The sequence below is a fragment of the Microcebus murinus genome, chromosome 10 (genome assembly GCF_040939455.1).
Source record: "Microcebus murinus isolate Inina chromosome 10, M.murinus_Inina_mat1.0, whole genome shotgun sequence".
Classification (NCBI taxonomy): domain Eukaryota; kingdom Metazoa; phylum Chordata; class Mammalia; order Primates; family Cheirogaleidae; genus Microcebus; species Microcebus murinus.
Genome location: NC_134113.1, coordinates 72908284 through 73152076, shown reverse-complemented (window position 1 = coordinate 73152076; position 243793 = coordinate 72908284). Strand labels below are relative to the sequence as shown.

Genomic DNA, 243793 nt, shown 5'->3' with positions numbered 1-243793 from the left:
TGTGACCCTCAGAGGGTGGGCAGGCACTCTGGAGAGAGTAGCTGGACATTTTTTTTCCTTCCCGAATCCACAGCGCGGCCCGCAGCTGAGCGCGCCCACCTGCGCGGCCCCCCAGGTGCGCGGCCGCAGGTGCGCGGCCCCGCAGGTGCGCGGCCCCCCAGGTGCGCGGCCCCGCAGGTGCGCGGCCCCCCAGGTGCGCGGCCGCAGGTGCGCGGCCCCGCAGGTGCGCGGCCCCGCAGGTGCGCGGCCCCCCAGGTGCGCGGCCCCCCAGGTGCGCGGCCGCAGGTGCGCGGCCCCCCAGGTGCGCGGCGCGGTTCCGCTCGGCCAATGGGCGCGTCCGCGGCGCGGCGGGGCGGGGCCCGCTCTGCACGCCGAGTCCCCGGCGGCCTCCGCGGCGGCGCGGGCAGGCTGAACTCTGCGCTTTCTCCTTCTCCCGCCCTGGGGCCCTGCGGGCGATTGGCTCCGGAGCGGAGGGGCGGAGGGCGCCCCGCCGGGCCGCGGCGGTGGTGGCAGCGGGCGAGCGCGGCTGCCGCAGCAGGAGTCGCGGCCGGGCTCCCGGCACAGGACGAGCAGGCGCTCGCTGAGGAGCCGCCGGAGCAGAGCATCCCCACGGAGTCGCGCCGAGCCTGGGCATGCAGGCGACGCCCCCCGAGGTCCGAGCGCCGCCGCGGAGTCCGTCGAGGGCGCACTTGCGGCGGGACGAGGGCCAGAGAGCGCGCGGGGCCGCGAGCGAGCCCTGCGCGATGAGCGGCGAGGGCGGCTACAACTTCAGGCGGGTGGCGATCCGGCGGAAGACCAGCCCTTCCTACCTGCAGTTTGGGGTCCCCCGGCCCTGGACTAGGTCCGTGTCGCACCTGGGATGGGCTGAGTCAGCCACCTTGAGGAGCGAGGCGCCCGCGGCCGCCGCAAGTAAGCGCCTCGGGTCGGGAGCAGGGCCGGGCGCGCTGGGCGGTGCGGGTGGGGGACGCGCCCAGCACCCTGCAGGTGCGCCCCTTCCTCCGACTGCAAAAGCAACCGGCCGGGGGGACTCCAGTCCTGGGCGGCTGCCCTCGGCCACCCACTCCCTTAGCTATTTTGTCCCTTCCCCCAAAGGACCTTGGGCGCGAACCCGCCTAGTGCTGAGCTTGCTCTCGAGGTCACCTCGCAGAGCATTCCGGAAGCAGAGGTCTCTTGAGAACAAACACGCACAAGTTTTGCGAGGAGTCTATAAAGCCCGTTTTCTACCTATTGAAGTTTAAGATTCTTTGCTAAACTCCTGCTTTCGGCAGACCTCGTGAAGGCCTGACTTTGTGAACGGGGCGGCTGATATCCATCCTGTTCCAGCATCCCAGCTGCTGTGAGCGACCCCGGGCCAGATAGGCACAGTGCCCGGGTTATCCCTTCTGAAAGGACGCTGACCCCTCAGCAAGTCTCTCATAAGGAAACACGCCACTAGTATCAGGAAAGTGAATTCTTACTGCTGTTTTCGATTTAATAAATTCAGACATCAGTAATCCAGTGTGCTGATTTCTGAATTCTCCTCGAATCTTAGTGAAGGTAGAAATTCTCAAGGTGATTTATTCAAGGCCACATCATTTCCTTTGTCTTGTAAATGTGTCTCCCCCCCCCCAGGCGAGCTTGAAACTATCTTAAATACACTAGGGATTTTTTTTTTCTTAGATTTGCTAAACTTTTCATTAAAATCCCCTCCCACCCCGTGTTTTTTTGTTTTGTTTTGTTTGGTGACCAGCTTATGAGGCAAAAGGCTTATTTAAGCAGCAGAAATACGAACACTTCCAATTACTTTCACTTATTTTATTATGGTTAAGCAAAGCTGTTACGACAATTTACCTATGGTAAATATTGGAGCTTTTAAATATTCTCTTTTAGTTCTTGTCCTGAAGTTGTAGTAGGACAGGAAAACATGATGGATGATGAATTACAAATGTATAACCGCACTAGATTAGAAGAAATTATAATGTGAGAAAATATTAACAAGTAACGGAATTACAGTGCTTGCGGTCTCAATTTCCTCATCTGCAAAATGAGGACACTGGTGAAACAATTCCTGAACTGTCTTCCAGGTTTATGTGTGATTTTTAAAATGAATGAAAGACTGTTTTCTTCCTTATCAGGTGAAAAGGCTTTGCATTGAAGGTAATTATTTATTAATTATTTTCCAAGTTATTTAATCTACACAAGTTGTAAATTGTCAGCTGTTTTCAATTTGAGGATAATGGGCACCACATTCTTTACATTTTTTACTTAAATTGACCTGGCTTAATTTCAAACCCACGAAGGGGATGAACAAAAGATAAAGTGCCTTTTTGAAGTAAGGATGAATGGAGTTGTTGCAGTCTGTTGTCAACGGAAAAGAACCCAAACAATGTAAAATAATTTGAAGAGATGTATTCAGAACTGAGTATGTGCGACCTTGGCCCTTGGGCCATGCCCAAGAAGCCTGGAGCAAATGGTCTCAGTGTTTGGGTTACAGTTTGGTTTTATAGGTTGGAAGGAGAGGGGAATTATACATAAATCAGTACATGGAAGGCAAATATTGGCTTGGCCCCAAAAGGCAGGCCCGATATCCATAGTGCCTGGATATATCAAAGCAGGGAATTATAGGTTATAGGTGGATTTAAAAGATTCTTTGATTTGTATTTGGCTAAAGAAATGAAGCTTTTGTCTAAAGGCTTGAAATGTTTTAAGTTAAGGAAGTTTGTTAATGAGAGACAAGTAACCAGACATAGGTAGAGACTCAAGTGATCTGTCAAGTAAATTGAGGACCTGCTGGTGGTGTTTAAGCTTTGTCTTGCTTGGCCTTAGGCCTGTTAATGAGTTACAAAGGGTATCTCCCAGAAGGGAGTGGAGGCCTGACAAGGCCTGACTTCCCTTCCGATGGCCAACAACTCAGCTTTAGGGTGTTTCTGGAGTCCCCTTAGCCAAGAGGGGGTCCGTTTGGTCGGCCATTGGGGGGGGGGGTTTGCTTAAGATTTTTAGTTCACACTGTAAATCATTTCTACAAGGCTGTTGTACTTACAGAGGAAAGATTCCTTTCTTTCCCTTTTCTAGTCTTTCTCTCATAAGAGATGGTATCTTAACTGTGTTGCCCAGGCTGGAGTGCAGTGGCTGTTCATAGCCATAATCATAGCACCCTTCTGCCTTGAACTCCTGGGCACCAGTGACCCTCTTGCCTTAGCCTCCAGAATAGCTGGGACTATAGGCACGTGCCATTGTGCCCAGCTGTCTCTCTCTCTCTCTCTCTCTTTTTTTTTTTTTTTTTTGAGACAGGGTCTCACTTTGTCGCCCAGGCTAGAGTGAGTGCCATGGCGTCAGCCTAGCTCACAGCAACCTCAATCTCCTGGGCTCAAGCAATCCTGCTGCCTCAGCCTCCCAAGTAGCTGGGACTACAGGCATGCGCCACCATGCCCGGCTCATTTTTTCTATATGTATTAGTTGGCCAATTAATTTCTTTCTATTTATAGTAGAGACGGGGTCTCACTCTTGCTCAGGCTGGTTTCGAACTCCTGACCTTGAGCGATCCGCCCGCCTCGGCCTCCCAGAGAGCTAGGTCTCTCTCTTTTTTAAAGAATATCCAGAGCATTTTTTTTTTTAAATAGAGAATGTAGCAATAACTTTTCTGTGTTTCTTTTATATTGTCCCAATATTGTTCAGTGCTTGAAACTCGAAGTTCTTGCTGCTATTATTTTCAGGGTTGAAAAGTAATTACTATATCTTAATAGATACAACTGTTCCCCTTTCCATAATAAAATCTGTAGCATCTGTAGGAGAATGATCTAGTGTTATAAGTAGTCTCAAACTTCTGGTGACCATACCCTGTTCAATTTGGGGAGGGTAAAAATATTTTAGGAAGTACTTCCTGCTTTGAATCAAATCCTGCCTCCCTATTCAGTTGCTTATCTGTCATTAGATTCGTAGAACTCCTCCAATCAAAAGGTAAACCAGATGTAAATTCCTGAAAAGTGCCAATTCATTCTATAGCTCCTAGAAAAATATTTATATAGCAACCACAACATTTAGATGCATTACAAAGTGGATATTACTCAATTGACATGTTACTTTCCCTCTTAAAGAAGGAACAAAAACTGAAAGGTCAAGAATTTACCAGATAATTGAGTTTAGCAGTGTTGTGCCATGTTCCATGGCTGTAAAACCTACTGATTTTAGAGTTCTCTGCTTTCCGGCCAAAAACAATGAAAATAAAATCTACCAACTATGTCCTTTGTATGAACCTGAATGCGAAGCTCCTCTTCTAAGTGAAGCAGAGAGGGGAAGTCATTAAGCCATAGGTTTTGGGGTTATCTAACACCCTCTTCCATCACTAGCTGTGTAAATTGGACTGAGTCTGTTAATCTCTGAGTTTCTTCATCTAGACAGCAGAGATAAATAGTACTTTATAAGACTGCTGGCGGAATTAAGTAAAATTGTGTAGGTAAATGTCTGGCACAAAACAACGTACTGGATAGTATCATTCATAACAAGGATTCATTCATCTCCATGTCCCAAAAAGTCTGACGCTAGGACTGGCACATAGGAGACAGTCTATAATACTTGTTGAATTAATGCTCTCCCCCTGTCATGTTCAGCATAGCCACTATTTTTTTTTTTTTTTTTTTTTTTTTTTTTGAGACAGAGTCTCACTTTGTTGTCCAGGCTAGAGTGAGTGCCGTGGCATCAGCCTAGCTCACAGCAACCTCAAACTCCTGGGCTCAAGCGATCCTTCTGCCTCAGCCTCCCGAGTAGCTGGGACTACAGGCATGCGCCACCATGCCCGGCTAATTTTTTATATATATATCAGTTGGCCAATTAATTTCTTTCTATTTATAGTAGAGACGGGGTCTCGCTCTTGCTCAGGCTGGTTTTGAACTCCTGACCTTGAGCAATCCGCCCGCCTCGGCCTCCCAAGAGCTAGGATTACAGGCGTGAGCCACAGCGCCCGGCCCATAGCCACTATTTATTGAATGCGTTTTCTATACTAAGAACTGTGCTGTGACTCACACAAATACGCATGTATAAATTTGCTTCACAACAGTCCTCCGAGGTAGACAATATTATACCCATTTTATGGCTGAAGACGTTGAGGCACAGAGTTTGACTAACTTGCTTGGAATCTTACCTGGTAATTGGTTAGCCAGGATTCACACAGAAGTTGGCTGACATCAGAGGTAGTGCTCTTACCACACATCACACAAAGCAAACGAGCTGGCCTCTCTTAAGTCTTCATTCTAAGCAAGTGACTGAGAAGTGACATGAGTGAGCAGAGGGTAAAAGACACCAGGTGGTCTTTAGGCACAGAAGGGAGAAAGTTCTTGACCGTTGTGGCCCCATAAATTAAAGTTTAAATATCCAGAAGTCATTTGGTGCCCTGTGTCAAAATTGTCTTTTTTGACATTATGAAAAATTCATTCAAAGGAATATATGCACAAAAAGTTGGATTAAAAGATATTTGTTAAATCTGATGTCACCTAGCAGTTTATAAGTACTGAAGTACTTGGATTTGTTTTTACCATCTTATTTTGTGCTTTATTTGGTCCAGCTTTTTCTAGCCCTTCCTCTTTTATCTTTTTCTATAGTTGAATTCTGAAGCCCTTGAGGGCGGGGGCGGGTCTTTCTATTGAATGCCTCTGCTGTCATTCAAGGGGGCTTATTTCCTTAGTTTATTCCCTAGCTTTATGGGAATTCTCAAGGCTCCGTATTGAAGATGCATTTCTGTAGAAAATATTTGTTTCTCCTTTCAACCCAGGACCTCATTAATATATTATTACACAGCCATTTCCCCAACTTCAAGGTAGTGTAAATTTGAACTAAGGCTTGCTCAGGGGATGCTTATTTTTCTGCTCAGGCTTGGCGTAGGTCTCCATGTTTTCTCATCAGCTTGTTTTGGTGGAAGGCAGGTTTTTCCCAGGCCACCCTTTTATGGTGCAGCTTCCATATCTACTGGGCACTGGTCTAGGTTCAATCTGTTTCCCATTGTAGAAAGCCCTAGGCCAGGTCTGTCCCCCTGTAAGGCCCTCAGTCCCCTAGGCTTTAGGTTCCTGGCACTGTGCCCAGGGCTGCATGGTCTTATGAGTTAGTTATTAATATTTGGGTTTAGGTTTACAGTTCTTTTTCTTTTTTCCCCCTTTGCCCTTAGGCATCTCCTTTATTTCCTTATGAGCTCAGCAATGCGTTTAAAAGTGTATCTGTGGTAATTTATTTAGCATCTGGGTGCTTTGTGGTGAGGGACCTTACACATTATATACTTTGCTAGCTTTCTATGTAAGTGGAGTTGCTTTTACAGCTTGCACCATGACTGGAATACTCAAATTTTTAACACACACTCCAGAACCCTGAGAACTTTTAGAGGACTAATTTCACCTTTGGGGGGAAGATGAATGAAAACTCCTGGGCTCAAGCGATCCTCCTGCCTCAGCCTCCTGAGTAGCTGGGACTACAGGCATGCACCACAGTGTCGGGCTAATTTTTTCTATTTTTAGTAAGGGGGGCGCTCTTGCTCAGGCTGGTCTCGAACTCCTGAGCACGAGCAATCCTCCCGCCTCAGCCTCCCAGAGTGCTAGGATTACAGGCATGAGCCACTGTGCTGGGCTTTTCCTTCAGTTCTTATTCTTATGCAACCGTACAGAATAGGTGGTGTTATTACCATTTTAGAAAGGAAAAAAACGTCTCACAGAATGTCTTAGTTGTAGTGCCCTACAACTAGTAAGCTTTAGAGGCAGGGTTTGAATTTGTTACTGCGTGCTTGTAACACTAGTTCTTAAGGTTTCCCAGAGCTTTGAATGGTCAAGTGTAAAGCAGTGACAATAGGTCATATGTGTTCATATACATTAGGGCTAATATTATTTATGACATTAAAAAATCTATATTATATTTTAAAATTTTAAAACTGTCTTTAACATTAGAATCATTTTTTTTTTTTTTTTTGAGACAGAGTCTCGCTTTGTTGCCCAGGCTAGAGTGAGTGCCGTGGAGTCAGCCTAGCTCACAGCAACCTCAAACTCCTGGGCTCAAGTAATCCTGCTGCCTCAGCCTCCCGAGTAGCTGGGACTACAGGCATGCGCCAGCATGTTTGGCTAATTTTTCTATATATATTAGTTGTCCAATTAATTTCTTTCTATTTATAGTAGAGACGGGGGTCTCGGTCTTGCTCAGGCTGATTTTGAACTCCTGACCCCGAGCAATTTGCCCACCTGGGCCTCCCAGAGTGCTAGGATTACAGGCGTGAGCCACGGCGCCCCACCTAGAATCACTTTTAAATAGTGTTCTAAACAAGTAATTTATCTAAAGATTTACCTAAGATACAATGATGGTGTGCATCAATATCATTAATGCTTCTTAGAAGCTCCTTAAAGATGGACTCTGAAACTGGAAAGTCCTTCCCAGGGATGGGAACCAGGAAGGGATTCTTGCAGGATTTCCTTCCAAGACCAGTTTAAACATTAGTCAGTGTTCTTTTAAGGAGAGCCAAGTAAACTTGTGAACCTAAGAACATTGAGAGACTCTTATTCCATGTGCACCTATTCCTACTTGCTTGCATTCCTTTAGTCTGCTGAGGGAAACCTAGGTTTATGGATCCAATTGATTACAAAGAAGAGGAACTGGGATTTGTGGGGGATAGGGATTGGGGGTCTGCCCGAGGCCACTGCCTCTGGACTTCAGGGCACCCGCACTGGGATTCAATCCTGCTCTTGTCAGAGTTGTACTGATACTCTTTTCTGTGTGCATTTACTGAGTAGTTGAAAAAAAATTCAAATGTGATGCATTTAATTTTACAGATATGAACTGCGGTATGAGATTTGGTAGGATTGAACAGGAGCTTATGAATCTATATTTTGAAAAAGCATATGAGATAACTCTGAACTGCTTGTTTTCCAAATGACATTCTACAGGTTGTGTCAGAATTACTTGGGGGTGCTAATTAAAAATTCCTAGCCGCACCCTAGACATGATGACTCAGAAATCTCCAGGGGTAGGGTTAGAGAAGCTATGTTTTTAACAAGTGTCCCAGATGATTCTGGCATGCAATCAGCTTTATAAACTACTGTGCCTTCCCAAACATAGGTAAACCTCCTCTTGGTCCTCAACACAGGCAGGGAAGATTTGCAGGAGCAAGGCAAGGAATGCTATAAGTTGTCCCTTCATTAACATGTCATCTGGGCCCTCTATACTTTTTGGCAAACTCCTTTGCCTATTTGTTTGACTCCTAGTTGCACTTTTTCTATTAGGTTTTTTTTTTTCTACTTGGCTGTTGTCTCTCAACTCCACCCTGCCCCTCTGGAAGTAGATCTAAGTTTAAGTTATGCTGATTAAAAGTTTGTCAGACTGGGGTATCTAAGTGAGCTCAACTGACCTTTCACTTCAGACGTGGTTTCTAGTCTCCTTTACTGAAGCCCACTCCTTTTCCTAATGGGGGGGATTGGAAATCCTGTCCTAAGAGACTTTCTCCTCTGCTCCCGGTACCTCCCGTGGTTTGCATCTTTACTCTCACTTTACAGGTTGCTTTTATCTTACCCTCCACCCCATGAGGTCATCCTGGACTTACACCTTGATGTTCCCTGGAGCTACCACCTACTGACTTTCTTTCTTAAATCTCTTGTTTGTTCCTCCCTGGCTGTCTCCACTGCATCTCCCTCACCCTGTCCTCCCCTCTTCCTTTTCTCCTGGGTTGGTTTGTGTTCACAACATTGGATTAGCAATTCTAAGGGCAGCAGTGCTTGGCTACCCACCCCTGTAATCCCAGCACTTTGGGAGTCCAAAGCAGAAGGATCACTTCAGGCCAGGCTGGGCAACCACAGGGAGACCCTGTCTTTACAAAAAAGCAAAACAAAACTAAGGTAAGCAATGGATTCCCAAGGATCATCCAGCAGCCTATTTTCAGCCCTTATTCTTAATTTCTCTGTGACATTTACACCTTTTTAAAGCTCTTTTCTTGGTGCTGATGCTCTGAGATCTCCTGATTTTCCTACTTCATCGGTTCAAGTTTCTTCCTCTGGCTGACCCATTTTTCCCTCTCTCCTCTCTCTTCCTTCCAACATTCCACTTTTCTTCTCTCCCTTTTATTTCCTATGCTCCCTAACCCTTGGTCTCATCATTTCTCTGGCCTTGTTTAGTCATGGTTATCTATAGCTGCTCTGCATTTTCAAGGGCCTGCTTAATGGATGCAAATTTCTAAAGACTCCAGATTGCACTTCTTTTTTTTTTTTTTTTTTTTTTTTGAGACAGAGTTTGCCCTTTGTTGCCCAGGCTAGAGTGAGAGATGGGGTCTCGCTCTTGCTCAGGCTGGTTTTGAACTCCTGACCTCGAGCAATCCGTCTGCCTTGGCCTCCCTGAATGCTAGGATTACAGGCGTGAGCCACTGCTCCTGGCCAGACTGCAACTTCTTTTCCGGCCCCTCCTTCTGACTTTCGTTGGAGATTTTTTTTAATGAATGTTCCTCTTGTTTGGTTTTAAATTTTGTTTTAAATTTGCTTTTCTTTGTTATCTAACTGCTACCCAATGAGCCATTGGTTCTCCTTTTCACTGTGGTAGATTTTGCCTTATTTCTGGCCCACTCTCTGGACTGTAGTGTTGCCATCAGTTTACATGACCTCCCTCCCCCATTGATTTTCTTAAATCTGGGTGTGGATCATGTCTTCCCCAGGGTCAGAGACCTTCCCTGGCTGCCCATTATCGATGTCCATATCGGGATGCTTTATGTCAAAAACAACGATCACTTTAGTGTTGACTAAACCTTTACTGATAACCCCTTGGTATAGAGATGTACCTTTAAAAATTCATAGAACTCTTTGATCTTATTTGAGCTATTAAAGCTGGGCTAGTCACAGTTTTGGGAGTTGTGTGCGTGTGTTTGTTTTCAGGAATAAATTTGCATCATTTGCAGAGCATTGTCTTGAATTAGCTAGTCATCTGTTCCCGGATGGCAGTTGACAATGTAGACATTAGCACCAGCAAGCGTTCTGGGAGCTCACAATCCACTTTGAATTATTGCATCATTTATGTAGGAATAGAGTGAAAACAAACTCAGCTGCTTTGCCCCTCTCACATGCACATCCACTCCCTGGAATTAAACTGTCAGCTTCACCAACGGCAGTGCCTGTGGAACCCAGAGAGAGCTACACTGAACGTCAGTGCAGCTTTGCTGTGGACAGAAGAATGCCAGAAGCCTGGGCTGCTCTGCAGGGGTCTCTGGCAGGGTTACCTGTCAGGCCCCACATGTTAATAATAACCTTAAGAAGTACGATGACTACTATGAGCTTATTTGTATTTTTAAAATATATGCCAGGAGGTGAAAAGTCAGCATGTACAACCCAAATAAATCATAAAATACAGCATCTGAAAAATAATACGGGATCATCGCTTATAATTTCAAGTGCAATGCAATATAATACATGCGAAATCATCAAATTATGTTGTAGCCAAATTTGGTTAAAAATAATACTAAAACTCTCCATAGGAAAATAAAGCTTTTAAACAAAGTGATCTTTGTTTCTTCTACAGGAAGTTGATAAATGTAACATTTTCTTTCCTGAAATGTGCTACCTAAATACTGTCATGCTGATGACTTGCCAGTATGTTAAATGGTATTGGGAATCCAGAGATGAGTGAGACAAATAAATGCCTTGACCTTTAATTTTCATCTTGGAAAAAGGAATACGATGCATAATAAAAAACTGATGCTGTGTGTGAGAGAAACAGTGAGGATCAGAATGGTTGTAGTTCAGGGAAGGCACACTCTGGACTGTGATGTGTCCAGCTTTTGGGAAAACTGAACATCTGACTTGGCCCTCAAGGTTATCCTGGAGCCTTGTGTCTGCTGGCTTATTCATCTGGATGTAGCGGCATCCTGGTGACACAATCTGGAAATCCATACCAGGTTGGAAAAATAGTTCCAAGTTCCCTTTAGAGCCCTGAGCTGATTTAGTCTATCAGTATCTCTGTGTTCTCTTTTCAAACCCCTGTTGCCTTCATTGCAAGGGTTGCCTTCTGTGATGCATTTTTCTGATCCCACTGAGCTAGGGACCTTTTATTCCTTCAGCAAATATTTGAATGTCGGCTGGCCGGGTGCAGTGGCTCAGGCCTGTAATCCTAGCTCTCTGGGAGGCCGAGGTGGGCGGATTGCTCGGGGTCAGGAGTTCGAAACCAGCCTGAGCAAGAGCGAGACCCCGTCACTACTAAAAATAGGAAGAAAGTAATTGCCCAACTAATATATATAGAAAAAATTAGCCGGGCACGGTGGCTCACGCCTGTAATATCCTAACACTCTGGGAGGCCGAGGCAGGCAGATGGCTCAAGGTTGGGAGTTTGAAACCAGCCTGACCAAGAGCGAGACCCCGTTTCTACTATAAATAGAAAGAAATTAATTGGCCAACTAATATATATAGAAAAAATTAGCCGGGCATGCCTGTAGTCCCAGCTACTTGGGAGGCTGAGACAGAAGGATCGCTGGAGCGCAGGAGTTTGAGGTTGCTGTGAGCTAGGCTGAGGCCACAGCACTCACTCTAGCCTGGGCAACAAAGCGAGACTCTGTCTCAAAAAAAAAAAAGAATTTGAATGCCTACTTTGGACCAGGCATTGTTCTACTTCAGAAAGCAGTTTCATCCTTTGCTTTGGGAGAGAAAGAGGATTGAGAAGACAGGAGGGGAGATGGGAAGGTCAGAGAGACCTTTAGGGGTGCTTCTTTAGTTCTTATCAACTTGCCATAGTTTTGGGTATTGGTTTCTGAGTCCCAGCAGTTCCTTGTGGCATCTGTTGTGTATCTCTAATGCTTGTCTCACTAGTTTGTGCTTGGTTGTTTGTACAACCTAGCTATCCTGGCACCTATGGAGTGCAAGTTACTGCCCCAGGTGCAAGCTCTTCTAGGCATGTGTCTTCCAGTGCTGGGACTGTCTTCTAGCTTAGCTCTCCCCTCCCCCCAGTCCCTGTCCAAACTGCCTTGTGAGGCTGCCTGCTCTCCCCACTCTGTCCTCCTTTGCTGTCTTGAATAGCCCAGTTTTATGTCAAGGAAGTTCCCCAAAACATGAATTTCTTTTTTTATTCATATTATGGGGGTACAGATATTGTTAGGGTTACAGATCTTGCCCCTGCCCCCTCCCCCACCCTGCTATGCCAGAGCTTCTAGCGTGTCCAGCCGCCTTCCCCTCCCCCCTTCCCCTTCTTCCTCCTTCCCCCCTTCCCCCTGCCCACTTCCGAATTACAGATTTTTTCCCCAGACATTTTGGTTACAATGTATATCTTTATCTCTCCCTAAAACATGAATTTCAACACAGACCCACCCTCTTTCTCTGCTTCCTGAGTAAAGTGTTGCCTTCTCCCACACCATACATTCCCTGGTGACTCATGTGGCAGTTGTTCATCTCCCGTGACCCACTTATCTACTGACCATGAGCTCAGGTCAGCCCTCTCCTAGCTTTCCCTCATTGTCTTTGACCTTCCTAGAAAAAAATCCATGTGCTTTCACTCTTGCCAGTCACCTCAACTTCTTTACCAAATTTCTACTTGTTATTTGTTCGTTCTTTTTTTGGTGGTAGAGATGAAGTCTCACTATGTTACCCAGGCTGGTCTTGAACTCCTGCCTTTAACTGCTCCTTCCGCCTCAGCCTCCCAAAGTGCTGGGGTTACGGGCATGAGCCACTGCATTTGGCCTCTCCTTGTTTTTCACTGTCTGCCCTGGCAGCCCCTAGCTTGGTAGTCACCCATTGCTCCTCAGTGGCCATTCAAGGGCTCAGTAGATATTGAGTAAACAGAAGAACCCCAAACTAGCTTGGCACATTTTGGTTCAACATAAGAATTTTCTGACAACACTGTTAGAAAATGGAACTGGGGTCTTGCGGTGGACGTGAGTTTGGGTTACTGAGGACATTCAAGGAGAGGCTAGATGCTTTAGTGGCTGTGCTGTAGGGGAGATGGAATGTCAGATGCAACCTTTTCTGACCTGTAATCCCAGTTTGCAAACTGAATATTCCAACATTAGTGGTACTCAGCTTTCCTTCTGTGTCTATACCACTTGTATGCTGCCATCTGCAATGCGTAGCATTTTTGTGCTGGGGTGTATCAGGAAAGGCGTGGGAATAGTATACTTTTTGTTCTCTTTGAGAATTTGTGGACTAGTAGATCTCTAAGGCTCTTTTAGTTTAACATTTCTCATTTTCCTGGCTTCCTTCCCGATGCTGTGGTAGGGCTTGACCTCAGGAGCATGTTGGGGGTTGGTAGGACCTGGTTGCTCTTCCACTGACCGCCTTCCAGAACGAAATTGACAGGAGTTTCACTGGCTTTACCTTTTAACTGTCTGTACCATTTCCCATTCCCGCTGTCTTCCCTTCCCTCCTTTCACAGCCTTTTTCTTTCTTCTGTGCATATTTTTCACTATTAGAAGTTTGCTTTTCAGGTCAATATTCCTAATAAAAGTACTCCCCCCCCCCCCGCCTTTTTTTTTTTTGAGACAGAGTCTCACTTTGTTGTCCAGGCTAGAGTGAGTGCCATGGCGTCAGCCTAGCTCACAGCAACCTCAAACTCCTGGGCTCAAGCGATCCTACTGCCTCAGCCTCCCGAGTAGCTGGGACTACAGGCATGCGCCACCATGCCCGGCTAACTTTTTTCTATATATATATTAGTTGGCCAATTAATTTCTTTATATTTATAGTAGAGACGGGGTCTCGCTCTTGCTCAGGCTGTTTTCGAACTCCTGACCTCGAGCAATCCACCCGTCTCGGCCTCCCAGAGTGCTAGAGTACCCCTTTTTTTTTTGCTTGTTGACCAACCAGTCATATTTGTGGTACTGTCTGTAATGGGCATGCTTTGAAAAAAATAATAAAAACCGAAAACAAAAACTCTGAGAGGCAGTAACTATGTTGTATCAGAAGGTGGATTTTAGTTCACAGATCTTACAGGAAAAGATGAGACTGTGAAACATCTGATACTCAGAATATCACTATTTCTTTCCATATCTTTTACTTAATGTATTTCATTAAATCTTAAATCTATACTTTGCAACATTTTAATAGCTCTGAAATTGGGATGCTTCTTACAACTGCTAGTATCTTAAAAATTGAGCAACATTGGAAGGCAAATTGGTCTAAAATTTGAAATATAATTGCATAATATTCACTGCCTCTGAATAACATGGATTATTAAATATGTTCTCAGGTAATATAACTGAGAAAATAAACTAAACCCTCCTTTAAACCCAAAACATACCATGTATGAATGTCATTTTCATATCTCTTGCTACTTCTTTAGCTTTCTTAATCATAATCGTAAGAGTCAGATCAGCAGCAGCTATCATTTACTGAGTACTTAGATACTGTTCTAAGTACATGTATAAACTTGTTTAATCATCACCAATGGGAACTATTATCCTTACTGTACAGAAGAGGACCCAGAAGCCCAGACAGGTTAAATAGTTTGTCCAAGTTCATGTGGCTTGTAGGCTGGGTCGCCAGGATTTAAATCCATGCTCTTAACCCCTATACTTCTCTATCTCCCATAAATTTCTTATTTCCAGTTTTTAATATCTCTGAACATAAGACCATTGTTGATCTTCAGTAATGGAAAAAAATGTTCTCGTGATATTCTTTATCCAGTTTACTGAAAGTTTAAAAAACAAAACTCTTTGGTTTACTGTAGCTTATGAGGCAATAAATAAATAAATTACTTTAACATTTTCAAGGAGAAACAAAAACATATTCTTAGAAAAGATTCTGAAGATGGAAATAGGAAATGCCTTCCTGATCTTTGCTGGGCAACCAGACTTTTGGGAATACTTGCCTATCCCAAGCCTTTATTGTTTTCTGGAAACTTGTTTGACTAGCAGGGTCTCTGTTTTCAGGAATCCTGTTAATTTTAGATGTCCTGCAAAAACAGGTAAAACTGCATTCCTCCCCTTTTATCCTATTTTAAAAAGATATACTATATTGGATGGGTGTATAATTGTGTGTGTGTAAAAGTATTAATAAAATATCAATATCATGATCCCGCTGGTCTGTGTCGGCAAACCACTTACACTTTTCCAAGGGAATTATGTGTGTGTGGCCTCCCCTTCACTCTTAGAACATCTTAGTATAATAAAAAATTGGGTGAGTATTCACACTCAGAGATATTGTCCAGAGTAGGAGAACTAGCTCCAGGACTGGGAACTGACTAGGGTGCTAATTAGAGCCCCTCTGTAGTCCTTTTATAGAAAGTGGTAAACTCAGGCCACTGCCTATGAAAACAGTGAAAAGAAGGGAAGAGGAGAAGGGTTCTGGAAGAAGCAAGGAGGAAACTGCCAATGATGGCAATCATTGTTCTGAAGTCAGCGTGGTGCACAGTGTGAAAGATCATTTTCATTGCAAGCTAATGCCCGTTTCCAAGTTTTGGAACTGAGTGGCCAACTTGTATGTTTCTGCTAACCTGGGAGAATTATTTTAGCAAATTGGGGAGGTAGAAAAAAAGGAATAGAAAATAAAAAGACATTCACATAACCCCCACCTTCAGTGGGCAGCTGTCATCAGATAATGTTATAAAAAGCTCTCTGATGAGCCAGCAGCTAGTTGGCCTGGCAGAGGGGGTGCCTTACGTGCTTTTCTGCCTCATGGTATTCTTGGTTGTAACCCTTTTCTGTAAACTTAAGGACAATTATATTCACAATTGTATATATCCCTTATGCATCAAAAGCTCTTATTTTGGAGTATTCATTTTTTTCAGATCTTTTGTTAATTGTCCATTTCTGGCATAGATCCTGGATCCCGCTGCAATTTATACTTTTTCATCTGGAAAGGGCTTTTTTATTCTGCTTTGTTTTTAGTCTCAAAAAAACCAGTTGCTTAGAATCGGTTCCTGCAAATGCTGCAGTGGCTCATTTAGAAAATAGGTTTTGTATGGACTTTTGGAAAAGTTGAATAGAGTATGCCTGCTTGCTTTTCTTTATCCAGAAATAACCACCACCACCCCCAAGAATAGATGAAGACAATAATTTCCCTTGATTTTTTTTTTCTTCTAACGTTTTCCTTTTGCTCTTGTGTTAATTGACGCAACCTTTCATTGTAGACCCGAAAGGCTTGACTATAATAATAATAATACAAAATTTCAGGCACTTGAGCCCTATTAATTTTTAAAAAGTATTTATTGAGTTCATCTCCTTCGAGACTTAATCTTCTGGCCTTCCCCAGGCACCTTATTTAAAATTGGAAGCTCTGCTTCTATTCTCCTTTCCTTGTTTTATTTTTCTCTACAACATTTACGACTAACCCAGCATTTTATTTACCTTATTTTCTGCCCTCTGCCCTCCTCCCCACCCCCCACGAAAGTGCGTGAGAGCAGGGTTTTTTTTGTTCTTGTCCAGAGGCAGGGTACATGCCGTCAGGATTCCTAACGTGAAGACTGCCTGGCTGAGAGCTGGTCTGTGAGAGGGGAAGGAGGCGGATGTGTGTGTGTCTGTCAGGGTGGGTGGTGAAGGGGAGCAGCCATTGGATATGACATAGGTGCTGGGTTCTAGGCCTAGGCCTTCACCAGAGTACCAGCAGTTATAGCCACCAGGTCACCATAGGCTGCTGTTTTCTTCTTCTTTTTTTAATTTTTTTATCTTTTTATTTTACTTTCAGAGATCTCAGGATTTGAGACAGTGGGCTGGTGTTTTTGACTGGAACAGGTGGAGGCAGAGCATGGAATCAAGCTGGTTTAAGAACAAGGTAGTGATAGGAGTTGGCCTGAGGCCTTCAGTTTATAAAGGTGAGAGATGTGTATGCAGAGCAGCATTCTTTGTCACCTTAAGGTGTGAATCACCTTAAGGTGACGATGAACCTGCATGTTAGCACCGTGAGAGCCCTGACTATACTGGTCTTATTCCTTATTGTTTCTCCAACACTTACAAAAAAGTTCTGGCTCATGTTTCCCTGTTTGCTGAATTTTAATTTAACGGCCTGGTGTGGTGGCTCATGCCTGTAATCCTAGCACTTTGGGAGGCTAACTGGGAGGATTGCCTGAGCTCAGGAGTTCAAAACCAGCCTGAGCAAGAGCTAGACCCCGTCTCTACAAAAAATAGAAAAATTATCCAGGCGCGGTGGTACTAGCCTTTAGTTCCAGCTACTTGGAAGGCTGAGCTGGGAGGATCGCTTGAGCCCAGAAGTTTGAGGTTGCAGCGAGCTATGATGATGCCACTGCACTCTAGCCCAGGTGACAGAGCAAGACTTTGCCTCACAAAAAAAAAAAAAAAAAAAAAAAATTATAGCTTTCAAAAGTATATCTATAAAAGTTTTCTATAACAAAAGTTTTCTATAACAAAATATCCTCTAATTATAGCTATTGAAGTTAGTCATATCACTGTTAATTATTTCTTTGAGACAAAGTTACATCTGTAAAATTTTATATCATGGGTTGGGGATGCGAAGCAATGACAGATCCTTTGGCAAAGCAAAGGGATTGGCTATCTGGTAATAAATTTAAACCCCAGTTACACAAGCTGGGCCTTTTCCTTCAGTGTTCTAGGTTCCTCACACAAGCCATCCCTTCCTAGCTCTTTTATGACACTCTAAAACTTTGGCTGTACTTATAAAAAGGGAGGAGAACCTTAATGGTAATTTATTCTGTGATAACTTACATTAGATGCTTCTAATTCACAGAAAACTTAGTTATCCTGTAACTACAAAAAGGACACTCAGATGAACAGTAATAGTTCAAATACAAGTAGCTTCTTATAGCTGAAATCCTGAAAATAGTTCTCCGCATTTGAAAATAGCAAATTTTGTGTACATGAATAAAATTTTATATTCATAGGCTAGATTCATTTTTTAGTTCCTTAGAAATAGTCTGGCCACTTCAAAGAAGAAAGCTTTAATTACACTGTCTTCAGAAAGGTCGTTTCCTTCATGTAAATTAGAGTTTTTGTGCATCTGCAGCCACTCTGTGGTTTCTTTTCGGATGTAATTAACTTAATTGCCTTCTCAGTGTTTTATGCTAGGAAAATAGGAATGTACATTACATTTTTTTTTGGATATTGACATTTAGAATGTAACTACGTTGCTAACAAGGTACAAATTCATTCTGATGCAAAAATCTATACAATATGTTGAGGGCACCATGTGTTGTTCTGAGCAGATTTTGTCAGTGTACTATACATGAGTCACAGAGTAGTGAATAAGATTTAAAAAAAAAAAATCAGATATAGTGGCAGATGATAGAAATTCCTGTGCTTAGAGGAGTTGCTTCATTTCCTGAATGTGGAATAAAACTGGTTGAGAGATCTGGCTTAAAAGTTAGACAGGCCTGACTTCAAATCTGTCGTCTGCTGCTTCATAAATTTGAGTAAGTCAGTTAATTTCCCTTAGGCTGTTTATAAAATCAGGATAATGAAAGTTCTTGTTTCATAAGGTTATGAAGGATTAAGTAGCATAATGCTTGGTATATTTTCATATTTAGTACTGAAATGCTAGCTACACATTTGAAAAATATGTGTATATATCTACTTACCTATATAGTGTGTGTGTGTATGTGTGTGTGTATTGAAAGCTCTGTACTTCTGTACTTTATTCAAAACATTAGTCTTCTCCTTTTTTTTTTTTTAAATTTCAGAACATTACAGGGATACAAATGTTTTGGTTACATGTATGGCTTTTGTACAATTTGCGTCCATGTTATAGGTGTGCCCATCACCCAGAGAGTGTGCATGTACCCCTTTAAGTGTGAATTTACCCAACTCTTCATCCATTCCCACTTTGCTTGATTTCTATTGAGTTTTGCTTCCATATGTGGATATAAATGTTGACTGATTAGTTCTAGTTTAATAGTGAGTACATGTGGTGGTGGTTTTTCTACTCATGTGATACTTCACTTAGAAGAATGGTCTCCAGCCCCATCCAGGTTGTTTAAAAAGATACTAGTTCTGCTTATTTTTTTAATGGCTGAGTAGTACTCCATGGTATACGTATAACATTTCATGAATCCACTCATGAATTGAGGGGCACTTGAGTTGATTCTACATCTTTGCAATTGTGAATTGTGCTGCAGTAAACATACTAATACAAGTGTCTTTTTTATAAAATGACTTTTTTTCTTTTGGTTAAATGCCCAACAGTGGGATTCCTGGATCAAATCATAGGTCTACTTTGAGTTCTTTGAGGTATCTCCATACTACTTTCCATAGAGGTTGAATTAGTTTGAAGTCCCACCAGCAGTGTATAAGTGTTCCTTTCTTTCTGCATCCATGCCAGGATCTGTTGTTTTGGGACTTTTTGATAAAAGCTGTTCTCACTGGAGTTTTGATTTGCATTTCCCTGATGATTAGAGATGCTGAGTGTTTTTTCATATGTTTATTGGTCATTAGTCTTTCCTCTTGAAAAGCTTCTGTCCTCTTGAGAAGCTTCTGTTCATGTCTTTTGCCCACTTTTTAATGGAGTTGGTTGATATTTTTTAATTGCTGTTTTGCTTGAGTTCTTTATAGATTCTAGTTATTAGCTGTTTATTGGATATATATAGCATGGAAATATTTTCTCCCATTCTCTAGGTTGTCTGTTCTATTGATTGTTTCCTTGGCTGTGCAGAAGCTTTTTAATTTGATCAGGTCCCGTTTATTTATTTTTGTTGTGGCTGAGGTTGCTTTTGGGATCTTCTTCATAAATTCTTTGCTTAGGCCGATATCTATAAGAGGTTTTCCAACATTTTTCTTTCAGAATTCTTATATTTCATGCCTTAGGTTTAAGTCTTTTATCCATCGTGAATTAATTTTTGTGAGTGGTGAGAAGTGTGGATCCTATTTCAGTCTTCTACATGTAGTCAAAATATTAGCTTTCTCTTAGCAAATTTTTTTTTTAAATTTTTTTTGACAGAGTCTCACTCTGTTGCCCTGGCCTGAGTGCCATGGTGTCAGCCTAGCTCACAGCAACCTCAAACTCCTGGCCTCAAGTGATCCTTCTATCTCAGCCTCCCAGGTAGCTGGGACTACAGGCATGTGCCACCATGCCCGGCCAATTTTTTCTATATATTTTTAGTTCTCCAGTTAATTTCTTTCTATTTTTTTAGTAAAGATGGGGTCTCGCTCTTGCTCAGGCTGGTCTCCAACTCCTGAGCTCAAACGATGTGCCCGCCTGGGCCTCCCAGAGTGCTAGGATTACGGGTGTGAGCCACCTCGCCCGGCCAGCAAATTCTTTAATGAGCTTTTAAGTCTTTGCTGCTCAAGGGGCAAATTATGAGAGGCATGTGAGTGCATCTGGAGGGAAGTGGCCACAGGAGGATGCTTTTATCTTTTTTTTTTTTTATTGACTAATAAAAATTGTATGTATTTGTCACCTGCAGCATGATGTTTTGAAATGAGAATGCATTGTGGAATGGCTCAATCAAGCTTATTAACATGGATTATCTCACATACTTATTTTTTGTGATGAAGACGTTTAAAATCTACTCTTAGGGGTTTTCAAAATGCAGTACATTAATATTAACTAACAATTTTCATAATCACTGTATTGTGCAATGGATTTTGAATTTATTCATCCGGTCTAACTGAAATTTTGTATCCTTTCACCAACATCTCCCTAAACCCACACAGCCATCTACCCCATCCCCTGGTAACCACCATTCTACTCTCAACTTCTATGAGTTCAACTATTACATTCCATATATAGATGAGATCATGTGGTATTTGTCTTTCTGTGCCTGGCTTATAACATAATATTCTCCAGGTTCATCTATGTTGCTGCAAGTGACAGAATTTCCTTCTTTTTTAAGACTGAACAGTATTCCATTATATATATATATATATACACACACACATATGAATACATACACACACCACATATTTTTTTTTCCTATTCATCCATTGATGGACACTTAGGTTGATTTTGAATCTTGGCTATTGTGAGTAATGTTGCAATGAATTTGGAGATATAGATATCTTTTGGACATTGATTTTATTTCCTTTGTATGTGTACTCTATAGTGGGATTGGAGGATCATATGGCAGTTCTATTTTTAATTTTGAAATTTTTTTATTTTAATTTTTAATTTAAAACATTTTTATTTTAAAAGAAGAGGTCAGGTCTTGCTCTGTCACCCAGGCTGGAGTGCAGTGGTGTGATCATAGCTCACTGCAACATTTAACTTTACAGGTATGTGCCATTACACCTAGCTACATTTTATTTTTTATAGAGATGGAGTCCAGCTGTGTTGCCCAGGCTGGTCTCAAACTTCTGGCCTGAACCAATCCTTCAATTTCCACAAAAGAAGGAAGGAAGGAAGGGAGGGAGGGAGGGAAGGAGGAAAGGAGGGAAGAAATGGCAGTCATCAAAAAGCCAGAAGGAAAGTGAATGGCAAGGCTTAAAGTTAAATTTTTTGGTTTTGATTCTGATGATAATTTTGAAGAGCTAAAGTAATCAGTTATGGTTTTGTTTTGTTTGAGAAACAGGGTCTTGCAGTGTTGCCCAGGCTGGAGTATAGTCGCAGCATCATAGCTCACTGCAACTTCAAAGTCCTGGGCTCAAGCAATCCTCCCATCTCAGCTTCCCAAGTAGCTGGAACTACAGGGATGAGCCTCCGTGCCTGACCATAAGTTGTGATTAAAAAAAAAAAAAATCACCACGCTGGCTTTTGAGATGGAAAACTTTGGCTTGTTTTTACATAGTTCCATGGTACCCTGAATTAAGCAGTGAGTTTTGACAAGAATTTTCTGTCTTCCAAAGTGCTTAATTTGTGGCAAGATAAGTTCTGAGGTGAAGACCAAACAAAGAATTTTTCAGAATCCAGCAGAAAGTTTTGCCAACCTTTAAGTAGATACTCTATTCCAAATTTGTAACAATTTCTGCCAAATTGTATAACAAGTATATTTGAAATGGTGATGGTTACTATAAATAGATATGGTTGACCTACTAGAATATTATTCACAAAAACTTAGCAAATTGAGATAGCAGAGTCAAGTTCCATGCAGACTCTACCCTTTACCAGGTGAAGACTTTTGGGTGTGGGCATGAACTGACTCTGAAAGAATGTGAGACAAGTGAAGTGTGAAGGTATTAGAGTTCAAGGGTCCTTAAAGAGATAGGAAAACCTGCCCTTGTCTTAGTAAGATTTGCTAGAAGAAGAAATAGGTGCCCAGTAAAGTATTTAGTGAAGTCTCTAGTCTTTATAAGAAAGAAATCCTCTGAAAGGAATACAATATTCATAGTAGGACTTTTTAAAGATAACTTTTTATATGCTTATGTTTGTAAAAAGCCTAAAGTTTACTTCTTTTCATTTTATTTTGCTCTTTCTGTGGCAGAAAATAGATTTTTAGGAAATTTGATGTTGATTTAGATAAATCTTCCCCTTTGACCATTGCTTCTGAATGATTAGTTGCAAAGTGGGGATTGTCTTCAGGACAATGGCTCTTTATTTGGGGAAGATCTGAAGGACACGGCTCATGACAGGATTATTGAATAAAATCTGTTGTTTCTGTGAGTGCTGAAAATGGCAGTTGGAAAACATATTTATTGCATTTCATCAATAGCTTCTCTGTGCATTGGCTGTTTTGGAACTGAATTTATGATATCTCATCTGGTCATGGAAGCAGTCATTTTGGAAATGAAGCATAATTCATGAGTAGGAATTGGGCTAGACTGTGAGTTGTAAATAAGATATATGCTATTTTCAGGGGTCTAAAATTTCTCTGTTAAACACAGATTCGAAATAGTTCCTTCAAGGGCGTCCTGCCTATGGAATTTCCAGTTTGTCAAGAGAAGCCTAAAGGCTGGAATTTTATGTAAAATTTCTCAATATTTGCAGCTAATTAAAAAATATTACTTTGTTTTGTGGGCCAAATGAAATATGCTTGTGGGCTGGGTGTGGTGTGCATTCTCTGGCCTAGACACGATTGGCTAAGGCACTGTTATGATCTGAGTGTTTGTGTTCCAACTCCCACCCCCCCCAAATTCTTATGTGGAAACTTAATGCCCAGTGCAATAGATTTGAGAGGTGGAGGCTTAAGTGTGATTGAATAAAGGGGGTATAATCTCATGGTAATAAGCCAAGGAGACAGGATTTAGCAAGCCCTGTTTGTTCATATTCTTTTCTGTATCCCTGTGTCTTTAGAGATAAGGGCATTCCTTTCTTCCAGGTGTGGGAATGGAAAGAAAATGAGGCGCCTTTGACCTACTTCAGGAGAGGGTCTGGTAGGTTTTATGGCCTACTCCAGGGGAAAGGGGGAGGGGAGGGGAGGGGAAGGGAGGGGAGAGTCACCTTCCTGTTTCTGCTGTTTCCTCGAATGCCGGCATACCCTATTTTGAGGTAGTGTCCTGAATCCTGTCGACAGTGTGGGCATGATCCTGTGGGGAAATAGAACATTAAATGGCTGTTATGCAAACTAGAAAGTGATAATGTCTAGAGTTCGCAGAGATGCCAAAGACCTGCAGTGGGGGCAGTGAGGGATGGTGTACCCAGGAAGTGGCTTTGATTTAGAGGTGGTTCAAGGAAGGATAAGCATCCTGCCAGTTCCAGGCCACTTAATCTAGTGTAGCAAATAGTTTAGTGTGTTGCCAGTCTTGGGCTGTGGACATGCTCCAAGTGAGAAAAGGATATGGCAGAGCCCTCCCGATATTCTGTGTGAGTGCCCATATACATACAAAACCTCCCCAAATTGTGCAGTATAGGTTAAAGGAGAATATGAAAATTTGAAACTCTGAAAAAGCAGCTTTAAAATAAGTTCCCTAACCAACCGCATGTTGACCCTTAAAAACATTTCTATGTATTGGAGCTGATACTGTTCAATGAGTAGTTTACCCATTTTATCTGGGGAGTCACTGGGCTGGAAATAAAACCCTTATTTACACATCTTACTTGATTGATTGAGATGGGGTCTTGTTCTCTCACCCAGACTGGAGTATAGTGGTGTAGTTGTATCTTACTGTAACCTTGAATTCCTGGGCTCAAATGATCCTCCCACCTCAGCCTCCCAAGTAGCTGGGATTATAGGCATGAGCCACCATGCCTAGCTAATTAAAAAGTTTTTTTTTGTTTTTAGAGATAGGGTCTCACTATGTTCTCCAGGCTGGTCTCAAATTCTTGGGCTCAAGTAATCTTCCCACCTCAGCCTCCCAAAGTGCTAGGATTACATGCATTAGCCACCACACCTGGCCAACAATACACCTTACTTTAAAGAACATATTGATTCAGTACTGGAAGAATTTAAGTCTTATAGAAGAATTTTCATATTTCTCAAGAGTAGTTTCCTGGGTGTGGTTGGATGACTGAAATAGAGGTTATTAAAGTTATTCTTTTACCTTTCCAGTGTTAAAATTTATTGTACTTCTCTTTATTTATTTATTTATTTATTTTTGAGACAGAGTCTCACTTTGTTGCCCAGGCTAGAGTGAGTGCCGTGGTATCAGCCTAGCTCACAGCAACCTCAGTCTCCTGGGCTCAAGCAATCCTGCCTCAGCCTCCCGAGTAGCTGGGACTACAGGCATGCGCCACCACGCCCGGCTCATTTTTTGTATATGTATTTTTAGTTGGTCAATTAATTTCTTTCTATTTTTGGTAGAGATGGGGTCTCACTCAGGCTGGTTTTGAACTCCTGACCTTGAGCAATCCGCCCGCCTCGTCCTCCCAGAGTGCTAGAATTACAGGCGTGAGCCACCGCGCCCGGCCTGTGGTTCCCTTTAAACGTTAGATTCCTGACTTAAGTTGACACATTATGATATATACACAATTGTGTTGTGTTAAATGGGATCATCTATTTGAAATATGGGAGATAATCCAACACCATAAAGAACTGTGCAACTGAAAAGTTTAGCATTCCAGTCCTGGGCTGTCTGTTAATTTGCTCAGTGACACAGGGTAAGTCACTTACCTTGAACAACTCGCTTTGTTTTTTGTCAGTTAAATAGAAAAGTTTAACTTGGTTAAATGCTTGGTAGAACAGGGTTTGAAACACACAAATAAAAATGTTGTCTCTCTCTCCCCCAGTACACTCTGATTCGTTCACCTTGAATCTTAAGCACCTAATACAGTGCCTCACACATAGCAGGCACTCAAGTATTTGTTGGTTGAAATCAATGTGGAAGAGAAATAAGCCTATTTTTTCTGTTGTGGTATTAGAGGTATATATTGTCATGGTTTGCTTTTGTGTTTGTGTAGGAAAGAAAACCCCAAAACCTTAACTTGTTACAGAGGGAAGGAATATTGGTTAGAGACAAAGAATTGTTCAGCAAGAATAGATTTGAATGCATGATCTGTCCCCAAATCTTCATGCCACGGATTATAACCTTGGCCTCTTGGGTGCCTTCCCTTGCTCATTCATTCCCTTTGGTTGATTATTCCCTTTGGTTGACTCATTCCTTCAGAACTCAAAGCTCTGGTCTAAGCATGATGGTGGCTAAGATGAATTTGAGTCCATACTTCAAGCAGGCCATCATCTCAAGAGGGAAATGACTAGAAGCACGTCAGAGCTATATGGTGTTAGAGGTATTGGGATAGATATATGTAGAGAGTACAGTGGGAGTGTAAAGAAAGGGGCTATGGTTTCTGTCTGAGCAGATGGAGAAGAGTCATATATATGGGCTCATAGAACTAGGAGTGCTTGAACTTCTTTGATCTTGACACATGAATGTGCATTCCGCAGGGAGAAGGGAAGGAAATGGTAGGGAAGCACCCTGGCAACCCAGGAGCAGCCTGATCACTTCCTGTGGGCTGCAGTACAGGGAGGATGTGTGGGCGGGAGTGCAAGGCAAAACTGGGGAAACCTGAAACCATAAGATATCTCCTGAGACAAATGAGAATATTCTAAAGTATGGTTATAAATGAGTGTATTAAATAAGTTCATATATTATTTAATATAAATCTAGTAAGATACTATTGAATATGTTAAAGTCTTCCAGTAAGTATACTAAACATTATATTTTTATATAATTTAATCTTCATAATTCTCTTGGAAAGATAGGCAGTATTGTTTCCATTTGTAGACTGAGAAACTGAGGTAGAAAAATCAAAGGTAATTTGCTTAGGGCACTTTATCTAATTTTTTTAAATTTCAAAAACCATGTCAAATATACACAAAATTTGCAAGTATAGTACATAGAACTTTTATTCCCCTGGTTGATTTGATAGTTACCCACCTGAAGGCCCATCATCTCTGAATATTTAGTGCATTTTTCCCCCAACAAGAATATTCACCTACATAGCCACAACACAGCCATCAAAATCAGGAAGTTAGGCTGGGTTCAGTGGCTCACACCCGTATTCCTAGCACTTTGGGAGGTCGAGGTGGTGGGATTGCTTGAGGCCAAGAGTTTGAGGTTGCAGTGAGCTATGATGCCACCACTGCACTCCAACCTGGGCAACAGAGCCAGACCCTGTCTCAAAACAAAGAAATTAGGAAGTTGACATTGATTATCATCCAATCCTGGGGCCCCATTTAAGTTTTAGCATTTGCCCCAGTAGGGCTGTCTATGGCAAAAGGATCCTTTTGAGAACTACCCATTGCTTTTAGTTGTTCTATTAGTTTCCTACAGTCTGGGACAGATCCTTCCTTAATCTTCCCTTGACTCCTGAAGATTAAGGGCCAGCTATTTTGTAGAATGTCCTTCAACTTGAGTTTGAGGTTTCCTGGTAATCAGATTCAGGTGTGAGGCATCTTTGATAGGAAGATCATAAAACTGATGCTGTGTTCTAATTGCATCTTATCAGGTGTCTTACAATTTCTTTCTGTCCCATTACTGATGCTGTTCACTTTGGTCCTTCGATTAAAATGGCTTTTCCTGGCTACTCCATTGTAAAATGTCATTCTTTGTTATCAAAAAAACTTTTGTGGGGAAGTACTTCAAAACTCAGTAAATACTTCATTTCTTATCACACTTCAAATTTATTCCTTTATATCAGTGTTTACTCATCATTTCCTAAGTCATGATCTATTACTCCCCTTTCAAGCTGGTTTCTGTTCTTTTCTGACAAGTTCCCATAATTCTCGGAACACTTCTAGCTGACACAAGATTTCCCAGGCTCATTTTGTTCTTCTCTACCCTGATGCTAGAATCAGCCATTTCTGTAAGAGCCCTGGTTCCTGTTAGTGGAGAATGGAATTTAGAAACCAAGATCTGGCTGCTGGGTGTGATCAAGGCTATTGGGATGTTTTTGCTCTCAGGCCTCCTCAGTGGACAGAGCTAGGCAAAACATGTACACACACATTTACATGTTTTCTCTCTGTCTAGATAGTCAGGAGTTGTTCGTGCAAACGTACCCAGTTCTAGTCTGACACCACAGGATTCATTCCAGTTTTCTCCCTTGCTATATTTGTAACTTCCCTTCCTCAAAATGAGAAACTTGATTCCCATTACCCCTAACGTATTTACTTATTTAGTCAGTCCTGCTAGTAACAAATCTTCCATTGCTGCTGCCCCCTCCCTCTATGCAGATGCCCTGCACCACTTGGGCCCTGACACCCTGTGCCCTGCTGACCCCACACGGGGACACTTTCCTTTCTAGGATTGCACTTGGTTCTGTTTTTAAGTGCGGCAAGTCTAAAGGGACTAGATTTACTTTTCTTGTAACTTGAGGTCTTGCCTATACTCCTTTAATCTTAAATTGCATTTTTTTTTTATCAATCTGTTCATCTAATTAACTTTCTTTTTGTCTGTTTTTTTCTTATCTACAATGGCGATCTATACTTTTACCTGTGGATGTTGTGGTTCTCATAAGAGCTTAGGCACATCATTATTGGATAGCTTGTGATACCTTAGGGAAATGTTATATATAATGATACATTTTTAGGTATAAATAGTACAGCTGTATGTACATCAACAGAAAATATAAAGATGTTAGGACTGGCTTAAAAATCCCACATGTCTACCTGTAATCCTCATTATTATGGATTGCACTGTGCCTGTGTAATCATATCAAAGTACCTGGTATAAACTAGAATATTGCATAAATTTGGGATTCTCTGATTTTAAAATTATCTCAAAGACATCACCATTAATGTGTTAATTTCTTTTGTGTTTGTGTTATTCGTTAGAGAGAGCTTTTGTTTTTTTCCTTTCTAAAATAAATGAGGCGGGAGTTTTCACTTTAGATCGCGCTGCTATTCAAAAGATAACAATAACAGAGTTTCTTACCTTCCTAAACTATGTTCCTTTGGAGAGATCCCTCTTCACAAACAAGTCAATTTGTTGGACAATAGAGCTTCCCGGATGTTGTTTTCTTGGGCGTGCTTATTTGATAGGAAGCTATGTAAATGTGGGCACTCCTTGAACAATTATTAGATTACCCCTGAGGTTCTGACTGATTAAAAAGCATGCTGGCTTTAAAGTTATTTTCTTTTTTTACATTTCCTATTGTTCAGTCTGTCCTTTTGAAATAAGTCCTCTGGGAAGCCATCCTATATTTTACTATTATTTTGGAATGATTTGGGGATCAGTTTTATAGGAAAACAGTTTCTACATCTGCATGTGGTACTTAGTAATTTTTGTGGAATACTCAGTGCCGGTATGCACAAAATACAATTCAGGTACCATCTCTCCTTCTTAGTGAATCTAGAGATCACTGTTGCAGCCATCATAACTGTTCACTCAGAAGCAAATTAATGCATTCATTTGTGTAAGAATGAAATGTTGGCGAGACAAGTGGGAAGCTGCTGGAGAAGTTATCAGTCGGAGTGTAGGTATATCAGTTTGTAAATACAATTATTCTACAAAGTAATACAGCTGGCTGAATTGGTTAGATGCACTACCCTTTGTAGATTGGGTTCCTGAAGCAAAAAGTAGAGCTTCAGTGATATCCCATGTAGGTGGCTGATTTCATTTGAGCATTCTCCTTGCTTTGAATTCTAGTCTTATTATGGTTGTCTTTTGAACTATATTAACTCTTAATGCCCAAAAGTGTATTAAATGTACCTTATGCTAAACAAAGCACTAATATATAATTTTATTTAACTATGTATTATGGAAAATTTCAACCTTGTGCAAAGCAGAGAAGAGCATGATCCCCATATACCTATCACCCAGCTTTGATATAATTATCAACACACATCCAAATAATTTTAAGTTATAAAGATTTTTAAAAAAACTTAGACTAATTTTAGTGAAATGAGACTTATTTCTAATTTTTAGCGTACTGTATTCTCCTAGAACTAAAATATTTTAAAAGCAATCATTTCTGGAACCTTGTCTGTCTATAACATTATGGCAAATAAAAAATTTCCCTTGTCAACGTGGATTTTAATATTTAAAAAAAAAAAAAATTTCCCTTGGATTCCAATTCGTCGTCGCCATAGGTACTATTTATTCCTTTTCTCCCTTTGTGTTGTGAGATCATTATGAGTACTTCCTGGGAAAAACCGTTCCCTAGGTCTGACCAACAGTAAGTAAAACAAGCAAAAGACCTTATCGCACTGATGATTGTTAGTTCCGTGAATGAATTAAAAGGAGTCCAAGGTGGTCTTTTGCACAGGATTTCTACTCTTCCTCATTTTGTGATATTCTACCCCATTGTTTCCCTGTCGGTTCAGCATATCCACAGAGATTTTACAAGCACGAAATCTTCCCACCAGAGTACATACGTGTTGTGTTCTGTGGCGCAAATGCTCCATTCTGCTTGACCTGGTTTAAAACTTGCTTTTCTTCCTCTCACTCTAGTCTGCTTCTTCTAGATTCTCGTCTTTCAGATCACATTGCTTTTTTTTTTTTTTTTTTTTTTTTTTTTTTTTTTTTTTTTTTTTTTTTTTTTTTGCTTATTGGCTGTTAGGTTTTGGTGGTTGTAGAAGACTTTATAAAATGGATATGGTATTTGAGCTTAATTTTAAAGGATTGGTCAAATTTAGATTGGGGAAGGTGGGATGGAGGTTGGGAAAAATATATTCCAAATCTCTGGTGTTCCGTGCAAGGGCTATATATGCAAATTGGCCCCTAAATGCAGAGGCAGACAAATCCAGTTTGTTGGTAAAGGGTGATTTATTGGGGAACTTACAGGCAGAGGTGTGGTCTTGGGTGACAACAAGACAGGTGTATCTCGGCCCCATTGCTCCCTAGATCCAGTGCTTATATACCATAGGGAAAGGAGGGATGTGCTGTTCTATGTGGACAATTAAAGGCAACCCTCCAGAAGAGGCAAGAATGCTGGGTGCAGCGTAGCTTGTAATTTGTGCCATAACATCAGAGTTGCTTTGCTCTAATGGCAGGATTTATACTGAATACATGTTCTTATGCCAAGTGCAGTAAATAAAGTAGGAATCAGGGGGCAGTCACAGGACTGGGGTTAATCAGAAGTTGACTTGGTGGATTAGCATCCAAGATGGAGTCGCTTTTGTCTCCACATCTGGTAAGTACCCAACTATATCCAATATACTAAAAATAGAAGTCTTATTATGTGGCAAACACTCTGTTAGATCTTTAAAAAGTATTGTTTACAATTCAACAATAACCTTAAGAGAGAGATATTGATTACTATCCCCATTTTCCATGTAACGCTAGTCTTCTGGGCCTCTCATGTTTATACTGGCATCTCTTGTTATCATTGGTCCTGGGTAAGTACCAGGTTTGGCTGATGAATTATATGTTCATCCTACAGAGAAGCAAAATGATGTTCAGATATATTAATCAACTTGCCCAGCTTGCTTAGATTTGGGCTTATTGTTTCAGATTATATTTAATAACTGTTTTTCAAAAACTGATTTTTTTATATAGTATGATCATACTTAATTTTTTTAGATGTTTATTTGCCTCATTCTTTAGACGATAAGATCTAGGAAGGCAGGATCACATCTGTTGTCTTTGCTACTACACAACCAGTACCTAGTGGGACAGCTGATATGTAGTGTTCAGTAAATATATGTTGAATGCATGAATCAAAACCATCTTTATAATAGGAGTTTGATCTGCATTTAAAAAATATTTTAGGTGGCATTTTTTCCCTTCCCATTAAGCATGATTCCTAGGTTTTTTCACAAGCAGACTGTTGTCACCAGGGAGATAATATAGACTTGATTTCTGTGAGTTTTTAACTGTTAATAAATGGAACCTACTAAAGGTAAAATGTGAAATGATGACAAAAGTTGTTTTCTTTCTTAACCTGGCAACCAGTTATTAAGTTCTTATTAGCATTGAGGAGAAATAGGCACATTCATTACTAGAAGTGAGAGACAAGTTCTCTGTGTTCCAGGAGCAGAGCAGTGTGTTATCTGTGTTCTTTTCTCTTTCTGACATAATTTACACCGTGAATAAATAATGTGGGAGTGACTTGAGCATTTGTACCCCATGTATTTTTCCAATACCTTCATTAAAGTATTAGCCTTGATTGCATCCATTGAAATGTGAAACCTCATTTGCCTAAAAAATAAAAAGTAAAAATGAGGATCCTCCTTTGTTCCTTGAGAGAAGTGTTCTCTCCTCTGTCAGTTTGTAGTGTCCTCAAAGGCTTTTTCCCATAGTACAGGATTTTTATAGCACAGAGGATTTTTTGTTATTGGTTAAAATTTTTAAAAAATAATTTTAGTTTCGAAGACACCTAAGATTACTCTAGGTTGAATACTGCCATTCAAACAGATAATTCCTAACAGGAAAAAGAGACAGAGTCAAGAGATTTAGAGAATAAGGTTCTTTTTTAAGCAAGAAAGTAAAAAGTAATTTGTAATTAAGTTAAATTTCTGGGCTGAATTTTGCTTTTACCCTACTTGTTTAAAAAATGTGATAGTAGTCCATGTTGTATGTATGTGTGTGTGTATAAAATTAAAAAAAACAATTAAAAAGGGAACATGTTGAGGCCAATCAATAACTTAAAAATTTATTGGACATTGTAGCCTACTTAAGGGGAAAAATTAGGTACCAGGTACTTAAAAATAGTAATATGAAAAATTATGTTAATTGAAAACTATTTTTGTTAGTTTAATAAATGACATCATAAAGCAATTATTGGTTAGGCCATCTGAAATTTAAGAAGAGTATATTTGCTGGGCATGGTGGCTCACGCCTGTAATCCTAGCACTCTGGGAGGCCGAGGTGGGCGGATTGCTCGAGGTCAGGAGTTCAAAACCAGCCTGAACCATACTACTAAGTGAAGTATCCCAAGAGTGGAAAAACAAGCACCAGATGTATTCTCCAGCAAACTGGTATTAACTGAGTAGCACCTAAGTAGACACATAGGTGCTACAGTAATAGGGTATTGGGCAGGTGGGAGGTGGGAGGGGGGCGGGTATATACATACATAATGAGTGAGATGTGCACCATCTGGGGGATGGTCATGATGGAGACTCAGACTTTTGGGGGGAGGGGGGGAATGGGCATTTATTGAAACCTTAAAATCTGTACCCCCATAATATGCCAAAATAAAAAAAAAAATTAAAAAAAAAAAAAAAAAAACCAGCCTGAGCAAGAGTGAGACCCTGTCTCTACTGTAAATAGTAAAAAGAAATAGTAGTACTATATAGTAGTACTATAAAGAGTAAAAAAGAAATTAATCGGCCAACTAATATATATAGAAAAAAAATGAGCCGGGCATGGTGGCGCATGCCCGTAGTCCCAGCTACTCGGGAGGCTGAGGCAGGAGGATCGCTTGAGCCCAGGAGATTAAGGTTGCTGTGAGCTAGGCTGATGCCACGGCACTCACTCTAGCTTGGGTAACAAAGTGAGACTCTGTCTCAAAAAAAAAAAAAGAGTATATTTATGAATTTAGGCTTTGGATTTTTTTTTTTTAAACCATTACCATGTGTGATAAGGTTTCTTTCCCAGTTCTTCCTCAACCCACCTTACACTTATTACTTCTTATTTTAGTTCCTGAGGTTTGATTCATTTCAGGTTTCTGAAATATGTGGTCATCTTTCATTCCTCCATCGCCTACTACCTATGAACTATTATTCGTTTAGTGTCTGTCTTTACAAAATTATAAGCTGCTAGGAGCACAGAAACGATGTTTTTCTCACTTCTATATTCTGAGGGTCTAGAACATACTAGGTACTCGGTATTTATTTAAAAACCCAGTAAATGTCAAATATGACTTGTGGTCTGGTAAATTCCACATGCTTGTGAGTATTTTTAATTATAGAATCATGTGGTAATTATTCTTTGGGATATCTGCCAGTCAGTCCCACAATACCTCCTCCTCTCCCTCTCCTTCCAAATGGATGGGTTTGAACTTCTGTTTCTTCCTAAGATGGACTAACTGAATTTTTACCTTCCTATCTGAAACTAAAAACAGTAACCAAAAACGGTAAAATTCTTTGCATCAGATAATAAACAGTAATGCTGAGAAACAGTACAGAGATCCCTAGAAGATGGTAAATAAATGAGGTGAGCCCTGAAACTTCCCTAGCTGACTGCCTAGAGAGTGCTTCCAGGCCACAGCTCAGGAAGGGGAAGCAGCTCTCAGGCCCAGTGGACTCAACTAGAAGACCACAGTGGTCGGAATTTACAGGACAGAATACTAGAGCAAAAAGAGCTGCAAAGAGAGAGATCCCCAGAAATATGTAGAGGGATCCTCTTAAGAATACTTATCAGTGCATGTATGTAAGAAAACTACTCAAGGCTTAGGAAAAACTGCACAGTATAGATGATGAGAAACAGTGCACAGTACTCACAGGGAGTACTTGTTCTCAGCCATTGGGTAAAATACTCAGCATGTTTTTGCCTCAACAGTGGGGAGTAATTAATGCTACTGATTAATGGTCTGGACCTAATCAATCATAAAAGCAAGACCTGAAAGACACAGGCTTTTTCCAAGTAATTTCGAACAGCAACCTAGAATAAAACTCGAGAATATTTATAGGAATACAAAAATATCCAACATAGGAAAACATATAGTGCCTGGCATCTAATCAAAGATTACCAGACATTCAAAGAAACAGGAAAACATGCCCCCAAATTAGAATAATTGACACCAACCCAGAAGCAACACAAATATTGGAATTATCAGAGAAGGGCATTAAAACAGATTGTTATAACTGTATTCCATATGTCAAAATAAGTTAAGTAGCATGATGGGAGATCTAAAAAAAAAAAAACTCACAAAGAACAGAGAGATGGAAACTGCAACATCTGAACTAGAAAATATACTAGTTTGGATTAATGGCAGATTAGACATTGTAGAAGAAAAGATGATTGAACTTTAAACACAATGAAAATTATTTAAAATGAAACACAGGAGGGGGACAGGTATGGTGGCTCATGCCTGTAATCTTAGCACTTTGGGAGGCTGAGGGGAGAGGATTGCTTGAGGTCATGAGTTTGAGACCAGCCTGAGCAACAGAGCAAGACCTTGTCTCTTTAAAAACAAAACAATGAAAAAAATTAGCTGTGCATGGTAGAGAGATCAGGAGTTTGAGGATACAGCGAGCTATGATCATGCCACTGCACTCAAGCCTGGGCAACAAAGCATGACCAAAAAACCAAAGCATCACAAAAACCCAAAGGCGAATGAAAGATGTTTTTAGGTATGTGAAAGCTGAAAGAATTCATCACCAAATGAGTGGGCTCTTAGGTGCCTTATTGGTATGGGTGATTTAGCAGACCGTAGGCAGACTGTAGGCAGACCGTAGCTAAACCAAACAGAATCTCCTAGAAATGTGGCATTTGGACCAAGAGAGTCATATAAATATGTGAAATTGGGGCCTACATGTGGTAGGCCTTGGGAACTGAGTAACAGAAGATTGTGAGCAAAGAAAGCAGAATAATCCCTGAAAATTGAGACATAGAGGTGAGAGAAATAGACACTCCTTTGGTTTCTGGTTTTCCAATTTCCAGGTCTAGTCTGGGACTAAGTTGCCGCTCTGCTTTTGGGCTCTGTGGGAAACATCATTCTATCTTTACAGTGTCACCTCTTTTTAAGCTAACTCTGGATGCATTTGGATACTTGTCACACACAAAAGGGGGGGACCAGTTCCAAATTTTCTTTATTTTTAATTTTTTAGGGTAAATAATTATGTTAAGGTTGTCAAATCTAGATAAGAGAATGGACAAAATAGTTAATGTTGAGGATTTAACTTTTTAGGCCCATTGTCTTTGGAATATTCAGAATGTTTTCTAGGTAAACTTTAGGGACTTTTGTTTCTGTTTAGTCATGGAGCAAAAAGATGCTACAGCATCTGAGGTCAGTAAATGCCCTTCCTGACTACCTGGAGTATCCAGGCAGTCAGAAATTATTGAAAAAAATAAAGGAAAACAGTGACAAGTGCCTCTCAATATTGCTCTAGAGTGTCCAGCAAAATTAGGGTCTGGGTATGTACTATTTGCTTTTCTGGCGTTCTCCACAAGATGCCCCCTCTTCCGGTTGTTAACAGATAGAATCTTTGGTTTTTGCCCTTTTATTAATCTTGTGTAAGCTTTTTCAAAAAAAAATCACTAATATTTTAAAGTACTATCAATATGATAGGTTCCAGCCTCTCTAATTCCTTCAGAGCAAGATTTTTTAAAACAAGTTTTGATTCCTAAATTTGTCTGTGTCTCTAATCTAGTAGTTTTGTTTTACTTTTTATTGAATTCAACTAGATTGTAAAGCATGCCTTTGACTAGATATTTGCCAGTAAGTGTCTTAAATTGACGACTGGACTCTAATTTAGAATCTCAGAAAATTCTTTTAGTAATTCTTTTTTATCCTCAATGTGCTTGCATCTGACGACGTGTCTTGTGATTCTTTTTATTTGTCTTGCTTTGTGGGTGAAGTGACAGAATTTTAAAGTCTTTTTTTGAAGGTTCTGGTGATCTAAATACTGTTTGGGAGAGCTTTGACCTACATAGAATGGGTCTTTGTGCTAGAGAGCATATTTATTCCCAAGGTAACTCTGCTGCAGAATCGCCCCTGTGAATGCATTGAAACTTGCCACTTGCCAGATCTTTTATTACACAAACACAATGGAGCAGCAGGCAGCCAAAAAGAAGTGAGGAAGAGTACATTGTTCTTGTACTTCCTTGAATTAAGAAGTTTTATTCATCTCAATGTTTTCTACAGATTCTTTAACAATAATATTGTGGGCAAGGATTTAGCAGCAACAGTTGATTGCGTGTGTGTTCATTCCCAATATGTTTGTTGTATTAAAACACCTTTATACATTTTGTTTAATAGGTTATCTTTGCACATAAGATTTGAGTTTTTTCAGTCATTTTGCTCCATCTAGTATAGCAGTACAGTCCTTTTAGAAATTTAAAGATATATTATCAGAATAGTTGTGTTTAAACTTGTGATACATGTTTTGAAATATTTGCATTTATTAATATTCTATTTTTGTGACTGACAGCAGAATATCTATGCCATTTGCTCTATCTCTTCAAGGGTTGGGTCATTTGCAGTAGACTTTTCCTAACCATTTTAGTATTTTAATGTAATTTAAGTATCTAAAAATTAGAAAGAGTCACTTAATAAAAGAAGCAGGGAATGTTCTATGTGGTTATTAAGATCTGAATTTGAGGCTGTGTGATGTTTGTTAAAATTAATACTTTTTGTGAATATAGAAGTATTTTTATGTACCCTTGGCCTGTAGGAGGCAGCATGATCTAGTCTAAAATTTTTGTATCCTGAGTAAGGAAACTTAGGCCTTTGTCATTTTAAGAACTTTCATGTATGAAAATATTTGACCTCTGAATCATAAAGTTACACTGGGAACGAATAAAATAACAGCCGATAGTCACAAAGTCCTAGAGTAGGAGATTTTCTGATTATGTTATTCTCTTTGTGAATACTTAAAAAGCAGAAAGAATTATTGTGATTGCTGTAGCAGTAGAGAAAGTAATCGTTTTCATCCATTCTCTACTTGACCATCTCAGCTCTTGTGTAAATGCTCTACAAGCATAACTGTCCCTAACGGCAGCTTAGGGATCTGATATTTTTGCTAAAATACTGTGTTAAGTGTTTAAGTATTATTTGGATAAAATCCTAGTAAATGTTTTAGTTCTCCTATAGCTACTATTAAAAGCTATCTAAAATTGCTTGAAATGCAGGAGATGCATTGTGCCAATTTTTTCATTGTAATTGTGTACTTTTGCTATGTGATCAGAGTGTACCTGTGTGAATATTGCTATAATTTATGGCTTCAGGAGAACAGGGATTGGGGATGTATTGTAAGGGGGCAGTGGGTAAGCAGCCATCCTTTAGTTGATCTATTTTCCTTTCTTTGTCCTTTTTCATGGCACCTGAGATGAAATGCTATTTTAGTGGCTCATATCAGAGTAGTTTAGTAAAAGGGTACTGCTCCTTGGTTCTTCTGAAATTGCCAGTTTTAGAAGAATTTATTCTGCTCACAACTCAAAGGTAGATTAGGAAGACAAAGGGAGGGGTGGGAGGGTTTATTTATAATCTTATTGATAAAATTGATACTGCTAATAATGTCATTAATTTAATTTTGGGTCTGTTTCAGTCAAAACATAAAGTTCAGGTCATGCCCTTACACCCTCGAATGTACTTAATCTGGAAAGATTTGATCAACATAATCAAAAATTACACTGAAGGAATTGAATTGATAAATTCAGTTCAGAAGAATTAGAACTGCTATGTATTCTAAATAAGTCCAGTGGATTTTTTTCCACAAAGGGATATAGCCCTTTGAAATGGACGTCTCTGTGAACAAATAATCTGGCATTTTCTTTTGTGAGCAGTCTGAGACTTCCTCCCCTTTTGTATTTGAGACACAAAGGTCTTCAGTCAGCTAATGAGCTGGGCTTCTTTTGCATTTTTGGTAAATGCTTATTTGTGCATTGTTTCTGCATTGATGGAGTGATATTTGGGACAAAATGAAAATGGGAGAATGTGAACTGGCATAACCTGTTCTGTGCTCTGTAATGAGCAAGAGTGTGCTTGAAGGAATTGAATTATTTGGAAACCTTTAGATTTTTAAAAAGCAAAATAAGGCTTATATCCTCTGTTTTTCATGTATTTCTATATTATGTCATTAGAAAGTTACTTATAAGTAAATATATAATTTCTACCAAGAAAACAGTGAAGTTTTAAGTATTCTATTTTAACATTGTTTATAGTTTGGGTTTTTTTTTTTAAAACTAGAAATCAGAATTATTAATGCATGAAGGAGAATCATTGGGAGACATTTTATATTTTAGTCTAAGTGTGCCTTGTCTTGTTTTTGTCCATTAACTTAATTCAGGGTTGTTACATCTGAAATAATAATGCCTAAAGATGTCATGATCCTCTTAAGATGAGGAATTGTGTAATTAGATTTTTTTTTTTTTTTTTTTTTGAGATAGAGTCTCACTTTGTTGCCCGGGCATCAGCCTAGCTCACAGCAACCTGGGCTCAAGCAATCCTCCTGCCTCAGCCTCAGAGTAGCTGAGACTACAGGCGCATGCCACCATGTCCGGCTAATTTTTTATATATATATTTTTAGTTGTCCGGCTAATTTCTTTCTTCTTTTTCCTTTTCCTTTTCCTTTTCCTTTTCCTTTCCCTTTTCCCTTTCCCTTTCCCTTTCCTTTCCTTCCTTTCTTCCTTTCCTTTCCTTTCTTTCTTTCTTCCCTCCCTCCCTCCCTCCCTCCCTCCCTCCCTCCCTCCCTCCCTCTCTCCCTTCCCTTCCCTTCCCTTCCCTTCCCTTCCCTTCCCTTCCCTTCCCTTCCCTTCCCTTCCCTTCCCTTCCCTTCCCTTCCCTTCCCTTCCCTTCCCTTCCCTTCCCTTCCCTTCCCTTCCCTTCCCTTCCCTTCCCTTCCCTTCCCTTCCCTTCCCCTCCCCTCCCTTCCCCTCCCCTCCCCTCCCCTCTCTCTCTTCCTCCTCTCTCTCTTCCTCCTCTCTTCTTCCTCTCTCTTCTTCCTCCTCTCTCTTCTTCCTCCTCTCTCTCTTCTTCCTCTCTCTCTTCTTCCTCTCTCTCTCTCTTTCTCTCTCTCTTTCTCTCTCTCTTTCTCTCTCTCTTTCTCTCTCTCTTTCTCTCTCTTTCTCTCTCTCTCTCTCTCTGTCTCTTTCTTTCTCCTTCCTTCCTTCCTTCCTTCCTTCCTTCCTTCCTTCCTTCCTTCCTTCCTTCCTTCCTTCCTTCCTTCCTTCCTTCCTTCCTTCCTTCCTTCCTTCCTTCCTTCCTTCCTTCCCTTTCCTTCCTTCCCTTTCCTTCCTTTCTTTCTTTCTTTCCTTCCTTTCTTTCTTTCCTTCTTTCTTTCTTTCCTTCTTTCTTTCTTTCCTTCTTCCTGTCCTGTCCTGTCTGCTCTTGTTCAGGCTGGCTCAAACTCCTGAGCTCAAATGATCCTCCTGCCTTGGCCTCCCAGAGTGCTAGAATTATAGGCATGAGCCACCATGCCCGGCCCAGATTATTTTTCTTAACTGCTTACTGTTCCTCATTTTGGAACCAGTTTATCCAATGCATGCTACAAGTATATATCACAAACAAACTGTAGTGTTTGTACAGAGTGTGGAAGGAAATTTTTAATATCTAATTCCTGGGGTCTTTTGCAAGAAAAGACAGTCTGTGCTTGGTTTGTCAAATTAGTATAGAATAATATATACTGTTAGAGCATTTAGTGAGCTTCTAGGATGTCTTCAGTGGACTCAGCACTCAAGGGTTGCATTTTGTGGGTGTTTTATGTGGGAATATGTATGTATGTGTTTGCTGGGCTATTTTAATAAAATGATTAGTTTATCAGGCACCATTAAAAATATTACACTGTTGCTTGTACCTAGGACTGCATGTAGCATATGCAAATTGTAATGGAAACCAGAAACAGGGTCCTGAGGCTGAAAAGCACTTTGGAGAGTGCCTAGTACCTCAATCTTCCAGCTCTACCTCCAGGAAGCAGGGTGAAAAGTTCTGCTATAGAAATTATTAATAAATAAATGACTAATACTTAAATGATGATAGAATTGTTTTCTTTTCTGTTAGATAATGAATAGAACTTCCTTGTTTAAAATTTTTTCACTCAGTTTTTTTTCTTTACTTTCATCATTTTTACCATTTGTTTCCTTGGGAGTATTAACTTCAAGGTGAAATAACAAGTACAAATCAATACAAATTAACAGGAAAAAACTCATAGTCTACCCCCCCCCCTTTTGTGGCCTTGTATGCTTGTGGCTGTGACTTTTTAAAAAAATTTCTAATATATATCATATGGTTGTATTTCCTGCTTATAAGATTCTCCTATGTGTGATGGAACTGATATCAGTATTTTATTTCACATATTCTGCAAAGAGCGTCATGAATTTGGAACTAGTGATTTTATCCCACATTCTCTTTCAGCAGTAAGGCCGAGAGACATTAATGATAGGGTCAGGGTTGTAATATACGGTTTCTAACTTTACATTTATTGTTCTGGATTTAATAGTAATATGTCACATGTTTGACTGAAATTAGAGGGAGCTTTCTTGTTTGGGAAGTGGCTATCCATTTTTTCAGTGATAAAATCCTCATTTTCACAGATGAGGAAACAGGCTCATAGAGTTTAAGAGATTTGCCTAAAGTTTCTGTATTATTAATAATTAGAGAAGAAACTAGGTCTTTGTACTGGAATTATCCATCCTTCTACATATAACTGTCCGTGGGTGAGGGAGAAATTATTAACAGGAGTGATGATACCTTCAGAAATATCTTGAATCACCAAGTCATTAGAATTAAAAATTTTCAAGGATTTAGACAGCAGAAAGAGTTGGGCCAGCAGATACTTATTTGAAAAATTTTATCAGTTTTGGTTGGTAATAAATTGTGGTCATTTGGGGATGTGTTATTATTGCTAATTATAAGGTTCATAAAACATAAATTTAAGGCACTTAAAGATGCTTCTGCATTTGGATTTATCCTTAAAAAATAAAGATTTGAAAAAGAAAGCAAATGAATTTAAAAATCTAAAAGTGTTCAAGAAATAAAGTAGGCTATCTCACATCAATGAGAAACCAAAAAATTGATTAGGCAGCTGACTTGACTGGTTGATTGACTGACAAACAGGGTCTTGCTATGTTGCCCAGGCTGGTCTTGAACTTCTGGGATCTTAAGATCTTAAGAGATTTTCCCACCTCAGCCTCTTGAGTAGATGGGATTATAGGCATGAGCCACTATACCCAGCTCTATACTTGATTGAAAGTGATATTCAATATTTTCCTCCTGTAACTTTTATGTTTTTTTGAATTCTCAATTTGGTATTATTTAAAAGAAGGAGTTCTTCTTTTCAAAAGAAGTTCCAATGGTTACAAACTAGAGTATCACTCTCACAGTGTCAGATAGTTGCAGGGGCTTATAAAGACCTAAGGATGTGTGCAGGTTACTGGAGTATATCAGTGTGAAAATGCACTGAGCACAGTGTTGGACAGAGGGGAGATCTCCCCCTCCCCCAAAGTTTGCTGTAAGATCAACTCACAATTAAGGCAGATGAATAAAAGAAAGAGGTTTATTTACTGTAAGCATGGGGAGGATCCCAGAGTGACTTCCCAATATCCAGATCTTTTTAGACCTGCCTTTTAGAGGAGAGAGGGAGATGAGCAGTGTAGGTAATTCTGTTTAGGGGCCAATAAATGGTTGGTAGGGGGGATGAATGGATGGAGCAAACAGATTGGATGGTAAATGATTCTCTTGGCAAATTAAATTAACCCGAGAGGCAGATACTATATTTAAAATAATATTTTGGGCCAGGTCTGATTGCATTCTTGATTTTCTTTCCTGAGATAACAGGGAAGGGAGGACAGTTCTTTTTGGTATGTCTATCTGGATTCCAACTATGCAGATAGTTGGAAAGCCCCTTCCAATGCTTTTTTATCTGTAAGGGCCTTAATTCAAAATTTTCTTTAAACCAAGGAGTGAAATTTTGGGGTGAAATTTCCTGAGCTCCTTCAATACTATATGCACTTTTCTTTATATATATTTTTTCTTCCATTCAATGTTGGAAAAATAAAACACCCAAGGATTGGCTATATTTCTTGAATGGTTAATCTTTAAAAATTTGATAGTTGACATTAGGTGGAATAATTATTTTGCAACTTTGCCCAACTCTTTCAACACTTGAAGATTCTCTTTTGTGCAAAATTTGTATTGAAAATGTCATTATGAAACAGCAGAAAGTATTATAACAACGTATATAAAGTGATATAAGACCCACTGCAGAGAAGCAACTATTTCCAGGGCAGTTTATAAAGTGGAAATGATGAAGTTGGAACTGGATTTCTGGAGGATTAATACGATGGAATTAAACAGGGAATAAGGGAGATAATATTTTGGGTGAAGGGAATAGCACCTGAATGATACAAAGAGCTCAGAAACTATCCTTGACCACAGATTTTCATAATACTTTCTGAAATCTCCAATAGGGTTCTTCCTACATTATCCTGTACTTTTATGTACTTGGTGGTTATTATTTGGGGGAGGCTGAACCTTCAAGGGGAAGGACCAGTTCTTACTCCCCCCCCACCGCTTGGTCTATATAATAAGTAGCCAATAAATGCTTGCTGAATGAATGGAGACGTCAAAGACCACACGTAGAAAACATCTAGCAGTTTTGTGGGGCTCTAGAATGAGGCATGGAGTGGGTGTGAGTTAAGAGCTGGATACATATGCGTTTGCAGTTAATATTTTTTATGCCATGCTGAAGAGTTTGGATTTATATTTTAGGGAGTCATCGAGGATTTCTGAGAGGAGAATGGGAGTTACATGATCAAATTTATGATGTAGAAAGTCAACAGTTGGAAGCAGTGAAGAAGAGAGACTGGAGAAGGGAAGAGGCAGACATTGGCTCAGAGGCTGTTTTAAGAGTTTAAGGCTAAGTAAGGTGTGGGATATGTACACACTAGGAGGTGTGCAGGACAGTCTAGCTGTTGGGAGAAAATATTAGAACTTATGTTTATTCTTAAAAATAAGCTATGCTACATTTATTAAGTATATTGAAAAATTAAGTCTTATTAATACTTTAGTATATATACTGATGGTGGCCTCCTAACCTGACAATGGGTAGACAAGGCTTCCTGAAAGAGAGTGGGAATTTCCCCACTCAGAGGGGATGGCAGTGCTTTGTGTTCTTTTTATTTATTATTTTATTTATTTATTTATTTAAATTTTTTTTGAGACAGAGTCTCATTGTGTTGCCCGGACTAGAGTGCCGTGGCATCAGCCTAGCTCACAGCAACCTCAAACTCCTGTGCTCAAGTGATCCTACTGCCTCAGCCTCCTGAGTAGCTGGGACTATAAGCATGTGCCACCATGCTCGGCTAATTTTTTCTATGTATTTTTAGTTGGCCAATTAATTTCTTTATATTTTTAGTAGAGACGGGGTCTTGCTCTTGTTCAGGCTGGTTTCGAACTCCTGATCTTGAGCGCTCCTCCTGCCTCAGCCTCCCAGAGTGCTAGGATTACAGGCGTCAGCCACCTCGCCTGGCTGCTTTTTGTTCTTTGCTTTTAGCATTTTGCTAAACGTTGCAGTTCATGTTTGCTTGGTTTAGTGGATTTATGGAATATGTTGTCTTAGCTTTACCACAGAATAATATGTGAGTGTAAAACACTCTAAGAAACCACAGTTAGGACAGGTGGAGTGGCTCATGTCTTTAATCCCAGCACTTTGGGAAGCTGAGGTGGGAGGATTGTTTGAGGCCAGGAGGTCAAGACCAGCCTGGGCAATATAGTTAGACCTTGTTTTTACAAAAAGAAAGGAAAAGAAGAGAAGAGAGGAGAGGAGAGGGAGGGGGGATGGAGGGGAGAGGAATAATGAAATGAAATGAAATGAAATTATTCAGGCGGAGATAGCACATGCCTGTAGTCCTAACTACTTGGGAAACTGAAGCAGGAGGATTACTTGAGCCCAGGAGTTTGAGGTTACGGTGAACTATGATCGTGCCACTGCACTTCTCCAGTCTGGACAACAGAGATCCCATCTCTTAAAAGATATTAATAAGAAAAAGAAACCACAGTTTGAAGGTGAGGCTAAAAATGTGAGTGAACTCTGAGTATACAGTAGGACTTTTACTTGTAGTAATTCTGAGCCACGTTATGATGCAAAAGCAATGATTATCTAACCAGATATCACAATAAGGTGGCCAAGAAAAAGTAAAAATTGATTTATCACAGAGATTCTTTGAAGTCTGACTTTACATCCACTGTTATTAAGCATGAACTTTGCCTTAAGTTTTATCATGTTTTGAAATATTAACTAATATGAGGCAAATATTTAAAATGCTTTTCATTTTATTTTTGTATCATCTTATCAAAAGTCCTTATTTTTATGTATTTTGTAACATATCAGTACAGTAGTACCTGTATAGAATTTGTAAATGTACATATTCTAGGTGCAGATGCAAAAGGTTTCAATGAATTACATGACAAAAAAAATTGAGACAACTGGCTCAGTTTAAAGAAAGATGCTGAAAAACTAAGGTGAAGGAGGATTGGTCATTTGAGGATCTATTTAGATTCTAGTAAGTACCAGTGATTATGTGGTTTCCTTTGCCTGTGTTATGTGATATAATGTTGACAGTAATCCTGTGAAGTAGATATTGCCATTTTATAGTAGGCAACACTGAGGCTCAGTGAAGTGTGATAACCTGCCCGTGATCATCATCACTGTATTGAAGATTCAATATTTCAGCCTCAGTCTCTTACCCAAGCTCTTTCTACATATCATTTTTAATGAATTAACTGGGCATTTGAAAATGCCATTAACTGAGATAAGGAATACAAGTAACTGATTTTCTCCAGTAGGTTACTAGTTGAATTATTTATTTTTATTTATTTATTTATTTTTTTTTTATTTTTTTTTTTTTTTTGAGACAGAGTCTCACTTTGTTGTCCAGGCTAGAGTGAGTGCCGTGGCGTCAGCCTAGCTCACAGCAACCTCAAACTCCTGGGCTCAAGTGATCCTTCTGCCTCAGCCTCCCGAGTAGCTGGGACTACAGGCATGCGCCACCATGCCCGGCTAATTTTTTATATATATATCAGTTGGCCAATTAATTTCTTTCTATTTATAGTAGAGATGGGGTCTCGCTCTTGCTCAGGCTGGTTTTGAACTCCTGACCTTGAGCAATCCGCCCGCCTCGGCCTCCCAAGAGCTAGGATTACAGGCGTGAGCCACCGCGCCCGGCCTATTTTTATTTTTTATTTTTTTTTGAGACAGAGTCTCGCTTTGTTGCCCAGGCTAGAGTGAGTGCCGTGGCGTCAGCCTAGCTCACAGCAACCTCAAACTCCTGGGCTCGAGCGATCCTTCTGCCTCAGCCTCCCAAGTAGCTGGGACTACAGGCATGCGCCACCATGCCCGGCTAATTTTTTATATATATATCAGTTGGCCAATTAATTTCTTTCTATTTATAGTAGAGATGGGGTCTCGCTCTTGCTCAGGCTGGTTTTGAACTCCTGACCTCTAGCAATCCGCCCGCCTCGGCCTCCCAGAGTGGTAGGATTACAGGCGTGAGCCACCACGCCCGGCCTGAATTTTTTAAAATAAGGATGTATTTATATTACCTCTACCTGAGACATCTAACACATGCATGATGTGTGTTGTTTGTTTCTGTGTCTGGGATCCATAACTTATCATGTTCAAAGTTTATATTGATTTTTCTAAGTTTCTATTTGACAATAAAGTATTCAGTTAGGAAAAAATATGTTTTCCTGTGAGAAATTATCATATTTTGAATTAGAGGCATGTGGGGAAAAAACCCATAATAACTATGTAAGTAATTAAAACTGGTATAGATAACAAAAGCTACTGATTTATTTTTCACACTCTGTTCAGATGAAGATTTTCACAGCTGTTTATTATGATTCATGATATCTCTAAGCTAGTAATAAAAATTTTCAAATGATTTCTTCAGTCATAGAACCTTTTTTACCTGATGAGTAGTAACATTTCCATTTATTCATCTGTTTTTTTTATTCCTTCTGACATCTTCATGCCAGGTAGTTTGTTTATCTGCTGTGAATTTAGCAGAAGTGGAATTTGAATCCACATATTTTCACAGAGCACCGAGAGCAAGCTCCTGTAAAACAAACAGTTTTTCCTGGGGGAATTTCAAGAATGTTATGCATTTTTTAAATGGAAGTATCTGCTGTACCTCTCTGTTCCCACAGTTTATGCCTTTTTTGCCTTATAGCTATTATCCTTTCTTTTCATCTTTATAACAGTTCTAACGGTGACCTTTTTAGTTATGGATTTAGTTTGGTTTCTGCCTAATATCAGGTGGTTTATAACAAGTAAACATTGCATATCTGTGATGAAAAAGTTGGTATGAAAATTACTTCTCCATTCTCCATGTGGCAGCCTTAAATGCCATCACAGCTTGTCCCGTGTTTTGCCTTTTTTTTTTTTTTTAGGTGGGTGTCAAATACAATGGTGCATGCAAAACTTTTAACCCAAGGTCTTTCCCTTTTCTGGTTCAAGGCAGTTAACTTTCATTATCATTCATTTATATGCTCTTTCCAGAGTTTACTCACCTTTTACATTATTGCCATTTAGACCCTACTGTGCACTAGCTTTTTGCCTTCTCCTGTTTCTTTTTCATCTATAGGAAGCCATTATATACTTTTATTTAAAACTAAGATAAAAAAAAAATAAAATAAAACTAAATTAAATTTTTGTACAGATAAGTTTCCAAATATTTCTAAAAGTAGATAAAAGACTGGAGGCAAAATGCATGGGGACCCTACATACCTGTTGCCTTCCCACCCAATTGTTGCAAGAAAGTAGAAGCAGGGTCACATTGAAGGAGAGATTCCAACCAACATTTGCCAGGCACAGTGCTCAGCTGTTTAGTAAATATGATGAAATGTATTATCCCCATTTTACATTGATGTAAGCTGGGCTTCAGATTACTTACATAGCAGGCTCTCCAAGGTTCTATCCCTAGTAACTGACAAAGTGGGAATTCCACACCATGATCTCTGACTCTAGTATTGTTGCTGTAATTTTTCCTGAAAGAGAGAGCATATATATATATATATAAAAGCCTGTAGCCAGGCACGGTGGCTCACTCTTGTAATCCTAGCACTCTGGGAGGCCAAGGCAGGAGGATTGCTTGAGCTCAGAAGTTTGAGACCAGCCTGAGCAAGAGCAAGGCCCTGTCTCTACTAAAAATAGAAAAAATTAGCCAGGTGTGGTGGCACGCACCTGTAGTCTTGGCTACTTGGGAGACTGAGGCAGGAGGATTACTTGAGCCCAGGAGTTGGAAGTTGCAGTGTGCTGTGATGATGCCACTGCACTCTACCCAGGCGACAGAACAAGACTCTTTTTTTTTTTTTTTTTTTTTTTTTTTTTTTTGAGACAGAGTCTCGCTTTGATGCCCAGGCTAGAGTGAGTGCCATGGCGTCAGCCTAGCTCACAGCAACCTCAAACTCCTGGGCTCAAGCGATCCTGCTGCCTCAGCCTTCCAAGTAGCTGGGACTACAGGCATGCGCCACCATGCCCGGCTAATTTTTCCTATATATATTAGTTGGCCAATTAATTTCTTTCTATTTATAGTACAGGCGGGGTCTCGTTCTTGCTCAGGCTGGTCTCGAACTCCTGACCTCGAGCAATCCACCTGCCTTGGCGTCCCAGAGTGCTAGGATTATAGGCGTGAGCTACCGCACCCAGCCTAGAACAAGACTCTTGTCTCAAAAACCAAACCAAATCCCAAAAATACTTAGCAATGTCCATCACACAGTAGTGTTTAATAGGTATAGGTTCCCATCTATTTTACTGAACTTTTCTGCCATTCAATGAAGCAATTAATGAGAAAGATGTAAAGGGAATTAGCTGCAGTATTTCCCCTTTTTAGGACAAGGAGCAACTTGAAATGAAATGTGTTATGTAACTATACTCTTGGTCCCATTTTGGCTAGCCTAGAGGGGACCACTCACAGAGTTTTTGTATATTGAATAGAAGTAGGAGCCAACAGAAAGCTGTAGGAGTTAATTTGACACCTTCTTGATAACAAGGGGTTGTTAAAGATTTGTTTGAAGGGCTTTTAAAAATTGCTTGTTTTTAAAATAAGTAAGTGGTTCTGGAGCTTAGCTTTGCATAATGCCAGGAGGCTCCTGAGGCTAAGAAAGCAGTAAGGGGGGGGGGTGTCTTACATTTTTGGGGCAGCAAACTTGGAGATACATTCAGAAGTCATGAGTGTCATCAGGGCCCGAGTGTGACTGGATTCCTGGACTGCCATTCACATATGCTAGGTTGTGAACGCTCCTTCATTTCCCCAGACTTGTGGAGTACGATGGCTTTAGTCTACTCGGTGGATAAAGTCAAAGGAGATATCATTTTATATTTGCATGAGTCTTCAAGTCTCTTTGCAATCCCATCTATGTTATATTTAACCATTTTTAAAAAATGTTAGCAAATACAGTGGCTTTGGAATTGATGGCCCTTCTGGAAATGAAGTTCCTCTTCATAAAAACAAACTTTGGGAAGGAGACATCGAGGGATGGAAACCAAGGGGAGGATCTTAGTCCTGCCTGGTGGCTGTGGAAAGAACATTGTTGGCTGAGGAAATGAATGGCTCTTTACCTGGTCGGTCCCTTGAATTCAAGGAGGCGACATCTGCATCATGTGAATCTTGCTGCCACTAGGTGGCAAGAGAGAGGCAAGAATTCTAGGCAGACCTCTAAGATTAGGGATCCTGGTCAGCTGTACCTTCAGGGGTGGGAGGTAGAGTGTGGGCAGTCAGGGTGCCACGGGGAAAGAATTTATGCCTTAGATTTTATTTCTGTGTCACTTATCTTTATTCTTCCCCTGGGGCTCAAATTTATTACGTAGGATGCGTCATCTTAAAGGCATGACTCATTAGCTGTTGGAAACTTTGCAAAGCTCTGCCATTGAGGAGCTAAGGCACGGTCATCCCTGTTTATAAATGTAGACATAGAGGTTCATAGAGGTTGGCGTTCCCAGGATCTCACAACTATTAATAATTACTGGCCAGTCTTGCTCTTTGAGTTCCAATTCTGTGCCAGTTAAACTGTTTTAGGTATAGACTATTTATGGAAAAAATTAGAGACTGGAAAATATTCTAGATACTACCTTCTGGTTAACTGTAATCTTGAATGTAGACCCTATATAGCCAAAGATGGACAGCTCTGACCAACAGGTGCTAATGCCCATACTTTCCAGTGCTCTGTCTACGAGAAGATGACCTTCATTAGGCCATCACTTAAAATGCAGAAGTATAGAGTCACAGCAGCCACTAACTACATTGGGCCTTGAGGATTAAGGGGTGAAGGTGGTGTGTGTACCTGGCATATAATCTAGCACCATACCTGGAATTAACAAGTATTAATATTTTTCCCTCTGCACCTGCCCTCTGCATAATGATTCTTTTCATATCTGTTTGTCTGTCTTGAAAATGTATTAGTGATCTGGGTTTACTAGTGATTAGGTAGAATCAAAATGCTGAAGTGGGAGGGAAAACTTTCCTCTCAATAGTCCAGACCTTTAAACTATCTTTTCTTTTTTCTCTTTCTCACAGCAATGGACTTTTCAAAAGTAGTGTAACTGTGGAAGCTGAATATGTAGTGCTTTTCCCACTTACTTTCAGGAGTGCAGTCAATAACTATGCTTTAGAACAGTGGCTTTCAAACTTTTAAATAACAGCCCACTACAACAGAGTGTGTGTGTGTGTGTGTGTGTGTGTGTGTGTCTGAAATAAAACTTACCTTTCTGTGTGCTTGCTTACTCTGGTATTTTTTTTTTATCAGGCCCACTAATGGAATGAGTTTGAAAAACCTTCTGCCTTAGAGAAAAAAGTAAGAAGAAATTCTCTCTCTCTCTTTTTTTGTTTATTTTTGTATCTTAAGACCCATCCAGGTTGGCAACATCCAAGGGCCAAATTCAAAATGAGAAGGTTATATACTCCTTGAAATATGTAAGGTTGGATCTTAGTCTTTGGTGCTTCAAATAGTGCTTTACGGGCATTGAAATTTTCATCAGCTCACCCTATACTTACTTATGCCACAACTATGATATAAAGCAGCGCGAATGTAAAGAAAATGCAACATAAATACTGTGAATCACAGCTAACATTTTCGCTAAAACTTTCACTTACCCTGTATTTCTTCTGTAGGGAGATTTTAACCTGATTTTTTGCACTTTTTGGCTCAGTGCGCTTGTGTTAACTCATGTCGCTTAGCAAATACACTTGAGACAATGTTAGAAGTTCAAGTGTGAACTCTCGACTGGAAATTCAGCGGCTGCCTCCAATGCTGACTGAACAGGGTGGCCTGTGTGGACCAGGTGCCTTCTTGTTCGGTACTTGGGGTGTGAGGACTCATTTGCTCCCCATCGATAACCCTGAGAAAAGGTGAAATTGTCTTCTTTATTCAAAACAACCGTAGCCAACAAAATTAAGCAAACAGAACTCAAGAGCTTAGTTAACTTTTTCTAAGTCATATGGCTAGTAAAAAAGAGTAAAGCTTCCACCTGTACCTGTCTTCATATTAAAAATCTTGAAACAAATTCCTTCACTATGTAATTAAGAGTATCAACGGCAAGAGTCACCTTTACTGTGGATTAAAATACTGACTTTTTGGGCAACAAATTAGTTTAAAGAGTATAGCACAAGTAAGTCTCATTCATGTATGATTGTTTAGAGGTAAGTAACCCATTCTTTTTTACTTTGAACTCCAGATATCTAAGGTGTCTTCATTGGGAAGAACATTGATATGATCCCTACAAATATGTTTTTTTTCTCTGAGCAGCAAATCTGGAAGCCTGTGGTAAACATCCCTGTTTTATGATCTGTCGTCTTTACTGTCTTTGTTCTGAAAACCTGTGAAGGGTGCGAGGGGGGTGGCAGGTTGGTGTCATGGTTGACAACATCAAGGTCGGAAAAACTTGCGTGAGAATTGAAATGAGAACTCAGGCCTTCTGAACACCTGCCCCCTTTGCAGAAGCCCTGTCCATGTGGGCAGAATAATTGAATGTTGTGGGTAAAGACATGAGGTCCAAAATGGCAGAGGAAAAAGACCACATAAGGTACTTGCTACTTGGGTTTAGAGTATGGCCCTGTGAAGACTGTTTTGTTGATGCTCTATTAAGTGATCCCATAAAGGAAAGATTCAGTAAAGTTTTGCACTTATAAGACACTTATTTGACAAAGCCAATAAGTAGCCAACTCAATAGGTAGAAATATCCTTTAAGTTCTGATTTTCCTTTGGTTCTAAGTTTCTTTTAATATTTTGCTTAGCATTTATTTGCATGTGAGCCAATGAAGCATACTATGTATGTAAACACTGGATTAGTCATGGTTTAACATAACACATGACGAAGTGTGTTTGGCCTCATCCACCTGAAGTTTATGATTCTACAAGAGATTAAAGAAAAAGGACAAATGCATGTAGGCCATTTATATCATATGATCCTCGAAAGGCTGATTAAATAATGATGGAAGAATAAGAATGGAAAAAGTTTGAGAGCTTATTATGTGCCAAGTAGTATTCACAGCATTTTACCCATTTCATATCATAAAATCTTATTGAAATGCCAATGAAGGACTGTTCTTATTCTAATTTTTACAAATAAGGAAACCAAGGGACAAAGTTATTTCTTTATTTTTTTAAAGTGACAGGGTCTCCCTCTGTTCCCCAGGGTAGAGTGCAGTGGCATCGTCATAGCTCACTGTGGCCTCAAACTCCTGAGCTCAAGCAATCCTCCTGCTTCAGCCTTGCAAGTAGCTGGGACTACAGGCACACACCACCATGCCCGGCCAGTTTTTTTTTACTTTTTTCTTTCTTTTTTTTTCTTCAAGAGAAGTCTCACTATGTTGCCCAGGCTGGTCTCAAGCTCCAGGCCTCAAATGATCCTCCTACCTCAGCATCCTGAGTAGCTATGATTACAGGTATGAGCCACCAAACCTGGATCCAAAGAATCTAACTTAATATTAAGAGATATAGTTTTTTTTTTTTTTGAGACAGAGTCTTGCTTTCTTGCCTAGGCTAGAGTGAGTGCCGTGGCGTCAGCCTAGCTCACAGCAGCCTCAAACTCCTGGGCTCAAGCGATCCTCCTGCCTCAGCCTCCCGAGTAGCTGGGACTACAGGCACGAGCCACCATGCCCGGCTGATTTTTATATTATATATATTAGTTGGCCAATTAATTTCTTTCTATTTTTATGGTAGAGTCAGGGTCTTGCTCAGGCTGGTTTTGAACTCCTGACCTTGAGCAATCCGCCCGCCTCGGCCTCCCATAGTGCTAGGATTACAGGCATGAGCCACCGCGCCCGGCCAAGAGATATAGTTTTATAAGTGGTAGACCAAGTATAATCTGACTCAACATGCTGTGCATTTAATAACTATGTTATACTCCCTCCTTACCTAATATGTAATAGACATTAAACCAAATTACTAGAAAATGAGTCTAGTACTGCTAATTGTTTTATCATTAATTTATAGTCTAAATTTGCACAAATCGCTTCATTTATTTTTGCCTCTGTTTCTTCATCCTAAATTGTGAATATCTGTTTTACCTGCAATTCCCATTTGTGATAGAGATTAAGGCCAGAGAAGAATAGTGGATATAGGGCAAAAATACATTGTAGAAATGAGAGAAAACTGGGAGAATAAAGATAATAGAAAGTACAGTTGACCTTGAACAACATGGGATGAGGAGTACAGTCAAAAATCTCTGTATGTCACACCTGTAATCCTAGCACTCTGGGAGGCTGAGGCGGGCAGATTGCTTGAGGTCAGGAGTTCAAAACCAGCCTGAGTGAGACCCCCTCTCTAATAAAAAAATCGAAAGAAACTAATTGACCACCTAAAAATATATATGCAAAAAATTAGCCTGGCATGGTGGCGCATGCCTGTGGTCCCAGCTACTCGGGAGGCTGAGGCAAGAGGATTGCTTGAGCCTAGGAGATTGAGGTTGCTGTGAGTTAGGCTGACGCCACGGCACTCACCCTAGCCTGGGCAACAAAGTGTGAGACTCTGTCTCCAAAAAAAAAAAAAAAAAAAAATCTCTGTATAACTTTTGACTCCCCTAAAACTACTAGTAGCCCACTGTTAGCCAGAAGCCTTATTGATAAGATTAACAGTCAATTCACACATATTATGTATGTTATATGTATCATATACTGTATTCTTACAATAAAGTAAGCTAGAGAAAAAGAAAATCTTTAGAATGAGAAAATATATTTATTATTCATTAAGTGGAAATGGATCATTATAAAGGTCATCTTCATCCTCATCACCTTCACCTGGAGTAGGCTGAGGAGGAAGAGGAGGAGTTGGTCTTGCTGTCTCAGGGATGGCAGAGGTAGAAGAAAATCAGCCTATAAGTGGACCTGCGCAGTTCAAACCTGTGTTGTTTAAGGGTCCGCCGTATATTTTTAATATATGTAAGGAATTCTTCCAAGTGTCTTGGCGAGAGAAAGATAATTGCAGGTGTGTGAATTTTCAGGGTAAGCTCCAGGCACCCATGGGCAGGTGAGGGGAGGGGCCAGAAGTAGAGCCTGGGAAGTAGCACCCAGGACCAAGAGTCCCAGGATGGCTGGGAAGGGCTGCCCCAGCGGGAGGCTGGACTGCAGCAAGGTGAGAGGAGGCAGCCATGGTGGGGAAGGTGGAAGGAAGCATAACCACAGGTGGTGGAGTTCCAGTGGGCCAGGTTCCCAGCCGGGCAGATGTTGGCTTAGGCAGTGGTAACTGGATGGGGAAGTTCCCCAACTATTCAGGATGATGTTGGGTAATGTTGAGGCATTTGGGGGTCTTTCATAACTGCACGAGGCACTGATGCACAGGTTTTTTCTGCTCCTGCCTGTGTTCTTCCTTTTCCTTGTTTCCATAAGGACCTCTGTAGGCATTGCTGGGGGTTATCTGCCTAATCGTGTGATTTAAGTATTTGTCTTTTTAAGCTTTAAGAGGAGAGGCTGCACTGCCTTCACAGCCCATTTCTCTTCTTCTTCTCTCTCTCTCTTTTTTTTTTTTTTTTTTTTTTGAGACAGGGTCTTCCTCTGTCGCCTAGCTAGAGTGGCTAGAGTGGTGTGGTTGTCATAGCTCACAGCAACCTCCAACTCCTGGGCTCAAGCAATCCTCCTACCTTAGCCTCCCAAATAGCTGGAACTACAGGTGTGCACAACCACGCCTGGCTAATTTTTCTATTTTTAGTAAAGGCTGTGTCTTGCTCTTGCTCAGACTGGTCTTGAACTCATTACCTCAAGCCATCCTCCCACCTCGGCCTCCCAAAGCGCCAGGATTATAGGTATGAGCCACTATGCCTGGCCGCCATTTCTCTTCTTAGGAATCGAATCAATCAGTAAAGGATAATAGGCCAGGCAAGGTGGCTCACACATGTAACCCTAGCACTTTGGGAGGCTGAGGCCAGGTGGTTGGGGTGAGGATGGGAGAGGATCACCTCGGAGGCTGAGGCAGGAGGATCACTTGCACCCAGGAGTTGGAGGTTGTAGTGAGCTACGATGATGCCACTGCACTCTAGATGGGGCGACAGAATGAGACACTGTCATATGAAAAAAAAAAGGATAATAAGGTGTTCCCAACTATTTCCATTTTGGGGATAACCATGTTTCCCCAAGGAGCATAGTTGGCTTGCGAGCATGGTGAGAGGAAGAAAAGTTCGGCACACCCTAATCAAGAGAAGCCATTTGTCCCTCACTGAGTGACTCTCCCTGTGCAGATATTAAACTGCTGGTAGCCAGGCTATGACTTCCCAAGGGAGACCCTCTATGTTAGTCAGAATTCTCAGTAGAAACAGAACTAACAGGATGTGTTTGTGTATCTGTGTGTGTGTGTGTGTGTGTATACACACACACACACACACAACTTGCCCTCCATATACATAAGTTCTGCAACTGTGGATTCAACCAGCCATAGATCAAAAATATTTGAGGGGGAAAAAAATCCATGAAGTTCAAAAACCAAAACTTGAATTTGTCACATGCTGAGTACTACATTGAATCCACTTGAATAAAATGATTTGTGGCATTGTGTTAGGTGCTAATGGTTAAGTACTTTAGAGATGATTTATAGGAGGGTGTGTGTAGATGATATGCAAATACCATACTATTCTTTTTTTTTTTTTTTTTTTTTGAGACAGAGTCTCGCTTTGTTGCCCAGGCTAGAGTGAGTGCCGTGGCGTCAGCCTAGCTCACAGCAACCTCAAACTCCTGGCTCAAGCAATCCTCTTGCCTCAGCCTCCCAAGTAGCTGGGACTACAGGCATTCGCCACCATGCCCGGCTAATTTTTTGTATATATATTAGTTGGCCAATTAATTTCTTTCTATTTATAGTAGAGACGGGGTCTCGCTCTTGCTCAGGCTGGTTTCGAACTCCTGAGCTCGAGCAATCCGCCCGCCTCGGCCTCCCAGAGAGCTAGGATTACAGGCGTGAGCCACCACGCCCGGCCTACCATACTATTCTATATCAGGGACTTGAGCATCCACAGATTTTTGTATCCATGGAGTCCTCCTGGTATTAACTCCTTAGGGATACCAAGGGACAATTTGTGTGTGTGTGTGTGTGTGTGTGTGTGTGTAGGATGTACGTAGGCATACCTTGCTTTATTGCTCTTCAAAAATACTGCATTTTTTTACAGATTGAAGGTTTTTGGCAACCCTGCATCAAACAAGTCTGTCGGTACCATTTTTTCCAACAGCATATGGTGACTTTATGTCTCTGTGTCACATTTTGGTAATTACCGTAATATTTAAAAATTTTTCATTTTTATGTCTGTTATGGTGATCTGTGATCAGCGATCTTTGATGTTATTATTGTAATTGTTTTGGGGTATTCCAAACCATGCCCACATAAGATGGTGATCTTGATAAATGTGTGTGTTCTAACTGCTCCACCCACAGGTCACTCCACCTTCTGTCTCCCTCCTCTCAGGGCAATCGTATTCCCTGAGAGACAACAATATTGAAATTAGGCCAGTCAGTAATGCTACAGTGGCCGCTAAGTGTGCAAGTGAAAGGAAGAGTCACAGGTCTCTCACTTTAAATCAAAAGCTAGAAATGATTGAGCTTAGTGAGGAAGGCATGTGGAAAGCCCAGACGGGCCAAAATCTAGGCCTCTTGTGCGAAATAGTTAGCCAAGTTGTGAATGCAAAGGAAAAGTTCTTGAAGGAAATTAAAGTGCTCTTCCACTGAACACATGGATGATAAGAAAGTGTGAAGCAGCCTTATTGCTGATATGGAGAAAGTTTAAGTGGTGTGGATAGAAGGACCAGAACATTCCCTTGAGCCAAAGCCTAATTCAGAGCAAAGTCTTTACTTAACTTTCTTTAATTCTATGATGACTGAGAGGTGTGAGGAAGCTGCAGAAGAAAAGTCTGAAGCTAGCAGAGGTTGGTTCATGGAGTTTAAGGAAAGCAGCCATCTCCATAACATAAAGTGCAAGTGAAACAGCAGGTGTTGATGGAGAAGCTGCAGAAAGTTATTTAGAACTGCGGTCCCCAAGCTGCCCGGGTACTTGTCTGTGACCTGTTAGGAACAGGGCTGTGCATCACCGCCTGAGCTCTGCGCCTTCCCCCGGCCCCCTATGGAAAAATTGTCTTCCATGAAACTTAGGAACCAGGCCACACAGAGGGAGGTGAGCAGCGGGCGAGCGGCCAGGGAGCAAAGTCTCATCTGTATTTACAGCAACTACAGCTGCTCCCCATCACTCGCATCGCCGCCTGAGCTCCACCTCCTCCTTGTCCCCCCCATTCCATGGAAAAATTATCTTCCATGAAACTGGTGCCTGGGGCCAGAAAGTTTGGGGACCACTAATCTAGAAGAGGCAGCTGAGATCATTTATGAAGGTGGCTGCACTAAACAACAGATTTTCGGTGTATACAAAACAGTCTTATAGAAGAAGCCTTGTATTAACAGAAGAAGATGCCATCTAGGACTTTTCATAGCTAGAAAGGAGAAGTCAGTGCCTGGCTTCAAAGCTTCAAAGGACAGGCTAACTCTCTGTTAGGGGATATTGTAGCTGGTGACTTTAATGTTGAAGCCAGTGCCCATTTGCCATTTTGAAAATCCCAGGGCCTTTAAGAATGATGCTAAATTTACTGAGCGTGTGTTCCATAAATGGACAGCAAAGCCAGATGACAGCACATCTCTTCACAGCATGGTTTCCGCAATATTTTAGGCCACTGGTAAGACCTCCTATTCAGACAAAAGGTTCTCTTTCAAAATATTCCTGCTTGTTTACAATGAACTTGGTCACCCAAGTGCTCCGACGGACACGTACAAGGAGATGAATGTTGTTTTTATGCCTGCTAACACAACATCCATTCTGTAGCTAGCCCATGGATTACAGACTTTCTCGACTTTCATGTGTTAATATTTAAGAAATACATTTTGTAAGACCATAGCCACCATAAATAGTGATCCCGCTGATGGACCTGGGCAAAGCCAGTTAAAATCCTGGAAAGGATTCACCATTCTAGATTCACCCCGGGCCATGGGCCGGTACCGGTCTGTGGCCTGTTAGGAACCGGGATGCACAGTAGGAGGTGAGCAGGTGTGGGGAGCAAGTGTATTTACAGCTACTCTTTTTTTTTCTTTTTTTTTTTTGAGACAGAGTCTCACTTTGTTGCCCAGGCTAGAGTGAGTGCCGTGGCGTCAGCCTGGCTCACAGTAACCTCAGTCTCCGGGACTCAGCGATCCTACTGCCTCAGCCTCCCGAGTAGCTGGGACTACAGGCATGCGCCACCATGCCCGGCTGATTTTTGTATATATATTTTTAGTTGGTCAATTAATTTATTTCTATTTTTGGTAGAGACGGGGTCTCGCTCAGGCTGGTTTCAAACTCCTGACCTTGAGCAATCCGCCCGCCTCGGCCTCCCAAGTGCTAGGATTATAGGCGTGAGCCACCACGCCCGGCCTACAGCTACTCTTTATTGCTTGAGCTCTGCCTCCCCCATCCCCCCACCCCATCCTTGGAAAAATCGTCTTCCATGAAACTGGACCCTGGTGCCAAAAATGTTGGGAAGTGCTGATTTAGAAGATTCATGATTCATGGAAGGAGGTCAAAAATAGCAACGTGAATAGGAGTTGAGAAGAAGTTGATTCTGACTGCCCTGGATGACATTGAGGCGTACAAGACTTCAGTGGAGGCGGTAACTGCAGGTGTGGTGCAAATAGCAAAAGAACTAGAGTTAGAAGTGGAGCTTGAAGATGGGACTGAATAGCTGCAATCTCATGGCAAAACTTGAATGGATGGGGAGTTGCTTCTTATGGATGAACAAAGAAAGGGTTTCTTGAGACGAAATCTACTCCTGGTGAAGATGCTGTGGACATTGTTGAAATGACAATAAAAGATTTGGAGTAATTTATAAACTTAGTTGCTAAAGCAGTGACAAGGTTTAAGAAAACTGACTCCAATTTTGAAATGAATTCTGCTGTGAGTAACATGCCGTCAAACAGCATGGTGTGCTACAGAGAAATCTTTTGTGAAAAGAGTCAGTCGATGTGGCGAACTTCCTTATCTTATTTTTAAAAATCACCACAGGCCTCCCCCCGCCCACCCCCCAACTTCAGCAGCCACCACCCTGATCAGTCAGCAACCATCAACATTGCGGCAAGAACCTCCACCAGCAAAAACACTATGACTTACTGGAGGCTCAGGTGGTCATTAGTGTTATTTTAGCAATAAAGTATGTTTTGATTAAGGATGTACATTGTTTTAAAAGACACAATGCTATTGCACACTTGCTAGACTACAGGATAGTATATGCACTGGGAAACCCAAAGATTTGTGTGGTTTGCTTTATTGCGATATTCGCTTTGTTGTGGTGGTGTGGAATTGAACCCACAATATCCCCAAGTATGTTTGTATATGTGTGCATATGTATACATACACGTAGACATGAAGATTATATGGAATCAGCGCACAGGATTATGGGGACTGTCAAGTCCAAATCTGCATGGCGTGCCGGCAGGTTTAAGACCCTAGAGAGCCAACAGTGCAGATGAAGTCCAAAGGACATCTGCTGGAGAATTTCCTCTTGATAAGCTACTCTTTTTTATTCATGCCTTCAACTGATTGGATGAGGCCTGTGCACGGTATGGAGGGCAATCTTCTTTACTCAGAGTTCCCTGATTTAAATGTTGATCTCATGCAAAAACACTCTCCTAGTTGACATCTATAATACAGTTAAGGCCGGGCGAGGTGGCTCACGCCTGTAATCCTAGCTCTCTGGGAGGCCGAGGCGGGCGGATTGCTCAAGGTCAGGAGTTCAAAACCAGCCTGAGCAAGAGCGAGACCCCGTCTCTACTATAAATAGAAAGAAATTAATTGGCCAACTGATATATATATATAAAAAAATTAGCCGGGTATGGTGGCGCATGCCTGTAGTCCCAGCTACTCGGGAGGCTGAGGCAGAAGGATCACTCGAGCCCAGGAGTTTGAGGTTGCTGTGAGCTAGGCTGATGCCACGGCACTCACTCTAGCCTGGACAACAAAGCGAGACTCTGTCTCAAAAAAAAAAAAAATACAGTTAACAATCATACCTCCCTACGGAATGTGCCACAGCTAGGCCTTCCCACCCCTAGAACTTCTCTCAAAATATGGTATTTTTAGCTAAATATGTTTTATTAGGTATAAATCCTCAAACCTATTTGAGTCAAATAAACTAATAGATAAGAAAGGTCTTTAAATACTGTGAAGCAGTCACAAATGCAAGGAATTTAGGGTGGTGGTGAGCCAAGAGGGTGTGGGTAGAGGTTATTGTCATTGTGTGGACTGTCACCTGTCGTGAGGATTACTATTTGGCGAGAGAACAATAAGCCCTTTTTTCATTTTGTGCTTGGAATGTATGTTACTGTATACAGAGCAGTGGGGGGGGGGTCTTCTTGGAACCTCCTATTAAGTCCAGAGGAAAATTCTGTCTTCATTCTCGGGGACAGTGGCTTGTGGAACCTTAGGATCCCTGGCTCTAGTACCCCAACCATTGGAGCTTTCTGACCTTCTCTTCCTGCTGCTGAGTCTTCAGAGGACTTAAACCCAGTGGTTGACGAATTCGATATAATGGAAGTTAATATAGTAGTAGCTACTGTTGAACTTGAACCATATTGTCTCGTATAAACCTTGGGGGAATCTAATACAGTGGAGGGGGTAGTTATGTTGCTCCTCTTACAGATAGAACAACCACAATCTTAAGACTTCTACTCCGTGTTTAGCATATAGGTGCTTAATAAATATTTGATTTTAAAATAAACCCTGTCCTAACAACTCTGTATTCGTTCTCTTTCCTCTTTGATTTTTTTCTTTTTCTTTTTTTGGTCTCCTATATGAAGAATGTTATGTTGTTTTTAAGAGAAATTATTAGTAAGTAAATAGAATTTAGATCTCATCCTTGAGGAATTTTTAACAGAGATTAATGTTATCCTAATATCAGAGTGAAAATAGACTGCTTAATACAAAATACCATCCGACACGTTTTAAAGTAGAGAACCTTCCTATTACTTAGACTTTTCATTCCAGAGAGCAAGCCTTTCTTTAACTTGCAAAAGAGGTGGTGTTTTTCTTTCCCAGTACTCTGTTAATAGCAAAATGTTCATTAATTAAAAATAGCTGCTCGATACAGGAAACAGCTCATGTAGCAGCTTCTGACGCTGTTCTAAAAACAGATGTGAGCTCCTTGAGTGCTAGAAAAGAATGAGCACTGAAAACTGAACAAATTCAGGTAAAGTCTGCTTTAAGAAAGATCCACGTGTCTTTATTTTAATGTTTTCCTGGTTATAAAAGAATTATGTGTTCACTATTTTAAAATATTACAGTAAAATATTATGTAGAAAGTGAAAATCTCCCCCAGTTTGTAGCATCTCTTTAGTCTGTTGGTTTCTAGCAGATTTCTTAGTGCATATACAAATACAAACAGCATATACTTATTTTAAAAATAGAATTGTACTGTTTTTTTCAACTTGTTTTTTTTATTTCTATATATTAGACATTTTCCACATCATTCTTTTAACATTCTCTTCCTTTATTTTTATTGTCTTTTTAAAAAGGCAGCGTAGTAGTTTACTATAATTTCTTTAAATCAGTTTTCTACTAATAGAATTGTAGGTCGATACCCTTTTATTTAAAAACTTTTTTTTCCCTCTTGGATGTTATTGTTTCTAGAGCAGATACACTTGTCATTGAACAAATTTACCAAAAGTAACATATTAGTAGTGTAATATATTGAGATTTTACTATGCATCTAGAACTTTTCTAAGAACTATCCTGTGGGAATTAGAAGAACAATTCTCCCATTTTATGAGGGAGTTGCTGTTATCGTCCCTCCTCTGGAGAAGCAGAAAGTGTTCCAAGTTCCCTGCGTGCCATGTTGGTACTCCCTAGGATGAACTGAAAGATGGGGGTGCCTGGGTCAGACAGGTGAGAGCCCCTTAAATCCAAAGAAGCAAGAAGGACCCCCCAAGAGGGGACTCCCACTGCCTCAGTGTGAGGGAGAGCAGCGCTTATGTGTTCTGGTTAGAGTCACCGAAGTTTAAATATCTGCTGGTTGCCATGACAGGTTTTGGAAAACCTGTTGCCTTAACCCTCTGAGTGCCTTGAAGATTCATTTCCTGAGCTATTGCCACAAATTGTTTGGTGTAGTCCTTGCTGACTTCCAAATTCTGGTGTGAATTTAACTGGATGCACAGGGCCTCTCCTCAGACCGGTCTGTACCCGTGTGCCTTACCAAACACCAGGAGTTGCCAGCTGAGGCTGAGATGTCCCATCCTTGGCTGTTCCTCCCCGATGGCCTTTGTTAGCTCTGCTCAGCGTTTTGTCTCGTAAATGGAAACTTTAAATTTTTGTCAATATGAATTGCTTAGACTCTGTGATGGTTAATTTTAGGTGTCAATTTGACTGGATTAAAGAATGCATAGAGACCTGGTGACACATTTCTTATGGGACTGTCTGTGAGGATGTGTCCAGAGGGGTTTGGGTTTGAGTGGGTAAGATCTGATCTCTCTCTCTCTCTCTCTGAGCACCATCCAAACGGCCGGGGGCCTGGGTAGAACAAAAAAGGCAGAGAAAAGATGATTCCCCCTGGCCCCCAGCCATTCTCTCTCTCTCCCCCCCCTTTCTCTCCCTCTTCCTCTCTGTCTTCTCCCTCCTCTTCTGGAGCTGGAACACTCTTCTTCTCCTTCACTTGGACATCAGAACTCCAGGCTCTTCCGGTTGTGCACTCCAGGACTTACATCAGTGCCCCCCTCTTCTCCCTCCCAAGGTCTCAAGCCTTTGGTCTCAGACTGAGAATCACACCATTGGCTTTCCTGGTTCTAAGGCTTTGAGACTTGGACTGAGCCAGGCTACTGATATCCTGGTCTCCAGCTTGGAGCCAGCCAGCCTATCATGGGACTTCTCGGACTCTACAGTCATGGGAGCCAATTCTCCTAACAAATCCCCTCTCACTGTCTACATCTACTTAATTGGTTCTATCTCTCTGGTTTTTGTTTTTTTTTTTTTTTTTTTTGAGACAGAGTTTCACTCTGTTGCCCGAGCTAGAGTGCTGTGCCATCAGCCTAGCTCACAGCAACCTCAAACTCCTGGGCTCAAGCAATCCTCCTGCCTCAGTCTTCTGAGTAGCTGAGACTACAGTATGCACCACTATGCCCAGATAATTTTTTCTATATGTTTTTAGTTGACCAGCTAATTTCCTTCTATTTTTAGTAGAGATGGGGTCTCACTCTTGCTCTGGCTGCTCTTGAACTCCTGAGCTCATACGATCCACCTGCCTTGGACTCCCAGAGTGTGCTAGGATTATAGGCATGAACCACCATCCCCGGCCAGTTCTGTCTCTCTGGAAAACCCAAATACAGACTTTAAGAAAAGTCTCCTGAGACTTAGAAGGCTGGTTTCATTTTGTTTAAATGTTAAATTGATCCCAGGTATAATATGTTAAGTTTTCAGAAGAAATAAAAGGGTTATTCCTCATTACATTTCTTCGTAAGTAACTAGTCTATTGTGAAGTTTAAAATATCGCCAAAGGGGACCTCTGTTTTGGGTATTTATTTATTTATTTATTTTTTGAGACAGAGTCTCACTTTGTTGCCCAGGCTAGAGTGAGTGCCGTGGCGTCAGCCTAGCTCACAGCAACCTCAAACTCCTGGGCTCAAGCAATCCTCCTGCCTCAGCCTCCCAAGTAGCTGGGACTACAGGCATGTGCCACCATGCCCGGCTAATTTTTTCTATATATGTATTAGTTGGCCAATTAATTTATTTTTATTTATAGTAGAGACGGGGTCTCGCTCTTGCTCAGGCTGGTTTCGAACTCCTGACCTCAAGCAATCCGCCCGCCTCGGCCTCCCAGAGTGCTAGGATTATAGGCGTGAGCCACCGCGCCCGGCCTGTTTTGGTTATTTATTGCAGTGTAATAAACCACTTCAAAACTTAGTAGCTGGCCGGGCGCTGTGGCTCACGCCTGTAATCCTAGCTCTTGGGAGGCCGAGGCGGGCGGATTGCTCAAGGTCAGGAGTTCAAAACCAGCCTGAGCAAGAGCGAGACCCCGTCTCTACTATAAATAGAAAGAAATTAATTGGCCAACTGATATATATATAAAAAAATTAGCCGGGCATGGTGGCGCATGCCTGTAGTCCCAGCTACTCGGGAGGCTGAGGCAGAAGGATCACTCGAGCCCGGGAGTTTGAGGTTGCTGTGAGCTAGGCTGACGCCACGGCACTCACTTTAGCCTGGGCAACAAAGCGAGACTCTGTCTCAAAAAAAAAAAAACAAAAACAAAAAAAAACAAAAAAAAACAAAAAACTTAGTAGCTTAAAACAGCAATTTATTTTATTTTATTTTTATAAATTCTATTTTATTTTCTGAGACAAGGTCTCATTCTGTTTCCCAGGGTATAGAGTGCAGTGGCATCATAATAGCTCACTGCAACCTCAAATGCCTGGGCTCAAGACAACTTCCTGCCTCAGCCTCCTGAGTAGCTGCGACTATAGGTGTTTGCCACCAGGCCTAACTAATTTTTCTATTTTTTGTAGAGATGGGGTCTCACTATGTTGCTCAGGCCAAAGAACAGCAGTTTATTATCTCTCCTGATTCAGTGGGCTGCCCCAGCAGTTGTTCTGTTTCTTGTTGTGGTGGTTGGGTGCTAGAATGGCTGTGGTCCTCTGAGACTTGGATGGGAGCTCAGCTGTGCCCCAGTGGCTGCTTGGATCATCTGTGGATTGGTGTCTGGCTTTTCAAAAGGCAGACAGCGGATGCTGCCCTAACAGTTAAGAGCTAGGCCCAGAACTGGCCCAGCATCATTTCTGCCATATGCTAATGGTCAGAGCAGTAATAAACCCAGCCCATAGTCAGTACGGGAAGGAACTAAACAAGGATGTAAATGCCTGGAAGTGTGCTTCATTTGGGATGATCACCAAAATAGCAACTGATCATAGCGTGCTGTCTGGCCCCTCTCCGTGCTCGGTATACAGCCCACATAAGCCCGCTCCATTACTGTACCAGCTTCACAAGTCCAGGTTCTCATCATCTCAATCATGTCCAGGTGCAGAGAAAGCTCCCTGGGTGCAGCTCGTGCAAACTGAACACCTATGACCTAAAGGGACAAGTCACTTGGCCCCACTTCCACTCTCCACTCAACATACAATGGTGATTCAGGGACAGGAAAATTGCAATAGACACTCTCCTTCAGAAAGCTGGTAGGGGCTTTGAAGAAATCAGAACCCTGATACACTGCTGGTGGGAATGTAAAATTATGCAGTCACTTTGGAAAACAGTCTGGGTAGTTCCTTAAAAGGTTAAACACAGAGTTATCATAAGAGCCAGCAATTCTATACATAGGCATATACTCAAGAAATGAAAGTATATCTACACAAAAACTTACACATGAATGTTTATAGCAGCAATATAATAGTCAAAAGGTGGAAATAACCGAAATCATCCATCAGTTGGATACATAAAAAGTGGTATGTCCATACAGTGGAATATTTTTTTCGACCATAAAAAGTAATGGAGTACTGCTACCTGCTGCAGTGTGGATGAACCTTGAAAACATGCTAAGTGAAAGAAGCCCGTCACAAAAGACTGCATATCATTTACAGGAAATGTCCGAGACAGGCAAATCTATAGAGACAGAAAGTAAATTAGTGCGGTGGCTTAGGGCTTGGGAGTGATAGCCAAATGTATTGGTTTCTTTCTTTCTTTTTTTTTTTTTAAAGATAAGCTCTATTGCTCGGCTAGAGTATAGTGGCATCATCACAGCTCACTGCAACCTCAAATTCCTGGTCTACAGCAATCCTCCTGCCTCAGCTTTCTGAGAGTAGCTGGGACTACAGGTGTGCTCTACCACATCTGGCTAATTTTTCTATTTTTTGTAGAGATAGAGACCAGCTCAGGCTGGTCTCGAACTCCTGGCCTCCAGTGATCCTCCTGCTTTGGCCTCCCCGGGTGCTAGCATTACAGGCATGAGCCATCGTGCCTGGCCCATAGATTTCTTTATGATGCAATGAAAATGTCTAAAATTGACTGGTTGTATGTATCTGTGAATGTAGTAAGAACTTTTAAATTATAAACATTAAATGGGTGAAAGATATGGTATAAGAATTATACCTCAATAAAAAGTAGAAGGCAGGAGGTGGGAATGGGAGGCACATAGCAGTCATCAGTCCATAGCAGTTCTAACATTCAGCTAGATGTGTGTCCTTGTTTAGGAGCCAGTTCGCTACTTGAGTGGTTCTCTGTTGCTGTCATCTCCATCCTCTCAGCTCTTTGCTATGTCTTCTGAATCTTCTTTCTTTTCCTCCAGAAGTGGCCTATGTTTTTAGTCTCTTCCTGCCTGAATAAGGGCCCTGATATTTTTCATTTTGAACTGGCACCATCTTATTAGTTCAGGCTGATGGTGCTTTTACTGATTACATTTCTCTGAAAAAAAACGTTGTGGGTTTTCCCATGAATCTCTTGGGGTTCACAACATTAGATAAAAAAACTACTCTCACAAATCTCTTGAGACAGGGCTTCTCGATCGTTACCGTGGACTGCCTTTAAGTCAGAATGTTGTATCAGATTGATTATCTTAGAAGCTGTACTCTCTGGTTCAGATAATTCTTCAAAGCCTTTTGGTCTAGCTCTGTGATTCAGAAAGCATGGTGTCTGCAGCGGCAGCATTAGTATCACCTGGAAACTTACTGTGGAGGTCAGATGCCATCCTAGGCTTGCTAAATGAAAAACTACGAAGGTCTGGCCCAGCAATCACGGTTTTGATAAACTCCCCAAATGGGTCCGATGCACCCAAAGTTACAGTAGAATCACAGGAATTGAAAGGAGCAACCACCTAAAATCTTGATGAGGTCTCCTTGAGGTCTTCCCACCTCATCCTTGAGGCTGCATTCTACTGGCAGCACAGGATCTGGTCTTCGCCCTGACCCATTTTCTTTCTTTGAGGGGCTTTAGCTTAGATGCTGAAATGAGGAAGTGTTTTATTTTTGAACCCATCTTATCCAGCTTCTTTATATTTCCTCTAAATTCTGCTTTTAAGCAGGAACCACATAGTTCCCTTTTTTTTTTTAGCTCTTCTCACAACTCCTGTATTTTATTATAGGCAGCTAAGTAAAATAAGCCATTTGGAACTTTCAGCATTCTTCCTGGAATTCCCCTTAGTGAAATGAGTTCATTAGATTCCCTTTCTATCTTCCACATTGCTGCATGATATGGATCTGCTCATTTTTCTTAGGTCCCCATTTCTTCAGCCACTCACGACATTTCTATACTGTTTTTCAAATCATCACCAGTAGTCTTCCAGCTTTTGTCTATCACCTGTACCCAAAGCCAGTACATATTTGTGTTTTTGTTAGAGTAGGGCCTGAGTTCTGGTACTAGTTTTGTTTTGGTTATCTAATGTTGCATAACAAATCATCCCCAAATCTAATGGCTTAAAACGATTATTGTCTTATACTCTTGCAGTTTGGCCAGAGTTTGGTAGGGATGGCTCATTTCTGATCTATGTGATGGTAGCAATTACATGACTGGAAAGTTGTTGCCATCAGCTGGGATTTTAGCTGTCTACCAGGGTCTTGATTCTCCTCCATTTCAGGGCTTTCTGATGCATATGGTTGCTTCGAACTTCTTACAACATGACAGCTAGACTCTAGAAAGTAGGAAGGAAAAGTTGACAGGCCTCTTAAAGATTCATCTCTGAATTAGCAGAATGGCATTTGTGTTCTTTTCTATTGGACCAACCAGTTGTAGGCCCAGTGTAGATTCAAGGAGGTGGAGAAATAGACTCCACCTCTTAGTGGGAGCAGTGACAAAATTTGTGGTTATCCTTAACCCAGTAAAATCTATTAGTTTTTATCCAACAGTAAAGATGCTCTTGGATTAAGGTTATGAGTCGGTGAAAAGTAATTGTTTACTACTTGAAAAAACATTTGACGATCTGAAAGGAAGTTAAAAGACAACATTGACATATAAAGAGCCTCCCTTGGTATCTGTTTTGTAGACATTTTAAATGTTATATTTCACAGATGGAGAAATCATTTTTTGTAGAATTAAGTTTTAAAATTCCTCAACAGAATAATACTCTGTAGCACCTTTGGTTGTGTCAAGACGTGTGTGACAGATAAATGTGAATGCATTTATACTTCTTTATCTGATCTTAGCAGGGAACTATTTATTTTTAATAAAGGTTGCCTTTTAAATGCAGAGAAATAGTCCTCCTTCCACAGCACTTGTCCTCAAAATAGCAACTAAATGTTGTTTAAGAGTTATGAACAAGGGAAGACAGAATCTGGATGCATTGTAGAAATGACTGTGGTAAACCAAGAGGGTGAATAATGGGATGAAAGAATCCCCAGGCTTTTTACTACTTGGAACTTCTGTGAGCAGCTGTTTCCAGATTGGTAGGAGAGGACAAAACAGGTGGCAGCAGAGGCCGCCTCAGCTTTTGCTCGAATCATCTATTAGCTTTGCTCATGCAGCATAGTACATGGCTTCCTGAATTTGTTACGTGCTTAGGAAATTTACAGGTAAATTTCCCTGTATCCAATTCAGAGTGCCATTTAGAAGAAAAAAACAAATTACTGCTGCTCTGTTACAATAGCGACTCAACAGACTTTATTTCCATCTTTGAGTTTTAAAATCCATAGAATCTGACTAGTATTAAGTCTTTGGTCTTTATTTCCTGTTTTTGGCTTATTATTGTATTTTTGGTTTAATGCTTTTGGGTTTTGTTGTACTTTTGTTTTTATTAGAGACAGGGTCTCACTGTGTTGCTAAGGCTGAGTTTGAACTCCTGGGGCTCAAGCGATCCTTCCCAGTAGCTGGGACTATGGGTGTGTGCCAGTAAGTTGTAGTTACATATCGAAATAATATATTCTTTCTTCGATATGATTGTTTGTAAAATGATGGAGCAACCCCTATTTGCCCTTACTTTCAGTTTTACTCTCCTACACCCAAGTGTAGTTATCAAGTATGACCAATGGTGTGTTTTCTTCTTTTTCTCTCCATCTCTCTTCTTGGTTTTTCTATTTGTTTTTCTTTTCTGTCCTGCTTGTACCTTACCAAGACTGGCGGAGTGGACACGTTTAGGGATGAGCTTATGGGTGGTGTGCATGTGGCATGACTGTGATTGTGATACATGGTGTATGATTCTGTGTGAAGAATACTTCTAGCTTCTTCTCGATGTTGTCCATCGCAGTGCCAAACTTCCATGGCATGATACTGACAGTTTAACAGTGATGCCCATACTCTTGGTGTGAAGAAATGATTTCCTTCAATAGCTCCACAAAGTATCATTTCATTTGCTTTGGGATATGCTATGCACTCATGAATCCATCAAGCAATTATTCTGTGTAAACTAGTGAAGTGTGAACTAGGAGATAGAGGTGAACGGGAAATGGTCACTGTAACTGGCACCTTAGTCTCCAGTCTTCATATTCTTCTTTCATAGTCTGATTTGAAAGCCAGACATGGTTTTCTGAAGGCTCAGATCATACTTTTGTAGATTGTTGGGTAGGGGGTCTCCGTGTTTTTGGTCCTCTCCTGCCTTCACACCTACCTATACTTCAGTCACAGGACCTTATGTTAATAGGACCTTATTTCAGGGCCTGTAAAATCTACTGTGTGTTCTATTTTAAACTCCTATTGTTAAGAATGTATTCTTATATATAATGTTTAACTTATCCTTTATTTCCCTTTAGTAGATACATATCTTTCTGATTACCTTCCAAGTTTTTTCACAGACTTCTCATTGTTGGGCTAATTAGTATTCATCTCCTAAAGATTTTTCTCATACACCCCACTTTTCCCCATAGCGTTACTAAATTGTCCAAATAGTTACATACATTTAGTATTCAACAGAATTACTTTTTCCAGTTAACCTTCTCTCTATAGATATCTAAGCAGCAAAGTTCATCAGGTATCATTTTTCTACTGTTAATTCTTAAAAAATATAATCTATGAAATAATTTAAAAGTTGGAAAGGATCTTGGAAATTATATAATTTAGAGCCCTTGCAAGTATCTATTTGCACAATTATTGTACATGGTAATGTATAAGCTTGATACATAGAATAAAGATAATTTAGAAATGGGGGAAAACAATACTGTATATAAATAGAGGATACTTATTCTGTCCTTTATACTCCATCTGTCTTCAATACTGTTTAATGACAAAATTCCCTGACAAAATTTAATTTGTTCATAAATTGTGTAAAGCCTGTTTTTTGTTGCTGTATTTTTTGAGACAGTGTCTCACTGTCTCCTCAGCTAGAGTACAGCGGCATCATCATAGCTCACTGGAACCTCAAACTCCTGAGCTCAAGGGGATCTTCCTGCCTCAGCCTCCTGAGGAGCTGGGACTACAGGTGTGTGCCACTGCGCCTAGCTAGTTTTTTCTATTTTTGGTAGAGATGGGATCTCCCTCTTGCTCCAGGCTGGTCTTAAACTCCTGAACTCAAGCGATCCTCCTGACTCATCCTTCCAGAGTGCTAGGAATGCAGGAAAGACCCACTGCACCTGGCCTGTAAAGCCTGTTTTTCAGCATATTCTGCTTATTTGTCTCAAATAAATTTCTCTTCTCTTCTCTTCTCTTCTCTTCTCTTCTCTTCTCTTCTCTTCTCTTCTCTTCTCTTCTCTTCTCTTCTCTTCTCTTCTCTTCTCTTCTTCTCTCTCTTCTTTCTTTTCTTTTCTTTTTTCTTTCTTTCTTTCTCTTCTTTCTCTTTCTCTCTCTTTCTCTCTTTCTCTTTTCTTTCTTTCCTTTTGCTTTTTCCTTTCCTTTCCCTTTCTTTTTCCTTTCCTTCTTTCTTTCACTTTAGTTAACCAAGATTATTTTGACTCCCAAAATTTGTTTGGAATGCCACTTTTTATTTTGATACTCTTACAAGCTATTCCTAGTTCATCATTCAGGTTGTTTTTTAAAATGATATACCTACAAAATGCTGATGAAAGAAATCCAAGGTCTATATAAATGAAGGGGAGAGGGGCAGAGCAAGGTGGCAGAGTTCTCTCCGGTGATTGTTCCCCACAGAAACATCCATTGAACAACTATCTACATGTAAAAATACCTTCCATAAGAGCTAAGAAACCAGATGAGAGATATCAGTAGTACCTTGTTGTGGCACAGTGATAAGAAAACCCCAGGCAGCACAGCTTGCAGAGCTATACTGTTTGCTTGGGGCAAAAAGTGGGAAGTAAGCATAGGACTTTGCCTTGTGCCCTGCCACAGTAAAACCCAGCATTCAGCAGACCCCATGGCCCATATTCTGGGTTGGTACTTGTAGACTGTATCTTTTGACCTGTCCTGGTGGCAATTGGGATCATATAGCCCCGGGCTTTAGGCTCATGTGGTGAACTTGATCTGTGACTGGGACCACCAGCTGGCTGATGTGAGCAGCCTGCAGGCCTCAGAAGTCCTGGGCTTCTAGCCTACCTTAGCACTGCACGTACCTGTTGTAGCAGGTTTCAGGCTTCTAGTAGTGTTCTGGCCACAGCTACCCTGGGCTTTTGCCTATGCCCCAGTGCTTTGCCAGGTGTATCTAATTCCCTGGATTCTGGCAGTGCCCTGCTGGCGCAACTGTCCCAGGCTTCTGGTGCTTTCCAGCGCTGTGCTTGTCACAGGGCTTTCCCAGACAAAGCCAGTCTGTGAAGACCAGAATAAGTGATTACTTTTTCAAATATACAGACTTTGACCGCAGGATCAGAGAAACATGACATCACCAAAAAGACAAAATGAGGTGCCAGTGAATGACCCTAAAGAAATGGAGATGTGTGTGCTACCTTGTAAAGAATTCAATATAACTGTTTTAAGGAAGCTCTGAACTTTTGTAAAATTCAGAGGAAACAATTCAATGAAATGAGGAAAACAATAAGTGACCAGAATGAGAAATTTAAGAGAGATGGAAACAATAATAATTAGGTAGAAATCCTGGAGCTAAAAAAAATTACAGTGAACAAAGTGAAAAATGCAATAGAGAGTATCAATAGCAGAATTGATCAAGCAGAAGAATCTGTGAACTCAAAGACAGATTATTTGAAAATATGCAGTCAGAGGAGAAAAAAGGAATGAAGAATGATTATAGGATTTATGGGATAGCATCAAAAGAGCAAATGTTTGAGTCTACTAGTTCTTGAAGGAGAAGAAAAAAATAAGAGGATAGAAAGCTTATTTAAAGAAATAGTAGTATGTTACTTTCCAAACCCGGATAAAGATGCAAATATCTAGGTTCAGGAAGGTCAAACATCTCTAATCAGATTCAGTCCAAATAAGACTAGCTCAAGACATAATCAAACCATCAAAGATCAAAGAGAAGATCCTGAAGACAGCAAAAGAAAAGAAGCAAATAATGTATTAGACTTCCAACGAGGCTTGCAACAAACTTTTCAGCAGAAACTTTACAGACCAGGAGAGAGATGGATGGTATATTTAAAGCGCTGAAGCAGAATGCCTGCCAAGCAAGAATACTGTGCCTAGCCAATCTACCCTTCAAAAATGAAGGAGAGATAAAGACATTCTCAGAAAAACAGGCATAAGCTGGAGAAGATCATCACCACCAGACTTTTCAAAAATAAATCTAAAAGGGAGTTTTTGAGGCTCAAAGAAAAGGATGCTAATGAGTAACACAAAAACATCTGAAAATATAAAATTCACTGGTAAAAGTCAAATTCAGAATACTCTAATACTGTAATGGTGGTGTATAAATTACTTATAACTTCAGTATGAGGGTTGAAAGACAAAACTATTAAAAATAACAGCTGTAATAATTTGAGGGACATACAATATACAAAGATGTAAACTTCAACATGAAAAATTCAAAATGAGGGGAGTAAATAGACATACAGTATTCATGGATCGGAAGACTCATTCAGTAAATATGTCAGTAATCCTAAATTGATGTATAGGTTTAACATAATTCCTATAAAAATTCTAGCAAGATTTTTAAAGTATAGACAAAATATTCTGAAGTTTACATAGAAAGGCAAAGTATCCAGAACAGCTTACAGTTTTGAAAAACAAATAATGTGGGTAGAACCACTCTATCCAATTTTAAGATTTATTATGTGGTTACAGTCATCAAGACTATGGTATTAGAAGAGAGATAGACAAATAAAGGAATCAAAATAAAGGAATGCAAATACAGTAAAGTGATCTTTGACAAAGGTCCAAAAAATATTAGTTGAGGAAGGATGGTCTTTTCAACAAATGATTGTAGAGCAACTGGATATCCATGGACAAAAACATAAACCTCAACCTACACCAGGCCCTGCACAGAAATTAGCTCATAGTAGATCATTGATTTAAGTGTAAAACATAAAACTGTAAAGCTTTTATAAGAGACTTAGGAGAATATCTTCAGGACCTGTGGCTTGGCAAGAAGTTCTTAGCCATGACACCAAAAAGCATGATCCATCAAAGAAAAAATTGATAAATTGAATTTCATTAAAATTGTTTTAAAAAGTCTGTTGAAAAGGTAAAAAGACAAGGTATAAACTGGAAAAGAAAACATTTGGAAGCCCTATGTTTGACAAAGAACTCAATCTAGAATATATAAAGAAATTTCAATAATTAATACTAAAAAAAACTTCAATTTAGTAAATGGGCTAACATTTTACCACAAAGGATATATAGAGAACAAATAAAAATAAGCACATGTAGACACTTATCATTGCAGCCAGTAGTTGTATTTTTGTGCATTTATCCCAGAGGAGAGTTAGAGCCACATGAAAGTCTGTATATGAATGTCCATAACAGTGTTATTTGTAATAGCTGAAAACTATAAATGAGCAAATGTTCTTTAAAACGTGAATGGCTTAACTAACTCTGGTGCAGCTACACAATGGAATTCTATGCAGTAGGAAAAAGGAATATGCTATTGGTAACCTGCAAGAACTTGAATGAATCTCAAGAGCATTATGCTGAGTGAGAAAAATAATCTCAGAAAGTCCTATACTGTGATTCCACTTACATAATGTTTGGTAAATGACAATATGGTAGAGATTGGGGACAGATTAGTGGCTGCCAAGTATTAGGGATGGTGGGAGAAGGGTGTTGAGTGTGACTAAAGTGGTAGCACAGGGGCACTCTGTGAGAACAGGATCATCTATATCTTGATCATGGTAGCGGTTACACAAATCTATGCATGTGATAAATTGGTGTAGAAGTAAACACATTGTACCAACGTCAACGCCCAGTTTTGATACTGTACTACAGTTATAGAAGATGTAATTATCAAAGGAAACTGGTTAAAGGCTACAGTGGACCTCTGTACCATTTTTGCAACTTCCCATGAATCTATAATTATTTCAAAAGAAAAAGTTAAAGATACACCCAAACTTCAGACTTACCCTGTCCACTAGCCACAGCTTGCTTTACAAATAAACATCTAGGCCTGGCGCACTGGCTCCTGCCTACAATCCTAGCACTCTGGGAGGCCAAGGTGGAAAGATGGCTTGAGGTCAGGAGTTTGAGACTAGCCTCAGCAAGAGGGAGAACCCATCTCTACAAAACATAGAAAAATTAGCCAGGCGTGGTGGCGTGCACCTGTATGCCCAGCTACTTGGGGGAGGGTGAGGCAGGAGGATCACTTAAGCCCAGGGAGTGTGAGGTTGCAGTGAGTTACAGTGACAATACTGCACTCTATTCTGGACAAGAGTGAGACCCTGTCTCCAAAAATAAATAAAAATGAACATCTAAATTAAATAAAGTTAATTTCAGTTCTTTGATCACATGAGCCATGTTTGAAGTGCTCATGTAAGCTACCTTATAGCACAGACCTGAAAGATTTCCATTACCACAGAAATTTCAATTGGACAGTTTGCTTCAGACAAATCTCTCTACAATGCCAATTACCATGTGTTTTGTACCTATGTGCATTTCTTAGAGAACTATCTCAAACTTATAAATCAAAAGAATAATCTTGTAAAATTAAATAGAAGAAATGGATTTAACATGCATTTTTAAAAGCACTGTGATATTTGAGGCAGCATCCCATATTTTAATATGAAAAGGAAATGGAACATTTGCTTCATGTTTGAAATTGGAATAAGGTTTTTTTCCTTATCTGCAAAAGCAGTTGCTGTTTTTTCCATAATCACAGTAGAGTATATATATATGTGAGATAGGCAAAATAGGGAAGATAGAGAGGTAGAGAAAAGAGAAATCAGCATGAAAAATATTTTGAGTATCCCAAACTTTTTATGGCCATTTTCTGTTTTTCAGTAACCAGTTTACCCCTAGTAGCTTATTACCATTGCAGAGGAAGCGTGGTTTTGCAGCCAGACCTAAACCCAGAATTCTATTTCTGGCTCAGAGTGACCTTGAGGAAGTAACACATTTACTCTTCTCATTTTCACAGCCAATACACAAATTAAGATAAAAGCAACAATTGCAAGCTGTGTTATTCTATGATAAAATGATCTCACTATTCCTGGTTATGTGCAAAATAATTTACTTAAAAGTAGATTATTATAAATACAGTTTTGAAGCATTTAGTTATGAAAAGAGTCACATGAAATAGAAAAGAGGAAGTTTACCAGGCATAAAAAGTTTTAGGTTTTGAGTTTGGGGCGTGGGAGTACAAGAGTACAAAGACATAGGATAAGAGTTTTTATTCATCCTAGGTTAATTTGACAGAAGTTCTGGAGGATAAGCAGATTTGCTGCACTTTAGAGATTAGATGTTGAAGTTAGGTAGCCTAAGATTTGCATCCCAGCTCTGCCATTTAGTCTTTGGAAAGTTAACTTTCTCAGTTATAGATGATCTATAGATGGTCTCAGTTTCACCACCTAGTATCATTTTTTTGTTAGGGTTGTTATTTACATGGTCCTTAGCAAGTTAAGTATATAGCTGTACTTACCAATGGTAATTTTCATTTTAACGAGGCATAAGTATAATGAAGGCGGTGCTAGGAACAGATAACCAGCTTAGCTTACTCTCCTTTTATGAAGCTTTATTTTTAGCCACATAATGATTTTTTTAGAGGGAGGGTACTGATTTTCGCTTTATAACAAATTGGTTAAAATAGTGGTTTCTAAAGCCATTCTGAAATTTAAACATATGTGTATGACTAAAATGGTCAAAAGCACTTGATGTAAAGCCAAGAGAGGGATAAGTCTGTTCTTATAAAATCTAGCAGGCCAAGATATAAACGGTGAACTCAGAAAAATGGCACCCATTCATGAGAGAGATTTTTATTTCTATGTAATCCCCGCTACATGTTTCTACAGCCATATCCACACAATATCTGAATGAACAGTGAAAATAGCTGATTATAAAGCTATGTAAAAATTTACAGTGTACAATGTCAAATCGTCAAAACATTCTGCATAACTTTTCCTTTTCTTTGCCTTCCAAACTGCTAAAACATTGAAAAAGAGGTCAAGAACAAGGGCCAATGAGGTTATGAGGATCTCTTTGGCCCTAGTGCACAGTAGCAAAGCAACACGGTTCCAGTCTTAGCCCATAGCTCATTGGCATGTGGTTAGTTTATAGTTGCCTGCCATGCTACTTTGGACTAGAGAGAGGGAACCAAAAATGCTGACATCCTCATTCGCCTTTGTCACTCATAGCTGCAGTAAACAGCAGCACTTCTTGTATAAAACCTACCCTGACTGCAGAGGACTCCCCCAGCTCTCAGCTGCCCTGGCTGAGGGTGGCTTGAATTGGTGAAGTTTGGAGAACATTAGCCCTCGGACGGACACCACCACGCTGTATGAACCCACCACGTCTCATTACTTACACTGTCACTTCATAGACGTCTGCTTTTAAAGCCCATAAAAATAACATTCATTGAGAGTAAGTCAGTTGCTGCAGATGGGTTATTAGCTTTCAGAATCCCCACCCCATGATGGATGATTGCATGTTTAAGAAAGGGCTAATTATGACACTTTGGAAACTGCACTGAACAAAATCTATCAGAAGCTCCGAAGTGTATATATCTTGTCTTCATAATATCAATGTAGCTATGTCAGGTCTACCTTAATACTGTTTAGTCTGTACTAAAAATAGAAAAAGAGAAGTGAGCTGGACAACTAAAGATATAAACGAAAAATTAGCCAGATGTGGTGGCTCTCGCCTGTAGCCCCAGCTACTCGGGAGGCTGAGGCAGCAGGATTGCTTGAGCCCAGGAGTTTGACGTTGCTCTGAGCTAGGCTGACGCCATGGCACTCTAGCCCAGGCAACAGAGTGAGACTCTGTCTTAAAAAACACCAAAATACTTAATCAGTAATTTTCTCTTATAAGCTTTACAAGGGTGAGAAAGTTGCTTATCAGTGCCTTCCTCTTTTAAAAACCTGATGTACTTTTATAAAGAAGTTACTTGGGATTGCTAGGTAAACTACATGCCTATTCCTGGGAAGGAAATAAGAGACTCTTGCCTTTTGGGGATACAGAGAGCTTATACACAGTCTCACTATTCAACACTGCTTTTGACTTTCTAATGGCTATCAAAAAAATCCTAAAATTCTTTAAGACCTCTTTTTAAAGGGTAGTTTCTTATAAACCTAAAGACCATAACTATAATAAAATCACATGCAGTCGATAACATCCTTCCTCATCCGCCCCCAGTATTCTCGAGCTTTTTTGCTGGATTTTGAAACACCTTCGTGGATTTTGAAATGCATTCCTTGCGTAGTTCTCTGCATCACGGCTAGAAGAAGAGTTATGAAACGTAACTCTTCACTTCCCATTTAGTAGTTCTTTGTCATGTCGAACACTAGATGTACGTGTGTCTGGTGTATAAACACAGAATGCCTATAGATTTTACCAACAAATCATGGATCCAAATCTTTTCTCCAGAAGCAGGAAATAAGTTAATCAGAAGAAAAAAAAAAAAGTCACTGCTGGATATCGTGAAAGGAATCTTTTATGGGGGGCTGTGAGTATTGTTTTGCAATTGCCATTTCTATAATAGATCAGTTTAAAATATTTGGATTTTTTTGTATACAAAGTATAAAAGTAGATGAAGTCATTGGTACTTGTATCTTTGTTTATGATGAAAGGATAAATAATTTTTACCATTATCGAAAAATGATTGTGGATTTTGTTTAGAATGGTTTCATGTTTTGGTTTTAGCACGAAGGTGTGTGTTTTCTTATTTTCCTGGTCCAGGGACAATTACTTGAGGTGATGGCTTTTCTCTCTTGTGGGTTCATAGCAGAGCAGTGTTTCCTGAGCGTAGTGGAAGTGAGCTATGCTTTAAGTGCAGTCACTGTTGACCCTTTCTCACCTCAGTCTTTTTTTTTTTTTTTATTAAAACCTCCTATCTCCAATTGTAATTTGTCATCCTTCTATTTCTAAGAGGAGAGTCATGCTTTAGTCATTTTCTTAGAATTTATTTGTGTGCTTAATATTCTCTTGGTCGTCAGTTATTTGGAGATAAAATTCCCTCTTCTAAAACATTACAAGAAACATTGGTAATTAATAAGCTTAAGGATTTCTCAAAATAACCTATTATCTGATTTATGAGGATCTGAAATACAGTTGATTTAACTAGATCCTTCCATACTTGTAGCTCAAGTGATCTTGTAGTTTTTTATATTTACCAAAAGACCATTTTAGGTGAGATTGCATAATCAATATATGAAAGTTTGAGGCCTTATGTTTAATTGTAGATCAGAAAATTTGAGGAGGTTGTTTGTTTTTTTAATTTGACTTTAAGATCTCAGGAGATTTATTTTTTCTTTGCTCTGCCTCTGTCTTCCCCTTGCTAGTTTAGATAGTAATATAAGGTAATAACCTTAATTTTCCATACAAATGAGTAAAATTTTATCGAATATATGCTACACTTTGGGTCATTTCTCTTCATTTTTATTATAATTTAAAAACATATAGCCTGCTATCAAATCCCAGACATATGTGTATAATATTCAAAAGATATAAAAGTGGGATTTATTATAGAACCTATGTTTTATTCTTTAATGACAAGTAATAAATATATTTATTTGGAAGACTAAAAAGTAGACTCAGGCTGTGCATGGGGGGCTCACATCTATAATCCAGCTCTTAGGGAGGCTGAGGCAGGGGGAATCACTTGAGGCCAGGAGTTTGAGACTTGCCTGGGCAACATAATGAGACTCCGTCTGCACAAAAAATTCACCTGTGCATGGTGGTGTGTGCCTGTAGTCCTAGCTACTGGGGAGGCTTAGGCAGGAGAATCGCTTGAGCCCCAGGAGTTCAAGACTGCAATGAACTGTGATTGTATCTCCAAAAAACAACAAAAAAAGTAGACTAAGAATTAGGCTGAAAACCACAGTAGTCCTTGTTGTTATTGTTTTTTTTTTTTAATTTGTCATGTTTTCTTTCTTTTGCATTTCATCCATCTCAGCCTGTTATAGCTTTTCTTCAGAATGTGCCTACAATGCACATAAGCATTCTAAGGTTCAGTGCACATAAGCATTGTGCCTACAATGCACATAAGCTTTCTAAGTTTGTAACTGAACCAGTTGGACTCTTGTCCAGCAGTTTATATACTTCTTGGCATCTCTCCTGCCCCTTTGTTTAATCTTTCCAACTCATTTGATCCTGGCATTAGAGCTGACAGCTGCAGTTACATATGGAGTTCTTAGAGTAGCTAAATAATAAAATGTCATGACCTGGTTCTTCTATAGTTTTCACTGATGACTAAGTTTTCAACTCTCTTAACACTAAAGTGGGAATAATCAAGTTGTGTAATTTTCTTTGGAAGTTCACAATGTATAATTGGTGAATATTTTTACCTCTTACTGTCTTTCTATAGCAGAAATGCTATAGATTTATTTGGCAGGTCAGATGGAACATTATCTTTATTTTACAAGAAGAGAGTTTATTTTAAAAAAAAGTTGGATAATTGATTCTAAGTGATATATCTCCTAAATTGTACTCTCTTTATTGAGCATCTATTGGACATAGTTTTTTTGTATCATATGCACATTATTTCTAATCCTCGGAATTATTAGGTGACATGATCCTAATTTTCATATGGGGAAAACAAGCTCAATGAGATTGTATACCTATAATTCCATAGTTAATAATACACGATAAGTAGCAGAACTGGTATTGAAGTCAAAGATCATCTATTTCCAAAGTTTATGGTCTATCTATTGCACTCTGTGGCACTAATTTGTTTTTTATAAATGTGAATAGTATTTCATTTACATTTTACTGTTGATAGGCATTGGCTATTATGATGAAAGGTGCTGTGAACGTTATCATATTGTTGCGGCAATGTGTACAGCTAGCGTTACAGCTCTTATTCATTTGACCAGGGAAAGAACCGAGCGGCACACGAAGAGTCGGAGAACAGCCTTTATTCTTCCACAGCAGGCTCAGCACACCTAGTGTTACAGCTCTCTTCCCGTCTTCTGATCCTCTGACCCTTCTGCCCCTCTGCCTTGTTCTCCTCCTGCTTTTATACCCTTGGTAGGGCTCAAAAAGTGTCCAATCAACTATGAGCTTTAACATCCAATCAACTACAAGCTTTAACATCCAATCAAAAGCAGTGGGATTAAAAAATTACCCAATCAGAATCATGCAAGCAGCGTGGCCTGAAACAGGCAGCGGCATGTGGCCTGGGGGCATTCTGACACGTGGGGTCCCTGCGGCTCTCTGCCATGGTAGCTGGCCCCAGCAGCGTGCCCTCCAAGTGGCCACGTGCAGCGCTGGCCCACAGAGATGCGAAACTACAGGGAGGTGGCAAGCGGCCGTGTCCCGGTACCCGATATTTTCCTCATCAGTACATATGTTTTTTGGTGGAATTATTGAGGTATGCATATGTTCAGTTTTAGAAGATGTTCAAGTTTTCCATAGTGGTTCCAACATATGAATTTTCTATTTATTATATGCCCTTGCCATACTTTCTGTTGGTTTTTTTAAAAGGTTTTAGCCATGTGTTGTAATCATTTTGTGATTTTTGATTTACATTTCCCTGATGATTAATGATTTTTATATTCTATTGGCAATCCTCCTTTTTGAAGTGCCCAGTTAAGACTTTTGCTCATTTAAAACTTTTTTTCTTGACCTTTTGAGTTGTCTATGCATTCTGTATACTTGATCCTTTGTCAGAATTATTAATACAAGTCAAAAATTTTTTCTCCTCTAAAGCTTTTTTATACTTGGTGTCCTTTGAACAGTGATGACAAATTTGAGTCTTTTCCTATAAAGTCAGGTCTCTCTTGTATCCTGTTTAAAACACTGTTGCTTACCTGAAGGTCATAAAGATGTTTTTCCATAGCCTTCCCAGAAGCTTTATGGTTTTACCTTTTCACATTTAGGTCTGTGATCCACCTGGAATTGATTTCTATGAATGATGTCTGGTAGGAATCGAGATTCCTGTCCCATGTGATTTTTTTTTTTCTTCCGTCCCATGTGGATAACAGGTTGATTTAGCACCATTTATTGAAAGACTATCCTTTCCCCATTAAATTGCAGTGGCAACTTTGTGACCTCTATAGTTTTGACTGAGAATTCTGACATTTGACATTTCCAGAATTTAAGCCATCTCAAATTCTTCCTATGGATTTACTTAAATTGTCTCAGTCGTGGGCCATGTTTTCTAATTTATCTTATGTAGTATAGTGCTCTGAATAGATTGTATGAAAACGTTAGGGCATTTATCCATCATGAAGAGGTCTGTATTAATGGGATGGCAACAGCGGGTACATGTGATGCTGTAGAGAAGGACAAGGAAATGGTGTTACGTTGCTGGTGGGAGCAGTTTGCGTGTTTCTAGGTCAGATCTTCTTAGCTGCACTTTTCCCCCAAATTTCTTCCCACTGAAAATTACAGAAGTTTGGGTTGTAGTTCTTCACACTGGATCGAGATACCAGAGGAGTCACTGTTCAAAACAGAGTTCTTCAACTCATGTGCTCTGTGTGTGCTCTAGGCTGTCTGTTCAGTAAACCTACATATAGTTCACCATAGTGGGGACCTTTCACCCTCATTTATTTTATTTCACTTGCTCTGCTCAATAACCAATTTTATTTATTTATTTGTCTGTTTATGAGACAGGATCTCGCTGTGTTGCCTGGGGCTAGAGAGCAGTGGTTATCATCATACCTCACTGCAACCTCAAACACCTGGGCTGAAATGATGCATCCTGCCGCAGCCTCCAGAGTATCTGGGACTACAGGGGTGCACCACCATGCCTGACTAATGTTTTATTTTTTGTAGAGACAGGGTTCTCTCTATTAGTCTCGAACTCCTGGCCTGAAGCTATCCTCCCAAAGTGCTGGGATTATAGTCATGAGCCACTGCGCCTGGCCCAATTTGATATTTAAGGACTAAGATAAAGAATTCCATGAAATACTTTTTGTTCTGGCGATGATGGAGTAAGGGATGTTGGAATATCCTTCTACTGTTAAAAAAACCCCATTAATACTGGAAAAACATACACTTTTTTTTTTTTTTTTTTTTTTTTTTTGAGACAGAGTCTCACTTTGTTGCCCAGGCTAGAGTGAGTGCTGTGGTGTCAGCCTAGCTCACAGCAACCTCAAACTCCTGGGCTCAAGCAATCCTGCTGCCTCAGCCTCCCAAGGAGCTGGGACTACAGGCATGCGCCACCATGCCCAGCTAATTTTATATATATATATTAGTTGGCCGATTAATTTCTTTCTATTTATAGTAGAGACGGGGTCTCGCTCTTGCTGAGGCTGGTTTGGAACTCCTGACTTCGAGCAATCCACCCGCCTCGGCCTCCCAGAGTGCTAGGATTACAGGCGTGAGCCACCACGCCCGGCCAACATATACGTTTCATATGCATATTTTACATAGAAAAAGTTATAAAATCAAGGAGTTAAGCTTCTACCTTAAGGATTCAGAGAAAGCAAATTAAACTTATACATGTAAAAGTAAAAATATACAATAGAAAACAGGTGATAGAGAAAAGAAAAAGGTTTTTCTTTGAAAAGTTTAATAAATTGATCAATCCCTTTCGAGACTTATCTGGGAGTAGAGAAAACAATTCTAATATCAGGATTCTATAAACAGGATAAGTGATTGTTATGAATGACTCTATGCCAGTAAATTCTACAGCTTAGATGAAATAGATAAATTCCTTTGAAAGACATACTTAGCAAAACAATATAGAAGAAGAGAGAAAAAATTCAAATAGCCCTATATCTACTAAAGAAATTGAATTTGCAGTTTAAAATCTTCCAGCAAATAATGCCATGATGGCCCAGGACCCACACTTTGAGGACCACCGTCATAAGCTGTGAGGTTCACGAGGGCAAGATCTAACTTTCAGGCCTCTTTCGATTATCTGTATATGGCATAATATTGTTGGTAAATGTTTGTCAAAGGTAATTGATTGAATGACATGTTTCCAAGTGGAGAAGGTCCTTTCCCTTGAAAAACCTAACTTTTTAAACCTATTTTCTTTGGTAAGGAACTTTTGACCTTCTCTCTAATTCATTTCAGAAAATGTATATACCTACTGATATGAGCAAGCTGTTTTCCTTGTGTTTGTGAAACTGCACATGAGTAGGAATGCATCAGGGTTTGCTTGGTGAACATGTAAAACATGTTGGGTATACCTGTGGGCTATGTTGTTCCAAGGCATGCTACTTGAACCTAAAACCACAAATCCTGTAGTCTTATATAAGTTACACTAAAAGGAACATTGATCCTCTTTCTAGCAGTAGCAATTTGTTATTTTGGCCCTGGGGCAGGGGAAGAGGGGGGATGAATTGTGTGTGGGTGTAACTGTGCCTGCCTTTTCCCTGGTATTATAGTTCTTTTGAATATTGTGCCATCCATTTAAAGAAAAGAGCCAAATTATAGTGTCCCAATTGCTTGTTAAAATTCATGAGTTTCATCCAGTATGAATCACTTTTCAGCTGATGGTTGAAAATCCTCTAGTGAATAGCATTTAGGAGACTATTAGACGCCTTCTTAAAAAGTCAGATAGTGACTCTGAACAGTGAATTAGCTTAACCTGCAGGAGGGAACTGTATATCAGCTGGGGGAGGTCTCCTTTGAATCAGGTGGCAAGTATTCTTGGGCACAGAGTTTGTTTATTTAACGAAACTTGAATGTATTGACATTTATTGGGCTGTTAATAGAAATTATGCTCCTGAGCAATGCCAACCTCTATAAAATAAAAGTTAATTAAGTGGCTTAATTATACATCAAAGTCTCCTTTTAAACGCCAAGTACCTGACATGACTGAGAAAAAAATGAAACAGACTCTTCTGTCGCAATAATTTCATAAAATTTGTTACAGAGCACAATGTTCAGAACAATCCCAATCCTGATATATGTCACACAATAACTTATAGAAATGCATTGAAAGACTGATTATGATGTCTACATAGTGATTTTATAGTTGATTTTAATTTTATTTTTGTAATTTCCACATTTGTAAATACATGTTACTTTTTTAGTCATTAGGGTATTTTTCTTGCTTAATGGAAATATTTGCAAGAATTAAGAGACTGGAGATTTTCCTGGAGTCATCATAAAAATTTAGTTGCATCTCATATTTTAAGTATACTTACAAATATATTTAACAGAGTGTATATTTGAAATTGCTATAATTTTTAGTAAAAAATTTAGGCAGAATGTATAATATACTGTTTTGTAAAACCAATATTTGTGATATATACATGTGTGTAGGTATATGAATGTATATACAGAGATACTTGGTAGGAAAATACCTACCACTTGGTAGGAGATACTAATAGGGTTACTGCTAGGTAATGGGTGTAAGCTTCATTGGTTATATATTTGCTTATTTTTCTTAGGCTTTTTTTGGTAACAGACATAAATTCCTACTTCATAAAAGTTTTTATTTTATTTTATTTTACTTTACTTTATTTTATTTTATTTTTATACAGACTCTCACTCTGTTGCCCGGGGCTAGAGTGCCGTGGCATCAGCCTAGCTTACAGCAACCTCAAACTCCTGGGCTCAAGCAATCCTCCTGCCTCAGCCTCCCGAGTAGCTGGGACTACAGGCATGCGCCACCATGCCTGGCTAATGTTTTCTATATATTTTTAGTTGGCCAATTAATTTCTTTCTATTTTTAGTAGAGACGGGGTCTCGCTCTTGCTTAGGCTGGTCTTGAACTCCTGACCTCGAGCGATCCACCCTACTTGGCCTCTCAGAATCTGGTCACCCACTTCCGCCCCTTGGAGCTCAGATGTATCAGTGACCCGGCTCTATGGTCACTTCCTGGTCAAGCAGTTGTGGTGTAGCTCAAGCATGGTCTTCATTCGTTCCCTGCCATTTTTAACCTATGCTTTCAACAAAGATTTAATGAGCACCTACTATGTGCCAGACCCTGGAGATTTCTTGGTAAACAAGACAAAGCCCCTGTCCACATGGATTTTACCGTCTAGGGTAAGAGCCAGAAAGTAAAGTGAGTAAAAAAGAAACATTCAGTGTAATATTGGGCAGTGATCATAGATAAAAAGCGACAAGAGGTAGGAATAGTGCTCCTATTTCAGTGGAAGGAAACACCCATCCGGGGAAGTGGCATCCAACAGACTTGCACGAAGTGTGTTGTGGAACTGAGGAAGATGTGGGTGGAAATGTTTTAGGCAGAGGGAACTGCAAATGTAAAGGCTTTGAAGTCAGAATGAGCTTTGGCAGTCAGAATTTGGCAGGAAGGTTCTTAAATACCTACACAACTGTTCAGTAGACTCGTTTATAAAGGACAGTGAGGTCTTTTACCCATCTCCAGCCATATAATAAATATTATTTAGATGGTTTTCTGTTTGACAGAGATAAAAAGCTTCTATTCAGTCATTGGTTTTCCATGTTTCCAATGAATTGCTACATAGTAGCCAAACACATTTACTTGTGATATAAAAACACAAATTTTCTTTTTTTTGAGACAGAGTCTCACCCTGTTGTCCGGGCTAGAGTGCCATGATGTCAGCGTAGCTCACAGCAACCTCAAACTCCTGGACTCAAGCGATCCTCGTGCCTCAGCCTCCTGAGTAGCTGGGACTACAGGCATGTGCCTTCATGCCTGCCTAATTTTTTATATATATACGTTTAGTTGTCCAGCTAATTTCTTTCTATTTTTTTTAGTAGAGACAGGGCCTTGCTCTTGCTCGAACTCCTGAGCTCAAACAATCTACCGATCTACCCACCTCAGATTCCCAGAGTGCTAGGATTACAGGTGTGAGCCACCATGCCTGGCCAAACCTAAAGTTTTTGAACATTTATTCAGCAAACATTTATTGATCTTACCTGATTGAATGTGATGGAAGAGAGAGGTGGAGAATGTTGCTGATGAGAGAAGAGAAACGGAGTTGTCAGAGTCCTGGAGAACTGGGAGAATTGGCTATGAGGGGCCAAGGTTAAAAGAAGGTCAAGAAGGAGAGTGTGGTTGTCACCCAGAGCCGTCCTAGGTTACAGAAACTGAACACAGCTTGTGTGTTGGGCAGCTGAGACGTCACTGCTGGCCTTGGTGGGAACAGTGTCAGTTGAGTGTTGGCTCACACAAAGGTGGGCTGAGGAGTGACTCAGAGGTGAGAAAGTGACGAGACTTCCCAACCCTTTGAGAGGCATAAACGAGAAAGAAAGGAATGAGATTAGACAGCTTGACAGTAAAATGAATGGAGCCAAGGGTTCTTTTGTTTTTGTTTTTTGAAAGCAGCTTCTGTGCTTTTATTTTCATCATAAGAAGTCATTTTTTTGCCATTCTTGTTTGCCACAGAGTAAACAGTTGCCCCCCCCCCCTTTTAAACCTGTTTAAAACTTCTTACAGCTGTCAAGTTTTCTAGGTGGTCAAAGTGAGATCACCTGCATGATCTCATCAATCTTCCTGAGAGAAAGTTACCAAGCATTTTGCCTGTTTATTAGATGAAGGCCTCAACGCTCAGAGATTGTGTCTGGGAAGTTACCCTTCTAACAAGCTGTGGGGCAAAAATTTCTAACCGTATACTCTGTGCAGGCCAGAGTTCATGAATCTGTATTCACAGCATTAACTGACTATGGTTTGCCCTGTGCTCAACTGTTGATGCTCCGGTTATCTTAGAAAAACCCAGGGCATTTCGGAGGTATCATTTGCAGTGGTGATTACGCTTTTCAGAAACATCTCTGCACCCCCAGCATCTCCCCTGCACACACACTCTTGTCAGCCTTCCTTGCATATCATTGCTGCACGCACGGGTGCACACACACGCTCCACCCTCCCCACACACCCCCTTGCTGCGCAACCACTTCAAATTCAGCACCTTCACATGTTCGTAGTTAACTAGCTGCACCTCAGTCCTAGTCTCAAGGGACCTTTGCCCACAAAGCTCAGCTACCCTCTCTTCTCCATACTTTCCTCTTTCTGGGGTTTGGAGTTGGGGTCGAAAGGTAAAGGTAGGATAGAGAGAATTGCTTTTATAACATCAGGTGAGAAACCATAAATTAATCCCTGGGTATCAACAGTAAGGGGTCAGCTGATCATTAAATTGTTGCTGAATTTGCTTTCCCTCTTCACAAATGAAACCCTGTAGAACTTCAGCTGAGCAGTTTTTGTGTAAATTTGATCTAAAGCTATAGCAGTTTGCATGCGTCAGTCCTTTAGGATATGTTTTGAGCTGTAGGGATTAACTGTTCAGCATCAGCTTTTATGAGTACAAAACTGGAATTTTTTTTTTTTTTTTTTTTTTTTTGAGGCAGTCTCACTTTGTTGCCCAGGCTAGAGTGAGTGCCATGGCATCAACTTAGCTCACAGCAACCTCAAACTCCTGGGCTCAAGCAATACTACTGCCTCAGCCTCCCAAATAGCTGGGACTACAGGCATGCGCCACCATGCCCGGCTACTTTTTTCTACATATACTAGTTGGCCAATTAATTTCTTTCTATTTATAGTAGAGATGAGGTCTCCCTCTTGCTCAGGCTGGTTTCGAACTCCTGACCTCGAGCAATCCGCCTGCCTCGGCCTCCCAGAGCACTAGGATTACAGGTGTGAGCCACCACGCCCGGCCTGTCTATCGAGTTTAGAATGGAGCTTTACATATTGTAGAAGCCCAACAAGAACATTCTTTATTCTTAGCCCTTTTTCTATTTGTAATACCTTCTTGTAAATATTGTGGATATATTTATTAATGTAACTAATACATGAACTTATGTTATACACGTGTCCTCTTGGTAGTCTTCACTTTGATATATTCCACACTTTCTTTTAGACAAAATTAAGATGTCTGTACTCTTTGAGTGAATTCCTTCTTGAAAAAATAACGGTAAGAATGAAGAGCGTGGAAGGCAACAGACTAGGACCCAGATGCTTGTATAATTTCCTCCCACTTCTGCTTTAGAATTAATGTTAAGTGTTTGAAAGGAGAGGGAATATTAATCTAATGAAGACAGTAACATATAATCTAACGCTATGAAGAATTGAGTCCCATTATTTGACTAAGACACATTATCATGCCAATTTTAATTAAAAATATCCCTGGGGCATTGGTACACTGGGTTAGATAAGACGCCTGGTGTAGGTTTATCCTCCCCAGTGCTTGGTTTTTGCATTGTACCTGGGCAGGTCCTGGAATAGCAAGTATTTCCAAAATGCTAACCCCATCAGAGGAATGATGGGAGATTTTTTGTTTTAAATGCTTCCATCAGGCTGGGTGAGGTGGCTCACACCTGTAATCCTAGCACTCTGGGAGGCCGAGGTAGGCAGATTACTCGAGGTCAGGAGTTCAAAACCAGCCTGAGCGAGACCCCATCTCTACTATAAATAGAAAGAAATTAGTTGGCCAACTAATATATATAGAAAAAATTGGCCGGGCATGGTGGTGCATGCCTGTAGTCCCAGCTACTCGGGAGGCTGAGGCAGGAGGATTGCTTGAGCCCAGGAGTTTGAGGTTGCTGTGAGCTCGGCTGACGCCATGGCACTCACTCTAGCCTGGGCAACAAAGTGAGACTCTGTCTCAAAATAAATAAATAAATGAATCAATGAATGAATGAATAAATAAATACTTCCATGAAGTCAGTCTAGACTCTTCATCTTAACCCCTTGCAAACTAAGTGGAGAAGTTCCATTTATTTCAGTGTTTACTTTTGCTTATAAGATACTCCACACTCTGCGAATGTCTGCTCTAAATCATCTTTATAAAACTAATCACAAAAGAAAAAATCATCAAATGAAAATGAAAAAATTTCATAAGCTATTAACCAAAAATACAAAATTCTGAGTAACACACTGAAAACAGCTAAGGAAATGTCTGATCTTTATAGACATTGCATTTTGTGTTTTTAGTGTGTGTGACTAGTTAGCTCTCTTATGTTCGATCCACAATTATGGTAGGTGATGTGAGCCTTTTTCATAGTCACAGACTACAACCTAACAATAGTTAGTCACTTCATCATATAAAACATTTGTCAAGAAGGAGTTTCAGGCCGGACCCGGTGGCTCACACCTGTAATGCTAGCACTCTGGGAGGCTGAGGCGGGTGGATCATTTGAGCTCAGAGGTTCGAGACCAGCCTGAGCAAGAGCGAGTCCCTGTCTCTACTATAAATAGAAAGAAATTAATTCGCCAACTAAAAACATATAGAAAAAATTAGCTGGGCATGGTGGCGCATGCCTGTAGTCCCAGCTACTTGAGAGGCTGAGGCAGGAGCATCGCTTGAGCCCAGGATTTTGAGGTTGCTGTGAGCTAGGCTGATGCCATGGCACTCATTTTAGCCTGGGCAACAAAGTGAGACTCTTGTCTCAATAAAAAGGGAAGGAGTTTTAGCAAGAATGGAAAGAGACCATGGAAAGACCAGTAGAAACAGAAGCAGAGCTAGCAGCGTTGTTACTCAAAGTGTACCCTACGCCAGGCATCTTTGTGCAGGGTCGATTGCCATTCCACCTGGTACATGAGCAAACCCACCTTAAAGTCTTTTGGTCACACCACACATTAGGGTTGTACCCAGTTATATGTCACTTTCTCCTGGAAAATAAAAATATTCTTGTCTTTGCTATTCCAGCCCTTGTTTTATTTTCTTCTCAACTCAGTAAGAATGAGAAAGGCCTCTCTTTCCTCTAACACGTATGATTTTAGAGCCGAAGAGAACGCTGGAGATGTTCTTAACCCAGCCCCCTCGTTTTGTGACTGAAGAACAAAGGACCAGAGAGGGCAAATGGCTTGCCTGTGTCATACAGGTGGCTAAGCCGAGACTAAATCCAGGTTTCTGAATTTTTATTATAATTAAGGAGTCACCATTTGACTTTGCAAAGGCTAAGGGCTTAAAAACATTACTCCCTAAATATGTGCCTAGGTACTCTGGGCCATCACTGCTAATCACCAAAGTACTGTCTGAAATTTTAAAATTTCAAAGGAAACACAGCGACATCTATCTAACACTGTGCAAACTATTATCTCTAGGTAATTCCCAGTTTTAATATTGGATTGTACTATATTTCTTTCAATGATGATATAATTTTGCAAAGTTGGGGGTTTGGTGGGTACTGCGATAACAAGTTGGTGAAAATCGGTGTGGAATGAGGTTGGTGATGTCCCCTATCCCGTGGAATGAGAGTTTGCACAGGCACCCACATCCCATTACTAAGTAGTGGCAGTGACTTAAGGATGGAATAAAAATATTGATTTTTCTTGCAATTATTATGTATTATATTTCCAAATGGTGCTAAGGTCCCAGGTCAAAGGTAATTATTTAGGTGGTTTGTACCTAACTACTGAATAGATAGAATTTTCAGGAATTTCTCTTGGCCTGGGGCACTGTGTAAGTTACTGAGATGCTCTGTGATTTGAAAAGTTTGGGTGAAACCTGTTAGCAAGGTAAAGAGAACTGAGGAGTGTGGGTGAATGAAACTGGACATCTTCAGGAGTAAAGGGAGGTGGAGCGGCACTCCCAAGATTATTCGATCACTGCTTTGTTGGCATGGTGGCTGGGACAGCAGATATCCTAGGCAAGGTTGCTGCCTGCCTAATATTTGAAGAAAATAAGTTATCAAGCTCCTCTGATCCCAGCACCTTTTTATCTTGAGAACCTTTATGGGGATTGTTGGCTCTTTGTCACATGCCCTACCGCCTACATTTCGGGCCCTATGATTAGATTCTGGGCAGTGTGGTTTAAGGAGGTTCTATCGGGAAGGCAATGTCAGAACACCCAGAGCAGAACTAGGAGCTGGAGAGGACACTACTACTTCTTACTTGCCTTTCTTAGATATGCTCTTCCCCCCCCCCCAAGTAATTCCCATGGAATCAATTTTTTTTAGAAACTGTGAGCCAAGTTCTTTTTTAGTTTTTTTATTGTCTTGCTAGTTAGTAGATCCACCCAAGAACATAGTGGAGTGAACATTGAAAAATATGTGCAGAAGGAATAAATATTATTTCTAGAAAATTATAATTTGACATTAAACATTTTAGAAAACAGAAAAAGAATATAGCACCAATATTTCTTCATCATAGCTACTCTGAAGCCCAGGTAAGCCCAGGCTTTTGTTCCAAAGAATCTGTTCTCTTTTATCTCATTGCAAATGTGTTGTATTTGTTCATAGTTTCCCCTCCCCGCTTCTAGAAGGTGATGTAGCATAGTGACTTAGACCTAAGCTTTGGTTTCAGACAAATGAGGTTCTAGTTTCAGTGTTGAGAATCTAGGGCAAAAAGCTTAAATTCTGAGCCTTGTTTTACACACTTATACAATGAGGATAATACCTACTTCTTGGTCTCTGTGAGGTTTAAATGAAATATTTGTAATGTGCTTATTATAGTGTCTAGCACATACTAGGGACTCAGCGAACAGTACCTATTACTGGTAGACCATAAACTTTCCCCCTTTGCCACACAATCTTGGTGACCATATTTTTTTTTTGTTTTTTTGGGACAGAGTCTCACTCTGTTGCCCAGGCTAGAGTGCCATGGCGCCAGCCTAGCTCACAGCAAACCTCAAACTCCTGGGCTCAAGCGATCCTCCTGCCTCAGCCTCCTGAGTAGCTGGGACTACAGGCATATGCCACCATGCCCAGCTAATTTTTTCTATTTTTGGTAGAGATGGGTCTTGCTCTTGTTCAGGCTGGTCTTGAATTCCTGAGCTCAAATGATCTGCCCACCTCAGCCTCCTGGAATGTAGGATTACAGGCGTGATTACACCGTGCCTGGCCTTGGTGACCATATTTTAATAACTGCATAGTAGTTTATTAAATTGTATATGTTATTATTTGCATAACCATTCATCTAATTCTGGGTTCTTAGGTACCTATAAATTTGGACTGGAGTAAAAAATTAGGTAGCACATACTTTAATTAATTCAGCAGATTGTTTTTTTAATTCAGATTTTTAAAGTTCTCACTATATACAGGGACCTTGGCTTAGCATTGAGAACAGAGTTCAGAGTAGCACCGTTCCTGGCCTCGAGGGGTTCATAGTCTGAAGAGGAGATGTGTACAGACAGCTTTGGCCTATAAAACATTGTTACTGTCCAAGTTATTGAGAAAGCACAGGGAAGAGGACAAAATGTCATAGTCTGGAGAGCTCAGAGAAGTCAAGAAAGGGTTGTAGGAGATGAGTTATGTGAGTTATGTGGGTAAGGGCAGGTTATTAAGGGCTCTTTACACCATCATACATTTGGGGGACTTTTATTCTCGGTGCAATGGGAAAGCCAGTTTAAAAAGGAGAATTGGCATTATCTGCTTGGTTTTATAGCCTGTAGGTTGCAGGGTGGAGGCAGGGATTCTAATTGGGAAGTTAAGGTATCCAGTTGAGAGAGATGTGGCCTAGACCAAGTGGGAGTGGTGAAGGCATGAGAAGTGGCCAGATTTTAAGAAATAGTCCATGACAGATTGGATGTAAAGTGTCAGGAGTCCAGGATGGGCTCCTGGGTGTTTAGCCTGAGTGATGGGAAGGATGCAAAAACAATGAAGGATACTTGGAGGACCAGGTTTGAAGAGAAAATAAAGAGCTGGGTTTTGGAACATTATATTTCAGGTGCTTATTGAACATGTAGGAAGAGGGGCCAGGTGCGGTGGCTCACGACTGTGATCCTAGCACTCTGGTAGGTTGAGGCAGGAGGATACCTTGAGCCCAGGAGTTTGAGGTTGCTGTGAGCCAGGCTGACGCCATTGGCACTCTGGCCTGGGTAACAGAATGAGACTCTATCTCGAAAAAAAAAAAAAAAAGACAAAAAAACCAACATGTAGGAAGAGGATATTTGATAGGTGGTCAGACATAGGAGCCTAGAATTCATCAGGAAGAGGTTTGTCATGCATTCAGGAGGTGTTAGTGTATTTGTCAATTTTATAACATGTTTTTAAAACTAGGTACAGTTATTTCACCTGTTATTACTACTATTCCTCTCATATAATTTTTTTTGTTTTATCATGTATTTTTTCCAAACAAACATTAGAATCACTTTGTTAAATATATTTATTTATTTATTTTGTGAGACAAGAGTCTTACTCTGTTGCCTGGGCTAGGGTGCCATAGCATCAGCCTAGCTCACAGCAACCTCAAGCTCCTGGGATCAAGTGATCCTTCTTCCTCAGCCTCCCAAGTAGTTGGGACTACAGGCATGCGCCACCATGCTCAGCTAATTTTTTCTATATATTTTGAGTTGGCCAATTAATTTCCTTCTATTTTTAGTAGAGATGGGGTCTCGCTCTTGCTCAGGCTGGTCTTGAACTCCTGATTTTGAGCCATCCTCCCACTTCAGCCTCCTAGAGTGCTAGGTTTACAGGCGTGAGCCACTGCACCTGGCCTAAATTTATTTTTAAAGTATGTTAGAACTTTTACTAGATAGCTGTTTGGTAAATTCAGAAGGCTTGACAATCCTCAAAATGCAAGTTTTCATCCTTCAACACATCATGTGTCTCTGTTCAGTTTTTCTTTGTTTCTCCTAGTAAGGTTTCATTCTTTTTTCCCTAAATAGTTGACACGTATTCTTTTTTTTTTTTTGTAGAGACAGGATCTCGCTCTTGCTCAGGCTGGTCTTTCTTTTTCCTTGAGACAGAGTCTCGTTTTGTTGCCCAGGCTAGAGTGAGTGCTGTGGCATCAGCCTAGCTCACAGCAACCTCAAACTCCTGGGCTCAAGCAATCTTGCTGCCTCAGCCTCCCGAGGTAGCTGGGACTACAGGCATGTGCCACCATGCCCGGCTAATTTTTTTGTATATATATTAGTTGGCCAATTAATTTCTTTCTATTTATAGTAGAGATGCGGTCTCGCTCTTGCTCAGACTGGTTTCGAACTCCTGACCTCAAGCAATCTGCCCACCGCGGCTTCCCAGAGTGCTAGGATTACAGGCGTGAGCCACCACGCCCAGCCTGACACGTATTCTTGATATTATTCTTCTCAGGTGTTCTATACTTTTTGTTGCCACTGTTATTAGTAAATCCAGTCTTGTTGATATTCTGATAGTTTTTGCTCTATATAAAGAAATTATATTGAAATATTTGGTTATTTCACTAAATTTCGGGGATTATAAATAATATCCTATGTGATTTCTTTGATTCCCCCCCCCCTTTTTTGTGGTAGGCATAGAATCATATCATTTATAAGGATTTTAATTTTTTTCCTTCCAGTATATATGTCCCATTTCTGCTTCACGGCAAGAAAAGAACGCTGAAATTTAAGATAGGGGGTGACCATAGAGTGAGGAGGCAATTAATACCTAAAAGTCTAGTCACAGTATGCAGTTTTTGTTTTGCCTTCTTTTAGAGCTTATCTTATTATTTTATTTTCCTTGCCTTATAAAAGTTTTATTTTTGGTGTACATTTTGAGTGCCTATAGTTTATAGGTTTTAGATTTGTGGATTACCTCTAATAGTTGGTTTTCATGTAGTATATTTGGTTTTCAGCCATTTTGATCTTCCAAAGACTTGTCTCTGATTCCTGCATGAGCACCAGAGGGTGGAGGAGCTATTTGCCTGCTGAATTAGCATTTAACCTTCATGGATGTTGAAACAAATTAAACCCAGTAGACAGTATAAAATCAAGAGATTTCAAGTCTATAATTGGCGTAAGACTCTGGATGAAAATTTTATATTCAGTACCCCATCCTGTCCCCCACCCAATTCAATAAACACAGCAAAAAAATGAATTTAAGTTTTTTCCCAGAAATTATTAATCTATAAAACGATTGATTTTGAAAACTTGATTTTATTTTCAAAGTAAGATATTTTTGTAAGTGGAATATTATATTTGTTTTAAAATATCCTTACACATATCAAAGCATTTTTCAGTTCTAATGTAGATTCCAAAAGCCTAGTTTTCTACCATGCTTTGAGTTTTTAAGTTAACTTTCAAGTTTTATTTTCTGTTTGTCAAGTTAAGCCTCCAGTGACCTTTCTGCCTGAATGAGCAGAGTACGAGATCTGAAATGTCTGGGACTCTGTACCACCCAGGATAAATTGGCCGGAAAGCTTTTAGTTGGGCTGCGTTGCCTTGTTGAAATAGCCAAACACCTGCTAGGCAAGCCCTGCGCATGTGAGTGGCTATATATGTTCCTTCCTTTAGGATTTGCAAAGCTGGAGCACAAAGACCGCGATTGTTACCCAATAAGCAGTAGTCACACACTTCTACCAATCGCCTTAGGAGGGCTGGTTACCATGGAATCCACCATCTGTTCACTCCCCGCCGGAATGTGATTATCCTTGCTGGGCTGGGAACTGGGGAAAGAGGGGAGCCTGTGCCGGGTGAGATTATCTGCAATGGACTGGGTTAATGGGAGGCTGGAATTGGCTCGCTGGAGGAACAAATGAAGGGAGTTTTGCTTCAGCCGTTTGTGACTTCTAGCCAAGAGGAAGAAATCCAGCTTTTATAAGGTAAGTAACTCCGGTAACGTGTATCCAGTCTGTAGTACGTTTGTGTGGGGTATTATCTCCATGTGGTCTAGGGAAAGAGAGCTCTAAGCTTTCCTGGAAGAAACCTCCTGCATCTCACAGTTCTCTTGTATTGATTTTATGCCTCTCAATAATGCCTGTACAATTACATGTTGATGGTGGAAGATGAAAAAATTATTTAATCTTTTACAATTTTCTCTGCCTATGAAATTGTTTTATGATCCCTGAAAGTGGCAGGAAGACAGTCATTTTTAATGGTTTCTCAGGATGAATGACACTGGGATTCTTTCTGAAATACGCCCATAGCCACAACGTGTTCGATGCCTGTTCTCATTATTTGAGAAATGTCTCGGGTCAGGGACGTTTGTAGGTTATGATTTAATTAGTGGTTATTCCAGCCCTCGTGACTGGACCTGCCATTACTAGTTCATGTTTCGAAATGCAATTGTGTATGCAGGTTTATTTTGCAATGCTTCGGCACAAGTTTCAAGGGCCTGTGCATGTGGAAACAATGTGGCAGTGCTTTGACGGCAGGCGTGCAGGCACAGTGGTAAAAGGCAGGGGCAAAACTAGGAAGCTCAGCTTCTGTTTCAAGGGCTTCCTTTGTTTTGCTTTTTCAACAGCCCCTTAAAATGTGGGTTGCATATTGTGAGCAGTAGAAGGAGATTTGGGTTCTAACAAACGGGTGACTGACATTTTTCTGTGTGGCTAAGAGGTTGGTAGCTCAAACAAGGGACTTCTATATCCTTTGTAAAGCAGCATTGTACCCCCTTCCCCAAAACTGTGCCCTAAAACATAAAAGTGAAAAAACAAAAAGAGTGCTGTCTATACTCTGGACACTTCTTTTGTGTAAGTTTTTCTGTCATTTAAGCCCTAGTGCCAGGACTCTGTGAGTCTAACTGGGTCTGCCATTTTTATTGGATATAGGAAGGGTTGCAAAGAAAGGTTTTGCTCATGCAGTTTTAGTGCTAATTGTGCTGTTCTCTGTCGTCTCGGACATCCGTGTCAGTGGGTCAGCGGCTGCCCAGAGAGCTAGAAAAGGTTATTGCTAATAGCCCCTCCTTGTCTCATTTTCTTTTTTTAATGATAGTATAAAATTAGATGACCTCGTATTGGTCAAGGACTCGTGTTCTCACTTCAAGAACAGGTTTTTTAGGCCTGACTGTTAGTTGTAGGTTCTTTGTATTAATTTCAGTTGACTTTAAAATTGTCACCCTCTTTTGTGCTTACTGGTCTTTATATATTATTATTATTACTTTAAGTTTTATAAAATATGCAAAATTAGATTAAGTATATACTAGCTCTAAGAAGCATCTTTTTAAAAATAAGAGTAGGCATGTGTCTCTCTGAAAATGTCCTTAGGCATCATCTGTAAAAATTTGCAAACTAATATGGCATTATTGGGATAATATTTTCACCTGTAAACATCCATCAATCACAAGCAATATAAGGTTTGGGAAGAAGTGAGAGAAATTAAAAGCATCGTATATATTTTGGGTGTTCATGTTGCTTTGATTACCGTGTTCATCTGAGAAATCTGAAAAAGCCTGCGAGTGAATGGGTGTGAAGTGTGTGGCATCCTTGTGCCTAGGATGTGGTTACTTAGGCAATTGAGGTGGGCTAGATCAATCTGCGCACTTCTCAAGTTCTCTAGGGTTCGTGAATTTGCTTACTATTTTTGTTAACAAGTTCAAAGTTACAAGATTGTGTTTTTTTAAGCGGATGCTTGTTAGACTATATTAAGATTGTATTTTTAAGTGGGTATTTGTTAGAGTATATCCCAGCACTGTATGGGTGCTGGCAGGCACTTAGTCACTTGTAAGCATATTTATTAATACGTTCCTTGACCAAGTTTCCAGAGTAGTAAGTAATAAAACCACAAGGTTTTTCAGAATGTGTTCAGAAAGCTTTGTTCCATCAACCACTGACAAACTTAGTGGTTCTTGAGGGTGGCCCTGTACAGAAATTGGTGGGGAGCAGTGATAGCAGAGCCAGCCGCTGGAGCACCTGCAGCCCTCACCAGGTATCCGAGGGCCAGGAGCGCATGGTCATGCCCATGGGCTGCACCTGAAGGGAGTCGTTGGCTTCCACTCCCACATCGTCAGTGGGGAGACCCACCACCATGCGCACAGCTTCTTGTCGTTTGGAATTTGGAACTACTGAATTCTCAAGTCCACTGCGAAGCATTCCTCTCTGATTCTCACCGTCCTTGCCTGTGTGGGGGTGAAGAGAAGTGCTAGATTTCTATGACTTAGGAGTGTTCTTTCAACTTTCCCAGCTCTTTGGTGGCTTGACGCTTTTTCAGTCCTTCCGTACGGCTTAAGGTTTTACTAGATAAGACTTAACTTTATTCAGAGTTATTTCATGTAAAAGTATTGCATGGATGGCAACTATGAAACTCTGAATAAAGTGCTTACGGTGATTCAAATCCTTAACAGTCTGAGTAGACGGCAAATCAACCCACCACTAGGCCAGCACAGTCCAGGCTGGCTGCTGCTTGCTCTGACACATCAGGCTGGAATGCTGCCTGGCCTATATATTCACACAAGTACACTACAGAGCTTATAAACAGTGGGTAAATCCTTACATTTTTCTTCCCACGTTTTATTGGCACATTTTGCCTAACTCCTAAATTGAGTCCTTTGGTCTCTTTGCTTTTGAGGTGCTGCAGGTGTATAATCTATATTTTGAAATTAACTATTTTTGGCCCTTGGGGTCCATTGGGCCCTCCAGGTGTCTGGGATGGTGGAATTCTAGGGATGTCATGTGGAGAACCTGAGGATGCTGCCATTGCTAATGCTGCTATGTTCACATGTCCTTGGGGTTGAATCTGTTTGCGTTTTTCATGAATTTTGAAAATAGGTGTACTGTAAATTACCATCCTTTGCCTTGTCCCGCAATTCCGAGTTGCCATGGGTAGAAGAAATGCTTAGAATGAGTTAATTGCTGCGTTAGATATAGAACTGCAGGATGGGGAGCCTGTAGAGCATTCACGTGAATGATGCAAACTCACAGAAGCTATGGCTCAAAGCTGGTTGCATTTGGCGGGATTTTTCTCTGTGTGTGTGCCAGTAAATTTGAGTATCGGCAGCTGTTTCTTCTGTTGCTGTCCTCTTCTGTTTTTATCGCTGCTTCTGTGCTTCTGTATAAAAATAAGGCAAACTTTTCATAAATTGACAACAAATGGAGCCATGTAGACCGTGGTAGATCCTTGGAACAGCTTTGTGGATGGCACTTATCCTTTTCTCCTTCAGTTGCCATCACTGTAACCCCAGGAATAGCTTAATGGAGTTATTATACAAGGGTGTCTCACATGCCCTATTCTTAGAAAAGTTCTCAATTTTACAAATAACTGCCACTCTGTGGGCTAATTGTTCTTTTGTAACAAATGTGTTGAATTACTGACTTCCCCTGTCACTTCCTTCCTTCCTTTCCTTCCTCCTGGTCTGCCTAAATCCTGTGTTCTTTTTTAACTTTTACCAATTTCCTGGTCCTGAACTCAGATTAATGCAAGGATGAGACCAAGCATGTTCCTATAGGACAGACAAGGCTCAATCTATTGGGCATATTAAAAGATCCCTGTTATACATAACATACATAAGATGCTCATTTTCACATAAAGGTCTCAATCTGAGCAGGATCATCTAGTTTTTAACTCCCACATTTTCAAGAAGAATCTGAGGCCCATAAAGATGAAGCAAGGCCACAAAACCTGTGAGTTGCAGAAACAGCCAGTGTTGAGTGTCGCATGTTGAATGCAAAGACGTGGGGCAAGGTCAGCTGACTTTCCACATTGTTGCCTTAATGAAGAGCAGAACCCCGGGTGTCACCCTGAAATCCCACAGATGCAGTTTTCCATATGCCTAGAGGGAACACAGCTTTGAAAGATGATTTCCTCAATAATCAAAGTCATAAGAAACAGATTGTTATAAATGCCAAACTTTGTAAAAAAAAAAAAAAAAAAAAAACCCACATAACTCCCAAGCTGACTAGATACTTGTGTTTTTTAACTAGCCTGCCCTCTCCCTGATAACTGTATCTATATACAAAGTAAAATGATCAGAATGCTGCTCAGTGGTTGTGGAGCCTAGAACAGGTGGTGGGGGACAGCCTGAAGGATGACTGTCGTCCAGTCTAAGGCACACCTGTCACCTGGACAGCATACAACACTCTTGTTGTGGGTTAATGCACCTCTTCTGTGGACATTGCAGGTATACAACCTGCACTTCCTTACTCATTCTCCCTTTCCTCTGCTCCCCACACCAACACACAGGTCTGCCCTACCCCATATTGGAACATTTTCTCTTTGGCTATGTTACTGTCATTGGTGTTAACCTTCCATTCATTCATCACATGTTTATTGGACATTTTCTCCATGCTGCTACTGTTGCAGGTGTGGTGGACATGACACTGAACACAATGGGAAGGTTTTTAGTGAAATTTACACAATAGAGGTAGGTGACAAATGAGATAGGTGAACAAGGTAATGTCAAATATTGCTGAGTAAGTGAAGACAAGACAGTAAGTTCAGGAGAGATTTGAGGGCAGCAAACTTTAGATTTCCAATTAGGAAATGCTTTTTATGGGGGAGGTTTCATATAAGCTGAGACACTAGTGACTCAGAGCCATGCGTGTGATTGAGGGCGGTGGAGGGAGGTACGTTGTCTTCCCCACTTTATGGAGGGGAAATTGAGGAAAGCCAACCATCACAATCATATCTAAATCAGGTTAAATTAATGCTACAAAGCCATACTTTGTGTTATCTTTTCTTTCAGGACTTAATCCTGAATATGTGTACTTTCTCAAAATCAGAGTTTAATGGGTGAGCATGGGAAGGCATTTCAGGACAGTGGTTAAGAGCAGCAGTTTTAAAGTTAAACAGACCTGGGTTTAGCCCCATCCCAAATACTGTCTCTCTGAATGTCTCTAGACCAGTTACTTAACCTTTCTAAACCTCAGTTTCCTGATTTGTTAGAACTCATGGGGTTGTCACGAGCATAAAAGGAAGTTATGTTCAAAAATTCAGTTAGTGCTAAAGATGGTGGTGATGGCTGTGATGTTCTCTGAGAGGCATCGGTAATAATCTCCCAAATGTTAAAATATTTGCTACTGTTGGTAGTGAAAGCCTGGTAGGACTGTTCGCCCTCCGATTCATTTATTCACCAAACCCTTTTTGAGTGTCCACTCTGCCCAATCTGGATTCTGGGTGAGGAGCAAGACTAGGACATGCTCTGTGCTCAGCTGACAGTCTGTTAATTAATTGCATTCAGTGTGACTGGTGACAGAGCAGAGGAGGGGGTCTTTGGCTGTGCAAGTCAAGTGGCTGGGAATTCTGGTCTGAGCAGACAAGCAGGGAGGCTCCAGGGCCAGGAGGTGCTAATAGCTAGGTGCAGACTTGGGCTAAGGTGAGGTGGGTTGTGAGAATGGGGATGCTGGTATAGAAGTTTTTACCGTATTTCATAAAGAATGAGGAACCTTTGAAAACTTTTAAACATTTGGGGAGTAGATCTTCAGTTGTATAATCTGAAAAGATTACTGGCAGTTTAAATGATGGAAACATTGGATGGGTAATATCCAAGGCAGCTGGAATTCATCACCATCATCATCTTCATTCACACTTCATTCATTTGTATTTCATTCATTCCTTTTTCTTCTATCACCACCACCACCACCACCACAATACAGTTAAGTCATATCTTATTCTTGATATTTAAATTCTAAATTTAAGAATAATAAATAAATAATCTAAAATCCCAGCACCTAAAGCGAAACTTGGGCATACAGTCAAAAAAGTTCTTGAAAAAAATCCCTTAGGAAGGCATAGCTTTGGAGATCATCCCTCTTTCATTAAGTCTAACACTGTGTGTGATTTTTTTCCCCCTAATGTTAGAAGATATTGCTGCTGCTTTGGTTGGGCCTGAGATAAAATTATTACTTTGCTGGCATTTAGGGGTCATGCGGAATGAATTAAAGGCCTAGAATTAAGCTCAGTGTGGTGAGAGCTTACATTTGGAGTGTCACAAGTGAACCAGGAAGGATTTTAAGAGCAGCAGGTTCATGATTTCTGTCTTACCCTCACTATAGGACATATGAGCACTGGGTCCAGTTGCTGAACAGCTTAAAATGTTGCACCTGTGTTTGTGCATGCACACTCACACACAGCTGTTTTCTGTATCTGCAAAGCACATATGGTTCAATTTGAGCACATTTAAATGCACTTATGCAACTATAATTACACTACATGTCAACTTTAATGTTTTCTATATGTCAGACACTGCAAAGTATATTCATCATCCTATTTAATCTTTAACAAATATTTGAGATAACACTGAACAAATAAAAATGTTGCTAGGAGATACAATACATACTTCTAAGTTCACCAACTATTAAAAGATGAACTGGAATTAAAAGCCCTGTTCTGGCATTAACCTAGGCAAAATGGTAATAATTTCCCATTACAGTAGCAGAGGGGGTGTAAAAGTAAGATTCCAAAGAGACAAAAAGACTGTCCTTAAGGAGCCCTCTAGGTGGTTAGTAATTGTCAAAGAACAAAGAACTCATGAGTTCAACCAGGAGGAAACCCAAATGACTAATACATGAAAAAAAGCTTTACATAAGTAGCAACCAAAGAAATACACAATATATTCTTGTTTATTATATCAGTAAAAATTTTCTGAATGCTTGTATTCCAGGCTGACACCCTTGTATCCTTCAGATGACAATGCAAACTGGTAGAACTTTTTGGAAAACAATTTGGTAGATACGTCTTATTTTAATTAGAGAATATGTTGCTCTGAGGAATTGAATGAACGTCACTGTAACTTGAAAATGTTTTCTTGTATAGAAACAACATGAAGGTTATCTCATGGAACCCAGGGGCAGTAAGTCCATCCAGGCCTCACAAGAGGCTAGAACCAGGATGGTTACATTCCCTGTCCCTCTGGACGTGTGATCGCTTATCCTGGCTACTCCTAGTCTGTGTGCCTCATGTACTTCACACTAGCCTGTTAGGTGTCCCTCCAGGAATGGCACAAAACACGGCCACCGCTAATCTCAGATCACACCACTTCCCAATCCCAGACCCCAGCAGAAATACACCTGTTCCAACTGTTGATGCTTTGGCGAGAGAGACTGTGATGGGCTGGCTACTTGGTCGGCGATTACCCTTGGTTATCAGCTGTTGCCGGGGAACGTGGGTTACTTGTCTGGTAACAAGCAAATAGAACACACAGCCACATGTATCGATAGCTTTAAAAATGCTCATGTTCCCGTAATTGATCTCATAATTCCAATTTTAGAAACCTACCACTAGTAAGATACTGAGTGATCCAGAGAATGATTTTTCACATCAGGTGTTTTATTGGGAATAGGGAGATATGGGAAACTACTAACATGTTCAGGGAAATAGCTAAATGAATTATGATGCATTCATGGGATTATGTTATACAGCTATTAAAAACATGTTTCCGGAAAATGCTCAATGAAATGTTAAATGTATATACATGTATATGCTGTGTTAAGTTACATTTTATACAGTACATAAAAAAATTCTAGATGGACTTACCAGAGGGATAACACTGGTTATTTCTACATGTTAGGATCACTTTTGTTCTTTACAATTTTCTGTAGATTTTAAATGATTAACAACAACCTTACAGGAATTCTATGCTAAGGGTTATGTAGTGAGTACTTAAGGATGAATTTCCTAATAATTAGTCTGTTTTAAATGTGGAATGTTTGGTTCAAGGCCCATTGTTCTATCACTGGTAGTATTCAAATAGAAATTAGACAAACACCTGTAAGATATATTGTAGAGAAGATTCATCTATCAGGTATATGGAACTGAATGACTTCTAAAGTCTTTTTCAACTGCAGTGTTCTGTAAAACAGAATTTACTCTGGAAAGATTTATTTTTAAAAAAATGCTTAATTAAATGTTAGAGGAAATTACTGTAATACAAGCCAAGTACCTTTTGTGAAAGGGTTGTGAAATTATGTAGGAGTCATCAGAGTTTGTGGGATTAAGGAGGAGGCAATGGATTTGAATCAGCTCTTGAAGGAGGTGATAGGCAGGTATTAGATTATGTGAAAGGCCTAGGTAATCGTTGTTGCTAAGGAAGAGTCATTATAGATAGTAACCATAATGCTTGCCAAATAGCAGAGGCCATTTCCTTGGTTGTCCCCTAGTGAGATGAGTATGAAGTGGTACAGAACTTAGATTGAAAAAGAGACCAAAGGGAGCCACTGTGGTAAATCTGCTTGTTTGTGGGCTTTATATATTCTCATTTTCTCTCTCCCTCTCCCTCTCCCTCCCTCCCTCTCTCTTTCTTTCTTTTTTTCCTTTCTTTTCTTTCATTCATTTATTTTTGAGACAAAGTCTCACTTTGCTGCCCAGGCTAGAGTGAGTGCCGTGGCGTCAGCCTAGCTCACAGCAACCTCAAACTCTTGGGCTCAAGTGATCCTTCTGCCTCAGCCTCCCAAGTAGCTGGGACTACAGGCATGCGCCATCATGCCCAGCTAATTTTTTCTATATATATTAGTTGGCCAATTAATTTCTTTCTATTTATAGTAGAGATGGGGTCTCGCTCTTGCTCAGGCTGGTTTTGAACTCCCGACCTCGAGTGATCTGCCCACCTCGGCCTCCCAGAGTGCTAGGATTATAGGCGTCAGCCACCACGCCCAGCCCTTAATTATATTCTGAGAAGAAAACTTTGAGGTGATCAGCGATGATTTTTCTGTTTGGGTGGTAATGTTAATGGCAGTAATAGATGTACAGCTGTAGTATAAAATCAACCTTCTTGTTTTACTTTCAGACGTTAAGATTCTTTGAAACTACCCAGAACTACAAAGAAACCAAGGGCCTTTAGTCTTATTGGTATATGTATGTGTAAGGGGAGATGTCATCTTTTTGCCAAAAGTAAAGTAAGACTAAAAGTATATTCTTTTTTCTTTTTTTCAAAAGCAAAGGTCTCCAGCTTTAATGTGAGTAAGGATCACCCTGGGAAGCTGTGCAAAATGCAGATTTGCAGCCCCATGCCTGAGAGCCTGATTTTATAGGTCTGGGGTGGAGCTCAGGAAATTACGTTGTGCAACAATCCTGGGGACAGTCAGATGACTCTGGCCACACTTGGAGAGTCCAAATCAGGGTCTCAGGATGTCCCCTGCTGGCTTGCCTTGGATGATACCATGGGCTTCAGGGTCACTAGTTCATATTATCAAAGAATCTGAATGGTTTCCTGAGCCTCTCCTAACCTGACTTAGGACCCTCAGAGGTGACTCATCTATTTTACAGGATCTTCCTTCCATGCCCTAACTCCTTACCGAAAGCCTTGGCCACATCCCCGGGACAGCTGCAGCATCCGTCCTGCAAAGTAAGGAGCACTTCAAAAAGACAGCATGGATTTTCCAAGCCCTCTCAGTGATGTCCCACTGGCCCACCTTAAAGCTAAGAGTCCTGGTCCATACCTACCAGAGCCTCCACACCCTGCAGAAAACCTAGCTGTTTGGCAGCCTCCGACCCTACTCTGCCTTACTGAAATGATGTGGCCTTTAAGGCCATGAGCAGCATCAGCACACCCCATCACTGCACTGAGCCGTGGATACCGCACTCCAGTTTTCTTCCGAGTGGTACACACAGAGCCTGGCCCAATTCCCTCCCTGATAATGTCAGCCCCAGAGAGGATGAGCTCTTCCACCGTCTCTCCTGTTACCACATTCCCTGCCATGATGGTGTGTTGAGGGAAGCGCTTCCACACATCCTTTACAAATTCAACAAAGTGTTCAGAGTAGCCATTTGCCACATCCAGGCATATATAGTTTACCTGGGGAATAGCTTCCAGGATCTGTTCCAGCTGTTCAGAGTCAGAAGAGCCAGTGCCTGAGCCGGCAGCGAGATGCTCAAGACAGTCAGGATTCTGGCTAGCAAACTCTTGCCATTGATCGAGGCTATAGTGCTTATGGACAGCAGTGAAGAGGGAGAACTTACAGAGAACCTTGGCCATCTCAAATTTGCCCACGTTATCCATATTGGCGGCAGTGATGGGGATCCCAGTGTACATCTGCTTTGAGTTCCGAAATGGAAAGGGTCTTGTGAGATCCACCTCACTTTGAGACTTAAGGGTGCTGTGTTTGGGCCCCAACAGGACATCTTTGAAGTCCAGTTTCACATCGTTGTCGATATGAGGCATGGTGGGGACCGCGGGATAGGGATGAATCTGAGGGTTCCTGTTGCCTTTGCCCAGGTAGCAAAAAGATCCCCTTGCTTAGCAACTAGCCTCGTGCAACCCCCAAAAGTATATTCTTTATGTTCATTAGAAAAAGACACAACTCTAAGCTGGTGTTGGGATTGAAACTTAGTTTAGCATTTTAAGTAAAGCAGATTGTTATTCCTTTTAAAAAATAGAATAGGTGCAAAATTACTATTGTAAAAATGATCTGTGTAATATAGCTGTTCTTTAAATTGTCTATTTTCTGATCTTTGTGTACATTGAGTCTGTTCTATGATGATTCATAACTTCTAAACTAATGCTGATCAGTGAATCCTAAACTGAAAGTTTGGGCCAATTTGAGTGTTCCAAGAAGAGGACTGCTCGTGGTGACTCAGGCTCACTTAACCTCAGGTTTTGGGTGTCTTTTAGTGCTACAACTCTTGGGACTCCTTTTTCCAGATTAGCACCCCCATCCCCTATTAGGGTTTGTCACTGACACCTTGTTACAGAAAATTGTCAGGGTAGTAGTTTCTTCTGTCAGAAGGACCAGGTAAGCCAGCAGCCAGCTTATCCAATAGTTTGACTACCTGAAATACACAATTGCTTTGAAAAAGGCCGATGCAAGGTCCAGCTCTTACCCTCCCAGGGAACATACACATTTTAACAGTAGGAAAAAATTGAGTTATTTTGACCAGTGCAATACCTGCATCTTCACCAGCCAGAGCTGTTTCTCTTGGTTGTTCACAGGTATAATACTTTTCCAGAAAGGCTATTTTATTATTATTTGTGAACCTTGGCAGAAAGGGGGAAGGGCATGATATTTGCATAAAATTTCTAGTGGAGAACAGATCAAATGGAATCTCTTGGCTTCAAAGTTAGATGGAATCATTTCCTTGTCCAGGCAACCTGGACATTCACTAAATAAATGTTTAAGTGTTTTCTCTACATCCAAATCTGTGCTACAGCAGTGCAGATACAGTCTGGCTCTCAATAGGGTCACGTTGGTAATTACAGTATATGATGCAAGGTCATAGGACTGTACAAAGGTGCATGCAAAGTGCTGTGATTGCACAGCAAGGAGAGACTTGTGCCCAGGACCAGAGAAGCAGAAAGGTGTCACCTTGGAGACATCTCTACACTGGATTTCAAGGATCGGGTGGGATCTGCCAGGTGGTGAAGGGCATTTCATATCAAGGGAACAGCATACATAACAGCTCAAAAACTACGAAGGACTATTATTTGTTTGCAATACAAGAAAGTTAGTGTAACCTAGAGTATTGGGATTAGATATAGAAGTGGAGTGGTTAGAATTTGTAAGATAAATGACACCAAATTATGTTAGTCTAAGCCATGCCTTGACCGGGACATGACCGGGTCGGCACCATGGTTCTTTTCACATTTTAAGAAAGACGACCCATGGCACTGTGGGGGAAGGGCTAGGTTGCAAGGTGCTGGAGCCTTGGCATTCTGATAAGGAACAGATGGCACAGGAGAGAGATGATGAGTCCTCTGAGCTAAGGCACTGGCACAAGGATGTAGGAAGAGGGAAGGAACTGAGAAATTTATAGGAGTCAGATTGCCAGGATTTAGTGATTAATTGGACGTGTGGATGGGTTGAAGGAGTGGGAAGTGTCAAGAGCAGCCCTGCAGTTTCCAGCTTGGGTAGCTGGCTAGATGATGCGTCACTAGCGGATGGGAAGAATGCTGTGGGGAAGCAGAGCAGGATCCTGTGTTGGACTCAGAAACTGTATTAAAGTTCTTATCACCTGTTTGTGGTTTAGATTTATGTAGAAAATTTGTGGGTTTTTTTTTACAATTTTGAAAATAAATCCACATAAATCCAATATATTCATAAGGTGATACATGATATTAGCTTCTCTTTTGTGAACACATAAAATGTGACAATAAAAGGAAAATAAATGAGAGATTTTAAAAGAAATTCCTTTGAATGTTTATAGCAGCACAACTCACAGTTGCAAAGCTGTGGAAACAACCCAAGTGCCCATCAATTTGTGAGTGGATTAATAAAATGTGGTATATATATATACCATGGAGTACTACTCAGCTTTAAGAAACAATGGTGATATAGCACCTCTTGTATATTCCTGGATAGAGCTGGAACCCATTCTACTAAGTCAAGTATCTCAAGAATGGAAAAACCAGCACCACATGTACTCACCAGCAAATTGGTATTAACGGATCAACACCTAAGTGGACATATAGGAGTAACATTTATCGGGTGTCAGGAAGGTCAGAGAGGGGAGGAGGGGATGGGTGTATACAACCAAACAAGTAAGATGTGCAACATTTGGGGGATGGACATGCTTGAAGCTCTTACTGGAGAGGGGAGGGGGACATGGGCAATATATATAACCTTAACACTTGTACCCCCATAATACGCTAAAATAAAAAATAAATAAATAAAAAAAGAAATTCCTAGCTTTTCTTTATGTATCACATTTCAAATTCTAGCATTCTCTGGCATTTAAAATTGTTGCCTCTCAGGAGGTGACTGTATCCTTGCTGTGGGATGAAAGCACAAAATAAAGGAGGGTTTTTCTCAGTTCACAGTATAACTTGGAAAAACTGATGTGTGTGTGTGTGTGTGTGTGTGTGTGTGTGTAGTCATGCTCTCCAAACAATAAATTAGTTTGTTAGTGACATATATTGCAGTTATAAAATACTGAAGCAGAATTAATGTTGAGGCAAGAAAAGGCTATGTTGGTGGGTTTTTTTTTTTTTTTTTTTTTTTTTGAGACAGAGTCTCACTTTTGTTGCCCAGGCTAGAGTGAGTGCTATGGCGTCAGCCTAGCTCACAGCAACCTCAAACTCCTGGCTCAAGCAATCCTCCTGCCTCAGCTTCCCAAGTAGCTGGGACTACAGGCATGCGCCACCAAGCCCGGCTAATTTTTTGTATATATATTAGTTGGCCAATTAATTTCTTTCTATTTATAGTAGAGACGGGGTCTCGCTCTTGCTCAGGCTGGTTTCGAACTCCTGACCTCGAGCAATCCGCCCGCCTCGGCCTCCCAGAGAGCTAGGATTACAGGCGTGAGCCACCGCGCCTGGCCTGGTGGGGTTGTTTTTTAATGAAAGAAAGAAAATATTGCAATATTAATTAGGTTCTTCAACTACAACTTTTCTAGTAAACCTTTTCCCTAGCTGGATTACACTTCTCTGAGCTTATGAAGCACTCTGTGATTTTTTATCTATCATTAGTATATTTGCAATTGACTGTTACCTTGTCTCTCTCCCCAACTCGATTGAGTACCTGAGGCCAGGAACTATTTTACTCACCCTGTATCCCCAGCTTTTGGCTCAGCTCAGAACCCATGCTAATGCTCGAGGTTGTTAAACTGAACTAATGTTAAAGAAAAAATTTTAAGGTAAAGGAGTTTGTTCAAATGGCCAGTGAGAATTGCAAGTTACCATTTAAACAATTGGACAGTAAGAAGAGGGAGTACACCGTGGGATTAGAACAGGGACTGCCACCTCGCTTCAGCTCCAGTGTCTGTCCTTTAGGCTAGGGCCCTTGCCAGCAAGGAGAATTACACAGCTCCTTCTCAGATCTCTGACGGTTCCTGGCTCCATTCTTGTCCAGTTTCCCTCATTAGACTGGTACTGGAGGTCATGGATTTTTATCTTGATCATCTTTGTGCTTCCAGGTGCTTGCACAAGCCCAGCAAACAGAAGGTGCTAGATAAGGCACCTAATCATAGGAATGAGGAAGAAAGAATGAGTCTTTCCCAAGCCTTCTTACAGTGTTTGAGTCACTAAGGAATTTGAAAGGTAAAAGGTATCATTGACAGTGAGGCTGAATTACAGGCAACTTTTGAAATGAAACTAAAGTCTTTTTAAATACATATTCTGGTTTGAAAATCTGCTTTTCTGCCTGTCCCTCCTGTTCCTTCCGGACTATCTACTGACGTTCCACATTGTATGAATATACTCGGTGCCGCTTCAAACAACTTCATTTCTTTGTTTACTCCTGAATTAATTATTAACTGCCTACCTTTTTTTAACAGACGTGATAAAAGAAATACAGACAGAACCTGTATTTTTACGCAGGTATATGTAATTGCCTGTGTCTTGAGAATATAAAAATGATCAGGGATGGGTAAGGACCAAAATAGCATAGAGGAAGATAGGATAAATTTGGATGAAATAGCCCTCTTAAAGGGGTAGACGGCTCTTAATAACTGAAATAATCGTATTGAAGAAGTCTAAACCAGTCTTTAACTAGTAACTTAGTCTTAATAAATAATGGGCTGTTAATCCCAAATTAGCACGTGATATAATGACTAAAATTGCCAGAAGCAGAACCATTCTTAGAAACCAGGAGAAAAATAATACTAGTAAACAGGGGGAGAAAAAGCAGCCCTTTGAAAATTATAGGATGGAATTAGGCAGCAAAGTGGAACTAATTTTCCTATTTTGTGGTTAGTTATCAGCATTTCTTGTTTGCACTGAGTATTATCCATGGTCATCCCAGTTAATAGGAATAATGGTGAAACTGACATGCTGACATTAATACAAAATGCTAAACTACAAAATGTACAAATTATAAAGTGATCTTTTAGGACAAACTCTTCTGTTTAAAACAAAAACAAATTTTAATATAACAAAAATCTCATTTTAAACTGCCATGTAGTTGTTAGATGATCAATATATAAATGATAAAAGTAAAATTGACTTTGTAGTAAGATACCCATGACCTATTAAAGTACCAAAAGTTTAATTCATTATTTAAACGAGGAAAGGAGTGGGAAACTTAGCACTTCCATTTAAGATGGTAATTTTATCTAAAGAATATATATTTATGACATAATATTGGGAATATTATTGCATAACACTATAGTAGATTTGGAAATGACCATTATTTACATTGGACAATTTCAGCTCTGGTGTATTTTTTTTTTTTTTTTTTTTTTTTGAGACAGAGTCTCGCTTTGTTGTCCAGGCTAGAGTGAGTGCCGTGGCGTCAGCCTAGCTCACAGCAACCTCAAACTCCTGGGCTCGAGTGATCCTCCTGCCTCAGCCTCCCGAGTAGCTGGGACTACAGGCATGCGCCACCATGCCCAGCTAATTTTTTTTTATATATATATATATATCAGTTGGCCAATTAATTTCTTTCTATTTATAGTAGAGATGGGGTCTCGCTTTTGCTCAGGCTGGTTTTGAACTCCTGACCTTGAGCAATCAGCCCGCCTCGGCCTCCCAAGAGCTAGGAATACAGGCATGAGCCACAGCGCCCGGCCTCTGGTGTATTTTTAAGTGTATGCCCCAAAAAGTTCCTATTGCTTAGTAAAGCTTCTGTATTAACATATTCAAATCAGCAAATATTTGTGTGCCTCCTTTGTGCTTTAAACTGACCTTGTGGGGGGGGGATTAGAGGGGGTAGAGTTTTAAAGAAACCTTTGTTAAGCTGTTAGGTTGATTCTCATTGTTCTCTGTACTAAATGGCATCACATTCATCTTTATGTATATAGTTCTCTGCTTAGGATAGTTTGCTGAACATGGCACAGGTAGGTGATATACAGTTTTCTGGCATTCAATACTGTTAACCATATTGCCTCAGTTGCCAGTTCAAATTTTTTTTTTTAATAGATAGGGTCTTACTCTGTTGCTCAGGCTGGCATGCAGTGGTGCAATCATAGCTCCCTGCAGCCTTCAACTCCTGGGCTCAGTCAGTCCTCTTGCCTCAGCCTCCCTACTAAGTGCTGGGATTACAGGCGTGAGCCACCGCGCCCAGCCAGTTGCTGTTTCAGTTTACCTGCCACTGCAGGTACTTGAGATGACAGCGTTTTCAGCATTGGATTTTATAGTTTAAGACCATTTATTCTAATCCAAGGCTAAAAATATTTTGTCTTTAGGATGGCGATTAACTTTTGTTTCACATGTTTCCTTACTAAGTTATCCAGTTACCTTTAGATTAGAATTTAATGGTATTTTTAATTTAATAAAATTTTCTTATATTTTCAGTATCATACTTGATATCCTAGAATCAAACTATAGGGTGAGGTTTCTCCCTATCAGCTAAACAGATACAGAGAATATGATTAAAGTTTTGGAACAATTCACTTGAAATCATTTTAGAGATTTTTTTTTTTTGTCAAATTACTTTAATATTTTTGTATGGAACATTTGCTGTTCTCACTTTCTACAGTCATCCTAGTTTTTATATAGGTGCTGTAGTGCATTTATGTCAGCTTTATGGTTTATCTAAATTTCAGGACTAACTTGAAAGATTGAAGAGTTATTAGATGAAATGTATAATAAGATGCCTGTGAAAAACTATTTAGGAATATAAATACTACTTCAAGGAGTTGCCTTTTCCAGAGCAATGGTCTGGACGTGAAGTGTTGTGTGCTCCACGGAGTGTACAAGATGAACCACTAGAGTACAGGAAGCAAATAATAGAACTTGGAACATTTGCCACAGGAGTCTACAAAAAATAATAATCTTAAAGAATAAAACCTACCTTAGCATTCCTAATATTTTTGGACTTAACCTGGCACCATCATTCCATATATGTGTCAGATACATACAGTAGATGTGGTACAGGGGAAGAATTCTGAGGGGAAAGTAGAGCAATGCAAGCCCGCTTATCTTCTTTTTCTGGTCATGACATTTTAGACATGGCTGGGTAAGTGGCTCGAGATAGCTTTACCTATTAGATAGTGGAATTCTGGCAGTATTTGGTAATAAGTGACATCAAACATTGGAAGCTATAGAATGACACAGTCCTTAAGCACAGTGTCAGACTACTTCATCTTTTTCTTTTACAGAAAGACAAATCTTCTCCATGTGCTAACCTTTCATGTGAAGATGAGTGTCTATCAGTAGATATTTAGTAGGTTCTCACCTAGCAGATATATGTACAAAAAATATACGCAATTTGTTTCTTTGAGGTAGAGTTGACATTTGAACGAGTGAAAAATCTTCTGAATCAGGAACAGTGGAAAAGTGTAGTGCAGACAGAGCATTTGTGAAATGAATGTTTGAAAGTGTTTCTCCTACTGTGTAATTTTGTCACTAAAACTGATATGTCTTTTATTTTTACTAAACTTATTTTTTTAAAAAAAACTCATTTCTGCTCACACAGTCAAACCTAAACACAGTTTTTTTTTAACCTTGTTTAAAATTCTTTGAAATTGTTTTAGCAGGTTTTAGACTTAAGTTTTCAAAAATAATGTGTGTTTGTGTTGTACGATATGCATATGAGTACAGTAGTACTCTGTATTAATATTTATCTCATGTAGGCATTCATACATGCATATATACATATTAGGGGTATATGCCCAGATTTTCTTCTGAGAGGGATGTGCTCTAAAAAAGATGAGAGACAGGCCGGGCGCGGTGGCTCACGCTTATAATCCTAGCACTCTGGGAGGCCGAGGCGGGCGGATTGCTCAAGGTCAGGAGTTCAAAACCAGCCTGAGCGAGACCCCGTCTCTACTATAAAAATAGAAAGAAATTAATTGGCCAACTAATATATATATATATATGAAATTAGCCGGGCATGGTGGCTCGTGCCTGTAGTCCCAGCAACTCGGGAGGCTGAGGCAGTAGGATTGCTTGAGCCCAGGAGTTTGAGGTTGCTGTGAGCTAGGCTGACGCCACGGCACTCACTCTAGCCTAGGCAAGAAAGCAAGACTCTGTCTCAAAAAAAAAAAAGATGAGAGACAACTGTTCCAGAAAGCCTTTCCTGACCCTCCTCTGTGTATCTACAGCAGCGACAGGGCCCCAGCCAAACTTATCAATCATCATTTTACTTGTCTGCTCTTTGGCTCCTTGAAAAGGGGCCATTTAATGTGATCGCACACAGTGTCTGACACGGTATGCTTGGCGCCCATCATAATGAACAGGACAGCCGTGGTGGTTCTTGCTCTCCAGAAGCTCTGTATAGTAGGGAAGACAAATACCAAAAAAAGCACGTTGAACAAATATTTATTTAATTACACTTATAAATAAATATTGAAAAGGCACAGGGGATACTGAAACCTTGTCATATGTAGAGACGTCAAGTTCTCAGGAACTGAGAAGGATGGTGTGTGTGGCTGAAGGAAAATGAGATGCCAGGAAGGTGATGGCAGGAGGTTATGAGATACTCCCAAGTGTCTAGCAGTGTGTCACGTATACTACAGTGAATCCCATGTAGGGGCTCAATAATTCTTTGTAAGCTAAGGAATACAGCAGTTTTATCAGGGATTTCAAATATTTTTGAACGTTAAAATGAAAAAAAAAATCATTTTCCAGTTTGCCAGAGGGTAACTCTAATTCCTACTGTTTTTTTTTTGTTTTTTTTATTAAAGTCCATACGTTATTTGGAGTACCTTAATTTTTTATCCAATGACCTTTTTCTGTTCCAAGATCCAAGATTCTACCCAGGATGCCATTACATTTAGTCATTGTGTCTCCTTTAGCTCCTCTTGTTTGTGCCAGATTCTCAGACTTTGCTTGTTTTTGATGACCTTGACATGTTTGAGAAATACTGGTCACGTATTTTGTAGAATGTCTTTCAACTGGGGTTTATCTGATGTTTTTAATTCCTACTGCTTTAAACCTGAGTCCTTAGCCATTTGTGTTACTTGCCTAGATGGTAAATAACATTTGCCTTTGCTCTCCTGTAAAGGAGAAAGATACGCCATGCTCCATAAACAGTAACTGCTTTGTAATACCAGATTATTTATCTTAAGTTCCACTAGTGACGAATGTACAAACTAAAGTGTTATATCTTAAAGACTCTATAGATGTTTTTTTTTTTTTTTTTTTTTTTTTTTTTTTTTTGAGACAGAGTCTCGCTTTGTTGCCCAGGCTAGAGTGAGTGCCGTGGCGTCAGCCTAGCTCACAGCAACCTCAAACTCCTGGGCTCGAGTGATCCTTCTGCCTCAGCCTCCCGGGTAGCTGGGACTACAGGCATGTGCCACCATGCCCGGCTAATTTTTTATATATATATCAGTTGGCCAATTAATTTCTTTCTATTTATAGTAGAGACGGGGTCTCGCTCTTGCTCAGGCTGGTTTCGAACTCCTGACCTTGAGCAATCCGCCCGCCTCGGCCTCCCAAGAGCTAGGATTACAGGCGTGAGCCACAGCACCCGGCCTAGACTCTATAGATGTTTTATAATCCTTAGCATAATACTCAAAATATGTTTCTGTTTCAGCATTATTGCTGAAGTCAAGAATATATAGATTGCCAGGATAATAATTAGAACATTTCAAGGAGGTATATTTATACTTTATTTAGTATCTATTCATCAGTTAAGGCCTCCTATACTGGAAGTGAGTTGTTTTTCAAAATTGGTTCCCTTTTAATCTTTGGCCATATTTCCTACCACAACAATAACTTAGAAAAAGTTATCTGAAAGCTTATTGAAATCTGGATCTGCTAATATTCTGTCTTTCTTTGGGATTTTCTTTATTATTGTAATGTTCTTCTCAGATGGCACTGAAAAGGAAACTGAATGTGTAAGATTATCATTATCTGTCCGGGAAAGAGGGAGAAATAAGTAGAGTGGATGAATTGCAAAGACCGGAAGGTGGTGGTTATATTTTAGGGTATCTTTTTAAGTTCTGAATTTGGCCTTTAAGAATATTTGGGCCAACACAAAAGGCCTAAGTCGCTGCTGTTCCCCAGCAAACTGTGTATTAGGGTCTCGGGAAAAAGGAAGACAATAATTAGAAGAAATTTGGATCAGGCGTTTTATCAAAAAAATAGAAAAATGAAAGCCTTCCCTCTTCTCTCCCAAGTTAGTAGCAAGGAACTGGCTGTACTTTATCCTTTGTCTGACCTGGCAAGGGCAGAACCTACGTTTTATTTTCTTAAAGCCTCAGAGGAGCCTTTTCTGGAAGCCCCATGGTTATTTCAAAGTTGGAAAAAATAATTGTTAGGTTCCTGTGGAAATTTATGAAAAGAAAACATTTTTCTTGACTTCCTTCTCAAAACCCGGGTGATTGATAGCGGGAACGTGGTTCGAGAACATATTCTGAAGCAAAGAGGCTGGGGATGCTGGTGGAAAGGTAAAGGGGGTGGGTGCAGAGCCCCAGGGGATTACATTTGGATCTAAGGGCAGTCAGCAGCAGCTGAGGCTGTCAGCTGGGCACTTCTTTAAGGTGCAAGGAAGTCTTCGAATCTGCCACAGATTCCATTGCTACGAGGCCTGAAACAATACCCTTTCCCTCCTTTTGCCGTCTAGTGAAACCCTGCTTACCCTTCAAGATAAAGTTTAAACTTCCCTCCTTCATTGAAGGAGGCAGTTGTACAAACTTGTAGAAACGAGAGCATGAAGCTGGGGTACTAGAAGTAGACATTTTGGAATCTTCTGCAGCATGGAGTGACTGTAGCCCCCTCGTGGGTCAGTTGTCCCGGGTAGATGGTGAAGAAAGCAAATGCAAAGGAATATTAAAAGCAGTGGAGTGTGACAGAGAATGGACTAAGCATGAACAAACAAGATGGGGAAAAGCAAGGAGAAGTTGGGTGAGGTTGGGAAGCCTAAATTTTAATGTTCTAGTTGCAGTCATTTTTTTTTTTATTGTAAAATACATAACATAAAATTTAGCACTTTAGCCGTTTTCAAATGTATGGTTCTGTGGGATTAAGTGCATTCATATTGTTGTACAGCCATCACCACCATCCATCTCTAGAACTTTTTCGTCTTCCACAACTGAAGCTCTATACTCATTAAATAGATGGAAGTAGTGGGGTTATTTTTGTTTTTGTTTCATTTTTTTGAGACAGAATCTCACTCTGTTGCGCAGGCTGGTGCACAGTGGCATCATCATGTTGCGGCAGTGTGTACAGCTAGCGTTACAGCTCTTGTTACAGCTCTTATTCATTTGACCAGGGAAAGAACCGAGCGGCACACGAAGAGTCGGAGAATAGCCTTTATTCTTCTACAGCAGACTCAGCACCCCTAGTGTTACAGCTCTCTTCCTGTCTTCTGATGTTCTCCCTTCCTGCCCTTCTGCCCTTGCTTTTATACTCTTGGTAGGGCTCAAGAAGCATCCAATCAACTACAAGCCTTAATATCCAATCAAAAACAGTGGGATTCAAAATTACCCAATCAGGATCACACAAACAGCGTGGCTGGAAACAGGCATCGGCTTGCCGGCCTGGGGTTCCCTCGGCTCGTGGGGGTCCGGGCGGCTGTGTGCCTCGGGGGTCCGCCCCAGCAGCGGTGCCTCTAACTGGCCATGCACAGCGCTGGCCCCCGGAGATGCGGAACTATGGGGAGATGGCAATCAGCCGAGTCCCGGCGCCCGGCATTTTCCGCATCAATCATATAGTTCACTGCAATCTTGAAACAAATGAACCTTGGCTGATCCTCCTGCCTCAGCCTCCAGAGTAGCTGGGACTACAGGCACACTGCACCACACCCATCTAATTTTTTTTTTTATTCTTTCTAGAGACAGGGCTCTCACTATTTTCCTCAGGCCAGTCTTGAGCTCCCGGCCTCAAGTAATCCTCCTGCGTTGGTTTCTCAAAGTACTGGGATTACAGGCATGAGCCACCATGCCCGGCTGTGTAGTAGTTGATTTTTGCTAGCAATACATGGCAGCCTCAGAACTAGAACCCTATATAGGTGGGCATTGTCATGGGTAAGTATGGATGAAAGCATTTGTAAAGAGTGACACTCTGTTAGAGCTGGGTGAAACAAGAAGGATAGGGATGGAGCAGAGAAGAGAAATCAACATTTCTAACTACTATACTTTTTATTTTATTTTATTATTATTTTTATTTTTTAATAAGAGATGGGGGTCTCAAACTCCTGAGCTGAAGCAATCTTCCTGCCTCAGCTTCCCAGAGTGCTAGGATTATAGGCATGAGCCACCGTACCCGGCCAACTACTATACTTGAGTGGTGAATGTGATTTACACATAAATACACAGTCCTTCTTCCAGTTTGAACAACCACTTGGCATGCATTCAAAGGAATCCAAAGAAGCTTTCTGTAAAAATACTAATCACCCTTGCTTTTCCCTTTGATTTTGCCTCATAAGGCCATATGTCCATGAACAACATTTTTTGGGATGTTTTAAAACTTTACATAACTGAAATCATACTGTATTTTGTGGCTTTTTCATTCCACATTTTTTTTTTATGAGATTGGTCCATGTTGATGTTTACCTGTAGTTAATTTGTTTTTATTCATATATGGTATTATATCACATAAACATACAACATATTTACTTATCCATTCTTTGTCATCTGAAAACAAAATATTTAAAAAATAATCTAGTGTAAAGGCTAAGGGAAGAGAGATTATTTATTGGTATCGTATCTTGGGAGGTCAAGTTTTTAGTAAGTTATCACAATTTATAATTCATATACCATTGAGCTATCAAGCCCACATCTATTCATCCATGGAAGTACTTGTACAAGTTTATCAGAATGATCTTATTTAAAAATAATAATAAAATATAAAGAGTATGTTTATTACTTAATTTACTTAAATTATGTCATAGTCAAACTATGGAATATTATGCAGTATTGAAGTAGTGCCAAGCTGCTCTATACATACACAGGGAAGGCATCTAGCCGGGAGCCTGCACCATGAGCTCTGACAAGCACCAGTGAGGTAACGGTGGTAAGCTCCTTTGCAATCTTGCCTCCATGCGGCCAGAGGCACCATACATATCCCAGAGGCTGGCCAGACCTCATGTATAACAGAAATTAATCCTTAACATGGTTATTTTCTTGGAAGACATCATCTGTTTTGTGACTTATTATAATTGTTTTTTCTTACCATTTTAATGTAGTTAGTGAGCCATGATAGAAGAAAAATACTGAAAGAGAGGAAATATTACCAACTTAAAGACTGTTTACATTTGTCTGTAGCACTGGCAATGTCTTTATTCAGTATTTCGTAGTTCTCTCTATAGAAAACTTTGACCTCTTTGGTTAAATCTATGGGCTGTTACAAGTGGTACTGAGTTCTTGATTTGACTCTCAGCTTGACTGTTACTGGAGTTTGGGGTTCTACTGATTTGTGTATGTGGATTTTGTAACCTGAGACTTTGCTGAATTTATTTATCCATTCTAGGAGTTTCTTGGTGGGATTTTCCAGATATAAGATCATATCATCAGTAAAAAGTGATAGTTTGGCCTCCCCTTTCCTGATTTGGATACCTTTCATTTTTCTCTTCTCTGATTGCTCTGGCTAGGATTTCCAGGCTGATGTTGAATAGAAGTGGTGACAGTGGGCATCCTTGTCTTGTTCCAGTTCTTATTTATTTATTGATTGATTTATTGATTGATTGATTGATTGAGGCAGAGTCTCACTTTGTTGCCCCAGCTAGAGTGCCATGGTGTCAGCCTAGCTCACAGCAACCTCAAACTCCTGAGCTCAAGCAATCCTGTCTCAGCCTCCCAGGTAGCTGGAACTATAGGCATGCACCACCATGCCCAGCTAATTTAATTTCTGTCTGTTTGTCTATCTGTCTCTCTCTCTCTCTCTCTCTCTCTATATATATATATATATATATATTTTTTTTTTTTTTTTTTAAGTTGTCCAGCTAATTTCTTTCTATTTTTTTTAGTAAAGATGGGGTCTCACTCTTGCTCAGGCTGGTCTTGAACTCCTGAGCTCAAACGATCTGCTCACCTCGGCCTCCCAGAATGCTAGGATTACAGGCGTGAGCCACTGCCCCCGGCCTTTTTCCAGTTCTTAATGCAACAGCTTTCAACTTTCATGCTCATAGATTGGTAGAATCAATATTGTTAAAACATCCAAACTTCCCAAAGTGATTTACAAATTCAGAGCAATCCCCATCAAAATACCAATGTCATATTTCAGAAATCTAGAAAAAATAATTCTGTGCTTCATTTGGAACCAGAAAAGAGCCCAAATAGCCTAAGCAAAAGGGACAAATCTGGAGGCATCACATTACCATGCTTTAAACTATACTACAAGAAGTCATATTATCAAAAAGACACCTGCACACACTTGTGTATTTATTGCAGCACAATTCACAATTGCAAAGATGTGGAAATCAGCCGAAGTACCCATTAATTCACGGGTGGATTAACAAAATGTGAGATTATATATATATCACGGAATACTACTCATCCACAGAGAAAGACGACTTAATGCCTTTTTGCAGCAATATGGATGGAACTGGAGCCATGATCCTAAGTTAAGAACCTGAAGAATGGATAAACACCACATGTACTCACTAATAAATTGGAGCTAACTGATGAGCACACATGTGCATAGAGGGAAGTCTAACTCAGTGGAAATCAGTCAGGGGGTAGAAAGGAAGGAGGAGATGGGCGAAAACCTACCTAATAGGTACAGTGAACAGTATCTGTGTGATGGGCACACTTATAACTCTGACTCAAGCGTTACAAAAGTGATACTTGTAACCAAAAACATTTGTACCCCTGTAATACTTGGAAAGAAAAACAGGTTCTGTTAAACTATCTGGAACCTAATTAGGGCCTGGTGTATTGTAACTAGTGTTCTTGCCATTATGATTCTGAATGCCTCTAATAATAGAAGCACGTTGGTGTCTCTCATCATGATTGTGGTTTCCTCTGTTACTACCTGTACCTTTAATAGGTGCTGGTTTTTTGTTTTCACTGCTGTTAGGAGATGCATAAAAATTTGTATGTCTTCCTAAGGGAGATGTTTTGTGAGTTTAAACAATTCCTGTTTGTCATGTTTAACTTGTGCTTCTTTATTTTGCCTGAAATTAGAAATTCTGTTTCATCAGCAAAAAAAAAGTCTGTTAACAGCTGAGTGTTTGTGAACATATGAAGTGAGGGTACAATGCAGGAAATCCTTATAGATAAGATCAGACAGACTAAGTTGGGATATATGGATCAGTTTCATAATTTATGTTAGAATGTTTTTATTCTCTAGGATTATACTTTTTTATTGGAAGCAAATTATTAAGGTCAAATGACATTAGAGATAAAAAAGTTTTTCTTTTGAACAATATATAGTCACCCCTTTGTATCAAATGGGGTTTGGTTCCACAACCACCCCCTGTCCTTAACAAAATCTGCACATCCCTGAAGTATATTATATAAAATGACGTAGTATTTGCATGTAACTCAAATGCATCCTCCTGTATACTTTAAATCATCTGTAGCTTACTTATAGTATCTATTATATGTGGGGTGACATTTTATTAAAAGAGAAATAACCTAATACAGTACAATACAAATTGTTATGTGTTTTTAAAATTTGAAAGTTTGTCATACTTAATTATTTTTTGAGTATTTTTGATCTGCAATTAGTTGTATCTTCCTCAAATATGGAATCTTTGAATACACAGGCCCACAACTGTACTGTGTGTTTGTGACTTTAACTGAACAAATAACTAGAGGTAATAGAAGATATTTTTATTAACTTTATTTATTTATTTATTTATTTTTTTAGTCAGAGCCTTACCTCACTGTGTTACTGGGACTAGAATGCCATGGCATCAACCTAGTTCCCAGCAACCTCAAACTCCTGGGCTCGAGCAGTCCTTCTGCCTCAGCCTTCTGAGTAGCTGGGACTACAGGCATGCGGCACCATGCCCGGCTAATATTTTTTGTGTATATATATATATATATATATTTTTTAGGTGGTCAATTAATTTCTTTCTATTTTTAGTAGCCACGGGGTCTCGCTCTTGCTCAGACTGGTTTCAAACTCCTGACCTTGAGCAGTCTGCCCGCTTCAGCCTCACAGAGTGCTGGGATTATAGGAGTGAGCCACTGTGCCCAGCCTATTAACTTTTTAATTAGAAAAAAAGAGATTCAGGCATAATAGGTTTGCTTTGAACATCTGTACAAAAACAATTTGGCACAGAAATATTCAAACAACAGGATTTACTTGGCATACACTCAAATATTTCCAGGTCTCATTTCATGAAGTCTCACTGACATGCAAAATGGAAACTATGCATCAATTGGTTATTTTTTAAAAATATTTTTAAGCCATTGAGGGGATTGTTTTAATATCAAAGTGTCATTTGTTTTTATTAGAATACTAACAAGTGTAACATAGGGTTAGGATTCAGATTAGATTCATTCTGTGAGAATGGGGATTGCCTCTCTGTTAAGGAACATTAAAGAACCAGTCTGAGGATTTCACTCATTAGTTTATAATTGAGAGTAAGAAATACTATTATTTTTTTTTTCCTACTCCATGCTCTGAATAGTTTGTTAAATACTAACATTTGTTGGGTATAGTCTTCCTGCTATTTTATTTGCCAAAATATACTTGTAACTAGTAATTAAATCTAACTTTGCCATTAATACATGGAGGTTTTCAATTATATGACAGATGATGTGCTAGTCAGCTTTATTTTTATTTATTTATTTATTTATTTTTTTGAGACAGAGTCTCGCTTTGTTGCCCGGGCTAGAGTGAGTGCCGTGGTATCAGCCTAGCTCACAGCAACCTCAAACTCCTGGGCTCAAGCAATCCTGCTACCTCAGCCTCCCAAGTAGCTGGGACTACAGGCATGTGCCACCATGCCTGGCTAATTTTTTTTTTCCTATATATATATTAGTTGGCCAATTAATTTCTTTCTATTTTTAGTAGAGATGGGGTCTCGCTCTTACTCAGGCTAGTTTCGAACTCCTGACCTCAAGCGATCCACCTGCCTCAGCCTCCCAGAGTGCTAGGATTACAGGCGTGAGCCACCGCACCTAGCCTAGTCAGCTTTAAATAAAAATGCTGAGTCCTCCATTTATTTTTAAATATTGTAGGTTTATAGGTTTTAATTCAGGAGTCATAGGTTGCATACAAAAATCTTGATTGAAAATGGTAATCTAATGCAGGTCGACTTTCATAAAAAGAAATTTAATGTAACAAAATCATGAAATACCATGTGAATATTTGGCAGAACTTTGTAAGTTCCTTATTCAATGGAATTTGTACAAAAATAACATCTCTGCAAAGAGGAGATGTGAAGGGCCAGATGGCAGCTGGGAAGTCTTCAGAGCACAAGGTATTTTGTGACTAGCTGGGAGTCGGCATGAATTTTAGATATTTTTCAATAACTTATAGCTATGACAAATAATAAATTAGCTAAGGTGTTTAAACATACCTATTTAAAAGGTCATTTTCAATATATTCTCATAAACTTCAACTTCCTCCACAAATGGACTTTGCAGAGGCGTTTAAGTAGGTCACTTCTTAAAAATTCATCAACATTTTTAAAAAAAATCACAGAAAATGGGCACAATTAACAGTGGTTATCTCTACTATTGAAGAGCAATGGATGTACCAAAAGTTTTGACTTCACACTCTCCAAGACAAAAACCGTCAGCTTCCTTGCCTCTTGCTTTCTTAAGAAATTGCTTTTGTTTGCTCCTTAATTTTTTTTAAATTACAGGATAAGTTACGTACAGTAAAATTCACCCTCTTTGGGATACAATTCTGAGTGTCGACAAATGTATACAGTCATGTAACCACAACCAGAATGAAACTATAGAATGGTCTCGTCATCTTTTTGTGATCAGTCATTTCCCATATCACCACCCCTGGCAACCTTGGATCTGTTTGCTATCCCTGTAGGTTTGCCTTTTCCAGAATGTCATATTTAGTCACACATGTGTAGACTTTTACGTTGGCTTCTTTCTAATGCATATGAGAGTATCCTTCATTCATTCTTTGTTATTGCTGAGTGGTATAAAATTGTATGGATGTACCCCAGTTTGTCAATCCATTGACTAGGTGAAGCACAGGTGGGTGTTTCCAGGTTTTGATGATTATGAATAAAGCCTCTGCAAATATTCATGTACAGGTTTTTATATGAGTGTAAGTATTCATTTCCCTTGGCTAAGTACCTAGGAGTTGAGATTGCTGGGGTCATATATTAAGTGTATTCTCAACTGCCATGGCCACTATTGGGTAACCTAGAATTTTCCTTTAAGTTTGTGGTAGTTGCTGCATATAATTGCAAATTATCTACTCAGGAACAATTGTGAGTCAATCATAATAGAAATTATCTCTCTTTTTTTTTTCCTTTTATTTCATGATATTATGGAGGTACAAATATTGTTAGGGTTAATTATCTCTTTCCAGTAAACCGTGTTTTAGGTTTCTGGCTTTTATCTATAAAAATTCAAAAGTGAATATAGTCGTCCACGCTTATCCACAAGGGATTTGTTCCAAGGCCCCCAGTGGATGCCTGAAACCACAAAGAGTATCAAACCCCATATATACTATGATTTTTCCTTCACATCCATACTTAATGATAAATTAGGCACAGTAAGAGATTAACAGTAATAACAATAAAATAGAACAATTATAAGAATGTACTGTAACATTGTAAAAATTATGGGAATGTGGTTTTTCTCAAAATACTTTATTGTACATAATATTTTCAGACTGAAGTTGACCACAGTAACTAAAACTAGAGAAATGGGGAAACCACAGGTAAGGGGTGACTAGTATACCATTATATCTTCCTTTGTTTTATAAAAGTAAATTTAATTTCTTAATGGTTATCCTTTTATTAGGATGACTCGCCAAGATTTTTAACCTCTTAAACCTAGTTTTCTCTTCTACAAAATGGTGATAAATGATTATTACCTTACAGAGTGGTTTGCTTCTGTAAAATGGTTATAAATGATTCTACCTTGCCGTGAGGATTTAATGCCGTGCTGCATGGAAACTGCTTAACATAGCACCTGGCATAAGGGGAATGTTAGCTATTTAAAAAAAAAAAAAAAAAGAGGTATTTGCATGAAAACCAAACCTGAGATAATAAATTTAAACATTGCTATCAAAGCTCGGGAAGTGCCGACACACATTGACAGGGAAACATTCTGGTTTTTACATTACTGAACTTTGCCAAGGCTAAGTGGTCTTGGAATCAAATCTAAACAGTTTCCCTTCCATGGTGAAATTGAGAAACATACGGGTGAAGTTTTCAAAGGAATAAAAGACAGTTCAGTTTTTTTTTTCCCTCCTCATTGACTTCTTTTCTTCATGTCTTAATTCTCTATTTTAGATCAGTTATAAAGCTTATTCATGCTGTATACACATTTTTTATTAAAAATTGTAATTTTTATTAAAAATGATTGATAACTCATATTTTCTGGTGAGTAGATAGAAGTTACCAAGAGTCCCTTGTGAGTATTGAAGGGGAAGAACAAAGGCCTCTGCCTCATCCTGGCATCATGCACCTGCCGTGACATTCAGTGACTCCTAGCTGGGGTACAACTGAGCAAGCACTTCAAACCCCCTCAGTGAGTCAAGCCTCCACCCCGGCAATTCTCTGCCCCACTGTTTTTCAAGGTGTTGTCCTGAAGTCAAGGCCCAGGCCACCGGGGTCAGGAACACTCAGGAGCTAGTTAGAAATGCAAACTCTGTGGCCTACCGTGTACCAGTTGAATGCAACTTTGGATGTTGGACCCCGAGAGGTGTGCCTAACAAGCCATTAGGTGCTCCTGAGGCAATAGAGAACTACTGTATCTGGACATCCTGAGAAGGGGATTGGAGAGGTGATTTTCCTCAGTGAGAGAGATGTCTGTGTATAGTTAGTTACTAATACTTGATTGTGATTTTATAGCTATTTTAATTCTAATTTTTCAAGGCTAGGAGAAAATTTAAACGTGTTGATTAAATTATGTAAAATCATAAAGATGCATAAAAATGAGCAAGAAATGTTTTTACCAGTTAAGCAATATTATGAAATTACATATAAAACTTGTTTTCCTTAGGAAGTTTATCTGTAGGATTTATTAAGTCTGCACTTTTTATTCACTGAAATCAATGGACTATGCAAAAGAGAAAAGTCATAAATGGCAAAATGGCGTGTAAGGTCATTCCAAAATAAGATTTTAACATCTTAAGCTTGTTAATCCTGTATCTATAACATCTTCAGTCCAGGGCAAGAGCTCTGTTAAAATGGAAACAAACTGTTTTCCTGTTAGCTTTTCTAGGGCATTACTAATAGTTAAGGCATTAGTTCATTTATAAACCATCCTATTCCCAACTGTATTTCTAGTGCATTTGAAGGTTCCATGTGCCTTCATTGTTGTTTATTTTACTGTAATAAATAGAAGTCTGCCTATGTTCGTATACTGGATGCAGTGCACAGTATCCCGCAGGGAGGCGTGGCATGTTTTGCATGAGTTTGTCTCTGGGCAGTAAGTTGTAAGAATGCACCGAAGTCACAGTGCACTGGTCGGAGCTCCTGGCCGATTCCAGAGTGATCTCCAGTTTCCCCAAGGCTTTAAAGCCAGGAGTGAGATTTTTATCACATGAACTTTAAAAGAGTAAAGTCAAATACTTTCTTATTAAGCCAGAGTAAGACTATTTTCAGTATATGTGAAGTCATGTCCACTAATCAAGGTAAGTGGTTTCATTTTCTAGTGGATCTTTCTCATTTTCTTTTTTTCAGTGTGTTGATCAGCATACTGAGGGACACAAAAGTGGCAGAGTTTGGTTTCCTTTTAAAGTTAAGAATGAAGTTGACATTGTTTTTGAATTTCAAGATTAAAATACGTACTGTCCATAGTTTCTGGCTCTTCTCAGGAGGCTTCGTCTGTGTTAACCAAGTACAGATTTGTTTGATGGTTGTATTTCTCTGGCTCGTTTTTACTAACATTAATAAAGTATGAAAAATCAGTCATTGAAGGGAGGCAGGTAGAGAGAGAAAGCAAAAGTTTCCTCTTTTTTGCCTTCTGTTTCTGGTGTGAACAAAGTTAAGAAATGTTTACCACACTAATCATTTTTTAGTGCTACTGCATGGAGCATTGTTCTGTTAAAACAAACAAAAATTCCCACCATCCCAGTCTTGTTTTGGCAAAGCTGGGGGAGTATTGCTTGTTTTTCCATCTAAGATAACATTGTAGAGATAAGGCATGGGCTTGTTTTTAAAAATTGTCAGTAGAACTATTAAGCCACTGTGGTTTCCTTATATATTCTAGAGAGCATATAAGTGAGAAATAATAGGTCTTTCAGATAGAAATGAAATTCTTCTGAGTGATAGAAATGTAATCACATGACAGGAAATGTCTGCTAAAAATACTTTTAATAGCTAAGATAGGTTCATTTTGTTTAGCTGTTTTCCCGTTGTTTCTGGTGGAATATAAACCTCCCAGAAGAAGGCACTGCTAAACAAGATGAACTAAAATTTAGAACTGGCAGTCACCGTGGTCACCAGCATTTTCTTTCTTGGGGTGTCTCTCTCTCTCTCCTTCCTTGGGCTCAGGAGGGCCGGCGCTGAGTGTGGAAGTCCGAGGGTGGGGGGGCCCCTCCTGCACCGCGGAGTCCTGGCTGGCTCTGTTCCCAGGTTCTAGTAGCCGCAGGAGGATTGAGGAGCCCAGCCCATGCCTGTCCCTGCCCCCTGCACCATCCAGACAGAAGCCTTAGATTCCTTTGCAGGGGTTCCACTATTTCTTGCCTAAAAGTTCAGGGTTTGTGTGATCTCTCCATAGTTTTCCATCATACTTTAAACTTGAAAATTTTTAAAGGAGAAATGCAGCAAAAGGGAGAAGTATTTTTCTTTCTTCTTCAGTGAAATTTTAAGTTCCCTTTTTCCTGAAATAGCTTCTGTCCCTTCTTATTCCGTTTTCAAACAGGGATGATGGGAGAAGGCAGCTCTCAACGGGAGAGAGAAATGCTGCTTGAACTGGAAGGTGAGGGAGCTTGGGAGGTCAATGTGGATAAATGTTGAGAAATTGTTGTCTCTTGTTTTCTGTTTTATTGGACAACTACCTGTAGAGAGTGGCCACTGCAAAGTTCCTTTTAAGGTTTTTAAACTCAAAAGACAGTAATGTAGCACTTCCTGCCCACACTACTTGGGTAATTTTATTGCTATTAAGTCATTTAAGAAATATTTTAAATATGCATATTTAGTGTACATGTTATTTGTAAATTTTATCTTCCTTAAATGACATGTAAAAACTTCTATTTTTAAAGCTTATGTTTGCAGGCAAACCCTTTCACATGAATAAATGAAAAATGATAGAGTATGATGGATGACTCGATGGCAAGTATTGTGGAGTTTTCTAGAGGGATGATGATTTGGTCTTCATGTAGTATTCAACCAGGGGATAGGGCAGGTGGGAGGAGGGGATGGGTAAATTTACACTTTTTTTTTTTTTTTTTTTTTTTTTTTTTTTTTTGAGGCAGAGTCTCACTTTGTTGCCCACACTAGAGTGAGTGCCCTGGCATTAGCCTAGCTCACAGCAACCTTAAACTCCTGGGCTAAAGCAATCCTTCTACCTCAGCCTCCCAAGTAACTGGGACTACAGGCATGCACCACCATGCCCAGCTAATTTTTTCTATATATATTAGCTGGCCAATTAATTTCTTTCTATTTATAGTAGAGATGGGGTCTCGCTCTTGCTCAGGCTGGTTTTGAACTCCTAACCTCGAGCAGTCCGACCACCTCAACCTCACAGACTGCTAGGATTACAGGCGTGAGCCACGCTGGCACCCGGCCTAAATTTACACTTAATGGGTGTGATGCATGCTTTCTGGGGGATGGGTGCACTTTTTAGCTTTGACTCGGGTATTGCAAAGGCAATTTTTGTGAACAAAGCGTTTGTAATCCCATAATATTCTGGGGGAAAAAATACACACACACATACACACATCCAAACCTTTATGTGATTTAAATTGCAATCTAGGATTGAGGTTTAAACTTAACCAACTCTTCTTAGATACTAGAATAGACTTTAGGAAGAGAGAGGAAGCTCTGGGAATAATCCAGGGGAAAGTTGACTTAATTTATCCCCAAAATAAAAAGGGCTTTTCTTAGGTGGTTTGTACACTGATTCATCCTTGCCCCCTTCCTCATCCACCTGTGATAACCATCTCTACTCTAGGTGCCCTTTCTTCTTTATAAAATAAGAAGCTAATTTGTGTTGGCTGAAGTGGATTTTAAACATCTTCGCTCTGGCTTAAGTTTGTTCTCTGATTTATCCCCCACCATAGAACCGATTAAGCTCTGTCTGTATCAGGTCATTCTACGTTTGTTCCCCTGCTATTTGACCCAGGGTTTTTAGTTGTGGTTGGTTATATGTTGAAGCAGGCAGTAGGAAAACACCTATAAGAAGAAAAATAGTGTTAATCATGGAAGTTGGTCGTTCTGCATGGTGGTAATTAAAACCCAGCCTGAGAAAAATGAATCTTTTTCCCTCTTCGAGATTAAATACAGACAAGATTTTAAAAAATTTTTAAATGAAAACAAAACAAAAAAACACTTTACACTGTGGTCCATCTCCTCCATGGCATTATATAGCAGCATTTCCTGGGAGGCAGCTATGCCCACTTAACCACCAATGCAGCAGCTATTATTTCTTATGCTCAGGCCAGAAACATTAGTCTTGAATCTTTTTCCACTTACATTCAGTCTGTCCACAAATCTTGCTTCAAGGTCTGCCAAACTGACCACGCCCTGTTGTCTCCACTGCTGTTATCCTGCTTCAGATTGCACCCAACTTTCTCTGGCTCATCCCAGGAGACTCCTACCTACCCCCCCACCTCCTGAATCTGTTCTCTAACATCTCAGTGGTTGAAAGAAAAGAGAGACAATTGTCACTTATCTGTTCACAGTCCTTCAGTGAATCTCCATGCCTCTCAAAGGAAGAAGCCTCTGTCCTTTCAGTTATGTGCAAGGCCCTGCCCCGGCCCCTGTCCTTGCCCCCTTGACTCTCTGTCCTCAGCATCAAATATGCTCCCCTAGTCCATTCACATTGTCTTCGTCGTTTTAGAACATACCAACTATGCTTCTGGTTTTACAGATTTTGGTAGTTAGGGCCAATGGCTTGCTTTCTCTTTTACCCCACTCATCCTTCCTCACAGCACTTATTACCATTTAGCGTGTTATATAAGTGCTTTTTTTGTTGTGGTGGTCACTGCTGTATCTCTAGGGCAGGGGTCCTCAAACTTTTTAATTAATTAATTAATTAATTTATTTATTTATTTATTTCGAGGCAGAGTCTCACTTTGTTGCCCAGGCTACAGTGAGTGCCGTGGCGTCAGCCTAGCTCACAGAAACCTCAAACTCCTTAGCTCAAGCAATCCTGCTGCCTCAGCCCTCCGAGTAGCTGGGACTACAGGCATGCGCCACCATGCCCAGCTAATTTTTTTGTATATATATTAGTTGGCAATTAATTTCTTTCTATTTATAGTAGAGACGGGGTCTCGCTCTTGCTCAGGCTGGTTTCGATCTCCTGACCTCGAGCAATCCACCCGCCTCCGCCTCCCAGAGTGCTAGGATTACAGGCATGAGCCACCACGCCAGCTCCTCAGACTTTTTAAACAGGTGCCCAGTTCACTGTCCCTCAGACCGTTGGAGAGTGCAGCGCACTGTGGGCCCCAGGGCGAGTGGGCTGCTAAGCAGGACAGGCAGCAGCTGCAAAAACACGGGCTGGATAAATGTCCTCGGTGGGCCGCATGTGGCCTGCAGGCCGTGGTTTGAGGACGCCTGCTCTAGGGTCTCGAAAGGTAACTGATATATACTGGGTGCTTTGTTAATATTTGTTGAATGGATACATTTCTAATATTCATATGCCCCTTTCTGTTGGGAAGTTTTTCCCCATTTATTATTTTTTGTATATATTCATTAAGCTGAAATGAGCAGGAATATAAATTATAAATATGTGTAATATTCTCCATTTCTTTCCCCCCAATTTTCTTTTAGAGTAAATACCCTGGCTGGCTAACTTCTAGTCTCCACTGCTGAGGAGAATGTGAATAATGAATTCTTTCCAGCCTGGCCTATAATCCCAGCAACTCAGAGGCTGAGGCAGGATGATCGCTTGAGGCCAGGAATTAAAGACCAGCCTGGGCAACATAGTGAGGATGCTCCCCCACCCCCATCCTTAAAAAATAATTAGCGGGGTGTTGGTGGCTTGTACATGTAGTCTAGCTACTCAGGAGGCTGAAGTAGTAGGATCACTTGAGCCCAGGAGTTGGAGGTTGCATTGAGGTGTGATCTCACCACTGCACTCTAGCCCAGGTGACAGAATGAAACCCTATCCCTACAAAAATAAAAATAATATAAAAATCAGTTTCTTCTATTAGACATCTCAGAGGCCACATTGATCTAAAGAAATATAAAGAACTGAGACAGAAAGTGGGGAAGGGGCTAGTGAGACTGTAGTTTGTGGATGGGGCCCATAAATGGTTTTGGATGATGAATTAACAAGCTGTGTTGGAAGACAGGAAAGAGATAGGGGAGAAGGTTTGGGGTGTAAAACCAAGAAATTTGGTATTGTCTATATGGGGAAAATTGTGGCAAGATGTTTTGCTATTAAAAATGTACTTAACTAAGGATATACTACCACCTTTTTGTTTTTTGTGTATTTTTTCTCTTCCTATATTGAAGTCATTTCACTCTTAGAAATACTGTTGTAGAAGGAAGACAGAAAAGAATGAATATTAAATAAAAAGTACTCTAGCTACCTTTCTTCTTGTGAAGAAATAAACTAAAATGTGAGCATTATTTGTATATTTATACTTCCTGCTATTTCTTTCCAAATTTATCTGGATAATTGAAAGTCAACCTTTATTTGAAAATCTATAGATGAAGCCGGGCGCGGTGGCTCACGCCTGTAATCCTAGCACTCTGGGAGGCTGAGGCGGGCAGATTGCTCGAGGTCAGGAGTTCGAAACCAGCCTGAGCAAGAGCGAGACCTCGTCTCTACTATAAATAGAAAGAAATTAATTGGCCAACTAATATATATATAAAATTAGCCGGGCATGGTGGCGCATGCCTGTAGTCCCAGCTACTCGGGAGGCTGAGGCAGCAGGATTGCTTGAGCCCAGGAGTTTGAGGTTGCTGTGAGCTAGGCTGATGCCACGGCACTCACTCTAGCCTGGGCAACAAGCGAGACTCTGTCTCAAAAAAAAAAAAAAAAATCTATAGATGACAGTTAATTTATGCAATGTTATTTGCTATATGATAATATACTTGATCTTAATGATAATAGATCATGTGACTTATTAGAAATATGAAATCTATTTTGACTGTAGCAAAAAAAGAAATTTCTAAAGCTTGAAAATGATTATTTATGTTATTTTGTAAATGTAAGCCCCCAGTGACCATTAAACTGGTGAAATTACCAATTTATATGGAATATCATGTTCTTCTCTTAATATTGCCCAATACATTTTTCTTGATTTATTTCCATCAGAGTTGCTAATTTAGAATCGCAATACATTGATAAAAATACCTAGCAAAGAAGATATTTTCAGTACCTCTTCAGTCTAAAATTAACTAAGTATTTAGATACCGAGTGGTAACAAGATATGCTTAGGGACAGGAAATAAACTGTATTCACTAGACTCAATCCTAAAATATTTTTAATACCACTGCCTTCAAGGAAGTTTAATTTTGCCACCCCCATGGACATCTAAAAGCAGTGAATGTGACAATTGTCATAATAGAGGTGCAGAATAGGTGTTTGGAGAATTGAAAACGAGTAAAGACTTTTGCATTGATTCAAGGAAATTTTCTCACAGAAGGTGACATTGGAACCAGATATCGATGAGGGTGTTTAAAGAAAGACTATCAGGCTAAGGGAACGCATGAACAGAGGATAATGCATTCCAGGAATGGACAAGATGGGACTGTGGCCGGAACATTAGGGGTGCGCAGTTCTGAGCACATGGATATTAAACCTGTAATACTAAAGTCTGAGGATGAAGAGCAAGGGTCCTTTATGCAAACTAGAGAGTGTTTTTTATCCCCTACCGGGCCTTCCTGTTCCATTAAAGCATTTTAAGCAAGGGAGTAATAAGATTTCATTATTAAATGAATAACAGACTTTTTATTTTGCAAAAAATCGGTTAGACATAGCCAAACATGACTTAAGTAATGTCATTTTAAAATTCAGAATTGGAAAAGTGGTTATCTTTGAACTGGCTCATTTTTTTTTTTTTCTTCCTGACTTCCTCCTTCTGTCAGCCAGAAAAAATATAGGAAATAATGGATAAGCTAGATGCAGTATTTGCTCTTAAGTTTTGCATTACTGAAACAATCCCCATCACTGTTAGAAGCTTAACACACAATGCTATTGTGCTCCTGGTCTAGAAAAATATGTGAGGTCTACTGGTCTGATTCCACAGCAGGGAGTAAAGAAAGCAAATACCTAACTTTGTAAGATGTTAAATATTTAGTAAAATGGGGTTTATATTAATGTTTTGTTAAAAGAGAAAGTATCAAAATAAAAACTGCTGCCGATAGAGCAGAGGGTGCCACCCAGCCTTTTTTTAGCGAGCCATCTAATTTATGAGATGTGTTTGTAAAATTTGCCAACGGTCAAATATAATTTTGGGGTCTGCATCTACCTACCTGTGACCTATGCCTAAGCAGTGTCACTAGAGCAGTCATCAGAATATGCCTCTAATTTATGAGGAAGTTAAGGAACTTTCCCACGGTCGTAAAATAAATGTTAAAATTTTGACCTTTAAACCTTTAGTTTTACTAATCCACCCTGTTTTCTCCTAGGGAAAAAATGTACTTCCCATATAAACATAGCCTTGCATTGCACAGCAGGTCTGGCTGTTCCTGACCTTGGAACTACACGTGATAGTATTGATGCACTTTAAGTAGAACTAGCTGGTCTCAAGGAGTGTTTCCTGCTTAGTGGAGTTCATTGTACCCATCATTGTCATGAAGCAAACTATAGGTTCAACAAAGGAACCACCAGCGTCAGTAGCAGCAAAACTATGTTGGAGGACTGTGGGCTGAGGTAATTTTAAGCAGACGAAGCTTGCAGAAATTAGTTTACAGAAATAGTGTTAGACTGTGGTGTTTTAGGTGCTGGAAGTCAGGTTTAGAGCAATTGGGTTCAGAAAAATAAACCAGAAAAGCAAGTATGACATTAATGAAAATCAACAGAGCCAGGGAGGATTTGCCTATGAAAAGATGGTGTTTTCCCTTTTGTGAAGAGAAACATTTGTTCCTTTTTTGTGATTTGTGATTGAGATAATTAAAAACAATTTTATTTGGTTTTAACATTGTCCTTGTCAAAACTTAGGAAACGTTGAGCAGTTTGATTTTCTTCTCCTCTTTGGACCTGTAGATAAATTTGTTGTGAATAAATGGAAAATAGTTTGGCAGTGGGCAGAGGGAAGGGGAAAAGCCAAGATTCTGGTCAATTTATAAACCAGACATCTCGAATAAATGAGTTGGCTACAGCTCTTAGAAAGAAAAACTTACTTTTGCCCTTCAAGTTCTTTTCCTACATCTGTTTTTATTTCTTCTACACTTGATGAAGTCAATAAAAAATGTTAATTTCATCGTTTCAGAAGTTTCTCCTTCCATAGCAGAGGTTTCCATGCTCGCCATTGGCCATAATCTCCTTCTTTTGAATTCTCAAGGCTCCTAATTGGTGGCTTTTCATATAAACCAGGAGATGTTTACGGTTTCTTTTCAGTGATGGTATGATCTCCTTCTACCCACAGAACAGTTCTTACACCAAATATGTGGGTGTTTTCCTCAAACCAACAACCAGTTCTCTAACTCTGGGCACCAACTGGATATCCTACAATTTATTTCAATTCCGACATCAACTACCTGGAGTGAGCATCAGATCCCACAAATCAAACAAATCAGTCCCACAAGACTGCCCCTACTTCAGATGCCAGTTGTCAAAAGTCCTGGGCATCCCATAATTCTGACTGACTGGCTGTAAATTGAGGGTTCCCATGACCCTCTCCTTGGGTTATTTGATACTTTGCTAAAATGGCTCACAGAACTGAGAAAAGCATTTTACTTATATTTACAAGCTTATCATAAAGGATTTTATAAGGGACACAGATGAATAGCCTGATGGGGAGATATATGAGGTGAGGTCCAAAAGGTCCTGGGCACTTCTGCCCCATGGTCCAGAGAGGAGAAGAAAATAAAACGGCTCAACGTTTCCTAAATTTTGACAAGGACAATGTTAAAGATCATGAGCACTTCTGCCCCATGGAGCTAGTGTGTGCTACCTGCTGGCATGAGTTTGTGTTCACCAGCTTGGAAGTGCCCTGATCCTTGTCGTTTAGAGGTTTCACCATCATAAGGGTGTGATTGATGATTAATCTCCAGCCCTTCTCCATCTCCAGAGTTTGCGGGCAGTAGGACTGAAGGCTCTAGGCTTGGTTTTTCTTTTCTTTTCTTTTTCTTTTTCCTTTTTTTTTTTTATTTCGGCATATTATGGGGGTACAGATTTTAAGGTTTCAATAAATGTCCATTTCCCCCCTCCTCCCACAAGTCTGAGTCTCCAGCATGACCATCCCCCAGATGGTGCACATCTCACTCATTATATATGTATATACCCGCCCCCCCCACCTGCCCAATACCCTATTACTGCAGTACCTATGTGACCACTTAGGTGCTGTTCAGTTAATACCAATTTGCTGGTGAGTATATGTGGTGCTTGTCTTTCCATTCTTGGGAAACTTCACTTAATAGTATGGGTTCCAGCTCTAACCAGGAAAATATAAGATGTGCTATATCACCATTGTTTCTTAGAGCTGAATAGTACTCCATGGTATACATATGCCACATTTTATTAATCCATTCTTGGATTGATGGGCACTTGGGCTGTTTCCACAGCCTTGCAATTATGAATTGTGCTGCTATAAACGTTCGAGTGCAGGTATCTTTTTTGTAGAGTGTCATTGGATCTTTTGGGTAGATGCCCAGCAATGGGATTCCTGGATCAAATGGTAGATTCACTTGTATCACTTTAAGGTATCTCCATATTGCTTTCCACAGAGGTTGAACTAATTTGCAGTCCCACCAGCAGTGTAGGAGTATAGAATTTTTTAATTTCCATCTTGATTTCTTCATTTATGAAGTAATCATTTAGTAGGAGGTTGTTTAATTTCCACATTTTTGTGTAGAAATGTGAGTTTCTGTTAGGGTTGATTTCTACTTTTATTCCACTGTGATCTGAGAAGGTACATGGTATGATTTCCATTTTTTTAAATTTCTTGAGATTTACTTTGAGTCCTAGGATATGGTCAATCTTAGAGAATGTCCCGTGAGCTGATGAGAAGAACATATATTCAGTGGATTTTGGGTAGAATGTCCTGTAGATGTCAGTCAGACCCGGTTGTTCCAAGGTTTTGTTTAAGTCCATTATTTCTTTATTAATTTTCTGTTTGGAGGATCTGTCTTGTGCCGTCAGTGGGGTGTTGAAATCTCCAATGATTATGGAGTTGCTATTAATCCATTTGCTTAGATCCAGTAAGGTTTGCTTTATGAGACTGGGTGCACCTAAGTTGGGTGCATATATATTTAAAATTGTTATCTCTTCTTATTGGACTGTGCCCTTCACCATTATATGATGACCCTCTTTGTCTTTTACTACTTTTGTTGGTTTAAAAACTAAATCGTCTGAAATTAGAACTGCCACGCCAGCCTTCTTTTGGCTTCCACTTGCCTGGAATACTGATCTCTACCCTTTTACTTTTAGTCTATATGCATCCTCGCAGGTTAGATGTGTTTCCTGAAGACAGCATATACTTGGCCTGTATTTTCTTATCCATTCAGCCAGCCTATGTCTCTTGAGTGGAGAGTTTAAGCCATTCACATTTATTGAGAGAACTTATAGGTAAGGTAGATTACTGTTCATTCTGTTGGGTTGGATGTTGTTGCTTTGATTTCTCTCTTGAGCCATTGTATTATCTCGCCTTTAATCTTTTGGTTTTGGTTGTTTTTATATTCGTGAGTTTTTATTATGGTGTTCCGTGCGTAACACTGTTTTGAGTACTTCTTGTAGGGCTGGTCTTATCTTGGTGAATTCTCTGAGACTTTGCTTGTCTGAGAATGTCTTTATTTCTCCTTCATATATGAAGCTTAGTTTTGCAGGGAATAAGATTCTAGGGTGGGCATTGTTTTGTTTCAGAAGAGTGAGAATGGGGCCCCAGTCTCTCCTTGCTTATAAAGTCTCATTGGAGAAGTCTGGTGTTATTCGAATTGGCTTTCCCTTGTATGTCACTTGCTTCTTTCGTCTTACAGCTCTTAGAAGGGCCTCTTTAGTTGATATTTTGGTCAGTCTGATGACTGCATGTCGTGACGTCTTCCTGTTTGCATTGAATCTCCCAGGGGTCCTCTGAGCTTCTTGAACTTGTATATCAAGATTTTGAGCAAGGCCTGGGAAATTTTCCTCTATATATCTTCAAATAGCTTGTCCAACCCTTGGGTGTTGTCCTCTTCGCCTTCTGGTAACCCTATGACCCTCACATTAGGTTTCTTCATATAATCCCACATCTCTTGTAGGCTTTGTTCTTTTCTCTTGTTTCTCTGCTGTATCTCTGTGATGGTTTTATTTAGTTGGAGGGTGTTATCTTCAATCTCTGAGATTCTTTCTTCTGTTTGATCTACCCTGTTCTTGAGACTTTCCACTGTATTTTGTAGTTCCTTGAATTGATTCTTCATTTCCAGGAGTTCGATTAAACTTTTCTTCATTGTGTCTATTTCTTTAGTGAACTTTTGTTCTAGATCCTGGAGGCTTTTTATGGTTTCTTTGTGTTGGTTATTGAGTTGTTGTTGCACGTTGGTGAGTGTTCTTATGATCCACATACGAAATACCTCTTCTGTCATTTTGGTTGCCTGATTTGGGTTGGTGTCCGTTTCTAGGGGGCTGGTGCTCCTCTTTGGGGGTGTGTTTTCCGTTTGGTTCTTCATATTTCCAGAGTTCCTTCGCTGATTTCTTCCCATGTCAATCAGTTGTTGTTTCTTTCCTTTAGTTTTTTGTTTGGGTATTCACACGCCTTGTTTAGTTTCTGAGCCGTTAGGTGGTGTCTGTGAGTGAGATTTGACCACTCTCTGTATAATGAGTCAGTGGGTGCCGTGAAAAGGCTGTGCAGGATGCCGTCCCTGTCAGTAGGTGGTGCTTGCTTGGAGGAACCGGCTATGCTGTTGTTTTTGTGTCCTGTTATCAGCTCTTGTTCTGGGCGGAGCTGGGTTGGGTAAGCCTGCCCTCAGGCACCACCAATGCCGTTAGCAGGGGTCAAAGTTCTGTTCTCTGCTTCCAGGAAAAGCTGTCAGGGCAGGGCTGGAATGGTCCTGCTCAGCCAGAAAGTCTGCTTGTGGGGGTGGGGCTGTCTGAGACCTGCAGTCTGGAGCGGGCCTCGCTTCTTTCCACCCTCCCCAACTCGGCAGCTACTCCTGGGCCTCTGCCAGCAGGCCAGACCACACGCCACCAGGACTTCCCGGATTGTGATGCCGGGGGGTAGGTTCCCTGCGCAGGAATGCCACCTGGGCTGGGCGCAAGGCCTCCCTTTGGGGGGAGGGTTGCCCTCTAGGACGCTGATCTACCCCTGGAGGCACACACACCTCAGCAGGCTGTTCACAAATATCCCTTCTGTGCCCCGGGCAATGCTAGCCCTCGGTGCAGGGGATCTGGTCTGCAGGTCCGACCTCTGGGTCCCAGAGTTCAAACTGTATCCCCACCAGGGAGAGGAGTTCCGGTCCCAATTCATCCACAGGGAGCCCAAGCTGTGTCTGTGTCTCTCAGCCTCTGAGTCGGCACTGTTCTCCTGGGAACACCGTGCCAGCAGCACCTGGGAGGGCGGGCGGGTAGGGAGCTCACAGTCTGAGTTCCCCTTAGTCAGCTGTAGGGTCCCAAAAGGGAAGGTCCCGTTCCCTGGAGGTGCCTCCAGCTGGTGGCTGTATTGTCTCTCTGGGCAGCCGTGGGTAGAGTCAGCGGAGGGGAGGAGGAGGAGGAGGCAATATGGCGCCTGCCACGCGGCTCGGGTCTGTGCACACGGAGGTGCCCCGAGGGATTTGGGAGTCTGGTGCCGCGTCCGCTACAGGCTCACCGCTAGTTGGCGGCGGCTGTCTCTTGGCTGGTGTCCGCAGGTCTCTCCACCTGCTGGGGAGCCCACCAGCAGTCCCAAATGCAGGGGAGGGGAAAGGTGATTTATCCACCTACCCTTCCCGCTGGTCTCCAGGCTGCTCCCATGATCTCAGCTTCCAGTTTTCCTCCGCAGCCTCCTCCCGTGGAGTCTCCCAGGGTCTCAGGTACCCCTCCTTCCGGCCCTCGTCTGCTGTATGCTCACTTTCTTGCTTCTTTTTTCTAATTTCTGCTAGAATCTGTCTTTTCTGCACAGACACTCTTTCTGGCTGTGTTTCTCGTCCGCCATCTTGGTCCTCCTAGGCTTGGTTTTTCTAGCAACCAGCCCCATCCTCAAGCTACCTAGGCTTGCACCAAGGGTCACTCATTAGAACAAAAGAGGCTCCGATATCCCCGGGAAATTCCAAGGGTTTTAAGAGCTCTCCGTTAACAACAAAAGATGTTCCTATTGCCCATCACTTAGGAAATTACAAGGGTTTGGGGAGCTGCTCTTTATCAGAAACCAGAGACAAAGATAAAAAATGTATTATATCACAAATGGAGTCTAAAATCAGATCATCTTACTCTCAACGTGTGAAAAAGGGGGCAACATACTTGGTGTGTAAGGTGCTATGAGCCTAAATAATTTTGATTAAAATTGGTAAGTCTTCATGGTGTACTCATTTTATAATTTTGGTGGAACTTTATCTTGACAGCTCAAAATTATGGTATTCATTTCATACAGACTCCACTGCAAATACTAATTTGATCCAAGCCTGTTTTCATAACTCGGAGAATGGTGGTTCTCAACCTGTCCTGCACATTGGAGTCACTTAGAAAGCTTTACACTACCCTGATGCCTGGGTCCTTCCACCCAGAGATTCTGACTGAAGCGGTTTGGGGTACAGCCCACGTATTGCAGTTCTCATGGTTCAAATTCCATAGGTGATTTTTAACTGTAGTTATGGTTGAGAACCACTGATCAAGAAGAATGATTTTAGATGTGGCTAACCGCTTCTGGTATACTGGTTCACATGCAGCAGATAGCTGGAGAAGGTAATTTTTGCTTAGAATATTAGTTAGGCAACTGACAATATTAATAGCATGCTGGGCATGTAGGGTTTAGAACAATAAGAAACTAAAGATTATACCAAATAATAGTATCAATTTACTAAATACATCCCAAAATGGGTTCTAAGCCAATATGTACTAGATCAACTGCTGTAATGTGTCAATAAGTTCCCCAAAGCCTAGAGTTTTTTACTTAAGATTGTACCACTAGCTGGAGATATAACCAAGACTCGAAAATTATAGCACTAATTCAAAGTTTATTGCTTTGCTTATTTAGGTCAAGCTATTTGCACTTTCTCAGTAAAGGGCTGGATTGTAAACGTTTTAGGCTTTGCAGGCCACAAGGTCTTCGCTGCAGCTCCTGAACTCTACCAGGGTAGTGGAAATAATCATACACAATATGTAAATTGATGCATGTGGCTGTGTTCTAATAAAACTTTATTGACAAAAACAAGTGGTGGGGCCGGGCGCTGTGGCTCACGCCTGTAATCCTAGCTCTTGGGAGGCCGAGGCGGGCGGATTGCTCAAGGTCAGGAGTTCAAAACCAGCCTGAGCAAGAGTGAGACCCCGTCTCTACTATAAATACAAAGAAATTAATTGGCCAACTGATATATATATAAAAAATTAGCCGGGCATGGTGGCGCATGCCTGTAGTCCCAGCTACCCGGGAGGCTGAGGCAGAAGGATCACTCGAGCCCAGGAGTTTGAGGTTGCTGTGAGCTAGGCTGACGCCACGGCACTCACTCTAGCCTGGGCAACAAAGTGAGACTCTGTCTCAAAAAAAAAAAAAAAAAAAAACAAAAAAACAAGTGGTGGGCCAGATTGGGCATATGACTGGTAGATTACAGACCCCTGATAGAAGGGGTGTTTTGATATTCCTACTGGAGAGTTGATTCTTTTGAGAGTAGAGTGAGGATCTTACTGATCCCACTGGGCGCCTGTCACTTTTCCTGCTCCAGAACCCTCTGTTGCAAGGTAGCACATGAATGCTTGTTGAATTAATGCGTACATACAACTCTTAACCATTTTGTCTATAGCTTCTGATCCTCCCAGTAGGGGAATTAGTTGAAACATATTCCTATAGAGAGGAAATGCTTGAAGTCTGTAGCAGATCATAATTGCTGGTTTTTGGTAGCATTCTTAAAGTGAATTAAGGATCTGAATTCGCTCTGTGGACGGTCATTATTATCTTACTTTAAATTAGAGCAGATCCTAAGACTTCATTTAAAAATCTCGAAGAATTTCTTAAACTCAGTTTTGTGCACTCTAGGAGGCCGAGGCGGGCGGATTGCTCGAGGTCAGGAGTTCGAAACCAGCCTGAGCAAGAGCGAGACCCCGTCTCTACTATAAATAAAAAGAAATTAATTGGCCAACTAATATATATAGAGAAAAAATTAGCCGGGCATGGTGGCGCATGCCTGTAGTCCCAGCTACTTGGGAGACTGAGGCAGCAGGATTGCTTGAGCCCAGGAGTTTGAGGTTGCTGTGAGCTAGGCTGACACCACAGCACTCACTCTAGCCTGGGCAACAAAGCGAGACTCTGTCTCAAAAAAAACCAAAAAACAAAAAAACTCAGTTTTGTGATACACCCGGGTATCTTTAGTAATTTCTGTGAATATTGTTTCTCAAAATGGTATTTATTTTCAGTTCCTTTGGATTTAAAATCACTGTAGTACTTATACATGGCAAGTAGGCTTTGGCAAAATAGAACAAGTACTGATGGGTCCTCATAGCCCCCAGCTACTACAATTATAGCTCCAAATCATGAACACGTTTCTAATGCAGAACTCAGATTGACCTGACAACAGGGCCATTGGTTGGAGGGGGCAGAGGAGTGACCTTGGCATCAAAAGCCCTGGTGTGAAGTGTTTTTCCTGTTCTTGGAGTTGAAACCCACAGGAGGTAACAAAGCAAAGGCACAGTACATCTGTTCCTTACTTAGAATTAAAGGCGAGTGATTTTTCTTTTATATGGAGGTCTTGTGATACTTGTCTCAATGAAATAAAACTGCATTTTTCTGCATTTACATATTACTGGTCTGTGTATTGTTGATTATTGTAATACTGTACATCTTGTACTCAAAGCGTCATGCGGATTTTTTTATATCCTTGTGCAGATTTCCTGTGATTACTAAGTTGGGTGCCTCCAGGTCTGTTCTGTTGGGGCAATTTGTAGGTGAGAGGCCTGCGGGAGGTGGAGAATGAAGAGAAAGAAGACTGGTAGAATTACGGAAGGTGATTCAGTCAGGGTGTTTAGGCTGGGGGCTACTCCAGTATTAGAATCCATGCCCAGAACTGAGACACCCTGGGTCCCATCCTAGTGCTGCCTTTGTGGACAGAGCATTGTGGGACTGTGTAGCCACAAAGCTGAGAGCATGTGGGGTCAGGTCCTAAGGCTACGAGCAGGTTGGAGTTTCGGTTCATCATTTCAAAGTCGGGGTCACGAAGGCAGTCAAGATCAAGATGATTATCGGGAAGTCAGGAGCAGGTGCCAGTAATGGAAATGGGAAATAGCCAAGGCATAGCATCAGGAACATGGGAAGGAGTCCCTAGGGCAGCTTTTTCCAAAACATGTTCCAATACACACTAGCTCCATGTGGAAAGTTTTCCTGGACAAACATTGGGTTCAAAGTTAAATGGGTTTTTCTACTGCAGAACTTTTCTGAGCCTCTAATATGCCCACTGGTATTATGAGTATGAAATACAAAGCTTTAAAATTTGACAGGTCACCAATATTTCATAGAGAATCCTGGTATGGCCAGGGATGGGGGAGGCGAGGGAACCTTTTGCAAGAGTAGCAATTTACAGAACAGACTTTGGGAAGAGTCCCAGGACATGTGGCATGTGCTACCAAAATTGCTGTGACTTTTTCGCCTGGGCACTTAAAAGAACTGTTCTTCACTCTCTTGAGTTCTGAAGGAACTGGCAGCACACACCCCAAAAAGTTCTCTAGGTTCTCATCAAGTGCTTTTTTTCCCTCTTTCAATCATGGTCATTTGGATTATTTTTGTTGCTGCTATTAACAGAATTAAGGAAATCAGCCCTTTTAGAGGAAGAAGGACAAGTGATTTAGGCCATAATTAGACGAAAACCAACAAAAAATAATGAAGAGTCAGAACCTTTGTACACTTGGCCCTGAATCAGGCAAATAGGCTTCTTCCCCACTTAAAATGCAAATAAAATGTTTTTTTTTTTTTTTAAAGAAAGTACTAAAGGGAATATATCTAAAAGCTTTAACAGTGAATTGAAAAATAAGGGCACAAGGAGTGTTTAGGGATGGCGGAACCTAATGACTGTCAGGGCAGACTGTGCCTCCTGGACAGTCAACACAGGTTGGTGAAATCATCGCACATGAATTGTATTCTTCTTAGCGTTCTTAAAATGAAAGGCACTGCTTCCTTTTCTTGCTAGCAGGGAGCCTATGTAAATAAGCATCATCCTTTGCTTCTCCTGTCCCTGCCTTCTGCAGCCAGTCCCCTCTCTTTTCTCCTCAGCACCTCTTCTCTGCTCTGTACCCTCTGAGCTCAGATTCTTCTCGTCCTGGTGCCCGGGCTGGTGCCTTTGCCTCCTGACCACAGTCAGCTGAGGATGGGATCGATGGGGGAGGCAGGTATTCCAGATGCTTATGGAATTGGACGTGTGTCTTTCCCCCTTAACCATGAATTACTTGAGGGTGGGTAGGGATAATGTCTTATTTGTCTTTCTTTCCTCGGTAATTAGCTGAGTACCTGGCACTTTTAATTAGGGAGTCATCACTGAGTACATTTAATTAAAGGGAAAAAGAAAAAGAATGAAACAGAGAAGCAGCTTGATAGGTTTTATGACTTTTTGCTGTTGATTACTGGATATTTTCTATGTTTGCAGTTTGTACTTTGGAGACAAAAAGATGAGATCTACTAAAATTAAATATTGAGGTTTTATGTCGAGATATTAAGGAGGTACAAATGTTTTGTTACATGGATATCTTATATAATGCTCAAGTCAGGGCTTTTAGTGTGCCCATCACCTGAATAGTATCCATTGTACCTGACAGGTAGGTTTTTACCCTACTCCCTTTTTGATTTCCAATGACCGTTACATCTTTGTGCCTGTGTGTGCCCATCGATTGGCTGCCAGCTATTAGAGAGAACATGTGGTGTTAGTTTTTCCATTCCTGAGATGCTTCACTTAGGATAATGGTCTCCAGTTCCATCTGAATTTCTGCAAAAGACATTTTTAAAAGTGGTCATAGGCACTTAAACATACTTTTCAGAAAATGATTTATTATCAAAACCCAGCAATTGTGATAGTACCAAATGTAGAAATGTCAAACAGAGGAAAAAGGAAAAAAAGTTTATGGGATCCAGAGCACATGCTTACAATAAATAATGCAATACTGTGAAGACAATAATGTGGAGAATAATGGTTAAATCACAGGGGGCTTGAATTATCTGCGGTAAATTCTACTCTATATCAATTATCAGACATCATTTTTTCTTTAATGCTGATATCATTTTTATTGAATAAGAGATTCGTGCTTGATGTACAAGGTCTGTACACTTGTGAATGATTCATTATTAATTTGTGGAAAAGTCATGATTTTGACAGTATTTATTCATAATGGTCTATTCGTAATCCCAAAGAGTAGCAGAGGGATTGGGCACTGAAGCAAACGGCAGGTGCTGAGCAGTAGCATGAGCGAGGGCCGGGGAGTAGGAAAACACATCTCGGGCAGTAGTAGGGGCAAGTAGAAGCAGATGACACAGGTATTGAAGGAGGTGGAGGTCTCCAAAGGCTGGAGGAGCAGGGACTAAGAGTCTGGTCCCCTAATCACCACCCTGACATCATGCAGTAGTGAGTGTTATAGAAGCAGTAGTAATAGCAGATAGCTATACAGGGTTTGCTATGTGCCAGCTACTGTCTTAGTACTTGCGTTAGTGTAATCCTCACAGCAGCCTTCTGTGGTGGGTTCTGTTAGGGACCCTATGAATTCTCATTTACAGATGAAGAAATCAAAGTATGAAGAAAGTCAGTCAGTCACCCAGCTGATCCCTAGCAGAATTTGACCCCAGGAAAATGATAGTTTTATGACAGGGCTGGCTTGAAGACCGTTCAAATTGCTGTAAAAGTCTATTTAGTGCTTAATAATCTACAGTAGTACAATTGACATTCACATAGCTAAATCTCCTGCCTCTGGGGACCAAGGGAAGCTGCCTAGGTGTACATGTACGTCGCACCTGCGTTGCCTTTTGATACAGAGGATCATATGGGGAAAATCTGACTTGATTTTCAGGCCCAGCTACATAATGATATTCTTAAAAATCTTCATGGTCTGTTCATTAATATCAAAGCTCGAAACTGTTAGGAATCTTAGGCTCTGGCAGAAAACAGTGACTGTTTTCAAATTCAGAATTTATCTGACTGTATGGATGGACAACTTTCCACACCACCAGTGCTACAGTAACACAGGGTGTTTTAATATATTTATGGCCCAGTCTCTTCTAATGCAGTTATGCTTACCAGTAAAGGAGGGGACCAAGATTGGGTGTTAAGATGAATTGGAAACAATTTTCAGATAAAGCACAGCAGCCTATGAACCTCCTCTGGCTCAAGATGGTGTCAACTAGCATTGCCTTTTGCAAGCAGGCAGAAAGAAACATATGTAATTGATTGTGGTTTTTCTCCACTCCCACCTTCCGCTTTGGTCATAGCTGCAGACACAAAGTAATAATTGCTGTGCCTTAAATAGCCAGCACTTTCTGTAATCTTGACCAAAGTTCTTAGTAGAACACAGCCAAAAAGGGAACTTCCATCAGTGCGTGCTTGGGGTGTGAGAGAGCTCCCTTCAGTTCCCTTCCTGATGCGGTGATAAGTTTGGTCTGCACCTACGAAAACAGCATGCTAAGGCACAGCAGAGCACACTGACCGGCCCTGATGCAGCAGTCATCACAGAGCGTGCACTTGTAACGCGTCCGTGCAGGGATGCACGGCATTTAACACCAAACGGTCACCTAGCGAGTTGGAGCTGGGATGCAGATGCTCAGTGCCCACAGTTAAATTGTAGTGACAGGCCATCTGCCACATAACAGCTACTAGTGCCTGCTCAAATTTGGAATTAGGACTAGCATAGCCTGATGTGTTTCAGATAATGTAACAGAATTGTAACTTTTCAGCGGCCACAAACAATAGTATTCCTTTTCACCCTTCCAGGATAGCAATCAATCAGTAAATCAATCAAGTAAGTAATTATGAAATATGCTTTTGGGAAAATAAAATATTTTATTCTAAAAATGCTCAGTTTTTAAAAATTATTTTTGTTTTCAAAGGCTGGATATTTTTACCTCAGTTACCACATCATTTTGTATGTGCTTAAGATTGATACATTAGTAAAGGTTGCCTTTTATACTTATTTGTGCTCTTTCAACTGGGAGATCTTTAGACATAATTGAATATCTGCAATTACCTACCTTCAAGGCTTATTTTGAGTTCATATTGCTTTTGAACTCTAAAGACATCAAGCTGTTTGCTTTATCTGACAGTATAACATTCTTGAACATTAGATAGCACAGAGTGATATGTATAAAGTATTAGCCTATAGTGCGTTTTATTTAGTGATTCTAGTAATTGTAAATAAAGTTACAGGTTATAATAAACTGAAACATTCAGTCAGTTGCTGAATGTTTTTTGCTGCTGCTGTTTTCCTCAAGACAGAATTCCAGATGTTTAGAAATCTGCTTCTAGGTTATAAATAAAGTCTTTTGAGTACAAACCTTTTTACTTTTTCCTCCTGAATATTTAGGATTTATGTAGAAATAACCTTGAATATTTTAGATTTTAGATAAAAGTGGAAATAGTTAAAAGTTTGTATAGATTGGGCTCTCAACTACATATTTCCTTCTAGTCAGAATTTAGAAAACATGTCTTTAGAATTCATTTATTCAACAAATAGGTACTGAGCATCTACTATGTGACAGGTGATGTTTCTGGGATATGTCAGAACAAAGATTGCTGTCTCTCTGGAGTTACTTTCTAACCAGGGAAAAGAGAAAGTAGACAAAATAAATAATGTACTTTGGTAGAAGATGCTAAATGCTATGGGAAAAAATAAGCTGCAAAGCATGGTAGGAATAGCAGTTATGCTAAATAGGGTGGTCTTTGTGGTCTGTATTGACAAGATGCAATCTGAGCCAATATTTGGAGGAAATAATCTGGGGGAAGAACATTCAAGCAGAGAACAGCTAGACCAAAGGCCCTAAGGCTGCTTGGCCTGTTTGGTGACAACAGGGAGCCAGCCTGACTGCAGTAGAATGAAGAAGGGGTGATAATGTAGGTGATAAGGTCAGAGTGGTACTGGGACAAAGGCTGGATCATGTAGAGCCTGCAAGTCACTGTTGTAAGGCCTTGAGATTTTACTTTCAGTAAAATGTGGAGCCATTGGAGAATTTTATTTTATTTTCTATTTTTAAGACACAGGGTCTTACTCTGTCACCCAGGCTAGAGTGCAGTGATGGTGATCATAGATCACTGTAATCTCAGACTCCTAGGCTTGAGCCATCCTCCCACCTCAGCCTCCTAATAAGTACCTGGGACTATAGGTATAGGCCACCATGCTCGGCTAATGTTTTTTAATATTTTGTAGAGACAGAGTCTCACTACTTGCCCAGGTTGGCCCTTGAACTCATGGCTTCAAGCGATCCTCCTGTCTTAGCTTTGCAAAGTGCTGGGATTTACAGGCAAGAGCCACCATGCCCTGTCCCCTTGGGGAATTTTAAACACAGGATCTGATTCGTGTTTTAAAAGGATCTCCTTTGTCCTGGGGACAAGGGAAGGAGCAGGAAGACCAGGTAGAGAGCCTTGCTGTAATCCAGTTATAGATTATGATAGTTTGGGCCAGAATATTATTAATAGCACTGGACGGTGGTGATAAGATGGTCGAAATTGGTACTGTTTTGCAGGTAAAGCCAACAGATTTCCTGATGGATAGGATGTGGAGTATGAGAGAAAAAGAGAGAACTTCTGGAGGCTTCCAAGGTTGTCAGTCTAAGGATAGATGGAGTTGCCATTAACTGAGATGGAGAAAACTTGAAGGCATTTGGTTTTGGGTGAGAAGTAGAGAGACCCAGGGGTTCAGATTTAGGTCTGTTGGTTGTGATATAGCTCTCTTAAGGTGTGCGTAGGCAGTGGAACGTATAAATTGGGTGAGAGGTCTGCAGTGGAGATGGTAAGTGTAGGAATCTAGGTGCGTAGGAGGCATGAAACTGGCAGAGATCATGAAGGAAGTGTGAGTATAGGTGGGGAGAAAAGAGAACCAAACACTAACCCAGCAGCATTTCAAATTTAAAGAGCTTGGTAATATGATTTCTTGCCATCAGCGGTAAGAACAGCTTTGTATTTCTTGATTTCCTTTTCTTCCTTAAGAGATGCCCAGGCTAGAGTGAGTGCCATGGCGTCAGCCTAGCTCACAGCAACCTCAATCTCCTGGGCTCAAGCAATCCTGCTGCCTCAGCCTCCAGAGTAGCTGGGACTACAGACATGTGCCACCATGCCCGGCTAATTTTTTTCTATATATATTAGTTGGCCAATTAATTTCTTTCTATTTATAGTAGAGACGGGGTCTCACTCTTGCTCAGGCTGGTTTCAAACTCCTGACCTTGAGCAATCCGCCCGCCTCAGCCTCCCAGAGTGCTAGGATTACAGGCGTGAGCCACAGCGCCCGGCCCATATTAATGATTTTTAATAAGATCCCTTGTGGTTGGATTATTGTATTTCAGGAAAATTTATTATGCAGAGCTAGAATTTTTTATTTTTTTATTTTATTTCGGCATATTATGGGGGTACAGATTTTAAGGTTTCAATAAATGCTCTTTCCCCCTCTCCCCCCCAAGTTATAATTTTTTTTTAAATGCAGTTGATTTCTTTTTGTTGTTGTTGTTATAAAATTCATTTATAAAGCAGTTGATTTCTTAATCTAGGCATTGTAACTAGCACCTGGGAGATATGATCTGCAATCCATGGGACAAATGGAGTTTTTGGAGTTACAATACGAAAAGGCTATTGCAAAATGTCTTATAATAATTGGAATGTTTTACAGTAAAGAAACCTGGCAGACACCACCTTACCAAGTGACCCAGGTTAACATCACGTTGCTGTCATGCAGCAATACAATGAAGTGAGATGGGTGCGTTGCCTGTGTGATAGTCTCCCAAATCCATGACCCCAGTCCAATAATGAGAAAATAACAGAGAAACCCAATTTGAGATATATTCTACCAAATACCTGACCAGTAATTTTTTAAAAATTCCAAGGTCGACCACCGGGCGGGCTCTCCTGAAACCCCCCGGGCGCCCCACCTCCCGCAGCCTCTGGTTCTCGGCCTGCAGCCCACCACCGGTGGATGGGCGCTGCCGAGGGCCGTGGAGCCCGGGACTTGAGTCTGTGGGTGTCACCTGCGCAGATGGGGGACGCACCGGCCTCGGGGGGCCACTGCCCTCGCTTCTTCTGCATTGTCGCCAACGCCATCCGCCTGGGAGGTGTCCTGCGACCGGCGAGATGAGTGCCAACCAGGACCAGGAGATGGAACTATAGAAGCATTATGTTCTGTTTATGAAGGAGATGAAAGTTTCCGGGGAATTAAGTATCCAGTTTCATTTCAATATAGGACCATCAGCTGCAAAGTAGAGAATATTAGCTAAGTTGCAGGAGGCAGTAGAAGTTTAGAAGTTTAATCTTGGAACCGCTATGACCTCTACATTGTTTGAATATGCCAAGGACAATAAAGAGCAGTTGGTGGAGAATCACCATCCCATTAATTCTGCAACATCAATGAGCAGTATGATCTCAGTTGAAACTCCTAATACAGCCTCATCAAATAAGAAAAAAGACAAAAAAAAAAAAAAAAAAAAAACTTTAAAAAGCCCAGAAACGTAGGCTGGCAGATAAAACAGACCACAAAGGGGAACCTCCTCGAGGTTGGAACTGGGTTGATGTTGTAAATAAAGCATTTAAGCAAAACTGGCTCTAAAGATGATGGATAGTGTTGAGACAAGGAAAGAAGATTCTTTTAAAAGTAAACTGGGTTCACAGTCTTTCATTACTATTTTATGGTATTGAGGTGGCTTTTTACAAAACAATTTTTTGTATATTTCTTACATTAAAAATGTGAGCAGAAAGTTCATGAAGAGATCTGGTTGTATTAAATTGTTTTCACAAACTTGCCTTAATAAAAGGTGAAGATGTTACTGTTTAGTAGACTTTATGAAGCCTGTTGGGTTTTAAAAGTGGACAAATATGGGGGGAAATAATCAATGTTAATTTACATGATCTTATTTTAGTGGATGTGATATTTTCTAAATGAGTATGAAGCCCTTTTCAAACTGTCATCCCAGTGGAGTAGAATATTGACTGAACAGTTATTCCATAGCATGATCCATTTTAACAGGCCTCTCATCTTAAGTAAAGTCTTCATCTCTTCTTTTGCTCAATTACTGAACCTTAAATTGCTTCAGAGAAATTTAAATACCAGTATTCGAACTTTATACACGATACTCTTTGTAGTTCCTTTTTATTTTTCAAGAGTGAACTGCTTCCCTTTAATAAATTGGTATCTATTTATACTTTTCTCTTGATTTGGGTCAAGATGTTTGATCATGAGAGCTTTCAATGGTATGTGGAATAGGAAAATATAAAATCTGCCAAGTACTTTAGAAAGCATTTGATTAAGGAGTGCTGGCTCTTATTTACTTTTCTCTTTGATGCATACACCAGTATGGGAGTGAAAGATGCCTTCATATTGAATTTTTATATTGTTGAAACTGATTTTAATAAATTCCTATTTATGTGCTACTGTGTGTTTTTAAGTTGTTGGATAACTGAGGTCTTCTAAATGGTTCAACAGAAAACCACATCTCAAGTCTTATTTCTTTCTGGAGTGTCTTTTCAAGTGTGAAAATGTTGTGGCAACATGTACAGCTAATGTTACAGCTCTTGACGGGGGAAAGAACTGAGGCACATGAAGAGTGGGAGAACAGCCTTTATTCCTCTGGCAGGCTCAGCACACCTAGTGTTACAGCTCTCTTCACGTCTTCTCATCTTCTGACCCCCCTTCCTTGTTCTCCTCCTGCTTTTATAGCCTTGGTAGGGCTCAAAAAGCGTCCAATCAACAACAAGCTTTAACATCCAATCAACAACTGTGGGATTCAAAAATGACCCAATCAGGGTCACGCGAGCAGCGTGGCCGGATGACAGGAGGCAGGCAGGCGAGCATAGAGCGTAGGCATTGGCATCTGCGCAGGGACCAGACAGCACGCACCCACTGCGGCCTCCAGCCTGTCCCACACAGCACCGTGGGGGAAGAGGGGATGTGGAATGGTAGGGAGGCGGCAAGCGTCCCCATCCCAGCGCTTGATGCTTTCTGCCTCAAAAATAGTTCTTAATCTGAGCTTCTTTTTAATAATGTACATAGAAGTCTTCCAAATGCTGGACTATTACAATGCTTGTTTTTGTAATCATCAATGGAAGAAACTGTTGGTGTAGTTTTTTTTTTGTTTTTTTTGAGACAGAGTCTCACTCTGTTGCCCAGGCTAGAGTGAGTGCCGTGGCGTCAGCCTAGCTCACAGCAACCTCAAACTCCTGGGCTCAAGCGATCCTCCTGCCTCAACCTCCCAAGTAGCTGGGACTACAGGCATGCACCACCATGCCCGGCTAATTTTTTGTATATATACTTTTAGTTGGTCAATTAATTTCTTTCTATTTTTAGTAGAGACAGGGTCTCGCTCAGGCTGGTTTCGAACTCCCGACCTCAAGCAATCCGCCTGCCTCGGCCTCCCAGAGTGCTAGGATTACATGCGTGAGCCACCGCGCCCGGCTGTTGGTGTAGTTTTACCAAGAAAAGTTACTGATGTTTATGGTTTACAGTGATTTTTGTATATGCTCCCCAGCTTTAAGAACACTTAGAACTACTGCTGTATCTGGGAGGGTAGATTGTTAGTTCCTCAAGGTATACCTGTGCAGCTTGGGTCTGAGTTTTTAAAGAATAATTAACTTTTAAAGAAGTTATCTTAGCATACGAGCACTTTGAATTGTATCCATGGTTTTTACTGGTTAACTTTGGATACATTACTGGTTAGCTTTGGATAAATTGTTTGAATTATAAAGTAAGTATAATTACAGTGAAGGAGTTTAGTCTCATTTTCAAAAGCTGAATCGTTTTAATTTTTGAATTAATTTAGAGCAAATTACGTTAAAATTCAGGACAATTGGAATATACCAATTTTCATTACAGGATTGTGTATGTGTAGTTTTTATTGTTGTGTTGATTTGTCTGCTTATTCTTTTAAAGAAATATCTGCTAGTGGAAGAAAATGTTTTGTTCTAAAGATTCTGAAATTGTTCAGGCTTATCTTGGCTCATGGATTGCAAAGAATAATGCTAGTTATATGCCAATAAACTATTTTTACTCTTTTTATATGAAATGTACAAGTTTCTAGGGGTGATGGTGGGAGTGGTGCCTCTAATTACCTTATATAAAACATTTGAACAGTCTCATCGATAACTGCTATCACTATTTAATATTCTCAGTATATTTTCTCAATGTCTGTTTACTTAAAATTGTGTAGAGTGACATAATTAATGAGCAGTAAAGTCTGAATTACACACACACACACACACACACACACACACACACACACACACACACACACAATTCCAAAGTCATATAAGCCAAGTAAAGTCAAAAAGTAACTCTCACAGATTGAAGTAACTAAGGAGACAGTGATAACTAAATGCAACTTGATAGCCTGGATTGAACCGAAAAAGGATGTTTGTGGAAAAATTCGTGACATCTGAATAAAGTCTAGTATTGTACCAATGTTTTGATAAATATACCATGGTTATATGAGATGGCCAACATTAGGGGAATTTGGATACAACTCCTCTCTAAATCTAACATTATTTCAAAGTAGAGTGGCTTTTGTTTTGGTTTACTTAAAGTATGTTTATCCTTCTGGCCCATTTATACCCAAAAAGATCATCTTTCTAGAAAACTACTTCTGCCTTCTTAAATATAAGATATCCTCTTGTCCCAGGGGGTGGAGTCCATCTGGATCTTCTGGGCTAGAGACTTGGTGCAGTTGGATAAATGTGTGGACAAATGAGGTGCTATAACCAGAGCCATAAGGAAGACCATAAAGATGTAAACTGAGGTCATAGACACTGGTGACAAGAGGTCAGGCCTGAAGAATCAGAGAACTGAGTGGACTTTCTTTTGGAATGGATGGCCAAAGAGAGAGTACAACCTTACAGTGTGAAAGAGCCATTCAATGATGTTTTGGTAAAATATAACAGCCCAAAACAATTCTGTAAATATTAATAGTAGTCCAAAGTTACCCTAACCTGTCAAGACATAATGCATGACTACTGAAATGCAAAAAGGACAGATAAAGTTAAGCCATATTAGCAACTTCTCCAGTTGGAAAAGGGAGCCTTACGCAGCCAAAGATGGGGATGGTTGAGAGAGAATGTCTGTGGTTAGTGGATGTCTAGGTATTTCCTGCAGAGTATATGACCCAGCAAGCATAAGTGAGTAACCCAAAAACAGCAAAATGGGTAATGCCAGTGGCTAAAAAGATTACCAGTCCTCGAGGTGAAAGTATTTAAATGGATCACCTACCCCGCCCCAAGCTAACATACTGTAATTAGTTACATCTGTGCCTGAGATAAGTGTTTATAATTGTCAGTCACTCCTATTGGTTCTTGATAATTTGGAATCTAACAGCCACTGTAGGTGATGTAAAATTTCTTGAATTGGTGAACTGTCTGATTAGAATTTTGGTTTCAATTCCGTTATGCAACTAACACCCAAATAAGGACTGTTTCCTAGTATGAGTTGGCTGAGTCAGTCATAAACAAGCAAAAAGATTTACTTTTTATTGCTAGTATCCGAGATGTTAGCAGATGAAGTGTTTAATGGAATAGTGCTTCTTTTAGACAAACTTCTTATGCCATGATATGTTTGACCTGTACCAGTGGTCAGCAGGACTTTTCCTGTAAAATGACCAAATAGTAAATATTTGTGGCCGCAAGGCCACAAATGATCTCTGTTGTATATTTGTATTGCTTTTTTTGTGTTTTTAAACAACCCTTTAAAAATGTAAATATTCTTTGTGTCCTTCACAATGTTTTCATGCTTTTGTGATAGTGGCTGAAGTTTGGAGACTTGTTTTAAACAATGATCTGAAATGAAGTTTCCACTGGCAAAAGATCTGTAATCATGACTTTGATGGATTTATAAGTAATTAGATACATGGTTGATCTTTTATTGCAGGTATTTGGGCACATTCATGAAAGACATTTTCCATAAATATGACACTTGTAAAACCCACCATACCCTGAAAGTTTGCTATCTAGAAGTTAAGTTTCTAAATAGTTTTCAAGTTAATATTTACATAAGACATGCTTTGTCTCTAAATAACCTAATTATTAAACTTGTTTCATAATTTAATATGTAGTAGTGGTGATCTATTTTTTAAAGGCTCAACTTAATTTGTTTTCTCATTTAACCCATTAACCTGCCCTCTTTTTATTTTGTTATTGCTTTCTCTTGTAAATCAATGCTAAATCTGCGTTCTTGACTTCATTTTATGATTATGTTACAGTTTATTCCTTTGGTTTGCAGTTGAGTTATGATGCTTTAGTCTTCTGCCCCAAAGCTATCCTTCACTAGACCCTAGCAGGTGGCTTGAATGTTATTAAGCCATTTGAATAATAAAGCCTTTCTAAAAAGATCTCTTAATAGTTCTCCCTTTAATATTTGGAGTCTATAAAAATGAAAATCTTTGTTAACCAAATGATAGTTCCTTAAAGCGCATACTTTGATTCAGTTACAGTGAACTTCCTGGTCGAAATTTTATTTTCTCTTAAGCAGAATCCAGTGTGGTCAATATCACCAGGTCAACCAAAAGAGAAGGAGATTTAATATGCATCAGAAAGAGAAAATACTGACTTAGGACTCTAAAAAGCCTCTGACTTAGGACTCTAAAAAGTCTCTGAAATTCAACATGTAACTTCTTACATCCGAAATTGAACAAAAAATTTAATCTTTTCCCATCATCTATGTCTTATGATGTGTTCCAGTGTTGTTTTAGAGAATATTTTGGGGTTTCGAGTTCTAAACAAACGTGACTGTGTCATCTGTCCAGGCTTACGATTCTTTCTTTGGAAAACTGGGGTTAACCGCTAGTTTACGTCATGGATGTCGATGTGTAGGCTGAGTAAGCTAGTGGGTGAGAAGTTGTGCGTGTGCACATGCAGGTGCCCGTGTGTGTTTGTACTTTCCTAACAGAGCCATTCTTGTAGAGTCTTTAGGTCAGCTGTCTCGTTGGTGCTTTCCTGCTTTGTTCTTTTGAGTTGCTGGATGACTGGCGACTGACTGGACACTGGAAAGGAATGCTTTTAACAGATTAGTGCGGGGGCCTCCCGTCCTCTCCTTCGCCTACATTGCAGCAGCTGCCTTCTGCCCTTTCAGCGGCCCTGCTAGGAAGGGAGCAGGGTATGTGGCAGTCTCCTGTTTTAGCATGCCTTGTAAGGTTCCTAAGGCTCATGGAATGAGCTCTTTCCCAGGAAAACCCTTTGGCGAGGCCAGCCCATATGGGAAATGTATTTCTATGCTTAGTCTTGTAACCGTGACTGTTTCTGTTTTATGGGGTCAGGAGAAATTTAACTCACAAAACAGAGTTGTGCTCTGCCTCCGTTCTCACCTGCCCTTTCTTTTTGAACTCTCACAGGCAGCAGTACCTGTCCAGAGGTCACTATCGTTCCACTTTGTCCCACAAGCAGCACACCCACGCTGGTTGATCAGAATGTGTCTGACGAAGAGGCTCAGGGAATAAATGGGAAAGCGCCAGCGACTGCAAGTTCAAAGCCACAAGGTTTGCTTATTGGGGGGTTGTAATCGGGGCAGGTGCTTTGTTGACCGATGAAGGTGATATAGAAAAATGCTGAACACAGAGAAAGGGTTTTAAACTATAAAAGGTGGACTTGCATCTATCACTTTTTAGAAAAGAGTCAGTCTGTCAACCTTCTCAGGCAGAGGTTATTTGCTCTGCTCCTGAAACAACTTACACATTTCTCTATTATGGGTCTTTACACGTTGCTGAAATTGTTTGCACATTCATGCATTGTGCTGGCCTAGCACAGGGCCTGACTTACTGTCTGGGTAATAAATGTGTTTGGGACTACCATCAGGAGGAAATGACTTGCTAAATGTCTGAGGATCCGTGAAACAGATAATTCTAAAACAGCATTTAACATACTTAACGAGAACGTTCTTTGATAATGTTAAGGAACTGGGCCTTAAAAATGTCTTTCAGTAAGGTCATCCATAGAAATGGAAAGCAAGCAATCCCTCCCTCAGGATTCAGTGGCCAAGAAGGGGAAAGAAAAAAATAACAACACTAAAAGGCTTTGAATGTTTATTTAGTGACCGTTTTCCTTTTACAAAGAAATTTCCAGTGAACTGGATATTAACTTTGTGAAGCACAAAATTATCATTTTGGTGATAGAACAAGGCCTTTTGAAATGTAACACAAAAGCTAAGCTACCCTATGGTGTAATGTATACTTTCTTCCTGTTAGATTTTCATATACAATGAATGCTGGACATTCAGCGAAGAAACAATACTGGGCATTTTTAGAATTACTACACTTTGGAAAAATCAATTTCTATTTTGTTTATTTTGTGTATAGTTTGGTCCATTTCCTGTTCTTGCTAAGAAAAAAAGTGTTATGAAGAATGCATTATAAGAGAACTGGTGTTATTCTTTAAAGTTGTGTGTTTTAAGAATTTCTGAAAGAATTTTAAAACAACTTTTTTTTTTTTTTGACCATACTGTTCCTTTATAACATTGATGTGAATATCAACAGAGAAATTTTTCGGACCATTATTTAACTCATTTTATTTCCAAAATACAAAATTCCACCTTGCTTATTAGACCTGAGTTGACAAAGATCAAATATGAGGTAAAAATATAAAAGATGAATAGAAGTCTACTTCATGTAATTGCAGAAGAGGAATTTCATTACTTATAAAGCTTTTTTTTGGAAGATGCGTTGCATTACTTCATTGTTTTTCAGTCACTAAATTGAGATAAATCTCAGCAGTGTCCTTTCTGAGCTGCTGTGTGCCAAAATAATCTCATTCTTTAGGGAGACAGTACTTGACCTTGTTTTTGCAGTTCTGCAATAATATCGCTGTTTAAATATATTTACTTCCTATCTTAAATATGAATTAATTATATACAGTTTTCTAGCTGATGGAAATATTTCCAAATATTAAATCAATTACCCAGTACTTTATGCTTCTTTTTCATAATATTTTCATTGGTTTTTTTGGCCCTTCCCTGGCACCCATTTTAACCTCCGCTTAATCCCTGATATTTTATATTGCCCTATGTCTTAGTTCATTCAGGTTGCTATGACAAAATACAGTAAACTGGATAGCTTACAAACAACAGGAGTTTGTTTCTGACATTTCTGGAGGCTGGAAGTCCAAGATGAAGGTACGGGCAGATTCTGTGTGTGGAAAGGGCCTGCCTTCTGGTCTGTATCTTTTCACTATAACCTCAGGCACTGAAAGGCGTGAGAGTTTTCTCTGGGGCCTCTTTCAAAGAGCACTAATCCCATTCATAAGGGCTCATTCAGCCCCATGACCTAATTACCTCCCAAAAGTTCCATCTCCACTGTCACCCTGGGGGTAAGTGTGTCACCAGAGGATACAAACATTCAGACCATTGCACCCCATCCCAACTTTACTGTTTCTCATTCATTACAGTCTGACCTCCCAATATATATTTTACTCATCTGACTCAGTTTTTTGTTGCCTTATACTGTATCCCCTCACATAATACATAGCAGGTCATCAATAAACTTGCTACACTGCCACATTTCTTCCACTTTGTTTCTACTACTCTTTTTTTTTTTTTTTTTTTGCAATCACACAAGAGGAGGTTTATTTTCTGGCTAGCCAGGGTCCAAGCCCCAGAGCACCAACGCAGTGGCCACTCTCACAGGCAAGGACCCCGACCGGAACAACGGCATGCCTTTTATCCCCATGGTGCACAAGCTGCGCACAAGCTGACTACGCATGGATCATGAGTTGACCTTTAAAATGATTGGTTGCCCACTATTGCCTTTTGAAATAATTGGCGGGTTGGTTGCCCTCTATTGCCTGATGGGCCAGTCGCCCGTGCTTCAATGACCTCATCCCATAATTCCCCATACAGCGGTGTAGCAATGTTTCTACTACTCTTTGTTTAAAACTTTGAATGTGTACCATGCAGAGAGCAACATCCCCGAAATGAGGCTACATCTTAGTATTGTCAGATGAACTGCCGAACAGATTGGGTACTGTTGATCGGCTTATTGATCAATCGTAAGTGTTGCTTACCTTCAGGGGAGAGAAGCTACTCTCAGTTTCTCCAAACTCTTAAGAACATTTGGGTGCCTGGAGCAGAGAAGAGAATGAGGTGCTAATGAGGACATCCTACATGGAGCAAGGGATTATCACACTGGACACCTTTATTCCCACCTGATTGCAAATCCCTTGCAAGTTGTGAATGGTGAGGTTGCTGAAGAGTCATATCCATAATGTAATTTTAATTTTAATTGAAGATACGTATCTTAGATTAGTAGTTCTCAACTGGAGACAGTTTTGCCAATGCACATACCCGCCCTCTCCCCCTGCCTTCCATGGGGCATTGGTTGTATCTGGAGACATTTTGGCTTGATGTTGCTCATGGGAGTTGCTGATAGATAGCATCTAGGGAGTAGAGGATATGGATATGGTCAGCATCCTACAATGCTGGACAGGACAGCCCCCCAAAACAAAGAATTAATACAAACCATAACATCAGTAGTGCTCAGATCTAGATCCTTTAAACAGCACATAATTAAATCTTGGGTTGTTCTCATGTGTTTGGCTAATGTGACCATAGATAGCTATCATTTATTTGGGGAATTCTGAAAGGAGAGTGTACTGCATACCTTTATTAATGGTGATATGTAGTAATGTGTCTGGAACAACAGAGGGTTTATGTTTGTGTTTATTAATTACCAAGATATAAATATTTTTGAAGAATTATCTGTAGGTTTTAAAAAGGCAAAAGAGCTAAATTTTAGATTAGAGATTAGAAAAAACTTGCATTTGGATCTAAAGTGGAGTATGTAGATTTTGAAACGGATTTGTTCAATAATCAGAGCTTGTTTTGCCTCAGCTTCAGAAAATACCCTAAGGCCTTCGAAAACAATGGTTTATTCACTTCATACCAATCCTACCAGTCAAACAAATTACTGAGCAGCCTCAAACATAAGTCTTTCTTCTTGCTCACCACTTTTAATACTGGCCTGTTTCCTGCCATGCTACACATAACTCAAAATAGCTTCTTTAGCAATTAAAGCTAATCGTTGTCTTTCTCTTAAGAGCTTTGATCTACAACATTCTCCATAGCTCATGATTACTTTGGCAAAGTGCACGTTGTAACATAATGTCTCCATCATTAAATATGTTGTAAAAAGTTTTATGAACTGAAAAAGCCACACCATTGTTTGAATAATTTATGTAAATATAGAGCATTTAAGCCTATTCATTTGCTTCTAAAGTAAAGCAGTTTATGTGTAATGATCCATTCTTTTAAAAGTATAAGTTTATAATGCATTTGTATTTTGCCAGCCCTTTGCATATTTATTAAAATAAGAGTAATTGAAGTCTAGTGATAATCGCCAAAATTAAACTGGCAATTTCATTTCTCTTTTCATTTTCAATAATCACTTTTTATACTCACAAATTTTTAAACAATTAAATTGTTTTTTTCTGTTGGTACCTTTGGCTGTACTAAAGCCTATTTTATTTAATTTTTTTTATTTTTTAGAGGTAGTATTTTGCTCTGTTGCCCAGGCTGGGGAGCAGTGGTATGATCATAGCTTACTGTAACCTCAAACTCCTGGGCTTAAGCAGTCCTCCAGGTAATTGAGACTACAGGTGTGTGCCCATGCCACCATGTCCTGGCTAATTTTTAAAAATTTTTTTTAGAGATGGGGTCTTGCTAAGTTGTCACATCTGGTCTTGATCTTCTGGCCTCAAGATCCTCCCTCCTCAGCCTTCCAAATTCCTGGGATTACAGGTGTGAGACACCACACCCAGCCAGGCCCATCTTATTTATAGTTACATAGATATCTCAAACTTAGCATCTGCAAAACCGAGCTACTGATCTTCTCTCCCTCCAAACATCGATCTTTCCCGCTATGTCAGCTGATGACCATTCCATCCTTCCTGTGGTCCGGGCCAAAGGTCTCAGTCATCCTGGACTCCCCTCTTCTTCTTTCATACCTCACATTTAATTGATCAGGAAATCTAGTTTTAAATTACACCTAGAATCCAACCTCCTTCTAAGCATCATTATCTCTTTTCTGGATTTCCATGGTTAACCTCTTGATTGTTCTCCCTGCTCCTACCCTGCTCCCACCCTGCGCCCTGTACATTCTCAACTCAGACAGAGTGAAGTTAAGTCGGAAGTCAAGTCATATCATGTCACATCCCTGCTCAGAACTCTGCAGTGGCTTCTCATTTTGCACAAAGTCAAAGTCCCTACAGCGGTCCACAGACGCTACTATCAGGCCCCGCTGATAGGACGGAAAGCTTAGTAGGTGCTCACAGCGTGGGGAGAGAAGAATTTCTCACACAGAGATTAGGTTATACAAAAGTAAAAAAACAAAACAAAACAAACAAACGAGAAAGTTTATTTTATCTTTTTAGAGGAGAGAGTGAAAGAGAGAAGGGAAGGTGGGCTGGGGTGGGGAGAGGAGGAAGGTGCCAGCACTGAGGCCAAATGGCTTGCTGATGTTAAGGAGGGCGAAGAGAGAAAAAAAGTGATGATTGTCCATTGATAATAAAAGCAGGATGTCAAAGTCTAAGAGTTGGTTTCCCCCACCTTTCCTTGGAGAAGACATTATCACAGGAGATGTGACCCTGCCCTGGAGATATGGTTGGGGGTGCAGCTTCTTCTCCTGCTGTTTACTCAGGAACTCTGTAAAAGCAGATACTCAAAAAACAGTTTTAAAGAGAAAGATTTACTTTACTTTTCCATCTGTTCAGCTCTTTTCAGAAGTTGTGCAAAGCAGAATTCACAGTATTGATCTTTAACCATTGCTAGTAAATTGCAGGATTAAGTATTTTTCTGTTGTTTTTGCAAGGCTGCCCCTTCTACCCTCTGACCTCAATACCCTACTTTTTTGCCCACTTGCTCATTCTGCGCTGGTCACATTGGTCTCCAGACTGTAGCCCTCCCTGGCTTTCACTCTACCTGGTGGACTACTTTCCCTGAATAATTCCCTCAACTTCTCTGAGTCTTGATCAAACCCCAAGTTCCCAATGAGGCCCACTGTGAACACCCTGTTTAATACCGAAACCTGCCCTCCACCCCCAATGTCTGGCTGCTACTTACCTTGTTATTTTAGCCCCTCCCCTTTTCTTCTAGCACTTACCCCCTCTGGTATGTGATTTACTTATTATTTTTGTTGTTGTTGTTTATTGTTTTTCCTTTTGCTCACTGATATGCTGAAGTACCTATAACTTAATAGGTTTTCAGTAAATAATAGTTGAATTAATGAAGAAGTGAAAACAGAACCCTATGTAAATGTATAAAAATTGTTCTCTAAGGTATGTATTTTGAAAAACCACTAAATTCTTAGTGGTTTTATCAATTTATATTTTCACCAAAAATGTATGAGTTGTTCACATTGTTTCTCTTTTTTTTTTTTTTTTTTTTTTTTTATATTTTAATCTGTTTGCAGTGGAGAATTTTTTTTTTTTTTAATTTTTTTTTTTTTTTTTTTTTTTTTTTTTTTGAGACAGAGTCTTGCTTTGTTGCCTAGTCTAGAGTGAGTGCCGTGGCGTCAGCCTAGCTCACAGCAACCTCAAACTCCTGGGCTCAAGCAATCCTCCTGCCTCAGCCTCCCAAGTAGCTGGGACTACAGGCATGCGCCACCATGTCCGGCTAATTTTTTCTATATATATTAGTTGGCCAATTAGTTTCTTTCTATTTATAGTAGAGACGGGGTCTCGCTCTTGCTCAGGCTGGTTTCGAACTCCCGACCTCGATCGATCCGCCCGCCTCGGCCTCCCAGAGAGCTAGGATTACAGGCGTGAGCCACCGCGCCCGGCCCACATTGTTTCATATCTCACTTTCACTTGGTGTTGTCAGATTTAAAATTTTTGGTCTGTCTGATGTGGCCAAAGTGGTATCATATTATAGATTTAATTTGTATTTCCCTGATGATTAGTGAAGGTGAACACTTATTCCTATTTACACCCTTTGGGTTGCTGGGTATTTTAGTTAATAATGTATAAGAGTTCTTTATTCTATTTATTCCTTTCTTACATATAATACAAAAATCTTCTGGGTTCGTAAGCTCCATTTTATCACAGGGCAGGTTAGAAGCGACAAGGCAGGCTGAAGGGGAGAAGGGCAGGTTAGGGCTTTATTGTGTCTTGAATCCTTGTAACCTACCTTGAAATTCCACAGAGATGTTACATGGCTATTTTTATTTTATTTTATATTTTATATTTTATTTATATTTATGTTTATTTATTTATTTACAGAGTCTCACTCTGTTGCTCGGACTAGAGTGCCATGGTGTCAGCCTAGCTCACAGCAACCTCAAACTCCTGGGCTCAAGCAGTCCTACTGCCTCAGCCTCCTGAGTAGATGGGACTAAAGGCATGCACCGCCATGCCTGGCTAATTATATATATATATATATTTAGTTGTCCAGCTAATTTTTTTTTTATTTTTTAGTAGAGATGGGGGTCTCGCTCTCACTCAGGCTGGTCTCGAACTCCTGAGCTCAAACGATCTGCCCACCTTGGCCTCCCAGAGTGCTAGAATTACAGGCGTGAGCCACTGCGCCCTGCCTATAAATCTTACATGTGTTAATCTTGTGCAATTACAAAGTGCTTTCACAGATAGGGTGGTTCTATGTAGCATGCTTTTAAATCCTTTTCTAAACACTTACCATCAAAGTAGGCTAAAGCACATATTTTTTAAGTCTTTAGTTGGAGAAATAAGATTAAATGATGAATCAGTTTTGTGAAATAGTGATTTTCCTTAAGAGTTGAACCTTATTTAACATACAATCAAATAGTTAGAAGAGGTAGACCAAAAATAAAGGTTAGTAAGACTCCTTTCCTGTCAATCAAGGAACCATGGTTCAAAATTATTACCAAACAATGTGACAGATGTTAATTGAGAAGGATGTGTGAAGATTTTTGTTTGTTTGTTTTTTTGAGACAGAGTCTCGCTTTTTTTGCCCAGGCTAGAGTGAGTGCTGTGGCGTCAGCCTAGCTCACAGCAACCTCAAACTCCTGGGCTCAAGAAATCCTTCTACCTCAGCCTCCTGAGGAGCTGGGACTACAGGCATGCGCCACCATGCCCGGCTAATTTTTTCTATATATATTAGTTGGCCAATTAATTTCTTTCTATTTATGGTAGAGACAGGAGTCTCGCTCTTGCTCTTACTCGGGCTGGTTTTGAACTCCTGACCTCGAACAATCCGCCCGCCTCAGCCTCCCAGAGTGCTAGGATTGCAGGCGTAAGCCACCACGCCGGGCCTGGATATGTGAAGATTTTTAAGGCAGGTAGGAGGGCAGGGGAACTTTAGGAGTGGACTAGTGAGGTAAATCTTTTCAAAAAGAGTTGATGACTGAGGTGAGCTTTGTAGGAAGTATGGGCGTTTGCCAAGTGGACTGATGAGATTGCAAGGGACATTCAAGGTGTGTGCCAGACAGAGGGCTGGAGCAAAACCTAGGAAGCTTATAATGCAGTGTGCATTCAGTGTGGCTGGAATCTAGGCTGCATGGGGGTGGGAGAGTAGAGATGAGGCAGGTATAAAGAAGGTTCCCAAGAAATCTTTTTCAAAATAAAATGAATAACCTACTGGGATGGCTTTCCAATAGACATGTTGTTTTCCTTTAGATCTAGGTGTGTATAATCAGGTTCCTAGTAACATTATTCTGCAAGTGTTCATATCCTAGCAGAATGTATGTAGGTGTTATCATTCAGTGAAAAATGTTGTAGTAGACACTTTAAATTCAGAGTGTCTTTTACCTGAAAATCTTATTGCTATAAAAAGTTTATCATTGAAATAGGGAAAGATTGTAGTTGTATGCTACACTGTTGGTAGAGTGTGAAACCTAAATCTGGAAATGGTTTTTCCTTGTTTTAAATGTCATGTTATTGATTTCTAGATGTAGTATATTATCTGAAGAAAAAAATCTAAATAAATAATTGAAATATTAAAAGAAGATGCTGAGGAATTGGAGCTTTAGAGTTTTCCATTATCATAATCTCTAATACTAATAGAGACTAATAATAAACTGTGTCCTTAGAATATTGCCTACAACTTGTAATCTTTTTTCCATTGTAGAGTTAATTTGAAAAAAAACAAACAGCCTTTTAAAACATTGACTATTTGTCTGTTTTATAAAATCATGATTTCTTTAGCCCTAGATGTTTTGTTGTTTGTTTGTTTTTGGTTTTATTTGTTTTTATTTTTGAGACCTTTTCACTTTGTTGCCTGGTCTAGAGTGCTGTAGCATCTGCCTGGCTCACAGCAACCTCAAATTCCTGGGCTCAAGCGATCCTCCTGCCTCAGCCTCCAAAGTAGCTGGGAATACAGGCGCGCACTACCACGCCTGGCTAATTTTTCTATTTTTATTAGAGATGGGAGTCGCACTCTTGCTCAGGCTGGTCTCAAACTCCTGAGCTCAAGTGATCCTCCCACCTCTGCCTACCGGAGTGCTAGGATTCCAGGCATGAGCCACCATGCCCAGCCGTTTAGCACTAGATTTTAAGCTTCTTTTTAGTTTTATAATTGATTCTTAACAACCTGGATTATATTACTATGTAAAGGATTTACTGGTCCTTTCTAATTCATGATCTTATACATGTATAGGAGAGGAAAATTTCTCTTCTCCTCTATCCTTTTAGGGTCTCTAGCTGGATAGGAGAATTAAACTGACATAAAATAGATGGCAGGAGAAAAACAAGTGTTAATTTTTTTTTTTAACATGTACATGGGAGCCTGTATAAGAAAAGTAAACACTCAAACAGGTAGAGCTGAATGCTTATATGCGGAATTGGACAAAGAGTAGTAAATTTTCAAAATGTGAGAAGATGAGCTTATCCTCGTTTCCCTCATGATGGGGGAAAAGTCACTAGGAAGATAAGGGTTAGCTTAATAAGGTTTATTTGTACACATTTTTCTCAGCATCAACTCCCAATCAATGGTAATAACACTGTTATTTCCTTCTTGTATAGTGATTACATCTTCTATATGGAACTTTTTTTTGCTTTCAGGAACAAGGAGATGATCAGAGCACTCTTTGCACCTGCTGTTTTTCAAGTCCCTTTTGATCAAAATAATCCTTATGCCAAAGTGGCATGTTTGAGGGGACATATTCTGCCACCTATCGTATGCTATCAGTTACACATTGTATCAGAGAGTTTTTAACTATTAGGGCAATTTTAAAGCAATAATAGCAGATAGTCTCCCATTTTGTACACAGGGCAAACATTGCTGATTGATCTTGCTGCTTTCTCGATCTAAGGCTGAACTCTCTCAAATTCTTAATACGGTAACAATCTGAGTTTATACTTGTCACCTTTAATAAAAGTTAAGGAGATTGATATCACAAGTTGCTGGTGAAAAATTCATTTTATAAATACATATGTACATACATACATAATATGAGTCTTTGATTTTTGTTGTTTCTTTGTTGTATAGAGTTGTGAATTGAAACATGAGAGCTGGGAATATGTGAGAGATGACAGGGCCTTAACTCAGAGTAGTAACTGGGTGGGGGGAGAAGGAGCCTTTGACAGATACTGCATGGGAACTGGGCTCTGTAAATGATTTTGTAAACGGGAGTATTGATAGAGGGAGAGAGGACTCCCCCATTGGGTTGCACGTCCATGAGAGCAAGGGACAGGTTTGCAGTGCCTAGAACACTGTCTGGTCCATATCCAGTGTTAAATATGCATTTAGTGAATGAGTGATTCTGAGATGAATGATGTTACCATTAACGGAAATGGAGAACATAGGCGGAGGAGCAGCCTGTGTGCTGGGAGAAGTGGTAGTAAACTGTGTTTTAGACGTAATGAGCTGGAGTTGCTGATAGGACGCCCAGGAAGAGAGATGTCAAGGGAGCATTTGGAAATGCTGACTCTCATCCTATAAAAGAAACTAGGAGGTCGATTTGGACATGAAGTTCATCCTTAGATGCATTGCTGAAAGAGACTGAAGTTGACAAGGGAAAGATGTTAAAGAAAGATAGGACTCCATAGTGCAAATCCCTGGAGACCATCTAGGTGAGAAGGAGAAAGATGAAGCGTTAGATGTACAAAGGATGACCACGGTTTCTTGGTTTCCAGAAACTAAGAAGGGTGGCCATGAAGAGAAATTTAGTTTCAATAGTTAGCTATCAATTTCTTAGTTCTCAGGCTGCTGCTGCTATTTCCTTTGGGTACAAAGTATTAAATTGAAACAGGACACTTGGGTTTTCAGTAGGAACTGGATTTTTAGCGTTATAAATACGTAGTATACCAAATATATTTCCCTTTGGATTTTTTTTTGAAAAAAATTTTTTTTAATTTTAGCATATTATGGGGTACAAGTGTTAAGATTACTCCCCCCTCGAGTAAGAGCTTCAAGCGTGTCCATCCCCCAAATGTTGCACTTCTTACTTGTTGTGGTTGTATATACCCATCCCCTCCTCCCTCCTGATACCCTCCCTTTGGATTCTATATTATATGTTCCTAGGTTGCTGCTTAACTTTGAGAGTTGAAAAAATTATGTTCATGCATCAGTGACATCTTTTGGACAAAATACATGTTATTTTTATTATAAATGATAAAAGAACAGAATTTTCCTCTAAGATACCTCTAATGCTTTAGCCATTCATTTATAATCTTGAGATTTTTGTCATATCTGTGTACCATATGTGGTCTTTTATTTAAAATGTTTATGTTTACTGATTTACTGTATACTTGAATTTACTGTACAACTATATTTGTAATTTGCATTGTGTTTGGCAAATTTGTGGAATACATATAGGAAATAATGTATTATCGTGGAGATCTCATACTTGTGGGGAGACAGTTTAATGATGTTGATATAGGTGGGCATTGGGGATGCAAGTATTTTAGAAACACAGAGAAGGCACCTAATTCAGCAAGGGAGATTTGAAAGGCAGTGGAGTCATCTCTGAGAAACTGGCTGGTCAGTATCATTTGAGTGTTTCCAGCATCTGACACATAATAAATAAGGAATGTTCAGTGAATAAACTCTAGGTTTGGAGGAGTTATTTCATAACAATTTTAGTACATAGAGTTATAGAGCATATATTCACTTGTTTCAGTATTCCAGGTAAGAATGTTGAAATTATTCCAAATGTTAAATTTTTTTTATTGGTGGGAGATTTTCCTGTTTTATTACTTCAGTACTTATTTATTCTACACAGGATTTTTTTTACTTAAAATTAACAAATATTATTATATAAGCCCTTCCCTTCCCAATTGATACTACACTAATCATCCCCCTAAACAAAATTTGAAAATATCATTTTCATGATAAAAGCTTGCCAGTTTTTCCCTGGGCTTTCCTTCTTGTTTGTATTAAAAGAGATTTCAGTGAATTAATTGCCCCACGTGTAGTTCATTGTGATTTTTTTTTCCCTTCCCTGTAATAAATTGGTAACTGGCACCAAAATGATGAAATCTAGGCCAGTGAGCATCAGGCAGCTGTCAGCTCGCTGAGTTTATAAAAGAGATGAGATAACTGAAAACCAGGGTAACCAGCAGGGGGGAAAATGGGGCATGTAATTAGGAGACATGATTCCTCACCCTTCTTCCATAAGGTAAGAGAAGGATTTAAAGAAGAAGAAGAAAAAAAAGATGATTCTATTTGATCTGCCAAAACCAGCTGTGGGAAAAAAAAACCATACGTGTTATAATCTTTTACCTTGCATGTTAATCTTAGAGAAGAGTATTGGTTTTCAAAAGTAAAGTAATTCCTTTACTGATTACGCACTTATGTTTTCTCATCTATAGTCTGTTGGGGAAATTCAGAAAATTTTAGTATTTCATGATATGATCGATTCCCATTCTAGTAATTGAGTGAAGGACTCGTTAAGTAACAAATGATGATGGGTATGTTGCTGCAAGCCAAGGGTCTTAGTCTGTTTAGTGTTTCTGTAAAGGAATACCTACCTGAGTCTGCATGATTCATAAAGGAAAGAGGGTTATTTGGCTCATGGTTCTACAGGCTGGTGTAGAACCAGCTCATGGTTCTACAGGCTGGTGTACAGGAAGCAGGGTGCCAGCATCTCTTTGGCTTCTGGCTAGGGTCTCAGGCTGCTGCCCCCCGTGGTGGAAGGCACTGCAAAGCTGGCGTGTGCAGAGATCACATGGCAAGAAAGGAAGCAAAAGAGGGTGAGGCCAGGTGCCATACTCTTAACAACCAGCCCTCACGGAAACTAGAGAACAAACTCACTACTGAGAGAATGGCACCAAGCCATTCATGAGTGATCTGCCCCATGACCCACATACCTCCCGATAAGGCCCACCTCCAACACTGGGGGCCCAATTTCAACATGAAGTTTGGAGGGAACGAATATCCAAAGCCAAAGCACTAACTATATAATGTAGCGGACAAGAATAATAGAACGTCTCTGTCCCTCCACTGCCTTCTGCTGGATTAATGATGGAGAGCAGTGCTGATGATAGAAGGAGCTAGAGTCTGGGTATCAGCCATAAAATCAGATTAGCCTTGTTGCCCCCAGGCCATCACTTAACCTCTGTAAACCTCCATAGACGTTAGAGGCAAATAATAGTACCTACCACAGAGAACTGTAAAGTATAAGATTTTACCTAAGATCAAATGAGATAAACTGCTTTTGTTAAATGAGAAGATGCTCTATTAATGTAACATTATATTACTGTTGTTTGTTGTTTTGTTGGCTTTTATGTTAACTTAGTATCTGTGGATTCTAGTGTATCTGTTACCGATCTAATATTGAAAATCTGTTTTGTTGCAAACAGTGTATCTCTAGGATTTAGTTTCAAATGTAGCACCTTCTTTTCCATGTCGAGATGAATAACTGCTGTGTTATCTGTAATAGAGTTTGGAATACTGTAGACTTATGTAAATTCTTAGATGCTTAATAGTGCCATATTAAAGAACTAAAACCAAAAGAATCACTTAAATTTGGAGATGGGATTTCCATAGGACACAAAGCAAATGTCCAAAATGAACAAAGGTTCTTTGGTTATGGTTCAGTTTAAAGTTTTACATACTCCCTTTACAATAGTTTGGAATGATGCTGGAGATTTTTGTACCCAGAACACTAGACTTTTTATTGTTAGAGAACAAAATATCAGTGAAATACTGAATTCTATTCTTTTTCTACAGTGCCTCCAAAGCCATTACACCTGCAGAATTCACCTTCGTCCAATATACACCAAACCCCCAGGCATAAAGCTTTACCTAGTGAAAAACCAAGGATGGAGGAAGTTAAACCTGCCTCTGCTTCTTGTGTCTCAAAAGAAAAGCCCAGTAAGGTATCAGACCTCATCAGTCGCTTTGAAGGAGGCAGGTAAGAGTTAATTTGCATTGGGAGAAGACAGGGGGAAGAAGAAAACTGGGTTTTGAAAAGATGATAGAGTCGTCGTAGATTTTGTAAATCAAAAACATAAAATTAATAGTATCTCATTCCTGTTAGGTTTGGTAGGCCTTTAGAAAAAGTGAATTTTTAAAATAAATGATTTAACTTTACCCTAGTATGAATTGTCATTTACTGTGTGTTACCTTTTTGCAGCACTGTAGGCCACCAGCTTTTTCACCAAATTGTGTGCTTTTGTATATATGTGCACACTCTCATTTCCTCTGTATGTATGTGTTGTTCTGTCGGTCACTGGATTAAGTGGGTTGTAAAGACCAGGAGGTTGTCTCTCTCTCTCTCTCTGCTTCTTACTTTGTATGTTGTGAATGTGACTCCTGTGGACTCTTCTCATCCCTGGAACCCTCTCTTCTTTCTGACTCATCTTACTTAATGTGGGTCTTCTATACCCATTCAGTCCCTCTTTCCCCTCTCCACCTAACCCATCTTATGGTCGGTTTTGGAAAGAGCTATTATTGCTAATAGCAAAATCCATGCTAAATTTCAGTTTTGTATTTATTAGATGTAAATTATTCTTTAGTCCTGATGTTCAAAAAAAAGTTGGTGAAATAGTGTATCTTTCTGACTTAAAAACATAAAAAACCTGCATCAGTTCCTTTTGTATTTTTAAGACACTCAATTGTTTTTTCTTAGAGTCTTTTGATGAAAAAAGAATTTTCATCACAGACTTAAATAGAATTTAAAAAAATTTTATCACAAGGGTTTTGTTTTTATCTGTCACAAAAAGTCTATCTGTAATTAAACAGAATAGGTTGGTCCGAGTGCAGTGGTGTTTACAACTAATTGATCACAACCAGTTACAGATTCCTTTATTCTTTCTCCACTCCCACTGCTCCACTTGACCAGCCTTAAAAAAAAAAAAAAAGAAAGAAAACTTCACTTTCATCCTTGAAGCGAAATTTTTTCATTCACTGCAGTGTAATTTTGGGAATGGTTTCCCATTAGGTGATTTTATTATTTATTTGCAGGATTCTTTGTTATTTATGTAATGAAATCATGGCTCAGAAATACTTTGAGAATCTTTTGGAAATTGTGACCAAGCACAAAACTGCAGTGTCCCTCATTTGAAAAATGGGACTATATCTATTTACAAGTTTTGGAACAAAGTAACTTAGAACCTGTCTTCATTTTTCATTTCTGATCATTTGTTGGAACTTTGGTCATAAATATTTAAATGTTAACATCTGCTGCTCTGAACTAGGATTAATAATATCTCTGCTGTCTTAAATTACAGTGATCTTTACTGGAATGATTTCATTCCATTTAGAACTTTTTTTTTTTTTTTTTGCTTCTCAGAGTAAGTTGATTTAATTAACAACAGAGAGTAAACCCCCTCCATTTGCAGAGTCTAGGGGCCATGCCCAGCAGTGACTGCAGAACACAAGGAGGGCTGGGTCTCTGATCCCCATCTTAGTGCATGCCAGAGCTTGTGACCCTAGGTTTCAAGGGTGGCTTTGTGAAGCCCTGAATGGGTCAGTCTTCCAAAGGCAGAGTCCTGTAATCCTCACCATTTTGGTATCCTCCCTACATGTGAAATGTTTACGGTTTTTTTGCTATCAGTTTTTTTTACTCTTTGAAACTTTACAAATTGAAAGTGATTTTTTGATGGAAAGCTTGAAGGTTTGACGTAAGAAGAGATATGCTGTAATTTATTTATATTTTAAGCAAGTTTGTTCTGAGTGCAGATAAGGTGTCATGTGTTTTGGCAAGTCTGGCGAAGGGCTGTTAATTGTGCTACTGCCAATATGAAAAATAATTGTGTTCTCAGTGAGTTATTACCACCACAAACTGGCCCGTAGTGTCTGAGTAGGTTAATATTGCATTGGATCTAAAGGATGTGAGTGGGAAATTTGTATTTACTGTTAAGTGACATCCATGTGCCTCTGAAGGTGGTTTTTGGTTTTAACCCTGGTTATTAGAGCCTGAACTAGCTAGCACTTTATAAAATAGAGGGTGATTGCCAAGCTCTGAGTTACCATGGGAAATTGACAGGAAGAACCAAGATCTGTTAGAGTCGAGCCTGGTCAGGGTGGTCATGGAGAGCCGTATTACACTGCTGTTAGACCTTACCTGAGCATCGCAGTTTTGCTCTGGGCAGTGATTCAAGTAACTCTATTTTATTAACATGAGAAATCTGCAACAAGATTTTTTTAAAAACTGGTTTCCTTTCTTCTTTTTCTCTCTTTCCCTCCTCCCCTTCTGCCCTCCTTTTCTTCCTTCCTTTCTCTCTTTCAGAATAAAGTACTCCTTTTAACCTAGGAAAGACTTAAAAGATTTCAGCAGCTAAATAACATTTTCCTACGAACCTAAACATTGCTTCTTGCAAGGTCAAGAGTCTTCCCCCATGGTTTGGCATCCACAGAGCAGCAGGAATCTTCTAAGCACCGGTTCAGCTACTGCTTTTACTAGCTCCTTCTGCGCCTTATCCCTCCCCCCAGCCCCCCCCCCGCCCCCACATACCCTTGGTGTCACTTATGGAAAATTCCCAGCTCTGATCCAAAACAGTCCTGTGCATGCTTAAGTGGTTCAGATAGTCTGTTGAGGATCTTTCTATTCGGGGACCAGACACTGATACGGGCATGAAAAAGAAGACAGTTTGATTCAAATCTCCAAGGACTGCTTGGGAAGTATCAATGGTGGATTGTGTCATATTTATTTATATTGACCCACCTCCAACTTTTATATATATTTCATTTTACCATACTAAATTTTTCCTTCCTTTTCTGTGGCCTGGACTTAAACTCCTATCTTTTTCCCTCACTTATCACTTTCTTGCTGTCTGTCGTTATTCCTTGTTTCCATTCTGCAGTCCAGATCAGCAGTGACTGGGAAACAGGGAGTGAAGAGAGAAGGTGACGCATGTCTCAGCATTGTCCTTGTGACCTTGCAGCTGTCTCCTCCTCTGCCTCCCTCAACCCTGTCACCTCTCCGCCTGCATCGGGAAGTACAGCCAGCCCCCGACTTGTTCCCACATTGTGCCTGACGCCCATTCACCCCGTCTTCATCCTATCCTTGTGTGAAGACCATGAGATTTAGAGCTGGACTTAATGGCTTGAACTCTGGCTTTTTTCACTTATTAGCCATGTGACATTGGCCACATTATAAAATTTTCTAAGCCTAAATTCCTCTGTTTATGGGGTCCCTATTTTTGGAGTTATGATGAGGATGAAACAAAATAATCAATGCAAAGGGGTTGTGATACTTAGTAAGCACTTAATAAATGTTACTCGCTTTTACTGTCTCTATCACATCATCCTTATCACAGTTATTCATAGCTTCATCGAATACGTATTGAGCACTTCCCGGTGTCAAGCACTGTGCTAACAGGTAGGAATAATGCACTTCCTTATAAAAAAAAGAAAAGAAAAATTTTAAAGCAAAAAAAATAATAATAAAAATAAAATTAAAAATAATAATGCAGAGAATAAGACAGTCCGTTCCTTATAGCATTTTAGTCTATAATTTTTTTCTTCTTCTCACCTAAGGCACAGGACTCTCTGAAAGACTGTAGCCCAGAGTTTACGTATTCTGTCTCCACTCCTATCCTAGATGAAAATGCTATAAAAATATTTCTGTAGGAACGTTGTTACATATTGAGAGTAAGGTCCCATTGTCCTATTAGTTCTATCAGGACCACACACAATGTCAAGTAATAACAAGGTCTTCAAAGGATAATAAAATAAGATATGGACTTAGTGATGGAGTGTGCTGTTATAAACTATTCTAGGAAAGCCTCTTTGAAGAGGCGATATCTGAGCAGGAACCTGAATGATGAGGAGGAGTCGGCCACACCAGTGTTGTGTGTGAGGTGGTTCTAGGCAGAGAACAGCAACTGCAAAGACCTAAGGTGCACACATTTGCTTAATAGGAATGGAGAACGGCAAGGAGTGTGGCAAGAGCACAGCCAGTTTAGGAGAGAATGGAACATAAGGAGGCTGGGGCACTGGCAGCTAGAGTATATGGAATCTCATAGGCTGTCATCAGGACACCAGTTTTTCCTAAGTGTGTGTGCAAGAAGCCCTCAGAGAATTTTGATTTCTATGACTGAGCTATGGAGACTAGACTGGAGGAGATCAAGAGTGGAAACAAAGGGCTGGTCCGAAGGTAGTGAGTTATCTCACTTGATTGTTCATAGTCAGTTACAGATTGAACTCCTTGTTCTACTACTTTCCCCTCTTCTCACTTTCCCCTCTACTGCACTTGACTAGTCTTACCGAAAAAAAAAGTGGAAACAAAGAGCCCAATTAAAAGGCTATTACAGCATGTATGAATAAAGTTTTTGAGACTATATGTTATACTTTCCAAATAAAAGCAACTTTTTAGTTTATAAGTTGTTTGTAAATGAAGGGCAGGCTATACCTGTTTTTAAAATGATAAAAAACAAAATGTTAAAAAACATCAATCAATAAAAATCTTGAGATGATTTTATTAAATATAAATATTTCTTACATCTAAGTCTTTACTCTTATTAAACAGTCCAAGGAAATGTTCCAGACCCTATAAGTAAAGATCAGGCTGGTCATCTTTATCTACATGCTTATTTTAATGTGGAAAGCATCCCAAGAGACTAAGAGCTGCACTGATAATATTCAAATCCAAGTTTCTAAAACCATCAGAGATAGAAAAAAAATCTTTGCCAAATATCCCTTTCGAATGTGATAAACTTGCCTTTATTGTAGAACTTTTCCATGCTGATGTTTTCATGCTTCCTTTGTGTTTCATCTTTTAGTGCATTATCAAATTATAGTGATTTGAAGAAAGATTCTGCTGTGAACTTACATGCTCCTAGAACCCCAGGAAGGCACGGATTGATAACCACACCTCAACAAAAACCCCTCTCCCAGCACCCACCATGGAAGCAGGAAAATGACACGGACCAGACTCCGGGTGCAGAGACTTGCGTGGCCAACGGTATAATGGCGGCGCAAAGCCAGATGGAATGTGAGGAGGATAAAGTAGATGCCCCTCTTCAAACTTCGGAACCCTTGCTTGATGCACACTTAGCGAATGGACAAAGAGATGAAACTGCTACAGTTCCTGAGTCACCCACCACAAATGACTGTGATGGCGATGCTTCTGATGGCAGCTGCAGGACTCCAAGCATAGGCCCAGAGCTCCCCCTAGAAGGAGGGGCAGAAACAGAAGCCAAGGTCCTAGATGGGGAGAATGGAGAAAGCCCTCTGGAACTGGAACAGCTTGACCAGCACCAGGAGATGAAGGTAGAGCACAAGACTAGCTCACGGGGAGGGGAAAACACTGCCTATTCTGCTGTTCTAAAACTCCTTATTTCGTAGCACTCACAAAATGAATGAGTCAGATCACCCACACCAGTTGTTGAACGATTTTTCAAGCTCTGGCGGCTAATGAGCGTTTCCTCTATGCCGTCAGGAGTCATTTCACTTTCTATGTACTTTCTGTTGATATCTCTATTGTAATTTCAAAAGTCAGAATGGTGTGGAGACTTTGATATAAGAAAACCATAAACATATTGCTTTTAGACAGAAAGATAAAGTTCTTTGCTCTTGATGTTCGTGTTGCATCCCTAATATCTGTGGGCTAAGCCGAAAGAAATTATATGATCTCTTTTTTCCCCCAGAAGTTTCTAATCTAGTCAAGTTAATAGTAAGCTGGGAAGATGAACTTGCCACCAGCAGATGTTACTTTTAAGAACATGAACGTAGAAGTATTCACAAATTATTAATCAGAATATATTTATAACTCTTTCTAGGCTTCTATTTTTTTAATGTTTTCTAATTAATACCAAATTTTATAATAAATGGCTTAGTTTGAGTTGGAAGACCATGTAAAGATCATCTCAGTTCAGCAATTCATTTATAGACGAAGAAGCAGTCAGTCCTTGAAAGCATTTGTGATTTTTCAAGGTCACACTGCTGTTTGTGATCAATAATAGCTCAGACTCCTCCTGCTGTGCCTTGAAGGCCGGTGTTGTGGCACTGGTGCAACAAATCACACACTTAAATGGCTAAATGCAAGAAATGTTAATGAGTACAGCAGCCATGGGTAATAAGCTGGTGGGGCTGTCACAAACTGGACATTCATGTCCTTTCTAAAGAGGAAAAGAGTGTGCCTGGTGTTTCTGTACATGTACAAAATATCAGCTAACAGTTGATTTGCTAGTGAAATATATTCATAATTTACCTATACTATTGCAGAAATTTTTATGTAATGCTAGTAACAAGGCCGTTGCAATTTTTTTTTTTTTTTGAGACAGAGTCTCGCTTTGTTGTCCGGGCTAGAGTGAGTGCCGTGGCATCAGCCTAGCTCACAGCAACCTCAGACTCCTGGGCTCAAGCGATCCTCCTGCCTCAGCCTCCCGAGTAGCTGGGACTACAGGCATGCGCCACCATGCCTGGCTCATTTTTTCTATATATATTAGTTGGCCAATTAATTTCTTTCTATTTTAGTAGAGATGGGGTCTTGCTCAGGCTGTTTTCAAACTCCAGACCTCGAGCAATCCACCCACCTCGGCCTCCCAGAGTGCTAGGATTACAGGCGTGAGCCACCGCGCCCGGCCGAGAATATTAATAAATATCTCTTACAAAGTACTTGGAATTTCTCGGATCAAAGGTGCAATATAAACATCATCATAGTAAATTTCTCTAGAATTAGAAAGCCGTTTACATGTCCAAAGACAAGAAAAAAGTTTCCATTGTTTGGTCTCTCTTATTGCTTATAAATAACTACGTAGGAGAGTTGAGAATGGAAAATGTGACAATTCTAGGAAAAATTGTAAATGAAAAATCCAAGTCTTAAATCTATTAAGGATTCTTTATGGTGCTGTGCCTTAATTGGCTTTAACATAGGCAGAAATTCAAAAGGACCAATACTAAAATATTTAGAGTACAAAGTGGCAGATATATTTAGAACTTTAATCAAAGTGAAATCAACCTATGGTACAATTTTCACTGACCCTAAAAAAAATCCCAAATAGAGAGGCAAATGGTTTATTTCCTTCTAGTTAGTGAATTAATTATAAATACTGACTCTCAAGCAGGGAAAGTTTAAGTAAAAAGAAGTGGGTGGGAGAAAGTGAGTCACACTTGTTAACATTATCTGAAACTTGAAAGAAACAGAACATTGCAAAGTGAATCTCTTTACATTTCGATAAAGTGGTAGATTTCAGTGTCTTTTGTGCTTGAACTATGGTCAAGGAAGAGAAGGTTAGAACCAAGGAAACTTTTTTACCGTTGGGATGATGCCACCAGCAACTATTTACAAAACAGTAAGACCTATTCTTATTAAGTGAAATATTTTAATTGATGAAAATGCTTGGATAGTACTTTTTTTTCCCTGTTATATATTATTATGTATACATTTCACAGATGAGTCTTTACTTGGTTTTGGAGAGATTTAATAGGGTTTTCCTCTTAAACCAGTGAAACTTACAATAGTACTGCTGTCCTTTCTCCTGAGTGGGCTTTTAAGCAGTGCTATATGTGGGGGGAAAAAGGAAATTTTTTCTGCAGAGCTGTTGATGCAAACACCACATCTCTCCCATTAAGGATTTAATATCTACAACGTGATGGTGTGTTCTTTGCTGCTCTGATGTTTGTTATATTGCCTTTTCTTGTTCCTAAATGCAAATATAAATGTTAATAGTGTTGAGGTGGTAAATTTTGTTAGGTGTATGTTACCACAACTAAAAATTTTTTTTAAAAAATAAAAACTTTAGTAGTATATAGTGGCCCCAGCAATTGGAACCGTAAAATCTGGTTGCTTACTTTTGGCTTGTCCACGAATTAGCAGTATGAGCTTGAACAAGATAATAAAAGTCTTTGTGTTTTTAGTTAAAGGATATAAGCTGTATATGATCTTAAGGCCCTTTACAGTGATAATACAACATTTTATGCGGTTGCATATAAGCATGTTCCCTTGTTAGCATAATCCTCCAGATTATCAGCTGCCTCTTAAACTAACATGTTGAACTTCTACGATATAATGGAATATTTAGAGTTTCAGTATGCAGACAACTGAAAAAATTACTTCAATCTTTATATAACTGGATAATAGAGATTTACATCAGAATAGTCTTAAATAAGTTTCATTTGGCCAGGTGCAGTGGCTCACACGTGTAATCCCAACATTTCGGGAGGCTGAGACAGAAGGATCGCATGAGGCCAGTAGTCCAAGACCAGCCTGGGCAACATAGCCAGACTCTTGTCTCTACAAAAAAATAATAAAAAAATAAGAAAATTAGTCAGATGTGGTGGCACATGCCTGAGGTTGAGGCAGAAGGATAACCTGAACCCAGGAGTTTGAGGTTGCTGTGAGCTGTGATGGTGCCAGTGCACTCCAGCTTGGGTGACAGAGTGTTACCCTGTCTCAAAAAAAGAAAGAAAACTTGTAAGTTACAGGCTAGGAAAAGGGAAAGGAATATTGTAGTGTGTGCATGCACTCTTGTGCTCTGCAAACCTGCACCCTTAAGGACTTCATGAGGCAGCAGTATTATAATTCCTGTGTGGCATGATGAATTGGGGTTATCATAAATAGCTTAAACTATATTAAATATTCTGTTTATGAGACTCAGGTAAATGGATGGGTCAATTCATTTTAGAATGAATTTCATTTAGAATGATTTTCTTTTCTCAGATTTGCATACTTAAGTGGATAAGCTTTAGTTGTCTAGAAATCCCCTAATGTGGAATGATCCATAAAGCCATATAAATGAAAATTTATCTTTATAGTTTCTTGAGCCTCTTAATATCCAAGGTGTGCTTTAATAGGTTGAATTTGTAGATTTCTCTCAGATTTATTCAAAGTGTTTTCTTCCTCTGTATTTCATACAGTAAGCCAAATATAAATGTATAGATTGTACTTTTAAAGACTGAAGTTTATATAAATAATGAATCTGTTACTGGCAACATGTTCAAAGGTAGTAATGTGTTAAAACTGTAATAATAGTTTTATTAGGAACATAGCAGAGGCAGATAAAAAGGAATTAACTCTTCATTTGACCAAAAAAGCAAGAAATTATATAATAAAGTAGGGTTGGATGAAGCAGGTGCCCACTAAACAAAGACTTATGGAAACATATTTTTTTAAAAAGAAAAAACCTTAAATGTTCATTTCTAAGTTTCTTCTGATTTTTAATTACCATTTTATTATATTTTATATAAACATTGAGGGTTTATAACTGAAAATACTACAATAGAAGTAAAGAGGAAAATCATTTCCTAGGGGAAAGGTGACAGAATCAAATTCAGAAGTAAATTGCAAACAGAAAAACAAATGCTATAATCCAAGTTAATTTACTTTTCCTCACATTTATGCTAAGTTTATTCTTAAAATCATTGATTAATTTTATAGGATGTGAGGTATCAAAGTTTTCTTGGAGTTAAAACATAATGCTTACCTTGGTGATTCATTTCTTAAGCTGGGCAACAAGTTCTTTTTTTGTAAAGCTTTAAATTTATCTCCGTTAATGTCTTTAAATATAAGGAGGCTAGCCGTTGAGGTCTTGTCGGATTCAAAGACAAATAGTAATTCACTCCTTAGCTATTTCTTCTCTTGCCAAATCAGCTTTAATTCCAAGAAAGTGAAGTCATAAGCAAAGAAATTATCCAGCTTGACTAATCAGCGCTTTGTTATAGCTAATATTACAGTGAAAGCTTCAACTGAAGTTGTAGGAGTTTTAGCATGTGTAGGATAATGGAAACGTTGCTGCACTAACCAATGTGGTCAGCTCATAAAAATCTTGATGGCGGCTTGTCTTTATTCACTTAGAACTGAATGGTGAACTCAGAAACTTCCTTATTTTGTGGCACCTCAGTTTAGGAGGCATAAGGAAGAGAAATGAGAGAAAATGAAATGCTTGATTTAAACATTCAGTGTGGCAGACTGCCTCTCCTAGGTACCAGAAGTACAGACATGAACTAGACAAGCCCTGCTTACAAAGCTTCAGTCTACTGAGGAAGAAAGAGACATGAATGAATAAATTACCGTACCATGGTGCGGTGAGTGCTTTGGAAACACAAATGAGAGGTGCTCGCAGAGGGGCAAGCTGCTGAGAAGCAGTTGAAGTAGGCTTGAAGACAGGGTGGGAGAGGGCTGGGTGGCCAAGGGTGAGTGAACGTGTGAGCCGTAAGCAGAGGCATGAGGGTGGATGCCATGTTTGGGGCATATTCCTGGCCTCATATGCAGAGGCCAGAAGGGCTAGGAAATAAGCCACAGGGTAGAGGGCTAGCTTGAAAAAGAGTAAGCTAAGGACAGATTGCAGCTGGTTTGTATGCCTGTTAAGAAGTTATAATTTTTTTCCTGAAAACAATAGAGATGTCTTAAAGATTTTTAAAAAAAAACTCACTTAAATGTTAATAATCCTCAATGAGGCCAGGCGCATTGGCTCACGCCTACAATCCTAGCCAGGGCGAGAGGATCACTTGAAGTCAGGAATTCAAGACCAGCTTGAGCAATATAGTAAGAACCTGTCCTACAGAAACTTTTTAAAAAAAATTAACCGGGCATGGTGGCGCACGCCTGTAGTCCCAGCTACTCAGGAGGCTGAGGCAGGAGGATTGTTTGAGCCCAGGAGTTTGAGGTTGCAGTGAGATATGATGACACCACTGCATTCTAGCCCAGTTAACGAAGCAAGATCCTGTCTTGAATGAATGAATGAGTGAGTGAATGAATGAATCTAACAGATAATCCTCATTGAAGAAGATGAATATGCAGCAAAGCATTGAAAATACACAATAACCAAGGCTGGGGTAGTTTATGCCTGTAATCCTAGTACTCTGGGAGGCCGAGGCGGGAGGATCGCTTGAGTTGGAAACCAGCTTGAATAAGAGTGAGATCCCATCTCTACAAAAACATAAAAAATTAGCCAGGTGTGGTGGCACGTGCCTTGTAGTCCAGCTACTTAGGAGACTGAGGCAGGAGGTTCTCTTGAGCGTGGGAGTTTGAGGTTGCAGTGAGCTATTATTATGCCATTGCACTCTAAATGGGACAACAAAGTGAGACTTTGTCTCCAAAAACAAATAAAAAGAAAGAAAAGAAGAAAATACAAATAACCACCCATAATTCCACCACTCAGAAGGAACTGCTTAGATATTTCACATTCCAGCTTGTTTTTCTGAGTTCTGTTTGACAAAATATATTCAGTAGCCTAATGTATGGTCTCTCTGTATCCTGTTTTGTTGGATTAAACATGGGTATTTTCCCATGTTAATTCAAACTTTCCATAAGCCTACTACTATCTGACCTCAGAAACAATTAAAGCATGGAAGTGACATGATGACACATCTGTGGGTTTTAGAAAATGAGTCAGCTGAAAGGAAAAACAGATGGAGCAGAGTGCATGGTTAGGAAGCTACTGTACTAGTCCAAGTATGACATGAAGAGGGCCTGGACAGGGGATTCGAGATGAGAGAGATTTCTAAGGACACTATGGCTGGATGCAGGGAATGAGTCAAGTTCAACTCCTAGCATGGATAAATTGCCGGATGGTGTGCCATTTAGTGAACTGCAAAAGGAAAAACACATGTTGGGGGCATAAAAATAATATTTTGACATCCTGTATTTGAGGGGCTTCTAAGAAGTCCAGGTGAAGATGCCTACTGCATAAATGGTATATTCTGGAAGCATTATGGTTTATTGGTTATGCACAAAGGCTTTGGAATTGAAAGATCTGAGTTCAGATCCCTGCTCTGTCATTTGTACCAGCTAGGTGACCATGGACATGTCACTTTAACACAACTCTCCAGGCTGTGGTTTCCTAAGATATCGATGAAATAATTGAGATGGCAGACAAGGGGAGAGTATAACATTGGGGATGAGAGGAGAGAGTAGAGTTGCTGATTAGGTTAGTTTTGTGCTACTGAGTTTATGGCACCTGCAAGACATCTGTTTGGAGATATTAATTAAGCAAGTGGAAATAAGACTGGGAGCCCAGGGGAGAGGGAGAGACTGTGCAAGGGTGTACATATCGGTGTGGTTGATATTGCCAAAGTAGACCATGCAGGAACAGGAAGCGGGCCAAGGCCTGAGCCCTAGAGCACATAAACATAATGGGAAAGGGAACATAATGAATTGTCCGAGAAGCAAAACAGCAGTGTTTTGGAACCCCAGGGCTTGAGAGGCATGGGAAACTCTGGCATATTTATGAGCTTTAAGGAAAATAATCATGGTCCACATTTAGAATATGAGACTAGGAGTTAACCTGGAGACCTAAGCCTTTTGTGGGCCTTTACAGCTAAGTGTCTCAGTGAACTCAGGTAACTGAATTAAATTGAGTAAATTTATATTGCACATATACTGTGGGTAGAGCACTATAGTGAATACCCTGAATAAACATAGTTGACATGGGGAGTTAAGATATATCAATGACTATTACTCAAGATGTCATGAGGTCAAGGGAAAAGGAGAATTCAAAGGTAAAGCCAAGTCTGATTGTCGCTGAGAGGGTAAATTCACTATTTTTTTTTTTTTTTTTTTGAGACAGAGTCTCGCTTTGTTGCCCAGGCTAGAGTGAGTGCCATGGCGTCAGCCTAGTTCACAGCAACCTCAAACTCCTGGGCTCAAGCGATCCTCCTGCCTCAGGCTCCTGAGTAGCTGGGACTACAGGCATGCGCCACCATGCCCGGCTAATTTTTCTATATATATTAGTTGGCCAATTAGTTTCTTTCTATTTATAGTAGAGACGGGGTCTCGCTCTTGCTCAGGCTGGTTTCGAACTCCTGACCTCGAGCAATCCGCCCGCCTTGGCCTCCCAGAGTGCTAGGATTACAGGCGTGAGCCACAGCGCCCGGCCTAAATTCACTATTGTTAGCAGAAATGGAGCAGTCCTGGGGAGATTCTGCAACTCCCCTAGGGGCTGGGGTTACTGAGGGACCACAGTTTAGAGGTGCTGCATAGGCTTTTTGATTGATATGTCAATTTGAGAAGTGCCCATCGAGGCCAGTGGGAAATCCTCAAGGGGCAGGGCTTAGAACTTGAGGAAAGCAGGGAAGGCCTGACTATTTTGGTGACTTGTGACTATGATTCTGAGGGCCACAGCCCCATAAGTGGGGCTCATCAGCGGTCTCTCCAGCATTGCTGAGGGGCCTGGAATTCAAGAAAGAGAAAAGGCAAACTTGGAGTAGAAGTTATCCAGGATCAGCAAGTCAGCAGTGCCAAAAGAACATGTAGGTAGCAGAGTCGAGGATGGACTTTAAGAGAATGTGGACATGAACCAGGACAATTGAGAAAGACCAGGTTCTTGGAGGTCACAATCTACAGAAAGATCCAGTTTAGCGTGGGTATGAGAGAAATGGAAAGGTAACATCTTGAAAACAGAGCAGTTGTTGTATGTGGCTTTCAAAACAAATAAAGAGGAGGGCCATACACTCTAACCTTGTGGTCAGGAGCACAGACTCAAGAGCCAGGCTCTCTGGGTTTGAATCCCAGCCCAGCCACTTACTAGCTCTGACTTTGACTTAAACTTCTTAGTACCTTCTAATATTATGAAGTGTAGACCACTTGTACAACCATAGTTGTACAGTACTTCAGAACAGTGACTTGATGCATGATAAGACTATGTATTTGTTAAATAAACATAAAATCTCATAAGTTAAAATAAATAGACTCAAGACCTGAGATGTCATTTAAGAGATCCAAAATTCAACATATTCTGCCTGGTGAATACCCCAGCACTCTCTATTAAGTTCTCTTTTAAACTAAGTTGGTCTCTCTGTGAGAGGCACAGAGATAAGTTTGCATGCTGCTGCTTTTTTAACTTAGGTTTTCTATATTTTGTTTGCTTCTCCTGCCTGAGGACCATTGGTTATTACTACGTGAGAAGCTCTCATAAGTATGTACATGGTTTTAACTTCTGGGAATTATCATCAGAAATATTTTTAAATGACTGAATTAGTCTGATATTTTACCTAGACTTGATATAGGTTAATTCAGTCATTGAATGTGTGTACATAGTAAATTCTTCTTGGTGCCTATTCTTTAATTTTTGCAAAATTCAAAGGATAGTTTAGTCTAATGTGTACTAAATGGGGATAAGAAGACCAACGTTATTCTCTCTTCACCACTACTTACTTCCTGTCTGATCTTGTGCAAGTAACCAACCCTTCCTTCTTTGTGCAAGCTCAGTTTCTCCTTCTTCCCCACCATATCTTAAAAGAATGTAATGAAAGCCTTCACATTGAAAGCTCTCGCTCATCTATTTCCCTGCCTCCTTTCAAGTTTTGAATTGGACAGTTTGGAGGATATACGTTTGGGGAAATAATTGGTGGTGGATCACAGGCAGGCTTGCACTTTCCTCCCAAAGCTTCTTAAAGGATAATGCTAAATTGACAGACTGTTTGTGCTTGTGATAATGTATTTTGAAGCACTTGGAAAGTATTAACATATATCCATTATAAATGGATATTCTTTTTTCCATAATGTGAACTTGGTGATAAATTCCTTGATGGTTACAAATCTTCCTTGAGACCCTTTTTATGGCATTATTACATGCTCTTATTTGAACATGAAGTCTGTATATTATTCCTCTACCTTCTTATTTTCTTGTTCCCCAAATCCAGAGGGATTTCTCTTTATGCAAAAGGCTATACCAGAGCAAGAACTTTGTTCTCACAGGCCTGGATTTGAATCCTGGCTCAGTCATTATATGACTGGGCAAGCTATGTGACTGTGGGCAAGTTGCTTAGCCTCTTAAAGACACAGCATCCTCACCTATAAGATGGGGGTAATAATACACCTGCTTCACAGGAATATTTAGGGTATAAATGCAATAATTCACCAGAGGCACATGGAGTAGTGTACATAAGTACTCACGAAATAGCGGTGGTCGTCACTTTCTCCCACTTGTGATAGCTTCCCTTGATTTTCCCCACTCCTTAGTTTTTTGAGAAAGAATCTGTAAAATTTAGGTATATTACAGAAAGAAAAGATGTATAAGACAAGTTAGAGATTTTAAGGTGCTTTTTCAGATGATAGGACAGTTATACAACATTCACATATCATTGTGATCTAATTTTAAATTATTAAATATCAGCCTGTAGGCACATCAAAGAGAATGATGTGTGATCAGACATACACAGTCACATCAAAATTTTGATGCATCTCATGCATTGTACAAAATCAAATGTTTATTCCCGAGTGGACACTACTTTTTACACGAGAATGGGCTTCAGGATGACAAGAGATGCATGTGCCTGTACAAAGCTACACCCTCTTTCTCCACGGAAGAACATGATTCTTAGCCTCCCAGGCTGCTAAGATTATAGGCATGAGCCATCATAGCTGGCTGCTATTTGTAGTTTTGAGTGAATATTTTTTAGGAAAAAAAAAAAAAAACAACTTCCTGCTTAAAATGAAATCACATATGACAACGTGAATTGAAGAGTTATAAAGTATATATCAATATCTGATTTGTTTTAAAATAATTGGAGATTTTGCCCTCAAAGCATCTCTCAGGAAACTGTCATTGTTCTTGGCATTTACAAAATTCTTCCCAGAATGTCGGCTCCCCTACCTGGTCGTTTTGAGACGTGTGTCTGGGTGGATGGCACTAAGAATTTGAAGTGTGAATCGCTGGCTCCACAGAAGCATTTTCTGCCTGTCCAGTTAATGAACTCTGTGAGCCGCAGCAGGAGGTCTTTGTCCTGCCTTCTGCCATATGGAAGAGTCATGCCAAAAGGTCTGAAAAGAGCTGCAGGAGCTGGTGACATCTGCAGATGAGTGGGTAGGATGGATCCCGCAGTGCATTCAGCAGCCAGTGGGGTACAATGAGTAACAACCAGGCTTGAACCTAAGCCTGGAGAGAAAAGAGATCTCTCCCAAAGGGCATTGAAGGTGTAAGTGCACACAGCAATCACCTAGGAAGTGCATTAAGCAGAAAGAGAAAAAGGAACTGTATGCTCAATTATTGTAAGAGGAGTGTATCTTTTTTTTCTGCTAGTTTAGATATCTTCTAATGTATTTTTTATTTTATTTTTTTTGAGACAGAGTCTCACTCTGTTGCCCGGGCTAGAGTGCCATGGCGTCAGCCTAGCTCACAACAAACTCAAACTCCTGGATTCAAGCAATCCTTCTGTCTCAGCCTCCTGAGTAGCTGGGACTACAGGCATGCACCACCATGCCCGGCTAATTTTTTCTATATATTTTTAGTTGGCCAGTTAATTTCTTTTTGTTTTTAGTAGAGATGGGGTCTCGCTCTTGTTCAGGCTAGTCTTGAACTCCTGAGCTTAAACGGTCTGCCCACCTCGGCCTCCTAGAGGGCTAGGATTACAGGTGTGAGCCAGCATGCCCAGCCCCTCTTCTAATGTAGTGTGTGTGTGTGTGTGTGTGTGTGTGTGTGTGTGTGTGTGTGTGTGTGTGTGTGTGACAGAGTCTCGCTTTGTTGCCCAGGCTAGAGTGAGTGCCATGGCGTCAGCCTAGCTCACAGCAACCTCAAACTCCTGGGCTCAGGAGATCCTACTGCCTCAGCCTCCCGAGTAGCTGGGACTACAGGCATGCGCCACCATGCCTGGCTAATTTTTTCTCTATTTATTAGTTGGCCAATTAATTTCTTTCTATTTATAGTAGAGACGGAGTCTTGCTCTTGCTCTTGCTCAGGCTAGTTTCAAACTCCTAACCTCGAGCAATCCACCCGCCTCAGCCTCCCAGAGTGCTAGGATCACAGGTGTGAGCCACCGTGCCTGGCCTCTTCTAATGTATTTTTTGAGGCAATACCTTAGAAATCAGCTTTCAGTTTACAAGTATAGTATCATGTATGTATTTACAAATTAACGCAATCCCTTTAGTTTAAAAGGGGATATCAAAAGTAAGATGCTTTTTAAATAGCATTTGTGAAAAATTTGTAAATTATAAATTATTTTGAAAAGTCAAGCCTGTTTATTACACTCCGGTAGAAGAAAATGGGATTATTGATTAAACCAATATTGTGTGACCATTACTGTTTCCCAAAGGATCACTGAGAATAAATTGACTTCTTAGTAAAGTGCTTAGCTCAAAGTAGGAGTCACATAATTTTGAAGTGGCAAACATTTTTTTTAAAAAAAGCAGTATTTGTGTACTTAACTTTGTGATTTAAAAAAGTAGACTGGGCCTGGTGGCTCATGACTGTAATCCCAGCACTTTGGAAGGCCAAGGAGGGAGGATCGCTTGAGACCAGGAGTTTGAAACCAGCCTGGGCAACCTTGTCTCTATAAAAGGTTAGCTGGGTATGGTGGCAAGCACCTGTAGTCCCAGCTACTCTGGAGGCTGAGGTGGAAGGATTGATTGAGCCCAGGAGTTTGAGTCTCAGCTATGATTGAACTTAAGCTTAATAATTAAGCTTACTTAACATTAAGCTTAAACTATGATTGCACCACTGCACTCTAGCCTAAGGCAACACAGCAAGACCCTATCCCCCCCCAAAAAAAAAAAATCAAGCTGTGGCCTTGGGGTATGAGCAATTTTAAAACTATTTTTTTTTGGTGCCATGACTCTGATGCGAAAAAACACTTTAGTTATACATCAATCTAATAGAGTAATAAAGCCCCATCCGTGCAGATAAAGCATATATTTCTCCTTAAGTGTACTCATAGATGAGTATCAGTAAATACACAAAGTAATTTTTAAAGTTGGATGCCACTGTAGTGTACTATGATTATTATTACATCAAAATGACTGAATTTTGTACACCTGATAATTATTACCAAAATGCCGAAAAGTCCGAAAATAGAATTTATGTTGAAAAAATACATATATAAATTAAAATGCATACTATTATAGTACTACATTTCATTCTTAGCAAATAGTTTATACTTTATCAGTCTGTCTACTTATAGGCATATATTACAGTCTCGGGTTTTTTTGGAAAGAAAGATGAGAGTGAAACTATATAGTGCACAATTACTTAAATCATATACTCTCCTATCTGGTTGTTACCTGACATAGTCACCTTCTGGCTGTGTGACCCTGGCCTCTTTGAGCCTCAGGGTTTTGTTGTATGTGTGCTGCTTATAAAACAGCAATAATAATGTTACTTATTTTACGGAACTTTAAGGATTGGTCCGTTTATGTAAAATGCTGTACAGTGTCTGGCACATAACAAGCAATGAGTGAATGTGGTAACTGTTCTTATTATGGTGATATTATTGTTGTGATTAACCTAAAGCAAGGCTCCAATGAGTCCACGATTTCCTTATCTCCTCCACAAATCCCTCATAACTCTTCTGCAAGCATATATGTGTGTAAGTGAATGTTTGAACTGGACGTCGTCAGCAAGCTTACTTTTGCTTATCTGTGTGTTGGCTTTGGCAAGGTCAGGGACCTAATGTGTAGAAGACCATCTGTGTGGAAGGGGCATACCTTTTGCTAAAAACTGCTGGCATCGCCTTTGGAATTTGCAAAATAGGGCCAGGATATCGACAATTTGCTAGGTTCAGCTGAAGTATGCTTTGCAGTCAGCAAAGATCGTTTCTTCTAAGCTTCCTATTTAAGATTTTGTAGAATTGTGGAAGACCTCTGGGGTGACCTCCTTGCACAGCAATAATGGTTAAGACTGTTTGTTGGTTAACATATCCTGTGACTTATGAAAGATCTATTATTTTATCATTGCACAAATTCTGCTGGGTTGTTTTCTTTGAAGATATTGTCAAAGCTGTTATCAGAACATATAAAAGTGTGAGTCAGTAAGCTACATCATCACTAAGGGCTTTACAAGAAAACTGATAAAATCATTAATACAACATGGATGTATGACTATCTCAGATGCATTTTGCTATGTGATAGAAGCTAGAGTCAAAAGGCACATACAAAAAAAAAAAAAAGCACTTACAGAGTGATTCCATTCACTGACAGATCAGTGGTTACCAGGAGCTGGAGGTGGGAGCAGAGAGAGGGTTGACTACAAAGGAATACAAGAAAAACTTAGGCGTAATGGAAATATACTCTGTCTTAACTGTGGTAGTAGTTGTTACATGATTGTATGCATTTATCAAAACTCCTAGAACTATACATCAAAACGAGTGAATTTTACTGTTTATAAATTATGCCTCAGTAGATCTGGCCTAATGAAACAAAAGAAAGGGCTTATAGCATTGATGCAGGGGAATATTTGTGAATATGAAAGCTAGCATATTTCAGTATCTTCCTCTGAAATGTTGATAGGTTTCTTATATAATTACCACATATTTGTATTTATTTATTACAGATTTGAAAGTGGTGGCTCAGGCCTGTAATCCTAGTACTCTGGGAGGCCGAGGCGGGAAGATCGCTCAAGGTCAGGAGTTCGAAACCAGCCTGAGCAAGAGCAAGACCCCATCTCTACTATAAATAGAAAGAAATTAATTGGCCAACTAATATATAGAGAAAAAATTAGCCCGGCATGGTGGTGCATGCCTGTAGTCCCAGCTACTCGGGAGGCTGAGGCAGCAGAATTGCTTGAGCCCAGGAGTTTGAGGTTGCTGTGAGCTAGGCTGACTCCACGGCACTCACTCTAGCCTGGGCAACAAAGTGAGACTCTGTCTCAAAAAAAAAAAATGTAACGGGAGTGCCAGGCAGTCAACCAACAATGCCACTACTTTTTCCCAAGTTTATTAAATCAAAACTTTGACTAACTGTAGAATTTGACAACCATATGATTCTTATTTTAGTGTTTCCGAGACCACAGGTTATTTAAATACTATTGTATTAGTTTACCTAAAGACTTCACATAAAAGTATCTCATTCCAATGCTGCTGTAAGAAGCAACACATAAACTTTCCACAGTAGAACAGATACAGCATAAAGCATATAAAACATAAAGTAGATCTCGTGTGTTGAACACAGTGAAGCATGCATAGAACTTAGTTGCATTTATACAGAGTTTAAAATGTAGTATTTATACACAAAAAATTAGATACTGGCTTAAAATATACTTTGGTCTACTTTGCACTAGAGTTTTTCCTAAAATCTTAATTGTACTTCATAATCTCCTACAGTGAAAGGTTATTTCAGCAAAGTACTAGGTAGTAGTTTCTCAAAGATTTACATATGAAATATAAAATAAGTTCTAATGGGACCAAGCCCAAGGGCCTTAAATAGTCGAAGAAGTCTCCAAGGAAAAGGCATGGAAATTCACCAGGCTGTCAAAAGGAAAGTAAGTTTCAGGTACAGCAAGAGCATATGTTACGCTGAGAGGATAGAAAGAAGAAAGGTTTGAGGGTGGCCAGGGTCATGTTAGAATGATAATCAAACATGCATTTGATTGGTATGTTCAGAGGGACAGGTGCCTGTAAAAATAAAATGAGAAGTTGGTCACAATGGTGCCTGCCTTAGTCCCAGATACTTGGAAGACTGAGGCAGGAGGATCGCTTGAGGAGTTTGAGCTCTGGGTAACATAGTAAGACTTCATCTCTTAAAAACAGTAAAAAACATATACACAGACACACACACACATATTTATATAATTTGTAAAGGATACAATGAGAAGTTTGAGGAGGTGAGTATAGGTTTGAATGACCGTGATTGGTACATAGAGTCTAGATTTTATCCTGTCAATGAGAGGAGGACTAGTGAAGGGTTTTTTTTTTGTTTTTTTGTTTTTTTTTCCCCCTGTGGGAAGTAGGATTATGTGTGCAATGCAGAGATTTAGAAAGATTCTTCATACAGCAATATGCAGGGTGGGCTAAAGCCAAAAGGTACTGGAATCAGATCATTTGGAAACTGTTGATTTATCTGGGCTTAAGATGAAATGAGTGAAACAGGGTGGCATTGATGAAAGCTTAAAGAATAAATGCTAAAGACATAATATGATGAATAGGCCTCAGTGGCTGTCTGTATGTAATTGTAGAGAACTAAGCTACTGTAATTCAAGATTCCAATGCTGGGTAACTAGAAAAGGATGGTACCACTAACAGAATGGAAAAGTTTAAGGATTGGTGGTAGGGTAGAGGTTTTCCAGAAAAGATGGGTTTAGTCTTGTGTTGCATGTCAAAGTAGTAATAAATGTCCAGCAATAGTTAGGTATGTGAGACTGCTACTCATTCATTCATTCTGCAATATTATATTGAATGTCAGTTTTTTTATTGAAGCATTGTAGTAAGAACAGGAGATAGAGGAGCTAATAAGAAAAAATGTTCCTATCATCATGAAACTGCAAGGTTATACATATATATATATATGGGTAAAATAAATATATACTGAAGAAATAATAATAAAGTGTCATTTAATGCAAAGTATTAATATGGGTGGAGGAGGTGAGGGGGGAGCATAGATGAAACAAGACTTAACAATGAGTTTAGAGTTGCAGAATCTCAGTGATAGACACATGGGGGGGTCGTCATCTTACTATTTTCTTTATTATATAATTGAACTTTTTCATAATAAAATATTTTTGTAAGGCAAAAAGTTACATGCATGGAGCTAATGATGAGACAAACTGAGAGAGTGATGAAATCATTTCCAAAGAGTAGCATGAGAAACATAGGGGGAAATGAGGAAAGTATAGTGCTTGGAACAGAAAAGGAGAAAAGGTATTTCAAGGAAGAGGTAGAAGTAGTGTGGACTGCTGCAGAGGTCAAAGAAGTAGCTACAGTTTAAATCTAGCAGAGTGTTTGTTTCTAATTTTGTTAATTTCTGGTTGGATGTTCCTTGATAGAAAAAGCAGTCAGATACCTGAGAAGCTTCAGAAGACTCTTCGGATCAGACCATTTGAAGAACTGTTTATTCCTTGAGAAATATTGGCCAAGGTTTCTTTCCTGATGTGTAAATATCTGTTCCATTTTTAGGAAACGAATGAGCAAAAACTTCACAAAATAGCCAATGAACTCTTGCTTACAGAAAGAGCTTATGTTAATCGACTCGACCTCTTAGATCAGGTAATATTTTCTTCTTCAGAATTATTTTGTGTTTTGACAGTGTGCATCATTTTAACCTAGTGATTAAAGTGTTTTTGAAACTGCAAGAAGGACCTGTTTTCTAGCTAATGAAAGTTACTTGTTCAAGGAAGTCTCTTAGCACTTTTAGCTTTCTCAGTGAATTCACTAAGTATAAGCATTTTTGTGATTCATAAAGAGAAGTTTCTCTCTGTATGAGTCACAAAACACTTTTATCTGTGCCTTGTAACCTTAAATACTAGTGTGCTTCTTGACCTTTTATTGTAATCCTTGGGGCCATGTTACCATTTTTTTTTTTTTTTTTTTTTGAGACAGAGTCTCACTTGCCCAGGCTAGAGTGAGTGCCGTGGCGTCAGCTTGGCTCACAGCAACCTCAATCTCCGGGGCTCAGCGATCCTACTGCCTCAGCCTCCCGAGCAGCTGGGACTACAGGCATGCACCACCATGCCCGGCTAATTTTTTGTATATATATTTTTAGTTGGTCAATTAATTTCTTTCTATTTTTGGTAGAGACGGGGTCTCGCTCAGGCTGGTTTTGAACTCCTGACCCTGAGCAATCCGCCCGCCTCGGCCTCCCAAAGTGCTAGGATTACAGGCGTGAGCCACCACGCCCGGCCTCATGTTACCATTTTTATCTAGACAAGATATTGGTATTTGCATTGCTCACATGCTGTTCATCTCACTTGCTGTTCAGCACCACGTGAGTGATCTCAGCTGGTGTAGTCATAGGGCCAGAAGGGATTTTGAGAGTTCACTTGTTCAACTTTGCATGAAACATTTATTTAATACAGTGCCTAGCATAAAGTTGTCCAGTCAGTATTTGTTGAATATGTTAAGTCTGCTTTATCACATTTTGTACTTCATCGTGGTGGAGCCTTGAGTATCATTTCAGATATACATTTGGAAAGTTTAAAAAAGCATCATAAGAATAACTTGAAAACTGGGGCATCTTAAATCCTGTTTCAGCAATAAAGAACAGGACAGTTGGTAGATTATCTGCTAATACAGACTCCTTGTTAGAAGAGAAAGCTGCCATGTTTGAGTGTTAATTGTAAGAGTTGTCCCACTTCTGCCGCTGGAAAACTGGAATTTCATGGAACCAGGAGTTTCTGGGCCACCTCCTTATCACTGGTTCCAAGAGCAAATGACATCCCTGCTAGGGTGAGCCCTGAGGAGCCAGTTTAAGCATTGTGTTCTTTGAAATAATGAGTTTATGGTTGGCAAATACTCATTTTTCAAGGAATTTTAGTGTAAGGCAAAATCAAAATCATGTGAAGTTTACAACTTTGAAACAACTTTTCTTTCTCATGGGAATTACAGACTTTTAGGTATTCTCATAGTGGAGATATGTCTTTTCTGCTTTATCAAGGTGTGTCATTTTTGTTAGCCAAATAACTTGTCAGCTCCTGTTGCTGACCCTTTCGAATTTTAGAGTCTTAATTACCATAGTATCCTATCTGTTGGAGTCTCTAAGGACATAATTTTGTGTTCTTTTTGCCTCCCAAGAAAATGCAATGGAGGTGAATTTAGAAAATTAACAACCATCTGGACATTATGAAGGAACAGACCTCCTTCTGCCTACACTTAACAGTGGCAATTAAGAGGTATAGTAGCCATAGTGGAGTATAGCTAAGACTGCAAGTTGGTTTTTGTTTTTTTTTATTGTCTTCAAGGTACCTGTTACTATGTACAGAAGAGGTTTTTTTTTTTCCCCTGCACATATCAATGTTTTACATTATCTTGCATTACTATTTCCTAAAAGCAAGTAAACATCTGATAACTAAAGTATTCTTTTGTTCATTCACTGGCCAGGTATTAAATACCTGTTTTGTTGTAGGAACTAAATCATGATATCCCCCTTCCCAAAGAGCATATGATTTTAGGAGGAAAAATGAGATTTATGTTAACAAGCTACAATAAAGGGCAACATGGAATAAGTGCCATAGATATCACTCAAAACATAAAGTAAAACAATACCACAATTATTGTGTATATATATTTTCCCATCTCTTAACTCTGTGGATAGGAAGGTAAATCCTATTAACCTTTCTGGCACAGAAAAGGTAAATTATTATTCCTACAGCTAGGGGCATAGGTAAGATAGGTCCTAGGTTAGAATCAAAGCTTCCTAATTTTTATTCTTGGTTCTTCTAAATCAAAGCATATACTCAATCCTACATTTCAAATAGTAATTGATTTCTTGAACCATGAACTTTTCAAATTGTTTAACAAACAGTTACTAAGAACCCACTATGTGCTTAGCACAGTGCTAGGTGGTTAACCAGTAAATTGGAGGTAATGTTTGTTTTATTCTCTTATTCAGGTATTTTATTGTAAACTATTGGAAGAAGCAAACCGAGGTTCATTTCCAGCAGAGATGGTGAATAAAATCTTTTCAAATATTTCATCAATAAATGCCTTCCATAGTAAATTCCTATTGCCAGAGCTGGAGAAACGAATGCAAGAATGGTAAGAGGAGTAGACGGCAAAATGACGTTCCAAAAGACAGTCATACAAGATGCTGTGTTTTTCCTCTACTAAATTGAAATACAAATGCCACACAACAGCTGTAGCTAGACATCTGTGCTAAATTTGTACATTAAAGACCACTGATAGAAGTTGTACATTTTCAGCTTTGATGAAAAAGATTTCATGTCTACTTTCCAAACTGTCTTTTGACTTACGAAGACAAGATATCGGGGTAATCTGGACCTTCAAGAATTCCATAGCATCTTTTTTTGCTATGCTATTCCTAAACCCCCTTTCAAAAGATGCTTTCAGTGTTACAGCAAGGTGGGTCTGCTGATGCACAGGGTGTGTGTGGAAAGTGATTCTGCTTCATCTGGAGTCCTGTTAATTTGCTCATTCTATACACAATCTTAATGGCCTATTTCTATATTTAATATAGGGAAACCACTCCTAGAATTGGAGACATCCTTCAGAAATTGGCACCATTCCTTAAGATGTATGGAGAATATGTGAAGGGATTTGATAATGCAATGGAATTGGTTAAAAACATGACAGAACGTAGTCTGCAGTTCAAAGCAGTGGTTGAAGAAATTCAGGTAATCAGACTATTTTGTTCAAGGCTGTAAGTTAATTTTTATCAGTGTCTATGTAAATTTCCAAAGGGAGTTTCCACGCAGGTGTGTCCTTCTCTTGCATTCTTTCAGGGGTTGCAGTGTTACAAGGAATATAAATGAATATAAAGAATGATTGCTGTAAACCCTGAGATTTTGGAAACTATTGTTTTTGTCACTTTATATCCTGATTTTCTTCTGTTTCACCAAAGCTGGATAACACATTTTAATACCACCTTAGTAATTTCCATTTGATTTTCTAATAACTGTTAATCTTATTCTTTCATGCAATTTAAATATTGACAAGGAATATGTTAGATCCCATAAGATTCCAGGAGTAGGGATTCTTTTGCTCCTTGAATGCCTTCTTTTGTGTCATATAAATATTTTTATTGTACTATTTTAATTCCTCTGCTTTTTAAACTATTTTTTGAGTTATTTTTTAGTGGCTGCTCTTAAGATTACAATATTCATCTTAATTTATCACAGTGCACTTCAGATTATACTAACCTTAATTCTAATAAAATAGACACTTCGCTCTCATATAGTTTTGTTCCCTCCTCCATACTCTGTGCTATTAGTGTCCTGTATATCAGCAGTCCTCAACCTTTTTGGTACCAGGGACCATTTTCATGGAAGACAATTTTTCCACAGACTGGGAAAGTGGGGGATGGTTTCAGTATGATTCAGGCACACTACAATTATTGTGCACATTATTCCTATTATTATTTCATTATAATATATAATGAAATAATTATACAACTCACCATAGTTGGAGACCCCTGCTTATATATTACTTTTTTTTTTTTTTTTTTTTTTTTGAGACAGAGTCTAGCTCTGTTGCCCGGGCTAGAGTGCCGTGGCATCAGCCTAGCTCATAGCAATCTCAAATTCCTGGCCTTAAGCAATCCTTCTGCCTCAGCCTCCCGAGTAGCTGGGACTATAGGCATGAGCCACCATGCCCGGCTAATTTTTTCTGTATATTTTTAGTTGGCCAATTAATTTCTTTTATTTTTAGTTGAGACAAGGTCTCGCTCTTGCTCAGGCTGGTTTCGAACTCCTGACCTTGAGCAATCCTCCCACCTCAGCCTCCCAGAGTGCTAGGATTACAGGCCTGAACCACCTGCCTGGCCTTATATTACATTTTTATATGCTTTAAATCCAGCAATATATTGTTTCATATATATTATTTTATATAATTTTAAGTCTTTTAAAAAATTATGGGAGGATATGAGAAAAATGTATCCATAAATATATTTTATATTAATCCATATATTTAGCATTTCCTTTCAGCATAAAAGTTGTTTCTTATAAAGTATGTTGGCTAGCAACTATACCCTTGTTTTTTCTTCACTTTTGATGACAGTTTTGCTGGATATAGAATTCCTGGTTGATGAGTTTCTTTCCCCAGCACTGTGAATATGTCATTCTTCTGCTTTTTGTTCCTCCATTGTTTCAGATGAGAAGTCAGTCATTAATTGTATTGGTACTCCCTGCCTATGACGAGTCATTGTTCTCTTGCTGCATTTAAGACTTTCTCTTTGTTTTTGGCTTTCAACTGTATGAATGTGATGTGTCTAGTTATGGACTTTTTGTATTTATATTAATATCATACTACTAAGGGTTGGTTGAGCTTCTTGTATTTGCAGATTTTTTTATCACTTTGAGAAATGTTAAGCCACTATTCAAATATTTTGTCTTTTTTTTCTTTCTATTCTTTTTTTTTTTTTACTCCAATTATATGAATTTGGTTGGTATTCTTGATGTTACCCACAGATTTCTGGGACTGTTCATTTTTGTTCAGTCTTTCTTCTTCCTGTTCTTCAGAGTGTATAATTACTATTAATGTTTCTGTTAAGTTCCCTGATTCTTCTGTCATCCCAGATCTGCTGTTGAACCCCTGTAGTGGAATTTTCGTTTCAGTTATTATACTTTTTAGCTCCATAATTTCTGTTCGGTTCTTTTATTATGTCTGTCTCCCCCTTGAAAATTGCAATTGTGCATTCACTGTATTCATACTTTCCTTGAATCCTTCTAGCATTATTTCATTTCTTCGGGAGTATTTATAATAGCTACATTGAAGTCTTCACTACATCATCCAGCATCTGAAGACACTCAGAGACAATTTCTATTGACTGCCTTTTTTCTTAATTATAGGTCATACCTTATTGTGTCTTTGAATGCTTTATAATTTTTTGCTGAATATTTTACATTTTGGATGGTCTATTATAGCAACTCCGGATTCTGATTTCCACCACTGTGAAAGTGGTTGTGATTACTTTGTTTGTTTAGTTCCTTGCTTAGACTAAGTCTGTAAAATCTCTCTCCCCTCTGGTGTACAGTCACTGATGTCGCCACTTAATTGTTTTTGTTTTGTTTTGTTTTAATATTCTTGTGTTTATCTGTGAACCTGGCTTTCTAGGAATTGCCCATATGTCTGTGTAGGTTTAGGGTCAACCAGTTTTTGGACAGAGGTGCTGATATACCTAGGGCAGTAAGCTTCTGTCCTCTGCTGATGGACCCGGCTATGGGTAGGTGGGGAGCACAATTAAAGTTCAGATCATTTTCAAGTCCGCTGGGCCCTTTCACATCTCCTATCCACATGTGCACAGCCTCAGGGCAGCCCAGGAGAGCGTGCTGGCTTGGGTCCTCTCTGGTCTCAGCCGATCATTCACACAGCTTTAGCCCATAATATGATGATCCCTTCCACCACCACAGGGCTCGTAGAGCCATTGTCTTTCCCCACTCACCCACCTCAGAGATCTTCACTTCTACCGATGATGAGGCTGGGTGTGCGCATTGCCCAGCACTGCAAATCGAATGAGCCCGTGTCAGCCTCAGCAGAGAAAGCTGCCAGTCCTCACAGCCTGCACCCCCCTGGCGGAACCTTCATAGTGACTGAGCTGGGGGAGGGAGGGGAGCAGCCCCCGGCTAGAATGCCACAGAATCTCACTGTTCTTGTCCACAGTTCACCAGTTTTTAAAGTTTAAGCATATTTCAGATTCTCGATGCCTTTGATCAATTTCTAAAGTGCTGAAATGGTTGTCTTGTCAATTTTATCCAGCTTTATAGTCACTTTTCGGGGGTGGGGGAGTGTGTCGCCAGTTCCTCACTTGGCATTGAAGTCCTGCCCCATCCCCCCCACTCTCTTTGTTAACATTCTTTTCTACCGTGATTGAGCACTCCAGTACCTTTCTGAACACTGGCTCCTCCTTTCACTAGCCCTTTTTGCCAATACTAAAATGCGGGGGGAACACAAGGTTTGTCTTCCATAGTCTTCTTTCTCTTCATACCCTCAGTGATATCTTATTTCCCCACACCTTTAACCGTCATGCCAGACAGATGCCTCTAGGGTCATTGTTTCTATTCTAGTCTTCTACCCCCAAACCCCAGTTAAAATTGGCCAAGTGCTAGTTACACACTAGCATTCATACAATTGTTCATACAATTCTGTATGAACATCTTGTCGTCAAAACAGAATCAACATGTTTTATTCCTATCTTTAGCCTCCCAAGCATTTATCATGTGAATTGTTGTGCCTTGCACAGAGTACATAATAATTCTGATATGCGATTTATTAGACGGCACCATTATTCTCCCATTAACCATAGCTTGATTTGTTACTTTTCTTCATTCTCTATATGTACTCATTTTCCTGTGAGATAATGTATTCAAGATGCTTAGCATAGTGCTTGCTGCATAGTAACTGCTCACTAAATCATGGTGGTGATGGTGGTAGTTATTGTTATTTTATGAAACTCTAAATTCTGTCTCTGCAATGTCTGTCTTCTCCATATTATAAGAAAATGACATGGGCTGTAAAAAGAGTGGTCAGTTGGGAATCAGCTAACCTAGGTTAGAATTCTAATCTGCTACTTACAGTCACTTGACCTTAGAAAACGCTCCTAATTTCTCTGAGCCACAGTTTCTTCATGTAGAAATTTTGGAATCAGTAATATTTTCCTGGATATATATTAGGTTTGTTGGGGAAAATAAAGTGAGATAATTAAACTTGTAAAATTCTTTATCTTACACTTTATTAAGGAAAGCTATTATTCCCTCAGTGTTCATGCCAGTTTCAGGCACTTATTACCTTCTTAATACAAGTCTACACTAATAATAACTTCCAAACTATTTTTCCCAAATCCCCCTAATGTCACAAAGCAGTAGGTTAATCTAATAGAGCTTCAGATCTAATGATGTCACTCCTTGCACAAAAACCTGCATTATTAGACGAAGCAAATCTAAACTCAGGCTCTAAAGATTCTTGACATTATTACTTTTGTATTACCTTTTCTTCCTCATCCCCTACTTTCCTACACTTACCCTATTTGCCAGGAACACCCAACCGCCCCTTTTTATTGAACGTGTTTCATGCTCCATTGCCATGGGCCTGTTGTCTCAGGTTTGTCTTCCTAGACTTGCTTCCTTGTCATTCTCATTTCTCTCCCTACCAAAGCCCGCACTCATCAGATGTTGTATTAAATGTTCCCTTCTCTGCGAAGCCTTTAATTGCTTGTTTGCTTTAAACGCAAACACCGTGTCTTAATATAAGTTTTATACTCTGCAGTGCCTTGATCGTGGTATGAGTTCAGTAAATGTTTTAATGGGATTTCTGCTTTGTTTAATATGAACAAGAACATATCTTATTTTTCCTTCTCATATGTTAACAGCTTATTGGAAGCAAGTGATACAGACTTAATATTACCCTAAGAAATGGAGTTCTGTTTACAGAGTTTGGTGTCTAATGAAAAAGAATGCCTTGACCTCATAATAAAAAATGAAAGTTTCCTGACACATAACAAGATGCCCAGATCTTGTCATTATTCTACATTCATGACAGCCTTATTATGAAATACTTTCTGCTGAACCCAAAGTCATTTAATACAGTTGTGCTTAGTGAACCTCATTAAACAGGCACATCTTTTGAAAATCTCTGTAGAGTGATTTAATAATGCGACTTCACAAACTCTTATGGTGACTAATGGAAATGATTGCCAGCAATCAGGAATTTTCTTTAATATTATAAGAATATGGGATCTTTTAAAATGCATATTCTCAGGCCCTTTCCCCAAAGATTGTGATTACATAGGTTGGGGTGGGGTTCAGAAATCTGCATTTAAAAAAAAAAATACCAGATATATGTAATGTAGGTGATGCTTAACTATATTTTGTGGAAAATATTGCCCTTAATGAAAGTTCTGTATTAGAGTGAGTTTTTAGACTGACCTATTTTTAAATGTTTCTTTAAAAACCTTTCTCATTACAGAAACAGAAAATCTGTGGGAGCTTAACTTTGCAGCATCACATGCTAGAGCCTGTCCAGCGGATTCCCCGGTATGAGATGCTCCTGAAGGACTACCTAAGGAAATTGCCGTCCGACTCCCCAGACTGGAATGATGCTAAAAGTAAATGCTTCCTCCCCGTGTGCCCCCCGCCCCACCATTATTGGATAATCAGTTGGCAAGCAGCCTTGTGATTCCAAAGCGAGATATGTCAGACAGCTACTTTAGTCAAATATCGCTGTCGGAAAATAATCTCATTGGAAATTGTTATCAGCACCTTGGTTAGGCAAGTCACTTTTGAACCAAAATCGCAAGTTTAGAGCAATGCAAATCACATTTCTCATGTTGGTTTCACTTTAATCACTAGCTCTAAAATAGAAAACTATAGTCTTAGAGACATCTGGAATCGCAAAACAGAATTACCTTCTCACAGGAAGAATACAGCCATTCAGAATTACAAGTGCTGCCGTTTAATTAGATAGTTGATGCATACCAAGAAGCTGAAGGTGACATTTACTGTGTATAAATAACCTAAATAAAGGTGGCTCCACCTACCCTAAGACATAGGTGCTTTTTACTGTTTGATACCATTTTCTCCAAGAAAACTTCATTACAATCCTGTTAGATATCTTTTATTTTCTCATTATATTAAATGAAAAGGGTTTTTTTTTTCTTCTCAGTGTTTATGAGTGTCAATATTTTAGCTTTCTCATGCACTTTTAAAAATCCATTGACTGTAAAGTAAAGCAAGGAATGAAAATTTAATAAATAGAAATGGCTTGTGGCTGGGCACGGTGGCTCACGCCTATACTCCCAGCACTGTGAGAGGCCAATATAGGAGGATTGCTTGAGCCCAGAACTTTGAAAACAGCCTGGTAACACAGTGAGACCCCCCATTTCTACAAATTTTTTAAAAAAGAAATGGCTCGATATTCAACAAGTAGTAACAATATAATCTTAAAACATTGCTACTTTCCCTTGTGATTTCTTGCCTAATGTTATAAGTGAATCTTGGTCAGAGTTGAGAAACACCAAACTTTATCTTTGGTCTTGGAACCTAAGTGTTTCCTCTCCTCTCCCTCTCCCTCTCCCTCTCCCTCTCCCTCTCCCTCTCCCTCTCCCTCTCCCTCTCCCTCTCCCTCTCCCTCTCCCCTCCCCTCTCCCTCCTCCCCTCCCCTCCCCTCCCCTCCCCTCCCCTCCCCTCCCCTCCCCTCCCCTCCCCTCCCCTTCCTTCTTTTTTTTTTTTTTTTAGACAGAGTCTTGCTTTGTTGCCCAGGCTAGAATGACTGCCGTGGCATCAGCCTAGCTCACAGCAACCTCAAACTCCTGGGCTCAAGGAATCCTGCTGCCTCAGCCTCCCGAGTAGCTGGGACTACAGGCATGCGCCACCATGTCCAGCTAATTTTTTTACATTTCTTTCTATTTATAGTAGAGACGGGGTCTTGCTCTTGCTCAGGCTGGTTTCAAACTCTTGACCTCAAGCAATCCACCCGCCTCGGCCTCCCAGAGTGCTAGGATTACAGGCATGAGCCACTCCACCCAACCTAAGTCTTTTCTTGAACACAAGCTGTCTGATATGTTTTTTCCACCCTACAGTGACTTGGTGACCACAGAAATTTCTCTTCTTCCCTTTCTCCTTCTACAGCTGAGAATGAACCTGACTTGCCATCTTCCCCTAGCCTACCACTACCTAGGAACTCTGCCTCGACCCACTTTTCCACCCAGCTGGCCTGAGTGCTGGTGGGTGTGGAGGTGGGAAAGACCCCTGCTCTTCCTCCGGCTCATCCCTTGAGCATGGCCCCAGCCCATCTTACTTTGTCTCCGTATATCCTGTATACGATCCTGTATCAAGTGCACAGAATTGTTCAAATCAGAATACTTCTCTAAAGTGTAAATTAAAATTCAGTGTTTTCTATACCCAAAGACTTTGTCTTCCCCCAAGATGCCTATGTCGAAAATGAGAAAGTTGGTGACATAGTAGGGCATTTTGTTTCTCTCTCTGATTTCCCATTGCTACTTACACTAAAATTCTAAGGGCATCACAGAAGGGCTCTTGATGCCCTAAAAGTAGAGGGGAAAGCAACAAAAAAGTGCATTCTGTTCAGCAGTGCAAAGATGACAGAAAGTGTAGTCCGGAAGTGATGAGGTTGTTGTGGTAACAGAATTTAAGCAGGCCAGTATGCACACAACAAAAAGGAAAGGAAGAAAACAAGACCTGTTTAGGACTGAGAGGTACTCCCTGGGGTCTGTCCAGCAGAAGACCTTGGCTCCCACAGCTCTTCCCCAGCAGCTCCTGGCCATCCTGTGATGTCTGTAGCAAAAGGTTCCCGTTCCCATGTCTCACTGCACCTGCCCCAGCAACAAAAACCCCAATGCTGGTTTCGGGAGATTCCTTGACCCAGGCTAGGACTGAGTGCATTTTCCTAAAGAAAGTTGGTTGAGTGGTTAATTTGCTTATAAGACTAGTAAAATTCTTAACTACTGCTAACTTGTTTTAGACCTTTGAGTCAGAAGACCTGGGTTTAAGTCTGGCCCCACAGTACCATAGCTGTGTGACTCGAGCCAAATCCCGTCACTTCTCTGTTTCTTTCATCTGCTAAATGCAGCTGATATATGTACCATTTAGGGATGTGTAAGAATTGATATTTTTAATCAAAGTGTCTGGCAAAGAACCTTAGATTGAGTAGTGTACACTGTAAATGCTTGTTAATTTTGAAGGAACATTAGGAATTAGATAAGGTCTGTGAGCCTAAATCATCGTATATGACTTTTTTTTTCTTTTGAGACAGAGTCTCACTTTGTTGCCTGGGCTTGAGTGCCATGGCATCAGCCTAGCTCATAGCAACCTCAGACTCCTGGGCTCAAGCGATCCTCCTGCCTCAGCCTCCCAAATAGCTGGGACTACAGGCATGCGCCACCACGCCCCACTAATTTTTTATATGTTTTTAGTTAGCCAATGAAATTATTTCTATTTATAGTAGATATGGGGTCTCACTCTTGCTCGGGCTGGTTTCAAACTCCTGACCTTGAGCGATCCACCCACCTTGGCCTCCCAGAGTGCTAGGATTACAGGCGTGAGCTACCGAGCCCGGCCGTGTATGACTTTTTATATAAGGAAATACCCTTTAAGTTCTAAGTAATCTGCTTACAAATGAACTTTTGAAAGTATCAGGTTTGTGATGCTCATTGCGGCTACTCTTGTGTAGTATCTTTGGTTTCAAGTGTTTTTAGTGTGTTATTGAGCTATATGGTAGCACAGGAAGGACAAGGTATATTTATTTACTTTTCTTTTTTTTCCCATTTAGAATCACTTGAAATTATATCTACAGCAGCAAGCCATTCTAATAGTGCAATAAGAAAAATGGTAAGTGGTTTTCAGAGGAGACAGGAACCTTCTGGTTAGACAGCTGTCAATAATACAGCCCAATACTATCTGTAGGTTTGGACCAAAGTAAATTGAAATAGGTAAACAAAAAAGAATGTTCACAAAACGTTTAGTGTTATCTAGAATAATCCTCTCCCCTCTTCTCTGAGAGGTTTCAACTTGCTGATAAGTGATACATTTTATACCAAAATGTATGCTTACTCTTTATAGATTTTTAGTTAAGGTCATAGTATTATTAAAGCCACTAAGTTGAAACCTTTCTTATATTTGATCTTGCTGTGTTTTGTTTTAATTTCCTAGGAGAACCTAAAGAAACTCTTAGAGATTTATGAAATGTTGGGAGAAGAAGAAGACATTGTAAACCCTTCAAATGAACTAATAAAAGAAGGACAGATCCTCAAACTAGCTGCTCGGAACACATCAGCACAAGAACGCTACCTTTTCTTAGTAAGTAGTATAGTGTCAGCAAGTAATATGAGAATAATTCATAAAAATTATTGCATACATATTGGAAAGGTATGGTACTTACTTACCAAAGCAATGAAATCTAACTTGGTTTAGTCAACACTGCCAGGATTCTGTATACGGGAATGTTCTAAGTAACTGAAATAATATTTTTCTGTAATTTTTCTGTATGCTTAATGGGTGTGATTTACTTCGGGAACACACAGTGAAGACAATTTGACTTGACATGTTTGGGATATGATGTACTTTTAAAATCCTCTATTTGCTTGTTTCAAATTTTCCTTTCATTCTTGCCATTCCCTGGATATTTCGCTGGCATACTATTAACATTTCCTGACAATTCTCCTCTTAATCCTCTTTAAGTCACTATATTTTATCTTTCTAGGTTAAAAAAAAAAATACATAGACAAGGTTGTGAGACCTGTGTCTAAAATATCTATGGGAAGAGTATATGAGTTAGCTACATAGTTCTTTTTCACTGCAGTCAGTCCTTGGTCCCTTCCTTCACTTCCTGGAAATGACGATTAGTCTGGGATTTATCTCAAATGTAAGAGCTCTCCCTGGAACATCCAGGCCATTATTTTTTTTCTAGTATCTGTCCACATGACCTTTATTCTTTGTTACCTAATGAGTTTTAGTTCCTTTCTATAATAAGATTAGATTCATAATAATAGCTAGCATTGACAAAGAGCAAGCTAACATTGACTGATAGTTCGATAAATGTTAGCTGTTGTTATGATTCTTACTAAAGGCAAGGAAACAGAGACACATTAGTAAAGAGGCTGCCTAGCGACTGGCTCAGAATGTTAACTCACATTTTTTTTCTGCCACAAGGCAGTCATCTTGCCGGCCATTGCAGGAGTTGTCATTCGGAGCTTAGGTTTTTGTTGTCTATTTCCAGCCTGCCCTGAAAGGAAAATTTATAGAAACTAATTGTCATGCAGAGGGGGGTATTCAATATCTGTCAATCATTTTTTAAAAGAACATTTGATTACCATATGACCCAGCAGTTCTACTCCAAGTTTGTATAACTCAGGAAAATTGAAAACATGTCCACACAAAAACTTGGACATTGTTGTCCATAGCAGCATTATTTGTAATGGCCCAAAAAGTAGAAACCACCTAAATATCCATCAGCTGGTGAATAGGTAAACAAGATGTGGTATATCCATACAATGGAATATTATGTGTCAATAAAAAGAAATAAAATACTGATACATGTACATGGGTGAAGCTTGAAAACATTGTGTCACGTGAACGAAGCCAGTCACAAAAGGCCACACACATACTGTATGATTCCATATATGTGAAATGTCTAGAATAGGTAAATGCATAGAGATAAGATGTAATTAGTGGCTGCCTAGGGCTGTTGGGGAGGAGGAAATGGGTACAGAGTTTCTTAGTATGTCATAATATGTTTTGGAATCATTTGAGCTAAACAAATATTTTATCATTCACAGCTTGTACAGTGAGCCAAATAGAAAACAAAGGTGTCAGGGTTCTGAGTTCTTTCTAGAGATCTATTGTAAAATACAGGTTTTATTGCTCAGGTATGGCAGGGCCAACAGATTGGGAGACAATTGCCATTGAAAAGACAGATCCCAAGAGGCAGGCATGCCATGCCATGCCAGGGAGGGGGAGGGCAGCAGGGGAACATGCAGAAGATTTGGGCAGGAGCCTTCATCATGGTTTCCACAGGAAGGAATGGGACAGACAGAGTAGCAGGCTAAGGACTGGCTATTTGAGTATTTCTCTGGGCTCAGGGGTTGTTGTCCTGGCCCTGGGGTCATTAGGGCAGGGAAATAGTGGTCCCAGAGACTAAGAGCTGGATAAAGGAGGTGGTTGGGGTTGTGTGCCTTGGATTGGTTTGTTTCCACATGAAAAGTGGGTCGTTTACTATCCCTAAGAAATAGGTACCCCTGGGAGGGGCAGTGTCAGCAAGGCCTTAAGATGTCAAAGCATCAAAAATACAGAATAAAAAAATGTGCTTCATACACTATTCTGGGCAAAATCCCCGGGAGTCAGCGTCTTCCCTCTGTCTTTACCTTTTAGGTGCAGACAGAGTGATTCTCCTTTGCTCTGTTCCTCATTAGCATTACAGTCTCTAAACTTTTAGCTCCGTGTCTAACCACTTGCCTTGGTTTTAATTTTCACATTTGGGAATTATTTTGGAAATAATTTTATATCTTGATGCGAGCCAAATTTAGCAGCTCTTGGGAGGGCAGATGGTGAAGAGCCCTTAGGGGGGGAACATGACAGCTGGTGACTCTGAAGAAAAGACCCATCTTGTTCCAGTTACTTTAAGTATCAAAGACATCGAGCCATTGCCTGCCAGGAGAATGGGGTCACGCGGCCAGCATTTTAGGAAAGTCACATTCATCTCTTGAAGACCCATCTTAGAAACATTTCCAGTGTAGCGTTCCTTCTTTTAATCCGCCCTCTCTAGTACTGTACCTGTCACAGAATCTCTTCTCCTGCCAGCACACTTTAATTCCCATGGAGCATCTTGTTCTTTTACATGTAGAAACTTCAGAAGTACCATTTTTCTCTTTTCTCTCTAGAAAGAAACGGAGGGCTACCTTTCTATTTCCTACTCTTGGGATGGTACATTTGTGTGAAAAGGCAAGTTACATTTAGAATCTGGCTTCCACTTTCCAGTGATCTTCATGTGTTTGTGTATTTGCTGGCCTCCACACTGCACTTTTTCCCTTTTTTTAAATGAATATGGGGTACTGTCTTAGTGTGTTTTGTGCTGCTATAATAGAATACCTGAAACTGAGTAATTTATAAGAACGGATTTATTTCTTACGGTTCTGGATGCTGAGAAGTCCAAGATTGAGGGGCTGGAATCTGGTGAGGGTCTTCTTGCTGTATCAGCCGAGGGTAGAAGGCATCACTTGGCAAGAGAACAAGAAATTGAATTCACAGCCTGAAGCACTTTTATAGTAGGCATTAATCCATTCATGGATTAGTCGAGCCTCCAACCTAAATACCTCCCATTAGGCTGTGCCTCCCAACACTTGCATTAAGGATTAGTTTCCAACACATGCTTTTTCTGGGACACATTCAAACCGTACTCTGTTTACTACAGTATTCTGTTAACTAAAAAGTAGTTCAGATGTCAGATGTGGTTATTTAATTACCAACTTATCTCATAGAATGACTGGTGTTTTTATTCGCAGCCTGTTGGAGTTCATTTCTTTATTTACTTGTAGCTTGGTAGATTCACATTTTTTTTTTCCTTATTTAATCTTTGAACATAGACCAGGCACTGGAAATTTTCTCCAACAATATATTATTACCTTCTAAAATAAATTTTAAGAAGTTTTCACTGCTAAGAACATGAAATTGAATTATTTCAGGCAAATAAGTATATTTTAAGAGACTTGAAATAAATAAAGAACACTGGCGATCAAGAAAAGGGACTCTCCCTACATTTTCAATAATGTTGAGACTTGCTTCTACTGTGTTTCCCCGAAAATAAGACAGGGTCTTATATTTATTTTTCCTCAAGAAGACACTCTAGAGCTTATTTTGAGGGGATGTGTTATTTTTTTTAAGTACGGTACAACAATCTACACTGATTCAAATATAGTTAAGTTGTCCTCGTCTTCTGGAACATCATCATAACTCTCCAAACCCCGAATTCCATCCTGAATTTCTCGCGACTCTATTCCCTTTAGAACCATTGGCCCCAGTCTCTCATGTCAAGCAATAGAGCTCTCATGGGGCAGATGAGAAGGACTGCTCGTCTTCTTTACCGCTCCATGACAAAATGCATGGGTTGTGTAGATGTGCTGCATAGCCACATCCATCACTAGGTCTTATTTTCAGGGTAGAGCTTATATTGTGCAAGTGCTTAGAATCCTGCTAAGGCTTATTTTATGGGTAGGTCTTATTTTGGGGGAAACACGGTAGGTTTTGTCACAATCAAGGACTTTTACAAATTGCCTCGCCAATCTGAGATTACTGATCAATACTTCTGAGCTGTGGGTTTGGAAGAAAAGAGAATTTTCTGCACTAAGAGGGAAAGTTGATGTACTTCATACTGTAGTTGCTATAACTTCTTTCAGTACTAGGGGAAACCCAGAGAGAAATAATTCTCTTTGTGAAAGGTGATGGTAGCTTTTGCTATAGGACCAAGGCTCACAGAGGGAGGGAACAAGACGAACTACCTGATTTCTTCACATATATGGTGTCTCCTTTGTAAGCAATGTTTTAAATCCTGCAAAAGTTCTCACTTTCACCTGTACAAAGAAGAAAAGGATATTTGTTGACTAGCATTAGATTGTGATCAGAATTGTGTAAGATTAATATATAGTTATTGGCCAGGCGCAGTGGCTCATGCCTGTAATCCTAGCACTCTGGGAGGCCGAGGCGGGTGGATTGCTCGAGGTCAGGAGTTCAAAACCAGCCTGAGCAAGAGTGAGACCCCCACCTCTACTATAAATAGATAGAAATTAATTGGCCAACTAATATATATAGAAAAAAATAGCTGGGCATGGTGGCGCATGCCTGTAGTCTCAGCTACTTGGGAGGCTGAGGCAGTAGGATCGCTTGAGCTGAGGAGTTTGAGGTTGCTGTGAGCTAGGCTGACGCCATGGCACTCCCTCTAGCCTGGGCAACAAGGCGAGACTCTGTCTCCAAAAAAAAAAAAAAACATATATATATATATATATAGAGAGAGAGAGAGAGTGTGTGTGTTATTGACAATTTAGAACATGAAGTTCCACTTAGAATATAATACAGAGAATATAGTCCTGAAAGCAGGAAAGGGAAAGAGAAACATACATATTTATAAGATAATCTGTCGTTTTATATGAGCATGACTACCAAAAGCAAATGCCTAAGAACCTTCATATTCACAGACTTGTGTTTCTATAAAATAACATGACTTTGCTGAACTTTATAAAACCCACTGGAGCACAAGTATCAGCTAACTCAGAAATGTAATGCTGTAACAGTACATTTGTCACTCAGTGTGCAGAAATAACTTGGTTATTGCTGATGGCTTGAAAGGATGAGCTCTATCCTTGTGGAGGTAGCTTTGCAGCTCCTGTAGCATGCACAGCCTTGACCGAATCTCCTCCGGAGAAGGCCTTGACAGAAGAGAGAAATGTTAACAAGAAGAGTTAGCAAGCAAGCTGGTGCCTTAATCAAACTATGATATCGATGGTGATGAGAAGCTTCCAGAGTTTTTCCAAATCTCTAGAATCTGTGTGCTACAATGAGGCTGTGCCTGCCACACTTAAAGACGATGGACGGTTAACGATAACCGGCATAGGTCCTTTTCTATTAATAGAAATGTAAATGCAAACTGTGGTACTGGATGTATCTAAAATGTACACAGGCTTTTATTTCTACATTCTCTAGTGTGGAACTGAAATGTATGACACTGGTTACAGGAAGTTACAAAATAGTAATACGAGAAACAACTGGTGAGGTATTTACTTTCAGAATGAATGCAACAGGCTGTGTCCCATAAACATGTTGGAATGTTTTATGCACCCGTCGATATTTCTTGTCGTCATGGCACTGTGAAGCCAAACAGAGGGCCTAGCAGGAAGAGTCTAGACTTATATCCCAAAAGAGAATAAAATGAGAAGACGTGTTGAATTTGAGCACTGAGTACATGCAAAGCACCATGCTAAACATTTCACACTTGCTTCCTCATTTGTTCTCAGCAACTCGTGACTTTTACAGGTAATGACCCCAAAGCATGAGTATTTACGCAGTTCATAAGCAGTAGAGTGGAGGCCTGAATGCTCAGTCTGGCCCCAGAGTCTACACTACCATATAGTACTCAGCTGATATCCCACCTGAAGTAAAACCTTAGAGAAAATTTGAAAAATTAACAAATTGAGAAACCTTGCTGAAGCAAGCACAATAAAAATTATATTGAATTTAGAACACGTGCTGTTATGATAGTAAATTTCAAAAGATAATTTTTTTCTTATTCCTTAATTGCTCTTGTCTTAGAAAAATATATGTCACACTAGAAACAACCTAAGAAACAAATAAATATGGAGTAGGAAGATAAGAATGGGCCTTCTCTATGGAAGCTGCCCACAAATTAACCCAAATATATAGTTTCATTTGTTTGCATGTTATAATATATTCAAAAGTGAATGAAATGCTTTCACAAAGTCATTGAAAGTGAGATTGTATCATGTCAGCAGTCTAACATTTTTCATGGTCCTGTTTAGCAAGGGCTATTACTGACTAGAAATGAGGCACTGTGCATAATTTGATTCAGTTTCAAAAAATGTTATTCATTTTTAAAGTAGATCTCATAAAGAATAAGGCTCTGTCTATAAAGACCTTGATAAAACATGTGATAAATTCTTAAGCAAGATTCAAGGATTCATAGTACAGTTGTAGAGCATTGCGTGATGGAATATAAAATAGGGATCTTGGCCATGTGACTTACTTTTTACATGGGGTTTAGTGTCCAAACCCCACATGTTCTAATAAAATTGAACTCATAAATTGGCTATTTTAAAAAATTTAACATTAAACACTCTGGTAAAAAATGACTGCTAAATATTAATATTTTCTTCTAACTACTAATTGAGACTAATTGCCCTCTAAGACATAACAATTAGAAATTCTGGTACATGAGGACTTTAACTTACAAAGTTAAGAACTGAAGTGCCTTATAGAAGATCATTAATTATTACTGAATTTATTGAACTAATGTACTTAAAGCAATAATACAAAATGATGATTTATTTAAGTGTCAATAAATGATTTATGAGCCATGAAAGGGAAATACATTTTTAAATATTTAAGAATATGATTTTTGATATAAGCATAAAATATCAATATAGTAGTAAATAATTTTATTCATGCAGGAAGTACCATATTCCCTAGAAGTTTCTTAGGATTTCTTTCCGGGAATACTTTTAAAATTGATCACTTTTCATCATTTTCCTGTTTGTTGATATGTGTTCTGTCTCCTTGCAGTTCAACAACATGTTGCTGTACTGTGTGCCCAGATTCAGCTTGGTGGGCTATAAATATACAGTTCGAACCAGGGTTGGCATCGATGGGATGAAAATTGTGGAGACTCACAATGAAGAATATCCACATACTTTCCAGGTATCTGGGAAGGAGAGAACATTGGAACTCCAGGCCAGGTAAGGGAGCCGTTCCTATCACACCGCTTTCCAAAAACATCAGAGTGAATCATAGGACAAGAATGGTTCTGAGAGTTTTTCCCAAATGAATGCTACAGATCTCTGGGAATCTGGTTGGATATAAATGGAGAACTGTGAGCTCTTGCAAGGCAGAAATCATGTCTCTCTCTCTCTCTCGATTTTTCCACAGTGCCTGAGACAATAGCTTGTGGACAGTAAGCATTCAGTAAGTTGATTGACTCTTCAGAAATATAGGGTCCTTAGAGGATGAAGTTGTTGCAGTCAAGCCAGAATCTTGAGACTTGCAGGAAAAAGTTCTCTCCTAATCCTTCTTTCTTCCATCTCTCCTTTTGGTGCACAAATGTTTATCCATGCTTATTCTTCCATGTTAAACTATGAGTCCTTCAGAGGCTCTGCATTCTTGGGCCTAATGGGCACTTTGAGAGAAGTCTTCATAGGAGGCAGGGTGGAAAAGGAAATGCTTCTCTGGCCACAGGTGGAGGATACGTGAAGGGAGCCATTTGGGGTTCAGGTGGCCTCGGGCAACCAGGACTTCTGGAAAGTATGGCTCTTGTCACATGTTTCTACCGAGTGGGAGAGAGGGGAGGCTAACAACACTTCCTTAACCATAACCATGTTTGGGGCGGGGCAGGAGAGACATGAGAACCACTGCAGTAGATCACAGCTTCCTCATGCGTGAACCTCTGGAAGACAGGATGCTGTCAGGTTTTGAAATACCTGCTTTAGAAGACAGTTGTGCATCTTGCATGAGGCCTGTATTGCAAAGGCCTACCATGGTGAAAATTTACATACTCTAGCAGGTCACAAACTAGAGAGTTAAGTACCAATTTCAGCTCTAATCATTGTTGCTATCCCAGAATCCATGGAGAGGTAGAGTGTCCTTCCTTTCCTTTGTTCCAATAGCATGTGGTTCTCACTACTCAGGTGAATTCATCCTGGACATTTGTACTTACTAAATGTCCAAGAGCTTCAACTTCAGACTTTCAAAGGAGAATAAAACATTTTACCAGGAATCTGTGCCCAGGGAGTTCAGAAACTGTTAAGTTTACATTTACAGGAAGCTATGGCAGGCTGGGAAAATTTAAAGAAACAGCCAGTTCTTTGGTTTCCTACAGAGAAACTCCCATATACTGAACCTCCCATAACTTAGGGTACAGCTAGGGGACTGCTTTGAAGATTAGCAGATTAGCATTTCAAGCTTGAGTTAAAAAGGCAATAGACTTGGCTTTGAATGTAATGGTTTTCCTACCTTATCATGGTGGGCATTGGGCCCCAGCCCCTCAAACCCAAGGGAAGAATGTATGATTTTGTGCTGTAGGCTCCTGGCATGAGTCTTCACTGCGTGGTTGATTCACTAAGTTATTGACCCTGGCAACAGGGAACACTCATCAATAGTTTTGATCATCTTAGGAGTCTTCATTGCAGGAATGTAGTGCTGCTGAAATTTCAGCATGTTTCCAAATCTGCAAGCTCAAGAGATGTGTGCAACAGCAGGGGAGAGATTTCTAAGGTTTCTTGGTTTGCTTAAACAGAGACTTAAGTCCTCCATTAGTGGGTTAGGCTATCTCTTTAGGATGGGGCTGACTAGCGAGGAATTTTCTTAAGTACAGGCAGTCATCACTTCATACATTCTAATACACAATATCAGGATGCATTCCAATTAGTGTTGGAAACATGGCATTCTTCCTTAAACTTCTTACTCCTCTAATCTCATTGCTCTAGTTGCATTTATGAGTATATGGTGATATTAAAGATCTGAATTAAGTGATTATTTTCCATCTGGTCTATAATGGTTCTCTCAAGAATGGAGACAAAACATTGGAGTTCCAAGAAAGTCAGTGTCAGAGGGATTATGTGGAACCAAAAATTGGGTGTGTATTTGGAGATGATTAAAGAGTGTTTGTTTCTGAAGCCAACTAGGAAAAAAAGATTCCATTTTTCTTGCTAAGGTATGTGTCAGCCTCAAGACTGACCTCTTAACATTTGTGCTGCTTCTTCCGCACTGAAAAGGATAAAAAGTATTCTGTCTTATATGCAGAATACTATAATGGTTTTCTATTTCTAAGTGGAAATTAAAATCTAGTAATAAAGTATATTAAAAAGAGTAAAAAAAAACAAAAACACCTGCCATAACTAAAAAAGTAAAACAAAAGCATTAAAGACTTGTCAGGTTTCTTTGCATCTGAAAGGGTAAAAACAGCTAGCAAATAACTATGCTCCCAGGGCAACAGAGCCAGGAGGACAAGGCACTGCAAAGAAGTATAGAGAAGTTTTTTTTTCTTTTTGAAGTGCAAGATTGAAGCCCCAGGTGGACAATAAGTAGAAGCTTCCACTTGACACAGATTCCAATGGCTTGCCTGGCACACAGTGGTGCACAGGAATCAATCTGTTGGAAAGGTGTGTTTTGTCACAGGAACAAACCTCTGACCAGTCTCATGCATATTTCAGACCTGTGGGAATGAGGCAGGTGACATTCAGGCTGGAACTCAAACTTAGCCCCAGCCTACCAAACACATGCAAACAAACAGAGCCCACTCCTTGATACTTGTCAAAATCCTTCAATTTGGAGATCTTACCTAGTGCATAGTCTACTAACAGGGATTTTTCAAATATCGTATATATGACAGAAGCTGGCTACATAAGGAAATAAAATTTGCCTTAACAGAAAAAGAACTTGATTACGGTCAAGGAAATTTTTTCCGTAAGGAGATTTCCTAACCACTTGGGTCCATTAGTCTGTGGAACCCCCTTCATGCAGCATTTAAAATTTTTATATGCTTTGCTTTATCTATAATAGGTTAGGTATGGTATTACTTGAGGCCTCCTAGGAATAGGAAAATAAAATTGTTTATCAAAGGAAATGTTAAATAGCTCCCTAAGGCTTTACAGAGATATTTTAGATTCTCAAGGATAATTATAATCTTTTCTAAGATGAGCTGTAACTAGTTGCTTTTAATAGCCTTCATGTGTTTTAGAAAATTGGAAGATTAGCTGTTATATATCTAGTATAATGCTACATATACAGAATCTCCTAATATAGAACCAGATGGTGGTTATTAAACTTATTTCAGGGCATTATATTAATATAAGCTAAACATGACTCTCCCCATTAGAATTTATGTGTACCAGAGTCAGTGGATAGTTTGAACCTCTGTTTAAAAATTTATTTGTTCATTTGCCAGAAATTCTATTTAATTTTGATTGTAATTTCTTCCAGGACATTCCTGAATTTTCCAAAAAGTTGGAACAACTATAAAGCATAGTTTTACTCACCAGGTGTAATCCATTAATGTTCTCTGTATTCACTTTAATTTTGTTTTGTTTTAGTTCTGAGCAAGACAAAGAAGAATGGATCAAGGTAAGCCTGATTTCTATTTTAATTCTTTTGATAATATTTCTGTGTGTACACAAATGTGTACATATTGGTGTGTTTGTTTAATATACAGTCATTAGAACAAGTTCATTTATTTTTTAAGGTGATTTCCTATCATAGATATTTGGTAAAGTATATTCATTAATTTGCAGGTGAAATGTTAATATGTACTTTGAATTTAACTTTTAGGCCCTTCAAGAGACCATTGATGCTTTTCATCAAAGGCATGAAACCTTCAGAAATGCAATTGCAAAAGATAATGACATTCACTCAGAGGTTTCTGTAAGTTGAATTAAGTTCTTAACTTTAAGCCGTTTTATCTCTTTGCAGTTGCAGAATATCTGTCTAATCATTTTGTTATCCAGCCTTTTTCCTTTACAATGTCAGAACTGGCTGTTTAGCCAGAATCTCATTCCTTCTTAAATGACTACAATAGTGAGTGCCTTTTCATACTGCTTAAACTTCTATGAACCTTTTAGTTCTTGTCCTTGAGTTTCAAAGTGTGGCTTGAACAAAGTTGCTAAAGTGCTTTTAAAAAAATAACAATAAAAGAGAAGAAATTTTTTTTTCTATTAAAATGAATCAATCTTTCCTTTTTAGACTGCTGAGCTAGGGAAAAGAGCCCCAAGATGGATCCGAGATAACGAAGTGACAATGTGTATGAAATGCAAAGAATCTTTCAATGCACTGACACGGAGGAGGCATCATTGTCGAGCATGTGGACATGTAAGTGAGATTTCTTGGTCATTAAGGTTGCTACTAACTGTATAATAGGTAAAAGCATCAACTTGGAAAAAGACACACAAAAAATCGTTTAACAAATCACTTAATAAACTTATTTTGGTGCCAATTCTGTGCAAAGCAACTTATGTTGGGCCCTGTAGAAAAAATGATAAACAAAATGATCCCTGGCTTCACAGAGCTTACATTGTAATGGAGAAAACAGACCAATTAGGATTTCATATCACTATAGATGGAATAAGAGTGAGTAATCAAGGGCCGGGCGTGGTGACTCACGCCTGTAATCCTAGCACTCTGGCAGGCTGAGGCGGGTGGATCGCTTGAGGTCAGGAGTTTGAAACCAGCCTGAGCGAGACCCCGTCTCTACTATAAATAGAAAGAAATTAATTGGCCAACTAAAAACATATATATAGAAAACATTAGCCAGGCATGGTGGCGCATGCCTGTAGTCCCAGCTACTCGGGAGGCTGAGGCAGGAGGATTGCTTGAGCCCAGGAGTTTGAGGTTGCTGTGAGCTAGGCTGACGCCACGGCACTCACTCTAGCCTGGTGAAACAGATGAAACTCTGTCTCAAAAAAAAAAAAAAAAAAGAGTAATCAAGAAGTTAAAATGGAAAGTGTTGGTAATAGAGAAAGATTTAGAACCAATTTTAGATAGAAAAAAAAAAAAAGTAGGCCTATCTGTGGGGTTGATATTTAACCTCATGCCTAAAAAGTGAGAAAGCTAATTATAAGGGAGGGAGGCAGGCTGGGTGTGGGGGCTTCATTTTTTCTAACAAGACCTGTCATCCTAGCACTTTGGGAGGCTGTGGCAGTAGGATCATTGGAGACCAGGGGTTTGAGACAGCATAGCAGCCTGGACAACATAGCAACACCCTGTCTCTATAAAAAATTTAAAACTTATTAATGGCTGGGAAATGGTGACATGCACCTGTAGTCCTAGTTACTTGGGAGGCTGAGGCAGGAGGATCGCTTGAGCCCAGGAGTTGTAGGTTGCAGTGAGCTGTGATCGTGCCCCACTGCACTCAAGTCTGAGTGGAGAAACCCTGTCTCAGAAAAAAATTATCATTCCCTAAGAAATTATACACATTTTCATTGTAGTCATTTGTTTGTTCACCGACATTCTGTCAATGTTTATTGTGTACCTGGTGACCAAAATATCCAAGTACAGTCTGTCCTGAAGTTTACAGCCTAGTAAGCAAGACAATCAAATAATCACATGAGTATATAATTAAAAACTGTAATGAGATCACATGTGGTGGCTCAGGCCTGTTATCCCAGTGCTTTGGGAAGCTGAGGCTGGAGGATGGCCAGAAGTTGGAGACCAGCCTGAGCAACATAGTGAGACCCTCTATCAACAAAAATTAAAAATTAGCCAGGCATGGTGGTGCGAGCCTGTAATCCATCTAATCTGGAGTCTGAGGTGGGAGGATCATTTGAGCCCAGGAGTTTGAGGCTGCAGTGAGCTATGGTTATGCCACTACACCCTCCTGAGTGACAGAACAGGGCCCTGTCTCTTAAAAAAAATAAAACTATAATCAGTGCCATGAATGAAAGTACAGGGAACTTTAGTGGCATAGTGACAGGAGATGTTCTCTATTCTGGAAGTATCGGAGGAGTCTGCCTTGAGGAAGTAAAATTTGAGTCATCTAAAGGATGAGCAAAGGTTAACTCACTGAAGCAGAAATGAGAGCGGAAGGGAGCATGGCCTTTTGGTGATGTAAGAAACCAGTGTCAGTAAAGACACAGAGCCAGAGGGTAAGAAGGGCAAATTATGCACGACTCGGTAGGCCACAATTAAGAATTGGCTCTTTACCCAAGAGCAAAGGGAAGATGGAAAGATTTTAAACAGAGGAGGGAACATACCAGATTCGCATTTTTAAAAGGGCATCTAGTTGCTGATTGGAAAATAGCTTGGGGGGAGGGAGGATGTAAGAATGGGGACCTGGGAGCCAGTAAGACTGTTATAAGGACTGGTCATGAGTCTAGAAAAGTAGGTCAAACTGGGTCACTGATAGTTGGACTTAGGTGATTATAAGGAAGACAGAAAAAAAGATTGAAGAAATATTTAGGAGATAAAATCAGCAAGAATTTGGCTGGGCATGGTGGTTCACACCTGTAATCCTAGCACTCTGGGAGGCTGAGGCGAGGGGATCACTCAAGGTCAGGAGTTCAAGACCAGCCTGAGCAACAAGAGTGGGACCCCCGTCTCTACTAAAGAATAAAAAGAGGCCAGGCGAGGTGGCTCACGCCTGTACTCCTAGCACTCTGGGAGGCTGAGGTGGGCAGATTGCTTGAGGTCAGGAGTTCGAAACCAGCCTGAGCAAGAACAAGACCCCGTCTCTACTATAAATAAGAAATTAATTGGCCAACTAATACATATAGAAAAAATTAGCCAGGCATGGTGGTGCATACCTGTAGTCCCAGCTACTCGGGAGGCTGAGGTAAAAGGATTGCTTGAGCCCAGGAGTTTGAGGTTGCTGTGAGCTAGGCTGACTCCTCGGCACTCTAGCCTGGGCAACAGAGTGAGACTCTGTCTTAAAAAAAAAAAAAAATCAACGATTTGTAATGTCTTGAATCTTTAGGGTGAGATAGAAGGCAGTGCTGAGAATGACTCGTGTATATCTGACTTTCGGGGACTGGTTAGATGACTGTGCCATTTCCTGCAGTGGGGAGGAGTGTGAGGGGTCAAGTAAGGAGAGAACCGAGGGCAGGAAGATTGTGAGTTCAGTTTGCAGGGATATTGATGAAACACCCAGAAGTATAAAGAGTGAAGGTCTGGACCAAGCCTTTGAGGACCTTCTACTTTTAAGGCTAGAAAGAGAAGGATGAGTGAGCAGGACCCATCATGAACAGCATTACGACACCTTAACACATACTCCTAATGTTTATAGGGACTTTGTCAGTCTGGTAAAAACCTGCCTTTTACATTTAACTTTTCCTCATTTATCAGTACCTATATAACTAATTACTGCTTAAGTCTTACCCTTTAAATATGATCGTTCACTCCTCATTTTCTTTTTCAATTTAAGGTGGTTTGTTGGAAGTGTTCTGACTACAAAGCTCAACTGGAATATGATGGTGGTAAATTGAGCAAAGTTTGCAAAGACTGTTATCAAATAATAAGTGGATTCACAGACAGTGAAGAAAAGAAGAGGAAAGGAATTTTAGAGGTATGGAATATTAAATATTTTAGATTTTTATACAAGGAACATAGACTTCTCTTAGCCATGTGGAATACAAGTAATATATTCTGTTATTTCTGGGTGTTTAACACATTGACTACCACACTAGAAACATTTTTTTTTCCTTATCTGGAACTGGTGACAAAACAGTTTGCAAGCCAACCCAGACAACACTGAGTACTACCCAAAGGGTTTCAGAGATAGAAGTTACTATAAACCAATTATTTTCCATAATGTAAATAGTAAAAGCCATCATTTACTGTAATGGTATTATTCCCTTTTTAGCCAATGATTTGTGTATTAAGAGGCAAAGCAGAAAACTGTAAATGACTCCATAGAAAATTTATTGTAAGAAGAGTTTTATTATCTTAGGTACTAGGATAAAGATTGCTGGTTGGTGTTTCCTTTTTGCTGTTACAGTCTTGTATAGTTGAAGTGTAGGCATAGCACCGTGGTTGAAAGTTCAGGGTGTGGTGTCTCACACCTGTAATCCTAGTACTCCTGGAGGCAGAACAAGGCAGGAGGATCACTTGAGGTTAGAGTTTGAGACCAGCCTGAGCAAGAATGAGACCTGGTCTCTACTAAAAATAGGAAAGAAAAAAAAATAGCTAGGCGTAGTGGTGTGCTCCTGTAGTTGTAGCTACTTGGGAGGCTGGGGCAGGATTGCTGGAGCCCAGGAGTTTGAGGTTGCTGTGAGCTAGGCTGACGCCACGGCACTCTACCCAGGGTGACAAAGTGAGACTGTCTCAAAAAAAAAAAAAAAAAAAAAATTTCAGCCTCTAGATCCAGACTGTTGAAGTTCAAATCCAAGCATGCCAATTCTTAAATGTGTGACCTTGAGAAAGGTACTTGCACTCTGAGCCTCAGAGATAAAGTACAAACTTACCCATGTTGAGGTAAGGATTAAATCAAGTAATACAGGTATTGCTAAGAAAAATGCCTACATAGTAGCAGTCAATACATGTTTAACTCTTTACTTACATTCAAGTTCTAGTAATAGAGTTAAAATTGACTTAAATATTTTTCCCTGTTAGTGATAATGTTTAAACAGCAATTGCAAATGAATCTTTTTTGGACACTCCAAAGAGACCTTTTATCTAAACCCATTGTACTTTATGAATATCTCCCTTCCGTCTAGTTACTTCTCTCTCTGGTTCGATTGCGTGTTCATTCTCTCTTGCTTTCTCTCCATTGTATTTTTCTAGATTGAATCAGCAGAAGTCTCTGGAAACAGTGTGGTGTGCAGCTTTCTTCAGTACATGGAGAAGTCAAAACCTTGGCAGAAAGCTTGGTGTGTCATCCCCAAGCAAGACCCTCTTGTACTGTACATGTACGGCGCCCCTCAGGTACCTAAGCACGTGTGTTGGAGGGACCACGGCATGGGGGGGGGTAAATTCAGTGAACTCAACATCCTTCCACTGCTCCCCTCTAGAACCGGAGGACTCAGGCAGTTGCACTGCGTTTCGTTAAAAGTGAAACTAAAATTCATATTTGTCGTTTAAGCTGATCAGTACATTTTATAGCTGATATTTTCTGCAACCTGTGGGTCATCTGTCCCCTTCTCATTCTCTAACCTTTTTATTCAGTGGGTTTGAGGAGAAGGTGATTAAAGCAAGAGAGGAAAACAATATTTCATATCATTAAAAAGGTTTAAGACTTTTTGTTTGGTTTTGGCTTAATAGATGTTTGAGGAAGAGGGAATTGAAATCAATCTTGATTACTATTCAGTAACAGTTTTTTGGGAACCCCAGGTGTGTGGAGCATAGGTAAATCTATGGGAACAACAGATATGCAGGTATAGCATCTAACAAGAGCAGCACCAGGAAATGTGGATTGTGTTGTGCTTGAAGTGTATATTTTCAGGGTGAATGCATACTGGGTTTAAGTGTGACTTTTGTATTTTAATCTATATTTACATTAAGGGCTAATAAAATTATTTTGGAAATACACTAAAAATGCCAAAGTATACATTTTATTCTATTTCATTGTTTTTCCTAAAACTTTTTCCCTGTCCATAAATCAATTGATGAATAAATGAATCACCAAATAAAACTGGCTTTGGTAGTGAAATCATCATTAATGCTTGCTGGTTGAAGGCAACAAGATAGCTATTATTTTATTTCCTTTTTCACTGAATGGAGAGTTCCCTCACAGAAGATGTAGTGTCAGTAAGTCCAACTTGGGTGTCAGCTGTCATTCATTCAGTCGACATTATGAGTGGCCTCACGGACAGGCCCTGGGCTAAGCACTGCAGTTCCTCTCTGCCCACGGAGAGCTCACCTGCGTGAGGCAGGAGGAGGAACAGAGCTTTGTTAGGAGCGAGGGCCACACGTAGCCAAACTAACACATCTCACGCTCTTATGTCCAATGGTTTCTCCTTAGGACGTCAGAGCCCAGGCCACCATTCCGCTGCTGGGCTATGTTGTGGACGACATGCCACGGAGCGCAGACCTGCCCCACAGTTTCAAACTGACCCAGTCCAAGTCTGTGCACAGCTTTGCTGCAGACAGTGAGGAACTTAAGCAGAAGTGGCTGAAAATCATCTTTTTAGCTGTCACAGGTGAGACGCCAGAGGGTCTAAATGAGCATCCAGCCACCTTGGACGATCATCCTGAACCTAAGAGAAAATCAGAATGCTGAACTCCAGGACCAGCCACGGTGTGGTGTCCAGACTTACAGCTCCAGACATTCCCAGCTCTCCCTACTCATATCTTAGCACTTTATGTTGAAAAAATAGGCTCATAAATGCATCTTTTGGGGACTATTTTCCTATGTTTATGTACTCTTAGTGAAATTAATGTGCAGAGCCATTCTACCGATAAAGTTTTGAAATGTGAAAAATTGAGCATTTTTTGAGCTATTCCTTGAATACATACTTTTGTCTTGAAGAAAATGTTATCAATTCATTCTGTCAGCATCAGGTTAGAGTGAGCACTTTCATTTAAGAAATCCTTTAAAGTCTTCTCTTTCACGTGTAGGACCTGTAACAGTTTAAAAGATATACCTCCATGTTGCCAAAATAGATCCATAGTGAAAAATACAGGGACAGTTTAGACTATAGTATTAACTTATTTAATTTAGTTTATAAATCTCAAGCTGCATAAATGGTGTCTGTTCTTTTTAAAAGAAAGAAAAAAGACCAATTGTTGGTGTTCAGATTTTTGACTTATTCAAAAAAGGTAATACTTGTTTTTGTAGAAATACTCTTAAGAATACAATATCTTAAGTATATAGCAATTATGTGTATATAGTATCAAATATATATATACTATCCATGCTTTTCTCCTCAGCTTTAGGCTCACATTCATCTCTAATTTATTTTATAAATATAAAGCATGGTTTATCTTTGAAGTGAGCAGTGTTCTAAGCTTAAGAAATGTTTTTGGTGATTTGTTTAACTGATTGGCATCTAAGGGTATTGGTATTTTTATGATAGGCAGTAATTTATATGGCATGGGATATATTTGTGAATTCCAACAGTACTTTTAACATACCTTTTTTTTTTGTTCTGTGCCTATTTAAAACAGTGCCTCTCTTAGAAGGTGCTATTAATACCTATTTAAATATGAGGGTTCAGTTAATGCTTCAGTTCTGATTATTCTGAGATTAAACTGCATTTTAGGTCACTGGGACGGTCAAAGTCATAGGTTATTTTACCTTTTACAGTGCTATAATTGTTGCAGTAGTTAACATCAGCATGTACAAAAATTTTCACCAAAACCCGAACTCTGTGAGACACTTGACATTACACAGAACTGGGACGTGTGGAAACTACATTTATTGTAATGATTTTCTTTTCCGTAAGATGATCAAGCATGGTTACATGAGGACTATATATAATGAATACTTAGGATAACTGTGTGGGCTATTCCTTTGTCAGAAATGAAACAGAATTTACACATGATAACCTGTGTTTGGGGTGGCAGGGTGTGGTCAGTAGACATTGAAGTTTGTGCTCAACCACCTCACCATAGAAGGGAAAAACATAATATTGAAAAATCAATATTTTAATGGAAGTTTTTCGAGACGTACAGATGACTGAAAAAAGTCTGAGAATTTTCTCCCTTTTATCCTCTTGGGAATTTTAATAGACAAATTATGATTTTTGTCATGAAGGCTGCTCTACAATATATTGTACTTGTGATTAAAATCTCACATTAATTTGACTGTTTAACTTAATCCTTCTCTCAAATTTTACCTTTTTAATTTCCTTTCCACTGTCATACCCCATACATTCTCACTTTTTACTGTACCAATCTGCCAGAAATATACAAGAATGACCCCCACTCACCTCTCAGTCTGTAAGGATTACACCTTAAATGCAGAACAGAATTTGAGACTACCACACATTTATTCCAGCCCTGTTACTTTAAGAAGTATCTTATTTTTTTCCACCCCAAAGAAAGAAGTGAACCAGTTATTGCTGACATAATTAAGTTCCCTTCCTCCATAAAAGGAATACCAGCCATGATCATTAACATTAAACCAAATACTTGGAGCCAAAAAGAGATAAAGGTAGCTACTTAGGCCCTATTAAATCAGGGAACAGACTAAAAGAAATTTTACATTGCTTCTCTTATCTAATTGCCCACCTTGTGTGTGTGATATGTGTTGAGAGTTGTTATATTAAGAAAGTTAAAATATAGCCATAGATGATGCTTTGGTTTTCTTAAGAGAAGTAATAGGAATCTAGAATGATTACCAGGGGAAGATGACTTTTGTAAATGTGGATAGAACAATGGAAATGTATGGACCAATGAGAAGATATATGAGTCAGATTATTTTTGAAAACTATTTTGAACAGCAGGAAAACTAGACTTTCCCTACCCTTAAGCTCTTCTGGAATGGAAGTAATATGAACACTCAATTTTTGGCTCAATAAATAGCAATGTTATTTAACTTAATTAAAAGAATATCATACGCTTAATCATTATCTTTAATGTTTTAAATGAGAAACATTAGTACTAGAAGAGAATGTCTGCTTATCCAATCACCATCTTCACTTTCCACCCCACCTTCAGCTAAACACAAAGAGAAGCAATGAAACAGCCTTACCTGTTTCTCTTATTAAAGAGTCACTAATGCTTTTACTTGATGAAAGGTAAAGGAATACTCTTAGCATTAAACAACTCAACTAAAAGACCTCAACGTGTGATTGGTTATAAAAATAATCAACGTCTTTTCCTTTGAGACACCTGAGCAGTCAAGACAAATTGAACCTAAAACAAACCTCATTGGTTGCTTTCCTATTAAAACCAACATTCTGTGGAAGTTTTAATGCTTTATTTTCTCTCATTTGGTGCTTTCCAAGTCATCTTTTCTTTAAAGTGCCCTTCCTCCAAACTTAAAAAATACTCATTTGGCAAAGTTGCTATTCATCACAAAACATTTCCAGTTCTTAAACTTAAATTTTGCTTTTGTTGAAAGTCTACCACTTGGTGTGTTAAGTATAAAATGCAGTGCAGACTTTTATCTTGGTTTTAAGCGGGGCTTAATGAAAACCACCACCAGCCACTTTTGTAATAACGGCATCTACAATGCCATCATGTATGCAAGCAATAAAACTCTTCAGGGTATGGTTTTATACTGAAAATTTAATATGAAGGCCCCCAGCCACAAGGATATAGAGAGTTATTAACTTCCTAGATATGACACTGTAATTCAGATTGCTCAGTACAGGGAAAGGGAAGTGGGTAGGGGGCATCATTCCTTGAGTTCAAACATCAAAAGCATTTTTATTTTCACAAAGGGTGTGGATAGTGAAACAGTTAAAGCACATCTGCACTACTTTATCAAGCTCCATTTTGTTTTCCATGAAGTTTCATTCAATATACACGTTGGTGTATTTATCTAATTCACTGGGTGACCTACCCCAATTTTTTTTAAAAATACCAATTTTTTTTAAATTACCAAACTTTTTACAGGAACTGACCTTTTTAAATGTATTCTGTTCCCATATACATTTGGGGTTTTTAAAAAGAGCACTTGTGCTAGTCACAAATGTATAAAGAAAACTATACACTTCATGTTACTACAGGGTTGTTAAAGATTCTTTGATGCCTTCTAAAAAACCTATCGAAAATTCTTCTGTGAGTTCATGATTTTGTTTTACTTTTTCTTATCCTGACTTTGTGGAAACAGGGTGGTTGCTTGTTTTTTTCTGATTATATTCAAAGCCTTAAGTTCTTATTCTGAGCATATTGTCTGTGGTAAATCTCTGATGATCTTTCTGGACTAGATATATCTTGAACAAGTACCAACAGAAGTAAATAAACTTCTAGAGAACAAGGTCTTGTTTTTTTGCAGGTATCCTTGCTAGAATGCAGAGTAGATTAAAATTTCCTACATCATGTGATGTTCATGTTAGCAGGTCTAAGATTAAGCACATGGTATTTATAAGCTAAAATTAATTCAAAAGGCAAGAATGTCTTAACGTTTTCATTCTTAAATTTTGTATTCTCCAAGAATGTATTAATATAAGGACTGGCCAGCCAGTTCCTATTCTTAGGACTGTATTGACATCTGTAGTGGATCATGTTGCTTCTTCATTCTTACCAGTTTTATTAGAATCAAACTACTTTTTATTTTCATACTATTATCTACTATAGATTCTCAGATTTTAGAAAATATGAATGATATATAAAGACCAGAATGTCTACTTAAAAAATGCTTTCTGTGAATTTATATATGTATGTATATATGTAAAAACACTGTTGATTTTCAATTCTGCCTTTCCATAGGAATGAAATTTTTCTATAAAAATTTTTAACTTAAATATTTTAACATAAATTATTTACATGAAGTTTATGTATAATTCATCCTTATATATGCCCTTTAATCATTTGGTCATTAGAAGATAACTACTTTCTTTACAGTTAGGGTAGACAGGAATAAGATTAGAAACTGAAACAAGAATGAACGAACAGGCCAGGCGTAGTGGCTCACATCTGTAATCCCAGCACTTGGGGAGGCTGAGGTGGGAGGATCATTTGAGGCCGGGATTTTGAGACCAGCCTGGGCAATTTAGTGAGACCCTATCTTTACAAAAAAATTAAAATATTAGCTAGGTGTGGTGTTGTGCACCTGTAGTCCTAGCTGCTGGTAAGGCTGAGATGAGAGGATCACTTGGGCTCTGGAGTTTGAGGTTACAGTGAGCTATGATCATACCACTGCACTCCAGCCTGGGTGACAGAATGGTTCTGTCTCTTAAAAAAAAAAAAAAAATGAACAGAGATGTAGACAAAAAGACTGCTGGTCCCCAGATCAGAGCATTATATTTTAAGAGGAAAATACTTAAAACTGCAGAAGGGAAACAAACTATAAAATACAAATCTATGTAATTGCATGCTGATGGGATCCATTGCACACAGGCTTTTGACCTTGGCCTCTTAAATTATAGAGTACAGTATCTTTTTTCTCCTTTGGACTTTTAAGAAACAATTCTCTTAGGCCATTTCTTACACTGTTTACTGAGGAAAAAAAAAAAATTCCCTCTAATGTCAGTCATGGTCTTCTACTTTCCAGACTGAGCATATGGCAGAATGCAGCGTCTTTTTCTATGTTCTGAGATGAAATAGCACATGGCTTCTACAAGATAGTTTTTAACTTGTTGGGGTCACTGAGAGTACATGATGCTCACCCCTTTTCCTAAAATTCATTGTGGTAGGTTTAGTGGAAAGTTAAATCTCCTAGCGGTATTTTAATAAGTGAATACCAAATACATAGTGAAATATAGGTTTGGGAAGAAATAGTCTGCGGAGACCATTTGATAGCAGAATTACATTATCTATTATACAATACATGGATTTTGGAATGTATCACTTGGGGGAGGGGGGGTCTCTTCATTAGCAAAACAATCATGCCTGTATATAAGACTTTTTTTTTTTTTTAACCAAACTAGCACTTGATTTTGTGAGTGACAATTGACTGATATTATAAAGTAAGTGTTACCTGGATTTTTCTTTCGAATTGTTGATTGATAAATTTGAAAAGGTATGTTATCAGAATTTTATGGTTGACTAAAATGTGAAAGTGTACACCATAATTGTTCTTTTCTAGCTGTATGAATGTATAATACTTGCAGATAGTGTATATATGGTGTAACATATGTATATTTGGTCATAAAGGCAGAGAATTGGAAACATTGTAAAATTAAGCACTTTAATTCCTATTAAATATTAAACATTTGTATCTTGTAAATAAACACATCCTTAAATCAATTCCAAAGCTTTAGATGTTATTTCAGCTAGGATTATACATGTTCTGTTCACAATGTTTTTAGTTGTCTTTTCCCTAAGGAAAAAATTACACCAGTAGGGTACCCCTGCACCTTCTTGACTCTACCTCCCCACCAAAAAATCTGCTTAAGTGTTTCAAGAATAAAGCTCGGGCCGGGTGTGGTGGCTCACACTGTAATCCTAGCACTCTGGGAGGCCGAGGCGGGCGGATTGCTGAGGTCAGGAGTTCAAAACCGGCCTGAGCGAGACCCCGTCTCTACTAAAAATAGAAAAATTAATTGACCAACTAAAAATATATATACAAAAAATTAGCTGGGCATGGTGGTGCATGCCTGTAGTCCCAGCTACTTGGGAGGCTGAGGCAAGAGGATCACTTGAGCCCAGGAGTTTGAGATTGCTGTGAGCTAGGTTGACACCAGGGCACTCACTCTAGCCAGGGCAACAAAGTGAGACTCTGTCTCAAAAAAAAAAATAAATAAATATACTCTCATGAAGATCCTCAAAATTAAAAAATAAATAAATAAATAAATAAATAAAGCTCGTAGCATACCCAAGGTTCCCCGAGTATAGAAACAGTGACTACCTCTGTGATAACTCCAAGTCTAGATCTCCAGGAGCTGACAAAACAGTGCTATTCTATACCCCGGGAAATTGCTTTACTTCATAGTTTATAGTATTTGCCCACATTTTATAAAAAGTCAGCTGGGCGTGGTGGCTCACGCCTGTAATTCTAGCACTCTGGGAGACCCAAGTGGGCGGATCATTTGAGCTCAGGAGTCCGAGACCAGCCTGAGCAAGAATGAGACCCTGTCTCTACTAAAAAAAAAGAAAAATTAGTTGGTCAACTAAAAATATATAGAAAAAAATGTTGGTGCATGCCTGTAGTCCCACCTACTCAGGAGGCTGAGGCAGGAGGATTGCTTGAGCCCAGGAGTCTGAGGTTGCTGTGAGCTAGGCTAACGCCATGGCACTGTAGCCTGGGCAACAGAGTGAGACTCTGTCATTCTTTCATTCATTCATAAATAAATAGTCTTAGATTGTGGAACAAGCATGAAAGTAGAAGCCAAAGGAACTGCTTTATTCCTGCTATTTCCAGTCTTGTGACCTTGTACAATTTACTTTAATCCCGATAATAAACTCTTACAGTCATTCCAAGTAATGAGGAAGAAAGCACTTGGTGACTACAAAGCACTAATGCTATTTGTAACAGTGGACCACTTCACTGAGCTACCTACTTGAATGGCTTCAGGTTTTTTTAAAGTCTTAAAAAGGAATCCTAAGTGACTTTCACTATGATTTCATCAATAAGACATTTCTAGAGATAATCCTTTTTAGAAACATATTAGTTTCAGACCACAAAAAAATTGATAACTTATTGATACTTAAAAGCAATTGATTATAGGATATAAAAACTAACCCCCATCAAAAACAAACAAAAAAGGATTCCATAAAATAAACATTGCCCCCAGCTCATTAATATGACTTGTTTGGGTCCCCCTTATTCCAAGTGGAAATGTGGAGCTCGCCAGTGTGCTGTAATTCCGGGCTTCTTAAACTCTAGTGCACATGGGGGATCTTGTTAAAATGCGGGTCTGATACAGTCTGTGATGCAATTCTTAGAAGCTCCCAGGAGCTGCTTCTTAAGCCATCATTGGAGTCACAAGCTTACAGTGAGAAGGACCGTGTCTAAGACAATTGGCTAGAACTCCCCGGTTCTGTCACTTCTTGTTTGTGAGCAAGACTTGTGAGACTTAAATTAGACAAGTGTGTTGCCTGGCCTATAGGAGATATTCGCTTGTTAGTATTTATGATCGTTTAGGTTAACGCTAAAGTTTGCAGCTCTGACTGCACATTAGAACCGCCTATAGAATAGTTGGAGCAAGGCCCGGGTCCCACCTGCAGAAATTCGTTGTCTTGAGTTGGACCCTGGGTGTTAGTTTCAAAAATTACCCAGGCGTAGGGGTGTGCTCAGAGCAGGGGGCCTGAAGAATGGCTCTTCTGTTTACAATACACCCAACAGGAACCTCGGGTCACTGTATGAGGGACACAAAACTCGTGGCCTCCCTATGAACAAATGCCCTACATGTGAAGAGGAAAAAAAAGTTATAGAATCTAGGTGGTTGGTGTATGGGTGATCACTGTATAATTCTTTCAACTATGCTGTTATGTTTGAAAAATTGCCTAATAAAGTATTAAAAAATTTAAAAAAAAATTACCCAGGTGATTTTAATGGGAAACCTCATTTGAGAAGCACTGTTTATTCAGTGCTTGGTCCTGTGCTTAGTACTCCACTACATGTATATTATCTAAACCTCACAGCACTTAGGATTTTCAGAAAAAGAAACAGGTTTATATTACAGGGGCTAATAATACATCACTCAGCTCTTGGTATCCACTCTTCCTCCTTACCTGGTTTAAATTCCATCACTAAAATGACTCCTTTGCATTCACTCAATTCATTTGCCCTCTGTAGATGTGTCTTGCTTGGCAAAAATCAAATCCCTGGTTTACTCCATTCTGTCTTTTCCATGTCTTTTTTCTTTGGAGAGTTGTCTAGGCTAGAATGTATCATCATAGCATACTGCAATCTCAAATTCACCAGCTCAAGCCATCATCCTGCCTCAGCCTTCCCAGTAGCTGGGACAACAGGCATGCACCACCACACCTGGCTTGCTTATTTATTTATTTATTTGGTAGAGATAGGGGATCTTGCTGTGTTGCCCAGGCTGGGCTCGGATCCCTGGGCCCAAACCATCCTCCCACCTCAGCCTCTGAAAGTGCTATGATTACAGGCATGAGCTCAGCCTTGATTTCACTTTAAATTCATTCCTAAATCACTATTTCACACCTCCATTGTTCTCAGGGCTCCACCATCTCTCCAATTATGAGTTCCAATTAATGACTGACCTCTCTACTAAGAAAATTACAATCAGCAGGGAACTTCCAGTCTCCCACAACCACATCGAGCTACTTATCAACACCTGTGTCCACACACTATCTTCCTGCCTATCCATGTTCCTAGCTTAGATCTCTCCTCTGTACACAATGTCCTGTTCCCACTCACCTCAAGGATACTGTTATTGCCATTCTTCCTTTCTCATGTAGTATCAGATTTCCTTATTTATTTATTATTTATTTATTTATTGAGACAGAGTCTCACTCTGTTGCCCAGGCTAGAGTGAGTGCCGTGGCGTCAGCCTAGCTCACAGCAACCTCAATCTCCTGGGCTCAAGCGATCCTTCTGCCTCAGCTCTCCTGGGACTACAGCCATGTGCCACCATGTCCGGCTAATTTTTTCTATATATTTTTGGTTGGCCAATTAATTTCTTTCTATTTTTAGTAGAGACGGGGGTCTCGCTCTTGCTCAGGCTGGTCTTGAACTCCTGACCTTGAGTGATCCTATCCTCCTCGGCCTCCCAGAGTGCTAGGATTACAGGCGTAAGTCACCGCGCCTGGCCCAGATTTCCCTCTTTATTGGATCTTATCAGCAAACACCTGCCACAATTTTTCCCAACTTAAACCTTCACCCCACTCCGCCTGCCAGCTACTACCCTATTTCCCCCTCCCATTAGCAGCAACACTACTTGAAAGATTTCTATACTTGCTGTCTCAGATTCCTCTCTTCCCATTCTTTCCTGAATGAATTCAACTGGCCTTTTGCCCCCACCATTCCACTGAAACTGCTCTTATCAAGGTTACCAATAACTTCCATGTTGCTAAATCCAGTGGTCAATTCCCGGTTCTCATCTTGATTAGTAGCATCTGACATACTTGATTGTGCTCCCCTCCTTAATTCATTTTCCTCATTTGCCTTGTAGGACTCCAAACTCTTGGGTTTTTTCTGTTCCTCTGAACACTCTTTGTCCCCTTTGCTACACCTCTCAAGAGTATCACAGGGCTGGCCGGGCATGGTGGCTCACACCTGTAATCCTAGCACTCTGGGAGGCCGAGGCGGGCGGAAAGGTCAGGAGTTCGAAACAAGCCTGAGCGAGACCCTGTCTCTACCAAAAATAGAAAGAAATTAATTGACCAACTAAAAATATATATACAAAAAATTAGCCGGGCATGGTGGTGCATGCCTGTAGTCCCAGCTACTCAGGAGGCTGAGGCAGGAGGATCACCTGAGCCCAGGAGTTTGAGGTTGCTGTGAGATAGGCTAATGCCACGGCACTCACTCTAGCCTGGACAACAAAGTGAGACTGTCTCAAAAAAAAAAAAAAAAGTATCACAGGGCTAAGTATGTCCTGAATTCTCTTCTTTATCCACACTCTTTCCATAGGTGATCACATACAGTCTTATACAGTCAACTCTCAATTTTCTGTCTCTAGCTCTTATTATTCCTCTGGATATCAGATGCATTTATCTAACTACCTAATTGTCAGCTCCACTTGGAAGTCTAAGAAATACCTCAAATTTAACACATTCAAAGCTGAATTCCTGATCATTTCCCATAAAACCTCCATCCATAATCTTCCACATTTCAGCCAATAGCAAGTCTGGTTTTTAAGTTGCTCAGGCCAAAGGCCTCCATGTTTGATTCCTCTCTTTCTCAGACTCCATGTCCAGTCCATCAGGAAATCCTATGAGCTTATCTTCAAAATATATCCAGAATCAGATTATCTTTCACCAGTTCCACTGCTACCATTCTGGTCTGAACCACCATTGTATCTTGCCTATATTATTGCAATAGCTTCCAAATTAGTCTCAAGGCTTCCACCGTTGCTATCCTTACCTGGCTCCCGTCTTAGTTTACTTTGTGCAATTTATAAGATAATTATCACAGACTGGATAAGTCATAATGAACAGAAATTTCTTTGCTTACAGTTCTGGAGCCTGGGAAGTCCAACATCAAGGCACTCACATTCAGCAAGAGCCTTCTTGACACACCGCCAGAAGGTGAAAGGGCAAAAGATGGCGGAACTCTGCCTTTTAGAACAGCACTAACCCCACCCGTAAGCGTGGAACTATCGTGGTATAATCACCTCTTAAAGGTCCCACCTCTTAATACTGCTACCATAGCAAATTTCAACTTGAGTTCTGGAGGGGACAAACATTCAAACCGTAGCACCCTCCATTCTCAATTATGCAGCCAGAGGAGTTTGTTAAATCACAAGTCAGATCATGTCACTTCTATACCCCAATCCCTCCCCAAATCCCTCATTTAACCCAGAATACAAAAATCTTCAGCGTGGCCTTACCTAGCCTGATACATCTCCCCCACCACTCGGTACCACAGGCCATCTTGTGGAAACAAGGTGGGTACACACATGTTGGCAGATCCTTCTCCCTGCAATGCTCCTTCCCCAGACATCTGGGTGATTAACACGTTCATCAGCTTAAAACCTGTGCTCAAATCTCACCTACTCAAGAGGCTAAACTTCTCACTCCTGTAATCCTAGCACTCTGGGAGGCTGAGGTGGATGGATGTGGCTCAAGTTCAGGAGTTTGAAACCAGCCTGAGCAAGAGCGAGACCTCGTCTCTACTAAAAATAGAAAGAAATCAATTGGCCAACTAAAAATATACAGAAAAAATTAGCTGGGCATAGTGGCGCATGCCTGTAGTCCCAGCTACTCGGGAGGCTGAGGCAGGAGGATTGCTTGAGCCCAGGAGTTTGAGGTTGCTGTGAGCTAGGCTGATGACACGGCACTCTAGCCCAGGCAACAGAGTGAGACTCTGTCTCAAAAAAAAAAAAAGAGGCTAAACTTGACATAATATTATATTTTAAATTACAACTGCTCCCACTACCAACATAGTACTCCCATTCCCCCTTAATCAGAACTATTTTTTCCTTTAGCACTTAGTATCTGGTGACAAACTAAATAATTTAGCTATTCTTATATTTTATTGTAAAACTATACCTACTGGAACATGAGTTCTATATGGGCAAGAATTATTTTTTATCAGTTTTTGATAATTGTTGTCTCTGTTAAGAGAAACACTTTAGACAAATTACATTTAACCGTTTAATTGAGAGCAAAGAACAGTTGGAGAATCAGGCAGCCTCCCAAACCAGAACAGATTCAGAGCAATTTGGGGCTGCCACATGGTTAGATGATATTTATGGGCAGAAAAAGAAAAGCAACATGCAGAAAACAGAAGTCAGGTACACGATCAGCTGGATTGGCTACAGCTGAACCACTTGCCTACTTTATCTGAACAGCTGGCCGCCCCCGCCTGTGACTGGCTGAAACTGTGTTTGGTACAGGTGTAGGTTACAGCCCTTTTACACATTCATTCAGGTTATAGTTCACTACGTACAGAGAAATCTTTGAGCTAACCTTAAATATGTAAGTAGGCAGCTTTAGGCCAAACTTACTTTAACATCTCCAATCCCAAAGTGCCCGGCACTTTGTAGGCACTCGATAAGTACTTATTGAATATGAACATTTATATAAAAGAAAAAAATGAACAGAACCTTTCTTCCAAAGTATCAGACGGTGATGGGTACAGACCCTTGGAACAGAGGCAGATAGGAAAGGGAATCTTCGACATTTTGTTAAGCTAAATGTTTTTGTAAATAACAAAGCTAGATTCCTAATCAAGTGTTTAAAACCATAGTTGAGGGACTTACAAATGGTGAAAATCTTAAGTCAACGTTGGCATAGTGGATTCTTGCTTTTAAAAACTCAGTTTCTGTTATCCTAGCACTCTGGGAGGCCGAGGCGGGTGGATGGCTCAAGGTCAGGAGTTCGAAACCAGCCTGAGAAAGAGCGAGAGACCCACCCCCATCTCTACTATAAATAGAAAGAAATTAATTAGTGAACTAATATATATAGAAAAAATTAGCCGGGCATGGTGGTGCATGCCTGTAGTCCCAGCTACTCGGGAGGCTGAGGCAGAAGGATCGCTTGAGCCCTGGAGTTTGAGGTTGCTGTGAGCCAGGCTGATGCCACGGCACTCACTCTAGCCTGGGCAACAAAGCGAGACTCTGTCTCAAAAGAAAAAAACAAAACAAAACTCAGTTTCAGCCCACTACTGTCACCATCACCGCTGTACCTGGGCTGAGAGGAAATTAGAGGCAGCTGGTCACTGTTCCAGAAGGAGCCAAAAGTGCTGAAAGACACACGTCCTGAGGAAATGGGGCTGGCAGAGCGGAGCTGGCCCAGGATTTAGATAATGAGCTTCTAGTCTGCAGTCACTTTCTTACAGAGGAAGTGATTCATGTGTTGTTTTGTCCTGCATTTAAGTAAAAACAGAAAACTAATTTGCTTACTCCTAGTAAAGGAAATTCTCTGCTTTTATGTAACAAAATTTGGCTTCATAGCTCATCATGGTATTTTCATAAGAAACAACAGTTTTAGATGAATTATCTAAAATTGTTTTTAGATAGGCTGGGCGTGGTGGCTTACGCCTGTAATCCCAGCACTTTGGGAGGCCGAAGTGAGAAGATCACTTGAGCCCAGGAGTTCAAGACCCTCCTGGGTAACATGGTGATAGTCCATCTCTACAAAAAAATAAATAAATAAAATAAAAATTAGCTGGATATAGTGGCACATACCTGTGTCCTAACCACTCAGGAGGCTGAGGTGAGAGGGTCATTTGAGCCACGGAGTTGGCAGTTGCAGTGACCTATAATTGTGTCACTGCACCCCAGGCTAGGAGACAAAATGAGACCCTGTCTCAAAAAAAATAATTAGATTAAATATATCATTATCTTACACTGAGCAAAAGTGATATACTGTATACAAATTAACTTAAGAATATTGTTTGCATGTAGAATCATGTTATGTTGGAGAGAAATGGGAGAAACATGTGCCTTAAAGATCATGGCGTAGTTTTCACTATCTGCTCCATTTGTGTGTGTGTGTGTGTCCATGTGTATGCCTGCGGCATGGAGAACGGGCAAGCACAGAATACGGGGTGCATGAGCCAAAGGATCCAGGCCCACAACTATAAATACAGGAGGAAGAACCCTCAATAAAGAAGTTATTTGCTAAAAAAAAAAGTCATGATGCTTTTCTGAATATGCCTTTTTGTAGAGTTTTGACTTTTGAACCATCTTAGTGTTTTACACACACACACCAACAATGGTGAAAGAAACCCCTAAAATGGAATACAAATATAAACAAGTGAATCTATCAAAGGATACCAAATGAATAGCATAAGCACACTGCATAGAAAAATAAAAGAACTCAAATTTCGAACACAGTATGTTGAATATAGATGTTGAGAATGCAAACAAATGTTGACTCTAGTTCAATAGTTTGTTTTGCCCAGTGGCAAGGCTTAGCATTTCTTTTCTTTTCTTTTTCTTTTTTTCCCCTGAGACAAAGTCTCACTTTGTTGCCTGGGCTAGAGTGCCATGGCCTCAGCCTAGCTCACAACAACCTCCAACTCCTGGGCTCAAGCAATCCTTCTGCCTCAGCCTCCCAAGTAGCTGGGACTACAAGCATGTGCCACCATGCCTGGCTAATTTTTTTCTATATTTTTTTTTAGTTGGCCAATTAATTTCTTTCTATTTTTAATAGAGACAGGGTCTCAATCTTGCTCAGGCAGGTTTCGAACTCTTGACCCTCAGCTATCCTCCTGCCTCAGCCTCCCAGAGTGCTAGGATTACAGGTGTGAGCCACCACACCTGGCCAAGGCTTAGCATTTCTAACATTATTTTTGCTGAGTTCCAGAACTCAGTAAATAATATGTTGAGGATAGTGACAGCCAAGTTTCTTACTATCAGAGAAGGCAGTTACAGATGTGGAAAGGAGGAACATGAGAATAAATCCTATGTTATTAGACTGGAATTATAGGTATCGGTATGAATTTGTGGTTTCATAAAGTTAGCTAGCTAGTTAGGTATAGAAAGCTATAGATATATTACATATATACTTATGTGGAGATTATATTAATGTATGTATATGTGCACATACACATATTTTCTAGTTGTTTTCTGTGAGGGTCTAGAAGTAATGACACCCCAGTACCAATGAGCGCACCAAGGACCCATACTGTATTTTGTTTTCTAAATACCATTTTCCACTAAAAGGATCCAGAGTTCCTTGGAAGAATGGCTGATTTAAGGGCTTGGGCAGGAAAAATTCAAAGTAAGCGTGCAATATTATATTGTACCAGAAAGTAAGAAAAAGCCCAAGGAATGATGGAGACATGTCAGAAGAACCAAGAGCCAGCTTGACGGGTCTCCCAAGGAGAAAATCTGGGATAGTTGAACATAAAAATAAAAAATGATGGCAATACATTAAAATCCATTGAATAAAATAGGAACACTTGAATCTAAATTGATATGAATAAATACGTAAGGAAAAACTCTTCTTTATAGTAGAATGTCAACAAATAAGTATAGAAGGAATGATGAAGTTTAATAAAACTAGCATTTGACAAAACAAAGCAATAATTCAGGTAAGAGTCATCAAAGGGCACTGAGATGAGTAAAAAATTCTTGAGGACTAGGATACCTACATAGAAAGTATGTCTCCACAAAATTCTTACTAATTACAAAAGGAAATATTATCATTTTACAGTAGAAAAATCTGTTGGACAGTACCTCAACCAAGTGAACATCACCAGTTAAGGACAAATGGTATCATGTGCCTCTGGGTATGAAGCACGAAGAAGGATACATCAACTCTGTTGTATTCCTGCCAAAAGTGCAATCTAGTTATGAGGAAAAAGCAGATAAACTTAGGAATATTCTATAGAATACCAGGTCTATATTCTTCAAAAACATTAAGGTCATGAAAGAAAAATGAGACGCTGTTCCAGATAAAAAGACTAAAAAGGCTGGGCATGGTGGCTCACACCTGTAATCCTAGCACTCTGGGAGGCCGAAGCGGGTGGATCAGGAAGTCAGGAGTTCGAAGCCAGCCTGAGCAAGAGCAAGACCCCGTCTCTACTAAAAATAGAAAGAAATTAATTGGCCAACTAAAAATATATGTACCAAAAAAAATTAGCCGGGTGTGATGGTGCATGCCTGTAGTCCCAGCTACTCAGGAGGCTGAGGCAGTAGGATTGCTTGAGCCCAGGAGTTTGAGGTTGCTGTGAGCTAGGCTGACGCCACGGCACTCTAGCCTGGTCAAACAGAGTGAGACTCTGTCTCAAAAAAAAAAAAAAATGACTAAAAAGACATGACACTAAATGCAATATATATGTAATCCCAGATTAGACCTAAGCCAGAATTTTTTTTTTGCTATGAAGGATATTACTGAGACAATTGTTAAGAAATGAATAACATCTGTAGATTAGATAATCATACTGTAGCTGCTAATTTTCCTGTTTTGATAATTGTACTGCGGTTGTGTAAGAAAACATCTGTGTATTTTAAGCCTATTGTGCCTTTTCTTTTCTTCATCTCTTTATACAAATGAAAATTATTTCTTAATAATACATAAAGTTGTATTTATGTAATACATGGGATGAATAAGTATTTAAAGTGAGAAAAAAATTTAAATACATAAAAAAAGCAATTTCAATTTTCAAATTGTCCCAGGAAAAACAATAGTCTCAAGAAATGGTTGTAATCATTCAGTCATTTATTCAACACTTAAATATTAATTGAGTGCTTATTTTATCAATAAGAAAGCAAACAATTGAATCAAATAATTATGTGCTTACTGTATCAATATTTAAGGTCTGGGATTACTTTGAATATTCAGGAGTGACTGGATTTTTTTTTCTATATATTCTCTATCTCTGTGTTTTGTCATTCCTTTAATCAGAAGATATATTCTTTTTTTTTTTTTGAGACAGAGTCTCACTTTGTTGCCCAGGCTAGAGTGAGTGCCATGGTATCAGCCTAGCTCACAGCAACCTCAAACTCCCGGGCTCAAGGGATCCTCCTGCCTCAGCCTCCCGAGTAGCTGGGACTACAGACATGTGCCACCATGCCCAGCTCATTTTTTCTATATATATTAGTTGTCCAATTAATTTCTTTCTATTTATAGTAGAGACGGGGTCTCGCTCTTGCTCAGGCTCGTCTTGAATCCTGACCTCAAGCAATCCGCCCGTCTCAGCCTCCCAAAGTGCTAGGATTACAGACCTGAGCCACTGCGCCCAGCCAGAAGATATATTTTTTGTAAACAAAATACTCTGGATATTTTAAAATATTTGAGTCATGAACACATGCCAAGCACACTGTTACAAAATATGTAAATGTCAATATTTACAAGAAAAATTTCTGACCTCACACTTATCAGCTGTGTTTTAACCTAATACAAGATTCATAAAAATAAAATAAAAACAGAAGAAACATCCTATTTCAACCAGAGACTTTAGAGTAGAAATATGAACCAACCAATATCTAAAATATTATAAAATTACACAATGCTCCAAATATATTGAAAGAGCTGGGATTGATTACTTAAAGCATTGCTTTGATATGTAGTAATGATTTCATTTAAAGGATCCAGGTGATACTAATAGATTATTGGAAGGAAAAATTGAGTGAGATTAAAAGAAATGACAAACTAAGTAAGTCTCCAACCTTTTCAAGTTTCAGAGGACCTTGGGAAACCAGTGGCTGTACATGTGACATTTATTATATTAACGTATTATCATTTGTTTAAAAAAAACACCAAATTCCACAGAGATCTGAGCTCCTATTGTTTTCGAACGACAATAGAAAAAGTACAATACAAGTTATACGTTTCAGGATTCAGAAACCAAAGCAAAAAAAACAAAACAAAACAAAAACACCCCATGAAACCAGTATGGGATTAGAGCAGAAAGTCCAGGGAGGAGTATTTTCTCCAACTCTGCCTCACACAGCCAAGGTAAAGATTAATGTCCATAAATTTAAAAATAAGATGGGGAGAGCCTCGCTGTTTTTCCTATAATTTTTCTTCTCTGTTTTCCATTTTCCTCCCACTCCTAAAAATATATTTAAAGTCTAAGAAGAAACACATCATTTTTTAAATAACTATGAACATCCACTTCATTTATCTAAGAAAACAATACTACCAGCCTAGGAGTAGCAGTCAGCCACTTCTGGTAGTTTGCCAATAGTGGTAGCCAAGGGGGAGATGCAACCTTGCTCCTAGCTTCCGTGCATTATCTGGTATGTTGTTAGCTGGGCTCCACACAGAGGACAGAATCCCCGGCTTCAACACCTTGCATTACTATTTGTCACCTGAGCCCCAGTTATACTGTGTGTGTTGCTTAGGTCTGAGTGTTCCAACAGATTCCCTGGACAACATAACAATCAACACAACACATAACCCCTTCTTCCTCTGCCAACAATTCCCTATTTATGTGGCTGTGAAGTGGGCCATGTGGCCAGCCTGGGATCAGGGCCAGATGGGACATGCAGGCTCCCAGGTAATAATAATTGGGTGCCCTTTAAAATTAATATTATATATATACTTGCTCAACATTTATTTAGAGCAGAGAAGGAAGAGAAGTAAGACTTGCAGGGGCAGCTGGCAACCTCTCCTATTGTGTTCTGGACTCTTCGATTTGGGGGATAGAACGTATATACTTACCATTCATAAAATAAAAAGACATGGGAATCAGCTGGACCCGGTTCCTCTGCAAAGCTGTTGAGGGATCATTTATTGTTGCTCAAGAGTGCCCCCTGGGGGTCTCTCAAACTTTGACAAGTGACTCTCCACATTGGATACTCTACCTCGTCGGAGTTGTGGTAAATACAGTTTTCTCTGTATCACTGTGGTTTTAGTGATGACTAGTGCTCACGATATTTTAGCATCCTTTGTACAACGGCAACACGGGCAGCTCCCCTGCTAGCTCATCCTTAGCCAGCTCTGCTGGGAAGAACCATCTACACTGCAGCTACCTGGAGGTCCTCCCACCTGCCTTTGCTCTTTCATTCTGCTCCCTTATTCTGCTTCCCTTAAAAACATCAAAGTGAATTCCTCCAAGCTTGTCCACCCCAGAAGTCATGACTGACTCCCAGGGAAAGACTGTCAGAGCTCAATCTTGAGCTGAAATCACTCAAACACACGTCTCTTTATAAAATAGAGATCTACTATTTGTAGTCTGAGATACTATTAGTTTCATTTAACATTGTACCCTAAGCACTTCCCCATCTTGACAGTGTTTCATAGTCATGGCCAAACTTTAAGGGCTTACTAATGTGCTAGACACAATTCTAGGAACTTTATATAAATTATTTCACTTATCTTCTGCTACAGTGTATTTAGCAATCTGCTTATTTCCCATGTCTCAGTATTTTAAATAATGCTTCAAGGAACATCTTTAACTTGTTATTGAAAGTTACATTTGTGATTGAAGTTAGGTGTCAAAGAAAACCTTTGGCAGGTGATTGAACTGGGAGGAGAGGATGGGAGGAAACAACACCTGAAAATCATATGGGAAGTGTTTTTTAAAAAATACACATACTGGCCAGACGCCGTGGCTCACGCCTGTAATCCTAGCACTCTGGGAGGCCGAGGTGGGCAGATTGCTCGAGGTCTGGAGTTCGAAACCAGCCTGAGCAAGAGTGAGACCCCGTCTCTACTATAAATAGAAAGAAATTAATTGGCCAACTAATATATAGAGAAAAAATTAGCTGGGCATGGTGGCGCATCCCTGTATTCCCAACTACTCGGGAGGCTGAGGCAGGAGGATCGCTTGAGCCCAGGGGTTCGAGGTTGCTGTGGGCTAGGCTGACACCACAGCACTCACTCTAGCCTGGGCAACAAAGCGAGACTCTGTCTCAAAAAAAAAAATACACATACCTGTCCTACATCCTGCTGCGGCTTTGATGTGCCTGAGGCTGCATGCTGGCAGGTGGGCCGGGAAGTATAGTGTTCTCCCAAATGCTTCTGATTCGTTTTCTTCTTCCTCTACCTCTTCCCCGCCCCCATGTTTATGGACCGCTGATAGTCAAAGTTGCAGGGAGACCCTCAGTCTTCAGGGTTGCGCTCAGACCAGCCCCACAAGCCTGCGCAGACGACACTGCAGTGCCCCGCCTGCTCCAGGCGGTGGCGCCCTCCTGCTGCCGCCCAGCCAGCTGCCCACGGCCTTCCTGAGAGTCTCCCAGGTAAGTCTCAGCCTGCTATGGTGTGATCAGAATGACAACAGAGATGGCTACCTGGCTGAAACGGAGAAAGGAATTGGGGGATCTATAAAAAGCCTTTCTAAAACAAAGCAAAATGTTTATAAAGGACAAAAATTGGTGGGTGGCCCAGGTGTATCCCTATTCTTTGCCCCCTCACGCTCCAGAGTAATGATGCTCAACCTGGTTTCCCTCCTCCACTTTATTCCTTCCCCAGGGACATTTGGCAAAGTCTGGAGACATTTTTGGTTGTCACTACTGCAGTAGGACTGGGGTGTGTGTGGGGGGGGTGATGCTACTGGCATCGTGTGGGCAGGGGCCACGGATGCTGCTAAACAGCCTGTAGTTCACAGGACAATCCCCACAGCAAATTATCTGGCCCCAAATGCTGATGGTGCCGAGGTTGAAAAGCCCTGCTCCAGAGCCTCTGTTTCTCTGGCCACCCATCCTCCTCCCCTTTCCCCAAGCGTGGATGAAGCAGAGCCAAGATCGACTTGTCTGCAATCCTGTCCTCCTTTCTCCTGTCCGCCTGTCCAATGCTCTACTTCCCTCTGCTCCAAATGGAAAGATGATGGCATCTAACCAGAGAGCTTTATGGGCTTTAAGTAATTTCCTTAGATTCTCAGTGTGGAGTTGGTGAATCTTTAGCAATACAGTCCCTTGAGCAAAGTGCCTCCTATCTCTTGTACGAAATCTGGGAACTCATGGAGAGACAAGAATAGCCTGAATAGCAGTGGACTGGGAACATGATCTGTGACCTGCAGAGTCAGAGAAGCACTGTCCTTAAGTGGCCTTGAACCAGGATTGCTAAACTTTTCCAGAGCCATCTCTATTTCTCTAGCTTAATTTAACATCTTCCTAAGCTCTTTCCTCAGCTTTGTCATGATCACGAGTCTCCAATAACCACTTCCCACCCCTGCAACATGACATGATGATGAGTATTCCTACTGAACTTGTAAATACAACCAGGAAGTGGAACTGATGTTAGTTGTTATTTAATAACTTAAATTAATTTGCTATGAATATGTATGCCTTGAAGAAAGAAGTCCTCTGTGGGTTTTTCTTTCTTGTTTAAATGATCAAATGAATAACATTCAGATCTGAATATAAACGTATCACTGTTTCATTACATTTTGTGTCTTGTGAGCCGTTGGGTAAGACTGAGCCTGTAAAAAGGACTTTAAAAGATTTAAAAGGACGAAAGGGCACAGAGTTTCTGGCTTTAAAACCTGTCCTCAATATGCCTATACTGCAGTTTAAACACATCTCATCTGTACAGCAAAGAGCTGGGAAGAGAGAAGCAGCTGATTTTTGTTCCCATTCAAAGACCTGAACACAGAGCTAAGTGCTTGTATCCACCATGTTTGGGGGACTATGCTAAACATCTGTTTATTCCTCACAATTCTATAAGGTAGGATGAGGAAATTAAGGCTCAAAAACTTTAAAAGAACTTCTCGAGGATACATAACTAAGGAGTGGCAGAGGCAGATTTTGAGCCCGGATGTTTGTAGCTTCAAGGTTCAAACTTGATAAGAATAGCTACTGCTGTTGAGCACATTTCATGAAACGGACACTCTTTCAAGCCCTTTATGTGCATTATTTTGTTTCAAATCTCACAACCACCCTTTCACGTGAGTATTTTGTAGATGAGGAAACTGAGGCTCAGAGAGCTTCTGTGACTCATCCCAGGTCAGAACTGGTAAAGAGTAGAACCTGGATTCCAGCACAGTCTGTCTGCCTATAAAACCTGTGCTTTATTTTTTAAAATTTTATTTCAATGTATTTGAGGGGTACAAATGTTTAGTTTATGTATATTGCCCTTGCCCCACGCAAGTCAGAGCTTCAAGCATGTCATAAAATCTGTGCTTTAAAAGAACATTGGGGCCGGGCGCTGTGGCTCACGCCTGTAATCTTAGCTCTTGGGAGGCCGAGGCGGGCGGATTGCTCAAGGTCAGGAGTTCAAAACCAGCCTGAGCAAGAGCGAGACCCCGTCTCTACTATAAATAGAAAGAAATTAATTGGCCAACTGATATATATATATATAAAAATTAGCTGGGCATGGTGGCGCATGCCTGTAGTCCTAGCTACTCGGGAGGCTGAGGCAGGAGGATCGCTTGAAGCCCAGGAGTTTGAGGTTGCTGTGAGCTAGGCTGACGCCACGGCACTCACTCTAGCCTGGACAACAAAGTGAGACTCTGTCTCAAAAAAAAAAAAAGAACATTGGCCTGGCGCGGTGGCTCACGCCTGTTAATCCTAGCACTCTGGGAGGCCGAGGCAGGTGGATTGCTCGAGGTCAGGAGTTTGAAACCATCCTGAGCAAGAGCAAGACCTCGTCTCTACTATCAATAGAAAGAAATTAATTGGCCAACTAATATATATAGAAAAAAATGAGCTGGGCATGGTGGCGCATGCCTGTAGTCCCAGCTACTCGGGAGGCTGAGGCAGGAGGATCGCTTGAGCCCAGGAGTTTGAGATTGCTGTGAGCTAGGCTGACGCCACGGCACTCACTCTAGCCTGGGCAACAAAGCGAGACTCTGTCTCAAAAAAATAAATAAATAAAAGAACACGCTTATACTGCCTCCTTAAAACACCATTTCCACCACACTAGTTTACACCAAATGCACTATCTCATCAAATCCTATCACAACCTTCCATGGCAAGTAATGTTGGTCCTTTTTTGCAGATAGAAAAATTGAGGCTTAAATAGTATACAACCTATCCAAGGCTACTTACCTCCCACCATGTGTGGATTATGTTAGGGAAGGAACATAACTTCCTTGTTTATTTCTACTCACTCCAACAATAATTTTCAATTTGTATCAGTGTGGGTATATGTCATGCTTTCATACTTTCGAGGTACCAGAGCAGTTTTAAATAAAACAAACCATATCATAAACAGTGTTATACATACATACATACATTTACAGGTATTAAAAAAGAATAAGGTGATGTTACATAAATTGGTTTGGAAAATGTAAAAACTGAAATTGTAAAACAATATGATTCTACTCACTTACACATGTATGGGAAATTTCCAAAAGCGTACCTAAGAAACCTTTAGTGGCAGTCACCCCTAGGGCAGGATATTTGATGAAGTGTCAGAAGAGTTCAGGTGATTATTACCTTCCCTTTTATATACTTCATTTTTATTTTTTAATTCATTTCCACCTTTTTCTTTGTGAAAAAAATAAAATCTAAAACAGGCTGCAAGCTGGGCACAGTGGCTTGTGCCTGTAATCCCAGCTACTCAGGAGGATAAGGCAGTAGGATCACTTGAGCCCAGTAGTTTAAGACCAGCCTGGGCAACATAGCAAGACCCCATCTCTTAAAAAGAAATAAATAAAAACAGGCTTCAAAGAAGCTCCTAGCTTGAGGACATATGCTCTTTTGGATGTGATGTAAAGGTAACTGGGCTGTCAACATGCTAATGTTTTATTTTATTTCTTTTTGAGACAGATCTCATTCTATTGCCCGGGCTAGAGTGCCGTGATGTCAGCCTAGCTCACAGCAACCTCAAACTCCTGGGCTCAAGCAATCTTCTTGTTTCAGCCTCCTGAGTAGCTGGGATTACAGGCATGCACCACCATGCCCAGCTAATTGTTTCTATTTTTTTTTCTGTCTTTGCTAGTAACTAAAGCTGTGAAGTTGGGCACAACATTTAACTTCTGTGAGCCCTAGTTTCCTTATTTGTAAAATACTACAGTTGGACTTAATTTAAAATGATGAAAATTGCTAATGTTACTTTAGGCTCTATTATTGTAAGATTCTTAGCGTTCATATCTTATTATTCATTGTTCCTCTGATTCTCTTTGTTTTTGGAAAGCCTGTATCATAGGTATTTGCATTTGGTATCATATGCAAGTGTAATTTATAATATGTGTAAATATAGTCACTTACATTTTTCTAAATGTTCTTCGAGTGCTTCCTTAATATGGTGCTGTAGACCAAGTCTTCTCTCCATTTCTTTTCTTTTCTTTTTTTGTTTTTTTGAGACAGGGTCTCACTATGTTGCCCCAGCTAGTGTACAGTGGCATCATCATAGCTCATTGCAACCTCAAACTCCTGGGCTCGAGTGATCCTCCTGCCTTAGCCTCTGGAGGAACTGGGACCAGAGGACCTTAGCCTTTTTGGTACCAAGGACCAGTTTCATGGAAGACAATTTTTCACAGAAAGAGGTGGGGAGTGGTGGGGGATGATTTCAGGATGATTCAAGCACATTACATTTACTGTGCAGTCAACCTCTCTGCTAATGATAATCTGTATTTGCAGCCGCTCCCCAGCACTAGCATCACTGCCTCAGCCCCACGTCAGATCATCAGGCATTAGATTCTCATAAAGAGTGTGCAGCCTAGATCCCTTCCATGTGCAGTTTACAGTAGGGTTTGCATTCCTATGAGAATCTAATGTCACTACTGATTTGACAGGAGGTGGAGCTTATGCGGTGACGCGATCCATGTGGAGTGGCAATAAATACAGATGAAGCTTCGCTT

The 243793-nt window shown here is 39.9% G+C and overlaps 2 protein-coding genes, 1 non-coding gene and 1 pseudogene across 6 annotated transcripts; 3 read left to right on the top strand and 1 right to left on the bottom strand.

Moving 5' to 3' along the window:
* The first annotated feature begins 711 nt into the window (after nt 1-711).
* Nucleotides 712-224987, top strand: FGD4 (FYVE, RhoGEF and PH domain containing 4). 4 transcript variants are annotated; one of them, XM_076007489.1, is made up of 17 exons: nt 712-909; nt 154614-154757; nt 168347-168530; nt 173344-173833; nt 190322-190411; nt 192753-192898; nt 193338-193494; nt 198779-198917; nt 202100-202158; nt 202480-202626; nt 209611-209783; nt 213132-213162; nt 213367-213459; nt 213778-213903; nt 216950-217090; nt 218308-218448; nt 219485-224987. In XM_076007489.1, the coding sequence occupies exons 1-17, from the start codon at nt 744-746 to the stop codon at nt 219740-219742; spliced, it is 2685 nt and encodes an 894-aa protein (XP_075863604.1). In that variant the 5' UTR covers nt 712-743; the 3' UTR covers nt 219743-224987. The 4 variants fall into 4 exon arrangements, with proteins under 4 accessions (XP_075863604.1, XP_075863607.1, XP_075863608.1 ...); XM_076007492.1 differs by lacking the exon at nt 712-909 and adding an exon at nt 76355-76998; XM_076007493.1 differs by lacking the exon at nt 712-909 and adding an exon at nt 93131-94812.
* On the bottom strand, nt 96847-105117 carry LOC109730883 (GMP reductase 2-like). Its single transcript, XM_076006859.1, has 5 exons — nt 104300-105117; nt 104152-104194; nt 101939-102035; nt 99150-99240; nt 96847-97043 (listed from the first exon to the last, which is right to left on the bottom strand). The coding sequence occupies exons 1-5, from the start codon at nt 105015-105017 to the stop codon at nt 96847-96849; spliced, it is 1146 nt and encodes a 381-aa protein (XP_075862974.1). The 5' UTR covers nt 105018-105117.
* On the top strand, nt 125293-150187 carry LOC109730884 (RWD domain-containing protein 4 pseudogene; annotated as a pseudogene).
* A 2311-nt stretch (nt 224988-227298) lies between the features above and the next one.
* On the top strand, nt 227299-227426 carry LOC142873630 (small nucleolar RNA SNORA11). The gene has a single exon (XR_012921622.1). It is a non-coding gene; the product is annotated as a small nucleolar RNA SNORA11 (small nucleolar RNA).
* Nucleotides 227427-243793: the final 16367 nt, after the last annotated feature.

Coding starts and splice junctions, on each gene's coding strand:
- LOC109730883 (XM_076006859.1), bottom strand. CDS start 105,017: ATGCCTCATATCGACAACGATGTGAAACTGGACTTCAAAGATGTCCTG. Junction 104,195..104,299: donor TGCAGGGTGTGGAGGCTCTG/GTAGGTATGGAC, acceptor CTTACTTTGCAG/GACGGATGCTGCAGCTGTCC. Junction 102,036..104,151: donor GGATGTGGCCAAGGCTTTCG/GTAAGGAGTTAG, acceptor GCTTGTTACCAG/ACAAGTAACCCACGTTCCCC.
- FGD4 (XM_076007489.1), top strand. CDS start 744: ATGAGCGGCGAGGGCGGCTACAACTTCAGGCGGGTGGCGATCCGGCGG. Junction 192,899..193,337: donor GAGAAACGAATGCAAGAATG/GTAAGAGGAGTA, acceptor TATTTAATATAG/GGAAACCACTCCTAGAATTG. Junction 218,449..219,484: donor ACATGTACGGCGCCCCTCAG/GTACCTAAGCAC, acceptor GTTTCTCCTTAG/GACGTCAGAGCCCAGGCCAC.